Genomic DNA, 288358 nt, shown 5'->3' with positions numbered 1-288358 from the left:
TCGTGATGGTGAAGTGGGCGGTCTCTGGACTGCAGTAAAAATGAAAAACAGGCTCAACGCGTTTCGTCCCGCGCCTTTCGGGACTTCCTCAGGAGCTGTGGATGCTGCTACTTCTCAGCCGGCTTCTCTTTTAAATCTTCGGAAATCTTCTATCTTCGCGCCAAAAACGCCGTCGCGCATGCGCACAACGACACGGAGTTCCGTTCAGCTACGGGTACCCTCGAGGACCAGTAGCTTTCGGGAAGTCATCGATGCGCATGCGTGGCAGATCTTGATCGCACAAAACTTTATTGGCACTGAGTATTCGGACACAATGTAACATAGCTAAAGTTACAAGTGATCCTAGACTCATCACATGTGTGCCTAATTTGCAACATTATAGGGAACCTAGAGATTACCACAAATTTGACAAATAAAATAGATTTAGCAAATAAAATAGGAGACTAATATCTTAGTCATTAACTAAAAAGACTATTTGGATGTTGGGTGTATATTGCATTTGCAGTAATCTTTACAGCCTAGATGAAATGGTATACATAAATCAATCTAACAAATTGTTAGATGCAATAAGTAAGGTAAAACAATTTTGATTCCGTTAACCCCTTAGTGGTTACACAAACATAATATGGACCAAAGATAAATGTACTTATAAGAGAGGTTATTTCTCGTAGTGTGAATTAATGAAACACTAATCTTAATAACATAATTTAAATAACAAATACATATAACAAATGCATAAATAGAAAATTGAAAATAAACAACAGTGCATAAAAAAATATATATATATGAAAGAAAATAAAAATGTGATTAAATAAAATAAAGTAAAAATAAATATAAAAATAAAAATAAAAATAAAAATAAATATAAAATAATATAAAAAAATAAATAAAAAAATAAATATAAAATTAAATGTAAAAATGTGAAAAAATGTAAACGATCATATTGTTAGTACGGTGTATCACATAAAAGCCAGAATATCTAGGTCTGTGTTCAGACCCAGGGGGGTAGAAGACTTCATTTTATAGATCCACTCTGTTTCTTTTCTGGCCAAAGTTTTAGTAGTATCTCCGCCTCTCCAATGTGGAACGACTAGGTCAATACCTATACAGATGAAATTATTCAAAGAAAAAACAGAACAAACATTACAATGTCGGGGTACACTGTGTTTTTCGCTTCTTTTCTTTATACCATTTACGTGCTCTAAGAGTCTTTCATGCAATTTGCGGATAGTTCGACCTATATATTGCATTCCGCATACACATTCTAGTAAATAAACAACGTTCTTACTACTGCAAGTTATAAAATGTTTTATTACAAAGTTTTCACCTGTAACTGTACTTTTGAAATTTAATGTTGTTCTTTTTTGGAATTTGCAGGTACTGCAATTTCCACACCTATGAAAACCAATAGGTCTCTTACTTAAAAAAGTCTCCTTTTTATTCTCCAACTTAATTTTCGGCAACAGGCTAGGGGCTAGAATAGTTTTTAAACTATCAGTCTTTTTATATACAATTTTTGGCTTCTTCGGTAATGTTTTATGAAGGTACATATCCTGTAATAGAATCGGCCAATGTTTTTTGAGAACTTTATCAATTTTATTTGCTTTATTGTTATACTTGGTAATGAATGCCATATCAAAGACATTTTTCTCTTCTTGGGTACTAGTTTTTAATTTTACTTTTAGGATCTCATCTCTTTTTTTGGAATTCACTTCCTCTTGACTTTTTTCAAGTAGTCTTTTAGGATAATTTCTATCCAAAAATCTTTTATTTAAGACTAGAACTTGATTGTCAAAATCCTGCTGATTAGTACAATTTTTAAATAGTCTAGTTTGTTGACTCTTAGGGATGTTACGTAGCCATGTTGGGTTATGGCAACTAGAAAATTCAATCAGACTATTGCAGTCTGTAGGTTTGAAGTAGGTCTTACTGCAAATTTTATTCTTCTCTATAAAGAAGGTTAGATCCAAAAAATTGATCTGTTTCTCTCCCATTTCTTGGGTAAAATTTAGCCCATAGTCGTTTGCATTAACATAAGACATAAAATTGTGAAACGTACTGATATCGCCCTTCCAAATAATAAAAAAAAAAGGGGACACATTATTTACAGGTCTGTGGTACTGCCATGGGCACCAGGTTTGCCCCAAGCTACGCGAACATCTTCGTAGCAAACTGGGAAGAACGATGCATTTGGAACAACAACCCTTTTGGGGCAAACCTGGTGCTCTGGAGAAGGTACATAGACGATGTTTTTATTATTTGGAAGGGCGATATCAGTACGTTTCACAATTTTATGTCTTATGTTAATGCAAACGACTATGGGCTAAATTTTACCCAAGAAATGGGAGAGAAACAGATCAATTTTTTGGATCTAACCTTCTTTATAGAGAAGAATAAAATTTGCAGTAAGACCTACTTCAAACCTACAGACTGCAATAGTCTGATTGAATTTTCTAGTTGCCATAACCCAACATGGCTACGTAACATCCCTAAGAGTCAACAAACTAGACTATTTAAAAATTGTACTAATCAGCAGGATTTTGACAATCAAGTTCTAGTCTTAAATAAAAGATTTTTGGATAGAAATTATCCTAAAAGACTACTTGAAAAAAGTCAAGAGGAAGTGAATTCCAAAAAAAGAGATGAGATCCTAAAAGTAAAATTAAAAACTAGTACCCAAGAAGAGAAAAATGTCTTTGATATGGCATTCATTACCAAGTATAACAATAAAGCAAATAAAATTGATAAAGTTCTCAAAAAACATTGGCCGATTCTATTACAGGATATGTACCTTCATAAAACATTACCGAAGAAGCCAAAAATTGTATATAAAAAGACTGATAGTTTAAAAACTATTCTAGCCCCTAGCCTGTTGCCGAAAATTAAGTTGGAGAATAAAAAGGAGACTTTTTTAAGTAAGAGACCTATTGGTTTTCATAGGTGTGGAAATTGCAGTACCTGCAAATTCCAAAAAAGAACAACATTAAATTTCAAAAGTACAGTTACAGGTGAAAACTTTGTAATAAAACATTTTATAACTTGCAGTAGTAAGAACGTTGTTTATTTACTAGAATGTGTATGCGGAATGCAATATATAGGTCGAACTATCCGCAAATTGCATGAAAGACTCTTAGAGCACGTAAATGGTATAAAGAAAAGAAGCGAAAAACACAGTGTACCCCGACATTGTAATGTTTGTTCTGTTTTTTCTTTGAATAATTTCATCTGTATAGGTATTGACCTAGTCGTTCCACATTGGAGAGGCGGAGATACTACTAAAACTTTGGCCAGAAAAGAAACAGAGTGGATCTATAAAATGAAGTCTTCTACCCCCCTGGGTCTGAACACAGACCTAGATATTCTGGCTTTTATGTGATACACCGTACTAACAATATGATCGTTTACATTTTTTCACATTTTTACATTTAATTTTATATTTATTTTTTTATTTATTTTTTTATATTATTTTATATTTATTTTTATTTTTATTTTTATTTTTATATTTATTTTTACTTTATTTTATTTAATCACATTTTTATTTTCTTTCATATATATATATTTTTTTATGCACTGTTGTTTATTTTCAATTTTCTATTTATGCATTTGTTATATGTATTTGTTATTTAAATTATGTTATTAAGATTAGTGTTTCATTAATTCACACTACGAGAAATAACCTCTCTTATAAGTACATTTATCTTTGGTCCATATTATGTTTGTGTAACCACTAAGGGGTTAACGGAATCAAAATTGTTTTACCTTACTTATTGCATCTAACAATTTGTTAGATTGATTTATGTATACCATTTCATCTAGGCTGTAAAGATTACTGCAAATGCAATATACACCCAACATCCAAATAGTCTTTTTAGTTAATGACTAAGATATTAGTCTCCTATTTTATTTGCTAAATCTATTTTATTTGTCAAATTTGTGGTAATCTCTAGGTTCCCTATAATGTTGCAAATTAGGCACACATGTGATGAGTCTAGGATCACTTGTAACTTTAGCTATGTTACATTGTGTCCGAATACTCAGTGCCAATAAAGTTTTGTGCGATCAAGATCTGCCACGCATGCGCATCGATGACTTCCCGAAAGCTACTGGTCCTCGAGGGTACCCGTAGCTGAACGGAACTCCGTGTCGTTGTGCGCATGCGCGACGGCGTTTTTGGCGCGAAGATAGAAGATTTCCGAAGATTTAAAAGAGAAGCCGGCTGAGAAGTAGCAGCATCCACAGCTCCTGAGGAAGTCCCGAAAGGCGCGGAACGAAACGCGTTGAGCCTGTTTTTCATTTTTACTGCAGTCCAGAGACCGCCCACTTCACCATCACGATTACACTAATAAGCAGCAAGTATATTCAGCCCATAGAGTCGCGACCTAGGGTTTTTTGGTAACATCTTTATACTTGTGAGCTAGTGGTTGGTGATTGTGGCTTTTAGTATTGGTCTTGTAATTGTACTGTTTTACAATCATGAATTTTATATGAATTGTTATTAATAAATTTGTAATTTTTTTACACTATATTCTTTTTGTCACAGTGATTAGCGCCCTCAATAGGGGAGACTGATACTCTCCCCTCCTCTATTTTCTTGTAAAATTACCCTACCCCCCCTAAAAAAGATTAAAATTATAAAAACAATGGCCACTCAAATGATCACTCCATACTCCAAAAGAACTTTAGCTTGCTGAAAAACATTATATGTGAAGAGTGTGTCCTCTGCTTTCATTTTTTTTTTTTTTTTTTTTTAAGTGCAGATTTCAATACATATAGAAATGATTAGCAGTTAACCCAGTTACACCCCGTGGCTTTCAAGCAGTCAACTGCTTCCGGTTCTTCCTGGTTTGGTTAGGTCAGTGGAGATAAACTCAAGAGGCAGTAATTGCCTAGAGCACCTGCCTTGCAAAGACTTCTCATTGAGCTACATTGGGAAGTCTGTGATTGGACAGCCACAGAAAGTATGGGCTGGGTTAGAAGGGGAGGGCTTGCAAAGGCTGAAGACAAGAGATCTGCAGCTTTTGCAAGCTGTTTTTATATATACACCCAGTGATAAAATGTATAATTGACTGGGTGAAAGTTTTCATTTTGGGTATATCTACTAAACAGTTTTTTTTGTTTTTTTTTACTAAGTTTGAATTTGGGCAGTAGATTGTCCCTACAAAATGCCGGAGAACAGGGGAATGTTCTCAGCTAATTTCTGATTTCTGCAGATTTGGAAATGGGGTTACCATTTGAAGATTTGATCTTTGAGACTTAGTTGTGCATTTTAATGCATTGTTTAAGGCATGTATTGAAAGTAGTGCATAATATGAGTATCTCTTTACACTCCAGGTGTATTAACTCACACACTGAGTGTTATTTTGTTTGCTCATTGTCACTGATAGTTGATAAGGGCCAGATTTACAATTCACTGTTACAATTTATACACGTTTGGCACAGAATCGTGGGCAGGGCCAGATTAATAACTCATTGGACCTGGTTCTGACAATTATGATTGGCAAAAATATAGAAATTTATCGACAGAAAACCCTAAAACAGTGTCATGTATCTGGTGGAGGTGGTGCTGGAGGGAAATTCACAAGATCGAGCGATCAGAAAAATCTCTCGCTTTCACCTTCCAAGTAAATCCTTACCCCCTAACAGCAGTGTCCAGTGAAGCAGGACGTTGGTGGGTAGGATAAAAGGATAGACCTCTGATGCAAATCACATAACCGGCACGGCCCAAAGGGGCGAACATGCCCAAAAAAGGTGGCATGTCTGCCTGAAAAATTGGAAGGCCAGCCTGGCGTGAATGCATTTCAGGCTGCCTGCCATTCATGCAGGCTGGCCAACTATGGGCGTGTTATACAGACAGTGCCCTGAGCTTGGCATAAATGCGTCTAATGATGCGCTTGCTCCACGCTTTCTAAGGACTCTCCCCTAACACTAACTTGTCCACTCCTCTCCTAACCTTCTTACTAACAGGCAGAAGCTCCTGTTACACAGTCTGGGACAGAGAAAATGTGTATGTAGTGAGTGTGGAAGAAAGGGAACATGTCACAGTGTTAGAGAGACTGAAGCAGCAAGCGCATAGTGCACAAAGTCAGCTTTAAATGAACTCATTTCATTGTCAGCCAGTCAACACCAGGTGTGTTCCCCATCCCTCTTAAGTTTCCATACTTAAGCAAGAGCATGTGAAGAGTTTTTTTTAGCACTGGGCCTGTTCCATGGACGTGGGCCTGGAGCTGCAGCTCCATCAGCCCCTTTGTTAATCCGGCCCTGCAGCCATTGACTACTTACTAATGAAACATGACTTAGGCTGTGAAGCTATTGAAGGTATGTGCTGTTTTAACCTATTTGACCATGGCACTATGATCCATAAACATATAAAAGATTTACATGACTTAGTACAGGATATCAAACAGGATACTGGCTTCTTTGGGGATTGGGATTGGACATTTGGGCTAAGAACATGGTTGACTTTACTAATTAAAAACATTTTGTACTTTTTGCTATTAGCTGTATTTGTTATTATGGCCATTTTTCTAACTTTTAGATTTTTTTCATGTCTACTAACCTCTCTATGTAAAAGCGAATCTACTGCTGGTCGTACCTTAACTTACATTCCAGCTCCGACTTCAGAAGGTTTTTACAATGTTACCTCGCCTAACAAATGAAGGAACTCTCCTCAGCTGATTCTGGTGGTCTCTCAGTCCAAGGGAACCGTGGTGAAGAAATAAATGAAAGTCCCACAGGCTTTGGCTAGCAGGCCTGGGAAAAACCTTGGACATTTGGGTGACCCTGGGATCAAAAGAGAGGATTGTGAAATAATTTACTTTGATTCCAAGGTTCAAGCTTATAGGTGTCATATTGGATATCCTATAGTAAAATTGGCTAACTTGGACTCAGGAAATGCTTAAAGCTTAAAACGACACTTAAGACCATATTGTCACATCCTGTTCTGTTCTGCGGGGATATCTGGCCTTGGCTTCTGGTATCCAGTACTCTTTTTACTATTCTTGTTTAGTTTTCTTTGGTTTTTCTGGTTTTCTATTCTATGTCTGGTTTTCTTTAGGCTGGGTTCTCTGGGTTTATTCCTTTATTCCGTTCCTGGAATTCCCAGTCTCCTGGATTCCAATATTTGTTTTTTGTTGCCACACCCATTCCTTTGCCATTTATTCCTTTTTGTTTCAGTCTGTTCCTGCAGGCAGTGGTTTCATTCCTCTCCACCAGTGGCGTACATACCAGGGTCGCAGGGGTCGCGGCTGCGACCGGGCCCGGCCCACCAGGGGGCCCGGCCGCCCCTGCGACCCGGTATGTACGCTCTGGGCCAGCCTCTTCTCCTGGGGGGCCCAGGAGCTGCCCACCTCCGGGCCCCCCGAGGCTGGCCCTGCTTACACCCGGCGGGCAGTCAGGCTGGACGGTGCGCGAGGGAGCACTCTCCTCCTGGGAGGTCTGCATATTTTCACCTAGCTCTTGTGATCCGCAGAAGCTGCATCAGGGCCCTGGTATGTGGCCGCACAAACGCTGGTGCTCAATGCCAGGGGGCATGTGGTTACCCTGCACCAGGCCCTGATAGTCTATTTTTAACTGAGACTCCTATCAACATAATCAGGCACTCAGGGGTCCCGGTCTCCATACCGCCACCCATGGCACATATCTGTCTAGTTCCAGGAGCAGATAGCCTCCACCTTAGCTGTCTCTCCTAAATTAGTCTTAACTTTCTCTTTCTCCGAAATTATTTGTTATATGTACATGACGTTCATCACTATGTCTTATCTGTACTCCTTTCACCCTTTCACTCCCTTCCTACTACTGTCCTTTGAGTATTTGCACGTAAGCACTTACTTTTTAATGTATAAAAACACAACTGACAAAATAAAGGTCAGAGGCTTTATTTTGATTACAAACAGGTGTCTGGTGTCTAATTCACGCTTCTCCAAGTGCCCTTGAAATAATAATTTGGAGCGCATATAGATGAGTCTGTATATCAGTTATATCCTTCTCAGAAGCCTGCATTCTGTGATGTTTTGACATCATATTCTGGCTCCCGGCATCACTCTGAGGCGCGCAAGGGAGCTGAGCAGAGAGCTCACAAATCAGTGCTCCCTCGCCATTGCCACCTGCCCTCCTAGATTTTTAGTTCGCCGCCGCCAGGCTTACAAGGTATTTGCCTGTGCCTTTAGGGGCAGCATTTTTTGCCGCCCCCTGGAAAGTGCCGCTCAAGGCAAAGGCCTTGTTTGTCTTGCGGCAAATATGTCCCTGGTGTATGTGTCTAAATCACTTGCCTGTAGATTATTTTGACTACACCCTGTTCCAAATTATTATGCAAATTATATTTAAGTGTCACAAAGATTAAATATTTTGTTTTTCAGTTTAACTCATGGATGGCATCCAGGCGGGCGGGCGGCACTGGAGAGGGAGCACTGATTGGTGAGCTGTATCTGCTCAGCTCCCTCGCACGCCGCAGCGTGATGCCGGGAGCCGGAATATGACATCATATTCTAGCTCCCGGCATCACTCTGAGGCGCGCAAGGGAGCTGAGCAGACAGCTCACAAATCAGTGCTCCCTCGCCATTGCCACCTGCCCTCCTAGATTTTTAGTTCGCCGCCGCCAGGCTTACAAGGTACTTGCCTGGGCCTTTGGGGGCAGCATTTTTTGCCGCCCCCTGGAAAGTGCCGCTCAAGGCAAATGCCTTGATTGTCTCGCGGCAAATATGTCCCTGGTGTATGTGTCTAAATCACTTGCCTGTAGATTATTTTGACTACACCCTGTTCCAAATTATTATGCAAATTCTATTTAAGTGTCACAAAGATTAAATATTTTGTTTTTCAGTTTAACTCATGGATGGCATTGTGTCTTAGGGCTCTTTTGATCACTGAAAACAATCTCGGGCACCTGTGATAATTAGACTTCCAGGTGAGCCCAATTTAAGGAAAAACTACTAAAGAAGGGTGTTCCACATTATCAGGCAGAGCACCATTTTCATGCAATATGGGGAAGAAAAATGATCTCTCTGCTGCCGAAAAGAGTGAAATAGTTCAATGCCTTGGACAAGGTATGAAAACATTAGATATTTCATGAAAACGGGCACAGATGGGTTTGTGCAGATCAAGGCACATTGAGGAAGATTTCTGCCAGATCCATGCATCGGATCAAGAGAGCTGCTGCTAAAATACCATTACATAGCAAACATATATTTGAAGCTGCTGGTGCCTCTGGAGTCCCACGGACATCAAGGTGTAGAGTCCTCCAGAGTCTTGCAACTGTGCATAAACCTTCTATTCGGCCACAACTAACCAATGCTCACAGGCAGAAACGGCTGCATTGGGCAGAAAAATACATGAAGACTAATTTTCAAACAGTCCTGTTCACTGATGAGTGCCGTGCAACCCTGGATGGTCCAGATGGATGGAATAGTGGATGGTTGGTGGACGGCCACCCTGTTCCAACAAGGCTGTGACATCAGCAAGGCAGTGTTGGAGTCATGTTTTGGGCCGGAATCATGGGAAGAGAGCTGGTCGGCCCCTTAAGGGTCCCCGAAGGTGTAAAGATGACATCTGCAAAGTATGTGGAGTTTCTGACTGACCACTTTCTTGCCTGGTACAGAAGAAAACTATGCTTTCCGTAATAAAATCATCTTCATGCATGACAATGCACCATCTCATGCTGCAAAGAATACCTCTGCATCAATGGCTGCTACTATGTTAAAATGTAACGTGACCTGTTAAAATGTTTAAAAAGTTAAAATGTTGTTATAAGTTTGATTGAAATAGCTTTTGATTTCAGTAAATATGCTGCAAACACAACAAATGACAATTTTCAGTTCTTTACAACCTATAAAGTGTTTTGAAACTTACTGTGCGTAATAATTTGGAACAGCGCATTGTAAGTTTTTTATGTTTAAAAAAAAAACTGTTATCGTTAGGTTTTGCTCTTAATAGTTGATAACATGAGAATTATGCTGACTGTTATTTACATCAATTATTTAGGTAAATGAGAAAAATATAATTTGCATAATAATTTGGAACAGGGTAATAGTAAAAGTGGGGAAATAAAAAAAATAAAAAAATGAGGTGCCCTTGAAAGCCAAGACGTAAGGGTTAGTTATTATTTTTGACAGGTAGCGGCATTTATCAACCGTAAGATTCTGATCAAGCTGATATCACTAATTATTGTCACACAGATCGGGACTTTTCCTCATAATAACAGCACTAGCTATATTTGTTTGTTTACTTAAACCCATGAAACTCTGTAGTTTAGATATCTTTATCATTTGCACTTGTATTATCTTATTTCTTTTCTTTTGACAGTAATTCACTTAAAGTTTGGCTTCACCAAACTAGACATTTAGGTGACAATCCCCCCTTGTTTTGTTTTGTTTTGATTTTCATTTTATTTCTACTTACCTAATAGATAATTACCTTTTCTGACATTGTGCCAGCCATAAGCACTTTTTCAGTTTGTTACTATTTTCCAGCCACATGACTGTATCGAAAAGTAACTATTTCTTCTGACGAGAAGTCCACATAACTGATTTAAAGGACCACTATAGTGCCCGGAAAACAATCTCGTTTTCCTGGCACTATAGTGCCCTGAGGGTGCCTCCACCCTCGGGTCCCACTCCCCCCAGGCTGAATGTAGAGGAAGGGGGTTAAACACTTACCTTTCTCCAGCGCCGGGCTCCCTCGGCACTGGGGACTCTCCTCCTCCTTTTGCCGTCATTGGCTGAATGTGCATGCGTGGCAAGAGCCGCACGCGCATTCAGCCAGTCCATAGGAAAGCATTCTCAATGCTTTCCTATGGACGCTGGCGTCTTCTCACTGTGAAAATCCCAGTGAGAAGCGTGGAAGCGCCTCTAGCGGCTGTCAATGAGACAGCCACTAGAGGCTGGATTAACCCATAGGTAAACATAGCAGTTCCTATGAAACTGCTATGTTTACAGCAGGCAGGGTTAATCCTAGATGGACCTGGCACCCAGACCACTTCATTGAGCTGAAGCGGTCTGGGTGCCTATAGTGGTCCTTTAACTTGCGGCTACTTTTTGGAGAATTAAGGACTTTATATTCTTCTTTTTGCTCACCCCTTAAGGTACTTATCATTGACCCTTTGCAAATATACCTTATCCCCTGTCTATATCCCTTCACCTACCATTATCACCATGTTCTAAGGTTATTTAATCCTTATTTTAACTATACTAATTAAACGTTATATTTTATGTGTTAAGATTTATCAATGAATTTACTTAATCAGGACAGATAATGTTCTCTTGCGCTCTGTATTTAAACTTTCATAAGGGTAAAAGCCTTTATTCTGTCCTCAAGATAGTGATATTTATATACACTAAGTAGCTTCCAATAGCTCACTTTTCTGTAAAGGATCTGTTTTATGGTCCATGTCTACTTTTATATAAAGCAACCATACAATCTTTAAAAGCATTATTGAACTTTGAAAATTTGTTTTACAGCTCCAAAAATTACCTTTTTTAGAAAACAACTGAAACCGTGAAAAAAAACACAGTATGCACTTTTTAATTTACATGCGGTTTCCTCATATGTGTGACTTCAGTCAATTAGGTCAGACATCGCTGTTTGTAGTGAGGGATCCCACTTTTCACATCAGATGAGCATCACAATTCTATGCCAGGAGGGTTGTGCAGCAATGTGGCTCTATCAACAACCCCCTCCCCGACTCTGCCACCCCCCCCCCAAAACCCCCAAAGTATTTCATTAAGATAAATGTTCATGAAATACCCACATGACTGTCTTTGAATTTTGCTGAAATACCAACGCAGTCAAAAGATATCTTTTTCTTGTGCATTTTTTCTGCACTTAACAAAACTTGATGAAAGGCAGAGCTTCCACCATTAGGTTTTGTCAGTTTACTCCCCCCCCCCCCAAAAAAAAAGGCTCTGTCTATGGAGGCTCCATAGACATCATTGTAGTACTCTTGTGCTAGATTGCAACTCTGATGTGGCCTCCTGGCAGATGAAGCACCAGTAGCTAAAGAGGATGCATTGGATGGTCATGGCAGCAGCAATGGACAGCTTCAGGTAAGTACCCCCAGGGACCCCACACCAAGTGGCGATGTCTCTATGATAACAGAGCTGCTTGAAACTGAAAATTGTTAGGAATTTCAGTTGCTAAAATTCAATTTAACTTGCTACTGTCAATTCTTCATAATTTCTGGTTCAGTGAATAAACTCAATTGTGTCCTTGAATGACTTCCAAACTCACTACCTGTGTGGTTTATGCTGGGCAATTACAGACAGCACTATTAATTAAAATCCACATTGATTTTTTTTCTTATTATTCTTGATCAATCATAAATATAACTTTCAAACTTGTACTATATATAAACAGTAAGTTTAGTGTTTTAATAAAATGAAATTGAATATGTGGTTATAGAATACAATGAGATACATCAAGGCCATTGAATTCAGTTTAATTCCACACACATACATACGGTACATCTCTCAGCTTTCCTGCTGTGTGTCTGTAACATATATATTATATATTAAAGGCTCATAAAGTAACTAATGTCTAAATGTTTCCACCTTTACAACTAAAGTTTGTGTGTTTGTGCCAATAGAACAATGCCCTTATATAAGGTTCACTCGTATAACAGTTTAAGAACATTGCCGTTTATTTAAATAATAGTAAAAAAAAAAATACAATAAACATAGTATGTCTTCATTTATATCACAATAAAGGAGTGATTCAAATCAATTACACAATAAATATATAAATTCGATTTATTGAAAAATCTCATAATTACACATCGTGTGATCAGAACAATTCTGATTGGCCAAGGTTCTGCCGGCAAAACCAGTTTAGACCAGACAAAAAATATGTATGGTGTCTGTATATATATATATATTAGTCCATATCTCTATTTGTGCAACATACACTTTGTATATTTTATAGTGATCATAAGGCAATACCTTCACACTGATATATGTATAAGTGTACCTTATTTAGGTTTATTGAGAGTTCCTAGGGATGTCACAATCTTACTATAAACATCCTGTTTTACTAACAAATGCTATAATATAGATACTGACCACAGTGTGTCACAGAGCCTTCACTGTGGGACATATAGTGACATATAGCCAAGATACTTTATATATGCTGCATCCATAGATTTAATGTTATACTGCATTACTCTGATTACATGGGACTTTATTGCTGAACTATATATTCCGCATTATTTAAAGTGACGCAGTATATTTCCATCAATATCATTGATTGAAAAACCCAAAAGAAAAAATCTCTTATATTCCCACTGAATAAAACTGCTACAGGGATAAGCATTTCCTCGGGTGTTACTGTCCTGGAACCAAATCACACACAGTGACTAGCTGAAATGGACTGTGCTTCTTTCCCGAGTCCAACGACTCAAATGTACGACTCATATATATACAGTTGTTTCAAATCAGTGGATACCAGCAGACCTTCTCACACAGTAGACAATCTGAGAATAAAAGTGAATGGTGAGTAAGTAAAGGTTTTCTAAAAAATATTTAAAATGTCAATCTTACCTGTAGATAAAAAAAAAAAAAAATTGTATATAAAAGAATAAAGAACACATCAATGGCATGTCTGTCTGTCCATCCGTCTGTCTGTCTCACTGTCTTGTCTTGATAAGTGTACAGATTAAAAGGCATTCAGGAAAGGCTTAGGTAGCAGCACCCCCAAATAATACATGTGGCATCCTATAATCCCGAGGTCCAAATGTATGCTATGAGTTGAATATGCATAGTTGCTCATTGCTTATTGTCATTCAGTGTACTTTGCCTTTACTGCTATGCCACTTATTTACCCGTATTTGAAACACATCAGAAAGATGTTTATTGAAATACCCTTTTATTCTATACATTAACTAGACATTAGGAATATAGGTTTATTCTACTTTACTGATACCAAGTAATGTTTAATAAGACAGCACACTATAAAACAACACCATATATACTTCTTGAGGCTCATTTGCATTCATATTTTCCCAAAACATTCCCAAAATATTAGAATTTTAAAATAAAAATAGGACATGGCATGAGTTGAATATCATATCTCATAACTCTGGCACGCCAATGGTAGGGGCATAAAGAGAGTGGACAAATAATGTAATCACATCAGTGGCGCTTTACAAAGGGGGTGCACCCTCCCAAAAAGGGGAAGTCTTTTAATCATCTAATGCCAGTCCACCAAGGGCAGGACTTGCAGGGAGTACCACACAGTGTTCTCTGCAGGATCCTTGTGCCCTTAACATAGCACAAGTGCATCATAGGGGACAGATCCAAGAAAAGCGGGACACCAGGGAACTAAGTTATCAAGCTTCAGTAAAATGGAATGGCAATTTAAAGGCACTCCTGGCACCATAACACTAAAGTGGGTTGAAGTGTAATGGGCTATTGTGTGTTGCTTGAATGTGTTCTGAATGTGTTCACTCCTATCTATATTATAATTCCATATACCTCTGCCTATGGTGCTAATTTAAAATAGAAACATTTGTAAAATCAGGAATTTCACACAACAAATGGATATTTGGGAGGCATGGCATATGGACAAGGTTAGATACAAATAACTGTTATCAATGGCTAGTAAAATAAGTGTCCTGCTAGGCAACTGCTTAGTGTGTTTATAGTAGAAGCCAGTTATAAGTGTTAAAGAGTCAACACACCACATGTGGAAAATGGTTGATTGGGCCTGACTTATTTCTCCATTGTTAGAAAACACAAAAATTATTACTCTGGTTGACTTTTACCACTGTAAAATAATAATAAAAAAATAAAATAAAGCATGAGGTCACTATTGAGAAAAAAGTTTAAAAAGTTAAATCTTAAAAGAGAGAAAATGTATGTGATTTATTTTAAAAGGGTCAACTTGCAGTGATTTTAGAACATTTAGAAATTAAGTACACATAGTTCGTGAAAACCAGTTTGAAAGTATTAGTAGACACACTTACAAGGAAGGTTGTACTAATAAGTATGACCGTGTACCAATGCTGACCGCCAAAGCTATGAGAAATATGGCCCAGTTGGGAAGCACAGTGCTTGCCGAGCTCACTAAAATGAAAAAGAAAAAATATATAGTTAAGTAACTTATCTTTGTATTTGTTTTATTTCAATTCAATATGGCAGTCTTTGTAGATAAACTTACCAGTAGTTGAAGAGGTTACAGTTGTACTAGTGGTAGTTTTATTTGTAATACTTTCAGTTCCACTTGTTGGTGCTTGTTGGGTCACAGTGCTTGATGAGGTCAGTGCATTGCTTGTGGTTTGAACACTGGCTTTTGTGCTTGAAGTTGAAATGCTACCTGTACCAGTGGTAGAGGTCATTGTATTATTTGTTCCTGTTGGTTTGCTCAAAGATGTTGTAAATGAAGTTACTGTCTGTCCTGATGAAGCGGTAGTTGCACTAGTGGCAGTGGTTATTGTATTTGATGACACAACACTGACACTAGTCACTGTAGTGGTTAAACTTGTGGCATTTGGAAATCCGGATATGGTATTGGAGGTGGTACTGGAAGATGTTACAGAGTTGGTTGATGAAAGTTGACCGGTGATAGCAGTACTTGAAAGGTTCACAATGTTGCTTGTGGATGTTGATTGGGTATTGGTTGCCGCAGTTACGGTTGTCCCTGTGTTGCTTGATGGTGATTGACTATTACTGGATGTTAGTTGACTACTAGTTCCAGTATTAGAAGATGTCACAGTACTGACTGATGTGTGACTATCTGTAAAAGTAATAAATGGGTTAGGAGTGTTGCCAGTGGATATTGAAGCAGTTAGAGTGTTAATAGTGGATTCTGATTGGCTGTTGGTAGCAGTATTGGACGATGTTCCTGTGTTGACTGATGGTGATTGACTGCTGGTCTCTGTACCAGAAGAGCTTAGAGTGTTAGTAGTGGATTCTGATTGGCTCTTGGTAGCAGTATTGGATGATGTTCCTGTGCTGGCTGTTGATGGTTGACTGCTGATCTCTGTACCAGTACCAGAAGAGGTTAGAGTGTTAGTAGTGAATTCTGATTGGCTGTTGGTAGCAGTATTGGATGATGTTCCTGTGCTGGCTGATGATGGTTGACTGCGTGTCTCTGTACCAGAAGAGGTTAGAGTGTTAGTAATGGATTCTGATTGACTGTTGGTAGCAGTATTGGAAGATGTCCCTGTGTTGGCTGATGGTGATTGACTGCTGGTCTCTGCACCAGGAGAGGTTAGAGTGTTTATGGTGGATTCTGATTGGTGATTAGTAGCAGTATTGGACGATGTCCCTGTGTTGACTGATGGTGATTGACTGCTGGTCTCTATACCAGAAGAGGTTAGAGTGTTCATAGTGGATTCTGATTGGCTCCTGGTAGCAGTATTGGACAATGTCCCTGTGTTGGCTGATGGTGATTGACTGCTGGTCTCTGTACCAGAAGAGCTTAGAATGTTAGTAGTGGATCCTGATTGGCTGTTGGTAGCAGTATTGGATGATGTTCCTGTGCTGGTTGATGATGGTTGACTGCTGGTCTCTGTACCAGAAGAGGTTAGAGTGTTGATGGTGGATTCTGATTGCCGATTAGTAGCAGTATTGGACGATGTCCCTGTGTTGACTGATTGTGATTGACTGCTGGTCTCTGTACCAGAAGAGGTTAGAGTGTTAGTAATTGATTCTGATTGACTGTTGGTAGCAGTATTGGAAGATGTCCCTGTGTTGGTTGATAGTGATTGACTGCTGGTCTCTGTACCAGGAGAGGTTAGAGTGTTAATGGTGGATTCTGATTGGTGATTAGTAGCAGTATTGGACGATGTCCCTGTGTTGGCTGATGGTGATTGACTGCTGGTCTCTGTACCAGAAGAGCTTAGAATGTTAGTAGTGGATCCTGATTGGCTGTTGGTAGCAGTATTGGATGATGTTCCTGTGCTGGTTGATGATGGTTGACTGCTGGTCTCTGTACCAGAAGAGGTTAGAGTGTTGATGGTGGATTCTGAATGGCGATTAGTAGCAGTATTGGACGATGTCCCTGTGTTGACTGATTGTGATTGACTGCTGATCTCTGTACCAGAAGAGGTTAGAGTGTTAGTAATTGATTCTGATTGACTGTTGGTAGCAGTATTGGAAGATGTCCCTGTGTTGGCTGATGTTGATTGAATGCTGGTCTCTGTACCAGGAGAGCTTAGAGTGTTAGTAGTGGATTCTGATTGGCTCTTGGTAGCAGTATTGGATGATGTTCCTGTGCTGGCTGTTGATGGTTGACTGTTGGTCTCTGTACCAGTACCAGAGGAGGTTAGAGTGTTAGTAGTGAATTCTGATTGGCTGTTGGTAGCAGTATTGGATGATGTTCCTGTGCTGGCTGATGATGGTTGACTGCTGGTCTCTGTACCAGTAGAGGTTAGAGTATTAGTAATGGATTCTGATTGACTGTTGGTAGCAGTATTGGAAGATGTCCCTGTGTTGGTTGATGGTGATTGACTGCTGGTCTCTGTACCAGGAGAGGTTAGAGTGTTTATGGTGGATTCTGATTGGTGATTAGTAGCAGTATTGGACGATGTCCCTGTGTTGGCTGATGGTGATGGACTGCTGGTCTCTGTACCAGAAGAGCTTAGAATGTTAGTAGTGGATCTGGATCCTGATTGGCTGTTCGTAGCAGTATTGGATGATGTTCCTGTGCTGGTTGATGATGGTTGACTGCTGGTCTCTGTACCAGAAGAAGTTAGAGTGTTGATGGTGGATTCTGATTGGCGATTAGTAGCAGTATTGGACGATGTCCCTGTGTTGACTGATTGTGATTGACTGCTGGTCTCTGTACCAGAAGAGGTTAGAGTGTTAGTAATTGATTCTGATTGACTGTTGGTAGCAGTATTGGAAGATGTCCCTGTGTTGGCTGATGTTGATTGAATGCTGGTCTCTGTACCAGGAGAGCTTAGAGTGTTAGTAGTCGATTCTGATTGGCTCTTGGTAGCAGTATTGGATGATGTTCCTGTGCTGGCTGTTGATGGTTGACTGTTGGTCTCTGTACCAGTACCAGAAGAGGTTAGAGTGTTAGTAGTGAATTCTGATTTGCTGTTGGTAGCAGTATTGGATGATGTTCCTGTGCTGGCTGTTGATGGTTGACTGCTGGTCTCTGTACCAGTACCAGAAGAGGTTAGAGTGTTAGTAGTGAATTCTGATTGGCTGTTGGTAGCAGTATTGGATGATGTTCCTGTGCTGGCTGATGATGGTTGACTGCTGGTCTCTGTACCAGTAGAGGTTAGAGTGTTAGTAATGGATTCTGATTGACTGTTGGTAGCAGTATTGGAAGATGTCCCTGTGTTGACTGATGGTGATTGACTGCTGGTCTCTGTACCAGAAGAGGTTAGAGTGTTCATAGTGGATTCTGATTGGCTCCTGGTAGCAGTATTGGACGATGTCCCTGTGTTGGCTGATGGTGATTGACTGCTGGTCTCTGTACCAGAAGAGCTTAGAATGTTAGTAGTGGATTCTGATTGGCTGTTGGTAGCAGTATTGGATGATGTTCCTGTGCTGGCTGATGATGGTTGACTGCTGGTCTCTGTACCAGGAGAGGTTAGAGTGTTAATGGTGGATTCTGATTGGTTGTTGGTAGCAGTATTGGATGATGTCCCTGTGTTGGCTGATGGTGATTGACTGCTGGTCTCTGTACCAGAAGAGCTTAGAATGTTAGTAGTGGATTCTGATTGGCTGTTGGTAGCAGTATTGGATGATGTTCCTGTGCTGGCTGATGATGGTTGACTGCTGGTCTCTGTACCAGGAGAGGTTAGAGTGTTAATGGTGGATTCTGATTGGTTGTTAGTAGCAGTATTGGACGATGTCCCTGTGTTGACTGATGGTGATTGACTGCTGGTCTCTGTATCAGAAGAGATTAGAGTGTTTATAGTGGATTCTGATTGGCTCCTGGTAGCAGTACTGGATGATGTCCCTGTGTTAACTGATGGTAATTGACTGCTGGTCTCTCTACCAGTACCAGAAGAGCTTAGAATGTTAGTAGTGGATTCTGATTGGCTGTTAGTAGCAGTATTGAATGATGTCTCTGTGTTCACTGATGATGATTGGCTGTTGGTAGCAGTATTGGAAGATGTCCCTGTGTTGGCTGATGGTGATTGACTGCTGGTCTCTGTACCAGAAGAGCTTAGAGTGTTAATGGTGGATTCTGATTGGTTGTTGGTAGCAGTATTGGATGATGTCCCTGTGTTGGCTGATGGTGATTGACTGCTGGTATCTGACATGGGAGAGCTCAAAGTGTAACTTGCTGAAGGTGATTGACTGCTGCCCCTAGTGTTTGAAGATGTCTCTGTGCTGGACAAAAGAGATTGGCTATTAGTGTCAGTCCCAATAGTTGAAGAGACTGCAATGCTGCTGGTAGCTGTTGATTGGTGACTGACTGTTGTCCCCACATTAGCTGATAATATTGGGCTATCAGTGCTTCCAGTGGATTTGCTGCTACTGGTGGCAGTTGTAAGGCCGCTGCTGGAAGGTGTAGCAGTTGTCATAGTTATGGTAGTCTGACTACTAGTCCCAGTGCTAGGCTGCGTAGCTGTACTTATAGTCGAGCGACTAGGTAAAGTGGTTACAGGGGCAGCTGTTGTTGTAGGACTTAACTCATTTATTAGGTTCTGAATCAATTGAACTAGTTGCTGGATCAAACTATTGAGTATCTCAAGAGCTGATGAATTCTGCGCTTCGACCTTGGAAACTGTGGAAAACAAAAACAACATATTAGATTTTTTAATAACAACATAATAACAAGCCAAATCATAGGACATCTTAATCAAAGGATATAATTAAACCCAAACACACTCTCCCACACGGTCATAGTATTACCAAAAAAATTACTGTAATAAAGATAAGCAACAACATTCTTGAAGAAACCCTTCTATAATGAAGTTCTAAACAAAACTATTAAAGGGAAACTCCAGTGCCAGGAAAACAATCCGTTTTCCTGGCACTGGAGGGTCCCTCTCCCTCCCACCCCCCAATCCCCGGTTACTGAAGGGGTGAAAACCCCTTCAGTGACTTACCTGAGGCAGCGGCAATGTCCCTCGTCACTGTCTCCGCCTCCGCGACGCTCCTCCTCTTCATTGCGTAGGCCGGTGGGCGAGACTGATCTCGCCCACCGGCCGAGGGGACCTAATGTGCATGCGCGGCAATGCCGCGCATGCGCATTACGTCTCCCCATAGGAAAGCATTGAAAAATCATTTCAATGCTTTCCTATGGGGTTTTGAGCGACGCTGGAGGTCCTCACACAGCGTGAGGACGTCCAGCGACGCTCTAGCACAGGTTTCCTGTGCTAGAACCCAGGAAGTTCCCTCTAGTGGCTGTCTAATAGACAGCCACTAGAGGTGGAGTTAACCCTGCAATGTAATTATTGCAGTTTATAAAAAACTGCAATAATTACACTTGACGGGTTAAGAGTAGTGGGAGTTGGCACCCAGACCACTCCAATGGGCAGAAGTGGTCTGGGTGCCTAGAGTGTCCCTTTAAGATCATAAGTAGGGGTTTATATTGAATCCACAGCCAAGTTGTTAGATTTAGGTAAAACCTTTCAGAGAGATTTGTTTTCTACCTTCACTGCTTCACCCTAATAGCAGCACTGTTGAATAAATCCCTTAGTGTGTCAACATTTAAATTATGATTAACATCTCAGGCCAAATACAACAGAGAAAGATTTTTCAAAGCCTATTGACAGGCGCTCAGTGTAGAGATCAGAATACATTTCCTACTTTCTTAGTGAATTTGTTTTCTTACAGCATTGATCTTTTTTTAAATCTTTTCAGTTGATTTATTTTAACACTGATTGCTACCACAATGCTGATAAGGCGAATATCAGTCAATTATCTAGCGATCAACAAGTTAGTCCATGGTAGCTTGATGAAATGCCTCTTGATGCATTGCTAAACGTTGCTATACATGACATGTGCAACCGGCTCTCTATTCTTATTTATTGCTGCTACGCTACAGAGAATCTTTAATGAATGTATCAATGTAAGGGAAACATTTGATATTATTCACAAATAAAGGTTATAGGACAGATTAACTCTATGCCCATTCTGCTTTGGATTTATTCTTAAAGGAACACTATAGTGCCAGGAAAACAAACTTGTTTTCCTGGCACTATAGGGTTATTAGGTCCCCCCCTCCCTCGGAAACCCCCTCCCACTAGGCTGAAGGGGTTAAAACCCCTTCAGCCACTTACCTTAATCCAGCGCTGGGCTCCCTCTGCGCTGGTGACCTCTCCTCTCCCTTCCGACGTCAGCTACGAATACGAATCTGCGGTCAGAGCTGCGCGTGCATTCAAGCGGCCCATAGGAAAGCATTACTCAATGCTTTCCTATGGACGTCCAGTGTGAGTTCAATACGATTTTCGCATTGAGGATCGCGGAAGCGGCCTCTAGTGGCTGTCAGGGAGACAGCCACTAGAGCAGTTTCTCTAGCTGGGTGCCAGCTATGGAGACCTGGCACCCAGATCACTTCAGCTCAATGAAGTGGTCTGGGTGCCTATAGTGGTCCTTTAACAATATATCTCATCTCATGGTACATTTCCACAAATCTGTTGCTGTTTGACAGTAGACCAATAAGTTTACATAAGCATACAGGTCTCTATTAATGGGGGACTTTCAATTCTCTGCAATTTACATAATCGAATAAAACACAGAAAATCCCCTATAACTACTGCTTTATTTATTTATTTGAATTTATATTGAAGATTAATAAAGAAAACATTATTAACCAGCTCAGACAATGCAAAGTCAGGGCACACGTCAAAAATGAAGAGGTGAAATTGAATTTTTTTTTAAATTTCTTGTCTTCTCTGAATGCTCTCTCTATGTGGACTGCCGTGTTAAAAGTACAGAGTTTATAACAATGATTGACAGGGAGCTAAGATGAAGGCACCCAGTCATAGCATAATGATGTCTTTATTTATATATATATTTTTTGTCATTCTATTTTTCACACCTCACAAATACATATTGTTAAACACATAGATAAATAAACACAAAATGAAAACATATGGGAAGGGACAGCTCCCCTTTAAGGTTGCATGCCCAGAAACAAAATGCTTGAACATGTAATTTGTCTAAAGAAGAGATTCTGTCAAAATCTTTGGGAAATTTTAACCCGTTAAGGGCTAATAACATGCCATGGATGTCACTGTAAAATACAATTTGCCAAATACGACACATTAAAAAGAGCTCATAAATGTATTTATTTTCAACGCTGGATATATATGGCTTTACTAGTTTATATAATAGTCATTATCAATAACAGCTGTTTATCCAGATAGAAATTATATCATCATTTTAGAGACAAGAAGGATTTTGTTTTTTTGTTTATAAAGAGATATTGCTTTAATCGGTTACATTTATTGTCTTGTGGGCCAACACCAAAAATGGAATCTGTGAAAAGGGTGAATTATCAGAATTTTTCTCTTTTCAAGCTGTTAGTATCTTCCCGGGCCATCATTTTCGCAATGAATTCCTCTTATAGCTGTAATATCGAGAGACCTGCTGCCCTATTGTGTAACACAGCCCCAGTTATTCATCTTGACGCTCACTAACACATTGACACATGTCGTTAAATCATGTTTTCTTTCAACTGTTGTCAAGGCAACATGAACAAACAGCATGACTGGCAGATTATTAGAACAATGTTCAGTACATACTAACCATATATACCACTATATATATATATATAAGTCATTACAAGACCCCACCCACTAATGTTTCAAAAGAGATTTTTTTAACTATGTGTACTCAAAGGATATGTGATATTTTTCGCATTCTAACTGCAAAGTAAAAGGATTTGCCCTTTCTTTTAAAATTGCCGAAAGGTTTGTTTAATATGAAATGTCCCTTTAGCAACCTATTGCTTAATCTCTCTTTCAGTAAGTATCACAAGTAAGCTATAATTTCAGTAAAGTACCCTCAATATTCACTCTTGAATCAACAACTACAACTAGACTTAACATTCTCATCAGGTACTCCAGGGCTCCTTCAGAAGGAATACATAACCACAAGATGATAAACTGTGTTTTTGTTTAGTTTTTTTTTTATCTTGTTAATAGTCTTATAGATTGTGGTAGGGTTTAAATAGGAGAGAAAGAAGAATTGGGTGGATAACAGTTACATCAATGAAAAAATAACAGATATAATAACATTGCCTGCATAGCAATATGATTTATAAAGACCATTACTCTCTGGCCTCTGTTACAGTATATGTAGTGTATCAATGTTACTATAGAAAGGAACAAGTAAATGAACTAAAACACAACAATATATGTATAGTATATTATCCCCTAGAATGTTACAAATGCTTGTCAGCTAGTCAACCTGTTGTACCTGTTTTACAGAATTTATTGCCACTTTATACATAATAATAATAATAATAATAATAATAATAATAATAATAATATTTACTGAATAATAAAGTATACTACAAGAGCTATTTATACGGTATATGTATTATTTGTTATATAAGTATTCTATGTATTAATATGTGCGTTAATTATAATTTAGTATTCTTGAATTTTAAAAAAAAAGGTTACGAAGAATTTGCCTAGAATTTATTATACGGTCACATTATTCTTTCTACGTACCTGAAAAAAGCATTATTAACCCACAGAGCAACACCTTGCTAGCTGCAAACATTTGATTTGGTTTTGTTTGAATAAATAGTAGAATAGTTCCTAAGTTAATGTTCCTTGGAGCAGAATGACGGTGAATCCTTTTTTGTTAGTTTATATATCAATACTGAGAAGTGAGAGATGGTGTGAGATAGACCTCTGACATCACAGTGATGAAGGCATGTCTGAAGACAAGGGAGGGGCCAGAATGTGAATGGTAAATATAGAAAGAATGTATTGCTAAAGAACAGCAAATCAAAGATAAAACAAACTTGTCTTCCTTCTCTTTTGATTTAATATACATTAATAGTTTTTCTGTTTGAAACATATACACTTAACTCCTACCTTTCTCAGTATAGACGAGTATGACAGTATATCCTGTCTCTATATACAGTGAGGAGGAAAAAGTATTTGATCCCCTGCTGATTTCGAACGTTTGCCTACTGACAAAGACATTTTCAGCATATAATTATAATGGTAGGTGTATTTTAACAGACAGAATAGAGAGACCGAATAGGCCACTCCAAGACCTGAATGTGCTTTTTTCATGAGCCACTCCTTTGTTCCCTTGGCCGTGTGTTTGGGTCATTGTCATGCTGGAATACAGATCCACAACCCATTTTCAATGCCCTGGCTGAGGGAAGGAGGTTCTCGCCCAAAATTTGACGGTACATGGCCCCGTCCATCATCTCTTTGATGTGGTGCAGTTGTCCTGTCCTTTTAGCAGAAAAACACCCCCAAAGCATAAAGGTTGAGTTGATGCCAGGAGCTCGATTTCGGTCTCATCTGACCACAACACTTTCACCCAGTTTTCCAATAAATCATTCAGATAGTCATTGGCAAACTTCTGATAGGCATGTACATGTACTTACTTGAGCAGGGGGACCTTGCAGGCGCTGCAGGATTTCAGTCCTTCATGGCGTAGTGTGTTACCAATTTTTGTTTGGGTGACACTGGTCCCAGCTGCCTTGAGATCATTAACAAGATCCTTGAGTGCAGGGCCGGACTGGGAGAAATTTTTTTTATCACAGCGGCCCACTAAGAGGAGGTGTGTTTTGTCATTACCAATGACAAGCACGCCCCCTCTCAAAGTGAGCATGTTGGTTCAATGCTCTTCCAGGGCAGATCATGCGCAGAGCTCTGCTGAAGAGCTCTAGCATGAGAAAAAAAAACCTGTATTTGTTCTGCACAGTGCAAGCAAATGTAATAACATGCTTGCACTGTGTTTCCTTGCAACTTGTCTCTGGTGTCTCTATAAATGGATACCAGGAGACAAAAATGCCAGGAAAGAGTATTGTGCATGTGTTTGGAGTCTGCTTGTGGTATTGCGTGTGTGTAGAGTGAGCTGATTGTGGTGTGGTATTGTGTAATAAGGTTGGTTTTAGTCATGTTGTGTTTGTGGTGTAATGTGATGCATATGTGGCATGGGGCTGTAGAGAATGTATGTATAGGGGATGTAGCAAGTGTGTGCATACAGGCTATAGAGTGTGTGTATGGGTGATGTAGTGTTTGTAGAAAGTGTGTGTTTAGGGGTGTAGTATGTGTTTTCTTACAAGGAATCTAGTGTGTGTGTGTATAGGGGATCCAGAGTGTGTATGTTAAGAGTGTAGTGTGTGTGCGTATAGGAGTCTAGTGTGTGTTTGAAGGTGTAGGAGATCTAGTGAGTGTGTGTTTATAACGGATTCAGAGTGTATATAGGGATCTAGTGTGTGTATGTGTGTAGATGATCCAGAGTTGGGTAAGGGATCTAGTGTGTGTCTGGAATGTAATGTGTTTAGGGGTGCAGTATGTGTGTATGTATGTATATATATATATATATATATATATATATATATATATATATATGTGTGTGTGTGTGTGTGTGTGTGTGTTTGGAACTATTGTGTATGTGTGTGGTGCAGTGTGTTTGGGGGATTCTGTGTGTATGTGAGGGGTGCAGTATGTGTGTGTGAGGGGTGCTGTGTGTGATGGGTGCGGTGTGTGAGGGTGCGGTGTGTGATGTGTGTGAGAGTGCTATGTGTGAAAGTGCTGTGTGTGGTGTGTGTGATGTGTGTGTGACAGTGCTGTGTGTGATGTGTGTGAGAGTGCTGTGTGTGCTGTGTGTGAGAGTGCTGTGTATGATGTGTGTGAGAGTGCTGTGTGTGAGAGAGCTGAATGTGCTGTGTGTGAGAGTGCAGAGTGTGAGTGCTGAGTGTGATGTGTGTAAGTGTGTATGATGTGTGTGTGAGAGTGCTGTGTGTGTGTGTGTGAGAGAGAGTGCTGTGTGTGTGAGAGTGCTGTGTGTGTGTGTGTGTGTGTGTGTGTGAGAGTGCTGTGTGTGATGGGTTAGAGAGTGCTGTGTGTTAGAGAGTGCTGTGTGTGAGAGTACTGTGTATGATGTGTGTGAGAGTGCTGTGTGTGAGAGTGCTGAGTGTGAGAGTGCTGAGTGTGAGAGTGCTGGTAACATTGGTAACATTAGTACATATAGAAGATTTTATATTGTTAAAATTGTCTGCTTACTTGTTATCTTTCATATTCTTTAAGGGATCTAGTGTGTGTCTGGAATGTAATGTGTTTAGGGGTGCAGTATGTGTGTATGTATGTATATATATATATATATATATATATATATATATGTGTGTGTGTGTGTGTGTGTGTGTGTTTGGAACTATTGTGTATGTGTGTGGTGCAGTGTGTTTGGGGGATTCTGTGTGTATGTGAGGGGTGCAGTATGTGTGTGTGAGGGGTGCTGTGTGTGATGGGTGCGGTGTGTGAGGGTGCGGTGTGTGATGTGTGTGAGAGTGCTATGTGTGAAAGTGCTGTGTGTGGTGTGTGTGATGTGTGTGTGACAGTGCTGTGTGTGATGTGTGTGAGAGTGCTGTGTGTGCTGTGTGTGAGAGTGCTGTGTATGATGTGTGTGAGAGTGCTGTGTGTGAGAGAGCTGAATGTGCTGTGTGTGAGAGTGCAGAGTGTGAGTGCTGAGTGTGATGTGTGTAAGAGTACTGTGTATGATGTGTGTGTGAGAGTGCTGTGTGTGTGTGTGTGTGTGTGTGAGAGAGAGTGCTGTGTGTGTGAGAGTGCTGTGTGTGTGTGTGTGTGTGTGTGTGTGAGAGTGCTGTGTGTGATGGGTTAGAGAGTGCTGTGTGTTAGAGAGTGCTGTGTGTGAGAGTACTGTGTATGATGTGTGTGAGAGTGCTGTGTGTGAGAGTGCTGAGTGTGAGAGTGCTGAGTGTGAGAGTGCTGGTAACATTGGTAACATTAGTACATATAGAAGATTTTATATTGTTAAAATTGTCTGCTTACTTGTTATCTTTCATATTCTTTAGTTGTTTTTTTTCGTATTTACATACATGATTTTTTTGGGGAGAATGTTTGACTGTTCGTTTAATTTTGTTTCATTATTTCAAAGATATAATACTCACTATTGTGTTTGTTTTCTTATCTTAAGAATCATGTGCCCCCTCCTTCAAGCCTTATTTTAAAAAGTATGTCAAACCCGGATAACCAGTGCACTCCACTCTAGCACGTTGGAGAATATTTCCTAGATATAAAAATGTTATATAAAAATTACCATAAAACTAATTTTGAAATGACCTGGCAGTGGTTAAAAAAATACGTAATGGACTTTAAATGATACCACAAAAAAAAAACTAGCTTAGAGTCTTCAATATTATAAAGATTAGGGAAAAGGATTTTGAGGGTCCCTGATATCAACAGTTTTTATAAAGCTTCCTTGTAGGCATGTGCATGGGGAAAATTTTCAGTTCGGTTCGGCATTCTGAAATTCGGGATTTTCGCAATTCGGGACTTCGGCAATTCAGCACTTCAAGACTTCGGAACTTCGGCAACTTCGGAACTTCGGAACTTCGGCACTTCGACACTTCGACACTTCGACACTTCGGAAATTCGGCAACTTCGGAACTTCGGCACTTCAGCACTTCAGCACTTCGGCACTTCGACACTTCGACACTTCGACACTTTGGAATTTCGGAACTTCGGCATTTCGGAATTTCGGGACTTCGGCACCTCGGGACTTCTCTTGCACCCGCTTGGTAGATAACTCCCTAATTCCCACGGTATTAGGGAGTTATCTACCAAAAGGCTGAAAGACCTAAATTGGTCTTTCAGCCAAATTTACTAATACTAAGTAAAAATTACTTAGTATTAGTAAATTTTGCCCCAACTCGCTATACCGCAAGTAGGGGCATGTATAGTAAACAGTGAGCAGCCTGTGACTGCTCACTGTTTAAAAAAAAATAGCACCCCCCGGGGGCCCTAACGTAAAATTATAGGGGCCCCCTGGCCCCCACCCCTGAGCGGCGGGTGGGGGCCCTAAATCAGAATAAGTGGGGGACCTAATGTCCTCCCCCTGGCCCCCACCCCTGAGCGGAGGGTGGGGGCCCTAAGTTATAATAAGGGGGGGACCTAATGTCCTCCCCCTGGCCCCCACCCCTGAGAGGTGGGTGGGAGCCCTAAAGTAAAATAAGGGGGGACCTAATATCCTGCCCCTGGCCCCCACCACTGAGCGGTGGGTAGGGGCCCTAAATACTAATAAGGGGGGGACCTAATGTCCTACCCCCCGGCCCCCACCCCTGAGCGGTGGGTGGGGGCCCTACAGTAAAATAAGGGGGGGACCTAAGGTCCTCCCCCCTGGCCCCCACCCCTGAGCGCAGGTGGGGGCCCTAAATATTTATAAGGGGGGGACCTAATGTCCTCCCCCCTGGCCCCCACCCCTGAGCGGCAGGTGGGGGCCCTAAATTGTAATAAGGGGGGGGGCCTAGTGTCCTCCCCCCTGGCCCCCACCCCTCAGCAGCAGATGGGGCCCCTAAATACTTATAAGGGGGGGACCTAATGTCCTCCCCCTGGCCCCCACCCCTGAGCGGTGGGTGGGGGCCCTAAATACTAATAAGGGGGGACCCAAGGTCCTCCCCCCTGGCACCCACCCCTGAGTGGCGGGTAGGGGACCTAAAATAAATGTCCCCCCCAGGTGACTAGGGGTCCCCAAACCCCTAGTCACCCCCTCCCCCCCAATAAAAATTATCCCCCTACCTACCCCCCTCACCTTAAAAACTAATGAGGGGGGGCCTTTAACTAAGTACCTGTAAAAAAAAAACTTACCATTCGATGTTTTCTTTCTTCTAAAATCTTCTTTTTTCAGCCCCCAAAAAGGCCAAATAAAAAACCATCATAACCGACGCAATGATATAAAAAAAAAAAAAAACGAGCGCAAAAAAAAAAATCCATCTTCACCCATGGAGGGCGCCGCGCATACTGAGCTCTGCAGGGCGGGGAAGGCTTATAAAGCCTTTGCTCGCCCTGCAATTAGGCTCAGAGCACTCTGATTGGTGGGTTTAAGCCATCCAATCAGAGTGCTCTGACAGGTAAATGAAGAGACTGACAGGTAAGTTTCTACATTTACCTGTCACAGCACTCCGATTGGTTGGTTTGAAATGCACCAATCAGAGTGCTCTGTGCCATTTTACACAGCGTGGGAAAGTTCTTTGGAATTTTCCCACGCTGTGTAATTTGACTCTAAACTCATTCTACTCTAAACTCTAAACTCAATCAGAGAGTTATGAGTCAAATTACACAGCGTGGGAAAATTCCAAAGAACTTTCCCACGCTGTGTAAAATGACACAGAGCACTCTGATTGGTGGATTTCAAACCAACCAATCAGAGTGCTGTGACAGGTCAGTCTCTTCATTTACCTGTCAGAGCACTCTGATTGGATGGCTTAAACCCAACAATCAGAGTGCTCTGAGCCTAATTGCAGGGCAGGGCAAGGCTTCCATGGGTGAAGAAGGATTATTATTATTATTTTTTTTTTTATAATTGCGTCGGATATTATGTTTTTTTATTTGGCCTTTTTTGGGGCTGAAAAAAGAAGATTTTAGAAGAAAGAAAACATCGAATGGTAAGTTTTTTTTTTTTTTACAGGTACTTAGTTAAAGGTCCCCCCCCTCATTAGTTTTTAGGGTGAGGGGGGTAGGTAGGGGAATAATTATTTTTTGGGAGGGAGGGGGTGACTAGGGGTTTGGGGACCCCTAGTCACCTGGGGTGGATTTTTTTAGGGCCCCCACCCACCGCTCAGGGGTGGGGGCAGGGGGGGAGGACATTAGGTCCCCCCTTATTAGTATTTAGGGCCCCCACCCACCGCTCAGGGGTGGGGGCCAGGGGGAGGACATTAGGTCCCCCCCTTATTATAATTTAGGGCCCCCACCCACTTCTCAGGGGTGGGGGCCAGGGGGAGGACATTAGGTCCCCCCCTTATTCTGATTTAGGGCCCCCACCCACTGCTCAGGGGTGGGGGCCTGGGGGGAGGACAATAGGTCCCCCTCCCCCATTATTTTACAGTAGGGCCCCCACCCACTGCTCAGGGGTTAATAGGCTGCTCACTGTTTAATAGACATGCCCCTACTCGCGCTATAGCGAGTAGGGGCATAATTTACTAATACTAAGTAATCTTTACTTAGTATTAGTAAATTTGGCTGAAAGACCAATTTAGGTCTTTCAGCCTTTTAGTAGATAGCTCCCTAATACCATGGGAATTAGGGAGTTATCTACTTATTCATTCCTGTCATTACATTGACTGGCCAAGTAACTTATATTTTATATGAATGTGTGTTACTTGATTGTTGTAAGTGTTGCAAATGCTTACAGCTGAATCCTGGCTATGTTTGTATACTTTTTATTTAAAATTATTTACAATGTAACATTCTTCTTCTTTCACAGGTTAAGTATATTAGTACTTCTGCTGACTTCTCTGGTTATTTAATTTTAACAACAGGCTATCATAGAATAATCGTCTATCCACACATAAACTGCTAAATATTTTATGGGTTCCCCTTTCCAGAGAGCATAAACTCATAGAACGTATGCCTACAACGAGGTTGTTGCTCGCTTCCTGGGCCATTCTTAGTCAAACTCTGTATATTATTCCAATCTTCATCATAAATTCATCATATAGCCCAGCTCTGTTATTCCAATATCTTACTTACATTTTCCAAGCTGCATACTCGATTTACGTTTGCTGCTTTCAAATCCTTGTTCCTACCTAGAAGTTAACTATTTAAAAAAAAAAAAAAAAAAAAGTGGGATTGGTACCACTGTTACTTTTTGGTGTAATATATCCATAACATGAAAGGGAACCAAAAATGATCTTTTCTTGGGGGCTATAAGTTTGCCGATGTAAAATGAAAGATTATTCTATTTTATTTACCTCATATCCAGCGCTGAAGTATTTCCACTGCAGCCGTCTTCAGCAATCTCGTCCAATCCAATTCTTCTTATTGAGAATGTAAATCAGTAACATCTTTCATATTTTGCATATAAAATTCTGATATCAGTTGGTTAGAGCAGTGGTAATGAAACTCAAATCTCAGTCAGACCACCTCACCAGTAAGTGGGCAAGACAACTAACCATATATAACTACATACCTCAAATCCTCATAGATCGTAAGCTTGTTTGAGCAGGACGTTCTTAACCTCTAGATGTCTCCGTTTTATAATTGTAAAACACTGCAGAATATGTTGGCGCAATATAAATAATATTCATAATAATACCTGTGTGTTTCCGTCAATGATTATTGTAACAATTTATGTTCTCAGTTTACCTTTATTCAGTGTTATAAATTGTATATGTCTTTAAAAAGAAGAACGATTTTAAAAGGATGGTCAAACACAAAGTTATTGTATTAAACGCCAGTGTTGTTCATTTCTTTTTTTTAATTAATTTCAACCTTTTTGTTGTACAACTAACATGCATTCACATCACTGAGCCAAGCCTTGAAATTTCACATACAAACGTACGTGGCCAATCCCTCAAACAGTTGTATAAATAGAATATATTACTGACTGATTACTTGTGTATTGTCAATCAGGAATGTTGTCTATGCAAGGAGTTTGCATAACACCAGTCTCATCTAGAGGCCTGAAATGAAAGTCTTATATTTTAAGAGCTCTACTTCCTTAATTATAATGGTATCGGTTAACTTGTGATACATTTATATTTTTGAACACTGAATTATTCATTGCAATCTATAAATATCCATGCTTAATCAAAATCTACCCGAATGTTTAAAATGTTATTGTTATAACAAAGATAAAATGTTTTATGGGTACAATACAAAAAAAAAAATAATTACCTGCTATATATTACTGGATTTGTAAACCAAAAAAGGCTGCATTCTCTTTTTAAAGGACCACTCTAGGCACCCAGACCACTTCAGCTTAATTAAGTGGTCTGGGTGCCAGGTCCAGCTAGGGTTAACCCATTTTTTTTATAAACATAGCAGTTTCAAAGAAACTGCTATGTTTATTAATGGGTTAAGCCTTCCCCCAAATCCTCTAGTGGCTGTCTCATTGAAAATCACAGTGAGAGCACGCAAGCGTCCATAGGAAAGCATTGTAAATGCTTTCCTATGCAACCGGCTGAATGCGCGCGCAGCTCTTGCCGTGCGTGCACATTCAGCCGACGGGGCGGAACGGAGGAGGATCGGAGGCAGAGATCTCCCCGGCCAGCGCTGGAAAAAGGTAAGTTTTACCCCTTTTCCCCTTTCCAGAGCCGGGCAGGAGGGGGACCCTGATGGTGGGGGCACCCTCAGGGCACTATAGTGCCAGGAAAACGAGTATGTTTTCCTGGCACTATAGTGGTCCATTAAGAGGTGATGGGTAGGAGGGGGAGGGTGAGATGGGCATCTGGAAGACCTCGATATTCAGGGACTTTCTGCCGCAGACGAGCAAATGTTACAAATATGAGGGGGAACTAAAGGATTTGACACAGGAATGGGAATCATCCACAAGATAACACACTTGCTGAATGCTGGTACCGACATGAGATGTTCCTACTGAATGGACTGGACAATCTGACACCTTTTACTAACAAGCCAGTAATCGTTTTGACACCACTAACTTTGTATCTCATTGCAACAAGGTTGAAAGTTGACAATTGTTAAATATTGTAAGTGTCTTTAATAATGTTAGATATACAATGCCACTACTGTAAACACTTCTTGTAGCCCAAACCACGAAAAGTATGACGGATACTTACAGTCGTATTTTAGGGAGATCAAATAATCGCAGTATTTAGATGTAAGTTTCCACTACTTTGACTAGTTCACAGCTCCCACTTTGATATTCTGGAGACCTGCGTGTCTTGACGATTATGCAATAGTAAAAATGGGACCTGCGTGTCCACTTTGTTTTCTGTTATTTGTTTTATGTAAAACCACTTAAAAAATCTTTAATAAAATGGGTTGGATAGAGGCCCCCTGCGGGGGTCTGTGCATAAAAGAAGCCTGCTCTCAATAAAGATTGTCGAAGGTTGTACCCTGGAACTGTGTGTCGTCCAGTTACTGGGGGAAATGGGTCTGGGCAATTATTAATAGCAGGGGATAACCAGCCGGGTTACCCAGGTCCCGCTACAGACCATTTGAAGTCTGCACCTAGAGTCTTGTCAGATGTTTTAGACTGCCACTTCTATTAATCTGGTGCTGAGCTTAACAATGGTGTATTTCTCACTATTGATGCAATTTTAACAGATGCAATTTTAACTATGAAGTAATAAAGATGCTGTTTTAAACAAATACATTTGTGCACTGTTTGGCCTTTTTCTCTCCCAATGGTTTTTGCTTTTCTATTCACAGGGTCAGAACCCATTACAGCCCTTGTGCAATTAGCTCCAGAAAGCTCCAACAACTTGCATACTTTTGTTAGCTTACTAAGGGCAAATGGTTCTTCAAATTATCATTCACTTGTAAAAGCAAGTGAATGATTATTTGTGACCATGCATCCTACCGGATGCTTTTGGTTTATCATTGGCTGCCATGCAATCATTGATAAATCTCTGATTCCAGTACTGTAAATTGGTTTGGATGCAGATGTTAGTGATTTTCCGAACTCATTCAAACCAATATCATAGAATTGGTTGGACCAAAAAAAAAATTTTCTCTAATAAATCAAAGAATTGCCAATGTGGTCGCAATTCGGTCGTCTTCACTGAATTTTGTCCATTCTGACAAAATCCAGTGTTTTGTAATTAACCCAGTTAGTTTCCGTGGAGAGCATTGTATGTCTTTTAGCTTGACCTTGTAGTCAAGCATTTGAAGGACCACTAATGATATTGTCTCTTTTCTAGACATTTACAAACAAATTGCACATGTCTAAGTATTAGAGAAGTAGATTGGCAAAATAGTATTCACTGAAGAATTACCGCAGCTTGAGGCTGTGCTCCAAGACCAGTTTACGGAGGTAGAAAAGTGGATCGCAAAAAAGAAACTCTTCCTAAACACTGACAAAACTGTCACAATGATCTTTGGAACAGTACCTAAATTACACAAATTACACAATTGTCACCTATCCATCAAAACAAATTCAAATGGCACACTGACCGCAGTCCACTCTTTCAAATACTTGGGTATGTTGTTAGACCCCAATCTATCTTTTGGCCTCCACATAGAAAAACTTGCATCTAAACTTTTTCCACAATTAGGTGCCCTGTACAGAAACAAATCCTGCCTAAGCCCTACAGTAAAGGAAAAGATTATACAGCAAATGCTGATGCTAATCATTGATTATGGGGATGTAGTTTATGCATCTGCATCACAATCCCACATTAATAAACTCAATACATTGTATAACTCGTTCTGCCGATTTGTGCTACAATGTAATTACAGGACCCACCATTGTGACATGCTAAAAGAACTAAACTGGCTGTCGCTGGAATCCAGACGCACCCTTCATCTTTCCAGCCTTGTGTTTGAGAGCTTTTCTGGGAAACTCCCACCCTACCTGAACAAAATGCTCTCCTAGGCTGTTCCCACGTCCTATATCCTCCGATCCAGTACCAACACTTTATTTAGTCTACCTCAATACAAAAAGAAAGCAGCCCGATCCTCCTTCTCCTACAGAGCGCCGCAATTGTGGAACGACCTCCCGCACAATTTAAAATCTTCCCTAAGCCTAAAGTCCTTTAACCCCTTAAGGACCAAACTTCTGAAATAAAAGGGAATCATGACATGTCACACATGTCAGGAGAAACGACACAACATCCAGTGGAAGAAAATAAATAAATAGATAAATAAAATCCAACACTGGAGTTGGTAAGGGTTGCAGGGTATACGGGCATAACCCATGGAATGAAATATGGAAAAGAGAAAGGCTGACAAAAGGGATTACAAACGGGTCCTCCCAATCATCAGTCTCAATACCCCTGAATAGAATTGTTCATAGTAATGGCTAGGAATTGCCAGTGTGGAACATACATACAAAATATGAAAAATAATAAATTTTTATTAGTCCCTTCTAGGGAAGAAAAACACGACAAAATATAAAATTAAACTGTGTATATACAATAAACAAAAAGTGAAAAAGTAGGAATCCTCTATCGAGAGCTGACCTCACAATATACCTTGTTATCAAAAGATAATTTGCAACAATGTTTCAGACGCTAAAAATAGCTATTAATATGTATCTTGGGAGAGACAGTGGTGTCTCCCTAATTGGGTTGCAAAATAGCAGAGTCGCTAGAGGGGGGAGGGAACAAAAGCCTCCACTCACAAGGTATACTGAAGCGATAGAGTATGCTTATTAAAAAGTATATGATTTTAACGGCACCCTTAGGCTAGCCCCAGATCATAAAACTGATTTGCATAAATTCCCCCTTAGTAGATAACAGACCGTAGACCCCTAATATAGATAGCCCACTGGCTGTAAACGGAGAGTAAGAGCTTAAATTCCCATGTAATGGGACTAGAGTGACGAGAGCCTGCAAAAAATCGTTAGCTCCTAATATTCCGTCACTTGAAATATCTAGCTCAAAATGCAACAAACGGACCTAAATCCTGATATAGAGTCTTAGAGTCTTAAGAATAGAACACAGCTAGATGGATAACTACCCATCAGATAACCAAACAAATTACTCAAAAAACTGGTCTATTCTCGAGCTGATAACCGTTCTACTGGAAAAAACTCCCTGCTCAATATAGATATGATCTCCGGTAGGCAGTCTGGGTGCTACGTCAGCAAAGTGAGGCAAGTGCTGGCTAAACACGAAATTCTATAGTTTAGAGGAAATAAACTTCCCTACTGCTAACATCGTAGAGAGGTCCCTAAACAACCCTCGGACCCAGTGGTCCCGGTGCTGGCTCGTGCTGGCTGAACACGTTGGTGTTCAGCCAGCACGAGCCAGCACCGGGACCACTGGGTCCGAGTTTTGTTTAGGGACCTCTCTACGATGTTAGCAGTAGGGAAGTTTATTTCCTCTAAACTATAGAATTTCGTGTTTAGCCAGCACTTGTCTCACTTTGCTGACGTAGCACCCAGACTGCATACCGGAGATCATATCTATATTGAGCAGGGAGTTTTTTCCAGTAGAACGGTTATCAGCTCGAGAATAGACCAGTTTTTTAAATAATTTGTTTGGTTATCTGATGGGTAGTTATCCATCTAGCTGTGTTCTATTCTTAAGACTCTAAGACTCTATATCAGGATTTAGGTCCGTTTGTTGCATTTTGAGCTAGATATTTCAAGTGACGGAATATTAGGAGCTAACGATTTTTTGCAGGCTCTCGTCACTCTAGTCCCATTACATGGGAATTTAAGCTCTTACTCTCCGTTTACAGCCAGTGGGCTATCTATATTAGGGGTCTACGGTCTGTTATCTACTAAGGGGGAATTTATGCAAATCAGTTTTATGATCTGGGGCTAGCCTAAGGGTGCCGTTAAAATCATATACTTTTTAATAAGCATACTCTATCGCTTCAGTATACCTTGTGAGTGGAGGCTTTTGTTCCCTCCCCCTCTAGCGACTCTGCTATTTTGCAACCCAATTAGGGAGACACCACTGTCTCTCCCAAGATACATATTAATAGCTATTTTTAGCGTCTGAAACATTGTTGCAAATTATCTTTTGATAACAAGGTATATTGTGAGGTCAGCTCTCGATAGAGGATTCCTACTTTTTCACTTTTTGTTTATTGTATATACACAGTTTAATTTTATATTTTGTCGTGTTTTTCTTCCCTAGAAGGGACTAATAAAAATTTATTATTTTTCATATTTTGTATGTATGTTCCACACTGGCAATTCCTAGCCATTACTATGAACAATTCTATTCAGGGGTATTGAGACTGATGATTGGGAGGACCCGTTTGTAATCCCTTTTGTCAGCCTTTCTCTTTTCCATGTCACACATGTCATGTGTCCTTAAGGGGTTAAGAGATCCCTCTCTACATACCTCAAAACAGAATGCACCTGTCATGGTTGATTATATATTTCCTACCTGTTCTATGTTAAATTTTGTATTTATTGTGTATTAATATTGTTTTTGTATTTTATTGTACCCTAATGTAACAATGCAATGTTTTGTGGACCCAGGATATACTTGAAAACAAGAGAAATCTCAATGTATCTTTCCTGGTAAAATCTGAAATATTTTATAAATAAATACATAAATAAAAGCAGCGGAAAGGTCAAGGAGAATTAGGATAGAATAGTAACCATGAGATCTTGCAGCGAGTAGATCATTGGATACTTTGGTCAGAGATGTTTCCACAGAGTGCTGACCCTGAAAACCAGGCTGAAGCAGGTTGAGCAGAGAGTTGGACTCAAGGCAGTCTGTCAATCTCACATACACAACTCTTTCAAGGATCTTGGATGAAAAAAGCAGCAGCGAGATAGGGCGGTAATTGCATGGGGAGTTAGGGTCCAGGTTGGGCTTTTTAAGAATTGGGATTACAGTTGCATGCTTAAAGGATTACGGAAATAATGCCAGAGGAGAGGAAGATTGAGAATTTTAGTGAGAGGCAGAGCAAGAGAAGGAGAATGAGTACAGGTGAGATATGAGGGAATAGGATCAAGGGAGCAAATGATGAATGAGGCGGGAGGACTGAAGCATAGCAGAAACCTCTTCCGCTGTAGCGCGTGCGCAACAGGGCAAAGAGAGTTAAAAGTGTGAAATAGGCGTTTGGGTTTGAGTGTGTTTATGTTATTAAAGTAATTTACTTTTGCAGAGGAAAGAGCCAAGCTTTAGGAGGGCAGAAAAAAATTATAATGGAGAAGGTCACATGCAGAGCAGCAACGTTCAGCAGTTCTGGAGCATTTTTGAAGGTATTGGGTCAGCTTGGTGTGCCAAGGTCGTTGTTGGGGGCGCTTGCTGTATTAAGTGTCGCAATGTCGAGTTGAAAAGGGAAGGGTGGAATTGTAGAAGGAGATTGCAGAGCTAAGGCAGGTGAGATTTGAGATAGATTAAAGGAGAGTTTGGAGGTTATTGGATAATTGCTCTAGTTCAAGACATTGGAGGTTTCTGTGAGAGTGATGTGCCGAGGGTGGTGTCAGTTGGGTCCTGGGTATGCTGATGTCAAAAGTCAGCAGATGGTGGTCAGATAGAGGAAAAGGAATATTGGAGAGATTAGAGGCGGTACAGAAGTTGGTGAAGTTGAGTTTAAGAGTGTTTTCTTCTTTATGGGTTGCTGATTGAGACCATTGCATGAGGCCAAAGGAGGAGGTTACAGAGAGAAGACCAGAGGCATCAGTGCAGTTTGGGTTGTTAATTGGGATATTGATCCCCAAGTATAAGGGAAGGAGTGCTAGAGGAGAGGAAGTGGGGTAGCTAGGAAGAAAAGTGCCCTAATGAAAAGCCTAAGATGACCTGGGGGTAGTAGATGATAGCAGTTCTTAAAAGAGTGGGTTTAAATAGGCAGATAGTCTTAACATTAAAGGAAGAAAAAGATAGAACAGGGGCAATTATGTTTGGTTGAAAGGTACTTTGAGGGGAGAGAAAGATGCCTACACCACCTCCTTTACAGTTGATTCTGGGAGTGTAAGAGATTTGTAGCCTAAAGAAACATAAAGAGGCAGTAGTAGCACTATCAGAGGGGACAGACAGACATTCTTTAAATCATTTATCAAAGAATGTGCATATTAACGGACACGTTATTATTAGGTTTAGCATTTCTCTAGTGCCTTCTACGCATTACATTTACAGAAAAGGAATATTTAGAGGTGAAGAATGCCCTGTTGATACATACTTATAATCTATGAGGACTTGAGGTAGAAAGATATATATCATGTTATTTTATAAAAAGAAAAAAGTTTTACTTGGCTTCAAAGGACTGAGGTAAAAAAAAATGTATTTCTTTTACGTGTTTTTCTTTTGGGATGGATATAAATGTCTCATTAGTAGATGTCGGTCACATAATATACCTATGATGGCATATTTTTGCAACACAATGGCGCTTATTGGGTTATCAGACACAGATGATTGGTAACTACATTTTCATTATGCCGAGGTTTAGGATGTAAGTGGTTCGCAAAGTGAGCCAACTTCACAACAGTAAATCTACTTTATCCCAACTACTCACTTTTTTATTTGATCAACCTCTAGCACTGCTAAACGTACAAGTTTTTTTAACTCGGCACTGTTTTTTGTTTTTTTTTTGGTCAAACTATGAACAGGAAAAAACTCTTGAATGCTCAGCTATTTTGATTTTATAATTCTCTGGCGATTTCCAGAAAACGTTTAATGTTGCACAATGTAGGTGTCACGGCTAGTAATGTGGTCCAGCACGCAGAAACTATGTAAACATATACATAAGTAAGAAAAGGAAAATAACAGGATAGAGCGTAAACCGGACCTTAGAATGGCCGGACTAATACGCTAGAGACAGAGAATGGTCAAAGGGAAAGCCGAGGTCAAGGAAGCCAGAAAATACTCAATACCGATTAAACAAGCCAAGTCAGGGAAACCAGAGATCAGAATAACCAGGGAAACGCCAAGGATCAGGATACCAGGAAATCAGAAACACGAAAATAGCACTCTCAGGAAACCAGGAAACTGAAACCACGACAGGGCAAAGTTCTGGGAAAAGCTAGGGGTTTAAATACGCCTCTCTAGGCTATGATTGGTCAAAATCATAGCCCAAAACGTGTGTGTGCGTTGACATCGTGACGTCACGCACACGTTGGTATAACTCTCGGGGGCGGGGCTATCCATAGACGCGACCACGTGGTCTGCGCCATATTGGATTCGGGCGAGATGCCCGGAAGAACTGAGTGCTCAGTCCCCGGCTCGCCGACGAGCAGGTAAGTTCGTGTAGTCGGTACGGTCGTGCCGGTCGGGCACGGCCGTGAGGCTCGGCGGGCCGGTGACCGCAACAGTAGGTTAAAGAATATGTTTCCTCCTGTACAATAGGAGCATGTAGATTAAAAAAAAAATCTGTAAAGTGCAGTATTGTGGGAATTTTTCTTTTCCACAAAGGCCCCAAATATGTGCTCAAAAACTTAAGCAATTAAATTAAATTTTTAATAAATATAACTTTATTTTTACAAAACAGGGGAGACATCGTATCTGTTTCACAATGTGTGGGAGTGCATTCTTTTACAATATTGTGCCTAACAGGTTTTATTTGGCAACCTTTCATGAAGTGCGTAAGTTATAGTGTCAGGTGATACACCAAGTGTCATGAACATAATTTATCTTAGAAAGAGCTGACAATAACCTACAAAAGGTTAGAGAAACAAACACATATGGAAATACACACACCCTGTTTAAACGTTAAAGTGAGTCTATAGCTAGTATGTAAGCTAGAGTTGGCAAGTCTAAACCACATTAAAAAACTTACTTCCTGGCAGTGAAAATACCTCTTCTATTTAAGCCAATGCCCCAGTATTGTTTGGATCTTTTTTATATTTGTAAAAAAAAACATGTTTTTTTCAAGTCATAGTGAAGTGGGCAGTTTAACCCCTTAAGGACCAAACTTCTGGAATAAAAGGGAATCATGACGTGTCACACACGTCATGTGTCCTTAAGGGGTTAAACTAGATTCATTCGTCTTGAGCTGGAACAGGTAAAAAAAAGAATATTTGCGATTCCTTTTGTCAATTATCAGTTTAATGAATAAAATCAAATAAAGTACTTTATTACCAAAACTTTATGCAACTATTAAATGATACTTTTCTTGTTAGTTTTCTTTATAATAATTGTATTATTTTGTGATCATTATAAAATGTTAACAATGTATCTTTACATCATTGAATCATGCTAGTTAAAGATCATATGATTATACTAACCACTGCAATAATGATTAATGTTTTAACTTTAGAATAGAAGTAGTAAGTTTAGAACTTTAGAAGTGTCAAATATTTTTATTTGAGGGCGTGTCTTGGCCACCATCTTAGATGGCCACCTTTTAGAGAGGCTCCTGGGCCAAGAGGGTGGAGAACTCTAAGTGACAGGAGGGAGGGAAAGCAATATAGGAACAGGAAGGGGGCAGGGGAGAGCACTATGGGTCAGGGGAAAGCATTAAGGGAGTGTGAGGGGAGAGCACTAAAGGACAGGGGGCAGGGGAGATCACTAAGGGATAGGAGAGCACTAAGGGCCAGGAGGGGATGGGAGAGCACTAAGGGCAGGAGGGGAGAGCACTAAGGGCCAGGAGGGGATGGGAGAGCACTAAGGGCAGGAGGGGAGGGGAGAGAACTAAGGGACAGGAGGGAAGGGGACAACACTAAGACACTACACACATACACAACGCATCCTTACACATACACAGAAACACACAATGCATGCCTACACACACACACATGTTTATTTTTGTGATCACTGCCTCAAGGGAGCCTGTTTTAACATCAGACCAATGGAGCCAGACTGCATGCCTGAGCCCACCATCATCCTATTGTTCTCATCTGGTAATAAGTAGGCAATCCAGTATATTATTAGTGGCACTAATATCTAATTTACCTCACATTAAAGAGACACTATAGTCACCAGAACCACTACAGCTTAATGTAGTGGTTCTGGTGTCTATAACCTGTCCCTGAGGCTTTTTGATATAAACACACTGCCTATTTCAGAGAAAAGACACTGCGTGCAGCACTGGCATAAGCACAGATGGCAGATCATATGGGTGAGGCATTGTGATGTCACATGGTGGGCAGAGCATATGGGGGAGGCGGGCACATTTTTGTCTGCCTAGGGCGGCACAAATCCTTGCACCGGCCATGTATATGTCAGGATCGGGACAGGGATCCAACACGCAAAGTACAAACAGGACAGGATACGTATACCGGACCTTAGAATGGCCGGACTAACGTACAGAGAGTAAAGAGAATGGTCAGAGACAAGCCGAGGTCGAGGGAACGAGAGGACAGGTAAGCGAGGAACAAGCCGGGTCAAGGATACCAGAGGAAAACGGAGTAAGTCAAACAAGCCGGGTCGGAACCAAAGGGATAACTGAAAACACCAGAGCACTGTGTGACTAGACAGGCTAGAACCACGACAGGGCAATGAGCAAATGGGAGAAGTAAGTTTAAATACCCTGGCTCGGAGGGATAGACACGCCTCCGACGAGTCCTGATTGGTCTCTAAAGGATTGAGTGACAGGTCGTTCCGGGTTGGCGTCATGACGTCGATTTCCGGACTTCCTGCTATAAAAGGAAGTGACTCCCTCGCGGCCGGCGTTTATGTGATCGGGAGGGCCGCGAGGAACAGAGAAAACAGGCCGTCCGGAAGGATAGACGTCTAAGTCTCTACCTCTCTCGGAGGTAGAGACTTCAGGTACCCTGACAGTACCCCCTTCTCAGATACGCCCACCGGGCGGAAGGAACCGGGACGAGATGGGAAGCGGGAGTGAAACGCCCTGCGGAGACGAGGAGCATGAACATCCTCTTGAGGTACCCAACTCCTCTCCTCAGGACCATATCCCTTCCAATCGACCAGATATTGTACTCTCCCCCGGGAGATTCGAGAATCAATAATAGAGTTAACCTCATACTCCTCCTGACCCTCCACCTGAACAGAGCGAGGAGAGGCTGTTGTGGAGGAGAATCTGTTACATACTAGTGGTTTCAGCAATGAAACATGAAATGAGTTAGGGATGCGTAAGGCGGTTGGAAGAGCTAGACGATACGCAACTGGATTGATTCGAGTCAACACCCTGTAAGGTCCAATATAACGAGGAGCGAACTTCATGGAAGGTACTTTTAAACGGATGTTTCTTGTGCTCAACCATACTCTATCACCTGGAACAAACACCGGAGCCGCCCTTCTACGTTTATCAGCGTGTTTCTTAACCAGCATAGAATTGTGCAGAAGAATTTGTCGAGTTTGATCCCACAACTTCCTCAAATTGGCAACATGAACATCAACCGACGGAACCCCCTGGGAAGGAGAAGCCGAAGGAAGAATAGATGGATGAAAGCCATAATTCATGAAGAAGGGGCTTGAATGAGTAGAATCGCAAACGAGATTGTTGTGTGCAAACTCCGCCCAAGGAATCAAACCGACCCAATAGTCCTGGTGTTCGGAAACAAAACAGCGTAAATATTGTTCAATCTTTTGGTTGGTACGTTCAGCAGCTCCGTTAGACTGAGGATGATAGGCAGAAGAAAAGTTCAATTTGATACCAAGTTGAGAACAGAAGGACCTCCAAAAACGGGAAATAAATTGAGAGCCTCTGTCAGATACAATTTGGGAGGGAATCCCATGTAGACGAAAAATCTCCCTTGCGAATATCTCTGCCAATTCGGGAGAAGATGGAAGTTTAGGCAGAGGCACGAAGTGAGCCATCTTGGTGAATCTGTCAACCACGGTGAGGATAACAGTCTGTTTTTTAGAGATGGGTAGATCGACAATAAAGTCCATGGCCAAACAGGTCCATGGTTTCTCCGGGACCTCTAAGGGGTGCAGGAATCCACATGGGAGCGTATGAGGTTGTTTGGTCTTAGTACAAACCTCACACGCAGCGATGAAATCTTTAGTATCCTTACGTAAAGCAGGCCACCAGAAGTCTTTAGAAATCAAAGCATACGTTTTGCGAATACCAGGATGTCCCGCCATCTTGCTGTTGTGGAAACACTGCAACAGCTCCAGTTGAAGAGCAGGAGGGACGAAATGTCGACCCCCAGGAGTTTGTTTAGGTGCTAGATGTTGCAACTTAATGATCTCGGCCAGTAACGGGGAATGAATCCTAAGATTCGTATTAGCAACAATATTGCCTTTCGGAACAATAGAAGAAAGAACCGGTTCAGATATAGTAGAAGGTTCATATTGGCGAGACAAAGCATCGGCTTTTGAGTTCTTAGAACCAGGTCTGTAAGTAAGCACATAATTGAAGTGGGTCAGGAATAAGGACCAACGAGCTTGCCTAGAGGACAAACGCTTGGCCTCCCCAATATAGGACAAGTTTTTGTGGTCCGTCAAAATAGTAACAGGATGTAAGGTCCCCTCCAACAAATGTCTCCACTCTTTTAAGGCTTTAATGACCGCTAGCAGTTCCCTGTCTCCGATGTCATATCTGCTCTCAGGCCCAGAAAGTTTCTTGGAAAAAAAAACACATGGATGTAACGGTTTATCCACCCCTAACCTTTGCGACAGAACGGCACCTACACCTGTCTCAGAGGCATCGACCTCGAGTAGGAACGGCAAAGTCGTATCAGGATGGACTAATATTGGAGCAGAAGCAAAAAGTTCTTTGAGATTCTTGAAAGCAACGAGAGCTTCAGTAGACCAAGTCTTAGTATCAGCCCCCTGTTTGGTCATATTGGTAATGGGCGCAATAATAGAAGAGTAACCCTTAATGAAGCGTCTATAATAATTGGAGAAACCAATAAACCTCTGAATAGCCTTGAGTCCCTTAGGCAATGGCCAATCTAGAATAGACTGGAGTTTGTCAGGATCCATCTTAAATCCTTCCCCAGAAATCACGTATCCAAGAAAGTCTATCTGGGTCTGGTCAAAACTGCATTTCTCCAATTTACAGTATAAACCGTGTTGCAGAAGTTTGTGTAATACCTTTCTGACTTGTTTATGGTGGGTCTCAATCTCTCTAGAGTGTATGAGTATGTCATCCAGGTACACAATAACACAATCATGTTGAAATTCCCTAAGAACTTCGTTAATCAAATCCTGAAATACTGCCGGTGCGTTACAAAGACCAAAAGGCATGACCGTGTACTCATAATGCCCATAGCGGGTATTAAACGCTGTCTTCCACTCGTGACCTTGCTGAATTCTCACCAAGTCATATGCCCCTCTGAGGTCCAACTTGGTGAAAATCTTAGAACCCTTTAGCCGATCAAAGAGCCCGGTAATCAAGGGGATCGGATAGGCATTTCTGATGGTTATTTTATTCAAACCTCGGTAATCAATGCAAGGTCTGAGTGAACCATCCTTCTTTTTAACAAAAAAAAATCCAGCCCCGGCAGGAGAAGAGGATCTCCTAATGAATCCCTTGTCTAAATTCTCCCGAATATACTCCTCTAAAACAGAATTCTCTTTAGTGGATAGAGGATATACATTGCCCCTGGGAGGCATGGTGCCAGGCAATAGATTAATTTTACAATCAAAGGTCCTGTGTGGGGGTAGTGTATCAGCGTTCTTCTTATCGAACACTGCTTTTAAGTCTAGGTACAGAGGAGGTATCTGTATCCCTGTAGACTGGGTAGAACTACCTGGTGTGTTAATTACACCCAATGGAGACACCCTGCGTAAACACCTCTCTTGACAACCCTGACCCCATGAGAGTATCTCCCCTAACTCCCAATCGATAATAGGGTTATGTCTCTTTAACCATGGGTACCCCAGGGCTATGGGAACAGAAGGAGACGAAATGAGCATAAGTGACAAATTCTCCTTGTGTAAGATACCAACAGTTAAGTTAATGGGTATAGTCTCACGAGAGATAACAGGCTCAAGTAAAGGTCTACCATCTATGGCCTCAACGGCCAAGGGTGTATCCCTTAACTGGGATGGGATAGTGTGTTTAGTAGCAAAGGCTTGGTCGATAAAATTCTCAGCAGCTCCGGAATCTATCAAGGCCATGGTCTTTAGTACTCCCTTCTCCCACGTTAAAGAAACTGGTAGCAGAAGCCTGTGATCTTTATAATTATGAGTAGAGGACAAAATAGAAACACCCAAGGCCTGTCCTCTAGAGAAACTTAGGTGCGGGCGTTTCCCGAGCGAATAGGACAATTCAGGCGCAAGTGACCTCTGACTCCACAATACATACATAAACCCTCCCTTCTCCTGTACTGTCTCTCCTCTTCTGAGAGGCGAGTATTGCCTATCTGCATAGGTTCAGGAAACAGTGAGGTATTGGAATCAGGACTTTGAAATGCAGGGGCTAATTTAAAGACAGGTCTAAGGTTCCTCTCTCGAGTGTTCTGTCTCTCTCTTAAACGCTCATCAATACGAGAAATGAATGAAATTAAGTCCTCTAAATTCTCAGGGAGCTCCCTAGTAGCAACCTCGTCAAGGATAACATCTGATAACCCGTTCAAAAATACATCTATATAAGCCTGCTCATTCCACTTGACTTCTGCCGCCAGAGACCTGAACTCTAGTGCATAATCCACAAGTGTTCGGTTCTCCTGTCTCAGGCGCAACAGTAATCTGGCTGCATTGACCTTCCTACCAGGAGGGTCAAAAGTTCTTCTAAAGGCAGCTACAAATGCATTATAATTATATACCAACGGGTTATCGTTCTCCCATAATGGGTTGGCCCATCTCAGAGCTTTCTCAATGAATAAGGTGATAATAAATCCAACTTTCGCCCTATCTGTAGGATAGGAGCGGGGTTGTAGTTCGAAGTGGATACTAATCTGGTTTAAAAAAACACGACACTTCTCAGGTGAACCACCATAGCGTACAGGTGGGGTAATACGGGAAGAAGCACCTACAGTGGCTACCTCTAGGCCTGAACTTACAGAGGAAATAGAAGTAGTACGCGTCTCCTCTGGTGGGTTATTGGCACGAGATAATAGCGCCTGTAGTGCTAGGGCCATCTGATCCATTCTGTGTTCCATGGCGTCAAACCTGGAATCAGAGGGACCAACCTGACTGTTTGTACCTGCAGGATCCATTGTCCCTGTCGTAATGTCAGGATCGGGACAGGGATCCAACACGCAAAGTACAAACAGGACAGGATACGTATACCGGACCTTAGAATGGCCGGACTAACGTATGGAGAGTAAAGAGAATGGTCAGAGACAAGCCGAGGTCGAGGGAACGAGAGGACAGGTAAGCGAGGAACAAGCCGGGTCAAGGATACCAGAGGAAAACGGAGTAAGTCAAACAAGCCGGGTCGGAACCAAAGGGATAACTGAAAACACCAGAGCACTGTGTGACTAGACAGGCTAGAACCACGACAGGGCAATGAGCAAATGGGAGAAGTAAGTTTAAATACCCTGGCTCGGAGGGATAGACACGCCTCCGACGAGTCCTGATTGGTCTCTAAAGGATTGAGTGACAGGTCGTTCAGGGTTGGCGTCATGACGTCGATTTCCGGACTGCCTGCTATAAAAGGTAGTGACTCCCTCGCGGCCGGCGTTTATGTGATCGGGAGGGCCGCGAGGAACAGAGAAAACAGGCCGTCCGGAAGGATAGACGTCTTAGTCTCTACCTCTCTCGGAGGTAGAGACTTCAGGTACCCTGACAGTATATAGCTGTCATAATTGCAAACAAACTTTACAATTACAGCTGCTGAGGTCTTGGAGGTCTAAGGATACTGCGTTGAGTGCAAGATTAGGTCTTCAACTGTTACCCCTAATACAGCCCTCTACAGTGGTTATGATGCCAAGACTTCCCCAGGCTGTCCCATGGTAAGTAGTTGTGACGAACAGAACCTCACCATGGGCTTTTGGAGGGGCCTGCTTGCCAGCCTCCTGCCAAAAGACTATGGGCCAGGTCAGCGACTGTAAAGACCCATATTTTATTCCTCCTGGTTCCCCTGGTTCAGGCACTTTCCATTCGTGCGCATAGAAACGAACGCTAGCCCTGGCGGCCGTTCGCATGGACCAAAAACGCAAATAGATTTCAGGGGGAAGTTAGCTGCGAATGCCCTGGAACGATTTTCGACTTTAAGACTTCGCAAATCCCGGTCGGTCTCCCAGCGCACTTAGCCGCGATTCTATGGAACTGTTTTGGGCATGGGACCATGCGTGTGGTTGGTCAAACTTTGACTTCCAGGAAATTCCTGGACCGATCTGGGTGATTTTTGGATATATTGGTCACCCAAATTGGGGCTATCAGGGTATGTAACTTTTGTAGGGGTTTCGTGTGTTTTGGGTGTATTTTTGAGGTTTTGAAAAAATGTGTGATTTTTGTGTCTGGAGATAATTGAGTTAATACAGTACTTGACTCAATTATCTCACAGGTACCGAGGAGGGATTGTCCTGGATCTGAGATCCAATGTGATTGTGTATTTGTTTCTACTGTGGTTTACTCTCAGGTCCTGGGGGTAGTGCACCTTGCATGGGGACGGTCATAAAAGGCCAGTTGTGGTCCCATTAAAATGAGTTCACTTCACACTCAACACAGAGCCTTGTCTTGTGATTGTAGGGAACAGCTATACCAGATTCGGATTGCTATACCTGCTAGACTCTCTGGAGTAGGAGAGGTCCACCCACTGGAAGCTGGATCCTGGGCTTGGGTCCAGGGTGGGTGGAGGATAGCGAGACCCCAGCCAAGCTGCAGCAGGTAAGGGGCTACGGTGCTTATGGTGTCCAGTGCGGTGCTTATAGTATTCCAGGCTACTAGGAAACAGCGATTGGTGGAGGCACCCAGTCAGGGTACAGGCAGTCCGTCACAGTACTCAAACCAATATTACATCCTTTAATGATACTTCAAGTGTAAAAAGTTAATACGTAGCATCACGGATGTTAATTTTGCAATTCATGCATTTGTTTGGAATACACTGTCTTGGAACATCGACTGATTCATTCATTCAATTCACTCCCTCCAAATATACAGCAATGGAACTAATTTAGATATATTAGAGAGAGAGGCCAAACCACAGTACCTAGTGGTTCCAGAGAAGTTTCAAACCATTCAATACTGTACCTTTAGATGGTGCCAGGGGACTCTTGGGATTATCACTCTTTTCTAGTAGTAGCCTATTTGCCAATTACATATCCCCTTAGAATGAAACCCCTGAATAAGCTCTGTTGCTACCAATTAGTGCAGATTATGCTAGCCAGCAGAGGGCCAGAGAAAGCCCCTAGCCTAGTACAATTATGTTTTAGTGTTATTCCCATTCTACTAGATCTTTAGCTGCAACATTGTCTTCAGTTGTGTATTAGGGGAGCAATGCCATCTTCTAGTAATCTAGTTCAATACGGATTCACTCTTCATAAAAAAAAATACAGCACACCATCCAAAGCAATGAGTTGCAGTAGGTCCAGTCACCAAGGAGATCCGATCCCAAGAACTCTCAATCCCCCACTGTAGAATTCTATAATATATAATGAACAGGCTTCATGACAGATTTTAATGTAGACCAATGTGTATGTACTGTGCAATGGTACCTGACATAAACACCATGACATTTTAGCCACAATGAGCTTTAACCCCTTAAGGACACATGACGTGTGTGACATGTCATGATTCCATTTTATTCCAGAAGCTTGGTCATTAAGGGGTTAATCATCTATAACACAGAGTACATAGGTAATGCAATATGAAGCCTATCATTACTTTTACAAAAAAAAGAAAAAAAATAGGACACACTTGAAATTGAAGTGTTGTAAATATTTATAGTTCTCTACATTATGAACATTTCCTTTTAAGTATGCATATGCCTTACAGCAGGGGTTCACAATGTGCACAAAATCTAGGAGCTAGGGATAGACGTCAGATGCACACGCTAAAGGGATACTATAGTCACCAAAACAACTTTCCATAATGAAACAGTTTGATGTATAGATCATGCCCCATGCAGTCTCAATGCTCAATTATCTGCCATTTAAGAGTTAAATCCCTTTGTTTATTAACCCTAGTCACACCTCCCTGCATGTGACTTGCACAGCCTTCCTAAGCATTTCCTGTAAAGAGTCAGCTAATTTGTATCCTTCCTTTATTGCAAGTTCTATTTAATTTAGATTTTCTTATGCCCTGCTAGAATAATAGCTTGCTAGACACCGCAAGAGTCTCCTGTATGTGCCAAAAAATATCGCCATTTCAACGAGGATGCCTCCAAAAACTTACAGACAGACAGGGTACGTCCTGTCAAGGAGGATGCGGTTTTACCACAACTAAGAGCCCCCCCACCAGGCAAAATCAGTGAGGAACTGAAAGAGGGCAAAAGCCCTAATCGAATCTCCCGAATCTAAGTTGGAACAAGAGGAGGCACAGAGCGAGTCTGATGAGGAGGACTCTTACGACTGTTTATTTTTCTGAGCACGGCTCCTTGACGGTACCTGAAGATGGCCCCACAGATGGAGTAGATGGCTCCACCCTCGTTGACCCTCAGGGTGAACCGCTTTTTGACCCACATACCTTGCAGCATCTGAGAACCTCAGAGTGGTACCCCCTAGATCATGTGGCAAAATACATCGCCGCTCATATTAGGAAACCACTTGACAAGGTGGCACGGAACATGCTCTGGGTAGAATGCCTGCACCCCACAATTCCTCATATGGCCTGCGTTACCCCTGCCATGGACCCATAAATCACCCAGTTTGTGGGCAAATCAGGTTGGAAGGCCACAAAAGGCCTGGATTAAAATCCTAGATGTCCTTGGACTGAGTGCAAAAATATTCAACATGGTCGAAACAGCACTGGCAGGGGCTACACCTGCTGATTTGTTAGCCATCATAGGGTGGATCCAGGGATTAGTATGTTTGCTGGGCAGCGCCAACACTGCATTAGCCACTGAAAGGCGCAAGGCAATTCTGATAACAATAGATCCTAAGCTGGTAAACCTAGCTATCTCAGAGCCTGGGCCATAGGCAAGACCTCCTGTTTTTTTACTTATCAGGGGTGGAAGCCAGGGGGGAGGACATTAGGTGCCCCTCTTATTATCAACCAATCAGAGTGCTCTGTGTCATTTTACACAGCGTGGGAAAGTTCTTTGGAATTTTCCCACCCTGTGTAATTTGACTCATAACTCTCTGATTGGTTACTTTCAATCCACCAATCAGAGTGTTGTGTAGTTAATGGCCCCCCCCTCATTATTTTTAGGGTGAGGGGGTTAGGTAGGGGCTAATTTTATTTGCAGAGGGGTGTGACTAGGGATTTGGGGACACCTAGTCACCTGTGGGGGGGGGGGGGGGGGGTTACATTTTTATTTAGGGCCCCCAACTGCCACTCAGGGGTGGGGGCCAGGGTAGAGGACAATAGGTCCCCCCCTTATTGGTATTTAGGGCCACTACCCACTGCTCAGGGGTGGGGGCCAGAGGGGAGGACATTAGGTCCCCCCTCTTACTCTAATTTAGGGCCCCCATCCACCGCTCAGGGGTGGGGGCCAGGGAGGAGGACATTAGGTCCCCCCCTTATTATAATTTAGGGCTCTCACCCACCGCTCAAGGGTGGGGGGGGAGGACATTAGGACCCCCTTATTCTAATTTAGGGCCCCCACCCACCGCTCATGGGTGGGGGCCATGGGGAGGACAATAGGTACCCTCCCCCTTATTGGTATTTAGGGCCCCCACCCGCCGCTCAGGTGTGGGGGCTGGGGGGAGGACAATAGGTTCCCCCCCATTATTTATTTTAGGGCCCCCCCGCTGCTCTGGGGTTGGGGGTGGGGGGGAGGGGCAGTAAGTCCACGCAGCACGGGTGGGGACCTTTTTTTTCTTTTTTTTATATAAACAGTGAGCAGCCACTGGCTAATTTTTTACTTAGTATTAGTAAATTTGTCTGAAAGACCAATTTAGGTCTTTCAGCCTTTTAGTAGATAGCTCCCTAATTCCCACGGTATTAGGGAGCTATCTACTAAGCGGCTGCAAGAGAAGTCCCGAAGTGCCGAAGTCCCGAAATGCCGAATTTCGGAATGACTAAATCAAACATTTTCCCCAGGCATGTGCCTATCTGGTATATTCTGAAATCAAAAAAGTAAATTAGTATAAAATTCATCAATTAAAAGTACATAATAGATAACTCATCTATAGAAACACGTTGATAGAGGCATGAATACTTAAAAATAGTCCTATAAGGTGTAGAAACAAAACAACCAAAAATAAGAAACAAAAATATTTAAAAAAAAAAAAAAGTCACATGCACTGCCAAGTGGAAAATAGTCCTATGCCAGTCTATATGAAAGCAATGGGTTTACTTCAGGGAGATCATGCCAAACTAATCTTATTGATTTTTTTTGATTGGGTAACTAAAATAATAGATCAGGGTTGTGCAGTAGACATTGCTTACCTAGATTTCAGTAAGGCTTTTGACACTGTTGCACATAGAAGGCTTATCAATAAACTGCAATCTTTAAGTTTGGATTCCAATATTGTTGAATGGGTAAGGCAGTTGCTGAGTGACAGGCAACAGAGGGTTGTAGTCAATGGAGTATATTCAAAGCTTGGGCTTGTCACCAGTGGGGTACCTCAGGGATCTGTACTTGGACCCATTCTCTTTCATATTTTTATTAGTGATATTGCAGAAGGTCTTGATGGTAAGGGATGTCTTTTTGCTAATGATACTAAGATATGTAACAGGGTTGATGTTCCAGGAGGGATAAGCCAACTGGCTAATGATTTAGGTAAACTAGAAAAATGGTCAGAGTTGTGGCAACTGACATTTAATGTGGATAAGTGCAAGATAATGCATCTTGGACGTAAAAACCCAAGGGCAGAGTACAGAATACTGATTAGAGTCCTAACCTCAACATCTGAGGAAAGGGATTTAGAGGTGATTATCTCTGATGACTTAAAGGTAGGCAGACAATGCAATAGAGCAGCAGGAAATGCTAGCAGAATGCTTGGTTGTATAGGGAGAGGTATTAGCAGTAGAAAGAGGGAAGTGCTCATGCCATTGTACAGAACACTGGTGAGACCTCACTTGGAGTATTGTACGCAGTACTGGAGACCGTATTTCCAGAAGGATATTGATACCTTAGAGAGAGTTCAGAGAAGGGCTACTAAACTGGTTCATGGATTGCAGGATAAAACTTACCAGGAAAGGTTAAAGGATCTTAACATGTATAGCTTGGAGGAAAGATGAGACGGGGGGGGGGGGGGGGGAATATGATAGAAACATTTAAATACATAAAGGGAATCAATACAGTAAAGGAGGAGACTATATTTAAAAGAAGAAGAAAAACTACCACAACAAGAGGACATAGTCTTAAATTAGAGGGGCAAAGGTTTAAAAATAATATCAGGAAGTATTACTTTACTGAGAGGGTAGTGGATGCATGGAATAGGCTTCCAGCTGAAGTGGTAGAGGTTAACACAGTAAAGGAATTTAAGCATGCGTGGCATAGGCATAACGCTATCCTTTGCTGGATATCAGATTCGCACTGTTCGCCATGTGCTTTCCACTGCGGCGCACCATGCGTTCCACTGGGCAGTCTCGTGTGGTGCTGTATGGATGCTCTGCCTTTCGCGTTTCATGATCTATCCGATCACTGCATCAATCTGGATGTGTTCGGTGAGCATCAATCTGGATGTGTTCGGTTCATATACCTCCCGTGGGAAACTGGGATTTAACCCTTCATAGACCACATCTTAAGATATAATAAAAAACCCTGTCTTGTAAAGTGCCCATATATAACTTGAAAACTGTATGTATACAAAGACAAGTAGATACACATGTGCACAAATCAACATAAAAAAAGAAAAAACTATAGCATAATTGAAAAGTCACATAATTAAAACCTCTTATGGATGCTTATATCAGAATTAATCATCAAATTGATCAAAAAGAACCATGAGGTGCAGGCTGAATATATAGAAATACATATACACAAAATCTTATAAGAATAACTGCTAGAATGTCTATAATAAAGCAAAACGTGGGAATGAATCAAATGCCACAATGCCTAAAACTTTCTTGGTTTGGAAATATAATGAAACCTTGTTGCATGTAGACTGAAATAAAACCATGTAGGACATATAAAACAGAACTGAATAAAAAAAAAGGGAAAGAAGGATAGCTATCAAGCTTATATACCATATAACTGCTAACATCTGGCAGTTAAACAAAAAACAACTAAAAATGGAAAGCCAAAAAATAAATTAACAAAAAATCTCTCTAGTGACATAAAACTAGAGAACATAAGTGTGAAACCGCAAGGGAAGTAATTAGGGAGTGCTCCCCTGGGTGGCCGCCCATTCGAAGAGATGAACTGCACCCAGGGGGAACGTTCGTATTCTGAAAGCTGACGTTTCCCTTGCCTGGTTTCCACACAGGGATCGGTCCGTGACAGGGGCGGTTGTGAGAGTCCCTGAGGTTGGTGTGGGAACTTTTGGGGCACTGGCCAGTTTGGCAGGCTTTTCTGTGCATGGGAGACAAAGGGAAGATCCCTTTGGCTCCCAAGCACAGAGGCTCCTGGGAAGAAGACCCCCCCCCCCTGTCGTCTGGTGTGGGAAACCCTGTGTTTGGTTGGCAGTTTTTAAAGACAAAGAGCACTAAGTCTCTTTCCCACACTGGGACCCCAGGGAGGGGGAGGAGCCTGGGATGTGACCCTGTACGTGTGTGTCGGAAAACCCCTTGCATGGGGTTATGCATAAAAGCCGAGTGTGGCACAATAAAATCGTGTTGTACCTCCAGAACTAGGTCTTGTCCAGTTACGGGGGGGGGGGGGGGGGGGGAGTGGGTCTCTTTGCATTCTTGCATTCTAAGTGTGGCATAAGGAAAGCCATAGCGGAGGCAACAGGTCAGGTTACCTGGAGTCCGTTACAGTATACAAAAGAAAATATTTTTTAAGTCATTAACAACTGTAATGTTTTGTTTGTGAGAGGCAAGATCTTTATTTATCTGATCTTCTGGCTCCAAACTTATTAGGGCCAAAGGATGCCAGTTTGCAGAGCCTTTAAATCCTATTAGGGGCAGAGGCTATTCAGTCATCTGTCACTATTAACATCCAAAACTATGATCAGATGACTAAAGACTTGTAATTGGACTCATGGGTCCCAGGAACAAGATCATTTTACCTCTCTGCTTACAATACCTGAAGAGGTTGGTGTTTGAAAAAAAGGATCTCGATCCCTTTACAGCTTCTCTACAATACATACTGAATTTTCTCTCACCTCTTTTTTTTGGCAGGATATTCCTATCACTCCATTAATGTGATGTGCTCAGAGATCGTAGGGGCTCAGATGTCTATTTGGTGATACTATTCAGGTATGTAGACTTTTTTGGGGCATTTGTACATCATATCCCCCTAATGCTAAATACCCTCACCTCCGGGACATCACTTGGTTTTGTATTTTTGAAATTACTCCTTAATTTTGAAATTACTCCTTATCCTTGCATCAATTGTTGCCAAAATGTACACTCTTATTTTGTTTACCATTTTTTCCAAGTATGGCAATGCTTGATGGCAATAGAAACATAGAATGTGACGGCAGATAAGAACTATTCGGCCCATCTAGTCTGCCCAATTTTCTAAATACTTGCATTAGTCCCTGGCCGTATCTTATATTACTGTGTTATAACAAAGTATTTAACCAGAAGAGATTACTCTGGTTTTCAAGTACGTCCTGGGGATGTTACCTTAGCCCAACATCCAGGGGTTGTTAATATTACCCAATTTAATTGTATCTACCTTGGAAGGATGAAGGGCTGAGTCAACCCTGCTGGTAGCCCAACATCCAGGGGTTGTTAATATTACCCAATTTAATTGTATCTACCTTGGAAGGATGAAGGGCTGAGTCAACCCTGCTGGGATTTGAACCTGTGACCCAAGAGCTGAACAGATTCTACTGATGAGGCATTAGCCCACTGACCAATCTCACTAGCTGTACTTTTTCCTTTTCCCAGAAGGGGTCACTTTTCAGATTTCGCACTGCACAAAGTCAGATTCCTCAATGGTTTTTGATTCATTCTTTTGTGGGGATCCCAAACCTTGAGTCATCAAGACTCTCGTTTCTTACATTTAGATTACAGCTCCTCTTCATCCTTTTCCTTCAGGACAATTACTAATTTCTTATGCTAGACTGTATAAACTAGTTTTGGTGGTGACATTAGTCTCTGGAGTTCAGTGACTTTTATCCTGGTCAGGTGTGGACTCACTTTTGGAGCCCACTCTGTTTGCAGGAATGCGGTCTCTTCTGCTTTTACTTCTGGAGCTCCTCTATCTGACATCCACCGGTCGGTGAATTGGTCTCAGGAAGACATATTTTGTATTTTTTTACTTCTGGCCTTACTCTCACAATTCTTTTACACTTTTATCGGAGTGTTAAAAGAGCAAAATATGCCATGTAGTACAGTTGGAGATTATAGGTATACTATAGCTAGCGTAATCACAATTATTATAAAAAATATTTTTGTTTGCAAATAAGATGAATTCCCACAATTTCCATTTTCTATAATCCTTTGTCTCATGACAAGGTTACCACTTGTTCGGTTTTCTGTTACAATGTAGTTCATGCATCTGTATATAGTTTGCACCTTATTATTATGTCTATGGTTTCATATAGGCTCCATGTTCCATGATGTGCAATAAAGACCACTTGCTGACCTTTCGGTGGCTTATAACATGGCTGAGTTTCTGGACTTTTTGTGGGTTTTGGCAAATTAAAATGGGACTTGTATTTTTTATTTCCCCCAGCAGTGACTTCCTTATTGTTAATAAAAAAATTTTTAAAAAAAGCGCAGGACTGGGACTTCTAACTTATAGTCATCTTCGAGATGGTTTATCTAATCCTTTTGTTTAATGATACAATTTATTCCAGACTCGTTTTGCTCCATGGGTCTTCTTGATAGGTTTGAATATATATATATATATATGCGGACTAAAACTCCAAGCCTTCCAGAATCCTGTGTATTTATTTTAAGATCACTGCACAGAGGTGGACTGTTTTTAACTGATTGTGTGAATTTTATGGTAAGACAGGAGGCTTCATATTTGCTTATCTTTCTTTACTGTAACTCCCAGCAGCAAAGAAGTAGTTAACAAGGTTGTAAAAAATTCAACCAATCAGAACACATCATAGAACAATATAGTGCCATCAGACTCCTCCCACTGCCTCTTTCTTTGCTGCTTGCCTCCCAGGTGAGTCTATTCTAATTACATTGCCTAGTTTTACTACTTGATTTTAATTGTCAGAGATTATTTGATAATTTTCTATATGTTAATCCTGTACTAGGGTAGCCCTAATGGCAGGTTCATGTTACCCTTTTTTAGGAAGTTTTTTATTTCATCTGCAATTGTTTTTTAAAATTTCAGACCTATACACCTTTAATTGTGTACTAACTTTCAATTTTCCGCCGGGCCGTTTCTTGATTCATACAGAAACGGCCCGCCGGGTTACTTTCCTCCCCTCCCATTGGGGAATCACTTTCAACACGGACTCCATTTCCCAGGAGACCGTCTCCCCTTCTATCAGCCTTCGCACCTTTTTTAAAGGGACACTCCAGGCACCCAGACCACTTCTGCTCATTGGAGTGGTCTGGGTGCCAACTCCCACTACCCTTAACCCTACAAGTGTAATTATTGCATTTTTTTTTAAACTGCAATAATTACCTTGCAGGGTTAAGTCCTCCCCTAGTGGCTGTCTATTAGGTCTCCCCTAGTGGCACGCGCATTAGGTCTCCTCGGCCGGCGGGCGAGATCAGTCTCACCCACTGGCCAACGTAAGCAGAAGGAGGAGCGGCGGGGGAGGAGGAAGCAGCGACGTGGGACCTGTTGCTGCCTCAGGTAAGTCACTGAAGGGGATTTCACCCCTTCAGCAACTGGGGATTGGGGGGTGGGAGGGAGAGGGACCCTCCAGTGCCAGGAAAACGGATCGTTTTCCTGGCACTGGAGTTTCCCTTTAACTGCCTTCCCGCCGTCTGTGGACTCTGACGCGATCGCGCCGCCCCCTTTTACTCGCGGCGGCCATTTTTCCACTCGCGGTACACTTCCCCGCGGCTCCTGTGTTCCCTACCGGATAGTGGATCATTCTGTGGGCACCAGTGCTGCCCTTTCGGATGGTACATTTATTAATTAACCCTTACTTAAAGGTCTTTTCATTAAAACGATCAGTATACTGATCACAATTTTCTTGTATGTCTTTGCAGGTTTGCTCCAGACAAGATCAACCTGCTAAGCAAACTGGGTGAACCCCTTTCCCTACACTCAATTGTATTTCTTGTATACATTACGAATTAATTAATAAATAATTGTGTGGCGGACACCACCTTTGTTTCTGCTGTGGGTGATCCCCACCTAATTACTGATAACAATACTTTGTGTGGCTGACACCACCTTGTTTATTTTGTGGGTGACCCCCACCTTATTACTACATATATTTTATTAATTATACTGGTGATTATTACCATTTGTTCTTCTCCAGTGGGTGACCCCCACCTCATTGGCTATTGTATATATTTTTATAGTAATGTGTTGATCACCACCTCTTATTATTGGGTGACCCCCCCCCCCCCAGTTTGACCTTTAGAGTTTATTGTGCCTAACAAATTGTGGGTGACCCCCACTGTTTCTACTTTCCTGTTGGTGACCCCCACCTCTCCGCTATTCTAACTGAGTTGCCTCATCTTTAATTGCCAACCCTGACTTATATTTTTTTATTACCAACTACCTGTAGTTGTTTAGCTGCCTTCATTATCATTTTCCCTATAATTTTCTTAAATATTAATAAGACATCATGTTGGATCGCCAAGACCCTGCAATTTCTGCAGAACTTAGGGAATGGCTTTTCTCCACTATTGCGGATTCCATTCCCAAGGCTTTGGCAGCCTATCATGAGCAAACTGCTACAGAGGTTCATCCCTCTACACACCAACCCTCTGACTCAGAGGATTCCCACCTTTCAGACCAAGAAAGCGCCCCACGCAAATGCTCAGGATGCTACACACACACACACACGCTCAGGATGCTAAGGGTGGCCCTCCATCTAAAGAGCCTACCTCAGACATCCTCCTGGATGCTTCAGGCCTTCCCTTTTTTGACCCAAGGTTGATTCGTCACCCACGATCTGCAGAATGGGCCCCTCCTGATCATATTGCCAGTTTCTGCAAAATTTGGCCTCGCAAGCCCCTCGAGAAAGAAATTAGAAATAAACTGAGGGCTGAATGCCCAAGACCAACTATTCCGGGCAAAGTTGCCTCTACCCCTGAGTTTAACCCCATGCTTGTCACCTACTTAATAAAATCCGGCAAAGACCCTCATAAGGGTATTGAACAAGGGTTGAAAGCAACACAAGACAAACGTCTGGACATTTCAGGTCCTCTAATCCAGATTTATATCCTGGCAGATGAGGCACTCACTAGCGGTGAATTTGACCCACACACTATAAGAGAATGGGCTCAGAGAGCTCTATGCCTATTGGGCAACGCCAATGTGGCAATTTCTATCGAAAGACGAAAAGCGGCACTTTATAAAATTGATGCCAAATTGGTAGACTTAAGTTCAAAGGAATTAGGACCAGAAGCCGATGGTCTATTATTCGGTGACAGTTTTATGCGAGACCTCTCCAAGCATGTCTCGGTATTTACCACACTAAATAAAGCCCAGTTCTCATTACGCAGGGTTTTCCGCTCCCAAACACAACGTTTTTCAGGGAGAGCTGGTCGCTACAGAGGCCGAGCTACCAGTAGAGCAGCCTTTGCAGGCTACAGGCCTCGACCCACAGACTATTGGTCCTCAGGACCCACGCGACCCTATCACAGACAACTATTCAACACCAGAGGCTCTATTCGAGGACGTGGTTCTGCATCCCTGCGCGGACGCACTGCTTCAGGTAATGGACCTTACTTATTTAAAAAATGTACCAATTGCAGGTCGACTAACCCTTTTTTTCCCCAACAGTGGAAACTACTTTCTCAGGATCACTGGATCCTTCATACAGTCAGGGGTTTTAAAATAGATTTCCTCACACACCCCATTCAAAGCTTTCCTCCGACACCTTTAGGGATGTTGGAAACAGACAAATTAACCTTAAACTCAGAGTTACACAAACTACTAGACAAAGGGAAGATCGAACACTCTACTTTCCCTTACACCTTTCTCAGCAACATTTTTATTGTACGAAAAAAAGACGGGAGACCACCGTCCTATTATCAATCGCAAAGAACTGAATCAATTTATCACAAACCGTCATTTCAAGATGGAAGGTATCCATCTTCTCAGGGACCTACTTTGCGTGGGAGACTGGTTCTCCAGATTCGACCTCAGGGATGCCTACCTCACGGTCCCAATCGCACCAAGTCATCGTGCCTTCCTTCAATTTCTCTGGCAAGATGAAATTTGGCAGTTCACCTGCCTTCCTTTCGGACTTTGCTCCGCCCCTTGGTGTTTTACCAAGTTAATGAAACCGGTCATGGCACTACTCCGTTCTCAGGGAGTATGTTCCATCATATATCTAGAAGACATCCTGATTATGGCCCAAGACCAACATTTGCTTCGCAAACACACGCACATGACCTCTGCTCTCCTTCAAAACCTTGGTTTTGTCATGAATTTCCACTAGTCAGATCTGAAACCCTCTCAGATTGTCCAGTTTCTGGGCTTTCAAATAGATTCGGTTCAGGCAACTTTGCCACTGCCTTACCCCAAAATCAAAAACATAAAAAAAGAAATTAAAAAATGACTCTTCACAGCAACCTCGGCTCCGCGACCTTGCACACATTCTTGGACTCTTGTCCGCATCAATCCAAGCTATATTCCCCGGGCCTTTACACTACAGAGCAATGCAACGGTTGAAAACTTCCTACTTGCATTGCTCAACCTCTTACGACCAATTCATATCTCTGACAGACGAAGTTCTCATCGAACTCCACTGGTGGCTTCGCAATATGGAAGCCTGGAATGGGAAAGCGATCTTCGGATCTCAACCAGATTTTATCCTGGAATCCGATGCAAGCCTCTTGGGTTGGGGTGCTACATGTGCCCAAACCTCCACAGGGGGTCTCTGGTCCCCACCAGAACAGGCACTCCACATAAATTGTCTCGAGCTCATTGCGGGATCCTTCGCGATCCGCAGCTTTGCCAAGGACGCCTCCAACTGCTCCCTGGTACTACGGATGGACAACATCTCCGCGGTGCGGTATGTAAACCGACTTGGAGGATCCAAATCCAAACTTCTGTCCGATCTCACCAAGGACCTGTACCAATTCTGCCTGGACAGGAATCTGTCCATTCGAGCAGAATATCTCCCAGGACCGGACAACTTAGTCGCGGACTGGTTTTCGCGTCATTGGAGAGATGCCAGCGATTGGCAATTAGACACTTTCCTGTTTCACCACATTCATCTATTACGGGGACCCCTCACACTAGACCTCTTTGCGTCTCGCCTAAATCGTCAGACAGACGATTTCTTCAGATGGCTACCAGACCCTCTATTTCTGGCAGTCAACGCTTTTCTGCAACCTTGGCCGTGGAGAGGAGCTTATGCTTTCCCTTCTTTCTCGATGATTCAACGGACCCTTCACCGGGTCAAAGCTCAAAGGGTCAGGATAGTAATAATCACTCCACTATGGAGGGCCCAGACTTGGTTACCCACCCTCCTGGAACTCAGTAGATTACCCCATCCTACTACCTCGCTCCTTTCAGGTCCTCCGGAACCCAGCGGGCGATTACCATCCACTCGCCCTACAGGGTCATCTTCAACTGGTAGCTTGGACAGTTTCAGGGGAGCTTGGCATGTCACGGGACTTTCACGCACAGCTCAAACACTCCTATGGGACTTGTGGGCTCCAGGAACCAGACAAACCTATCTCTCTGCATGGCGGATTTGGGTCAGCTGGTGTCTGGAAAGGGACCTCAATCCCGTTTTAACACCTCTTTCACCAATTTTAAATTTCTTATCCTCTCTCTTCGATCAGGGTAAATCATACCGATTGATTCATATTTTTCGCTCCGCCATTTCGGCAGCCCATGACACTATTGATAATTCATTGGTTGGGAAACACCCTTCTGTGTGCAGACTTCTACGGGGCATACGTTTGACGAGGCCGCCTACTGCCAAATACTCTAATTTCTGGGATATTTCGAAGGTTTTCACACTGTTGGATTCCTGGCCTTCTAACGAGACCTTAACCCTACGCCAACTTTCTGTGAAATTGGCCCTGCTCCTGTGCCTGGTGTCCTTCCGCAGAGTTTCAGACGTTCAGGCCTTTGACTCTCATGCTGTGACCTTCGCACCAGACGGTGTCAGATTTACTATTACTAGACGCACTAAGACTAATTCCTCCTCAGTTTTTTACCTATACTTTCCCGACAGACCGTCTCTCTGTGTAGCCCTGTGTACCCGTTGTTACATTGAGAACACTACCTCTCTACGTTCCCCTACTGTACCTCTTTTTGTCTCTTACGTTAGACCTCACAAACCGGTCTCTTCCCCCACGATCGCACGCTGGATAAGATGGTTGCTTACCCAAGCAGGAATTGATCAATCATTCGGTGCTCACTCCGTTAGAGGTGCGGCCGCATCCTCTGCCTTTCGTGCAGACAGCTCGCTGGTGGATATTCTATCCTCCGCAGATTGGTCAAGGGAATCTACCTTTCAAACTTTTTTATTTTAAAACCTACATTACATGTGACTTGTTTTTTTATTCAAGAGCGTTAAAACAGCAAATATGAAGCCTCCTGTCTTGCCATAAAATTAGGGATTATTCTATTTTACAGTGAACTAATAATCTAAATTTTACTAAAGACAGGAGGCGAATGTTTTCCCTCCCTTCGTTCACTCTGGAACCCACCCTTAGGGTAAGTCTCCTATTCTACTGTTATTGCATTGTACATTCTCTTGCAATTTGATTGTTGTAGGTATACGGTTTTTGTTAGCCTAGTAAGATCTAGTCCTACATCGCACTTTACCATTATGATCTTTAAATCTTACAAGATAATCTGAGCTATCACTTAAGTGTGTACTTGTGTTTTTTCTCTTGTGTAAGAGACCATACTTTCACAAAGTTTCTCTTCTTCTCTCCTAGTGTGAAAATCTCACTTTGATGCTCGACAACACGTTTACATGGTTGACTTCATTGCGTTACACCTGAGTTATGGTTCCAGAATGTTTCCAGTATACATGGTTGATTCTACTACTACTGCTGATTGGCATCACCAAGAAAGAGGAAGTGGGAGGAGTCTGATGGCACTATATTGTTCTATGATGCGTTATGATTAGTTGAATTTTTTACAACCTTGTTAACTACTTCTTTGCTGCTGGGAGTTACAGTAAAGAAAGATAAGCAAATATTCGCCTCCTGTCTTTAATAAAATTTAGATTATTCGTTCACTGTAAACTAGAATAATCCCTAATTCTGAACTTTCTTATTTAGCAGCGTTTTATAGCGATGCTGGTGAATGCTTATGCAACCATCATAAATGTTTTGTCTTTTAACTAACTTTTGTGTTACAATAAAATACATTTTGCATTATTGTGTACATTGTATAAAACAAACTAACATTCTCAATAAATGCCATGTGAATTTGGAGTGTCCTTTTAAGCAAGGCCTTGTTGTCTGGTATTACAAAGTAAATTGTCATAAATAAAGACTCAAATGCAATTTATTATATGAGAATATTTATTTCTTAAAGATCTATAGCCTATAATTACATGATTTAATCCAAAGAGATTTGCTCCCCTGCATGTGCTTGTGTATATATATATATATATATATATATATATATATATATATATATATAAACAAATACTCTTTTAGGCATATACATATATATAATTTTATATAGAGGCATTTAACTCTTGAGTAACATAATCAAATAATTTAACCAGGCATCTCCTTCTAGAATACATGGATAAGAAATGCTGGTGAAAATACGGTACTTTTTTCACAGGATAACGAAAATGTTTAAAAATAACTTTTTTCTTACATACAAATTTTATAACTTTCTATTGAAAAGTATTCGCTTGTAGCTGAATTAGTATTGAAAGAAAACTGAAAAACCAAAAGTGTATATAAATATAGGTATTATTGGTCTATTGATTGGACAAATTGTTAATCGGGAAGGTTATGGACTAGTGAATGGATAGATATCAAACTCTCTGTATTCTTTACACTTTTGCAGACTGTACACTTAAAGGAAGAATCATTCAGAATGAGGTGCATTCACTAAACATTGTATTGTAGTAGACAGACATCAAATTACCAAATTCAATATAGCCCGAAATGGGGGATTTTTCTAAATTGGCTACTTTGACCTTAATTTCGAAATGTGGTTATAAATTCACTTCAAGTCACTGTTTAGTAATTATGCTATTAAATAAAACATTTATCTTCAGAAGAATAATGGGCAATTTAAGTAATGGCACATGATAAAGACTTTGTATTCAAATATAAATGAGAAAATAAACTGAAGGATTCTTAGCTAGAGGTGTTTTTGTACATAGGGCATTCTAAGCAATTATCTAACATCCCAATGGGCTTCTTTCGCCTTTGCATCTATATTATTTGGTAATAAACAAAATATGCAGGTCACACGTCAAAATATATCAGTCCCAAGGGAAATTGTGCTTGGCGTGCAATTTAGTACAGGACCAGCCCTGTCTAGAGCTCTGTACTTGTGCTACCCTGCACACTGTAGACACGTTTATTACAGAGGCCAAAGTTATCATAATACTTTTCTCAAGGGGAGATATTTTCCAACATAACCCCTTAATAATAAATAAATTTTTACTGATCTTAATAAAATCCTACTTTATTATAAAGATGGATTTTTCACATAAAAATAAGAAGAAATAAAACTGCAGATGAAGCTTAAAATTATGAGCAGATTTGTGGGGCTTTTATTGTGTTTTTTCCAGTCTGATTTCTTTTCTTTTTTTAAATTGCATTTTAATTATTACTTTTTTTTATTTTTTATTTTTATTTTTTTACACATTTTGCTAAACAACATTGCTGCTAAGAAATATTTTGTGTCATTGTCAGTAAATAGTTTACTAAGAACATAAATCATGTTTTCCAATTCCTGCTGTAAATTTTGAGCTGAAATTATTTGAAAAATTAACATAAGCACAGAAATAACAGTACTTTATGATACTTAAAATAATTACAAAAAATATATATATATATTAAATGAGCTGCTCCTGTTCATCGGCGAACGATTGGTGCTGAGCGATCGTTTGTCACAGTTGGCCGAAGTGTTACAGTAGCAAATGGATTTTCTCCGCTGTAAAAAAAAAAAAACACAAAAATAATTTATATAAATAAAAAAATAAATAAAAAGCTAAGAAGTGAACAAGAATATGATGAAAGATTATTGTATTAATGTTGTGACAGATGGAGTCATGTGCGCAGTAACTGTCCCCTCGATCCCCCCAGGCCAACCCCAGCGGTGATCCAGCCTACACCAACCCGTACTCAGGCCGCTCACTGCTTGGAAGCGGAGGACAGATCCGAGGAATACTTAGGGGTACTGTATGAGGCTGACCCTGTGCAAGCTGCCACCCAGGATAACCGCCAACAACACCGACAGGAGGTGTTGGTTAACGGGCAATCGGCCTAGGGTTTACGGGACACGGGAGCTACTTTGACCCTACTGCAGACCTGAGAGGGGACAGCAACATAAGCACACACATAATTACATTACCTCTCAGGTCCAGGACATGCATAATAAAAAATACCCCAAAATACACATTTAACAATGAGGTACCCCTTCAAGTTCTATACCCCAAGATAGCCTGGATCTTAGCGCCCAACATATGTTGAAATCACTCAGATCTTACAAATTTAGCTGAAATGCCACCAGCTTATAGTTTACACCGACCGCACACGAGGCGCCTGCCCGAAATATTTCCATGAAATTAAGATGTATGGTCAGTCTCTTTCGGGAGTACCAAAATACAGCCTAAACAATTAAAAAGTAGTTAGTGCATACGTCCCCTTCGTCCCTGTGGTTTGGGAGATGTTTCTACCGAACGCTGTTCTCTTCATGTGAATAGTGTCGAACATACGGGAACATGGAAGTCTAAGCGGTGTTCGCACCATCGAGTGTCCGATTTTAGTTCCATGCACTCGACGACCAAACACCGCTGGCTGTGTTCGTATCTCAAAATGGCCGCCACCATGTGTTTGTACATACGAACGATGACCACCCAGCCAACTGCTTAGAACGTTGAGGTGTTTGCAGTTATGGAGGTGTTAGGAGAGGTTAATAAGGAGCACATTCCTCATCTGGGTGGTCGGTCATTCGGTAGTTTCTTCATTAGTTGAACGGGCATTTTAATATAGGGACTCAACGTATTTTGCTGAACAGATAGGTGAAGAGAATAAAATAAACTTTAAAATCCAGGGGCAGAGGATCTGTCACAAATGTAAAATATGAATTTGTTTTTAATCAAATCTATTATCTATCATTTTTGGATAGCAGCATCACAAGAGTTATAGAACTGCCAGTAAGCAGCTGTGAGCCGATGGATGCTATTGGATGAACTCAATTATTATTTTATTTTTTTTCTAACTCCACATTCCATGCAATTATAATAATTGAATGAAAATTCTCCGCAAGGATGCAGATCAGTGACCTAGTTGTGGCAAGAAAATTGAGATTTTGTTTCTTTTTTTTTTTATTTAAATATTTTTTATTTCGTAGTATATATCCATACAAAGTAACATTAGTGACAAAATACATTTAAGGTAAAGTCAACACAATTGTAGTACATAAGTTGTTGTTGTGGTTTTGAATAACAAATTGTCATAGATACATTGGTGGTTTCAAAAGTACATTTAGGATGCAGATTTTGAATAACACTTGAATGATGGACAGCTCTAGAGAATGATTCATATAGAGTAATATAGAGTAACTCAGGAACAATTATTCTCTCGACATGTCTAAGATAGAGTCTCAAATATTTGTTAGATTTTTGTGATTGAACCCTTATTTGAGATTTAGAGGCATTATATATTAGGTATTCGACAATAGATGATAGATAATAGATAGATAGATATTAGCCCATGTGTTGGATCAGATGGGCTACTTAGCCTGTATAGGAAGTGGTCCTAGGAAAATATCGTTATTTTGGGTTGGCCTTTTGTCTATGTTTGGTGTTTTATTAGAACGTACTGTGGTGCTTGAGTGTTTAGGATTAAGGAATGAAATCCATGGTTCCCAGATTCTAGAGTATGTTTGGAAGTTTTGGGATTTTCTCCATCTGTCTGGGTTCTTCTACTCTCTCTATCCATTCTTTAATAGAGGGTATTTGTGTTTGTTTCCAATATTTTGGAATCAGTTGTGAGGCTCCCATAGTGAGGAAATTGAAGAGTGCCCTCTGTTCTCTACTGAGACTTTGTGGTGGAAGTAAAACGATGAAATGTTGGGGAGTGAAAGGAAATTTACTTCCTAAGATTGTTTGGATGAGAGTATGTATTCTTTTCCAGAATTTTGTTATAGAGGGGGCATTGCCACCATATGTGGGATTGATTGGCTGCCATGTGTTGACATCGCCAGCAGGTTTCCGGGGATGTATTATAAATTTTGTGTATTTTCATTGGTGTGTAGTGCCAACGAGTGATGCGCTTGTAGTTACTTTCCTGAGCTAAGTTGGATGAGGTTGATCTGTGGGCTACTCTGAAGATGGTATTCCATTCTCGTTGTGTAATGTCTACCTGAATGTTCTTCTGCCCATTGTAGAGTGCATTTGGGTGGATTTGTGTCCAGTTCATCTTTGATTAGTTTATACATGGTAGATAGTAGTCTTTTTAATGTGAGTGTGTTTCACATATTTGTTCAAATTTAGACAGGTCTTGTGATCCTCTTGTCAAGAGATCCTGGCTTTTGATAAAGTGTGTTAATTGATTGTATTGAAATCTTTGGTTGCATGTTGGTGTGGTGCCAGGTGTGATTTGTGTTAAGGTTTTTAGTTTGTTGTTTTCGAACATATCTCTCAGTCATAGCGTTTTACCCCCATGATATGCATTGTAAGTGTTTCCCGAGATTCCTCTTTGAAAGTGAGGGTCGTGTGTGAGGAGGTATAGAGAGGAGGGGTAAGGGGAAATCTCTGTGGTTTTTTGGAGCCTGTGCCAGACATGGAGTGTGGGTGTGATGCGGGTCGTGTTGGGTGTGATTTAGTGTTTGGGATGGTGGAAGCCACAAGCATGCTTCTAGTGGGATTTCTGAGAAAGTGTTTTCTAACCGAACCCATTGTTTGGTCGAGGCGGCGTTCGTCCAGTCATAGATTCTTGTAAGGTGGATCGCCTTGTGGTACATTTCTATGTCTGGTAAGTTTAAACCGCCCCTGTCTCTAGAGCTTTTGTTTCTTAACTTTACTATTTAGGTCTTAAATGGTACAAGTAAGTGGTCAGCTAATTACATGTCATTGTTAAAGCAACAACTCATAAAGCAGTGACTATATCATTTACTGCCTACATTGTATCTCTGTTGCTGCAAAGATGAAACAGAGTGGGGTCCAAGAACTGGTGAAGCTGTAGGAGCAGTGTTTTGCTCCATGGTTAATGCACTGGGATCTGCTGCAAGCAGTGCAGATGTGGGAACCATTCTAGGTTTTATTTGTGCTGCTGTAAGCAGGAGCAGAGTCACGATCAGCAATTTCAAGTGACCTCTGGCCTGGACTCATTGAGCAGTGCCCTCAACCCCTCTGTTCTGGTGCATCCAACTGGACTGTTACAATTACGTGTTTGTTCATCCACCAGTTGTACAGCACTGAAGAATTGCTGGCGCTTTATAAATAATAATAATAATCAGATGATGCATGAGCACTTTGCAGCCATCAGTAGTATTGTGTAGCAGGGTAAGGTTGGGAACAGCCATGTAGTATAGAGAATTGTCTTCCTTAAAGAGCAATTTTTAACACTATGTAAATATTATACAGGGGACAAAATCCAACCACATGTCATTAACACGATTGGCCTTTAAAACCAACTTTGCTAACCATGCAAGGGAGTGTGATTGGCACTCGAGGGATTAAAGGTCAATTTCAAGCAACAAATGTACATGAATATCTGAAAGAGCAATAAGCTAAATTCCTAGGTCCTCCTCCCCCAATAACACAGCTAGTCTTCATTACTGATTGTATTAAATTACTTCAAAAACAAAGGAATTTTTCTCTTAGTGGAATTTTAACTGAACGAATGTTGATAACGATGCAAAGGGGACAGACTGAATAAAAGGACCAAGTGATACTAAAGCAGGTCATACGAAATTACTAAAATTCATTATTAACCAAGAGCTGTTGGCTAGCAAAGACACTACACAACGGTGTTATGCTTCAAAAGCTTCACCAGAACTGTATCAGTCAGAACTTACCTTAAGAATGGATGTTTCATTAAGCCATTTGCAGCAGGTTTCTATAATAGAATGAAAGATAACATCAGTTTATAGGTTTTCTACCTAAAAATTCTACTGTTTTGCTTTGTTGATGAAAAATGTAGACATTTTAGATTCTTACATATTAACTACGCCAAGATTGCCATGCTTTACTTGTATTAATGCTAATTGGCCAGGTGGTGGCAGCAATGCACCATGTTGAGCAAACAGGACTGAAATATTATAATAAGGTAGAGAACAAACAAATAGGAGGAGAAGAAATCGACATTTTAAATCCTGTGCAAGATTCTGAAGGGCGTTCCGGAAAACAAAGAGTAGAGAAGTTTATTCCAAACATACTGGTTAGATCTCTTTCCTACACTGTAACAAGTAATATGGTAGGGCTATACACATGGGGTGTATCACAAAAGCTCAGGTGTTAAAGCAAAAAATACAATGAAAGTCACCAATATACCCCAATTAAAACTTGTGTGCATTTAAATATGTATTTTTTTTCATTGGGGTTTATCTTTAAACAAAAAGCTGTAGGTCTTTTGTCTGAAGCCTTTACAAGCCCTCTCCTTCTAACTCCGCCCAGACTTTCTGCTGCTGTCCAATCACAGACTTCCCAATACAGCTCAATGAGAAGTCTTTCCAGGGCAGGTGCTCTGTGCAATTGCTGCCTCTTGAGTTTAGCTCCACTGAGCTAACCAAACCAGGAAGTAACAGGACTGGGTGTCTTATTGGAAGCCAGGTGAGTGTAACTATATTAATTTATAAAACTGTTAATTTCAAATTAAATCTGTACTTTTTGTAAAAGGAAAAAAAAATAATAATAATACACTCTTTAGACATAAAGCACTTCAGAAAACTTTTTTTTTCCCCACACAGTTTAAATACTGTAAGCCACAAAAAAATTAAAACCTTGCTTAATTTATCCTCTAATGTGTTTATTTTCTCTATGCAGAGTACCAGGTGCCAGGTGGAAAGGACAGGGAGCCTCGATGGAGACATCCCCTTACAATAAAAAAAAAAAAGATATAGGTTGCTACATATAATTTTGTTTTTCAAACTTCATAAATTCATATTTATTAAAAAATCCTGGGAAGTGATTATATTTAAATAATACACAATTATATATTTAAATAGCAAAACTTAAAAAATGAAATTGAGAAAAGAAAAAACAGACTTTAGTGATTAACAGAAACATGATCACAAGAATATCTTACTGTGCCTCGTGTTTTGTTTTTCCTTTGGTGTTTTGTATATTTTGGTCAGGTCAGGCACAAGGCGAGCTGACCGTACAATTGAATTTACCAATAAAATGGAAGTACAATGTACGATCACAATTCTTTGCTTGCGGTTGATCTTTCATTGATAACAGGTGCAAATCCCACATCTTTGAAAATTTGGCATGTGTAAGACTGATTTTACAGGAATTATTTTTTGCGAGATAATTAATTTCAGTATTAAAGGGCAAATGTCATGCTCCAAGTAATTTAGCTCATTAGATAGAGCATAGGATTTTATCTATACATTTTGCTGGCAGTGTTGCTACAGATTAGGAGTAAACCCCATTTAAAATTAGTTTTTTCTCCTAGCCAATAGATCCCTCTGCTCTTCTTCAATAGCAACCATAGCGCATGTGCTGCAGTTGCTATGGAAATTAGGGAGTAGAGGAAGAAGGGACATGACGTCACTCTGTTACGACACCGACGTGCTGGCAACAAAGTTAGCATGCCGACGTCACTGACAAGATTTGCTATGCTTGGGAATGTGCCTCAAGCAGGGGAAAAGAAAGGAAGAGAAGAGGTAGAGTGGAGGACAGTCTAGAGGGCGGTGCTACACAAAGAGTAACCCCAACATTGCAAAGCGTGTTGCCCAGCAACTCTCTTCACTCATATTGGCTTATAAAGCCTGTGTCTCGCTGAAAGCTTGTTCCTTGAACAGGGCACGGGCTGCCTTCATGTTATATAAAGATCAACACAGAGGTGGTCCCAACACAAGTTAATACCGGTTTGGTTGTGTCTGTTTTTTTTTTTTTTTTTAACCCTTTTCTTTTATTTTGTCACAACTGGCGATCTCGGAGTTTTACAGATCTCTCACACACAGATACTCCAGTAGTTGTCTATCAGTCTCCTCCATAGTCTGTATTACCATTTAAAAATTCAGGTGTGTGTGTCTCAGTTGAAACTTAGTCATAATTAGCATCGTCTGGCAATATTTCTCTTGAGCAAAGAAGTTTTTCTTAATATTGCTTAACTTCATATGTAGAGCTTACTATGTAATCTATTTACCTCAATCAAAAATGATTTACACATTTAACCCCAGACTGTCCTCTCCTAGACTGCATTGGTAACGTGGAAACTATCAAGTATTACAGATTTAAATACGGTCTAACTGGGATGGCAGTGACAGGTTAGATCAATAAGTCTGCTTGAATTGGTCAATGATAACTTGTCAACTTCGATTCAACTTTTTTTTTTTTTTTATTAAAAAAACAAAAACAAACTTGAGTCTTAGTAAAAATGCAAGGCATCTCCATTAGGCTAGTATATAGTTTTTCTACACAAGGCCATATTAAGAGCCCGTTGGGCCTGATGCTGACATTTATGATGGGCCTAATTATAGAATCGTATCGACAGAAAACGCTAAAACAGTCATAGCTCCCGATCGTCATGTATCTGTGGAGGTGGTGCTGGAGGGAAACTCACAGAATATAGCTATCAGAAAACACATACCCTATGCTTATCTCTCGCTTTCATCTTTCAAGTAAATCCATACCCCTTAAAAGCAGTGTCCGGTGAAGCAGGATTTCGGTTGGTGGGGTAAAAGGGTGGGCCACTGACGCGAATCACGTAACCAGAACTGCCCAAAAAAATCTGCCCGAGGAATAAGATGGTCAGCCTGGCGTGAATACATGTCAGGCTGCCTGCCAATCATGCATGCTGGCCAACTAAGGAAATACTATGCAGACAGCACCCTGAGCTTGGCATAAATGCGTCCAATGATGCGCTCCCTCCACGCTCTCTAAGAACTGTCCCCTTACACTCATTTGTCCACTCCTCTTCTTATCTGCTTAGTAGCAGGCAGAAGCTCCTGTTATACAGTCTGGGACAGAGAAAAGGTTTATGAAGTGAGTGTAGAAGAAAGGGAACATGCCAAAGAGTTAGAGAAACTGAAGCAGTAAGAGCATTTGCAGAGTGCGCAAAGTCAGCTTTACATTAACTAATTTCATTGTCAGCCAGTCCACACAAGGTTTGTTTCCCTACATCCACAAGTGAAGACCAGTAAAAAAAAAAAAAAAAAAGTTTAAAAATAATATATATATATATATATATATATATATATATATATATATATATATATATATATATATATATATATATATATTTACTTTCAGCCTATTCCATGGGCATGGGTCTGGAGCTGCAGCTCCATCAGCCCCTATCCTAATCAGGCCCTGTTTCTACAGGACGGATTTCCAGTCTCCCCACTCGTAACATTTAAATACATTTGTCCCAGAAATCAATATGCCCAAGATCACGGTTGTGTCAAAAGTGAAATTCTTCTTTAATTTCAACTATGTGGTTGGGGCAGCAGATTTTGTGATAAAGACCCCACAAAAAAAACCCAGGACAAATCAATTTGTTTGGATGCAAATTAAAAGATATTTGACTAGTAAGTACCAGCTGCAACTGATTTGTGCACAATATTGGTTTTTTGGGAAATATCTTTTTTTTTTCTCCTTAGAAGGCATAACGTACACCAGTGCCATGAGTACACTGCAGTGATGCACATTACTCTGAAAAACTTATCTGTGGGGTTTAATTTCAAGTATTTATTATCCTACACAAAGTTCATTTTTCCAGTAACAACTTTCCTTAGTTTCACAATAACAACTCGGTTGTAAACCTTAGTTGCCCTATCAGGAGCAGCATTTTCTATTTAAAGGACAAATGGATTAGATAATAGTTGGATAACAGTCCGATCTCTGATCTGGTAAATGCCAGAGGTTACTGTGTCTCAAGACTTGTTCTGGCTCTTGCAATATAACCTGTGGAAAAGAGAGCAGACAATCGGCTAGTATGCAGCATTCATATATTCTTTTTTTCCCCCTTTTCATGGTTTATTGATATACATGACATATCTCATGAATAACAGCAGTACAATATACAATGTAAATCGTATAGTCATACATAACAGCCGTACTTTATATTCTTATTCTATATTTCTATGGCAGATAATTTAGCAGTGAGACTGCAGGGGCATTATTATCCTCATAAAGAAGGAAGTCCCGCCGGTGTTTGGCCGCAAAGGTACTGCGGCTGTGCGCAGCGTAATGATGGGGGGTGACACATGACACTGGAAGTCATGGCACCCCCCTAGTCAGTGGCACCCGGGGCGGGCCGCCCCCCCCCGCCCCCCCCCCCCCCCCCCCTTAGTACGCCACTGAATGCAAACACTGCCTTTTCCCTGAAAAAACAGTGTTTACTGCAAAAAGCCTGAAGGAATGATTATATTCACCAAAAACAATAAGCTGTAGTTGTTCTGGTGACTATAATTTTTAAATACATGTTGAGATATTTTCTCGTTTATGAATACAAATTTAAATCATACCAGTCCACAATCACAATGATTACTTACAGGGGATCCATTAGTTGCCACAGGGGCAGGTTCTTTGGCAAGTGGTACGGTGTAGGAAGTTGTCCCTTGGTTTGAGGAATTGCCGACTGTCTCCAAATAATCTGGTTCTGGCAATACGACGGCACCCTTTTCAACTAAGTTGGCTGCGCTAAGACTCCTAACAGGGGCAGGGCTTGGAGTTGCACTGCAGATATGAAATAAAAAACAAATTGATTAATCAGAGAACTCACCGAGAGCAAGTGTCAGCTAACATGCCTGATTGGCTAGAATAAGGCATTGTTCTTGTACAGAGGAAACATTGAAGCAATTATGTAATTCCTTCTTGTTTACAGAGCTATCTGGCACATTTGCTCTTACATTAGTAATGTTTGTATTTCAAACGTTGCATGAAAGATCGGGCACTACCAGAGCTGATCATTCATTATCATGCTCCAGCCCATTGTGCCACTTTGTGTTCCCAAGCTACCTTCCTTGGTAAACTGCCATGGCCAACAGCGCTATGAGTGGCATAGGTGTGGCCATGTAAATACAGGACTGCTCCGACTGACAAAGTTACAACTTGCTTTTTTCTAGCTGGGACAGAATAGTTTTTGTGCAAATGGAAGCCCGTATTGAAACATAGAAGAGATGAGAAAAGGAATGGTTCATATGAATGTATAACGGAACCAAAATTTTACCTTTGCACATTTGGCGACTCTATTCCATTTTCTTCTATTGGCCTTGTGTAAGATGATGGGAACCAACCTTTTCTGCAAGGAGAGTAAAAAAAATTAAGAATTAGCCAATCATAATAAGCTTACTGGCCATATGATGTAGTTGCAACCTTTACAGCTCATACACCAGTAAGTTTTGCCCTATATAGGGATCAGCAGAAGAAAACAAAATTATCTCCATTATGCCCTTTTGCCAAGACAATGCCATTCAATTGGCAAGACTGGTTTTGGTGCAATGCCTTCTGCAGACTAGAGCCCGAGGAGGCAGACTAGTTTGACTAGTTTATAGGGTCGTCCTGTTGTGCAAGTAACACCACTTTGTATCTTATCGCTTGAGCACACAGTCATGGATCATTAGCCAGGCGTAGCAGGGGTTAAAGATTGCGAAATTGCTCTAGTAAAGAACATAACAGTTTTAACAGCCTCACTCTATTTTAAGTAAGCAATTGTCTTTTACGGTCTGTAATGGGAAAAAAAATAAAAAATACATTGATTTTATTCTTCATTCTCGGGTCCTCTACCAGAGGCCGGAGAGTTCTGTATAATATCTTCTTTTTTCTGCATGATAATGCGCAGAAATAAATATATAAAGCCTTGATTTACAAGTAAGGCTTGACCTAGAGAGAGAGAGCAAGTTGACATTTAAAACGATTTTAACTTGAACTCTTCATTTTATTCTATTTTAAGCACAAAGTAAATTGGAGTGTAAAGATAATATATCCACAAATTCAGATGGCAGAGATTATAATAATCTAACTTTACTAATGTTGCTGTCTTTATAGTGCTTCTGTTTATATCTCTTTCATTCTACTAAAGAGCTAAACTGTATTTTATGGTGTTCTTTCCGATGTCAACAAGGCTGGGCATGGCCGACCTTTAAACAACATTATCAAACAAGTGGCTTGATTAAACAAGGTTTCCAGCAAGGTAGTCAGATGACATATGGAACATTTCTTAGCTGTGAAATATAGAGTAAAACCATATTCAAATGTTATAATTCTGTGAAATCTGATAAACCGTTTTCAGCTATTATAGAATAATTCAGACTGGTCAAAATCTGAATAAACCACAATTAACGCTCTCCCTTCCACTTTTTAAAGCATAGATCATGTATAAAAGTAAAAAAAAAAAAAAAAAAAATAATAAAGAGTATGCTCACTCCAGCATTGATTAGCTGCCGTGTACTGATTTTTATGCCCACTAGATGGAGTCATTTTGACATTTGTTTACAATCTCTTCCAGGCACTTTCATAACTTTTATATGCAGGTGTGCGCCTGTTTGTTACATATACAGTATACTGTATAGCACAAATATGCATTTGGTATGCAACCATTTTTAAAATGAGAATAATGATAATGTGACACACTAAGCTCTATACTTAGATATGTCAAGAATGCATTGCTCCATGTTTGCATTACTTGCATTCCAAGCATATGTGCATGCTGTTCAAACTGAGCTATGACTCGACATCTTGTCTCTGTTCCGGTATTATATATAAAAAAAAACTCACTCACACTAATCTACAGATTAAAGATTCTATGCAGTGCTAGCTTCAACTGTACTGGGAGCTGCGCAAAATCTTCCAAAAGTGCGCGGTTTAACTGCCCAACTCTTCCAAACTCTAGGTTTCAGAAGTCATTTGAAGATGCCAGTCAATACTAAATGGGCAATTTATTAACCCCCTTCACTGTTGACTGCGCATATTACTTGACTGCTATATGGAAGATGTTCTTGTTGGTTAAATATTAGATATAGTAAAGGATACCGGACTCCAAAAATCGATGCTCAAAATAAGGGATTTTTTTTATTTATATTGTACACTAAGTTAATTCAATATCAAAAAAGTATTGGATACAATCTATAGTACACCACTTCATATCAACAATATCCTAAATCCTGACCCAGTCTGAAATTAATACTTTTGTTTTTCCAAAATATTAGACAAGGACACTATGCAACAATTGTGGAAGGAATTCTTCAGTGGATTAACTTTATGAAGGACTTTACAGGTCATGTGGTTGAAAAACAAATGACAGTATTAATTTGAGACTGGGTCACGGCTTAAGATATTGTTGATATGAAGTGATGTACTATAGATTGTATCCAGTACTGTTTTGATATTGAATTGGTGTACAATATAAATTAAAAATCCCTTATTTTGAGCATCGATTTTTGGACTGCGGTATCATTTTTATGTTTATACTTTGAGGTTAATTATAGGTGGGGAACCTCGATACCTGCACCGAATCACAGTTTTGAGTGCCAACATATAAATATATATTTTCGGCTAAATATTCGGTGTTGCAAGTTTCTGAATCTTAATTTTCTCATCACATCAGACTCGTGTAGACTACAAATTCCAACTAGCTCAGCCAGGCTTTGGGAAATACAGTGCACTATACATGTAGTGCTCAGAAGAGCTGCAATGAGGTAAGGTGGCCCACGTCTATATTGATTGTTATGCAGTACACTGTCCAATACAATCCACAATCCAATTCATTCAATATCGCTATGCATGGAACACTCGATCCAATGTTCTACTCACAGTTTAGATTTGTCATGCTCCCCATAAAGCCATCCTTCTTTTTCTTCTGGAATAAGAAGGGTAATGACATCTCCCTCGGAAAAGCTGAGTAACGTCTTGGAGTTTCCAGTGTGTGGAAAGATTGTTCTTACTTTTCGCTTTTTTATTTGGTTCAATCCTGTTGCAACAGACATGGATCGTGGCATACTGGGTTCCTCTGTTCTCTCTACTGGAAAGGAGTCAAAGGGAATTACATGAACATTTTAATAGTGTTAGAAGAGAAAACAAACACACACTTAAAAAAAAAGAAAAAAGAAACCACAAAAGGTCTAAATAGCAGTTTTAACAAGGAATCTCCAGGGATACCATTTAGTGAGATTATTAACCTTTCCAGCATGAGGCAGTGTTTGTGACAATAAAAATCAGTACATTAGAGTGCACTTTAAGCCCACTGTAGTGGTTATGTTTCCATGAGTCACCTGGCACCAACCCATAGTAAGTAGTCAATACATTTTTGAGCAGTTCAACACCTAGCGCCCTTTGCTATCCAGAACCTTAGTCAGGCATAGCTCAAATAGATGTTCTTTTTCCTCATTAGATATATAAATTCCACCTGTTTTTTGGGCAGAATTCACTGGTTAAGAGCATTAACCGACATCAGCATATAAAGATCCATTTCACCTGTCTTTATACAGTGTCAAATAGGGGCCAACCCATATATCTAATGTGGAAGAGGAACTCCCTTTTTAGCTGTACATAAGAGAGAGTATAAAATTGATGCATGTGAATACTTTTTATTCTTATTTTATCCTTTAAATTTGAATACATTTTAGTGGTTTTATATTTTCCACTTGGCTGGTTTTATTGTATTTGTTCCTGGTATACTGATGGACTACCATGTGATTTGTGGATATGAGGTTTATACCACCTATGTGGATTACACTGTGCAAACCCATTGCTATATAACATGTAAGTAAGTTTCTATCTTTTATTGTAATTAACATATACAGAGAGCACTAAGCATTTTTTATTATATATATTTTATGTGAACAACATTTTAGAAGGAGTCATCACCACCATATCCTTAGGCGATGATCATACAGCCTAAGGTACCATGACTGTGATATGGTATATCCTGAGTGTGTATATATATATCTGTGTTTATCCATAGGTGGAAATTATGCCATTGTATGTGAGTTTGCAGGAAGCTCTATCACATGTGAGTGACCATTTTTTTTTTAGTTCATTTTATAATATACAATACCAATACTTGCTACACAAATGGGTCTTTTTTGTCTCTTTCCTCTTTAGATATGACTATCGAGGATTCCAATAACATGTGAGGAACAAGACGGTCTATGTAAAATTTTTAGACTCTCATATCTGATACTTAATATTGGGGTTTACATATAAACTACTAAACTTTTATTTTTGGGGGACACAACCTGGTTATCTGTGATTTATATCTAAAGAGAGGGCAGGCCCAGGGAAGTCTCAAACAGTTTAATAGTTTGGCTAATTCCCATTCAATGGTGCCAGTGGACTCCTGGCACTATAACCACTATGGGTAACTGTAGTGTTTATAAATCTTGCAACATCCCTTTATTTGACAGACTATGTCAATATAACTCTAAACAATGGAGAAACAAGTCATATACTTATGACAACCGTTTTATATAATTTGCTTCAAATAATCTCAGTTATCGTCCCAAGATGACTGCTCCCAGAAACAGTATTTTGTAGATTCAATTCACATGAAATTTATACACAGAAAAATGAAATATATTAAAAATGAATCTACAAAATCCATATAAAAAACAAAACAAAAAACAAAACACCGTCGGGTGGAATGTGCACGGTGTATATTAGCAGGTTAAAAAAATAGTCTGCAATTCGAGAACCTGGATATATCTTTCTATGCAGATATTTCTGGCAACACACTGAAATGGCGGAGATCCCTGCAGCCTCTTACCACTCTTCTATGGGACCATAATATCCGGTACCGGTGGCCCCTTCGCAGACCCTGCTGATCCTCCACGGGGACACCCCGCACTATGTACACACTCTACAGGATGCCGCTGCACTACTGGGGACCCTGGGCCTCCAACAGACCACCCTGCAGTTACAAACACATCACCCGGCTAAACCTGCCACACACACGTGGAACCCTGCAACAGCCACCACTTTCGTCCCTCGGAAGACCGTACCAAACACGCAAGCAGCTGGGGCACCTGAGGCCTCTGACTCACACCTCAGGATTCCATGTAACAACATGGACCGAGACTGTATATAGTTCAACTGTTTTATTCCATTTAATTATTTTTTCTCTCTTATTAGTTCCTGCTAGTATACAGAGATACAGAGCGCTTCATACAGCATGCATAGATAGGCAAGTTCTTTAGACACCTCCAACAACAGAGTTAAAATGTCAACGTTATATATGCTAGTTACATCCACTGTATATCCTTGTATACCGTTTAAAAAAAAATGGGCACAATATATGTATTGCCTTTGCGCATTTTGAATTGTACGACTGTATACTGTTACCTAAGCAACTGTTTGACCTTATGCCCGCAAAAATAAAGAATATAAAAAAAATAGTCTGCTAACTTCTGAAATGGAATTCTCTTCCTAAAGGTAACATTAAACTATGACTGCTAGCTTTTAACCTAGCAGGTTAGGGTGGTTGACTATAAGAAGGGGGTTGCATAGTGAATTAGCACTTTGTGTGAAGCACAGAAGAGAAACCTATATGCTCAGATTTCATGCAGTCAAACACATGAACATGCAGACTGCAAGATATCAGAGGTCCTGGGGCCCTAACAGAATGTAGCCTGTTCAATACCACATCTCGCTTTTATGGACATCACTGTCTTCCATGTTGTATTTACCTACTTTTATTACTTGGGCTCAAAGGAGTTGTAATCTATGACCTGTAATCTGATGCACAGAGCTATGGAACAAATTGCTATAAACACCCTGTTCTGTACATCTATCGTGCCACCAGATGGCTTTAATCTTAATAACACATTAAGAAGATCAAAACCATGCGGAGGCTATAATTATTATTTAACATTACAGCCACCACAAGCACTGTAATGCAAGTAAATTTGACATTTATCATTTTTTGGGGGTAATTATATATATATATATATATATATATATATATATATATATATATATATATAGATGTTTGTTTGTACTGTTCTGTAAACCAACATTTTGCTTTTAAAATAATATTTATTGAAAGAAAGGATTCCAAATGTTTTAATATGTTCACCTTGAGCCTAAAGGAACACTATAGTCACCTAAATTACTTTAGCTAAATTGTGGTGGAATCTCTGTAAAAATAAATTTAGTAGGCCGAGATTACCACGTGGCATGTGTATGTGCATATGCTGACGTATCGATCAGTTGGTTGCACGAGGCAAGATACGATCAGTAGTGTACGGAGCATGTGCAAGAATACAGGATATAGTATTCCCCCTCCTCCATTGTGCTGGACAAGCCATGCGGTCAAACAGGAAGTTAATTCTTATTGTGTTGATTGGTTAAGAGAATGTGCGGGTGGAGCTTAATATGGGAGGAGTTATATGCCTATATAAGGAGCCTGCACTATTGTCCGGGGCTCAGAACTTGTGGTATTTTGGTGACGCTAGTCCCTCTGAGTCCCGATCGGTGATCCAATAAAGAATCTCTTCCTTCCTGAAGAAACCTGTGTCCATCTCTCTGTACTTGGCTTCCGTCAGTTTCTCCGGTATCATTTGGTGCATTGGCCGGGAAGCTCATCGTTCAACGGTAGCTGAGAGGCAGAGGCGTGAGACGGTCTATCTTTGCCCACGTTCTCTACGGCTGCACCCCTGAACTTCTGCGTGGACCTCCCTTCGTCTCGGCGCCACTGGGCCGTTGTCCAGGAGATCATCGGCCTCTGCGTGAGAAGTGCTGGGGTGTCCCCGTCGATGAGTGTGAACTCAGGTTCAGGAACGAGGAGGTAAGACAACTGCTGTTTTAGACGGCAGGACCCACTAGGGGTATACCGATTGTGCGGTAGGCCCAAAGGGGTTTTGAATCTGTGTATCTGCCCCCTCTGTCGGAGGGAAGGAGCGAAGGCGCACCGCTCGATCGAACGCTCTTTAGTCAGACCGTTTGATTTGGTTAGTCAGGCGGGGCGCTCTGGTGTAAAATAGCCCTAGCCGGACACCGGTGTCTTGTCTAGACTAGCGTTCTAGGGTGTATATTTTGTTCGCTAGGTCGGAGGGACCGGGAGACTAAGCGGCGTCTGTGTAAATCCGGTTCGCTAGTTCTCATCCTATCTGGGCTAAGTGGGAAGGCGTGTAAATTTGGAACCCACTAGACTTTTGATAGTACGACTAAGAGGCGTCTGTGTAAATTCGGTCCTCTAGTTCGTTGTATAGTGCGACTAAGAGGCGTCTGTGTAAATTCGGTTCTCTAGCTCGCTATATATGTGGTGATTGGGCAGTGTGGCTAACCAAAACGTATGTAGATTGTTTTTAGGTAGTCCATTCAAGGTACTGGCCAATAGTTTAGTTGGGAATTGTAAATGTGTTAGCGATTGTTTAGTAAAGTGTATATCTTGTTAGATAGCGCGAGCTCAGCCGTCTAGCGAGAGTGTTAATAGTGTGTTGCTGTATTATAATGCACGGTACCATAACCCTGTATATTTACTGACATTGTATAATAAGTACTAATCATTGTCGTCCATTGCATGTTTAACACCATAACCACTAATAATTGTATTGTGACCTTAACTTGTACTTTGACCTATGCTAACCGTACTGTAACCGCTATTTGTAAAAGACGATGTTACTGGGGTGTGTTATAGACGGGTAATTCGTATATAGAGAATTATAGCGTGGGTGACTGTATAGTTACGCCAAAGGGCATAATATTGATTATATAGTGACTGGTGTAACAGCTGTGTGTGTACGGGAATTCCCTGAGTGTTTATTGTTATTGTGTACGTTTCACTTGGTAACCGTACCACGTGGTGCTGTTGCCAGAGGAAACGGGTGTGACTGTTGAATAGTACGCGTGTATAGTATTTGTTGTCGACGACGTTCCATTGTTAAGTATGGGTGCGTCGCAGTCAACGATTCCGGATCCCTTAGGTTGCATGGTAAAGAATTTTAAAAAGGGATTTAAAACTTGTGATTTTGGGGTTAAGATGTCTCCTGTACGTTTGGTTACTTTGTGCACTAGGGAGTGGCCTACTTTGGTTGCGGCATGGCCGCCACGTGGCAGTTTGGATCTAACTCTGGTACAGCGCTTACACGTGGCTGTATCAGGTAGGCCTGAACTTTACGGCCAGTTTCCTTATATTGACTGTTGGAGACAGGCCGTAAATGACTCGCCAAAATGGCTCCAGACATGCCACGAGGAGCAGTGTCGCCTCATGGTAGCTAGGACTTGTTCGTCCACTAGGACTGGTGTTAGGCCCATTTTGGACACGCCCCCTGAGTCCGAGATCCCTTTGCCGCCCCCTTATTTTCCGTTAAGAAGAAGTGACGCAAACGCAGGAAGCCCTGCACCCCTCCCCTCATTACCCCCATCCACTTCCGCTTCCTCCTCCAGTACAGGATCCACCCCCCCTCGTACTAAATCTCCCCTTCCGGAACCAGAACCCACCCCCATTAGAAACGAATATCCTGATTTGGCGCCACTTCAGACTTCCGGTCAAGCTTCATCTAGCTCGGCTCGAAGTGTTTTATTTACGACCTTTTCCCAAAACCAACCTCCCACATCCCCATACCCTACCTCTCCCCGACCGGAACCCATGACTGACGCCTCTCTACGTAGCCCCATCCAAACCCGACAGTTAACTGGTGCCCAACAATTAAAGCACTATCAGATGCCTCTTCGCCTAAATCCCGGGTCAGCTTATATCGATGCCGCAGGTCAAATGGCACACGCTGACCCAGTCTTCGTATATGTCCCATTTACCACAACCGACCTTTTAAACTGGAAGACCCATAATTCCTCGTATACTGAGAAACCACAAGCCATGACTGATCTGTTCACCTCAATAGTACAGACGCATAATCCGACATGGGCTGATTGCCAGCAGTTATTAATGACTTTATTTAATAATGAGGAAAGAACGAGAATAAATCAAGCAGCCATTAAAGCATTAGAGGATAGAGCCCGTGCTTTGAACCAAGCTAATCCAGCAGCATGGGCCGCAACACACTATCCCAATACCGATCGGAACGTAAATGGTGCTGACATGGTTCAACTCAGAGCCTATAGAGACGCTATAATTGCTGGCATGAAAGCAGGAGGAAAGAAAGCCATTAACATGTCGAAGACAGTTGAGGTGATCCAGAAAAGCGATGAAGCGCCCAGTGTCTTTTATGACCGATTATTGGAGGCATACCGCTTGTATACCCCCTTTAATCCGGAAGACGCAGACAATTCCCGAATGGTTAACTCCGCCTTTGTCAGCCAAGCATACGGAGATATTAAGCGCAAGCTACAAAAGTTAGAAGGGTTTGCAGGTATGTCAATCACCCAACTAATGGAGGTAGCAAATAAGGTCTATATGAACAGGGATACAGAAAATAAGAAAGAGGAAGAGCGCAAGATGCGTAAAAAGGCTGATATGCTAGCGGTAGCGATCGCAGGCGTAGATAGACGGGGCCCAGATAGAGGCGATAGTAAGTGGAATGAGGAACCTCTAAGTAGGAATCAGTGCGCTTACTGTAGGGAAGAAGGGCATTGGAGAAATGAGTGTCCGCGAAGAGAACAGTCTGAGAGAGACAGACCTAGGTCAGGTTACGGAAACTTTAGAGGCAGAGCGAGAGGTAGAGGAGGCCCCGGAGGGAGTAATGGTTATAGAGGGAGTAATGGGAACAGAGGAAGTGTTAGGGAAGATAGATATATTCCAGCAGCGCAGAGGTCCCGCGATAGAGAAGGTAGGGACTTTGTAGGATTGGCTGACACGGTCATGGAGGACTATTGATACCGACCGGGCTCCATCCCCCTTGGTCGAGCGGAGCCTATGGTCGATGTATCAATAGGGGGGAAAAGGAGTGCGTTCATGATCGACACTGGTGCTGAACATTCAGTGGTGACTAATCTAGTTGCTCCTCCATCTGGAAGGACTATTACTGTGATAGGAGCAACTGGAAGAAGTGCTGAAAAACCGGTTCTTAAAAGTCGACTCTGTACATTGGGAGGCCACGTAGTGAAACACCAATTCCTTTATATGCCTGAATGTCCAGTCCAATTGCTGGGACGTGATATGCTATCAAAATTACAAGCGCAGATTACGTTCCTACCAAATGGAACAACATCCTTAAAGTTTAATGGACCTTCAGGTATTATGACTTTATCCGTACCAAAGGAAGAAGAGTGGCGACTTTATACAGTGTTGACTAGCCAAAACCCTAGGAGTGATGAGACATTATTCAACATACCAGGAGTTTGGGCAGAGAACAACCCACCAGGACTGGCCCGCAATATTCCACCCATAAAAATTGAACTAAAACTTGGGGTTTATCCAGTAAGCCTACGACAATACCACATCCCACAGAAGGCTAAGAAGAACATTCAATCCTATCTGGATAAATTCATACGGTATGGTATCCTAAAATTCTGTACTTCCCCCTGGAACACCCCATTGCTGCCTGTTCAGAAGCCCGGTACAGATGAGTATCGACCTGTGCAGGACTTAAGAGCAGTCAATGATGCGGTTGTTAGCATACATCCAGTTGTACCCAATCCATATAACCTGCTTGCTTTAATTCCGGGCGGGGCTACTTACTTCACAGTCTTAGATCTCAAAGATGCCTTCTTTTGCCTCCGAATTGCCGCAGAAAGTCAATGTATTTTCGCTTTCCAATGGGAGAATGCTGTAACGGGCTCAAAACGCCAAATGACTTGGACAAGACTGCCCCAAGGGTTTAAAAATTCACCTACCCTATTTGGTTCAGCCCTAAGTCAAGATCTATTGGATTTCGAGTCCATCCCAGGAGAGTGTGTATTGTTACAGTATGTAGATGACTTGTTGATAGCAGCAGTTACCAAAGAAAAATGTCAGCAAGCAACGCACGATCTACTACACATTCTCTGGAAGGCAGGATACAAGGTGTCTAGAAAGAAGGCTCAGTTGTGTTTGCCAACTGTCAAGTATCTGGGATTCTATATCTCTGAAGGTCAAAGGATTATGGGGCCAGAGAGAAAAGAAGCTGTCTGCCAAATACCAATACCCAAGAATAGAAGACAAGTGCGAGAATTCTTGGGGGCAGCAGGCTTCTGTAGGATATGGATTCCCAGCTATGCGATACTAGCAAAACCTCTGTACGCAGCCATCAAAGGTACAGAGCACGACCCCTTCTTATGGACCCAAGAACAGCAAACGGCATTTGAAGATGTGAAGAAGGCTTTGATGAGTGCCCCAGCATTAGGTCTACCTGATCACACACGACCATTCTACTTATACGTACATGAGCAAAGAAGAATGGCTGTGGGAGTATTGACACAGTACTTGGGATCATGGCAAAGACCTGTTGCCTACATGTCTAAGCAATTGGATGCAGTGGCCAGCGGACTTCCACCTTGTCTAAGAGCCGTAGCTGCAGCCGCCCTGCTAGTAGCTGAAGCCGATAAACTCACTCTGGGTCAAGAACTTTATGTACGAGTTCCACATGCAGTACAGACGTTGTTGGATTACAAAGGAAATCATTGGTTTAGTAATAGCCGTATGACCAAGTATCAAGCAATGTTGTGCGAAAACCCAAGAGTGCATTTAGAGACTGTAAACACTTTAAATCCGGCTACCCTTTTGCCACAACCTACTGAAAGTCAACATGATTGTTTGGAAGTAATGGATGAAGTATTCTCAAGTAGACCAGATCTTCGTGATTTTCCCATCCAGAACCCCGATGTTCAATATTACACCGACGGCAGTAGTTATGTGAAAGAAGGGATCCGCTATGCAGGATATGCAGTAACAACAATAGACAAGGTGATAGAAGCTCGGCCACTGGCAAAAGGAACATCAGCACAAAAGGCAGAATTAATAGCACTAACACGAGCGTTACAATTGGCTGAAGGTTTAAGAGTAAATATCTATACGGACTCTAAGTATGCGTTTTTAACCACTCATGCCCACGGAGCTTTGTATAAAGAAAGAGGACTACTGAATTCAGAAGGCAAAGAAATCAAGTACGCAGCTGAAATCCTACAACTATTGGAAGCAGTGTGGGAGCCGAAAGAAGTCGGTATTATTCACTGTCGAGCGCATCTGAGAGGAGATGGTGATGTAACCAAGGGAAATCGGATGGCAGATAGTGCAGCTAAGCGTGCTGCCCAATCAGGAAGACAGGAGTATGTGGGGCATATAGCTGCTCTAATACCAACCCCACTGTCTCAATGGACTCCAGTTTATACAGCTCAAGAAGAGGAGTGGTTAAAGACTGAACCGGGAAAGCATTTGGAGAACAAGTGGTATCAGCTAGAAGATGGAAGAATAGTTATACCAGCATCACTAGCAGTAGAAATTGTCCAGAACTATCATAACGGGACACATTCTGGGAGAGACAGTACAGAAGAATCTCTCAGGAAACATTTCTACATACCAAGACTGTCCAACTTGACTCAGGCCATTGTACGTAGATGTGTAACGTGTGCTAAAAATAATGCAAGACAAGGACCAGTAAAGCCACCAGGAGTCCAGTTTATGGGGGGACTCCCCATGTCCGATCTACAAATAGACTTTACAGTGATGCCTAAATCGGGTGGACATCGTTACCTGCTGGTAATTGTGTGCACCTATTCAGGCTGGGTAGAAGCATGTCCTACTCGTACAGAGAAAGCAGGAGAAGTTGTGAGATTCCTGCTACGAGAAATAATACCCCGATATGGACTACCCTGTTCTATAGGATCGGACAATGGTCCAGCTTTTGTTCACCAGTGCCTACAACAACTGACTCATATGCTTGGTATAAAGTGGAGGCTTCATACTGCATATCGACCCCAGAGTTCTGGTAAGGTAGAGAGAATGAATAGAACTATTAAGAACCAGTTGGCTAAAATGTGTCAGGAAACCCAACTTAAGTGGAACGTTCTCTTACCCATAGCTCTATTGCGAATCCGCAGTACCCCTACCAGAAGGATGGGCCTCTCTCCTTTTGAAATTATGTATGGGCGACCACCTCCCGTACTTGGTAACTTAAGGGGGGATTTGAGTCAGTTGGGAGAAGGAATTACCCGGCAGCAGGTTGTAGAGTTGGGTAAGACTATGGAGGAGGTACAGAAATGGGTACAAGATAGATTACCTGTGAATATTTATCCCCCTGTTCATAGTTATCATCCAGGAGACCAAGTGTGGATTAAAGAGTGGAATAATGTACCGTTAGGGCCCAAGTGGAGAGGTCCTTATGTTGTTCTTTTGTCTACCCCTACAGCGATAAAAGTAGCAGAAGTGACTCCGTGGATACATCACTCCAGGGTTAAACCAGCAGCAGTCGATTCTTGGCAAGTTACAGCAGATCCAGAGAATCCCTGCAAGATCCGGTTGAAACGCACTACTCAGTCGGAGTAACGAGGAATTATTGTGGATTACAAATTTTATTGTTACAGGTGTGAGTGAGAAGGCCATAATAAAGCCTGTCCGCTTACCATCACATAGTGTATAAGCCAGGAAAGTCTCGAAGAGACACCTGTGAAGACGAGCAGAACTCCATTCCCTGCAGCCCTCACATCCTGGAAGCTGAGGTTCCATCGCACGGACGAAGACTGAGGATGACGGCGAAAGATGTGCTTTTGATTGTGTTTATTTACATGTGTTTTTATATTCAGGAAGGTAGAGGTACCGACACTCCTAGCTGTGAGGTATGCATTAAGACTACGAGAACAGGTAACCATATTTCCCAAACCCTAATTTGGCATTCACAATACGAGTGTAAAGGAGAGGTATCAAGATGTAGATACCTAAATATAGACTATAGTGTGTGCCATTTAGGAGTAGGAGAACCTAAGTGCTTCAGTCCGGAGTATCAACCTCGTACAATTTGGTTGACTCTCAGGAATGGAGATCCTCAGGGGACCCTAATTAATAAGACGGTGTTAGAATCCGTATATTCTTCGGGTGTTCTGCTATTTGATGCATGTAAGGCGATATCAAGTGGTAGAAAGCCGTGGAATGTATGTGGGGATCTTAGATGGGAGAGGACGTATGGATCTAACGATAAATATATTTGTCCCAGTAGTAAAAATAAATATGTGAGTCCTAGATGCCCAAATAAAGACTATAACTTTTGCCCATATTGGTCTTGTGTGGGGTGGGCGACTTGGGGACAGACAGTAGATAAAGACATGATAGTGACTAAGTTGCCGACTAGCCCATATTGTAAGTCTATGGAATGCAACCCAGTCCATATACTTATAAATAACCCCGACAAGTTCCTAGATAAGTATGGAAATTTATTTGGGTTTCAGATATACGGGACGGGTTTAGATCCTGGGACATTATTGTTTATAGGAATAGAGACTGATACGGTATCCTCCCAGACTCATCAAGTATACCATTCCTTTTATGAAGAGATGAGTATAGATAATAAGATCCCCCATAGCGCTAAGAACCTGTTCATAGATTTAGCCGAAAGTATTTCCGGTAGTCTTAATGTTACCAACTGCTATGTGTGTGGAGGTACTAACATGGGAGACCAATGGCCTTGGGAAGCAAAGGAGGTAATGTCCGGTTCTGAGGCAGTTGACCAACTAATATCTGCACAAGCCGATTATCATTTGAGTGTTAGAGGTAAATCTGAGTGGAGATTAAAGACCTCCATCATAGGTTATGTTTGCATAGCAAGGAAAGGAATAATGTATAATACTTCTGTAGGAGAATTAACTTGTCTAGGGCAAAAAGCTTATGATGATGATACTAAAAATACAACTTGGTGGTCGGCTTCAAATGTCTCAGAACCATCTAACCCGTTTGCTAGATATGCCAATTTAAAGGATGTGTGGTTTGATTTATCCATCACATCTACCTGGAGAGCCCCAGCAAATTTGTACTGGATCTGTGGTAAGAAAGCCTATTCGGAGTTGCCACAGGACTGGGAAGGGGCATGTGTGTTGGGTATGCTCAAACCATCCTTCTTCTTGTTACCGATTGAAACAGGTGAGACTTTAGGTGTTAAAGTGTATGATGTGAATCATAGGAAGAAAAGGGGACCCCTAGAGATAGGTACCTGGGAAGATAATGAATGGCCTCCCCAGCGTATCATAGATTATTATGGGCCAGCCACGTGGGCAGAAGATGGTACCTTTGGTTATAGAACCCCTATTTATATGCTCAACCGCATTATAAGGTTACAGGCGGTGGTTGAGATTATCACCAATGAAACATCACAAGCACTCAATCTCCTAGTGAAACATAATACCAGGATGAGGACAGCAGTATACCAGAATAGATTAGCCTTGGATTACCTTTTGGCAGTAGAGGGAGGTGTATGTGGGAAGTTTAACCTAAGCAATTGCTGTCTTCAAATAGACGACGAAGGGCAAGCAATAGCGGAGCTTACTAGCCATATGGTTAAACTAGCGCATGTGCCTACTCAGGTATGGAAAGGGTATAATCCAAGTAGTTGGTTTGGTAGCTGGTATGAGTGGTTTGGAGGGCTTAAGGCAGTGGTAGGTGGAGTCCTATTGATCTTATTGTTGTGTCTACTCCTACCGTGTCTTATCCCCTTAGTAGTTAGGTCTGTGCAAAGCCTGATAGGAAGTATAGCAGAGAGGAAGGCTGCTGCACAGATAATGGCGATATATAAATATAGGGCTCTAGATCAGGGAGAACCAATGCAGGAAGATGAATGTTGAAGATTCACATCATAAGATAAGTCTGGTCTGGTTCAAGGTAACTTGCGGTGTAAGCAAAACTAAGGTTATGTGATGCCTCAAGTAATTGTAAAATATCAAGAGGCATCAAAGGGGGGAATGTGGTGGAATCTCGGTAAAAATAAATTTAGTAGGCCGAGATTACCACGTGGCATGTGTATGTGCATATGCTGACGTATCGATCAGTTGGTTGCACGAGGCAAGATACGATCAGTAGTGTACGGAGCATGTGCAAGAATACAGGATATAGTATTCCCCCTCCTCCATTGTGCTGGACAAGCCATGCGGTCAAACAGGAAGTTAATTCTTATTGTGTTGATTGGTTAAGAGAATGTGCGGGTGGAGCTTAATATGGGAGGAGTTATATGCCTATATAAGGAGCCTGCACTATTGTCCGGGGCTCAGAACTTGTGGTATTTTGGTGACGCTAGTCCCTCTGAGTCCCGATCGGTGATCCAATAAAGAATCTCTTCCTTCCTGAAGAAACCTGTGTCCATCTCTCTGTACTTGGCTTCCGTCAGTTTCTCCGGTATCAAAATAAAGCAGTTTTCGTGTATAGATCATTCCCCTGCAATTTCACTGCTCAATTCACGATTCCATAGGGAAAGTATTGGATTGGCTGAAATCAGGTGGGATGGGGGTGGGACCAAACGCCGGCTTGTCCAATCAACACCCTTTTATAGAGATGCATTGAATCAATGCATCTCTTTGAGGAAAATTCAGAGTCTCCACGAATGGGTGCAGCACTTCCCCAGGAAGCACCTCCAGTGGCCATCTGAGGAGTCGCCACTGGAGGTGTCCCTAGGGGTCAATGTAAATACTGCCTTTTCTCTGAAAAGACGGTGTTTACAGCAAAAAGCCTGAAGAGAATGATTATACTCACCAGAAGAACTACATTAAAGGAACACTATAGGCACCTAAATTACTTTAGCTAAATAAAGCAGTTTTAGTGTATAGATCATTCCCCTGCAATTTCACTGCTCAATTCACTGTCATTTAGGAGTTAAATCACTTTGTTTCTGTTTATGCAGCCCTAGCCACACCTCCCCTGGCTATCATTGACATAGCCTGCATGAAAAAAAACTAAACTGGTTTCACTTTCAAACAGATGTAATTTACCTTAAATAATTGGATCTCAATCTCTAAATTGAACTTTAATCACATACAGGAGCCTATTGCAGGGTCTAGCAAGCTATTAACATAGCAGGGGATAAGAAAATATTAATTAAACAGAACTTGCAATAAAGAAAGCCTAAATAGGGCTCTCTTTACAGGAAGTGTTTATGGAAGGCTGTGCAAGTCACATGCAGGGAGGTGTGACTAGGGTTCATAAACAAAGGGATTTAACTCCTAAATGGCAGAGGATTGAGCAGTGAGGCTGCAGGGGCATGTTCTATGCACCAAAACTGCTTCATTAAGCTAAAGTTGTTCAGGTGACTATAGTGTCCCTTTAATAAAGCAGTGTATTATATTGCGATGGAGGGAGACCATTGAAAGGAGCAACTTACACTATTACAGGTTAATGTATTTAGAGACGTGCATTTTCTATTTAAAAAAACGTGACACTATATGTTAAAGGGACACTATATTCACCAAAACAACTTTAGCTTAATGAAGCAGGTTTTGTGCATATATCATGTTTCTAACATATCTGTATTTGGTACTTGCCCCTCTAACCTTTATATAAAAAAACTGTGTGATTCAAGATAGTGTGTCTCCTGACCGACAAAAAAAAAAAAAAAATATTGAATTAATGACTTCAGCTGAAAAATGGCTACTGATGCCTGGAACTTTATCGATTGGTTGCCTGCTGTCTCTGTCTCCACAAACCCTGTTCCAGTATAACGACAGTCCAAGAAGGACTGAGGCTGTCCTGCAGACAATAAGAGGCCAAACTCTGTATTACAACTTTGATATTTAACTCTTGTAAGTAGCTCTGTGCCTTTTTGCTGAAACACTAAGTACCGCTGATAATAAATGCCAAATGGTGATAATAAAATAAGGATGTGTGTATTAACACATTGTGTATACTATACCATGAAGTGGCTTTGGTTCCTCGTATGACATTCTTTGCAATGCTGATGGATTGTTGAACATGTCTACCAATCGACTTGGCTGTGCTCTGTTTTGGGGTGCTGGGGGCATTCTCATTGTATTCCTAGAGATTGTATCATAGTCTGCATCCATCTAAAGAAAAGAAAAAAATGTCAACATAGTTAAGAGATACTGCACTCAGTACAGAAAACAAAACAAAAACAAAACAGCCAAGTAACTGTAAAGATTTTTACACAACTGGTATTGCTAATCATCAAAAAAGAAAATACTTGTTTTATTAAAGGTTTTTTTGTTTTGAAGTGGTGTATGTATAATGTCTACTAGATGTATGTATAATGTCTATAATGTCTACTTTCAAACAATAACTAAAATTAAACATAAGCAAAATGCCCAACAAGCAGAATATGGCATTTGGTATGTCAACAATTTGGTACTCATATTTCCGTTCTGGTTTTCTAAGGGTATAAACAAATACAAAAATCAATATAAGATAGTCCAATAAAGTAATGTACTGTTTTTAGCCAAACAGGTCATGCTTATGGTCCGGAACTTGTTATGAACAACTCCATCTCAAACATCTGTACCAACCATATTGTCTGAATGGCAAAATGGAGATTTAAAAATAAATAAATAAAAGTTTATTTATCAAGAACCAACCACCTCTGACATTCAAAAAGTTATCATAATTATTCAACAAAAAAGGCAGTATTATTGTATAATAACTGCCATTATTAGGTTAAGGTAGGAACATTTATTACAAAGGGGGACATACCAATGTTTTTTTATCCATGAGCGGAGAAGGTTCAGGGGTACCAAATAGAGGTGTTCCTCCAGGGGTTTTCATATCTTGAATCATATTATTAACCGTGTCTGGGACATGTGACATGTCATTGCAGGTTTCCTGCCACTTAGGCAATTTAGAGGCGAGAAGTTCAGCTGCCTGAAAAGAGCAGAATGCAAAAATAAAGAGACTAATTATTTACAAGGTTAGCTATGCAAACACTTGATTTATTAATAAAATACATTTCTGGATTACTTTTCCATGATCTATGCAAATTCATTACTAAGAGGTGGTTATCTGGAGGCTCTGTTTAAAAACGTGTTAAAAAGAGTAATAGATGTTTATCAAGTGACATAGTTCTAAATGCTGGCAATTTTTAGAAGGACACTACAGGCACCCAGACCACCTATTTAAAATGAAATGGTCTGAGTGCCGTGTCCTCTCCGTTTTAACTGTGCAATGCTGCACATGCGCATCAGCCTCCCAATGCTTTCCTATGGGGAAGCATTGGATTGGCTAAGATCCCCATTATCGATTATCTCAGCCAAGGAAGCGAGATGGCAGAGCATACACAGGTGCTGCGAGGGGGAAAAGGTAAGTAAAATACCTTTTTTTTTTCTCCCTAGAGGTGAGGCCGGTTACCTAAACTGCCACCAGGGCACTAGAGAGTTAGGAAAACACATTTGTATTCCTAAAGCTTTAGTGTTCCTTTAAATTTCTAAATCCAAAACACAATAGAATTGTTAATGCTTAATGAATTTTCAAACTCCCGAGTCAAAGCAAAACTGACCATCTAAGTTCACACAGTCTTCTGTATGCAGTTAAAAGATATTTTCGAAATAAATGCTAACTTTTTGCTATGTTGACACATTTTTTTATGTTGAGGATTAAGTTAAAAGTTATCCAAAATTAACAGCCAACGCCACCTCAAAAAACAAACAAAAAAAAAACCCCACTGAAAAAACAAAACAAAAAAAAAGAAAAAACTTTTATTGAAGGAGCATTCACAGAAAAATGTGCCAACACGTCCATGAAATTTGAGTTGCTGTATTAGTCTAGTAACATAGATGCAAAATAATGAAGTATTGCAGTCTTTGTAAGACCTTGGTTTGCTTGTTTCACTGTGGTCAAAAATACTTTAGACTTGATGAAGGGAGGAACTGCCGAAATTTCTTAGTACAATAAAAAAAGATATTACAAGAAACTATAATGCTTCATTATTTTGCAACGAACATGTACAGGCAAGCAACATTACCGCAGTCTTGGTATAAATATTGTATTGTATAGAGAAATAATACATTTCAATAAATTTCAGTCTGTGTATACTGAGGCTTGTGCAGTAAGTGTGTTCTATTGAGATTAATGGGGGAATTGGACACTGTAACATCAAATGCAAAAGGATTTCTATGTGATATAGCAGGGGATGGAAACCTTCGGCACTGCAGATAGTGAGGACTCCATCTCCCCTGATCCTTTGCCAGCATTATGGCTGTCAGAGCATTACGTAGTACATTTCATCTGGTGTGCCAAAGGTTGTGTAACCCTGTGCTATACATTTCTATGCGAGTAACAGACTTGGCTTTGAGTTCCAGGGATTAACCTATGCATTTCTAAAGAGCTTCGAAGGAATCATTCACTACAAATGCTAAAGAAAAGTGATGATTGCAGGTAGGAAGAAAAAAAAAATAAAAAAATTATATATATATATTTTGCTCTTCTCCGGAGCCTCCCATTAATTCTTATTTTAAAATAAGGAGATGACAACTGCAATGTATTTTTAATAGTTTAAATTTAGTTTTATTAACCCCTTAAGGACACAACATGATTCCCTTTTATTCCAGAAGTTTGGTCCTTAAGGGGTTAAATTGAACTTCAGGTAGCACTTTGGCTTAAAACAAACGCTCTGCAAAGAAACTTCTAATGGCAGATGGCGGATTCTAATGCATTTGTGTTTGTGTTGATATTTCATGTATATTTCTATATCTGGTATTTACCTAACTAACAATACCCACTCCCAGACATACAGGAATGGCTGGGGAAAAAAAATGTACTAGGACAAAAGGGACCATTGAAACAGGAAGCCTGTGTCTCACATGACTTATGGACCTAGGGTTAACAAAGAGGAGATTAAGGTTGTCCGAAGATTCCGCTTAAAATCTCTATATAGTGAGAGGGCACCTGGTCTGCATCAATATTAAGAGTAATAAACTTCAGAAGAGGAAAGACAATAGGTAGATATTTTATCATGTCCTGAAACATTCTATAGACTCTTCTGAATATTTCAAAATAATGAAAGCACCACTGCCAGGTTGCACAGTAGGATCACTAGAGATCTTGTACTTGTGGACTATGAGTGAAGTTTGATTCTCTACGTGTTTTACCTGTACATGGTAAAAATTAAGATGACTGCTGAAACTACAATGCTTGTCCACCAGGAAACAGAAACGGCGCTTTTCTTCGAGGAGAGCTTCCTTGCAGCCCTCGGCTATAAATTTCTGCATATCATTCTGTCTGGATGTAATGGTTTCCAAATACTAATGGGGTAGAGGAAAAACCAAAAAAGTTAAATATATAAACATTTTAATAAGGACACACACAAAAAAAAAAAAAGCAGAAATGTCCGATACAAGATTAGAAGGAACACTTTTTTTTCTCAAATTATAATGTTTCCCCACTTTTGTCATTTTAATAATATTATGGGCAATGCTTAACATTTGCTGCAAATAAAGAACTGTGTCTTTACTTTCTGACATTGAGAATCCTTATTTTCTGCTTTCAGGTTACATACATATTAAAATTTAGCTCTCTGTCCTAGCCCATATAAATGACATAAGCAACCCTTTAAATAGGTTAGGCGACTGCAGGTAGGTGTTGCGGGTTATACGCTTATCTGGCTGTAACTGATGGGAGCTGAAGTCCAATACCAGACGAAGCATTGACCTGCCTTGTCATAACAGAATGCCAGCCACAGTTACTGCTTTAAAAGACATTTAAAGACATTTGTTACAGACTGTGTTAAAGGGTTACTTCAAGCACCATAACCACTACAGCAGTGATTATAATGTCAGGAGCTCCCTGGTCTTAGTCTCCAGAAATGGGGCAAACTAGCAACAATTTGCCCTATAAATTGGACAGGTTCTTACTACAAGTTTACATTTCGAACGCTATAGTGTTCTTTTAATCTCTGTATGTGCAATGTTTCATATTGAAATAATGCATGCATATACAAACTCCAGACACTTAAAGGAAAACTCCAGTGCCAGGAAAACGTTTTCCTGGCACTGGAGGTTCCCTCTCCCTCCCCCCAATCCCCAGTTGCTGAAGGGGTGAAAACCCCTTCAGTCACTTACCTGAGGCAGCTACGATTTCCCTCGTCGCTGTCTACTTCTCCGCGCCGCTCCTCCTACTGTCTCCGTCGGCCAGTGGGCGAGACTGATCCCGCCCACCGGCCGAGGAGACCTAATGAGCATGCGCGGCAATGCCGCGCATGCGCATTAGCGCTCCCCATAGGAAAGCATTTAAAAAGATTTTCAATGCTTTCCTATGAGGAAATGAGCGACGCGGGAGGTCCTCACACAGCGTGAGGACGTCCAGCGACTCTCTAGCACAGATAATCTACGCTATGAGTCAGGAAGTGACCTCTAGTGGCTGTCTAGTAGAGGTCGAGTTAACCCTGCAAGGTAATTTATAAAAACTGCAATAATTACACTTGCAGGGTTAAGAGTAGTGGGAGATCACTCTAATGGGCAGAAGTGGTCTGGGTGGCTGGAGTGTCCCTTTAAGTGATCACGACGCCTGGAGTAACACTATTTTTTCGGGAAAATGACCTATATTATGTTCACAGGATTAGCTTGGTGACTTTTCATATGATCGCTCCAGTCACCCATTTACCAATTGTAATAAACAATTTAGACACATTTTGCATTAGAATCATTTTAATGTGTTGAAGGGATTCTCCACATTAATATTGAAGGTTATTTTGTGGATAGATAACTGAAGCCTGATGAGTATGATGCATCTGTTTCAAATATGTGAGCCACAGGTTTTTTTTTTTTTGTGTAAGTTTATTGAATTTTAAAAGTCATAGTAATTAGTAATAGGACAAGACAATAACCGTCTCCTGGGTACAAAAATGAAGAGGAACAAGGGTTTATATACAGTCAGGGTTTGCCAAAAATGTGGTTTAAATGTTAGTTTACAGAGAAAAAAAGCAGGTAACTGAAAATGGCTTTGGGGCTTGAAAAACCATGCTGCACTGTGCACGCCAAATGAGAAAACTACCAATAGAGGAAGGGAGAACATAAAAAAGGGGGTGAGGGTTACATAAGCATGGTGCCTGAAAAGGCAAGGAAAAGAGAAAAAGATGAGCAGTTTCCAGCAATCAATACCATATTCATCCCTTCATATTCTAGAAACAGGTTAAAACCATTACCTGATTTTTGTTACAGGGTTATATGAAAGAAAACATACCTCATTTTCCTTCAGTTCATATTTCGTAACATTTCGTGCACCCTGGCTTTTTCTCCTAAGCTTTTTAAGTTCTGTCTGAGACTTCTCGAGAGAATCCATTTTATTTCTGTGTTCTGTCTGATACCTCTTCAGGGTTGCCTAGAGTAGGAAAAGGTGCAATTACTTATACACTGTGAGAGAGTGAGATGTGTAGATTGCATTGGAAGCCTGGCATCCTTCAAGTATATTGGTATCTTTGGGAAAACCTCAAATGATACATGCCACACTACAATGTGTAGGAGAGAATTTTAGATGAAAGAGTATTACAGTCTGGAAAGGGCATAATGAAGTTAATTGTAATTGGTATGTTTATGCCACACTGATATGGCTCCTTCTCTAGGGTGGGATATTATAGAACAGGGGTAGGCAACGTTTGGCACACTAGACATTTATATTGTGAGTAAACTAGGGTGTTACTGGAACTTTACAGCCGGATCCACTTCCTTCCACTTGGCTAATGTGGAAGTGGACTAACTTGCCCTCTGTATTCTGTCTATACAACTTTGTGTGGCAATGACAGACAGAACAAAGAGGGTAGACTAAAATGCCCCTTGAATGCTGTAAATCCTTAATGATGTATTTAAGTAATTATCACAGAGCAGACAACCACAATATGTACTCAGAAGTGGTTTATTGGAGGCTCCAAAATGTTTCTCCAATGAATTTTATAGATCTGATTATTTCTTACAGGGAAGTAGTCAGTTGCAACTGGTGAGTGAACTCCTCCACCAGAATTTTTCTCCTCCCTATACAGTACAGAGATACACAATACAGAGAGCTGAACAGAATACACAGATGCTCATACAATAAAACAAGCTCGGCACAACATAAATATATCTATAAAATACATAGAGCTTAGTACAATACAGGGATAATACTACCATGTACAGATCTGTTTTGTGCCCAGTTCTGTGTATTATATCTCTCTTTTTTTCTCAAATATACCTATACAATACACAGCGCTGTTATAAAACAGGTCAGCTACACCATTAGCTCTCGGCACACAGGGTTTAAACAGCATGATACTGATAGACTCCTTATTACATTTGCCGGCAATATAATTTATCTGCAGTAGTAATATGAAGCCAAGAAGTAGCTGACGTAGTTAACAGAAGCAACAATGCTACAGAGTAAAACAGACTGAAATCAGAACCAGATCAGTCCTCAGAGTCACAGCCCCAGTCCTGAAGTTTGAAGCTTCACAACCTTTAAACTAGCCACAGCATGAGTGTCTCATGTCTCAGCTGTAGAGTGACTGAACAATTTGAAGAAGATGGTGGGTATGTGCAGGAGGAGTTATAAAAACTATTAGTGTCAGGCAGCACAATGCTGAGTGTCAGAAATGTCCCGTCCCCTTTGTCAGCCCTGGGTTTCCTTGGCTTTATATATATTAATTATATATTTTAATAATTCCCTTGCTTAATCAGCCCTCAGGCAGTCATTGGGGCTATTGGGGGAGAGAAAAAGATAGTATACACTTTTACACACACATTTGGCAGGTGGCTTCTTGCTTCTCTCTCTGTGGGCACTGTAACCCCACCCCCTGGTGTTATCAGCCAATGATGGCCATTAGTGATGTCCCGAACAGTTCGCCAAGAATCGTTTGCCGGTGAACATAGCGTGTTCGCGGCCGCGAACACGCGCGATGTTCGGTCCGCCCCCTATTCATCATGAAAGTGAGAGGGTCTGGGAGGGAGGGTCTGCTGCTGATTGGCTGGAATGTGTCTGCTGACTGTGAGGTACAGGGTCAAAGTTTACTCAATGATGACGAATAGGGGGCGGACCGAACATTGCGCGTGTTCGCGACTGCGAACACGCTATGTTCGCCGGCAAACTGTTCGGGACATCACTAATGGCCATAAATAGAGAGGCCAAGGGCATGTTCCCACTCATAGGCAGCTGACTTTGCTGCCCAGATGGCAATTCAATGGAATTCCTTCTTGAAACGAGACTAGGCATGTGCAAAACCTTCTGAAACAGGGCAGATTTCAAACCAGTCCCATTTTTTGACCTGTTTAGATGCTTTCAAGTAAGATTCTCCAAACAACTACCAATGAGGGGAAGGGGGCTGCAGGATTGAAACTTATTCTAGAATTAAAAAGAGACACTCATATTTTTGGCCTAACCACCCGCCCTTCCAGAAAAGGAATCTTAGTGTTTCTAAACTACAGCAAATAAATTTTGCCCCATATAAAACCCGGTGTAAAGCTGCCCCAATTTCCACTATGGACAAGCTTCCACTGTAAGTAATTGTCCAACTCATGTTACAATATGGATTCAACCAAAGTGGATCTTTCACTTTCTGAGGTCTTCTCATATTTTGCAAAGACCTTCGAAAGTGACAGATGGGGTGTGGGTCTGGTGGCTGCAGGGGAAGGTAAGATCAAGCTGTCCCTCATGGCTGCAATCTGCTGGTCCTCTTCAGCGTCTTCATAGCAGAGCAGGCCAATTCTCTGTATATTGTAAGCAGGATACCGCTTTTTATCTTTTACTTTTTGTACATACGTACTACACCATAAGACCTCTTTATTGTGTTTTCACATATATGCTGGACGGAAAGAACAACCAAGCAGAGCTACAAATATCCATAGACGGGGATTGTACCGTCCAGGCGCATTACAGCAGAGCTCTTAGCAGCTCTACCTATTGTGAGTTAGCACTCTATATTTCTACCTCAAATAGTCCAAGTTACTGTTACATATTGCACTATTCTTTGTCCATCTCTGCTTCCTTTAAGGTTACAGAAATCATCTTATCTCTGCATATGTAGACTGAGCATAAACGTATGTAAATATATCTTCTATTACATATCACCAATTTCTGTAAAAAATTTTTTTTTTGGGGGGCGCAGTTCATCACCCTGTTTGTTACTAGCTCTTCAACTTCTGGCACTTCAGTTGCGAGGAGCTGCTTCAGTGCTGTACTCTCACACATGCGCATGAGTCCAATACTGAGGTATATGGAGGATCCTCTTAGACCTTCCAACTAAATTGTTACTACAGCACTATAGTGTTAGAACCGCACTATAGTGTTTCTTTAAGTATTTCTGCTTTAAATATTTGGATTTTTTAAGGAATTTAGACTGACTGAAAGTCTAATGGGCATCAATATATCTTTTTAGCCTGCTATCTTGTATTATGGTTTCTGGTTTTATATATTATTGTCTTCCACCGAAAGCATGTTTAATAAAGCGATTAGTCTAAAGAAAGAAAAAAACAATATGTACATTAAAGGACCACTATAGTGCCAAGGAAAACATACTCTTTTTCCTGGCACTATAGGGTCTCTAGGTCCTCCCCACCCTTAGGGTCCCCCTCCCGCCGGGCTCTAGGGTGAGGAAGGGGATAAACAAACACTCACCTTTTCTCCACCGCTGGGCTCCCTCGGCGATGGGGACTCTCCGCCTCCTTCCTTTCCCAGTCATCGGCTGAATGCGCATGCGCGGCATGCTTTCCTATGGACGCTGCGCACCTCTAGCGGCTGTCAATGAGACAGCCGCTAGAGGCTGGATTAACCCATAGGTAAACATAGCAGTTTCTCTGAAACTGCTATGTTTACAGCAGAAAGGGTTAATCCTAGATGGACCTGGCACCCAGACCACTTCATTAAGCTGAAGTGGTCTGGGTGCCTATAGTGGTCCTTTAATAATATGATCAAAAGATGAATAGCCCTGCACTCTGTAATACATTTCCCCGCTGAATCACATGTTTACGGGTTAAAAATTTTTTTTGAAGGAACAAAAAAAAAATTTAAAAAAATACACTTACGTTCATATATTTAATGTCTTGGTCTGTTTTCCTTTCCAATTCTGCTATTATTTCTCTGTGGAACTTTCTAAACTGCAGGGGGGAAAAAAGGACGGAGATATTACTACACACATAACTTGCATGTTAATGCCATCATTAGTGCAGTACAGGGCCAGCATATGAAAAAAATAAAAAAAAACAACAACTATTCACACACAAGTAATACGTACATTCTCCTCTAGGCTGTCATTCAACTTTTTGTGAACACTGGATATATCTTGTAGGACAAAACCTTAAAATTAAGAAGAAGAAAAAAACAGACGTAAGAAAAAAACGTGTATAGTTATATTATTGTACAGGATCTGCATAAATGATTTAACAAACCAAATGTAATTGACTATATATTATGAACATATTGCAGCAGTATGCTGTGTACCGATATACAGCAATATTAATAATGTGTTAGTAATATCTACACTGATCAGCCAACATTAAAATCAACAACATTAAAATCACTGACAGGTGAAGTGAATAACATTGATTATATTGTTACAATGGCACCTGTCAATGGGAGGAATACATTATGCTGCAAGTGAACAGTCAGTTCTTGAATTCATGTGATGGGAAGCAGGAAACAGGGGCATGCAAAAAGATCTGAGTGACGTTAACATGGGGCGTGATGACCACGGTATAAAGGTGTCAGAACATACAATGCATCACACTGGTAACAGTGCCTATGATGACCCCTATCCAACAGCAAACGCACCTTTCAATGAGGACACAAGCATCAGAAGTGGACCATGGAGCAATGGAAAAAGATTGTCTGGTCTGATGATTCACATTTTCTATTAGATCAGTTGGCTGGCGGCTGTGCATCATTTACCTGTGGTAGAGATGGCAGCAGGATGCAGGCAGGCCGGCAAAGGCAGTGTTATGCCCTGATCAATGTTCTGCTGGGAAATCTTGGGTCCCAGCATTCATGTGGGTGTTACTTTGACAAGTACCACCAACCAAGAGATTGTTGTAGAACACATACACCCCTTCATGGCAATGGTGTTCCCTGATGGCAGTGGCCTTTTTCAACAGGATAATGCATCCTGCCACACTGCCAACATTGTTCAGGAATGGTTTAAGGAACATGATGAAGAGTTCACGGTGCTGCCCCTTGAATCCAAATTCCCCAGATCTCAATCTGATTGAGTATCATTGGGATGTGCTGGAACAACAAATATGATCCATGGAGGCCTCACCTCGCAACTTGCAGGACTTCAGGGTTCTACGGCTAATGTGTTGGTGTCAGGTACAACAGGACACATTCAGAGATTGTGTGGAGTCCATTCCTCAACACATCAGATCAGCACAAGGTGGACCTACACAATATTAGGCAGGAGGTCTAAATGTTGTGGCTGATCAGTGTATATTGCTTATACTGAAGTTGTTGGCAGAGCAGAGGGGTCTGGATGGGATTAGCTATGAGAATAGGTCCAAAGTTATGAAATGAGTTGCAATTAAGTACCAGGATCTTAAATGTTATAGCAGTAAAGAATGCCAGAGGGTGTAGGTGCAAGAGGTCAGAAATATGAATCTGAATTGTGTTAAAGGATTACAATATTATACCTTTTGGGGCTGTTCTGAGACAATTTAGGTGACTAACTAAAAATGTATGCAACTTAAATGTAATTTAGAGTAAGAACAATGCATCTTATTTACAAAGACTGATATCTAAACACATTCTTACTTGGGTCAGAAGAATTTAGGATTTAAAATAGGCACTTTCCCTCCTAAATATGGACACTTGGGGCATGTGCAAAATATTGTACGTATCTTGTCATCTTGTGCTTTCCCTCAATAGTACTATGAAAATTAAAGATGTACAACAAGATTGCATTCTATCAGAGTTATTGCAGGAATTCAAAGTGAATTCAAATTTTAGATCAAATCTGACAATTGAACACATGATGACTTGAGAAATGTTTCCAGTTAGCTTTTGTAGCATTAAAAATTCACATTGAAGTTCCAACAATTTAAACTTTAATGAATAACCCTGTGAATTATCACTATTGGTATTTACATAGCACCAGCTTATTCTGCAGCACTTTACAATAAAATGAATCACGTATCAATTATAAAATTAAATGAATGGCTGTTCTTTTACTCATCAGCATAAGCAGACAAGCAGGCTACTCTCCCATATAGTAAAGTATCATCTGTAGATGACTTGACAGTTTCACAAAAGACAGGGGGAAAAAACAATATCTAATGGAAAAAAAAAAAAACAATCCTGCTCTAAGCAACTGATAACATTTCTGCAAATTATAGAATGTTTTTCGTGCTCTTAACACCTGCCTGGCACTTGTTTGGGCAACAGAAAACACAAAACACATGTCGACAGTAAAAATACTGTATTGTTGAACAATAAAATCACCTGTGTCTTGTGTAATGGTGACACAAAGCTCCAGTGGCACTTAAGGGGTCACTCCAGACCCCTAAAGCACTTGAGCTTGCTGAAAAGCTTTGTGTGAAACGAGTGTTCTCTTTTTTAATTTCCAGAAAGTGCAAGTTTCAGTAGAAATTGACACTTTTATAAATCAACCTGGTTACCAGAGGTGTAACTAGAAACCATGAGGGCCCCGGTGCAAAAATTGCCCTGTGGCCCCCTTATACATTGCCCCTCCACACAAACACACAAACACACATACACACACACACACACACACACACACACACACACACACATACAAACAGACCTATACATACACACAAACAGACACACACACATACACAAACAAACAGACATATACACACACACACACACAAACAGACATATACACACACACACACACAAACAGACATATACACACACACACACACACACACACATACAAACAGACATATACACACACACACACATACAAACAGACATATACACACACACATACAAACAGACATATACACACACACATACAAACAGACATATACACACACACATACAAACAGACATATACAAACAGACACATATACACACACATATACACACACATACAAACAGACATATACACACACACAAACACAGAGACATATACACACATATACAAACACACAGACATATACACACATATACAAACACACAGACATATACACACATATACAAACACACAGACATATACACACATATACAAACACACAGACATATACACACATATACAAACACACAGACATATACACACATATACAAACAGACATATACACACACACAAACAGACATATACACACACACAAACAGACATATACACACACACAGACATATACACACACACAAACAGACATATACACACACAGAGAGAGAAACATTCATACAGACATACATGCAAACAAACACAAACAAAATATTTTAGTCACTACATTTTAGGTGCAGGAGGGTTATATTCCCGGGGGTCCCGTGGTGGCTCAGCCTGATGGGAGTCAGAGTCCCTCCTCCTGCGGGGCTCTGTGATTGCTGAGAGGAAGTGACCAGGGCAGTCACTTCCTCCCAGTGGCTGAAGTCATCACAGGGGGCCCAGTCGCGCTGTTAAAGCGCCGCAGCGTTGACCAGGTCCCCTGGTAATTCATTGCCAACGGGTGGTGCTAACAGCATGGGTCACCGATGGGCCCCTTCACTGCGGCCCCGGCGGTTAAACCGCGCGGGCCAGGGCCGCAACACATAGTCGCAGGTCGTAGGGGTCCGCAGGAGTGACGGGCCAAGTTGCAGCGGCAACCCCTGCGACTGTGGTAGTTCCGCCACTGCTGGTTACATCCCCTTGGCTTTCAACCAGACAACCGGTCCTGTTACTTCCTGGCAATTTAGCTCAGTGGAGCTAAAATCAAGAAGCCGCAATTACCTTGCAAAGACTTCTCATTGAGCTGCATTGGGAAGTCTATGATTGGACAGCTACAAAAAAAATATGGGCGGAGTTAGAAGGGGAGAACTTGTAAAGGCAGCAGACCTGAGATCTGCAGTTTTTGCAAACTGTTTTTAGATATAACTCCAATGAAAAACAGCATATTAATTGCAAACATGTTTTCATTTTGGGATATCTGCTGAACATTTATTTTTATTTTTGTATTTGGGCAGTGAGTGTTCCTTTAAAATACCATTTACTGCATCTTAAGTTGTAGTGTATCCTTTTTGCTTGTAAAAAAAAAAAAAAGTGTGTGGTTTTAGGTTCGCTCAAAAAAGTGGACATCAGGTTCTTTTTGTAAAAGGTTGGCCCCCTACATGACATTTTTAGGGTCAAACCAAACAACTCCGGTTATAATTTTCAAAACATCTGTTTGTTTTGTGGCTAGATTCCAGGCCATAACATGCTTCCTGCAAAATTGCCAGACTCAATGCATACGGTCAAATATAAAAAAAAGGATTCTTTAGAAAAATAAAACGTGTTCATGCTTGTAAAAGGAACAAGGAAGCTAAAAATTGAATCCATTCTACATTGTGGACAATAAAAACATGGATAGGGGCCTTTACCGGGTAGTCACCTCCTGAATGTCATGCGATTTCGGTTCTACCCGCAGCATTGCTGTAATTTTTTATTTGCTCATTTATTGTGCTAGCTGAAAAGGGAAAGGCGTGACCTTGCTGTAAAAACGCAGGACTCGCCTAGAAAGAAAGAAAGTTGATGTGTGCAGTTTCTCTATTTATGTTGACTGATCAGATCCTACATTACCTGTTATGTATTTTTCCATTTCATTTACCAGGAGATAAATATTTGATGCATTGTAGGTGAGGAGTTAAGTAATCCGTACTTGCCAATGTTGCTGGTACATTCAGTGGGCTGATCTACAATGTGTGTCATTGCATCTGTTCAGCAAATGGTGGTAAACACAATGTTGAAAAATAAAGGTAGAAGACCCAAATGTTGGAATACTATGAGCCTTAAATGGTCAGTGTTCCCAAAAATGTCCACCTTCTGAGGCAAAAAGTATAGAAAGTGGGTAGAGATTTAGAAATCTATGAGCATGATGGGTAAAAACAAGGTTCCCAGTTGGAGAAGGCCCAATGAGGACCTGAAGACCAGCAAACATTTCCTAAGATTCTATGACAATCCCAGACAGTTTTCTGGTATATTAAGCATTCATTATTGAGGATCATATATAACTAAGTAGAAATGAACAAGTAAAAATAAAATGTAATGAAAGAAGCTGTATAATAATTCTAAAGATTCCATAAAAAGCAATATGGTGTTTCATTCACACATTTTTCTCTAAGCTTGAGGCCAATTTCTCCATTTTATATCTCCTAAATCAGGGCATAATAAAAAAAACACCCTGTGCTATCTCCATGTATGGTTGCTTAAAACAGGTGAAATTCAACATGACAGACATACAAGCATTACGCATGTCGCATTGTTTATACCAGATAAAAGTGAATGATTTTCCTGTTTCTCCAATCTCTTCCTCTTATAAATGTGATGATTTTATCTTTGCGTAAAAAAAAAAAAAAAAGAAGAAGAAGAGTAAAATAAAAAAAGGAGGAACCATTCTGGTTTGTGAATTACCCATACAGCGCAAAATGAATACAGATTCCCTTTTGTCAACCGTTACTTCCCCTCACTGGAATAAGCTGTAAGTTCGGCACCTACAAGACAACATAAAGCTCACTGTTAATTGCCATTATCGCTTTTCTTCATTAAGTGAAAGGGGAAGCACTTCTTTCACCATAAAATAATGTGTGCATTCAGTAATGTCTGTGTGTCCATTATGCCTGTATTTGTACCATTCAGCGCAATATAGGCTGCTATTGCAGCTTGCAAAGATCACTGCAGTGTACGCAGAAGACTCCAACCTCCCTAGTTGACTGAATGACCTTCTTGACCTAAAAATAAATTTTTTATTTTTTTTTAAGTTGCTGAAGAAAGTAAGGAGTAAGGATCTATTTACAGTCCCTCTGCAAAAGATACCAAGGGACAAAATGAAACCCTGGCAGAAAAGAATGTTTCTCTGCAGGAAGAAAATCCACGATGACTCATAGGGGACAGTAAGTGTAGCATTATGACCTAAATTTTGTCTTGTATACATAATGCCCAAGAGTAACTTTTAAAACAGAAGTATTATGTATATGAGTGCTCTTTTTAAATAAATAATTCTTATATAAGCTGGTCACACTAGCGCCACCTGCAGGCTGTTGGAGTTGATAGCAAGTGTAGCTCCTTTTCCAATGCACAGAGTATAGGTACAGAAGGTGTTGGTGAGGCAGGTAATTCCCAACTGCCAGGGTGTTATAGAACTAAAGATTTTTCATGCTGTGGAATGCTATATTGTGTTTGGCACTTCATAACATTGATATACAATTCTTCTGAACAGTTCTTTTTCTTGCTCAGCAACTTTATGATGATTCTCTGGAAAATCTTCCACAGTGCCCAGTGTAGTGAATACATTCCAACAGATTCCTTCACGTAACTTTTGCCCATTTTAAGATCTCATAGTACTGGGTAATTTGTTATTTTTTAGTCTTTTTAGTTTAAACATTGCACAGATTTGGAACTAGTCTCTATATGCCACATTGTAATGAACTGAACACCCAAAATATAGTCAAAAACTGACAGTTGCTATGTTTTTAAATTCTGGTTCTCTGATTCAAATCTCTACATAATGCTGCTCCCACCTATCTATCCTCCCTAATACACAAGTATGTCCCGTCTAGGCCCTTACGATCTGCTGAAGACTTACGTCTATCTTCTGTCCGTACTCCCACCTCTGATGCTCGCCTTCAAGACTTCTCAGTGGCTGCACCGTTCCTGTGGAACTCGCTTCCCTCCTCCGTTAGATGCTCACCTAGTCTCCACTCCTTCATTCAAAAGATCGTTAAAAACCCACTTCTTCATAAAAGCGTATCAATTAAACTGTTAATAGCTCCCGACTGATTCCTCTTCTGCAACTGTTATTAGTCTAATACTATCCTTACCTTTTGTGTCACTTTACCCCACTCCCTCTAGCATGTAAGCTCATTGAGCAGGGCCCTCAACCCCTCTGTTCCTGTGTGTCCAACTTGTCTGGTTACAACTACATGTCTGCCGGTCCACCCATTGTAAAGCGCTGCGGAATTTGTTGGCGCTATATAAATAAGAACATAATAATTCCACACTTTATAATTAAATAAAAAAATAAAGAAAGAAAAGCAGTGGCGCTGGAATCAAGTGACAGAAGGGTTTTTAACTCTTCCAGCATTATGGGAGGGGGTAGGGGAGGCGAGGGATGGGGGCATTGTTGGTCACTATGGTGCTAGGAAAACAACTTTTTTTCCTAACACTATAGTTTCCCTTTAAATTTCAGTTCACTACAACATGTTATAGGAATGTTCACTACAGTGAGAGCTCAAAGTGAATTTCACATTTAAAGTCACAATGGTCAAACAGGAAACATTCTCTAAGTCATCAATGCTTTCAGGACGGCTACGCTGGTCTTAAGTTTGAAACTCACTTTAAATTCTTACTTTAATAAATAGCCTGGTCAGTGTTCGTGCATTAACCAGGTAGACAGAAATTAGAATCTCCTTTACTTTTAACCTAAGCAGAGATGTATTGAAAGAAAGAAATCGGAACGAACAGTCACAGATTGCCCCCTTCTTTTCGTAAGAGATTGCTCACATTCCAACATGGTGAAGCTGTACGGCTTCGATAAGGTGACTGCTGCTTAAGGCAGGCACATCACTAACCAGGTAGAGGCTCCACCAATCAGGAGATACTCGTTCTCGTCTATGCGATCTGATCTCACCCCTGTCCAGCAGAGAGCTATAAAACAAATTCTACCCACATAAGATGAGTGAAACTGCCATTTAAACTGATATACGCCAGGCGGTGCTTGCAGTTATACACAGCCGGTTTCTCAGTTAGTGAGCAAGGATGAGTACGGCAATATGCAGAAACACCAACTGTGTTCGCTGCTTCATCTTGGCTCTATCCATTCAGGAGAGATACTATCCACTACTTGTGCGTGTGGATTCAGACACTGCATACAAATGTTGGACAAATTTGATACAAAAAAATAACCAGGGTAGGTTAGCTTTAACTCAAAAAACAAAACTACACACTAAATAAAATACACACTTAAAGGGTTACTCCAAACACCATAGACACTTCAGTGATTTGAAGTGATTGTGGTGCCTGGAGTCTGTATGTACAAAATGTCACTATGGAATACTGCACTTACGGAGTTTAACCCCATCTGCTGGCAAAGGTGTAACTCCACCAACAAGAGTTCTGGGCTAGCTAATGTTAATATTGGGCATATTAATGTTCGGTCAGCCTGATGCTCTAAGCCAATCAATGAGTGGCAGGACCAACATCCAGCGTCTGGACGAACATCACCAGAAATGAAGGAGTCTGTAGTGGTTATGATGGTTGGAGTAACCCTTTAATTACTTTGAAAAGGGAGAGAAGACAAAGCCATACATTGTAAAGAATCTTGTATGTCTGGGTTCACCCTATGTCTGGAGAAGACACATGCTAACAAAATGTATCAATTTCAATTATTTGCTGATTCTCTAGAACACAATATGCATTGTATCTTTAATTTGTTCTGTAAATCTAATCGAGTGAAAACGAGAAGCCTGCTTTGTCTCAGAAAAATGGGATTTACCTAGAGCAGAACAAAGCAAATGTTCCACGGACAATCGTCCATTCAGTGACTAATATGGCAGCAGAATTCTCACAAAGACCTCCCTAAAGTCATGGTGGAGAGTAGGGAAGGTGTCTCAAGATTTTAAAATATGCACATACATCAATGTGGAAACTGCAACCAGCAGCAGATAATCAGATTAAACAGTCAGGATGGGAATTAGAATGTTTGATCAGATTAACATTTCAAGTCGACTGTAAAAATGTTCCACTAAGAGCAATGAATCTACTTACATCCTTAACATGGAAACACTCAAACAGGTTTATTAACCCTTTAGTTGCCAACCATCACATCACTTACATCACATAGCCAAAACCACACCGCTGCGCAGGTTGCAACATTAGAAACTAATGTTGAAAAGTACCCGATGCATGGATTAAAGAGTATAATAATGATCATTACATCTCATTGAATTTAGGTAAACTGCATCTGCTCAATATAGAGAATATCAATGTGCTGAGTGTTAAACCGTAAATATAAATGTAGGAGGAATTTTTTTTTTTTTTTTAAATCCCATGAACCTAACAGAATTTATAAGCAATAATTTTTTATACTTTAAAAAACAAAAAAAACAACAAAAAAAAAAACGTGCATGCCATATTTTGTGCAGGCCTGCTCTAGGATATACCTCTACAGAGCTTTTAGGTAACCTTACACTGTCACAGTTAAGAACACCCCCGATACTCGTTTCAGGCTGATAGTGTAACAGAAATAGTCCATTTCTGTTATAGTGCTAACATATGCCACAGCGCTGTAAAAAGATAGAGCATAACATTTTACAATTCAATAAGCAATATCCCTGCGTGACACAAGTGTTGTTAATATGACAACTATTACTTTGACAACACACATTGATTGTCTCTGCCCTAGATGCAAACACACTGCAATGCTTTATGATAAATGGACGACTGATTACAAAGCTGCACTCTCCTCTCCTGTAACTGCTCTGTGTCAGCCATTACCTTGTAGGCCACATTTTACAGGCCTGCTTGGTGCCAAAACTTTACTCAACCTTTTGTGAGAACAAAATACTGTTTACTGGGCAACACTTTCTTTAAATATTGACACAGGGTCTACATTTGACTTATTCCCGCTATTTACTGCACCAGGTGTTCAGCACCATCTGTCTTTGTAACTGCAACACAGCTTGTGTCATAACTCCCTTTCTGACTGGGTTCTTCTGACATTACTGAAATTCCATTTATTTCCCAGCTTACGTTGGGTTCTCCACAAGATGCCTCATAGTTTAAATATATTGTCATTTAAAGGCCCAAAGTAGCAAAAAAAAAAGAAGGACTGGTTTGAGAAAAAACAAAAATAATGATGAGACACTCGCAGCAAACATACAGCTATACATGAGAACTCTCATATGCACACAAAAAAAAGTCAATGAGCGTTTTCTCATCAGATAGAGAAAAAAGTGAACGAAATCCAGATGCAAAAGTTCACTTGTTGATTATTTAAATTTCATTTTTTTCTTTTATTGAAGAGCATAAAATGCGAAATCTGCCTGCAATATCCTTGTGTGATTTTCTTTCTTTGATTGGGCAGCAGAGGAGGCAAATACAATTAGAGATATTTTCTTCTTTATTTGTGATAAATATTCTGTGAAATATTCTGTTAAATTAAAATGGTTTCAAAGCTGCGTGTGGGTTGAAACCCAAGGCGTGAACAAAAACTGGCACTACCTGGCCACATGCATGACAAATGTATTCGAGAAAAGAGCAAAGTTATATTAAGCCGCTCGCTTAAAATTGCAGGCCTCAAAGAAAGTTTGATGGCACAGTTTATTCCCAGTTTAAGTTTTGCACAGTTATTCACTAAAGTATGAATTGTTAGCAAAATCAATGAAAATGGAATCACATTTTATCTTTCAAAGTATCCACTCTAAGGAGAATTTTCTATATATTTTTTTTTATATATACCATCTCTCAGAGATTTTTTTACAATCCGAAGCACAAGGTGAGGGTAACATTCACAAAAACGAGAAATCTAGTATTCTCCTCTCATTCACAACACACCTCAGTGTTGGCAAGACATAAAATGATTGGAATTGAACAGATATGGTTCCCAATTTCCAAAAACTCTGCCTGGACAGCTGATGCCTGTGATGGAGATATTACAGTTACAGTGTCAAATATAGTACTTTTTTCATTTTTTTTTTCACATTGGAATTCGCCAGATTGGTTACGTTGCCTTTGAGACCGTATAGTAGCCCAGAAATGAGAATTACCCCCATGATGGCATACCATTTGCAATAGTAGACAACGCAAGGTATTGCGAATGAGGTATGTCCAGTCTTTTTAGTAGCCACTTGGTCACAAACAATGGCCAAATTTTGTGTTAATATTTGTTGGTGTGTGAAAAATGCAAAAAACTAATTTGAACACCAATTTTGGCCAGAAATGGAGCAATTGTTTGTACTAAGTGGTGTCATGGATGGTATATATCTGAATATACATGTTTGCAGGTACACTACAAACAGCTGTATATTTGCTACTTAATACAACTGAAAAAAAAATTAAAAAAAAATAAATATATATATATATATATATATATAATACAATGTCAAACAAAAATCTGCACATCAGTCAAGCCATAAGACCTGCTTTTCCCACAGAAATCACTCATTTGCAGTGATGTTACTACAGCAAAGGGTTCTGGGTGGGCATATGCAAATTCGTTTAACACCAAATCCAATTTTTGCCTCATTCCATTTTAAACACATATATATAAAAGAGTAAATCCAACAGGAAAGGAGGAAGCATAACTCCCAAGTGCCCAAAATGTGTCAGTGCAATCACAATTCTGTCACTTCTACTTCCTGGGTTTGTACTCTGGTGTCACACTTATGGGGACAAATGAAACATCTCCAAAAATGCAGGGCAAAAACATTATTAAAAGTGTTTTTGTGGCGAAACCAACTTCGCCACTGTGGGCTGGAGAAGCCTGGCTGCTAGCCTCCTGCCCGCTGACTATGGCCCCTGGACATATTGCACTCTAAAGACTATAGTTGGGCATGTACTAATTTATATTGCTGCTACTGGCCCTTTAAAATCAGCAATGGACATTTTGGGACTACTGTCCCTTTAAGACTGTGAAGCCTATCCCATTGTACTGCCTGTATATTGTATATGTATTTATGTATGCAGTTAACCTGGGTTATATATATATGCAGCCTTCATCTGATTATTCGGTAGAATCCCTCCATTCCTTGTATTGAGGAAACTACCGAACAACCAGACCACCCAGGACTAAGTGTGCCTCCAATTACCGTTTGCAACAATGTTGCAAACGGGTAATTGGCAATCAGTGCAGTGTGGTCTTTGTCCTCTGGGTGGCCGCCATTCAGGAAACCAACACGTGGCGGCGGCCATCTTTAACTACCGAACAGCGGTGTTTTGCCGTCGAGTGTCTGGAACTGAAATCGGACACTTGACTAGGCAAACACCGCTGAGACCTCCATACTTCGAGAAATTCGTATGGAAACTACCGAATGACCCCCCGTTCGGTAGAAAGAACCCCACAAACAAGGGAATTCATTCAAACCCTCTCCAGGCTCTATAACACAGGCAATTCGTCTGTTTTCATTCCCTTGTTTGTGACCGACCGCAGGGCCAAAATGCATGGAACTGATTTCGGATACTTTACCCATGCGGTTGGTCAATACTTTAAAGTTCCATAACTCCTGAACCATTTATCCGAATGGGCTGATTCTTGGATATGTTGTCCCCCTGAATAAGGGCTATCAGGGGATACCTGTTTTGGAGGTGTAGCATATGTATTTGGGGTACATCCAGGAATTGGGGAAAAAGGTGTACGGTATAATTATGTTAAGTGCTAATCTAAGGGGAGGAAATGTGTGGGAGGTACATCCATGTGATTGGTTAAATTCATCCTCCCCCTGGGAGTGTCCTGTATGTACTTGGTTGTAATAAAAGCCAGACTGGGTGTCCCAGTCCACAGTTCCTGCTTAACCCTCAAAATGAAGTGTCGTCTCGTTATTGGGGGGGATTGGATTGTAAGCTGACTGCCAAGAGTGTAAGCCGATTGTATGCTTTTCTTGTTCAGCTGTTCCAGTTCGGAGTGTTATTTCGTATCCAGCTCGTGAGTTCTGATGTTCTGCAGTAGCTGTGCCTGTCTATGGAAAAGGGGATTATCGCCTAAACGCATTTTTCCCCTTTTATGCTGAAACGGTCCGTTACAATTGGTGGCAAGCGGCGGGATCGTTCCTACAACCAGAGGGACAGCTACAGACAACACCATTCCTGGATTAAAAAGTGAGGGCAACGCCAGTACCCGTACAGCGCCCCTATCTACAAGGAACCAACTGCAGCAGAGCAAGCATGGCACCCAGCTACACTCAAGAGGCGTATGACAGAGAGGTCACCAAGATACTGGCTTTATGCGGACCCAACCTCTCAGAGGATATAGTACAGCGTGTGAAGAAAGCAGTGCGAGAGTACTTGCCGTGGGAATCAGAGCGGGCCAGGGGGTTTGCAGTCCTCCCTCCCCAGCGGCAATGTGTGGCCCAGGGAGCTGATGGTGTCGTCCATCCTCCCCAGCAGCCGTGTGTGTCCAAGGGAGCCGAAGGTGCAGTCCTTCCTCCCCAGCGGCAGGCTGAGTTACAGGGGGCAGAGGTTGTTGTTCCTGCCCCCCAGCAGCAAAGTGAGATGCCAAGAAGGCAGTGTGAAGTGAAGGGAGAGGAGAGCAGCGTCCTCCCTCCCCAGCGGCAATGTGTGCCCCAGGGAGCTGATGGTGTCGTCCATCCTCCCCAGCAGCCGTGTGTGTCCAAAGGAGCCGAAGGTGCAGTCCTTCCTCCCCAGCGGCAGGCTGAGTTACAGGGGGCAGAGGTTGTTGTTCCTGCCCCCCAGCAGCAAAGTGATATGCCAAGAAGGCAGTGTGAAGAGAAGGGAGAGGAGAGCAGCGTCCTCCCTCCCCAGCGGCAATGTGTGCCCCAGGGAGCTGATGGTGTCGTCCATCCTCCCCAGCAGCCGTGTGTGTCCAAGGGAGCCGAAGGTGCAGTCCTTCCTCCCCAGCGTCAGGCTGAGTTACAGGGGGCAGAGGTTGTTGTTCCTGCCCCCCAGCAGCAAAGTGAGATGCCAAGACGGCAGTGTGAAGCGAAGGGAGAGGAGAGCAGCGTCCTCCCTCCCCAGCGGCAGTGTGTATCCCAGGGAGCTGATGGTGTCGTCCATCCTCCCCAGCGGCAGTGTGTCCTGCAGGGAGCAGAGACAGTCAGTCTCGCACCCCAGCAGCCGGACAAGAGAATGAAAGGGGAGACAGCTGGTCCCCCTTTCCACCAGCAGAGAGAGTGGCAGGGAGAGGAGCCTGCTAACCCCCCTCCCCAGCGGCAGTTTACCGTCCAGAGAGAGGAGCTTGTTACACCCTCTCTCCAGCGGCAGCCTAACCCACCAAGGGGAGATGTTAAGCCCCACATCTGTGCAGATGGGACCGTAGTCTCTGCACTTACAGCACAAGGGATAGGGACGGTCGGTCCTGTCCCCCAGCCACAGAGCGATATATCTAAAGGGGAGACAGTCGGTCTCCAGCAGCCAGGCTCCCACCAGACTACTCCCGTGGTAGTGCTGGCAACAGGACAGAGTACCGCTGGTCTCTGCCCCCTCAGCAACCCACCAAGGCAGCCTATCAGTCTCTCACCCAGCCGTGGGGAGGCACCTGAACTTGGACAAAATTCTCCCTCACCCAGGTGTGGTAACTGTTTATTGTGGGTGGGCTGCTCTACTACTTCTGTTCTGTGGGTGGGTTGCTGGACTAACCAGGGCACTGACCGGCAGGAGGTCAGATACCCTGTTAGTCTAATTGGTAAAGGGGAGAATTGTGGCGAAACCAACTTCGCCACTGTGGGCTGGAGAAGCCTGGCTGCTAGCCTCCTGCCCGCTGACTATGGCCCCTGGACATATTGCACTCTAAAGACTATAGTTGGGCATGTACTAATTTATATTGCTGCTACTGGCCCTTTAAAATCAGCAATGGACATTTTGGGACTACTGTCCCTTTAAGACTGTGAAGCCTATCCCATTGTACTGCCTGTATATTGTATATGTATTTATGTATGCAGTTAACCTGGGTTATATATATATGCAGCCTTCATCTGATTATTCGGTAGAATCCCTCCATTCCTTGTATTGAGGAAACTACCAAACAACCAGACCACCCAGGACTAAGTGTGCCTCCAATTACCGTTTGCAACAATGTTGCAAACGGGTAATTGGCAATCAGTGCAGTGTGGTCTTTGTCCTCTGGGTGGCCGCCATTCAGGAAACCAACACGTGGCGGCGGCCATCTTTAACTACCGAACAGCGGTGTTTTGCCATCGAGTGTCTGGAACTGAAATCGGACACTTGACTAGGCAAACACCGCTGAGACCTCCATACTTCCAGAAATTCGTATGGAAACTACCGAATGACCCCCGTTCGGTAGAAAGAACCCCACAAACAAGGGAATTCATTCAAACCCTCTCCAGGCTCTATAACACAGGCAATTCGTCTGTTTTCATTCCCTTGTTTGTGACCGACAGCAGGGCCAAAATGCATGGAACTGATTTCGGATACTTTACCCATGCGGTTGGTCAATACTTTAAAGTTCCATAACTCCTGAACCATTTATCCGAATGGGCTGATTCTTGGATATGTTGTCCCCCTGAATAAGGGCTATCAGGGGATACCTGTTTTGGAGGTGTAGCATATGTATTTGGGGTACATCCAGGAATTGGGGAAAAAGGTGTACGGTATAATTATGTTAAGTGCTAATCTAAGGGGAGGAAATGTGTGGGAGGTACATCCATGTGATTGGTTAAATTCATCCTCCCCCTGGGAGTGTCCTGTATGTACTTGGTTGTAATAAAAGCCAGACTGGGTGTCCCAGTCCACAGTTCCTGCTTAACCCTCAAAATGAAGTGTCGTCTCGTTATTGGGGGGGATTGGATTGTAAGCTGACTGCCAAGAGTGTAAGCCGATTGTATGCTTTTCTTGTTCAGCTGTTCCAGTTCGGAGTGTTATTTCATATCCAGCTCGTGAGTTCTGATGTTCTGCAGTAGCTGTGCCTGTCTATGGAAAAGGGGATTATCGAATAAACGCATTTTTCCCCTTTTATGCTGAAACGGTCCGTTACAGTTTTGGATAGGAGGAAGCTTCTGCATTATCTTTCCAAAGCCATGCAACCTTGGACACCAAAAAAAGTATAAAATGTCCCCTATTATCTGATCCACAGCAGAGGGGCTAAACTTTAAGGTCATGGTAGAGCCCCAATGTTTTATCATTAAAATGGGGGATAGTTTTTAAAAGGCTCTTTGCACATAGATATGTGAAATGTCCGTAGATTTGAAACCATGGGAAGAAAAAAAATAACAAAACTTTTTTTCCCGTTTTTTTTAAATGTTATTGATTTTCCAAAATAGTTATATGTATACATATGCAAGAAAACAAAATGGATTTTTTTTGGTGCAAGTAGAACAAGGTTCAGACATGTTAAGAACAAGTGAAATATAGTGATCCTCTTTTGTCAGTATATGCAAATAGGCAACCCCCTACCCCCCAAAAAACAGATGAAATCAACAACACAACAAAACTAAGATTATGTGGTCTCTTCTAATCCTCTCACTGATTCAGAGTAAGCTGAGAACGAGAGCTCGTTTCCACTAGATGGTTTATGTATCATCGGCATCCATTAGCGCAGTGATTGTAAGTTAACGTCAACTTTTAGGCAAAAAAAGCCACACTAGAAAAATTTTCAAACCCTGTCATGCATCCTGTTTTGGCTATTCTGGACTAAAATTTAAAATTTACTTTATATAAATAACAATAATGTTTTTTGTTTTTTTTTTTTAAATTACACTGTTTAAAGGGACACACCAGGCACCCAGACCACTTCTGCCCATTGGAGTGGTCTGGGTGCCAACTCCCACTACTCGTAATCCTGCAACTGTAATTATTGCAGTTTTTTATAAACTGCAAAAATTACATTGCAGAGTTAACTCCACCTCTATTAGACAGCCACTAGAGGGCACTTCTGTGTCATCCAGCGTCGCTCATTTACCCATAGGAAAGCATTGAAAAGCATTTTCAATGCTTTCCTATGGGGAGGGCTAATGCGCATGCCCACCGGCCGACACAATCACTGGGAGGAGTGGCGGCGGAGGAAGAAGCAGTGACGTGGGACATCGTCGCTGCCTCTGGTACGTTACTTAAGGGGTTTTTACCCCTTCAGCAACCAGGGATTGGGGGGTGGGAGGGAGAGGGGACCTGCAGTGCCAGGAAAACTGATTTTTTTCCTGGCACTGGAGTTTCCCTTTAATCACAATATTACTGCACAACATCTACACGCCTTATGCATTTTATTTTATTTTTTTTCCTGCTGGAACTGTGCACAGTTGAATGACAAACACGTAACATAAGACAAGAAAACCAACTACTATATATACTTGTGTACTTGAATAATAAGATAAAGATTTATTAAGGTGCAGATCAAATATTACATGTAAATTAGGGCCATATCCTAAAGACATGGCTGGATGACTGTTGGGTGTGTATTGATTAGGCAAACCCGGTACACCCATCGTATATCCAAATGCACGTGGCATATGCACAGTCATCATTATGGATATGGATATCATAAAGAGATACAATAGGTATCAAAACAACTTTAGCTTAATAAAGTAGTATTTGTGTATAGATCAAGCCACTGCAGTTCCATTGCTCAATTATCTCCAATTTTAGAGTTAAATCAATTTTGTTTCTGTCCATGCAGCCCTAGCCATACCTCCCCTGGCTGTTACTTACAAACCTGCACCAAAAATAGCTTCAGTTCCAATCAAATGTTAACTTACTTTAGAAGTTTAAAACCTACAACTGTGAGGCTGTGCAAGATTTGCAGTTTGTACATGAACAAACTGTTATCTCATTGGGTTTGCTAAAGCAGACAATATTACTGCTGTACAAATTCAGTAAAACACGAGTTTATTGCAAGGCCAATAAACTCCTTCTTTGGCAAGGTTTTAGGAAAGGCATTTTATACTTTGACAGCACTTGCCTGTCATTGGTCATGAAAGAGTTAAAGGACCACTAAGGTTATCAAGACCACGTTACTTTATGGGTCCTGTCTTTTAACCCTACAATGTAAGACAGTGCAGATAAGTAGAGTAGAAAGTGCAATGTTGACATTTCAGTGCCAAGTCCAGCTCTAGTGGCTGTCTTCCTGACATTCACTAGAGGCACACTCTCCTCCAGAACTGACTGAAACGAGTCCCTGGAAGATTGAGGGTAATGCCACCTTGGATGCTGACATCACAAAAGGAGGAGATGGAGGCTGCCTCGGAGGCGTCCCGGCCCTGTGAGAGAGGTGAGTAATCATTAATAGATTTACATTTTACCGAGGACAGGGTGTGGACACTGCTGACAAAGCTACAAGGGAACCTACAGTCCCAAAATAATGTTTGTTATGTTTGGAACTGTAGGTTCTCTCTAAAGGAACAAGTATTTGGAATACAAAAACTGTAATTTCTGGACTTCTATATAACTAGGGGGAAAAAATATACAAAACGGAACATAACCTGCAATTTAAATAAGTGTTTCCTTTATCCCATACTATTTAGCAGGATAGAATTTGACAGTGAACATGGAGCAGGCATGTGAATTCTCTGAGTTTTATTCATTTCTGATATCATACTTCTTGCTTGTTTGCATAAAGTGCAACTGGCTTGGTTCCAACGATGGCATCCTTCTCCGAGACAAAGAAGAACACCAACAATGTGCTGAATAAGCCCAAGGGCATTTAGAACACCCTGTGCATGCGCATTGCTCATATGTAATTGCCAGATAAACCATTTTTACTGGACATAAACGTTCTATTGGGCAGCACATGAAAAATGCTTCCATGAAATATGTAACCGTCCAATGCTGAAGGTAGGATTTCAGTTTATGGAAGTACAAATTTTGGAGCACTCTGATACGTGTCCATGAAATCATAGAGCTTCTGGCAACCTTACTCATACGACTTATCAAAACAATGGCACCACTTGTGAGAATCCACTCCTCCACACCACCCCCCCAGCACAAGAGGAAGTGTATGTTTGGCTAAGCTTATATGTTTTCCTTCTGCCCCATCTCATACTTAAAATGCTCTTATGGTCTCTTAGTTCAATGCATTTGACATTTAACAGAAATTTTGGAACACATTGTGACTCCCCTCCTGACCTAGAATTTGCAACCTGCCTCCTTTTTGTAAGAAGCATTAGCTATTAATCGTTAAATATCAAATTTATTTAAAAAAATAAATACATAAAAGTAAATAAAACAAAGTCCTTTTATGCACATATTTCCCCACCCTTATTCCTATTATTTTTCTCTATTTGTTAAAAAAAATTACATTCTTCTGGTTTTATGTTTTATTGTGCTACTCACACTGAGAAATTAATAGTCTGACCTCTGACAATTTAATAAAAATCAGATTATGCCCCAGCAAAATGTTTTTACATATAAAAAGAATGTGCTATGTATGCTACAATTATTGCTCCTTTCTGTAAAAAGCGGGTTTACCATTCCGCTGCTGAATGGATTAGTAGGCATTTTAATAACTGCAAAAAAATAAATACAAAATCTAGCAACAGACACAAAACAAATGGCCACTTCAGCAGTGTTGAGCTAGCAGCCTATTTATCTAAAGAACTGCCGTGAGCAGTATACCTTCTGATTCAGCCTATGTTTTAATTACTTAGCTATACAAAGTTATTCTGTAACTATGGACACACAAAACAGACTCTATGAGACGGAAACAAGTTTTATAGCATTACACAGTAATCACTTTTATTTGGCAATCGTTCAAACTTCACTTACCTGAAGAAAACAAAAAAAAGAAGAAGATAAAACTATAGCAATATAATAAAATTAAAAAAATAAAAAACACTTGCAAAACCAAAAGCCAAACACAGGGCGATGTTGTTCTGAGAAATGTTCGGTTACTAATAATTTATGCATCTAAAATTTAATTTATAACAACCACAATGGATCTTATTTACACAGACTGATTTCTAAGCACATTATCGTGGTTTGTAGACACATTACTGTAAGTATTATTGCTGTGGAGCTCTGTTATACACTCAGACATAACAATATGGAGCTCCTAGCAGAGGTGTAACTAGAAACCAAAGGGCTCGATGTGAAAAATGGCCTAAGGGTTCCCCCCATGTGTTTCATACCCTACCCCCTAGCACCCCACATCTATCTCATTATCCCCCAGTTCCTCCATGCATCTCATTCCCTCCCTTCCCCCAAGCCCTTCCATTTGTCTCACTCCCTCCCTATCCCCCATCCCCTCTACTTGTCTAAGTCCCTCTCCCCCCTAGCCCCTGCATTTGTCTAATTCCCTCACCCACCTCCCCTCCTATACCTTCAGAATCTGTGTGTAGAGTGGCCTAGTGCTACCTAGTCTGACATGAAATGCTCTCTACACACCTAGATCAGCAGGAGGGGAGCTACACAGCACAGTGCTCCACACCTGATGTTTACCTGGAAACCTTGGGCCGGCGCAGCTGTGCACTGGCCCTGAAGTTGTGGTGGCCCACGGTCGCAGCTCTGGCTGGGCCCCCTGGAGTGATGGGCCTTGTCGCAGATGCACCCCTTGTGACCGTGGTAGGTATGCTCCTAGACAAATTAAGAGAGAAAAACAGAGGGATTTTGGCTCAAAATAGGGACAGTCCCTCCTAAGTAGGGACACTTGGAAGTATGCTTATGCACCATAGAACTGAAGATGCAGCTAAAAAGGAACATGGCACCCTTGAGGACAGAGGTATATTTAGGTTTATATTCCTTTCGTCTGGACACCAACATATAAGCAAACATGTCACCAATCCAAAAACTCTCAAAGTTTCAGTGACGATTTAGGAGTAAGAATGAACCGGAAGAAAAATAAATTTGGAAATTAACCTGCCCACCCCAAACACTCATCAACTGTATTAGCATTATGACAAAAATGATCAATGAGAGAACAGGTTTTAAAAGTTACATGACTAAACATCACCTTAATCAGATAAAATAATGTATTGAGGATGAATTAATTTGCAGATGGAGTGATGTCACAAAAAAAAAAACGTAGCCAAGAAATGTAAAACTTTTGATGTATAATTCTGCTTGCTCTGTGCAGTTAGACAGCTATGCAATTATTTGTTCTATGGGATTAGTTATCATATAGGGCATGGTGGTAGATTTATAGATTTTGTAATAAGGATTATTTTTGGCGAGCTGTTAAGTTGCTGGCTGGCCTCCCAGAAATGGATTGGCCAACTAGACTGTCTATACTTGGAAGGACCTTTCAGATACTTTGGTTTGTCGATTACAGCAAGAACGGTGACAGGCTTCTAGAGTGATCAATGCTACAATCTTTAGAGGGATTTATTTGCTAAACGGTTATTTGTTTGGAATGGAATTTTTATAGCTGAACTTTGCAATCCACTTGTCAGTACGAGAGAAAAAGACATCTATAATGGTGATCGACGGGGAGCTCAAATGGAAGCAGGCAGTTCAAGGATACAAAATGTGGAATTCTACATTAAAGTTTATTTTTCAGACCTTACAGAAAACACATTTGATAAATTTAGGGGATAGATAAACAATATAAAAAAATCCTTTGAAATGTGTACTTTATATAAAACTGGTAGGTCAAACAGTGATTATGGCTTGGTTCATTCACACATACTGTAGAAATAATGGACAAAAGAGGGCGTACCAGTTTTCAACAAAGAGGTTTTTTTGTAAGTGTTTTATTTTTGGGGTGGATGATATATCACTAAAGTAATACACTTCACAATGACTGAGAACCACTAATCTCTTGCACAACACCACTCTAATTATAGGCTAGAGACCTTTTATCCTAACCAGTCTGCCTACTGGTTTATGTATAACACAAAGATCTGAATTGACCGAGAAGGATGGATAAGTATGATTTGCTAAAGAGCGCTGTTGCATGACCATAGTGTATTGTAAAAGCTACATAACAACAAGTAGGCAGTCAATGTTCAGCTAAACTAAATACAGTAACTATCAAAAGCCACGTTCACAACAAAGGAATCAAAGGAAAGATATATGCGTTAATGTTTAAACCATTGAAAAACAGGGTTATGAAAATCATTTTTCTTTTACTGGGTCCTGGCATGTCATTAGCACAAGTGGAGAGCAAAACCATGAGCACAAAAGTTAATAAAAATCAAACAATAAAAGATGATAAGAGTGTTTGTTTCAGAAAACACTACAAAATAATGACTCTTTGCTACAGTATGCTATGCATAAATATGGTGCATCAAAAATAATACTCTAAATTGGTCATTAGTACATTGATGTAAATAAGTTAGAGTAATTTAAGCCGTGAGTGCCATTTTCATTTGATGAAGTGGCCATATGGTAGTCGACCAAAGTTCAAACTTCCAGTGTCAATGTCCGATAAGAAGAAGGAAAACCAAAACACTTCAGAGACCATGTGATAGCAGTAGCCATTCAGAATATTTTATATTGCGTTGAGACAATTAGCTCCCAGCATTCCCCTCGCCGAGCAGAGAACTGGAAAAAAACCCACAAAAAAAAAAAACCCTCTGAAGACTCTGAATATTCTCTGTAACCAAAGGAAGCACTACATAACAGATTGAAACTTATGATCAGAAGTTCTAGGCAATTTCTTAAGTGCTATAGGGTGGAGAATGGTCAATTATGATGACAGCTGCTCTGTGTGCTAAGTGGATACACTAAAGAGATTTCTAGTGTAGGTGCCATTATGGACAGCAAAACGCCTCGCTGTTTTTCAAAAGGTAAACGTTATAAAACGCAGAGCATTTAAACTACTAGAAAGCCTGCAGATTAGAGTGAGACAAGTAGAAAATGTCTGATTCATCCACCACAATTCACACATTGTTAATATGTTACAAGGTTGGGCAAGCTATATATCCATTCAATCTCAGCCAGTTCACGCAGCCACCACCAGCCATTACTGACTGCAGCTTTAAGACAACAGTTGTGACATTTTCATTAAATTTTGATGAAGTGAAATACAGTATGCGAATGCCAAAAAAATAAAAGTTTGAAAAAAAAAAAAACGAAACCCAAAACAAATGAATATATTCCTAATGTACACTTTCTGATTCAAGTCAACTACTCTTTTACCACAAAACGCATCTCAACAATTTAAATAGGTCATAATAGACTTCTGTGAGTTGTCACCTTAAATTGTGTCCATACTATATGTATATAAAACTTTTAATAAAATATATTAATATTCAATAAAAAAAATTTCCAACTACCGGTAGCTTTTATTTCCCTTGAGCACGTTTATTATCATCAAAGAGTTGCATATCTGCTTTTCTGCAAAACAGTGCTGGGAGCTTGTGGGTAAATCACACATTCTGAATTCGTGATACTGGAATAATACGCTCTACATACCAATATTTCCCATTTTGTATCCAAAACAGTAGCGGAGGGTTTTAAATGTTGTGATAATTAAAAGATGGCCACCTTCACCACAACAACAACAACAAAAACAGTCAGAGCTTCAAGTGGTAAACAGAGCTAAACTTACTATAGATGGATAATGCAGAATAGTCAATGTGATGGCAAAAATCAAACATATTTGAATAATGAGAATATATATCCTTATTGTAGCATTATGTAAAGTGAACCTTTAACCAGACACAGAGCTGAAACCCAGCGCTGAGCAGTATTCTAATGTAAGGATGTAACATTACGGAACACTCTAAAACACTGGTTTCTTGACCTGTGAGGTGTGCCTGTCCCCTCTTAGCCCCCTTATAAAAGTTTAAAACTCACCCCATTTCCAACGCTGCGCGGGTCCGTTTTGGCCAATCAGGACCTCCTCATAGAGATGCATTGAATCAATTAATCTCTATAAGGAAAATTCAGCGTCTCCATGCAGAGCGTGGGGACGCTGAACGGCAGGGCTACTTACTGTGCAGCCCTGAGCCAGGAAGCAACTCTAGTGGCCATCTAAGGAGTAACCACTTGGAGGTGTCCCTAGGGTCAATGTAAACACTGCCTTTTACATTAAAATGCCTGAAGGCAATGATTATACTCAGGAGAACAACTACATTAAGCTGTAGTTGTTCTGGTGACTATATAGTGTCCCTTTAAATATGGGTTCACATGCTACCTTAGCCATAATGGAAGTGAAATACTGCAGTGTTTTTAATGCGCAAAAATTAATAATATACGATAATAACATTTTCATGTAAATTATGTAATTTATCCATTATTAATTGCTTTCCGGAAGGAGGGAAGGTGTGAGACTAAAAAGGTTAAGAACCCCTGCTTTAAAACATTTTTTTTGTTTTGTTTTTCTCGATTTGCAAAAATTTCCTGTAACCGAATGTGTGATTTTGTTTCACGTATCCTTTACCACCCTCTTTCCCAAGTCTTTTGTAGACAGGCTAATTTTAAAATCCACTCAACGCACTTAATTCTATACCATGTTAAAAAGGTATCAGCAATCTATTTGCATAACAAAAAAATATAGACTAGGTTTCCCTGGAACAACAGCTGTAAAGTGTAAGTAATTATTTACGAACAAGAGAAAATATTAACAGGGCAACTTCAAAATGTAATATTTAAATACAAATAAAAAGTAAAATAAAATCATAAGAGAGCACTAAAATTTTAGGATACATATAGGATACATGCTGCTTTAAAGGGACACTATTTTCACCAGAACAACTACAGCTTAAAGGGACACTATAGTCACCTGAACAACTTTAGCTTAATGAAGCAGTTTTTGTGTATATAACATGCCCCTGCAGCCTCACTGCTCAATCCTCTGCCATTTGGGAGTTAAATCCCTTTGTTTATGAACCCTAGTCACACCTCCCTGCATGTGACTTGCACAGCCTTCCATAAACACTTCCTGTAAAGAGAGCCCTATTTAGGCTTTCCTTATTGCAAGTTCTGTTTAATTAAGATTTTCTTATACCCTGCTATGTTAATAGCTTGCTAGACCCTGCAAGAGCCTCCTGTATGTGATTAAAGTTCAATGTAGAGATTGAGATATAATTATTTAAGGTAAATTACATCTGTTTGAAAGTGAAACCAGTTTTTTTTTCATGCAGGCTCTGTCAATCATAGCCAGGGGAGGTGTGGCTAGCGCTGCATAAACAGAAACAAAGTGATTTAGCTCCTAAATGACAGTGAATTGAGCAGTGAAATTGCAGGGGAATGATCTATACACTAAAACTGCTTTATTTAGCTAAAGTAATTTAGGTGACTATAGTGTTCCTTTAATGTAGTTCTTCTGGTGAGTATAATCATTCTCTTCAGGCTTTTTGCTGTAAACACCGTCTTTTCAGAGAAAAGGCAGTATTTACATTGACCCCTAGGGACACCTCCAGTGGCGACTCCTCAGATGGCCACCGCAGGTGCTTCCTGGGGAAGTGCTGCACCCATTCGTAGAGACTCTGAATTTTCCTCAAAGAGATGCATTGATTCAATGCACCTCTATAAAAGGGTGTTGATTGGACAAGCCGGCGTTTGGTCCCATCCCCATCCCACCTCCTTGCTGATTTCAGCTAATCCAATACTTTCCCTATGGAATCGTAAATTCTGATGAAGTCACCAAGGAGGTGGATCGGGATCGGGGCTAAAGCCAGTGGATCCGCGCAGCAGTGGAAATAAGGTAAGTTTTAGCCCCTTTTATGGAGGTAAAGAGGGGGGGGGGGGGGGTTGCCAACTAAATGGTCGTTTTAACACTATAGGGTGAAGAACACATTTGTGTTCCTTTAATGATGTTTGCGAGTGAAATATGCCATCATTGGTTTTTAAACAAACCCCAAAGTTACCTGAAAAAAAAAAAATCTACTGTATTCCATCACTGGCTGAATTAACCTGTGTAGCACAGTCTAACCGATATATTGTAGTCTGGTCTCCGGAACTGACACGTCTTGCACTATGAACATTTATAGATCAGATTGTGCAGTTTTTAGAAAAGAAATTGACAATGACAGGAAAATGACATCACAAAGAAAGCCTGCATGGGAGGGACATTCTATAAAAGCACATCTGAGTACGTACAAATTTTTGAGTGGGTTCACTGGATTCGTGAACCATGAAATCCAGGCTAGAAAGACTCACAAATCAGGCTCAACAAGTCTACAAAAATAGTACAAACCTGAACCAACAAGCTTAAAATCCAATGCCCCACAGCTATTAACACACCAGGACTAATCTGCAGTTTGCACCCAAAATAAGGACCTATGCGCGTGCTTTCATTACTCCGTATTTATTGTGTTTTAAGAGACTGTATACTTTTGTTTTTTCATTTAAAATTCTGTTTGTTCCATTTTTTTTCAGTTAGCAAAATCCCGGATTCTCAGTGATAATACACAGGACCGCAAAGTTGAGTTTAAAGTGACCTCATTAATTATAGGTCATAGAACCAGAAGAACAACAATGACTGATGTACCTGGGAACTTCTTGCCAGTTTAGTAATGTGATCTAGAGAGAATTTTATGGATAGTATCTGATCAGTAAATTCACCAAACTACTTCAGGGGAGGATTTATCAAAAAGTGTAAAGGATAAACTACTTTATCTAGCAGTGTCAGTAGCTTTTAAAAAAAATATGAAAGGGGTTTAAAAACATTAATGCAGGTACATTCTGGATTTAAAATAAAAAAGTGCAATAGTGGAAGTAATTATAATAAATGTGTTTTTATATGGCCGAATCACAATGTCTGTTAATCTAAAAAACCACTACATTCCCAATCTGAAAGATAAAAGGTTTGGTGACAGATTTGCCAAGCCATGAGATAAAATTAAACTAATCTGTTCTAACCCAGTAAGTAATGTTTAAACTAATAATTTCATAAACTGTCTAAAAGCCTGCAACATTACGTTAAAGGAACACTTCAAACACAAGTGCGCTGCCTTGGCACCCCTATAATGTAAGTACTCAAACTATTTCAAAATGGGGTCGGATGGGTGCCTCTCCCTGACTCCGCTATGGCAGAGAGTCGGAAGGTGTGTGTCTGAGCTAAGATTAGCGGTGCAGGACTTCGCACAGTGGAGCAAACGGAAGCTCCTAAGCTTCTGATTGTCCTGGCTGTAGAGAGGAGGTGGGGAGTAGTGGACCTCAGGTAAGAAGTCAAACCTTTCTATAACAGTTCACCATACACTGTCGATATTTTAATCCAGACAGCAAAGTAATCAAAGCAACACATATCTCAACAACAAAAAAATTAAAAGAACTAGTATATGTAATTTGTATGTCTCATCATTCCAAGACTGTTCACATTGCAGCCAATACAAACATAACATTCTGTTTTGTCTCTGGATTGTTAAGAAATACGATTTCAGTAAGGACTGTACACATCCTATGAGATAATAGCTCCAGGTTTAGGGGATGGCTAACCCCCTGAATACTTCCAAATGCAGAGAGAGTGCATGCACGCAGATTCTATCATAATGTCTGCCGATATTGAGAAAGGCCTACCATCTTGGCTGAAACGTTGTCATGTTGTGCTTATTCCAATAAATTGTCTGCAGCATGATACAATCTGTGCACCTGGCGTCTCTCGTCTCTGGAATATGTGATCACGCGATTAAAAATGATGTTTTGCAATTTGCGGTTTCAGGTGATAAACACAAATCTCCCTCTTCTATGTGAACAAAGGTCTAATATGTAAACACTAAACACAGACGGTTAGGGTACAGGGCACATCATTTGTTGTAACAATGAATACAGTTCCCAAAATAAAGCTTTGTATTATCTGAAAATAGTGGAAATATCCAATGCGGATATTGTTAAGGTCAAAAGTACAAGTGGTCATGTTTTGCAATCGCAGATGTCTATTTTAAAAGTTGTCCTTCATTCTTATTAAGCACTTTTTCAGAGTGCACGAAAAACGAAATTGTGCCTTCACGCACAACTGGGTACGAGAGCAGATTAACTGAAACTTATCACTGTTCCTGCTAGCTTATCAGGAAAAAGAACATAATAGAATAACCTCTAGCTCAGAAAGCATTTAAAGATGTCAATATATTGCTGATTAATAAATTATGTCAAGAGCCCCCCCCCCTTTTGTTTTAAATTTAAAGGGACACTATAGTCACCACATTTGCTTAATCAAACAGTTTAAGTCCATAGATCAGTGGTTCCCAACTTTTTTTTTTTTTTTTACACTTGAGTACCACTTCGCATACCATTTCCATAAATTGTACCTCTCATATTAGCAAAATGTTTGTCATTAATATAGTTGCAGTAATTTCAAATGTATACATTTTTTTCTCTGTCCCATTTTCTGCTTTCTCTGCCCCAGGTTCTCCCTGCTCTTCCTCTACCCAAGGCTGCCCATGCTTCTCACAGTGCAGATAGCCACACTGACACACATGAATATACATAGACACACACTTACACACATACAGTTGTACAGACACTCCGATACAAACACTGTCACATATACAGATACACAGACACAAACACCTACACACATACAGTTGCACAAACACACACAATGACACACATACAGATGTACACACTGACACACATACAAACACTGCCACGCATGCAGATACACAGACACAAACACTGACACACACTTGCACAGATACACTGATAAAAATACTGCCACACATGCAGATACATATACTGAGACACATACAGATACAGACACACACACTGACACACTCACAGACATACAGATACACACGCAGATATGAACACTACATACGTATAGACACTCAAATCACACAACATACATGTCAAAATGTTAGCCACCCTCCAGTTTCCTAACTTTTAGGAGCAGAAGGGGGACTTCTGCTAGCTGAGGCTGTTGGGAGTTGGGAGTTCTTGCTCCTCTTCTAGTCTCTCAGGGCTTGCGGATCCACTATACTGCGCGGCTTGGTCTGAGACTTCCTCCCAGCATTCTGGGCAGATTAAAAGGGGCCTGGCCGCGCTATTAAAGTGCCACAGAACACTACCGGGCCCTTCATGGCACAATTCCAATGGGTGAACCTAAGTGCATGGGCCATAAATGGACTTTCACCCTGTGGTTCCCAGCCCATGCAGGTATACCACAGCCATTACAGATATTTTTTTCAAATATCCCCAGGGGCACCGAATTGTACCTCTGGGGTTATGCGCACCACCAGTTGGAAACCCCTCGAACAGATCATGCCCCTGCAGTCTCACTGCTCATTTCTCTGCCAATTAGGAGTTAAGCCACTTTGTTTATGCAGCCATAGTCACACTTCCCTGCATGTGACTTGTACAGCCTTTCTAAACACTTCCTGTAAAGAGTCATCTAATGTTTAGACTTTCTTTATTGCAGATTCTGTTTCATTTTAACATTTCTTATCTCCTGTTCTGAGAGAACCTGTAGGAGCATCCTGTATGTAATTAATGTTCAGTTTACAGAGCAGGAGAAACACATTTAAATTAAGTTAAGATCTGATTGAAAAGAAAAAAATTAATTAATGCAGGCTGTGTTTATATCTCTATGATGGAGGGAATCTAACTGAACATTATCACTACAGTATCAGATTTATATCTACACAATGGAGGGGATCAAACTGCACATTATAAGTACAGACTCTGGCAGTAAAATGATGAACATTATTATTATTTAAAATAAAATATTACATTGAAAATTTATTCTATTTACACACTCCAAATACCATGACCTATCTAGCTGAGAGACACTTGATAGGTAAGAAGTCAAACTGTTCTTAAGTGGTTTGAATCCTTACAAGGGGACATTAGAACAATCCTTTAACCATAATCACTACATGGAGCATAGATAAAAAAAAAAAGTTGGTTATGTGACAATATAGCTTCATCTTCTGTATATTCGTATCCAATAACACTGAAAACCCACACTTCCTAAACTTTTACATAACATATCATCCTAAGTATATTATTAATTGTATATTATTCATCAATTCTTTTGGTCCCCATAGAAGTTTTATTAGCCAAAGAATTATTGAGGTTTTTAAGAGTCAACTTTCCAGAATACATTAAGATAATATGTGGTCCTCCAGCTGTTGGACCCTAGCTACTGGTGATGGCAATTGAATCTGTAAACTTTTTTGTCCTGTAATACTCTGCAGAAATTCTTTTACAACCAATTCACTGACTTCTGCCAATCGCCCAAATGAATTCCCAACTTGTTCTGGGTCATCTCTGGAAATAATGAAGGCTCTGTTACTGGGGAGATGGAGAAAGTATGAATGCAGCTATTCTGCGAGAGTTCCAGGAAAGGAATCACACAGGATATTTACCTTCTCAGTAAGCAAACTCTCCTGCTATGGACAGAATGTAATTACTACCATAACTGGCCAGGAATTATTTAACTGGGGACTCGTTAAAGGTGTCTTATATGGACCAACATGTTCTGCCACAATCTAGAATAGGGTTCTCCAAACTCTAGCCCTGCAGATTTTGCTGAACTACAACTCCTGAGATTTTCTGGCTATTTCATTCAAATAATCATTGGAGTTTTAGTTCAGAAACCCCTGGAGGACCCAGGAGTTTGGAGGATCCTGATCTAGAACAAGTGTTCAGGCTCTGTCTCAGCTGTTGCTGGACTACATTCCCAATTAGCTGTTCAGAACTGGTTAAGAAATAATTATGAAAGGTGTAATTCAACATGTGGAAGGCCAAAGAAGGACACTTCTGTTTTAGAATGCTCTTTCCTCAAGAAACACAGTCCTATAAAGTTCCATAAGAAATGTTCAAAGAACAGGCGGCGTGAGACAATAATGAATACATGGGTGATTCAGCTAAGAGGGACATAATGAGAATTCAAAGTGAATGTAAAATTAAAGACCAATGCTAATCGTTGCCACGCGTCTATTTATGCCAAGTTGTTGTTGTCTTCATTGTCTTGCTATGATTGCTTTACAAACTTACTTCTGTATGTTTATTTTTGTATTGTAAAATTACTAAAAATTGACACATTAAAAAATAAGACCAAAACAGCAGAACTAGATTTAAAAAAAAAAAAATGTATTATTTAAAAGATACAATTTGAATACAAATGTAATTTCCTTTGAAATCCTGACAATTGTCATTTTGATTTATAGCTACACAGGGTTATTCACCAATTTCACGTGTTGGCACGGCCTCAAAAAAATGTAGCTCAAATTTCATGTTGGGCTAATTTGCATTAGATTACATGTTAATGTTGTGTTCTAAGGCTTGGACAAGTACATGTGATGTTGTTTACATACTAATCACTGCAGCTCGTTAATAGCAAGCTGATTAAATATTTCCCAAAATACTTAAGTTACATACGGTACAGTACAGATCTCATTATAGAATCCCTTCAGCAAATAAATTCTAAAATTCTTTGATATGTATGTGTTTCTTAATCAATTATTTTTCTTTTTTTTTTTTGTAAAAAAAAAAAAAAACCCTGCAATTGTCCAAACAAGAGTGACTAATACGTTAACCTTTTTTCTGTGAAAATAGGGACAGACTTAAACAATATATGGTTTTGTGAACTGCTTTCGTGTCTTGTATGAACTGATTTCAGTAGCCCCTATGTTAAAGGAGTTCCTCTTGTTCTGCCACATATTATAATGAAAGCTTAACTTACTTAAAGCATTGCACTAACAATCATAACCACTGCAGCCAACTGTAGTGGTGATGGTACTAGTAGGGTGTGTTGCTTTGGTGGTTTAACTGAACCAGGAGTCCTAGAGACAATGGTGACCAAACCCCACTCACATTATATGGAGTGTGCTATATATTATATATTATAAATACTGTATACCACAGAGCCAATTGCCTCTCATAGGGTCAATATGTACTACCTATGCAGTTGATACATTACTCCAGTGACTGGCAGTTCTGAAGGGGAGTGGAGCAAAGACACACAGAAGTGATCCACAAATTGTCATTTCTCAAAATCATTCCACAAAGCTGCTAGAAATCAGCCCTCTCTACAGTAGTATGTAAGGGTTATATTTCTTACTTTTTATTAGCTATACCCTACCCCCAATGAAAGCATACAAGCATTTACTGTAGATCTAAAAATTGTTTGCAAAAGCTGCAGATCTCTCTCTGCTGTCTTTGCAAGCCCACCCCTTCTAACCCGCCCAGGCTCTCTGTGGCTGTCCAATCACAGACTTCTCAATGCAGCTCAATGAGAAGTATTTGTACGGCAGGTGGCTCTGGGCAATTGCTGCCTCTTGAGCTAAGCAACCACAAAGTACCACAACCTGCTTTCTAATAGAGAGCCAGAGGGGTAAGAATAATAAAAACAAAACTCTGCACACATTTAGCAAGCTGAAGTGCTTTAGGTGTTTGGAGTGTTCCTTTAACACCTTGTCTATATATACACACACCTTATCGTGTGTTTTATACATGTATGATGAAAATAACTAAAAATTCCAGTATCAAATACAGGTTAAAAAACAAAACAAAAAAAACCTGCCAAAGATAAGTAAACCTGCTCAAAAATTCAAACATTGCAGCAATTATCAAGTTTATTTTACATAAAGGGTGCCTCAAGACGTATTGACGTAAGTTTTCTTATCGGAGCCGATTTACAATTTTATTGTACTTATTAACAGAGACATGTGGTTGTCTCCTAGAGAACAAGCCGTTCAATGAAATAAGACTTATATAAAAATATAAAATAATCACTGCAATATTATTTCTGCTTAAATTACATCAATATATTCTAAACTCATAACGTGACCCAAAAAGTATTTTAAAGCAACAGATTATATGCAGATCCTTCTATACTAGTTTACTTTTATAATGGTTAGCCTTTGTCCCCGGAGCGAAGTATGTTTATGGAAAATGAGATAAGACTAGGGCTGGCTCTAACAATAAGTTTTACCCTGCTTACCCTTGTGAGTTCAGAAACATCTAAAGTACGTATAATTACAATAAATGTTCTAGGCAATAAAGAGGTTTTTATATTATGTTTCTTGGGTAGTTGGTTTTAGATAGGGTAAAAATGATCCTTGCTTTAAAAAAAAAAAAAAGTTTTATATATTTAAAAAAAAAACATTTATCGTATCCTGAAGTTCCAATCATTGTTGCCTCACTTTACATTATAGACAACGACATACCAATTGTCGAACTCATTTCTAATAACTATCAAAACATCTCACTAAGGCATTAACTGTTCATATATCACACTACGTTTTCCACAATGACGACCTGTGCATACATTAACAAACCTTTGCACAATGCTCAGAAAGAAGTGGTTAGAGAAAATTTCCAAGCACCATAACCATTTCAACATGCTCTGGTGGTTGTGGTGCCTAGGTGCTCTCCAGTTTACCTCTCTCAGCCAACAAGCTAAGCACTGTATGGCCAGGCTTAATTCCGACAGAACTTCCAGTAGTGGAAGAACGGCACTTGCAGGTAAGTAGTTAAACGTTCCAAGATGGTTTGACTGCTTACAATGGGTGGGTGGCAAGACACTCACGGCACCATAACCACTACAGTGTTCAGTAGTGGTTATAGAGCTTGGAGTATTCTTTTAATATGTAAATGAAAAAAAAATTATGACAAACCAGGCAGAACTTCCCAAAATGATGTGTAGAAAGCTTGAAGAAACACTTTACCTACGACTCATATAATATACAGTCATAAATAAATAGGTATATTAAGTCACCAAACTAACATTCCTATAGAAACCACATTTTGATCTATACAGTAAAACAGTGAATGGAGTTAAACATTTATTTGCACATAATGTAGCTCTATTTGCAGATTTGCATCTTCTTTACTATGGGAGAGAATGGCAAAGTTAGATAAATTACATTGATTTTAATCTAAATAATGCAGGTTTTTGTCCGTGGGGTCTGAGATAATGGGAAAATCATGGTTAACAAGTTTAACTGGTCCACCTCTCCCAGCCTCTTCCACACATGTATCCTGCTCATCCAGAAGAACAAGATACTTACTGCAAACTACTTCATGATTCAAGGATGAAATAATGAAGAGAGTCATGGTGAATACACCGACAGATCTGGATTAAAGGGATACTAAGCGCAATTATTATTATTATTTTATCATTTATATAGCGCCATCACATTCCGTAGCGCTGTACATTGGGTGGACTAACAGACATGTAATTTTAACCAGACAATTGGACGTACAGGAACAGAGAGGTGGAGGGCCCTGCTCAATGAGCTTACATGCTAGAGGCTGCAGTTTATTGTAGTATTTATGGTGCCAGGAGGCTATGAATGCGGTCAGTCTGGTTCTAGCCAAATAATCTCCACATGCTTTGATAAAAAAAAACTGGCATGTATTGCCAGCTTGCAATGTTGGCACTGTGCTATAAAAGCGTTTTGTGCATAGCCACAAAACTGTTCACCTAAAGTATTAACAGTGATTTCATGGTTAAAATGGGTGAAGTGGTTATGATGTGAGGATTACCCTGTTGCAATTCCCCTGTAATGGGGAAAACCATTTTGCAATAGTTTGCCTTCTTATCTGGGTCCTTCCTAGCACAGGTGACCCTGTAACTATCTCTATAACCACTACAATAACCTGTAATGGGTGTTATGCTTTATAAAGGAGCCAGACCCTCCGCTCCCTCCACTCTCCCAAGCAGGATAAAGCTCCTCTAAACACAGTGACGTCAGTTACTGTGTTCCTATGCTCCCTAGCCTGCACTCACAGTACCGGCTATGGAGTTACCATAGCAACCACAGCACATCCACTGTGGTTGCTATGGTTAGACAGCAGTAGAATATCCTGTGGGTGATCTATTTTGCTCTCCTTTATCAATCAATACTTCTGAATTTATGCCAAAAAATGAATTGACAGGTGAGCGAAACACCCATTTTTTTCTCCCAATCTATACAGTAAAACTGCTATTACAATGTATAGATGAAATTTGATGTAATTTTGGGCATGACCGGTTCCCTTTAAAATAATTTTCTAAAATTGCTCAGAAAAAAAACATTTTAAGTTTTCCCATGTATAAAACTCTTGTTCCCTCCTCCCACCCCCCCCTTAAATGGGAACTCTAAGTACCATAATCATTACAGTTAGTGCTCCTAGTGTAAAGTTGCTATGGGAACTGATGCATAATATCTGTCCAAATATTTTGGAGCAATTCAACAAAAACTGGGGCTCTTATTAGCACCCAACCCACTGTCCCCTGCCGCCATATTTATAATGTGGAAATTACACTTCTACAATAATTAGTACAAATCTAACTTTGTAGGTAAAGGTAGCCGAGCATGCGGAATGCGCAAGGAGTAGACTATATGTGCCAGGGAGAGATATGTTTGTTTTTGGCCAGAATGACACTATCAAATGGTAAAAGTGTTTTGTTTTTAACAGGATGAAGTTAATTGCCTCCTGCAGCATTCCCAAACAACCATTAAAAACATAATGGAACATTTATGGAATGTTTGGAACACAGAGAGGGAAAACGATTCATACTTCTACATGGTGCAACATCTTAGGACTCAGAGCCCAGGCCATTCATGACAGCATATCAAGAAACATCAGAGCTGTTCTGAAGGTGGGGGGTGGTCATTCTCTTTTATAGTATTAAAGGAATACTATAGGCACCAAAACAACTTTAGCTTAATGAAGCAGTTTTGGTGTTAAGATCATGCACTGCTCAGTTCTCTGCCATTTAGGAGTTAAATCACTTTGTTTATGCCGACTAGTTACACCTCTCTGTATGTGACTTACACACCCTTCCTAAACACTACCTGTAAAGTGAGATCTAATGTTTACATTTCCTTTAATGCACAGTCTAATTTAGATTTTTTTTTTTTTTTTTATCTCCTGCTCAGTTAATAGCCTGCTAGACTCTGAAGAAGATTGGTGTATATTTGGAAACTTGTGGGTTTTCACCCATAATCCTGGGATTGAATGGTATTTAGTTGGAATTCAGGTGAGAATCTTTTCCGCTAAGCAACCCTCCTTTTCTAAATGCTTAACTGCAACCAAGCAAATGTTTTTTTAATTACAAGTCACCTCGACCAAATGCCATTGTCTGAGCTATCCACCATCTACTGCCACTTTCCCCTGTGGGGGATTATAGGAAGATCACTGGGCACGTGCATTCCATTGGACGTTTATTTAGCAATATTACTCTTTGCCTAGATTGAAACATTATGTGGTAAACAATAATCATGTAGTCAATCCATGTGTTGCAACTGTCTCTCTCCCAACCTTTGATGTTCAAGTCTTTACATCTGTTTTTGCATTGTTGTAGTCCATCTCTTGCATGAGTTCAATCAGCAATGAAACTTACTATGTGTTTTATCTGAAGTATATGTGCTTTTCATTTATTATTATTACGGGCATTTATAAAGTTTCAACATATTCCACATAGCTGTACAATTGGAAAAAGGCAACACATTAGAAACAGAATGATACAACAGGTAGAGGACCCTGCCCGTGAGCTTACACTCTAAAGGTTCAAATGGGGAGATGAGACAATAAGGTAGCAGAGGAATTTGTATGTGATAACAAAGAGAATTAATAGTATAATTGCAGTAACTAATAGCATGTGAAGGGAGTAGGTCGGTTACTGACTGTGGTTCCAAACAGCTGGAAGAGCATGCAAATAAAATGTATTCTTTTCCATACGACTGTCCAAAGTGTATAAATAATAATCAACACATCATGATGTAACCAAAACATCTGTACATTGCTCTTTCCAGATACACAACTCCACTCACGGTAGACCTTCCGTCCACAAATAAACACTCTGTGCTCTATTTACTGCCTACTTTTCCATACAACAGACACTCGAGGCAGATATAATATTTTAGATAAGCATTCCAAATGATTCAATATTTTTGGATAAACCGTTTAAAATGATTCAGTATTATGAAAAATATTTTAAAAAGGTGATATTTTTTGATATATTATGATTTTTTCATATGATCTTTTTGATATTTTAATATGTTGACAATTTTTTTTTTTAACCCCTTAAGGACCGGACTTTTTTTGCGATGTTGTACATTTGCGACCAGGCATCTTTTTGACACTTTTGTGGTGGTTGTGTTTAGCTGTAATTTTCCGCTCTCTCATTTACTGTTCCCATACAAATTATATATTGTTTTTTTCAGGACAAAAGGGGATTCTTTACATACCATTATTTATATAATCTCATGTAATTTAATTTTAAAAAAAATGAAAAAATATGATGAAAAATTGAAAAAAATACATGTTTTTTGACTTTTATGTAAAAAATCTTTTACTCATCTACAAAAGCGAATGAAAAAAACTGCTAAATAGATTAAAAATTTTGTCCTGAGTTTAAAAATACCCAGTGTTTACATGCTTTTTGCTATTTTTTTGCATGTTATAGGGCTATAGGTACAAGTAAGATATTGCGGTTTCAAAACCTATATTTTTAAAATGTATCAATAGTGACATTGTAACACTATTATCTGTCATAAATCGCTAAATAACACCCCACATGTACATATTTTTTTTAAAGTAGACAACCCAGGGTATTCAATATGGGGTATGTCCAGACTTTTTTAGTAGCCACTTAGTCGCAAACACTGGCCAAAGTTAGCGTTCATATTTGTTTGTGTGTGAAAAAAGTAAAAAACTAAATTGAACGCTAATTTTGGCCAGTGTTTGTGACTAAGTGGTTACTAAAAAAGACTGGACATACCCCATTTGCAATACCTTGGGTTGTCTTCTTTTGCAAATGGTATATGCCATCATGGGGGTAATTCTCATTCCTGGGCTACCATACGCTGTCAAAGGCAACGTAACCAACCTGGCCATTTTCAATGTAAAAATATGACCCATATATTTGACCCTGTAACTTTCAAAAACGCTATAAAACCTGTACATGGGGGGTACTGTTATACCCAGGAGACTTTGCTGAACACAAATATTAGTGTTTCAAAACTAGAAAATGTATCACAACAATTATATCATCAGTAAAAGTGCTGTTTGTGTGTGAAAAATGCAAAAAAAGTCACTTTCACTGACAATATCATCGCTGTGATATGTTTTACTGTTTTGAATCACTAATATTTGTGTTCAGCGAAGTCTCCCGAGTAAAACAGTACCCCCCATGTACAGGTTTTAGGGTGTCGTAGAACGTTACAGGGTAAAATACAGTGATAGCAAATTAAATTCTCTGGACTTTCGGCCTGGGTTGGCAGGCAGGTCCCTTAAATTGCAATCAATAAAATAACTTAATTATGTAAAAATATTACATAAATACGCACGTAGAATTTAAATATATATGCATATTTATATATTTGAAGTCTACGTGTATATTTATATAATTATTTATGTAATTTTGTATATGGACATATGAATAGTTCGTATTCTTTTTATTTATTTATATATACATAGATATATATACAATTTCATTCTAAGTGTATTTTGATATAAATATATATATATTAATATCAAAATACAGTTAGAATAAAATTTCGTATAGATATATAATTTTTTTTACATTTTTATTATTATTTTTATTTTTTTTAGTTTAATTTAAATTACTTATTATTTGTAGTTTATAATAATATATATACAATATATATATAGTTATTATATATATTATATATATACACGTGTGTAATTTAATTATAAGTGTATTTTTATATTAATATATGTACATATTAATATAAAAATACACTTAGTATGACATTATATATATGATATTTAGACGTATATTATATATATATATATAATATACGTCTATATATCATATATATATATACACATATATAATTATTATTTTTATTTATTAACTTTAAACTTTATTTTTTTTATGATTTTACACTAAGCAGGGAGACTGCCTGTCAGCACAGACAGTCCCCCTGCAGGCAGAGACTAGGACACCTATTGTGACCATGTGGTCGCCCTGTTGGGCGATCACATGGCCACAGGGGTCCTAATCCGCCATGGGGAGACTGTCTGGGCTGCAGGCAGTCTCCCCACAACGGGAGCACCGCCGATTGCCGCCGGGGGAACAACGGCAATCGGGTAAGTACATTGGACCGTTAGGACGGTTCAGGACCGTCCTCGGTCGGCAATGCAAAAATGCCGATGACGGTCCTGAACCGTCCTCGGTCCTTAAGGGGTTAAAGTTCATCCCAAATAATTAAATGATTCGGAAAGCTTATCCAAAATTATTAAAGGAGCACTATAGTGCCAGGAAAACAAACCCATTTAAAGGAGCCCCCCTCCCGCTGTGTTGAAGGGGTTAAAACCCCTTCAGCCACTTACCTTAATCCAGCGCCGGGCTCCCTCGGCTCTGGTGACCTCTCCTCCCCCTGCTGACATCAGCTCTGAATGTGCATGCGTATGCGCGTCCAGAGCTGCTTTCCTATGGGCGGTTTGAATCGCATTGAGGATTGCAGAAGCAGATTAACCTGGATTAACCCTCAATGTAAACAGAGCAGTTTCTCTGAAACTGCTATGTTTACATATGAAGAGTTAAAACTATGGGGACCTGGAACCCAGACCACTTAATTGAGCTGAAGTGGTCTGGGTGCCTAGAGTGGTCCTTTAAATCAAGGCCTTGACTAGAAAACCCTGGTTTCTGTCATTGCAGAGACAGAGCAATTCTGGAGCAAGGTTCCTAAACAGGAGCAATTACCATGGAGACCAGGGCCGGACTGGCCACTTACTTACGTATAATTAAATGTTTTTTATGAAAGGACCAATATTTTATATTAGAAAAAGCAATATGTATATATCTCATCTAGGGTTGCAAGACATAGCCTTACATATTACATGCGACAATATATGGGGCATTGACTTATGGGGCTGGCATATATTTTTTTTCCAGGGCTGCTTTGTATCCCCAGTCCGGCACTGATGGAGACTATTAGATTGTTTTCATTGGCTGTTACTGGTTTAGAATAATTTCTTACGTTTCTAAATGACACAGAACATCACTGCTATCACAAAGGGTTTCCTGACTGTCAATATATATCGTGGCATGCTGCCTTGGAAGACGATGAGCTGATTTAAGAACAGGTCTCATTTTTCAAGGTATTAGATAACAGAGAATGAAAGGAGTGACCCAAACAGTTTAATGGTCTGGAAAAAATGCCTACCTTGCCTTTAATTGCTATGCTGTGTAGTTACTGAAGAATAGTTAACCCATAGACTGCCAGTGGAGGCTCCTAAATTGCTTCTTTAACATGGTACCAGCACAAAACTTTATTTTATTTCCTGGTAAACTACCTTAAAGGACATTATACGCACCAAAGCAATTTTAGTTTAATGGAGTAGTTTCAGGGATGTTTTAGCCGCGAGGCAAACAGCCTGGCGGCTAACTGACATGCTGGGCGGGCGGCGGTGGCGGGCGGGCGGCTGGCGAGGGAGAGCTGTCTGCTAAGCTCCTTCGCGCGCCGCCCGCAGAGTGAGGCTGGGAGCCGGAATATGACGTCATATTCCGGCTCCCAGCCTCACTCTGCAGCGGGCGAGGGAGCTGAGCAGAGTGCTCAGGGGAAGTGCTCCCTCGCCAGCCGCCCGCCCGCCACCGCCGCCCGCCCAGCAGCCAGGGAGAAAGAGAACCCCCGCCCCCCCAGCATTCCCAAAGGTAAGGAGGCTAGGGGGGTTAAATAAAAAAATTTAAAAAGTGTTAATGTGAGTGAGTGTGCGTGTATGTCTGCTAGTGAGTGAGTGTGCGTGTATGTCTGCTAGTGAGTGAGTGTGCGTGTATGTCTGCTAGTGAGTGTGTGTATGTCTGCTAGTGAGTGAGTGTGTGTCTGACTGTGTGTGTGTGTCTGTTAGAGTGTGTGTGTCTGTTAGAGTGTGTGTGTCTGTTAGAGTGTGTGTGTCTGCCTGTGAGTGTGTGTGTCTGCCTGTGAGTTAGTGTATGTGTGTGTCTGATAGTGAGTTAGTGTATGTGTGTGTCTGATAGTGAGTTAGTGTATGTGTGTGTCTGACTGTGTGTGTCTGTTAGTGTCTGACTGTGTGTGTCTGTTAGTGTGTGACTGTGTGTCTGCTAGTGTGTCTGCAAGTGAGTGAGTGTGTGTCTGCAAGTGAGTGAGTGTGTGTCTGCAAGTGAGTGAGTGTGTGTCTGCAAGTGAGTGAGTGTGTGTCTGCAAGTGAGTGAGTGTGTGTCTGCAAGTGAGTGAGTGTGTGTCTGCAAGTGAGTGAGTGTGTGTCTGCTAGTGAGTGAGTGTGTGTCTGCTAGTGAGTGTGTGTTTGTCTGCTAGTGAGTGTGTGTTTGTCTGTGTCTGTTAGTGAGTGTGTGTTTGTCTGTGTCTGTTAGTGAGTGTGTGTTTGTCTGTGTCTGTTAGTGAGTGTGTGTTTGTCTGTGTCTGTTAGTGAGTGTGTGTTTGTCTGTGTCTGTTAGTGAGTGTGTGTTTGTCTGTGTCTGTTAGTGAGTGTGCGTTTCTCTGTTAGCGAGTGTGCGTTTCTCTGTTAGCGAGTGTGCGTTTCTCTGTTAGCGAGTGTGCGTTTCTCTGTTAGCGAGTGTGCGTTTCTCTGTTAGCGAGTGTGCGTTTCTCTGTTAGCGAGTGTGCGTTTCTCTGTTAGCGAGTGTGCGTTTCTCTGTTAGCGAGTGTGCGTTTCTCTGTTAGCGAGTGTGCGTTTCTCGGTTAGCGAGTGTGCGTTTCTCTGTTAGCGAGTGTGCGTTTCTCTGTTAGCGAGTGTGCGTTTCTCTGTTAGCGAGTGTGCGTTTCTCTGTTAGCGAGTGTGCGTTTCTCTGTTAGCGAGTGTGCGTTTCTCTGTTAGCGAGTGTGCGTTTCTCTGTTAGCGAGTGTGCGTTTCTCTGTTAGCGAGTGTGCGTTTCTCTGTTAGCGAGTGTGCGTTTCTCTGTTAGCGAGTGTGCGTTTCTCTGTTAGCGAGTGTGCGTTTCTCTGTTAGCGAGTGTGCGTTTCTCTGTTAGCGAGTGTGCGTTTCTCTGTTAGCGAGTGTGCGTTTCTCTGTTAGCGAGTGTGCGTTTCTCTGTTAGCGAGTGTGCGTTTCTCTGTTAGCGAGTGTGCGTTTCTCTGTTAGCGAGTGTGCGTTTGTCTGTTAGCGAGTGTGCGTTTGTCTGTTAGCGAGTGTGCGTTTGTCTGTTAGCGAGTGTGCGTTTGTCTGTTAGCGAGTGTGCGTTTGTCTGTTAGCGAGTGTGCGTTTGTCTGTTAGCGAGTGCGTTTGTCTGTTAGCGAGTGCGTTTGTCTGTTAGCGAGTGCGTTTGTCTGTTAGCGAGTGTATGCGTATCTGTCAGTGAATGTGTGTGTGTGTGTGTATTTAGAAGGCAGGGCGGGGGGAAGGGTTGGGAGGGGGTGGCGTGGGGGGGGCGACTGAGTTTTGTCCTGCCTAGGGCAGCACAAAACCAGGATACACCACAGAGTAGTTTGGGTGTATAGATCATGCCCATGCAGTTTCACTGCCATTTAGGACTTAAATCACTTGGTTTGTGCGGCCTTATTTACACCTCCTGCATGTGATCTACACAGTCCCTGTAAAGAGAGATCTAATATTTACACTTCCTTTATTACACAGCCTGTTTAATTTAGTATTTCTTATCTAATACTCTGTTTATAGCCCACATTAGCCATTAAGCTGTAAGTGATTAAAGTTCAATTAACAGAGCAGGAGATAAGAAGTTTTAAAGTAAACACACCTCAGATCTGATTGGAAATTAAAGCATGTTTTTCCATGCAGGCTGTGTGAGTCACAACCAAAAGTAGGGGTGACCAGGGCTGTGTAAACTGAAACAAAACAATGTAACTCCTAAATGAAAGAGAATTGAGCAGTGAGACTTCAGATGCATGGTCTATACACAAAATGCCTTAATTAAAAGTTGTTTTAGTGATTAGAATATTCATTTACTAACCCAGGTAGAACATATATCGTTTATTATAAAACATGCCTAACATAACATTATGTATGGGTTAAAACGTGTGATAACAAATGTAGACAAATAAAGAAATGCAAATTATGGCGGCAATGTTAACTTTAAGTAGAAAGGAGGTAGTGATGCAGAACCCTCCCAACCAGTAGTCTGCATTTGGGGACAGGGATCTGTACATACTGGCATTGACAATGAGTGTTTATAGAGTAAACACAGAACTGTGGTGAATTGAAAATCAATTTGAAAAAAAAAAAAATTCAAACAAAAGTTTATAACAGCCAAACTAAGCTGTGACTAGCAGAGCTGGTAAAACGCCTGATCTGCCTGCTTGGCTGACATCATCAGAAATACTGATCAAAGCCAATCGCAATGCTTTTCCACAGGATTGGCGAAGACTGTCAAGGAAGCAGATCAGGGGCAGAGCTAGCACTAGCCAAACACAGTCCGGGCCAATCAGCATATCTTCATCGAGATCCATTTAATAAATACATCTCTATGAGGAAAGTGCAGTGTCGGAGGGCGGAGTACATGCAGAGGGCGGAGACACTGAATGGCAGTCACACTGTGCAGCACTGCCCCAGGAAGATCCTATAGTAGCCATATGAGGAGTGGCCACTGGAGGTATTCCTAGGCTCTAATGTAGACGCTGTTTACTGCAAAAAGACTGAAGTGAATGATTATACTCACCAGAACAAATACAATAAGCTGTTTGTGTAGTTGTTCTGGTGACTATAGTGTACTTTTAATTTCTCCAAATACCGGTAATTTATTTTGGGCTAATAACTACAGTTTGTTTTTAAACTCATTACTGTTGTTTCCTAAAGTTTTCTGCATGGAATTTGCAACAATTAATAAATGACTTTATAAAAATATACAAAAGATAACTCTTCATAGCTTTTTTTTTTTTGGTGACACAGACTAGTTTGACATTCTGGTTAAGCCTATGGGCCCTTTCTCAACAGACGGGTCGAATAACAAAGTAGTAATGAGGATAAACAATATTTGGGTATAGCTGGGATAGATGTGACATTATATGAAAATATCAGTGATTGGAAAGATTTCACTTAGAGATAAAAGAAAATAAAGCTATTTTGTTTCTAAACCAAGTTCATAGTTCCAATGAAACTGGTCGGTGGAACCCAAGCTAAAATCCCCTGCTTCAATGAGTCACACCAGTAATTATAACCACCTCATTGTTTGCTTAGAGAGAAAAAAAAATAAGTTTCTCTTAATTGCTGATGCTTGCACCGCAGCTAGTTAAAAGGTATGTAAATGCATTTTTTTTTTGCAATTAATTATAGGAGATAAATAAAAAGATATTTATTTTTGGACATCGAGTTTCCCAATAAATCAAATCTATCATGACAGGTTCACTTTAACTGAAACCCCGAATGGACTATGAATATATACTTTATTTTAGTTATAAATTATAGCCTATTAAAACATTGGGTAAAAAAAAACCAGAACCATACTTGCCTTAATTGCAACATCTCCACTGTAACATCCACATCAAGACTCACCTGGGCCCCGCCCATCTTGCGAAATGGACACTTGGGGCACTTCCTCAAACAGGGCATTGCTCCCCTATGACACCGACATGCTGGAGTGACATCAGTCAATTCATTTTTATACTGTACAAACAAATAGGTGGAGCAAATAATATACTTTCCTCTCTTCTTGATATATCTTTGTATGGCTGCAAAGATAGAGAGGGTGATCCAAATCCCCCTGTGGATACTCTGGATACTTGGTCCAATATTCTCCCAGGAGTCAATTGCACATAATCCCAAAAGGTTGAAAGTAAAAAATAATTTAATCAATAAAACAAAAGGTAAAATCAATGGTGGTTTCTTAAGCAATGTCCAAAATAGTCCAGTACAATACAATACAATGCCAAAACGCGTTTCACCGGTTGTGGCTTCTTCAGCACAATACCAAAACGCATTTTGCCCCTTGCGGCTTCTTCATCTGAGTATCCACAGGGGGATTTGGATCACCCATAAAGATCCTAAGGCTATCCACACCAGAGCAAGGTTGAGTATATGGCTCCACTCTTGTGAGTGTATTCTTTTATCAAGCAGTATATGCATATATGTTTTAAGGATATCTGCACTATTATATTCCTCTCTATCTTTGTAGCCATACAAAAATATATCAAGAAGAGAGGAAAGTATATTATTTGCTCCACCTATTTGTTATTTGTACATTATGTGATTTTAGGTGTTGGTATAGGGGATACCACACAGGTGTTAGAGCTTCTCATCACTATTTGATGTACCATTTGTGCTTGTTTTACAATTTCCATACTGCTCTACCAGAATACGCGCTATGCTGCAGCTGATGTGTCACAAATCAGTAGAACCACCTATAGCAGGGTTCTCCTGTTCTCTCCTCTTTTTTTTTTTTAACTATCTGACGTGACAGGGGAGGCACCTAATTTTGTAATAGTTTCGCTTTTTCTATCGATCCACTTGCTACCAAGTCTGCTAGCCCAATGTAAAGTTGAATCTGAATATTTTATTATTTTTTTTTAATGAGGCAAATCTATCTAAATCATGACAAGTACACTTTAAATGTTAGTCTTCCTCCTCCCCCAGAATGCACAGGACTACTTTGACACACAATATGCGTAGACATGAAACATGACATTCCTTTACACTGTTGTGAGTTGTTACAATGTTATGATGACAGAACACATTTCCATATGCAAAAAAAAAAAAAAAGCATGTATGACAATTGCGAGGCATGCTATACAACAACATTGGTCTATAATAGTAAGCTTATATTTATCTATAGGCCTTAGTGATTTATATAATTTGTGTAATCAAAGAAACACTCCAAGCACTGCAGTACACTGTAGTGGTTAAGGTTCAAAGTCCACTAGACACCGGTCACTTCCTCTATTGACAGTCAGAAGCTCCTGCATGAAGCTTCTGTTAGTCCTCCTGAGCTAAACCTTGCCATGCAGGGCCAGCCTATTGACTAAAAGCGATTAATTTAAGTAGGTGTGATGCTTGGAATGTATCGAGGCTGTGCCAAGGGATTCTTTAAGTTTACCTTGGCTGCACATCGAACCCTACTAAATAGTTCTATAAAGTTTAATAAGGTGAAGGAATGAGGAAACTTCTGCTTTCAGTTCCTCTAAAACACAATATGTAGAATAAAATTTTACATTGGATGCACACACTACAATATAGGTTTTATGTTCCAAGCATTTATTTCTTAACTCCTCTGTTACCACACTGCATCTGACTAGCTGGTATATGTTATATTGTTTTCTGCAACAGCACAAATTGTGAATCCTTTTATATTTTCATACAGCGTTTAAAAACCAAAAAAACAACTTTTCCCTTTTACTTGTATTCAGAAAGTTAATGACCGCACAGGCCCAGGTACAATAATTTCTGATTAACAGCTTGCTTTAGGTCATAAATACAGCTGCATAATTGGTATGTGGTGGGTACAAATTCATGCAAAGGACAATTTCTAATCCCTGGCAGTATTTAAACTCAAAACAATTCAGTAGAAGACAGAGGAGGATTGAGACCCTACAGGGCGCTAGGGCATGTTAACAGTTTGGGGCTCCCCTTCATTCTCCAAATAGGGGCCAAGCAAATTCATAGTTTCAGGGACCCTGTCTAAGCGCATTGCCATTGGCGGCTGCTTGGGTTCACCTAATCCTGCTCTGTTAGAAAAAACAAGTATCACACCTGGTAGTTATGATGCCTTACTGTATACTATCAGCCATGGCACTTAATTGACCAAACTACCACTTCTACTTGCAGAGAGCACAACGATAGCAATACATTCTATATCTATTCTATAACCAATAGCAAGCGGAGGGTAGGGCTGAGCAAAGAAAAATAAGTCAACAGAAGTATTTAATAAATGAGGTGACACGGAAATAAATGCATAGTATACATTTTCGACAGGCCTTAGATGGCACTCACTCTACCAAACATCTACTATTCTCAAACCTAAGATAAACCGTCCAACACATTGATGGTTGTGGCTTTAGATTTGATCTTTTAAAGACAAACACTATTGCAAAATGTTTTCAGACTTACTCACCTAGATCTTTCGATACAGGAGAGACCGTGGTCATTTCTCCTATCTTGGCCACCCCATCAAAGTAGGCCTTTCCCGCCAGGACCATGGCTGTAAAAGATAAGCAATTGGTCAAAAGAAAATAAAAAAATGTCAGAATAAAAAAAAAAAAAAAAAAAAAAAACATTTGTTTATTCAAACTTTTCCAATGCCCTTTGTTTAATCAGTGTGGTTAATTATAATCATAGCAAGAGCTACCAATACTGTTTACTAGCTGTTCAGCAAATTGTGAAGGCTACTTATGCAGAGGAACTAGGCATTAGTTTTACAAAACTGGCTTCACACATTTAGGTACATTTAGTAATTATCATATAATTTTGTAATTTTTAGTTAAGTCATTTGGCATGCATTTTTGCAAGTTTCAGACATATTCAGTACTCTGTGTAGCTGTATATTATATATACTCACATATACACTGTGCATCGCATGGTTCTATTACTTCAACAGAGAGCTATGTTCACTATCACTAACCTATAGAAAATTCAATTATTCTAAACTCGCAATCCTACATACAGCATGATTGCATAGTCTGCACAATAGATTGCTATATGCATATAATATGAGGACTGAAACAGTCAACATCCATCAGTTTATTAAAGAAAATAAATATTCCTTTAAATGTATCTCTTTTTAGGTCCTATGCTAGGTGCTAGAAAAGAGGGACACTGGAACACAAGAGACAACTAGAGGGACTGACCCAACTACAACAGGTTTCAATATTAAAGAAAAAAATGTCTGTCATACATATTTGTATTCCTACCGCTATAGTGTTCCTTTAATGCCAAAATCAATGCTAAATAAGATTTACTGCAATGCCGGTGACTCAGTGTCCCAAAGCAGTAAGTACAATTGTATGTCATTAAGTTAGAAGGTCCAGGCTCAGAGTACTGTACATTTAATTTATTTAAACCACTCCAGTATTTGATACGGCACATCAAATTTCACCCCAACACAATTGTCTGGGAGCACAGAGTGCAATAAATAATTAAAGGATAAAGTCTTTGTCGTGACGTGCTTTTTAGATATGAGAGATAGGACGTCTAACAAAGAATTGAAATCACAAAGCTTAGAAACAATATTACTCAAAAAGGTGCACTGCACAGTGGAAGTACAAAGCTTAGACCAACTTTGTAGTGTAAAATACTGAATGTTAGCAAACAGGAATTATGAGTTGTCTCACATGTTATAAGCACTCTGTATAGAGGCAGGGAATCGAAATATGAATTTTGATATTCTGTGTATCAAAGATAGATACAGCTCAATGGCAATACTATTAAATAGTTTCATAAAATAAAATGCATATTTTAACCAAATAAATATAATCGGTGTTAATTTGACAAGTCCACCACATTAGCAAGTGACTAATGCTTTACTTGTGATAGACACCATTTAATGTGCCAAACTCCCTGGTACCAATACTGTAGACACTCCCCTTTCCTAAAGTAGGAAGCCAGGTTCCCAGGCAAGACTTCTCAATTGCAAAATACCCCCCAATAAATAGAATGCAGGCAGGCGTTGCGGGCATTCACCTGTAAACAGAATGCAGGCGGGCGATCGCCTGTAAACAGAATGCAGGCAGGCGATCGCCTGTAAACAGAATGCAGGCAGGCGATCGCCTGTAAACAGAATGCAGGCAGGCGATCGCCTGTAAACAGAATGCAGGCGGGCGATCGCCTGTAAACAGAATGCAGGCGGGCGCTTGTTTGTAAACAGAATGCAGGCGGGCGCTTGTTTGTAAACAGAATGCAGGCGGGCGATCGCCTGTAAACAGAATGCAGGCGGGCGCTTGTTTGTAAACAGAATGCAGGCGGGCGATCGTTTGTAAACAGAATGCAGGCGGGCGATCGCCTGTAAACAGAATGCAGGCGGGCGCTTGTTTGTAAACAGAATGCAGGCGGGCGATCGCCTGTAAACAGAATGCAGGCGGGCGATCGCCTGTAAACAGAATGCAGGCGGGCGATCGCCTGTAAACAGAATGCAGGCGGGCGATCGCCTGTAAACAGAATGCAGGCGGGCGATCGCCTGTAAACAGAATGCAGGCGGGCGATCGCCTGTAAACAGAATGCAGGCGGGCGATCGCCTGTAAACAGAATGCAGGCGGGCGATCGCCTGTAAACAGAATGCAGGCGGGCGCTCGCCTGTAAACAGAATGCAGGCGGGTGCTTGTTTGTAAACAGAATGCAGGCAGGCGTTCGCCTGTAAACAGAACATAAGTCAGTACGAATCTGTTGACAGAAGGCAGGTAGTGCTCCTTTGTAAATATAATACAGGTGGGTGTTCATCTGTAAATATAGGTCGGTGCCTTTCTGCAAATATAATACAAGTGGGAGCTTGTTTGTATATAATGTACAGGTGGGTGCTCTTTTCTAAACAAAATACAGATGGATTCTCATTTGTAAATAAAATACAGGTGGGAGATCACTGCCTATCTATATTCATATGAAACAAGACATATCTCTTTTTTTTTTTTTTTTTTTAGTCTTGCCTGGAATAGTGAACACAAGAAACAAAAGGTTGGAAATAACATGCAAATATGAAAACATGGAAATAACAATGTTCTAGTGAAAACTGCAGCAGAGCCATCAATACGGCATCAATACGGCACTGCGTAAACAAAGGTGATCTACAAATAACCTGCAAAGGGTGTGTAACAAGGAGGGTCGGATTATGCTTTGAGAGGATGAAAGTCATAATTTGTGCCTGAGCTAATTAACATAACTGGAAATACTCTGGGTTTGGGCTCCAGGCTCCCTGCTTCAATCTATAGGGCTCTGGGTGAGGGGGCAGATTCCCAGCCACAGAGTCTATGACGCCAACTCCTTTATATTCCAACTCCAGGGGACGGAGAAAGATGTAGATCCCCGGCTGTACAGCTGTCATTTTGTACCTACCTTTATCCTCCCCATCGTTTCACCTACAAACATCAACAGAGTCTGAATCCTCCTGTATTCAATCAATCTGGTTTTATCCTAGTGCCAGTGCAACAGTGTAATACAGCTCAAACAATGAATGGAGTACACTTTTCAAGTTCACAACATTCCGGGAAATTAAAGTAAGAATGTTTATGTTCACTTTATTCACAATTTCAGGATAATATTCCAAAGGTTATAGGACAGAAATGTATATATTGCTGCATTGTAAACAGACTTGCAGACTTAACAGACTAAACATTTTTGTGAGATTTTGTGAACACACATTATCTGTCCAAAGGAAATATCCAAGACCGCTGACCCAGAACCCAACCATCTTGTTGCCCCAAATGACTCAAAGAGACATTATAATATTATTCTTAAAAACCTGCCGGCTGTTTCTCAATGCTTTCCTATGGACGTCAGCGTCTTCTCACTGAGTTTCACAGTGAGAAGCGTGGAAGCGCTTTTAGTGTCTGTCTCTGGATTAACCCTCAATGAAAACAAAGCAGTTTCTCTGAAACTATGTTTACAGCTGCAGGGGTAACCTTAGATGGACCTGGCACCCAGACCACTTCATTGAGCTGAAGTGGTCTGGGTGCCTATAGTGGTCCTTTACTAACCCCTTCCCAAGATGCCCAGGGGAATTCTGGAATAGAGCTGAATGGTGAACATACAGTGGAACTTGTTGACTTCATTTGGTAGAGAAGGAGGACATGGGAGGGAGGCGGAATCTAGCTGAGCGGATGTCACTCTTTGCTAAGGTACGGAACATCTGCAAGTTTGAGAAGCAATGAGCATGCCTATTAGAGGGACATTATTAACACTGAAATGGTCAGGTGTGGGTGCAGTGCCCCTGTCCTATGAGCCCTGTAATATAACACATTGCAGTGTTTTAGAAACTGAAATGTTTACATTGCAGAGTTAAAGGGACACTCCACTGCCCAAATACAAAATAAATAAAAATCCCTGTTTGGTAGATATACACCAAATAAAAACTTGCATACATTTAATTATGTATTTTTTTTTTTTTAATTGCGGATACATCTAAAACCAGCTTGCAAAAACTGCATATTTCTTGTCTGCTGCCTTTGCAAGCCCTCTCCTTCTAACCCTGCCCAGACTCTCTGTGGCTGTCCAATCACAGACTTCCCAATACAGCTCAATGAGAAGTCTTAGTAATGTCAGGAACTCTGGGCAAGTGCTGCCTCTTGAGGTCAGCTGCATTGAGCTAACAAAACCAGGAAGTAACAGGACCTGTTGTCTGCCTGAAGACCAAGGAAGTGTTAACTAGGTTAATTTTTAAAAGTGTCAATTTAGATTGAAATCTACACTTTTTGCAAAATGCAAAAAGTGGACACACTTTTCACACATAAAGCTTTTTAGCAAGCTAAAGTTGTTTAGGGGTCTGGAGTGATGCTTTCAGTACTCCTGTAGTGGCTGTTAAACTGACAAACAATAGATACGCTTATGTTATACTGAACGAGTAAAACTTGTTCACATGATGCGGAACCCCATAGGAAACCAGTACAAACAATGCTTTAATATGGGAAAGCTTAAATGTGTTTGCGTGGCTTGCTGTGATTGGGCATCGGGTCTCCAACATTCCTTAATGAGGAGCATGGATTGGACCCTCACGGAGAAGACCATGCCTCCTCTAGGACGTGGCAGGAGGTGGAGAGATGAGCAGCGATAAGGTAGGCTTGGTTCTGGGTAAAAGAAAAGTAAAACCTTTATTTTATTTATTTTTTATGGCACACAGGTGGGGTGGAAGAGTGAAAGGCATCTGTATTTAAAGGACCACTCTAGGCACCCAGACCACTTCAGCTTAATGAAGTGGTCTGGGTGCCTGGTCCCTCTAGGATTAACCCTTTTTTTTATAAACATAGCAGTTTCAGAGAAACTGCTATGTTTATAAATGGGTTATAATCCAGCCTCCAAATCCTCTAGTGGCTGTCTCACTGACAGCCGCTAGAGGCACTTGCGTGATTCTCACTGTGAAAATCACAGTGAGAGCACGCAAGCGTCCATAGGAAAGCATTGTAAATGCTTTCCTATGAGACCGGCTGAATGCGCGCGCAGCTCTTGCCACGCATGCGCATTCAGCCGAAAGGGAGGATCGGAGGCGGAGAGGAGGAGGAGAGCTCCCCGCCCGGCGATGGAATAAAGGTAAGTTTTAACCCCTTCCTCACCATCCAGCCTGGCGGGAGGGGGTCCCTGAGGGTGGGGGCACCCTCAGGGCACTATAGTGCCAGGAAAACGAGTATGTTTTCCTGGCACTATAGTGGTCCTTTAACTATGGTGACGGGCACCTGTCAAGTGTGTATTCCTTTAATTGTCTTGTCTGGTCTGATTCTTAAAGGAGTGAACCAATCAAGCTGATCAGTTTCATAGATTTTATTATTTGCTCCAATATGCTTTGTAGTTTTTTTTTTGTTCGTTTTTTATACTCAAAGTACACAGCTGCCATATAATTTGAAAAGTGACATTACAATCAGTAATTATTTGCATACTCTGCATGGCATTTTGTGATGGCTGTTAAAACTATTATTTCAGGATTGCTATGGATGGGGCAGGTTTTTTTGTTTTTTCTCAATTTGCCTTACAAAATGTAGACAAAGCCTTGGTGAACAGTTGAGAATTTGCTTAGAAGACAGCAGTGCCAAGAATACACATATCGCTCTTACCCTCCTTGAGCCATCATGTGATCATATACCCAACAGGCATGTTTTTTGGGGGGGAAAAAACCCAACAAAGTGAGAGTGTCACTTTAAAATCAGCAGTGAATGTGTCTATTTTAATATTACTAAAACATTAAGGGGACACTATAGCACCCAGACCACTTCAACTCCTTGAAGTGGTCAGGGTACAGTGTCCCTATTGCCCTTAGTTTTTAGAGAAACTGTCATGTTTACATTGCAGCACTACGACAGCCTCTAGTGACTGTCTACCAGAAAGCCACTACATGCACTTCCTGCTTGCTAGGTGACTCTGCATGAGGACATCCTGTGTCAGAGATATCCCCATAGGAAAGCAATGATTCAATGCTTTCCTATGTGGAAGGCCTAACGCATTAGCAGTGCTTGCCGCGCATGTGTTCTAGGTCGCCCCGTCGGATGAAGTCAGAGGAGGCGAAGCGTCCCCCAGCTCAATGGCACTGGGAATGGCACTGGGATTGGGTGAGAGATTAAAGGTTTTTTTTTTTTTTTTAACACTTTTTGACTGGGGAGGAGGGTTGTATTAAAGGGATACCTTATAATCACACAGTTACTGGTTTATCTTGTTATTTAGGTACCCAATGGCAAAAAGAATGGATAAATATTTAAAGTGATGACAAAGTTTACAAAAATTACTGTGTTTATTTGAATGGGCAGCCACTGAATCACCTTGACCTACAATAAGTAAATGATTTAAAATTAACAGGTGACATTAAGCACCTTGAATGAACATTACAAACCCCTAAAACACTTCAGCTTAAGGAATTTCCCCTTTTATCACTTTCCAAACGTGCAGGTTTGAAGAGGAGGGAGAATATATTGGAAATATTACAAAGTGCGGCACGCAACTGTCAGGCATCTGGGAGGGTGCTCTTTCCGATAGATTTGTTTTCTTGGCACAATCTGGAAGGCTATGATTTCCATAGAGAAGGACTGAATTCTATGGGTCTCTCAGAGAAATTCTATTGGCCGGGTATCTCATTGATTTCTACGATAAGCATTTTTTTTGGCTGGGAGATCATCAGTCATAATGAACTCCCAGAAGTGGGGCCATTCCTTTATTGTATTAGAGATAAGACAACTCTACATTTAGGGCAGTGGAGGTGACAATCTAAAATGACTTTTACAAGAAGCTCCCCAAATGAAGATATAGAGATAGATAGATAGATAGATAGATAGAGTTATATTTAATGCTGGAGTGTTTCTTTAACCTGTAGCAGTTGTGATGCAGTGGCTTTTTAGATGTTTTGTCCTTGATGGGTTTCAAATCTATATCAAACATTTTGACAAAACTCAGACAATGCAGAAATATGCTTCCTTGTAATCTGTCCCACACTCTATAGCAATGACAGCATTTTACAGCGCTACGGAATTTGCTGGCGCTATATAAATAATAAAATAATAATAGGCTGGGACTGCTTCTTGAAAAGTGGTTTCATTCATGTATTTTCAGAAATAAAGCTACTGCCATACAGGGATTTCTGGAATATACGTTAAAGCACCGCTATAGGCACCCAGACCACTTCAGCTTAATAAAGTGGTCTGGGTGCCAGGTCCCCCTAGTTTTAACCCTGCAGCTGAAAACATAGCCGTTGTTTGACAGCCACTATAGGCTGCTTCCGCGATTTACAATGAGTAAATCAAACGTATCTGACGCTGGATGTCCTCACGGAGTCCAGCGTCAGATAAGATCCCCATAGGAAAGCATGGAGTAATGTTTTCCTATAGGCGGGTTTGAATGCATGCGCCCCTCTGGCCGCGCATGCGCATTCGGCTCCACTCGGGAGCTGGCATCGGCGGGGAGGAAGCCCGGCGCTGGATTAAGGTAAGTGGCAGCGCCGAGTGAGGGGGGCTCCGAGGGAGGTGGGGTCTCCAAGAGCCTATAGTGCAAAGAAAACTGGTTTGTTTTCCTTGCACTATTGGAGTTAAGTTTGAGATGTTTCAGCTGCTTTCTAGTCTGGGGAGTGCTGGAAATTTGTAATTCACACACAAACTTCACAGTCCGTTAACTTTTTTTAAATTTTGCTCTTTTTAAATTCATAAAAAGTCAGGCGTCACGCCGACCACCTGCATATCAATTTAGAATGCTCAGGAAATAAAATCATAACTACGGTATATTCTGGATGCAAATGTGTTTTATGCATGTGACATAACCAAATAATGCAAATTGAAAGAAGAAAATGCACACTGCAATTCTACGATATATTTGACGGATATGCAAATCTTAAAGAAAAATTTATTTACATTGCCAAGTGAAGACATGATTAACGCATTCAATTTCACAGAAGCCTTTCTTTCACTTATTTCCAGATAAAGTCTGATTAAACATCAGAAGCTCAAAAATATTTAACTTTTATGTTCTGTATGTTCAAATGGCAGCACCTTACAAAGAAATATATTAAATAAATAACCCACACCTTGGGAAATTAGGGTAAGAGAGAAGGATTGTGTGTCCAGATAGGAGTGTAGCACTGTGATCCACAGAAATAAAAATAAACGAATGAGTAGTATGTATAAATGCATCAGACAGCTCACCTATAATAAAATGGATGTACTATATGCATTAGTTTATCACTGAGCTTCATAGCTATGGAATCCATAGGAATATGTGGATGGCTCAAAATGTCAAGGCTTAACCTATTAACCAGATTTAAATGTACTTGCCAACTTAACAGGATGTCAACATGTGTGAATGCAGAGCTGTATGTATGTGGAGTGTCAATGCATGTGTGAATGCAAGGGTGTATTTGTTTTTGGAGGGCCAGTGTGAGTACATGCATGGGTGTTTTTGCGGTGTGTTATTGTGTGTGTATTTGTCCATTCAGTGGTGAATGTGTGAGTGTGCACATGAATGCATGAGTATATGTGTTTGATGGAATAGTGTGTGAATTCAGGGATGTATAGACATAGTCTCCCTGCTCATATAATTTCCATGTTTGGTCACTGCACCCCCTCGCTGTACCTGCCACTGCACCCCATAACTAACCCGTCACTGCATCCCTTCATCTCTTGGTGAATGGGGTAATTTCTTTCTGGGCACGCATATTTAATGAGTAAATGAGTACAATATGCTGCACACATGAGCGATAACACCAGGAGAAATACGCTTTCTTCTCAGTGATATTCTTTCTGAATGCACTCATTGCCTCTATAGAGCTAACATCACAATGAGCTGGCATGAGCTGTGAATAAGATTAAAAATATATATTAAGTGTATACATGGGTAACCGTCATGGAGTATGCAAAGCGAACCTGCACATATTACATGGTTAGTAAATGACTACCTGGCACAGATATACATCATTGTGATGTGAACGTTTCATTTTGAATCATCTCTGAAAACCAAATGTTATTTCCCCTGTGCAATATTAAAGAAGGTAAAGATGAAAAGAATGTTGAATATATATATATATATTATAGGATCAACAGCTGATCAGGCAGGTCCTGCAGGGCAGGTGGTGTGGTAGGAGAAGGGATGACTTCCCCAAAATGATGTCACAAGAAATGCAAGTTTTTTTTTTGTTTGTTTTTGTTTTTTTAAATAACCCTCATTAACCACATTCGCGGCCTTGACCCTTGTCGACAGAAGCCAGGTACCTGTGTTCTTCGTTTTGTCACAAAGATTGATCTTGAATGAACTTTAGAAACATTTCACAGAAATACTAGAACTTTTATTCCCCCAGAAAGGGGATTCAATAAAATAATGAAAGAAAGAAAGAAAATAATCTACTCACCAGATATAGCTTTTTCATAGTTTCTCCCCAAATTAACAAGGTTCCGTAAACCAGGATTAAATTGATCTACAACATTCTAAAATGAAAAAAATATAGATAGATACCCGTTAGTGGGAGGCATTTGAAGTAAGTATTTAATCATAATTGAGACAGTGAGTTATACCATATACAAAGTTTGCAAACTGGAAATTAATGTATACAACATAAATCAAAACAAATGTAAAAAAATAAAAATAAAAAATAACTATCTGAAATGTAATTATCTCAACATTTGGAAGAAGGAATCAAAATCAATTACATCATTAAGTAAATGAAACATAATTGTACAAATGATGTAGTATTTATTCAAAATAGAAACATATCTTTTCTTTCTTTTTCTTTTTTTCTTTTTAAACACGTAGCATGCTACTCTGTAAAAATCACAAACAAGCACGTCAAAGAAACACTCCCAACAATGGCATCTGAAACTAAGCTTGTAATTCAACTTTATAAATGGACCTGATGTCTGATCTACATGTGGGTGTACTAACCTCTACACATACAACTGAAAGACAACAGAGGTTTATTTACTAAACGGGGACTTGCAAAAAACAAAATCTACTAATAGAATAAAAACCCAAATATGAGGTTTGTAATATTATATTGTTAAAAAGAGCATACGTGGCAAAGTTCTCTGGGCAACAGAATGTAGCCCAGGGACCAGCAAAGCTAAGGGAATCGGCGTTGACAGGAGGCATGCTTATGCAGTGTTGGGTGTTTATTGGCTAGGTGGTTGTGGGGGCCAGGCTTAATTTAAAATCAGTTATTAATAACGGACATTTTAGATTAGGGGCCATTTTAATTAGCTATACTTACCTGCCCCACCCTCCCCTCCCTTATTTCTTGGGTTATGGTATTTTCTGCTTTTATCCCGCTTGGTCACAGGGGCTGGATAAGACATTGGGAGGGGGGGGGGGAGGGGGGGTAGGTTTGGTAGCTGTGATGTTTGGAAGTTTGGTAACAATATTCACATGGTTGAATTTGTTAATTTGTAGGTTGGAGCCCGTATGTGGTTTATCAACCTGGGTGAGTAGGGGTATGTCGGTATACCCCTACAATGTTAAATCACTTGGCGTATGATGCATGTTGTGGCTGTGTCTTGTGTTATGTTATTCATATCTTGTTATATAGATTATTGTTAGCTTATGTTATGGGTCATTGTCAGTGGGTATAGTACTGTTAAAAGTTGGGTTGAATTATATGTCGATGTTAAAATTTGGTATGTTTGGTAATGACCCATTTTGTTATTTATATATTTAAATATATATATATATATATATATATATATATATATATATATATATATATATATATATTATTAAAGTCGTGATATTTTAATCCACTTTAAATCTGGTGTCGGTGTCTTTTTGGGGGGTTTAAGGTTATGGTTTTATGACATGCAAAAAGGACAACTATGCGCATGTCAAGATACACACAGATACACATTTCTTGAAGACGTTTTTTTCCCCTGATTGCTTTTACATATATCACAGTAGCTTGTTCATATACCCCTTAAGTTGTTACTACATGAATGCAGTTTCCGGCCCATAATCTATTTAAAATTTGTGCGGATGAAAGTAAGACAAGGTGTCTTGGTTTGCCCAGGGACATGTTGGTATATTGTGTGGTGCATTCTGAAAATCCTTACACCAGAACGGTGCCCTGTTTTGGAGTGCAGATACGCAGTAAGTGCACAGACACCTACACAGGGGGCTATGTGACCGTCTGCATCCCTTTACCTAGCCGTTCCAAGGCCATCTAACAAAACATGTGCTTGGTTAAATGGCTTGAAAATAGCGCAGGGACAAACAATTTGGATTCTTATTTTTGTTTTGTTTAACATATAATTCTGATTCTTCACCATGTCTCTTCCGCTGCACCAGCAGCAAGATGGCAGACATAGACTTAGCCTGGAGGCGACTGACATAAAGGCTTGGGCCTCTAATTTATATGTACCTTCAGTGCATGCCTTTCAAACTTAGAATTATCATTAGCAGATCCCGCCCCACCTCGATCCAGTCATTTCCCCATTTTTTTATTTTTATTTTTTTTTTCCTCTCATATTGCTTCATTTGGATTTTTTTCTTTATCACCCTTAAAAAGTTTATATTGTCAAATACAAGTAAAATAATAATCTAATCATATATATATATATTATTAATGTGTACTTCAAATATTTGTTTATGTAAACATATATACCCTTAATTTTATTATGTGTTCATTGTTGAAAAATATAAAATCTTTCAATAAAAAAATATTTGAAAAGAATTATCATCAGGGAGTTTCTTCCTTGTGATGCCATGAGCGGAGAGCACAGATTTTAGGTGACTTTTATTTTTTTTATTTTAGAATTTGCTTGAAAAAAAAAAGACTTTATCTATATAGTGTCACAGTACCATAACCGCTACAACCCGCTATGGAGGCTATGGTTTTTGCTGTCTCCTGTTAACACAGACGTGTCCTTTTATAGCAATAGGCTGTAACACTTGTTAGTGAACGGACCAACGGTCAAACAAGGTGTTGGGTTGCATAAGCTTTTGAGTTTACCCATGTTATTTGTGCATTTTCAACTCCACGTCAAAAAGCATATGTAACTGAATACCTAGAGAGATTATGTTGTTAATCCACTAAAAGGTATCACTGCCTGCAGTGTAAATCATACTGCCCAGGACTAAAACGGACGTAAATCTCCTCTTTATTGCAAAACAATCAAAGAAAACCGGAGGCCGCTCTCTAGGTTAAAAGCAAAATATAATGAAAAATGTTCTTGTATTTATGGATAGAATATTATGGCTGCATCCTGGTGTGTACCCTTTGATTTTAATTTACTTTTGGAAAGCATGATAATCTAATTATGAATCAGGTTTTACAGAAAAGCAATGACTTTAACCCCTTAAGGACCAAACTTCTGGAATAAAAGGGAATCATGACATGTCACACATGTCATGTGTCCTTAAGGGGTTAAAGGGTTTCTAAGAAGTCATAAATCCCAATATCCCAGCGGAGCACTGACACTGACAGACCCCAAGACTCACCGTCTGCTCACAGCGCTCAATATTAGATTTGAGAACGTGATCCGCCAATTTGTTCAGCAACACAGAGGTGGTATTGCACTGTGTGAGACTAACACCCTTTAAGGTCCCCAAATATCGGGGTACACCAAGACAAGATTGAAAGGGGGTAAGATTCCCAGCTGCAATTGCTATTTGCAATGCTACCACAGCCATTCATTCAGTTACTTTTCCTTAATAGACATAATGGAAGAGGGGCTGAGCATGCAAAGACAGTGCAATTCTCGCACCCCAGTTCCTCTCCTGGCATTTCACAAAAAAAAAAAAAGGTAGTGTTAAAGGAAAACTGCCAACTTCTGTGTTGTTACTTCACGTGCTGATACAAGCTAAAAATCACTGTACTTTACCCACAACTACTGTGATAACCAACTATAACCACTGTAAATAACATCTGCTGCTTAGGAGAGTAACTCAAGCAGGCAGGGTAATGCTAACATTTTTATGTTCACAAATAAATATCCTTCAAATTTAGATGCGCCCGCTATAAAATATATCTGTGCAAAATAACAGCTAGGCACTCTTTACTGTATAGGGAAAGGGTAGGCCTTGTCAGAATAGATTACAAAATGATACAGCTTTATGGAAACATCGACAACAATGCAAATTAGCAGCTGCAGCTGTGCCCTGAATCTGACTCAGGACGCCACGCTCTGCTGGGACATATTTTCACGGAGATAAGGTTTATCTTATAATCTCACCGGTCTGAAGATTTGTGTTTACCTTCCTACCAAGGACAAGTGCATTTTTTCTACTTCTTAAGCTCAGTGGAGTTCAAATTCCAAGGAAAACACCTCTCTGTTTTTCCTCTATAAATCCCATCAGCCCGTAAAAAATAAAATAAAAATAAGAGCAAAGCAGGTTACTTAAACATACAGGGCTATTCACTTAGACAAGGTGAATTCAAAGTGAATTTCAAATCTAAGGTCAAAATAGTCAAACTGGAAATATTCAGCTACGCTTTCAGTTCAGCTACTCTTGCCTTACATTTGAAATTCAATTTGAACTCTCACTTTAGTAAATAATGCTGATAGACCTAGGACGCAAGTAAATTAATGCACCATCGTCCCTTCCCCTGCATCGCGGAAATAAAAGATTGGAAGAAAACATTGAGTGATTTTAAAGGGACGCTATAGTCACCAGAACAACTACAGCTTAATGTTTTTGGTCTGGTGAGTAGAATCATTACCTTCTGGCTTTTCGCTGTAAACACGGTCTTTTCAGAGAAAATGCAGTGTTTACATTACAGCCCAGGCCACTCCTCAGATTGCTGCAGAAGGTGCTTCCTGGGGCAGTGCTGCAAAGTGAGCAGCACTGCCATTCAGTGTCTCCACCCTCTGCATGCAGACACTGAACGTTTCTCATAGAGATGCATTGATTCAATTCATCTCTATGAGGAGATGCTGATTGGCTAGGGCTGTGTTTGACTTGTACCCCCTGACTCTATGGGGAAGCATTGTGATTGGCTCAGACCACCACTTCTGATGATGTCAGCCAAGCAGGCAGATCAGAGGCAGACAGGGGCAGTGCCAGCAGCTACAGACTAAAATAAAAGTAATATTTTACTATATTTAAGAAGGCAAGGGGGGCCTAGATGGTGGTTTATATACTATAGGGTCAGGAATATGTGTTTGTGTTCCTGACCCTATAGTGTTCCTTTAATATTGTCAAGCAGAAGTAAATAAATGTCAAAATACAAGGTAATTAAGGAGAATGCCAGTTCAGGACACTATCCTGCTGTCAAAGAACAGACATCCCTAAATGTTCATTGATTGTTTGGCATTAGACAATGGATGTCGTAGGCATGCCGCCCAACATTTCAAACAGACAAAAAAGGACACTTTAATTTTAGGGGTGATAAAGTATGTGTGGCCAGGTGATGAGCTATTCACTGTAATTTTAAGTGATTTACTAATAACAATTAATGCAACTAAAATGTAATTCAGAACAAGAACAATGTATCCAATTTACACGTTGAATGAAAAATTAGGAATGTATTGCACTCTCTAGAATCTCCAAAGTAATGCACAGTGATAGTCCTTATAGTGGTTTATTTATTGTGGAAAGATTTAATAGAAATGCACCATGTAGTAAACAAAATATATCTAAATACCGGCAAAACAAATAACGGAGAGACAACACTAACCAAGAAAGTACTCGCCTTCTTAGTGTTTCCTGTTAGACATGAAATGTGTACTGTAATTTAAATACACAGTACCTATCACTTTTGAAGCTCTGTTATACATTGGAACACACAAACAAAATTGAGTGCCTAGAAAAGAGGGTGGGATAGAAAAGACAGTGGGATCTGGGACAAAAACAGGGACACTTGGATAATACGCGCAGCTTTTAGTTCAGGGGTAGACAAACTAGGGCATGTGTGCCACGCACGGCACCCAAGGCTTCAAGAGCCAAACAGGGTCTGTCCTATCAGGAGTCCCAGGGAAACTTCAGATATCTGCTAATACGAAAAGGTGGTGAAGGACAATCCTCAATTTATGCTTGCAGCACGTAGAGGTGATCACTTTCTCCCAGCACTTGTGAATGGGAATCAACACTGTAGTAGAGCAGCCCACAGATATTGCAGTTCCTGTCCTTGACCTGAACCTGGCCAACCTGGTCCCCACTGGAACCCAGGGAAGCCACCCACACTGCTAGATATACACAGAGCTGCAGAATAACCCTCCCCTCATACAAATAATACAAATAGCCCACACACAAACATACACACAATCGGCACAAACGTAATACCACTAACAATTCACATACATGCACACAAACCCACATGCAGCCTCTCACATGCAATACCCCAAACATACACACACTACCACACACACAATGTGACATATCCATCCACACACAATTCCACAAGCAGCCCCCATACACAGCCCACATTCATAGGGAAACGATACCACAAACTACTCATCAACATATACAATATAACAGATCATATACACAAATACAATGGTACAAAGCAACTGCAGTATAAATAAAGTAAAGGAGTACAAAAGAGTACAAGATTCCCTGAATTTGCGGAATCTAAAGTGTGTCCATAGAACTCCACTAGGGGATAACCCTTGTATGTATACAGAGACACTTAAAGAAAAGGTGATCCCTAGCCAAATAGGTTTGAGAAACACCAGAAAAGGAGTTCTATGATTGCAGTACTATGTATATGCATTAAAAAACATTTTATTGTAGGGCATAAACTGGCCCCAGAGAAAAAAGGAAACTTAAAACACCATCACAACTATAAGCACACAGGGGAGACTGTATCTATTACGGCAGCTATCTAAAGATACTGTGGTATAGATTCTACACTCAAACGAAAAAAAAATTCTGCTCAAATATAGATTCCTAGCTCCTCGGTATAGCATAGGCTAAATTCCCAGTAGGATCCATCTCCCCCACCCCGTGAACACATCAAGTAGTGCTGTGGTTTAAAAAAAGCATAGGATCTGTTAAAGGACCACTCTAGGCACCCAGACCACTTCAGCTTAATGAGGTGGTCTGGGTGCCAGGTCCTTCTAGGGTTAACCCATTTTTTCATAAACATAGCAGTTTCAGAGAAACTGCTATGTTTATGAATGGGTTAAGCCTTCCCCCTATGTCCTCTAGTGGCTGTCTCATTGACAGCCGCTAGAGGCGCTTGCGTGCTTCTCACTGTGATTTTCACAGTGAGAGCACGCCAGCGTCCATAGGAAAGCATTATGAATGCTTTCCTATGTGACTGGCTGAATGCGCGCGCAGCTCTTGCCGCGCGTGCGCATTCAGCCGACAGGAGGAGGAGAGGAGGATCGGAGGTGGAGAGCTGGAGGAGATCTCTCCGCCGAGCGCTGGAAAAAGGTAAGATTTAACCCCTTTCCCCTTTCCAGAGCCGGGCGGGGGTCCCTGAGGGTGGGGGCACCCTCAGGGCACTCTAGTGCCAGGAAAATGAGTATGCTTTCCTGGCACTAGAGTGGTCCTTTAAGTTTCCTTTTTTCTCTGGCGCCAGTTTATGCCCTACAATAAAATGTTTTTTTAATGCATATACATAGTACTGCAATCATAGAACTCCTTTTCTGGTGTTTCTCAAACCTATTTGGCTAGGGATCACCTTTTCTTTAAGTGCAGTATAAATAACACAAGCAGAATACTGCAACATAAAAGGACCGGCATACTATGGGACATCACAATCTTATTTCGGCACGGTACTGCTAAAAGCTTGCCTACCCCTGATCTGGTTGCACCTTGGTGCCCAATACGATTGTTTGGCTGGCTAATATCAAAATGTTAGCAACAACTGAGCACAAAACTCTGATATACTTTTAAATTAGGATTTCTTTTGAAATGGACAGTTGCTTTTCCCCCTCACCCTAGAAAAATCCTGTTAAAGCATTTACTGGGATAAGAAATGCAGTGAAGGCAAGTATAAAAACGCACCTCCACGGCACACCATAACAGTCCTTACATCTCCACCAAAAAAAATAAAAAAAAGGATTCAAATAGGGAGAATGAGCATCAAATGTACGAACATCAAGGGCATTGAATGTATGTAGTTAAAGGTATAGTAAAGAGTAAAAGATAAGACCCCATGTGAAAAGCAAACAAAGGGATCATTCTACTGCCAGAGCAACAGTGCTCTTTGGAGTTTACGTCTTACGTAATTCAGATTACAAAGTAAGCAAACCTTGGCCCAAAAATAATTACTATACCATGGATACAGAGGAAGTGTCACTGTATTGTCCTACTTGCAGCATATGAATCATTGCACAGATGTTGGAAGCCAACAGGTGTTTCACAAACACAAGAGTATCACACGGAGCAGAAGGGTTTCTAATTAGGCAGATATGTATGCACATTGCACACCTCCCAACATTTTAAATAGACAAAGAGGGACACTTTCATTTCAGGAGTGTGAGTGGGGTCGAAGTCAGCGGCCGAGCTGGTCTGAGAAATTTTAGGTGACTTTGTAATAACAATTTACACAACCAAAATTTAATTTAGAACAAGAACAATGTATCTTATTTACACAGACTGATTTCTAAACACTTTTATTTTAGTTTAAATACACATTGCGATTAGTTATTGCTGTGGAGCTCTGTTATACACTCAGACACACCAACAATATGGAGATCCTAGAAAAGAGGGACAGTAAGATAGAAAAGAGAGACAGATGGATTTTGGCCCAATATAGGGACTGCCCCTCCTAAACAGCATCACTTGGGAGGTTGGAAGGGGGGAGGGGTTCAAGCCGCAATGTTTTAGGGCACTTTCTGCCTGGGAAACAAACATCAATTTTTATGCCTAATTTTTCGGCCCTCTGGTGCTGCACTGTGGCTTCAAAAACCAAACCAAAAAAGAGGCACATAACAGGGATTAAACTGATAGGAATAGTACTACTTAACACACCACTCCTATCTGGTGGCACATTAGATTGCCCGCGCAGTGCCCCAAATTTGAAGTAGGAGGACCGACCAAACATCTTTTTCCATCTCCCGGTTCCTAAAATCGATGCCATATACACGTCCCCTGACAGGGCGCCAGCTCGTTATTCTCTTGGGCGCTAGCTCGTTATTCTCTTTTTCACTTCACTAGGGACACTTTACTGCACTATGGGCACTTAGACCCACTCTTTGTCTTGCACAGTGTTATTCCTAGCCAGCATCTGTGATGGGAAATAAGGCAGTCATCTAAACGTTTAGATTGAGCTTTAGCTTAGAACACCCTTGAAGGTGTTTAAGGAGATTAGGGCTAGTTTAGAGGATTCTTCTTAGACCTCTTAGAGTCTTTATAGCCCTTCTACCTATCCAGCATTTCTGGAAACTAGCTAAGAGAAAGGGTGTCTGTGTGTCTCTGATACATTTAACTTTATATCACCTTATTGACACTTTAGCACTCCGGTCTTCATACTTTCTGCCTATACCCATCTATTTAGAGGGAATTTCCTTGCCCCTGCAATATTATATAATAGGTAATAGTATTACCATTATAACACAATTAGCCACTATAGGGGAATGAGTATAGTATCCCTTTGTTATTTATAAATGATACAATAAAGACTTTTGTCCATTAATGAATTTACTTTAACAAAGGGTACTAACCACGGTATTCGGAAGCATTACTCTGCTTTCCCTTTCTCCCTCTATTATGCACCTATGCTCACTAGGATTTGTAGGTATCACTTTATTATAGTTGTCTAACCTTTTCCTATGCCAGTTTTTTCTTTTTTCAGTTTATTAGCATACTTTCAGGGACCCTTGGTGTTGTACGTGGCTGGGTGGAGGAAGAGACCTTCAATGACATCAGTGAGGACAAGGAACAGACATGGCTAGCTTGGTATCCAACCTTGTGCAAATGGGGAGTTTGCGGTTGTGCAAATGGACTGTTTGCGGTGTGTTAAACGGGGAGTTTGGTCTGTCACTGTGAAGCGGGCGTAACCCTTACACTACCTGATCGATACAACATCATACAGTAGGTCCCCCCCCTCATTATTTTTATGGCCCCCACCCATGGGTGGGGGCGGGCGGGAGGACAGTAGGTCCCCCCCCATTGTGATTTATGGCCCCCACCCACCGCTCACGGGTGGGGGCGGGCGGGAGGACAGTAGGTCCCCCCCATTGTGATTTATGGCCCCCACCCACCGCGCAGGGGTGGGAGCCGGGGGGGGGGGGAGGACTGTAGGTCCCCCCCTTATCCTTATTTACTGAATATTCCCCTGTATAACAATGTTTGGCATTTAGTGAATATTCCCTATTCTGCTCTGTGTCAGTGTGTATCAGGGTCTCTGAGGACAGGTTTCAATCCATATCTGCCAAGTGACCCTATGTAGGGGGAACAGTCCCTATTCTGCTCTGTGTCAGTGTGGATCAGGGATCCTTGGGATAGGTTTCAATCCATATCTGCCAAGTGACCCTATGTAGGGGGAACAGTCCCTATTCTGCTCTGTGTCAGTGTGTATCAGGGTCTCTGAGGACAGGTGTCAATCCATATGTCAAGGTGTCAATATGTCATATGTCAGGTGTCAATCCATATCCATTGTGATTTAGGAATGTTAGGTGATTTATGCCCTTTATGGATTAAAACCAGACTCTGCATCAACTATGTAATTTTCCATGGGAGTTTTGCCATGGATCCCCCTCCGGCATGCCACAGTCCAGGTGTTAGTCCCCTTCAAACAACTTTTCCATCACTATTGTGGCCAGAAAGACTCCCTGTGGGTTTTAAAATTCGCCTGCCCATTGTGTTCGCAACATCACTACTCAGAAGTCTTTGCAAAGCAGGTGGCTCTGGACAATTGCAGCCTCGAGTTTAGCTCCACTGTGCTAAGCAAGGAAGTAACAGGACCGGCCATTTGATTGACAGCCAGGGAGTAGTAAACAAGGTTTATTTATAAAAGTCGCGAGTTCTATTGAAATTGCAAAAAAAAAAAAAAAAAAAAAACACGACATACTCTTCACATATAAATCGTTTAAGCAGTCGGAAGTGTTTTTTGTGTGTGCCGTGTTCATTTAACCTCGTCTCCTTTCCCACCATCACCACCCCCACTTGTAAATACACCCTTCTTGCTTGCTCCGTTGCAGTGATACAATTTACTTGTCATCACAAATAATTTTTGGAAGTTATAGTTCAGCTAACAGAAGCATAAAGTTGATAATTGAACTACAATGAGGCCACTTGCGCTTAACAGAACTGAGGCTGGTTACAGAGAGCTGTGAAATGTGCTAAGTAACTCCTCCCTACATTCCAACTCTTGTAATGCTGGGATAAATATGTCCAACAGTTCAAACTCCACATCTTGTACAGAAGCTCTGGAATGGCCAAGCTACTTTCTGAGTGGGTCAAGGATGATGATGTATTTCAGAAAATTGAAGAACTTTAAAAGTGAAGATTTTTTTTTTTTTACCATTAAATTGAATTAATTGATTTTGCATATTTTTAAACTATACACTAAAGAATGACAGCCTGTAGTGTCCCTATAAATATTAGTGTCCCATGTTGAAGCTCTTTACAATATCATAGCATCAGGTATGTGTTAAAAACTGCTAAGCAACAAACCATGTTTGCGCTCCTGGGGTTACAAAATGATTTATAATAATAAACTTGATAAATAATATTCAGTAACAAGCTGTGCCCAGGCTTCATATGATGTCTTTATCATAGTAGTCTCATTTTAACATGTTTTATTCTAATCATAAGAAAATTATATTTATCAGCTGTAATCCAGGCTTCATTTTATAACTATGGACTGAATTTGGTTAAAAAAAAAATAAAATAAAAAAATTATATTTATATATTATATATATATATATTTTTTAAATAATATTAATTTATGTATATAAATAAAATTAGGCACAGTTTCATTTTGTAATGAAACAAGATGTCTTTATCCCTTTCCTATGATTTTTTTTCCCTCAAGCAGCAATGACCAAGTTAAATTACTCATGCGAACCACTTTGGGTTCAGCCGTGGTTATCAACATATATATTAGGTAATTTGCGGTTGTTAGTTTGGACATCGCACAGAGAGTACCTTTTTCTTTAAAGTAAAGACCAAAAAAATAACAGAGTTACTCACGAACCTGTTGTGAATTCCAAGTGAAATGAACATTTTGGGACATAAAAGATACACTGGAAAAGTCAGCAATGTTTTGTTCGGCTATTTTGGCTATAATTGTGAAATTCACAGGTTACGCTGTGTCCCTGTAAGAAGGGGAGGGCATAGTTAAACCATATTTGGGGGTCAATGCTGCAATGTGTGTTTATATTCTGATGGGTAATATCAGCTGTTGTACATAAAATCAGAGAAACTGCTATACCTTCCTGTGTGATTCTCTTTTAGAGTTTAGAATTTCTATTTGTTTTACTAAAATAGGAAATGGGTTTCTTATTAAATCCTCCAGTATTCTTGATAATGGCTCTTAAGCTGGAGAGCTGTTACCTTACCTGATAAGAGCAAGCTCTCAGCAGGTTACCTTGGTCTCATAACACCTAAACAAAGTGCTAAAAAAAAAAAAAAAAGAAAAAAGAAAGAAAGAAAGAAGAAATATAGCTCTAAACACCATATCCTGCTATAAAAACCCATTAGCACCCTCGTCAGGGACCCACGATCAAATTACATTAAAAAAAAGTTACTCGCTACACCGCTGTAGTGCAACATTGTTTTCACAAAGGAGATCATTATTACTACATAAAATGAAATAAAGATTGTTTTTAGTTTTCTGGTCATTCTGCATTTTGTAAAATTAACACTTCATTAAATAGTGATGTCATTGTTTTAGAAGACCTCATCTCCAAAGAAAACATGTATGTATTACTGCCTGCATGATTTCTTTGGGGTTATATGAAAAAAGTAGCTCTCAAAAGCTGCAGACCTCCAATCTGCAGCCTTTGCAAGCAATCCCACCTTTCCCAGCACAGGCTGAAAGTAAACAATTCACAGGCGTCTCATTGAGACACCTCTGTTGTTAAAGGGACACTATAGTCACCTGGACAACTTCAGCTTAATGAGGTTGTTCAGGTGAGAACTATAGCTCCCTGCAGCCTCTCTCATGTAAACACTGTATTTTCTGTGAAAATACAGTGTTTACATTGAAAGCTAGGAACACCTCCAGTTGCAGTCACTCAGAGTGAACCAGAGGGACTTCTGAGTTGATGGAGGCTCCATCCACTCAGATCTGCTGTGCACGAGCATCCTGTGATTCAGTATCTCCTCCCACTGCATGCAGACACTGAACTTTCCTCATAGAGATTCGTTGATTCAATTCATCTCTATGAGGAGATGCTGATTGGCCAGGGCTGTGTTTGGCAATCTTTATTTTTATTGAGGCATATGAGAGAACAATACAGAAAGTAGAGCAAGGAGTTAGTGCATTTTAAAACATATGGTATGCAAAGCAGTGATAGCAGTATCAATTCTAGTACTCCCTTCTATAACAGCCTCTTTTTTTTGTCACTTTCTTTTATTGAAGCATTTGTGATGGGGTACAGAAGAGAAGAGGGAAACGTATATTTTGATTACATTAGAGGGTGTAGACATTATCAGAGTTATACTAGTACATTTCTGAATAACAATGCTTCGTTTTTTTTTTTATTATTAAATTATGAACTTGCCGATTGGGAACAACGTAATGTATTCAAGAGCACTGCATGACTTGTTAGAGAGTCAAAGGAATAGCAAAAGACAAGATGTTTTCTAGACATGCAGTCAATAAACATAGCACGATTCAGGCTGGATTTACTCCAATTTAGGGGACATAAACACATGTGGGTTGTCGGTAGATTAAACTAAAAGTAGGTAGACATTAGACTAACGCAGCAAACGATAATATTAACGTGTTATGAGGGTTGCCATCGTAGTCTGTCATACAGTATATTTTAACTCAGGAGGCATAACCCTGTTCTGCTCTAGGAAACATACGTGGGTCACATAGTGTGTCCTGACATGCGCCAAGAGGCTAATGGAACAGTAAGTGGACGCGTAGCGTGCATGGTAACGTTACAGTACGTGCTGGTAAAATTAACTGTGTGACTGTGTGGGTCAGGGATATAAACTTATCCACCACTCAGGGTGGGTAGTATTATGTAGAGGTAAAACTAATGCACCCCCTGTCTGCGGCCATATCACAACTGTAGTTGAAAGTACCCGATATAGGTCTGAGATTTATATTGGTAACATGCTACCTAAAAAAGTGACGTCTGGCTCAGCTAACGCCTCCACAAAATATTAAAACAACAGGTAAAACTTAGGTGCAGTGAGTAATAAAACAAAATATAAGGTTATGCATATCTCGCAAGTATACTGCCCAGGTAATATTGCGCCAGGTCGCGAGTGTCCGTCAGCTTGTGGTCTGGCCTTTTATGATCAGGGTCTAGGATTCATTCAGCCGATCCCTGTCGGTCTCATGGCTTGTGGTGAGCAAGGGAGTAGTCGATAGTTCATCAGCGGAGGTATCAGGTGGGTAAGCACGGAGGTGGTTGGAGTACGGCGCGGAGCTTCACCCCAGCTCCAGGCTTGAAGTCGGGCCCACACCTTGTGTCCACAGACTCGGATACCTCTCGGGGCCGGGTCTTTCCCGTTGTGGGCGCTTTGGAGGGCCCTGGTGGTTCTCCGCCGCCGGCGGCGGGCGACCCTCCTGCGGTGTGGTCGGTGTTTGGGAGGAAATCTCCTGTTGGGCCCCTGCCTAGAAGGGCATTCCGCCTGTAGGCGTATGGCGGGTTTGCCCGGGGAACGCTCGCTCTGTCTCACGGCCTCCCGCCTTTCTCCTACCTCTTGTCGGTGAGGTGGTTGTTGTGCCGTCCGCTGCTCCAGTTTTTCCCAAAAGCTTTGCAGCAGGGCATCCAGACATTCGTGGAGGGGCTGATGGGGAGCAGGCTCAGCTTTGAAGTTTGTGGGCGCCATTTTGTGGAGCACTGTTTGCTGGTTCGAAGCATGCTGTGGAGTCTTGTCCCCGTTTGCAGCATTTGTGGGTCGATGATAGCCGCTGATACGGACCGGGATAACCCCCACCGGTCCTGGGGGGGGGGGGGGATGTCCGATACTGCGGGTGCGTCATGATTAGTCGTGCTGGGAGAGCGGCCGTCTCTCGCCAGCCCAGTGATGTGTAGGCCTCGGACCTCCGGTTCAGCGGTATGGCGGTCAAAGTGTCTCAGAAGGTGTCTCCCGGTACCTCTGCCCTAGTGTAACAAGGTAGGGTGAACCAGGGTGCAGGGTTTGCAGAGTGTACCGTTGAATTTCGCCATTAACCGTGAGCAGAATCCGGAGCTCAGAGTAAGCACGTCTGTGCAGCTCCCCGGTCAGGCCCAGCCCCCAGGGCTGTGTTTGAATCATGCTGGCTCTGCCCCTGATCTGTCTCCTTGTCAGTCTCAGCCAATCCTATGGGGAAGCACTGTGATTGGATCAGGCTATCACATGTCAGCAGACTGCTTGTTTTTGCTGAGTCTAACAGCATGCAGATTTACAGCTTCTGGCTTGAATATAGTAAGATTTTTTTTCTATATTTATGGAGGCATGAGGGGCCCAGGGGGGCTAGATGGTCGTGTTAACACTATAGGGTCAGGAATACATGTAGTTGACCTGGTGACTATAGTGTCCCTTTAAGCCATGAGCGGACATGTGCATGCAATCCCAACTTTTCAATGGTTCTGAATAAGTTGACATTTTTAGAAACGGTCACAAATAGGATTGATTCTAGATGCACTCAAGATGATGTTCTTTGTGTGTCTGGAGTGTTCTTTTAATCTAGAAGGGGATAACCTTTCTTCTTGTAGTTTGCTATGTATTTACCTCTATCCTAGAATGGAGTATATCTCCTAAGGGTCACTATTTAGGAGGGGCAGTCCCTATTTTGGACCAAAATCCATCTGTTCCTCTTTTCTATCCTAATGTCCAGTTTTTCTATGAGCTCCATATTGTTGGTGGGTCTGAGTGTATAACAGAGCTCCATAGCAATAATGCTCACTGTATTGTGTATATAAAGTACAATAACAGTGTTTGAAATCTGTCTGTGTAAATATGATACATTGTTCTTGTTCTAAATTACATTTTAGTTGCATAAATTATTAGTGAGTCACCTAATATTTCTCAGAAAAGCCTTTCCCCTGGCCACACCCGTAAAATTAAAATGTCCCTATTTTTCCAATGGAAATGTTGGGTGGTATGACATGAGTGCCTCCATTTTGCTCCCTGTCAGTCGCTATAGGTTCTGTCATTTGCTCCTGGAAGCCAGCATAGAGAGCATTAAGAGAGAAAAGGAAACAGAAGCAGTTTCTGTTTTTCCTTCTGTCCATCCTGTCAGGATTCAACTTGATTGTGATGTCAACTGTGAAGTCTTTAATATACATATAATAATAAGCAAGTTTACAAGAAAAAAAAAAAAAGAAAGAAAATACAGCTTGTGTTATAGATGTTGTAATGTTGTATTCAGTGGTTTTAGTTCCAGAGAAGTGACAATACCACTTTAAGGCTTAATACTCAATATTGTTCAGATATCCGAAATATTCCTTCTGATAGCCAGTGAGCTAAACTGGAAAAATGTAAATTAGTAGTTGTTTAAATATCTAGATACAATTCTCCAGAATACAAAGTGGCAATATTAGTTCACTAAAATGTAAAATAGCCAAATCTTCATAGCTCTTCTTGTAATCCACGCAATGATTTGTAAAGCACTCTTTAGCTTTCCATGTAAGCATTATTATAATAAAATATAAATAAAAAAAACCACAAGAAAAAAACAAAACGATTATTTGAAAACTAAAGGTGGAATATTAACCCAACATCAAATCACGTCTGTGCTTTTTTTCAGGAAATATGAAACATTGAATGGCAACGGCATTCTGTAAAATCACAGCAGTATATTCAAAGATCAGCTTTAACATCACATTATAATATGTCTCTTATCTCAAATCCATACATTATTTCCAAGAGAGAACATCACTGGCAGGACAGGATGTATCAGAAAACTAGTTACTCTGCCAGGGCAACACACAACAACCACACCGAATACAGGATAACAAGAACTGAGTCAACATTAATTGTATTAGTACCGGTAAGTGCCAATTCCAATCTAACTCTCATCGATCAGGCAACCTACATGCACAAGATGACACATTCATACTCTGACATCATGCTAGGTAGCACAGTCCCCCTTTTTAAAATCAGGAATGTTTACAATACCAAGTTCAACTTTATTGGCAACTGATCTATAAGTTTGCTTTCTTCATTTTCACTTTGATTGTCTTGACCTGCAAATGGTCTGATGTTATTACAATGACTACCATGACTTTTGAGCCTGTAGTAAATAATCTTCCTAAATTTGATCAAAGATAGAATTTTGGGACATAGAACAGTTCTTTGAACAGCTGAGCCACTGCCACCAGTCTACTGTGTGGGCATGAAACACGGCTGTTCCTCCCCTAAAGTGAGAGGATGGAAGCTTAGTAATAGAATAAACAAAGCCAAATGTACTCCAAAACAGATAGAAAATCTTTATGCTGAAATGGCACAGTAAATGGACACCATAGTCACCAAAACATTAGTTTAATGAAGCAGTTTTTGTGTATAGATCGTGACCCTGCAGTCTCACTGCTCAATTCTCTACCATTTAAGAGTTAAAACACATTATTTACGCTGCTCTAGTCCCTGAAGGTGACTCCCACAGCCTTCCTAAACAGATCCATTAATGAGAAATCTAATGTTTATACTTCCTTTATTGCACATTCTGTTTAATTTAGAATTTATTATCTCCTGATTTAGTAACAGCCTTCTAGACCATGTATGACCATCCAGAGTGTAATTAAAGTTCAATTTACAGAGCAGGAGATAAAAACTTCTAAAGCATGTTAACATCTGAATGAAACCATTTTTCCATGCAGGCTGTGTGAGTCACAGGCAGGGGAGGTGGGGTAGGGCTGTACAAACAGAAAAAAAGAAAAAAGGGATTTAACTCCTAAATGGCATACAATTGAGCAGTGAAACTGCAGGGGCATGTTCTATACACCCAAAGTGCTTCATTAAGCTAAAGTTGTTTTGACGTCTATAGTATCCCGTTACGTCGTCTTTGGTCAGAAGCACAGCTTCTCCGGACCAAAGACCATGAAGATATCAGAAATTACATATCATAGTGTGGCTCACAAATCCCAATGTCATGCACAAGTGCAGGGTGACACTCTGTGCCTGTTTCAGCAGTTTGTGTTGTGAACTTCCTTTGCATAACTGGAGCGTCTGACAAAAAAAAGAGTTACTAGGGTAGAGGATTTGCTTACATGTAAAGAATACAAAACAGACAGAAGACGTACTAATTATCATCTAATTTTCAAGAATAAAAATAATCATTTTTCTTTAACTACAGTAGCCTAACAGAGTTCAGGGTCATTTACTAAACAGAGTAAAGTGAATTTAAAATGTAAAGCCAAATTAGCTGAACTGGAAAATTTGTCTAAGTCAGCATTGCTATCAGCTCAACAACTTTGGCCTAAAATTTGAAAATCACTTGAATTCTCACTTCAGTGAATAGGCCCTGAGTTGCTTCGCTTTCTACTCAAAAGCTAAAAAAAAAAAAGGAACGACTTTGTAGGAGCTTAGTTAGCTGAACATAAATGCTAAGGGCGATTTACAGCTATGACAAGGTATTTCTTTACCTGCTCCTGACTTCATTTGGTCTTACTTTTTAAGACACCATAACTTTGAAGCAGAAAGTGAAATGATCCGTACAGTGACTGTGATGGGCAATTATTTAAGATAATAATTGTCTCAAAACAAATGGTGACAGCTGTGGTTTCGCCATGACATAGCAAAGAACTCAAGATCAAAAGGGTTAGTTTATTCGTCAGAAATGTACTTCATTCCTGCAGATAATTATATGTACAGGCAAAACAAAACTGGCATGCAAGAGAAAATGGTTTCTTCCTGTGAACTCAAACCTATTTGTTGTTCTTCATTTAGACACACCTATCCTTAACAATAGTTAAGGGTAATAAGACCTGCCCATATGTACTTTCCCAGTATTTCTCAATTATCTCCTACTGATTTAACTCTATGGTTATGTAATGTTATATTCTGATTTCATAAGGAAATAAAATTTCATTGGGTCATATACTGAAACCACGGAGCAACGCAGGGAGAAGTGGGCCTTGACAGAGCCAGGAGTAGGCAGGTGAAGTTTAGGTCAAGGGGTTGTCCTAAGGTTTGTGCTAGGGGGCGTGGTTTAGAAGGGATGTTAAATAGCGGCCATTTTAGGGTAAGTCCATTCTAATTTGAGCCTTTCTTACCTGTAAATTGTTGCAGGTCGGCTGGGCTCTTCTTTTCTTCTTTTTCAGGTGCAGCATGGCTTCTTTGGAAGAAATCTTGTCGGGTGTGCGGTCCGTGGTGAAGGAGAAGGGTATGGCGTGGCTGCAGGAGCAGTTGGGGGTTCCGAGCACGTCTGCTCCCCCCCATGCGGTTCCGGATCGGAGGCCGGAGAGGAGAGCCAGGCCGCCTCAACGGCTGAGTCCTGGAGCGGGTCCGGCTGCACGACGGAGGAGGAGCTCAGCGGGCAGCAGTTTGAGGCAGGCCGTGGCACCAGCCGGAAAACAAGGACGGGGAGTGAACCGCCGGCCGGGACCGCCAGCCGGGCGCAACGCCGGGGCGGTGAGGTTGCAGGCCAGGAAGAGGCCTCCCTCGTCGAGCGCCCCCTGCCGGAGGGAGGCGGGGGGACAGGCCAGTGCTGGAGTGGACATAGAGGACTCGGTGGAACAGTCCGATGGCAGCCCAAGACGTCCCGGTGAGTCGCCCCCTGGGGGCAGAGCTGAGGGGCAGGGGAGGGTGCATGGTACTGGCAGTGACAGGGCAGCGGTCTCCCAAGATTTGGAGGGGGACCAGGTCAGCATGAGGCAGCAGGCAGCGACTGGAGCTGAGGACAAGAGGGATGGTGCTGTAGATTTACAGGAGCGGAGGAGCGTGACCAGGAGCATAGGAAGAAGGGGTGACGGACGCAGCAGTGGTGTAGCTGGGGTCTCTAATGCAGCAAGGAGCAGTAGTGTGGAGCGCAGTGGAGACAGGCGTGCAGGTGTACAGAGGGGGACGACGACAAGCGCAGTGGCCACAGGACAGCGGGTGGCTGGCCGGAATGACGGTGGCACCCAGGACAGCAGTGGGCGGGAGGCCATTAGGGGTCGCTCCCAGGATCAGCGGGATAGGAGGAGCGCCAGCAGTGGGAGCAACGGTGGACGTCAGCGTGGAGGAGCGGAGTGTAGGGACAGCAGGCGGAGATCTGAAGACAGACGGAGGCTAGGGGACAGGTGCCCAGTGAGGAATCGGAACAGGGGGAGGAGGTCTGTTTCCAGGGACAGGTGGAGGAGGCGCAGGCACAGTGAGTCAGGATCGTCAGAGAGGAGTTATGCTACTCGGAGGAGGAGGAGAAGCGAGCAGGAGGGACGTTACAAGCGTGGGAGTGGGGATGTCACGTCTGCTCACAGGGATGAGGGGCGGGTGGGACTGCAGTCGGACAGTTCACCCAGGCTATATTCTCCTTGCAGGTCGCTGTGTAGGACGCCCATGGGAGCGAAGCACGAACAGGCGGGCAGGAGTCGGCGTCCACTGGTTCCTTCTGGGTCGGCTGATGCTGTGGACAAGATGGCGCCCCCGCGGCCAGGGGCTCGAGCGGTGAGTCTCCAACTGCACCACACTCGGGGAATTTACTGGGGTGTTTGCGATCATTGTTAGAATCATGGTCGGGGGACGGGGGGTCACCGACGCAGTTTGAGAAGGTGTGGGTCGCGGATGGCGGTCGGGAGGCGGGGTCGAAGGCCGCAGCGGCCGCAGCGCTGAAAGGGGGTGAGGCCAACACGAAACCGGGTCAGGGACTGACTGGTGGGGAAGGAGATCTTGTCGATCTCTGCGGGGAGGTGACGGATGCGGCGCGGCAGAATGTTCATGTGTCTTTTGCAGGGCCGCTGGGGTGCCACTTAAAGGTGGAGATTAAGGATAAGATTCCCTGCTTCCTCTGGAGGAGTTTTTGGATTTGAAAGAGGAGGATAAGAAGGATGCTAAAAAGGAGGAGGAGGAAAAGAGGCGGAGGTATCGGAAGATACCCAAGTCCTTTGGGAACTGGTTGAGAGCCTTTTGTATTTTGGCGAGCGTGATCGGGGAGAAATACCCTGATCGCTGTTCGCAGCCGTTTTGTTATTTAGACGGGATTGGGGACGCGTATCGAACCTACGGGGGTTTGGCGTGGTGGAAGTATGACGAACAATTTCGTCAACGCTTAGCGGCTAATCCGTCCATGCGGTGGGACCAGATGGACCTGCCTTTGTGGATGAGGCTGATGATGGCACAGAAGAGTGCCCCCTTTCTCGGAGCAGCCGGCGCGGGCTCGGGTACCGCGTCGGCGGGACAGAAGAAGGGGTTTTGCTGGCTCTACAATGAGAGCCAGTGCAAGTGGGGAGCGTCCTGCAGATTCAAACATGAGTGCTCCGGTTGCGGGGGCAATCATGGAGTTTCCAGGTGCTTTAGGAAGGGTAAGCCGAGCGTTGGAGGGGGAGTCGCCGGTGCATCCGCTGCTGCGTCTGCAGCGGGGGCGTCACCGGTGAAGGTAGGCGCGATGCTGCCTTGGTTAAGAATGTACGATAACCAGGAGGTGGCGAGGTTTTTGCTGCTCGGTTTTACAGAAGGTTTCAGGATTCCGTTTCAGGATAGGGCTTCGGGAACGTTGTGTAAAAACTTGCGGTCTGTGGGGGAACATCCAGGGGTAGCTCGAGATAAGTTATGTAAGGAAGTGCAATTGGGGAGAATGGCGGGGCCATTCCCTTCCCCGCCGTTGGTTGGTTTGCGAGTGTCTCCACTCGGGGTAGTCCCCAAGAAGGAGGTGGGTAAATTCCGTTTGATACATCATTTATCGTACCCACACGGGGCTTCGGTTAATGATGATATCGATGAGGCCCTGTGTTCTGTTTCCTACACGTCATTCGACAGGGCTGTTGAGTTGGTTAGGAAAGCAGGTCAGGGGGCACTGATGGCGAAGTTGGATGTGGAGGCAGCTTTTCGGCTGCTTCCCATACACCCGGATTGTCATCACTTATTGGGGTGCTATTTCGAGGGGGGGTATTTTGTGGATTTGTGTTTGCCTATGGGTTGCGCCATATCGTGCGCTTACTTCGAAAGGTTTAGCACCTTTTTGGAGTGGGTCGTGCGGCGGGAATCGGCTGGGGGTGCAATAGTGCACTACCTCGACGATTTTCTGTGCGTTGGCCCGCCTCACACGGAACGCTGTAGTCAGGTGTTACAGACCTTTCAGTGGGTGGCGCAAACATTTGGGGTGCCGTTGGCTGAGGACAAGACGGTGGGGCCCACCACGTGCCTAAGCTTTCTGGGGTTGGAGATCGACTCGGTGAGGAGAGAGTGTAGGTTGCCAAGGGACAAGCTACACGCCCTTCAGCGGCTGGTGGTCACGGTTGAGAAGGCAAGGAAGGTGACCTTGCGTGAGCTTCAATCGTTGCTAGGTAGTTTGAACTTTGCGTGTCGGGTCATTCCGATGGGGAGGGTGTTCTGCAGGCGGTTGGCACGGGCGACGAGTGGTGTTAAAAAGCCGTCGCATTATGTCAGAGTTTCGGTGGACATGAAGGAGGATTTAAGGGTTTGGGCTAGGTTTTTGAGTGAGTTTAATGGGAGAGTGTTTTTTCGGGATCCGGTGGGATCCTCCGCGGATGTGGGTTTATTTACGGACGCATCGGGTAGCGTCGGGTTCGGGGCGTACCTGGCTGGAAAATGGTGCGCGGAGGAGTGGCCGGAGGCATGGAAGGCGAGCCCTTTAATTAGGAACTTAGCCTTTTTGGAATTTTTCCCAGTTGTGGTGGCGGTGTCGTTATGGGGGGCGGAGTTAGCCAATAAAAGGGTAGTGTTCAATTCGGATAACATGGCGGTGGTTCAGGCTATTAATGGTTTATCTGCTTCCTCCTGGCCAGTGGTACAGCTGTTGCGGCAATTGGTCCTCTTGTGCATGTCGTGTAATATTGTGTTTCGTGCTCGGCATATTCCGGGACTCGACAATGTTGTTGCTGACGCGCTGTCTCGCTTGCAGTGGGAGCGCTTTCGGGAGGCGGCACCGGAGGCGGAGGAGGACGGCCTGGCCTGTCCTGCGGAGATGTGGGAGCTCGGGACGTCCTGCTTGGGGAATACGTAAAGAAGTCTCTGGCGCCTGGGACATGGTTTTCCTATGTTAAGGTTTGGCAGGTTTGGGAGGATACTATGCAGGAGGTTGGGGCAGGGAGCTCTGAGGATGCTCGGCTGGATGTACTGTTATGGATACTGTGCAGGTTGTTCGCTAAGCAGGCGTCGCCGTCAATGGTGGATAGGCACTTGTCGGCTTTGGCGTTTATGTTTAAATTTAATGGATGGGCGGATGTCACGAAACATTTTATAGTGAGGCAGGCAGTTCGGGGTTTTAGGAAAGGTAAAAAGACGAAAGATACGAGACGACCAGTCTCGTTTGCAGTGTTGCAAGGGTTGTTGGGCATACTGCCGGAGATCTGTTTTTCCGGGTTCGAGGTGACGTTGTTTACGGTGGCTTTTTCGTGGGCCTTTTTTGGGGCATTCCGGATTGGTGAGTTGCTTAGTGCCAACAAGAAAGGGGTTGGCGGACTTAGGCTGGAGGATGTGACGGTTGGTGGGGACAGGGTGATGATCCGGCTGGTTCGATCGAAGACGGATGTCTTCGGGAAAGGTTTCACGGTAACGTTATTTGAATTGCCGGGGTCAGGGTTGTGTCCGGTGGCAAGCGGGCGTGGGTTTTTAGTACTCCGCCCAGTAAGGAGAGGATGTTTCTTCATTCATGCCGACGGTACGGCGTTGTCTCGGTTCCAATTTGTGCGGGTTTTCCGTTTGGGATTACAGAGATTGGGTCTGGAGCCCATGCAGTTTGGTACACATTCATTCCGCATTGGTGCAGCGACCGAAGCGGCTCGCTTGGGCTTAGGGGATGAGCGGATAAAAAGGATTGGGAGATGGGAATCGCTTCGTTTTCGCTCTTATGTACGGCCAGATAGGCTGGTTTGAGTTGGGGGTTGAAAGTGGATGTGTTTTGGGGGGTATGTGCTGCTTCATCACTGTTATGTTTCCTTTTAGGTTGGACGGTGTGGATAATCGGCCATTCGTATATTCACTGGGCACGGAGGAGGGCCGCAGTTAGAAGAGACGGAACGCAGCTGGGGACTTTCCTGTGGACCGGGTGGCACTATTCTGGTTTGGTTATCGGGGGTTTGATTGGCAGCACATGTGTACGGCACTGTTTCGTAAGGTAGCAGAAGGGGCCTTACCGGATGTGGTGGTAGTTCACGGGGGTGGGAACGATTTAGGCTTGATTCCCCAGCGTGATCTGGTTCAATGGATGAAGCGGGATGTGGATAAATTGAGGGGGCTTATCCCTGGCGTGAAAGTGGTATGGTCGGAGATGGTACCTCGTTTATGCTGGAGATACGCCAGGGATGTGAAGGCTGTTTCTCGATGCCGTGGTAAGGTGAACAAGACCATGTCGACGTTCATTCGTAGGCTAGGAGGAGTGGTGGTACGGCATCGGGAATTGGAAGAACGGTTACCTGGTTATTTTCGGGCAGACGGAGTGCATTTGTCAGATGTAGGCTATGACCTTTTTAATCTAGGTTTGCAAGATGGGATAGCACAAGCCCTGTTTCTGTGTGGTGGGGGTCGCACATGTCCTTAAGGGGTCAAGGCAAGTGCTGTGGCGGAAAAGGTCTTGGTTAAACTGGAAGTTTGGTGGGTTAAGAAATTGGTAGGCCAAGGTCTAGGCGAAAGTAGGCCGGAAGTTAAAAGTTTGGAGGTAGGTTCGAGCCCATCGGTGGCTACGAACCAAGGGGTGTAGGGGTGTCTGGGTACACCCCTGCAGTTGGACAAATGGAGGTGGGGCCTCTTGGTAGGCCGTTGAGTTACATGTAAATATTATTGGTTATGTTAATGTTTATTTTGGTAGGGTCATTGTCGGGGGTATGATACAGGAAAGAGCGTAACGAAAGGAGTACTGTTGACAATGACCCTAAATTGTTAATTATATATATATTCATATTAATTAATAAAGCTGTGGACGTTATACTCCAACAGAAAACTTGGTGTCTGTGTGTTATTAAGGTATGGTTGGCACATGCCGAATAACGACTGTGCAATAATGTCAAGCAAAATGAGAGAAAATCACCACAAGACGACAGCGGTTAAAGTGTAACTGTTACTTGTAGGTACTGCCCATGTTTGCTAAGATCTCCCCCCAGGAGACGTGTCTGCTTGTACAGTGGTGGCTGGCAGGTGGGATAGGTATATATGTTTTTATACCTAATCCGTTGTTTACCAAGCACTAGAGATTTGAAATAGTGTATGTATGTGAACTTGAGGCCAGTGGTCCTATCACTTTGGTTCTTTCATTTAGCTATAATTTCCCTCGTTGGCATCACCATCATTCTACCTCTGTACTTCACCAGCATGTGGCAATTTCACATGATCGCAGGACCTTCCACAGATAATTTTATACTTCTGCAAGGTATTGATTGACTGTACTCACATGAGTATGGTTTTCCAATATCAACTCAGCGGCGCATTGTTAAAGGGACAGTATAGGCACCCAGGCCACTTCAGCTCATTGAAGTGGTCTTGGTGCAGTGTTTCTGTCACACTTAGTCCTGCGATTTAAAGCATTGCAGTTTTTAGAGAAAGGACGTCAGAGGATGTGGAGCGCCAACCCGGCGCCGAGGAACATCGGCGCTGGGATCAGTAAATAAACAATATTTAAACCTTTATTGGGCAAGAGCCACGAAGGGGGAGGCAGAGGTTTGTATTCCCAACACTATTGCATACCTTAAAGTGGGTCGATAAACTGAGTAACTACGGCAAATCTGCAGATGCTTAATCGTACCAAGAGAAACAAGGACTTATGAGGTCTTCCTAAACCAGGAAGTAAGAGGAACGTTTTTATGTTTTGTTTTGCTTACATATCTGCTGCACTAACTACCTCTTTAAATTCTTCAATAGTGATTTCTGGAGTAAGGGAATAAGTATTTAGATTCTAGAAACACGTTTACCTTTATCTTGTTATTATCATAAAGAAAACGGTCATGGGCCTAAAATGCAGGTACATTGACCACAAAAACTAGAAATCTGTTTAATGCATCAAGGGGCGCAGTCTCACATAAAAAGGGCACGTTCCGTATGCCACACAGCAAAAAACTGCATGTGGCAAAGAGAAATAGTATTTGCAAGTCAAAGCTCAGGAACAAGATTAGATTGACACATCAAACAGCAGTCGATTAAAAGCACAGCATCGGAAATTAACGTATCAACAAAAAACTATTTTCGTTTATGATCTATGCATTCACTGTAGGTAAAAAGTTAATTTATCCCTTCAATGGTAACAATTTTTAAAATTATTTTTAATAATTAAAGGGACATAGCAGGCACATGAGTTGCTTGTACCTAATACAGTATCATGCATTGTTTAATCCTATTTTTTTTAATTGATCTATTTACTAAGATGCTAAATGCATGATTTTTGTAAAATAAAATATGGGGCCAACTAAGCAGGGGAAGCCCACCCTTCCTCGACTTATCTCCCTAGCATGTGCCTCTGTTTTTCTTCCCATTTTTAAACATACTGATCTGTAATCCTTGCTGATAGGGGATAGACGTCTCTCCACAAAAGCCAGTCATCTTTCTCTTGTCCTATAGTCTTTTTTATGCATACTGCTCAATGTCCAGTTCAAAGATCAATAGAACGCTGCATTCTCAACCTTATTGGTTAACTGGCCATTACTAGATCTTTCAATTATCCTGAACCAATTTACCCGAAAGATTACAATGTGGTGGTTGGAGGAGATAAGACTTTTAAACTCAGTATTGCAGAGATATGTCTGGCAACACATCAAGTTTTATGTAGATAAGGATTTCCATGAAATGAATGCAACACCAACAGTGACAGCAATTCATGCGGATGCCTGACCATAAAAGAATAAAAATAAATCATTTTTTTTAAAAAGGGAGGGTTCTAGGTAAATTCCTAACGATATAGTGTGCTAGTCACAGTTTAGGTGACCGCCCCCTTTGCAAGGGTTAGAAAGGTAGATTATTTACCTTTGATACCACGCAGTGCTGCTCACTCTGCGAGTGATCTTGCATCCTTTGCTGAGGTCATCAATCTTGTGTTGGGAGGCTAGTGCGCATGTGTGGCAAAACACTGTGCTACGCCAGTCACATGGTCTTTTATAAGACCATCTGATTGAAATAGAGTTTTACTGGGCTATTTTTGTGGATTCCCCCAGATGCATTTAAACCCTGCAATGTGCATTGATGTTCTTGCAGAATGATAATGTTTTCACTTGCAGAATTAAAACGATATAGCACCCGGACCATTTATTGAGATGAAGTAATCCGGGTGCTTATAGTGTCCCTTTAAATATGTTATAACATTCATAAAACAAGCCAGCCAAGCAGAGCATAATGGGATAATGGTTAGTCAGACAGCACGTAATAAAATTCTTTGGAGAATTACCCTTTTTTCACACAGGCCTAGGCTGCTGGACATTATGTATTCTTGCAACCTCCACCAATATATCCCGTGCAGCTCAAATAAACCATCACATAGATCTGTCTAAAAGATGTGGACTATGTTAGCAGAGACGCCCTTGCCTTCATAATTCCTGTCTGCTGCCTCACTCATGAAGCAGTCTGCAAACAGACATCCCAGCTCAACTCCCACTGCTTTTACAGCAGAAGGATGGCGCTGTGAAGTTGCAGACCACAAGTCCTGTAAGGCAATGGCCATCAGTCATTTGCACCCGCAGGTCGAGGACTCTCCTTAACAAGCTGCTGATTGGAGAGCTGGGAAACTAGCAATGGACATCAGTAGAGGTAAAGTGGTTAAATTTGAAACATTGAGATTTATTCATTAGATTGTGCGTTGGCCATGTCCAGTACAGCAGCAGCTGGACAATTTACAAGCTGCGGTATAAATTCCACTTGTGAATGAAACATTTAAAAAATCAGTTGGCAGAAAGTGAGCGAAGAAGGCCGAGGCAGAAAACCTGGTCACCGCAATGGCGTGTTTTTTTTTTATTTTTCTCCCTCTGCAGGAAAGATCAATAACTTTATATCATTCGTTTCTCCCCATTAAAAGACAAGGAAAGACTTCTGTGCATTTATAAATCACACAGCAATTCCCAAGCAGAGGCCTGAACCTCAAACCCATAGCTGAAGAATGCAGTGTTTTAACATTTTGCTTCTATTTCATCCAATAAAGCAATGCAAGATGCTATTGTAAAAGTTGTTGCCGGGTCAGCAATATAGCTCTGGCTTTCACGGTCTCCACGCTCTGAATAGTGATGCCGTGCATACACAATAGTCTATGAAGGCTTTCCTATGGGAAAGCATTCAGTTGGTTGCGATCATCAAGTTTGATTATCTCAGCCACGGAGGTGGAGCCAGGCAGGTGATAGCGGTGCGGCGTGGGAGAAAAAGGTGCGTAAAAACGTCAGTCATCTAAATAGTTAAAGGTTTGTATTCCTGACACTTTAGTGTTCCTTTAACCACTTACCTTCTGAGGATGCCAGAGCACTACTGACAACCTAACCACTACAGCAGGCTACAGTGGGTATGGTAGTTAGCGTGTTACTTTAATGTTCTTATGGTTGTTACACTTACTGAATTTTTTACCATCCAATAATGTGTCAGGTATGGCTGTTAAATTCCTACGAGCTTGGAATTCTCACCATGTTGTTAAGATACTAATTCATCCCGATGAATGTCCTCACTATGACTCTGTATGAATAATTCAAGTAATGGCGTCTAGACGCACGGTAGAATTATAGCTAAAAAGTTTAAAAAGTGACCATTCCAGGTTTCCTTGCGGACAGATGATCAGATATTTTGAATACATAATCCCACTATATAGAGTATAATAATACAGTCAAATTAGGTTGGTGATATTTTACTTTGTTCAGGGCCACAGTGATATTTGTGGGATTGTCAGGAAGGTGCTGAAAATATAGATAAATCATTACGAAGCATGTAAATCCCTGATTATCACGGCATTTCCAGGTTGTGGGAATCATCTAATCTTACACAGGAAAGCCAAATGCAAATATTCACATTTTACAATCAGGTCCGGCCAAGCGATTATCGGAGACCAGCAATTTCAGATGCTTTCTTGTGGTTGTTGCTCTTAATCAGGAATCGACAAACCTGGAGGCCAGGTAGGTATAACTTCCAATCAGACATATTGATAACTCCCAATATTTTCAATAATTTTAAAGATAATTCTTGTGATGTAAATCTTATATAACTTCTAACCACAAAGCAAGGGAGGGGGCATTGGGCTATTTTTTATTCCTGATAAGAGTTTGGCTTAGTGTTCGCTTTACCTTAATTGTAACCCATAAATGCCTAAAGAGAAAGCTCATAAATCACCTGCCTAGCTCTTGGAAAAGAAATAGCACATATAAATAAAATTGCTAAATATTCCCAGATTGAATACAGGACAAGCCTATTAAAACAAGCCCAACTTGCACTTAAATGGATTAGTATTTTTAAAAAGGAATTTGCATATCATATACCGTAACTTGCTTTTTAAAAGTCCTTTAATATGCACAAATCAAAACACTCTGCCCATGACGACGGCGTTCTAATACGCTGAAACGCGCGCCGGGCTCGATTTATTTTAATATGCACTTGTTAGGTAGCACCTTTTTTATTTTTGTGATATATATATATGGTCTCTGGTTCAGGTAGGCACTAGCTTCATGCGGTGCGGAGGTATTAGGGACAGATGCAGATCTTTTGGTTATGGGGTATGGTGGTTATGGTGGGAATGGAATAGTGATCGCAACAATCGTTTGGAGAAGCCTTCCTTCTGCTTTGATTTTGATTAACCTTCAACTAGTAGATATCCGGGAGGTTATTTTTCTCCTCTTTTCTGTGTAGAGATTTAGACTACTTCCCCCTTTTCTTATCACCTCTCATTGATTCTGCCTAATAGCAGGGTATCCTTATATAGTGGAACGCTTGTCTGCACCCTATGGTGTTTCCCTTATACCTAGTATGTACATTTTGTTCCTATTTAGGACCCTTTAACTGTTAATAGCAGCTCTATGCCTTATGGATCAATAAAAGGTTTTTACTATATTTCTGTGGCTTGTAAGCTACTTATTGAATTTAAGTTGTACTTATTTCTAGACATTCACTTCCATTTGGAGTGAATGCCCTGGATATTGTCTTCATTCCTTTTCTATTTTTCACAAATCAAAACAAGCCTTTTACTGTGAGCTCACCGAGGACACGACCGGACTAGTTCTTTATAATGAAGCCAACTTTTATATAGAACGTCTGGATCTTAACATAAAGAACTGCTTCAAGATACTAGTCATAATCGCTGTAAATAAGGCCAACTTGCATGTAGAAGAACTGGATTCTTAAAATGCGCTCATTTGCACACAGCAGGCCATGCCCTTTAAATTGAGCGTTGTGTGGATCATTGGCACTTCATAAACTATAATTATAATCAGGATTTAGACTAATTATGAATAATGTATAAAGGCCAAGTCTTTAAACTGACCCCATTTGTATGGAGAAGGCCAACAACTCTTGAAAATTAAGGCAAATCACACGTGCAAGGGCTGCCTCTTAAAAGGACCACTATGGACACCCAGACCACTTCAGCTCAATGAAGTGCCAGGTGCCTCTAGTTTTAACCCTGCAGCTGAAAACATAGCAGTTTCAGAGAAACTATGTTTCACTGAGGGTTAATCCAGACTCTAGCTTCTGCAATCACAGTGAGAAGATGCTGGACGTCCATAGGAAAGCATTGAGTAATGCATTCCTATGGGCTGTTTGAATGCGCCCGCAGCTCTTGCCGCGCATGCGGATTGGACGTCGGCAGAGGGTGGAGAGTTCCCCAGCACAGAGGGAGCCCAGCGCTGGAGAAAGGTAAGTGGCTGAAGGGGTTTTAACCCATTCAGCCCAGCGGGAGGGGGGCCATGATGGTGAGGAGGGGGGGGGGGGGGAGGAGAGGGGGGATACCTAATAACCCTATAGTGCCAGGAAAACTAGTTTGTTTTCCTGGCACTATAGTGCTCCTTTAAACATAAGCCCTTTAAAATGTTTAAAGGTGGTTCCGCATATTTCTACTTCTACTTTGTTTTGTACAGATAAATAAAAGAATCCGGGCACGTCTGAGGTTTTACAGCAAGCAGTTTGATTACTGCTTGTGCTGACAGAAAGCACACTGTCAAGATACACAGCGTACCTTGACTACTGTGGACTTTGGCACAAACAGCCCGTGTGATGAAACAGCTCTCCCCTGCTATGCTTTCTACCTAAAGTAAAATTTATAACCAATAGCTTTAAGGTTGAGCCCTGCAACACTATCTACAAGCCAACTCAGTGCCACAGGATGCATTGCACACTACTTTGTACAATTATAGCAGATGTTCGACTTGCACCCAAGTCATGAAATGCTATAGAGCATTGTGTCACTTGGAGACCAGTGTTAATTTTGTCGACCACCAATTTTAGTCAAATTTTTGTTGACTAAAATCTTTGAGATTTAGTCAACTAAAACAATTCAGATTACTAATATATGATTAAAACTAAAATGTTTTTTTAAAGACTACGACTAAAACGAAACTGAAATTTCCTGCCAAAATTAACACTGCACAGAGGGGCTGGGGAATTGGCAAAAGAGACAGATAGAGGCTTTAACTAAAGCCATTCAATTTTGGTCGTGCCAACTAAAATCCACTGGAGATTAAGTCGACTAAAACAATTCAGATGACTAAAATACAACTGAAACGGCTTTTTAGTCAAAAGAGTGACAAACTAAATTGAAATTTGCTGCCAAAATTACCACTGGAGACAAAGTTCTTGGAAAGTTTTGAGAGGAAATCTTGGAAAATTTGGCAGCGCTTGTGACACTGCACAGATAGTATTATAGTGGGATCATTTCTGTTCCAGTCCAACCATGTATTGAAAAGCCCAGTAGATGCCAACAAATTGTATTATTGCAAAGTGCGACCATCTGGCAGCTTCCCAATACATGCTATATAAGATGCCGGCCTCCGTGCATCCCAGACTAGAGGAGACGTGGTTCAATTTCATACAGAAAACGAGTGGTATAAAAAAATAACCCACTGTCCATCGTATGGCTCTCAGAATGCAATAGTTGTTAACATGCACATTAATGCAAATTGGTGCCTGTATACCTAGCGTCAGGACCTCTGAGGACTCGTGGTGACAAACAGAGGTTGCATTATATGATTTATTCATCGTGATTTAAGACAGGTCATGCAGGGTGAAGTCTGCTACCACGAATATGTGTACGGTGGACAGTTATAGATTTTAATGACAAACCTAAAAAAAAAAAAAAAACTCACCACATTAAAAACCAGGTTATAAAATGAAAAGAAAATAACTTTAGAACGCGGAATAAATAAAATCTTAAAAGGTTTTGCACAAATATGTTTAAAAACCGCAAGGGTGTCAAAAAGGTTTTAAAAAAATGTGTTTCACCAGTTGACAATGTATAGACTCAGAGTTTGCCTGAGTTCTGCTGGAAAGAAAAGGTGGTAGCAGAAGATTTTATATTTTTTGGCCAAGATGGTCAAAGGATTTAATATTTTCAGTGAACGTTAAAAAAAAAAATAAAAAAAATAAAAAAACACACACACAATATTTTTTATTTATTTATTTATTTATTTTTTTTAATTCTTTATTTTTTGTGCTTGGTATTGCATATTTACAGGATACAGTTCAGAGCATAGTTGTAAAATAATTGCAAGATAGGAGCAAGCAGGTACATGTATTAACGATCATATTTCAATTTTTAAGCACATTTTCTTTTAGCAAAAGGTTTATTGACATGCCCAGGGTGGATAGGGTTGTGGTTGGTCTCGTAGTGTGCATTTGTACTCCCCTTGGGATACTCCAGGTATGTGAGTGATGTGACTGTATTTCAGGGTAGTGCAGGTATGTGGGTTTGGATGCCTGTGTGTACTCGCTAGTGGAACTCAGTGGATTTTTGTGATCTGTCTAGTGTGGCAGTGGTTCCGGAATGCTATGTACCTTGTGCGGCATCTTGTGTGTCCCCTGTAACCCTGGGGATGACGGGGGGTGGGCGGAGTGGCGAGGTTAAACAGTAAGCGCCTGCAATCTTTCTATTGTGTGGTTGTAGTATAAGTGTGCCTCAGTGACATGTGCGGAGAGGATAATATCGCTCCCAACCTTTACATATGAATTAACATTTTAGGTAACGAAAGAATAAAAGCATGGGAGTGCTGAGGCTCATATACAGTACAACAAAACATGAAAAACATGAAAAAAAAAAAGATGAGAACTAGAGAAAATAATGTGAGGAAACCCAGGGAGACGCAGAGGTGTCATTGATATGGGGACATAGTCACGGGTGTGAGGGGTTAGTGGGGGTTGCCCCTTCTCTCTCACGGGTATCAGGTCCTCACATGTGCAGTCCCCGCACTGCAATAAATAGTGCCCCTGGTTTCAGTCCCTGTTCGGGGTCAGGTGGTAGGCATCGGTGACTTGGTTGTTTGCTGGTCGTGGATGGAGCCGTCGTCCTGCTCCCAGCTGTCTGGTTGGCTCGCGGTCATGGAGGTGAGTTGTGGGGGTTGTAGTCCCAGTGCCCGCAGGAAGGTGGGCGCTCCGGTTGGGGTTGTGAGGTGGTGTGCTGTCCCGTTGTGGTGGACAAGTAGTGCGCCCGTGTTTCCCCACCTGTAAGCGATGCCGGCCTTCCGCAGGGTCGTTGTCACAGGGTCGAATGTCTTTCGCCTTAATAGTGTGGCTCTTGTGACATCCTGGAAAAAGGAGAGCTGAGAGCCCTCAAAGGCCAGAGGAGTTTTGCCTTTTATTGCGTTCATTGTTTGAATTTTGTCTGATGTTGTCGCCAGGCGCAGGATAACATCCCTAGGCATGTTGGGTGGTATGCGGGTAGAGCTGGTCACTCTGTAAATCCCGTCCGGGGTTATTTTTTTTGTGGCTAGCAGTGTTGTGAGTAGTCGCCTTACATACTGCGGCAGTTCCTCAGTCGTGACTGCGTTTGGGATGCCCCGGATTTTGATGTGATTCCGGCGTTGTTTGTCTTCCAATGACATAATTTGGCCGGCGAGTACATGCTGTTCTGCCTGTAGGCGTTGCATCGATTCCTGGAGGGTGGACACTGTGTCATGGATGGTGGTGAGATCAGCTTCCACTGTACCCACTCTCTCCGTGACTGATTGTATGTCCTTTTTGACCATAGCGACATCAGCCGCCAGCAGTTGTTGTATGTTGGTCCAGAGTGTTTTCAGGTCGCCTTTAGTCGTGGGGGCCAAGTTATCCTGGGCCTCGTGTGGCAGTATGCAGTCTGCCGGGGGAGTCATATTTGTAGTCGGCTCCTCGTGGTCAGGTTCGGATGTTTGCCTGATAGGCGAGCGGTGTGTGGTGCGCGCCGTTTCGGTTTGCGCCGGTCGGAGCCACATCTCGCCAATGTCCCTGGCTTGTGTGGTCGCGCTTGCCGTGGGTTTGTTTGATCGGCGGCCCATACTCGTGGTATCCGGGTTCAAGTTGGGTGCTTGGTACCCGAGTAGGCTTCCGTCAAGATAGGCCTCCAGGCCCTGGATTGGCGATGCGCGGTAGGCCGCGGATTTGCGCCGTTGCCTATGCTGCTTGGGTGGTTGGAAAAAAGGCATCAATCGATGCGGTAGGGAACGCTGATCAACACTGGCTATTTTTCTCTGCTGGATGGTGCTTGGTGTTGGGGATAATCAACGGATTGTTCCTGGTTATGGGAGAGCAAGTTTAGATGGCGTCTGCAGGGCCGCCATCAGGGGGTGACAACCATGACGGTTGTCACGGGCCCGGCGGCCCTGGGGGGCCCGGACTGCTCTGGCAGTCCTGGGCCCCACTTTCCCTCCCTGCACACATAGATAGTGAATATCGCTATCTATGTGTGCAGCCGCGGGCCCCCGGCTCCCTGTTACCGCAGAGGGGGCCCAGGCAGCACACAGCTTCTTCTCTCTTGTAATAACTCTCGCGAGACCCGGTTGCCATGGCAACGCTCCGCGGGTCTCGCGAGAGTTATTGGAACAGAGGAGAGAAGAGAGGCTGTGTGCTGCCTGGGCCCCCTCTGCGGTAAAGGGGAGCCGGGGGGCCCCCCACCGGACCACCAGGGATCATGGAATCTCCCCCCTCCCTGGACAAGGTAAGCAGGGAGGGGGGAGAAACCATTTAATTAAAATAAAAAATAAAAATTATGTAAACATTTTTCCCCCTTCCTCTTAGTCCCACCGGGTGGCCCATGCACTTAGGGCCACCCGGAGGGCTTGTATCAGCAGGGGCCCGGTCGGGCGCTCTTTCCCCCCTCGACCGGGCCCCTTGCTTTCCGGCAGCCGGCTGGGAGGGAGTGAGGATGGGGGATCCTCACTCCCATCATCCTCAGGCACCACACTGGACCCCAGGGAATCCACCCTCCAGCAAAAGGTAGGAAACTGGAGGGTGGGTTTAAAAATGTACATTTTACATGTGTGTCAGTATGTCTGTGTGTCAGTATGTCTGTGTGTCAGTATGTCTGTGTGTCAGTATGTCTGTGTGTCAGTATGTCTGTTTGTCTGTGTGTCAATATATCTGTCTGTATATGTCTGTTTGTCTGTGTGTCAGTATATCTGTCTGTGTGTCTGTATATGTCTGTTTGTCTGTGTGTCAGTATGTCTGTTTGTCTGTGTGTCAATATATCTGTGTGTGTCAGTAGGTCTATCTGTGTGTCAAAATATTTGTGTGTGTGTCAGTATGTCTATGTGTGTGTGTCAGTATGTCTGTCAGTGCATGTGCATGCGTCAGTCTCTGTATGTGTCTGTGTGTCAGTATATGTGCCTGGATGTGTGTCAGTATTTCTCAGTGTATATGGGTGTCAGTGTGTGTGTGTGTGTGTGTGTGTGTGTGTGTCAGTATCTCGGTCAGTGTATGTGCCTGTGTGTGGGTGTCAGTATTTCTGTCAGTGTATGTGTGTCAGTATGTTGATCAGTGTGTGTGTCAGTATGTCTGTATATGAGCCTGTGTGTGTCTGTCAGTACGTCTACCAGTGTATGTGTCTGTGTGTGTCAATATATATGTACCTGTGTGTCAGTATGTCTGTCAGTGTATGTGCCTGCTTATCTGTATGTAGTCAGTGTATGTATCTGTGTATCTGCTTGTGTGTCAGAGTATGTACCTGTGCATCTGAGCCGCAGCTTTATATACAAATACACCCCTCCATTCAAACTTCAACACTACATACAAGCACACTCCTACATTCATAAACAAACACTACACATAAATGCACACTTGCATTCAAACTCCAGTACCACATACAAACACATTAACACAAACATACTTCATACAAACACATGCTTACATTCAAACACACAAAACAGTGCTAAATACAACCCTGCAAGCATGGGAAATTGGTAGAGCCCCACCTGTCAAAGCATTGTTGGAGTTGCACGACAGATGGGGTTCTACCTTTAGTCCAATCTTGCAAATGGGTGTCCCAATAAAATTCATTCTATTTAATGCCGCCACTGCATTGGGATGGATGCCGTGATTGCATACCAGGGAGTGAGGGGCGACGGCGGCAGGGCCCAGGGGGCCCAAGCAAGCGCTTGCCCAGGGTCCAGTCGTTATTAAAGACGGCCCTGCACACACACACTGCATACACTGACACAACACACACTCTGCATACACTGACACAACACACACTCTGCATACACTGACACAACACACACTCTGCATACACTGACACAACACACACTCTGCATACACTGACACAACACACACTCTGCATACACTGAAACAACACACTCTGCATACACTGACACAACACACTCTGCATACACTGACACAACACACTCTGCATACACTGACACAACACACTCTGCATACACTGACACAACACACTCTGCATACACTGACACAACACACTCTGCATACACTGACACAACACACACTCTGCATACACTGACACAACACACACTCTGCATACACTGACACAACACACACTCTGCAAACACTGACACAACACACACTCTGCAAACACTGACACAACACACACTCTGCAAACACTGACACAACACACACTCTGCAAACACTGACACAACACACTCTGCAAACACTGACACAACACACTCTGCAAACACGAATACAACACACACACACTGCATACACTAACACACACACACTGCATACACTAACACACACACACTGCATACACTAACACACACACACTGCATACACTAATACAATACACACACTGCATTCACTAATACAATACACACACTGCATTCACTAATACAATACACACACTGCATTCACTAATACAACATGCACTCTGCATACACTACACACTAACACACTCACTGCATCCACTATACTGACACACACTCTGCATTCACTACACTAACACACACTCTGCATTCACTACAAATTTACACACACTACATTCATTACACCCTAACACACACTCTGCATTCATTACACCCTAACACACACTCTGCATTTATTACACCCTAACACACACTCTGCATTTATTACACCCTAACACACACTCTGCATTTATTACACCCTAACACACACTCTGCATTTATTACACCCTAACACACACTCTGCATTTATTACACCCTAACACACACTCTGCATTTATTACACCCTAACACACACTCTGCATTTATTACACCCTAACACACACTCTGCATTTATTACACCCTAACACACACTCTGCATTTATTACACCCTAACACACACTCTGCATTTATTACACCCTAACACACACTCTGCATTTATTACACCCTAACACACACTCTGCATTTATTACACCCTAACACACACTCTGCATTTATTACACCCTAACACACACTCTGCATTTATTACACCCTAACACACACTCTGCATTTATTACACCCTAACACACACTCTGCATTTATTACACCCTAACACACACTCTGCATTTATTACACCCTAACACACACTCTGCATTTATTACACCCTAACACACACTCTGCATTTATTACACCCTAACACACACTCTGCATTTATTACACCCTAACACACACTCTGCATTTATTACACACTAACACACACTCTGCATTTATTACACACTAACACACACTCTGCATTCACTAAACTATGCACACACTCTGAATTCACTATACTGACACACACTCTGCATTCACTATACTGACACACACTCTGCATTCACTATACTGACACACACTCTGCATTCACTATACTGACACACACTCTGCATTCACTATACTGACACACACTCTGCATTCACTACACTAACATACACTCTGCATTAACTGTACACACAGCATCCACTACACAAACATCCTGTATTCACATCCACCATAAATTGAAACACTCTGCATTCACTATACACAGACACTGCGTCTAATACACACACTACATCCACTACAGACAGTGCATCCACTAAACACATTTCATATAGTACATACAAACACTACATCAACTACACAAACACACACTACATCCACTACTCAAACACACTCTATGTTCACTATACACACTGCATCCGCTACACAAACACACACTCTGCATTCACTGCACAAACAGTATCTAATACACACAAACACTACATCCATTACACACATTCTAATTTACTTCCACCATACACACCACATTCAGTCCTGCATCATTGTCAACGGACTAGGTAGGGCGTGGGCGGGCCCGGGAGGGAGGGGGGGCCCAGACCTTGTGCTTTGTCAGGGGCCCCAAAATTTCTGATGGCAGCCCTGGGCGTCTGTACAGGATGGCTGCCAGGCTCCGCCCCCCCACACACAATATTACATTATTTTAAAAGCGCATACAAAAATATTAAATTGGGTCATACTTAGTCCTGCTGGCATAGACATCTAACATGAAGCATAAGAGAGTCCTTTACCTAAGCAATGTCTGAATGTGGGAGGGTTTAAATAGCTCTCCAAACTTAGAGACAGATCTCTCCACTTTGGAGAGTCACATCACTAGTGATCAGACAACAAATTATTACCCGGGGACAATGCTAGTAGTAAACATTAAGCTATCCAATAACAGAAAAACAACACAGTCTGTTATTCTGTCACAATGACAAACTGCAAAAAGCACAAAAAAAATAAAAATTATTCATGCAATCATAGGACACAGCACTCAAATATGCTACTGAGTGCAACATTGAGAGAGTTAAACAACTAATTATGACAGGCGCTGGCAGTCAATCCATTTGGGATGTATTACCCTAAAATTACTTTGAAGGCGAGTCTCATAAAAGTAAATGTAAACTTGCAAATCTGCATTCTACCGGGTCACAATATAATTTAAATATACCTTCCACATGCACATACAGAAACAAACAAAAATAAATAAAGAGTTAAGATCTATAGTAACAGAAGGTATAGCTGACTCACTGGAAGGGTTTATTGAAGTCCCAGAACTAGTATAAGTATGATGAATTTAAAATAAAAATAATAGCCTGTAAAAAGCAGGTGATGCCAGCAGCCACTGTTTGCTGGGTACTAGGCCGTGTTTTGGTTTACACACCGGTTTCTCAACATTAAATAATATGTTGGTTTTTATTTATTTATTTTTCATTTAAGTGCATGTGCACTTAACTTATATTAAAAAAATAATAATAATAATAAAAAAAAGTGTACAAACAGAAGGGAGATTTGCTTATCAGAGCTTGCAATCAAATGCACACAAACAGCAGCAAGCCTCTGTATTTGGGCTATTTGATGAATAAGTTTACAAAAGGCGTTAAGCTAGGAAAAACAAACAGAAGTCAGATATTTTTACATAGGGATCTTGCAGACTTCGTGTAAAATGTAGCTTTCTCTTTGAACTCCCACGTAGACATACACACACACACACACACACACACACACACACACACATATATATATATATATATATATTAAAATATACTCTGCTTAAAATTTTTCTCCGCCAGAGGTGTGTCAAAGACAATGTATCGTTGACCAATTTTAACACTCAAAAAGGTCTGCTATAAAAACAACTATGTATAATATGTGACAAATTTAATATTAACAAATAGGACGTTCAAGTAAAACATTGCAAGATGTAACTTACAAAGCAAAGAATATTTTCTGATTTCATTAAGAAAAAAAAGTGGTAATCTATATCTCGTTATATCTCGAATTTTACATATGATTAAAAAACAAAATGCAAGAACAGTGTCAAATTAGAAATATGGATGTCTATTTTTCTTTACTCATTGAGATTAAACATGCACAGTGAACAGGCTATCAGTATAGCAGGGGTTGGCAACTTTCAGCACTGCAGATGTTGTGAACTACATCTACCATCATGCTCTAACAGCCATAATCCTGGCAAAGCATCATGGGAGATGTAGTCCACAACATCTGGAGTGCTGAAGGTTGCCTATACCACTCAAGTAATCTCATCTCTTTAGTCAAACGAGGTAGAGAAACTTTATGTTAAAAAAAAAAAAAAGGCTCATCCATTGCTCCCATATTCCTTACGCCATGTGTCACATTCAGTCACTACACAAATAAAACAGCTAGTAACCATTTGAAAAAAAGTTTTCAAAAATATTCCAGTAAAATTATGCATGAAACACACAAGACTACATGATGATATTGCTTTGGTGTGGCATTAATAGATCTACTAACACAGTGTCATTAAAAGCAAAGGCCTTAATATTACCAATCATTCAAAAGTCAGATTTCTGAATTTTAACACACAAATATAAACAGTCTACCACTTCTGGTTCTTAAAAGTAGACAAAAGTAATTAGGACTACTAATAATTCTGTCACCACTGTATGAGGGTTCTATTGGTTCCTCTGAAGTGGTTTGCTGAGCAGCTGAGTAGGAGAAAGCTAGTGCCACCTATATCCCTACTCTTTGATGCCACCTATTGTTACTTTGAAAACAGCTCCTATGAAATTGTGACAAAAACTATAATTTCCATGTCACCAGCACCCAACTATTGCTCTTGGGTACCCTGATTTCTAAACTATGAAACCCCCATAATTTAATACTTCGCCAGTAACCATCATTACCCCTATATAAACATCTAGCACACCTTGTGTAATCACAGCTTGTGATTGTGTCATTTAAAAAGCTGGTACAGTAATCTCATAAAGCAGTGTTGTTTAATGAGCTTGTAATCTCCCAGTGCTGTTTAATCAGGGGTTACATTGTATCTCAGCGTTCCATCGATGGAATTCTATGGACACACAGCAGCCAGACAGGAAGGAATGATCTGGTTTACCTTATACGTGTTCTCGGTGATCCTGGCCACTGACTCCGGGTCCCGGGACATGGCGATTACCGGCCACAGCCACAAAAGCAAGAACTCTCTCCCAGGCTTATCCCGGTCCTGGCACCGCTCTCTCCCCGGCTGGTTAAGGTCCTGGCACCGCTCTATCCCCGGCTGGAACTGCTACCAGTCTCTCCCAGCTTATCTCCCGGTCCCGGTGCTGCCGGTATCCTGTAAAGTCCAGCCCAGGCTCAGTGCGCTCAGTGCGGGCTCTCCCCGGAGCATACACCCAACTGTCAAAACTTGTGGGACCGGCAGGGAGAAGAAGGTGGGGCCGCTGAGATCAGCAGCAGGACCCGGGGAGGATCGCACCTGCGTGGACTGGAGGGGGAGGCGGTGGGAAGGGCAGCACTGACACTGGGAGAGAGGACGGACTGAACCTGCAGGAGGGTGGAGGAAGCTCAACCTGGGAGAGATAGGAGGGAGCTCCACCTGAGAGAGAGAGATAGGAGGGAGCTCCACCTGAGAGAGGGAGGAGGGACCTTGACCTGAGAGAGAGATAGGAGGGAGCTCCACCTGAGAGAGGGAGGAGGGACCTTGACCTGAGAGAGAGATAGGAGGGAGCTCCACCTGAGAGAGATAGGAGGGAACTCAACCTCAGAGAGACAGGAGCGAGCTCCACCTGAGAGAAAGAGAGAGGTGGCAGCTCAACCTGAGAAAGATAGGCGAGAGCTCCACCTGAGGTTGTGATAGGAGGAGCTCAACCTGAGGAAAATAGAGAGATAGGATGCAGCTCAAATTTTAGAGTGACTTGAGAGAGATAGGAGAGAGCTCCACCTGAGAAAGAGGTGAAAGCTCAATTCAGGGCTGCCATCAGAAATTTTAGGGCCCCTGGGTCCATCCACAGGTCCTACCCCCAGAGTCCTCCCACAGCGCCTAACCTTAATCTGCACACAAGGATCAAGTGTGTGTATACTGAGTGTGGTGTGTGTATAGTGGATGTAGAATGTGTGTAGTGGATGTGGTATGTGTGTCATGGATGCAGTGTGTATAGTGAATGCAGATCTAATAAATGTTTGTATGTATTAGATGAAGAGTTCTTTGTGTAGTGGAGTTAGGTGTGTACAGTGAATGCAGAGTGTATGTAGTGAGTGTATAGTGAATGCAGTATATGTGTAGTGAGTGCAGAGTGTGTATAGTGAATGGAGTGTGTTTGTAGTGAGTGCAGAGTGTACAGGTGATACTTGAAAAATTAGAATAATCGTGCAAAAGTTAATTTATTTCAGTAATGCAACGTAAAAGGGGAAACTAATATATGAGATAGACGCATTACTTGCAAAGCAAGATAGTTCAAGCCGTGATTTGTCATAAGTGTGATGATTATGGCTTACAGCTCGTGAAAACCCCAAATCCACAATCTCAGTAAATTAGAATATTGTGAAAAGGTGCAATATTCTAGGCTCACAGTGTCCCCACTCTAATCAGCTAAGTAAGCCATAACACCTGCAAAGGGTTTCTGAGCCTTTAAATGGTCTCTCAGTCTGGTACAGTAGGAATCACAATCATGGGGAAGACTGCTGACCTGACAGTTGTGCAGAAAACCATCATTGACACCCTCTATAAGGAGGGAAAGCCTCAAAAGGTAATTGCGAAGGAAGTTGGATGTTCCCAAAGTGCTGTATCAAAGCACATTAATAGAAAGTTATGTTGAAGAAAAAGGTGCACAAGCAGGAGGGATGACCGCAGCCTGGAGAGGATAGTCAGGAAAAGGCCCAAAGTGTTGGGGACTTTCACAAGGAGTGGACTGAGGCTGGAGTCATCAAGAGCCACCACACACAGACGGACCCTGAACATGGGCTTCAGATGTCGTATTTCTCTTGTCAAGCCGCTCCTGAACAACATACAACGTCAGAAGCGTCTTACGTGGGCTAAAGAAAAACAGACCTGGTCTGTTGCTCAGTGGTCCAAAGTCCTCTTTTCTGATGAGAGCAACTTTTGCATCTCATTTGGAAACCAAGGACCCAGAGTCTGGCGAAAGAATTGGGAGGCACACACTGCAAGATGCCTAAAGTCCAGTGTGAAGTTTCCACAGTCTGTGTTGATTTGGGGAGCCATGTCATCTGCTGGTGTTGGTCCACTGTGCTTCATTAAGTCCAGGGTAAACGCAGCCGTCTACCTGAACCCCATAGAGAATCTATGGGGCATTGCCAAGAGAAAAATGAGACATGAGACCCAACAATGCAGAAGAGCTGAAGGCCGCTATTGAAGCATCCTGGTCTTCCATAACACCTCACAGTGCCAAAGGCTGATAGCTTCCATGCCACGCCTCATTGAGGCAGTAATTGCTGCAAAAGGGGCCCAAGCCAAGTACTGAGTCCATATGCATGCTTATACTTTTCAGAGGTCTGATATTGTTCTATGTACACTCCTTGTTTTAATGATTGCATGTAATATTCTAATTTACTGAGATTGTGGATTTGGGGTTTTCATGAGCTGTAAGCCATAATCATCGCACTTAGGACAAATCACGGCTTGAACTATCTTGCTTTGCATGTAATGCGTCTCTCTCATATATTAGTTTCCCCTTTTACGTCGCATTACTGAAATAAATGAACTTTTGCAAAATATTCTAATTTTTCGAGTATCACCTGTATATACTGAATGTAGTGAGTACAGAGTGTGTATACTGAATGTAGTGTGTGTGTGTGTGGTGCATGCAGAGTGTGAGCTTGTTTAAGGAAGCATTGTTTTACATTGAGAAAGACTTCCCAGTCGAAACGCGTCTGTTTCTGTTCCTGGAAGATTCCTTTATACAGGGAGTGCAGAATTATTAGGCAAGTTGTATTTTTGAGGATTAATTTTATTATTGAACAACAACCATGTTCTCAATGAACCCAAAAAACTCATTAATATCAAAGCTGAATATTTTTGGAAGCAGTTTTTAGTTTGTTTTTAGTTATAGCTATTTTAGGGGGATATCTGTGTGTGCAGGTGACTATTACTGTGCATAATTATTAGGCAACTTAACAAAAAACAAATATATACCCATTTCAATTATTTATTTTTACCAGTGAAACCAATATAACATCTCAACATTCACAAATATACATTTCTGACATTCAAAAACATAACAAAAACAAATCAGTGACCAATATAGCCACCGTTCTTTGCAAGGACACTCAAAAGCCTGCCATCCATGGATTCTGTCAATGTTTTGATCTGTTCACGATCAACATTGCGTGCAGCAGCAACCACAGCCTCCCAGACACTGTTCAGAGAGGTGTACTGTTTTCCCTCCTTGTAAATCTCACATTTGATGATGGACCACAGGTTCTCAATGGGGTTCAGATCAGGTGAACAAGGAGGCCATGTCATTAGATTTTCTTCTTTTATACCCTTTCTTGCCAGCCACGCTGTGGAGTACTTGGACGCGTGTGATGGAGCATTGTCCTGCATGAAAATCATGTTTTTCTTGAAGGATGCAGACTTCTTCCTGTACCACTGCTTGAAGAAGGTGTCTTCCAGAAACTGGGAGTTGAGCTTGACTCCATCCTCAACCCGAAAAGGCCCCACAAGCTCATCTTTGATGATACCAGCCCAAACCAGTACTCCACCTCCACCTTGCTGGCGTCTGAGTCGGACTGGAGCTCTCTGCCCTTTACCAATCCATCCATCTGGCCCATCAAGACTCACTCTCATTTCATCAGTCCATAAAACCTTAGAAAAATCAGTCTTGAGATATTTCTTGGCCCAGTCTTGACGTTTCAGCTTGTGTGTCTTGTTCAGTGGTGGTCGTCTTTCAGCCTTTTTTACCTTGGCCATGTCTCTGGGTATTGCACACCTTGTGCTTTCGGGCACTCCAGTGATGTTGCAGCTCTGAAATATGGCCAAACTGGTGGCAAGTGGCATCTTGGCAGCTGCACGCTTGACTTTTCTCAGTTCATGGGCAGTTATTTTGCGCCTTGGTTTCTCCACACGCTTCTTGCGACCCTGTTGACTATTTTGAATGAAACGCTTGATTGTTCGATGATCACGCTTCAGAAGCTTTGCAATTTTAAGAGTGCTGCATCCCTCTGCAAGATATCTCACTATTTTTAACTTTTCTGAGCCTGTCAAGTCCTTATTTTGACCCATTTTGCCAAAGGAAAGGAGGTTGCCTAATAATTATGCACACCTGATATAGGGTGTTGATGTCATTAGACCACACCCCTTCTCATTACAGAGATGCACATCACCTAATATGCTTAATTGGTAGTAGGCTTTCGAGCCTATACAGCTTGGAGTAAGACAACATGCATAAAGAGGATGATGTGGTCAAAATACTCATTTGCCTAATAATTCTGCACGCAGTGTATTTTGTTTTAATAAATTTCATTTTTATATCTTCACCTGCTGCTGAGACTCTATCTGCCTCCGTGGTCCATCTGGTTCCAGTGGTCCATGGGAATTTAAGTCTAGCCTGTATAGGCACCTTTTGGGCTTCATATACAGAGCCTGGCACGGCTCTGAAATCTGTGAGTTGTACTATTTACCCACATCCACTTATTTTGATCTATACAGTGCACACTATGTTTTGTGTTATTGTTGTTTTTTTAGGTTGTGTAAAGATTACCCTGCCAACCATCCATCCATATACATAAGTATCTGTTTTTTCATATTTTGTGCTTGAAGGGTTCACTTCAGCAGGATCGTCAGGGAATAGCCGAGGTCAAAGGATGCCAGAGGTCAGGAACAAACAAAGTCAGAAGCCGGGGTCAATAACGAGTAGTAAATCAGACGACAGGAACACTGATACAAAACACACAACAGGATCAAAGACTTGACACTGAGCACAGGGCGAGGCTGGATTTAAATACCCTGCTGACAACTGATCAGGAACAGGTGAAACACAGCCAAGTCAAGGTGCAGCCCCCAGTGTAGTATCCATGCCAGGATGAACAGGACCAGAAACAGTAGTCACTGTAAAAAGCTGCTGTGGCTCAGAAGTAGCAAGCAGGACCAGGACTGAGAAGTTCCCCGGTTCAAGTCCCCTGTTGTCCCCTGTTGGGAACTCCAGGAGCAACCACGTCTGGCTGTCTGTCTAACTGGTGAGAACCGTGACAGGTAGCCAGTTGCTGCACACTGCAGGGCTTGTGAGAGTTAAACAGGAGCAGGAAAGGGCCGAGTGTGCAGGTAGCTGGGGCCCACAGTGCACATATATATAGCAAGAATCACTATATATATATATATATATGTGCACATAGGGAATGTGGGACCCAGGAGCAGTCTGGGACCCCAGGACCACCATGCACATGACAACCGTCATGGTTGTCATACCCTGATGGCGGACCTGGCTCAACCTGAGAGAGAGGGTGATAGGAGGGTGCTCAACCTTAGTGAGTCAGCGCAAGAGGTGGTGTAGCACAATTCGAGATTGAAGAGAACCTGAGATGGAGAGAGGAGGGAGCTCAACCTGGGTAAGAGAGAGGAGGGAGCTCAACCTGGGTAAGAGAGAGGAGGGAGCTCAACCTGGGATAGAGAGAGGAAGGAGCTCAACTTGGGATAGAGAGAGGAAGGGGCTCAACCAGGGATAGACAGAGGAGGGAGCTCAATCTGGGATAGAGACAGGAAGGAGCTCAACCTGGAATAAAGTAGGGAGCGATCTCAACCTGGATATAGAGTTCATCCTGACAGAGACAGAGGGAGAAGCTCAGACTGAAAGAGAGTGAAAGAGGAAGATGCATACGAAGTATCTCAGACTGACCAATAATGTCACCATTGACACCACCAGCAACTGAGGAAGCCCAGGACTTGGGCGAAACGCGTTTTGCAAGTTTTTTACCCCCACAGAGGACTTATTCATGTTACCACAGTCTTAGTGGATTTTATTAAGTTTGTTTTTTGTTTTGTTTTTATTATAAATTGCTATATACCTGCATTTTATTTATCACTATTAAAAGGATTTAGTCCCTAACATTTTGTTGGTGTGGACATCCCTCCTTGAGACCTGCGAAGCACTATTTGCACTTTGGAAGGGAGTGGGATCCCTTCTAATTATCCCACAGGCGTCTGGACTGAGCCATTTCCAATTGGCTCCCTACTTGTGAGCAGTGGTGTATCCTGGTTTTGTGCTGCCCTAGGCAGCACAAAACTCAGGCGCCCCCCGCGCGCCACCCCCACCCAACCTTTACCCCACCCTGCATTCTAAATACACACACACACATTCACTGACAGATACGCATACACTAACTAACAGAAACACACACTCGCTAACAGAAACACACACACTAACAGACAAACTCACACTCTGTAACAGACAAACACACACACTAACAGACACACACTAACAGACACACACTCACTCACTAGCAGACACAAACTAGCAGACACACACACTCACTAACATACACACACACTCACAGGCAAACACACACCCTAACAGACACACACAGTCAGACACACACACACACACACACACTCACAGGCAAACACACTAACAGACACCCACACACACACTAACAGACACACACACACACACACGCACTAACAGACACACACACACACACACACACTCACTAAGACACACACTCACTAACAGACACACACTCACTAACACACACACACACACTCACACTCACTAACAGACACACACACACTCACACTCACTAACAGACACACTCACACTCACTAACAGACACACACACACTCACACTCACTCACATTAACACTTTTCTTTTTTTTCCACTTTAACCCCCCCAGCCTCCTTACCTTTGGGAATGCTGGGGGGGGGGGGGGGGTCATCTTTCTCCCTGGTGGTCCAGTGGCTGCTGGGTGGTTGGGCGGCACTGCTGGGCGGGCGGCGAGGGAGCACTTCCTCTGAGCTGTCTGCTCAGCTCCCTCGCGCGCCGCACAGTGAGGCTGGGAGGCGGAGCCGGAATATGACGTCATATTCCGGCTCCCAGCCTCACTCTGCGGCTGGCGAGGGAGCTGAGCAGACAGTTCAGGGGAAGTGCTCCCTCGCCGGCCGGCCGCTCGCCCGCCAGGCAGTGCCGCCCGATCGCCCAGCAGCCCGCCGGCATGTCTGTTAGCCGCAAGGCTAACAAGACATTTGCCTTGGGCATTTGGGGGCGGCTTTTTTTGCCGCCCCCTGGAAAATGCCGCCCAAGGCAAATGCCTTGTTTGCCTCGCGGCTAATACGCCCCTGCTTGTGAGTACTGAATCACACATTTTACGTTGTTTTAATTTATACTGTATGATATTGCACTAGGTGCTTGTATACTATTTTATCTCCACAGCTATTCCACTTGTCTCCATACCATCATCTTTTACCCTGAACCGAACCATTCCACCCATTGTATGTATATTATTTGATGTGATTTTTAGTGTGGATAGAGAGGTTACCACACGGGTGTTTTGAGTGTTTTGGTATCTATTTGGGTAGCACGCTGTGACTCTATATTTTTATTTCATACAGTAAAGGATGAGACTATATTTAAAAGAAGGAGAACTACCACAACAAGAGGACAAATTAGAGGGGGAAAGGTTTAAAAACAATATCAGGAAGTATTACTTTACTGAGAGGGTAGTGGACGCATGGAATAGCTTTCTAGCGGAAGTGGTAGAGGTTAACACAGTAAAGGAATTTAAGCATGCGTGGCATAGGCATAAGGCAATCCTAACTATAAGATAAGGCCACGGACTAATGAAAGTATTCAGAAAATTGGGCAGACTAGTTGGTTCTTATCTGTCATCACATTCTGTGTTCCTATCCAACTGTATGGTAGAGAAATATGGGGTCTGTAACTTATCGAAATCTCAAAACATGGGACACAGGTTTCACTGAGATAAGTCTCTTAGAATTCTGCAAGTACATATTCCAAAGGTATTGCAAAGGTTGTAAAGATGGAGCAGGAAAGTCAACAAAATTAGCAATCTACCACTCCTTACAACTTACAAACAAAGACAGTCAGATACGGAAAAACATGGCAACTGAGAGCAATACAACTGTGCCAACAATGAGGCAGTCATAGAAGATGAGAAACACTTATTATTAAAGTAAGTACTCCAGTGAGAGAATTAACTGTTTTCAAAACCAACCTACCTGATGTCTATCTACGAGGAAGCAAAATTAAAACGGGCCTTGTAGAAAATGACATTTACATCAATACACCAAAACCACATATAAATAAAGTTCATATATTAAACCCGTAAATGTAACCTTAGGTATACTGACCAAAAGCGGAGGACCAAGGAAAACCCCAGACATTTAGGCTAGGGGCCTTCCTAAAAAGATCACTTTGGGAGTTTTCGTTGGTCCTCGGCCTCTGGTCAGTATACCTAAGATTACATTTACGGGTTTAATATACGCACTTATTTATCCGTGGTTTTGGTGTATTAATGTTAATGTCATGCACTTTACATATGATGTATTGTAGACTGACTATATGTCATGTGAATAAAATCTATATTTTGCATAACCTGGCGTGCTATGGGTTTCTTGTAATGGGTGTTATTTGTCCTGGTGTGGTAACCGGCTTTTTTCCTGTTTAGCACCTTTATGCGCATGCTCCACTAAATAACCCCAACAGTGGTGCGCTTGCTATATTTTACTCTCGGAGAAAATGAACACACAGGCCAATCTGCAGCCAACTCCATCACTCCACGTCATAACATGAGATATGCCACATGACCCCTAAAAAGACTGACATCTTCATTTTATAGAGCTCAGGCTAAGGGAGGAGGGACCGCATACTGAAGGTGAGAGAGGATGGTGGTCAATCTGAAAGAGAGAGAGGGAATAAAGCTCACCCTGAAAAAGAGAGGAGAGTGGAGCGAGCTCAGCCTCTGAAAAGGGTGGGGATGACACCATAGCAGGGGGTGGGGATGGTGACACCCAGTGCAGATCCTTAGCCTCTTAGCCCCACAGGCAGCCTGAAGCTCAGGATCTCAAGTTCTGTACTGTTCTTCGTTCCCAGTCTGCAATGAGAGTTTTGGTTGGAAGCTGCTGAGACTCGTGGAGCAGACTAGGTAGAAAGGGCAGTACAGAGCTCTAGGAGGGAGAGGAGTCCAGATAGGTGCAGATAGGTCGAATGGCAGATAGGTGGAATGGCTCCTGCGAGTTCTGGACCACTCAAGGCGTTGATGCGGTTTTCTACGGCAAAGCTCTGTGACTATGAGTCTGGAGCTAGTGAGAGCCATTACACCAGGTTTGAACCAGGCAGAGGGTACCCAGCAGAAGCTCTCCACAATGGACCACCAGAGATAGGCGTAAGCCCCTCCCTGGCTTAAAGTAATAAGAGTGGAGGAGGGGGGACTTTAATTTTGTTTTAGTAATAATAATACAAATAATAATATATATATTTTGTATAGTAATGCTAATTAAATGATCCCACACTGGATTCCTTGCAAACACACTCTACTAGTGCCTGCACATTCAGTGACTTATATGTGAATTACGATTTGTAACTTTAGTTCAAAAAACATTACTAAGGATTCTGTCTGGTATTGGAGGAGGTCCATGGAGGTGTAACATAATGCGGAACCGCACCAGGTGCCACCACTGGGTGGGAGTTCAACTTGAGAGAGAAATGGATGAGGAAACTCAACCTAAAGGAAAGAGAGACAGGGACTTTAACTTGAAAAAGAGAAAGATACCCCTAAATTCATCTTATAGGCTGGTCTGGGTGCAGTGGCCTTGTGGTTTTAACTCTTCAATGTAACACAATGTTTATTTTGTAGGGTTAAACACACCTTAAGTGTCTGTCACACTAGCAGACACTAGAGTCACGTCCACTGCAACAACTGAGTGAAACTCAGTCATGTGATGTTTGATGTTGATGACGTCACACGTCATCAAATGCAGTTCATAAAAAATAAATGAATTAAATGCTTTCCAATGAGAAGCATTTGATTGAACATGCACATGGCATTTGCCATGCACACACATCCCATTCCCAATGCTCCTCTAGGAGAAGCGTTGGATTGTCTGTCTCATCAAGGAAGCAAAGCCTCCATGATGACAAAAAGTAAAGTAAAGTAAAACTGTTTTTTTGTTTACAACTTTTATTGCTCATGGAGTGGACCCAAACTCTAATTAGGGATTAGAGCACTATAGCGTTAGGAATGCAGGTTTGCATTCCTAGAATTATAGTGTTCCTTTAAAGGTGAGATTGCTCAGGGGACTCCAGGCTCCGTAATAACTTCATTGAGATAAAGTTGTTATGGTAGCTAGAGTGGTCTTGTAAGTTACAGATTTTAAAATAACAAAAAAAAATAATAAAGTGTAGGTCCGAGAAGAACAATACAGAAAATTGTGTAATTTAATCACTGGAGTGTCCAGTGATGTGCTTGCATTGTGGGGGCACGAGCAAACTGATCCAGGACAGCAGGATAGGACCCCAAAATTGGAATGATCCCACCACATTCACAAGTGTTGAGATGTACTGTGAAGTCACCAGAAGGTCCACAATAGTGGTTGTCAAAAGTAGCAAACTCTGTGCAGTAATCTCAGACAGACTGAAACCAGAAATTAATATTAATGCTTGTATACTATTACCTTATTGGATACCACGCTGCATAAATACTCTCTAAAAATAATCCAAATTAATTATTGTTCTTGCTGAGCTATTTTTGCCTAACATTTAGGATTTCCCTGGTTAATTTTTCAGAATTCCAGGCTTAGAAAACAAACTTCATTGTCTTAATGGAAATATGATTAAAAAAAAATGTGCTCATTTTATGTAACTTATAGCTAGTACTTTTTCTGTTCTGTTTAACATTTCCATAAATCGTTGGCAAACCTTTGGAAAAATGTTGCCGACAGTACTGGTTAGGCTCATATAAAGACTTATTCAGTAGCAAGAGACACATTTTCCACTTCGGATAAATGTATTGAACTCTATGAGTGCACGTTTGGCTTATTTGGCTCTGTTTATTAGAGTTTCACTTAGCTTCAGGAAAAATGAGTCATTGTGTCTGGTACAAGCTGTGCCCTCCTATTGCTAAATTAACCTAGTTAGTGTTAAAGGGACACTATAGTCACCAGAACAACTACAGCTTAATGTAGTTGTTACGGCAAGTATAGTCAGTCCCTGCAGGCATTTTCACGTAAACACTGCCTTTTCAGAGAAAAGGCAGTGTTTAAATTACTGCCTAGGGACACCTTCAGTGGCAGTCACTCAGACAGTCACTCAGTCACTCAGTGATGCACAACGCACAGCATGGAGACTCTGAACGCTCCCCATAGAGATGCATTGATTCAATGCATCTCTATGACGAGATGCTGATTGGCCAGCATGGCGTTTTGATGCACATTTGCAATTATTTCAGCCAAGTAGGTAGAAAGGGGGCAAAGCCAGCACAGGCGAACCCTGTGGCACTGGAATAAAGGTGAGGAATATCATCTTTTACATAGTTTACAGGGAGGCCAGGGGACTACATTGTATTTTTAGGGCTATAGTGATACTAATACATGTTTGTTTATAGTGTTTCTTTAAATAAATGAAAATGGCATCCAGTCAGATGCTTTAAAGGCCTCTGTGTGAGTGGCCATTGTAGCGGTTAGAATGCCATCAGTCTGGTCCCTATTTAGACAGTGGCAATAGGCTAAGCATGTCAGTGGAAAAGGTTTAACCCAAAACCAAGGGTTGACACCCACAGCCAAACACTATGACCACTACAATGGTATGTTGTGGTCAGGTCTGGACAGAGGGTATATGCATCCAGAGAGCATGGTAGTCTGTGGCAGTAAATAAATTCAGCAGTCGTACATGTGATGTGAAGATGATGTCACAGTTTTCGTTTTAATTAACAGTTTAAAGTTACATGAAGTTGACATTTCATCAAAACCTGAATTCACCTTTTGATGCCTCCCAAGTGCCTATCTTTAGTGGGAATCTTTAATAATTATTATGTGCCCACCTACCTTTATCCCTCTTTTCCCTCCTACTGTCTATCTTTTCCTAGAACGTTTTAGATATTTAGTGTGCTTGATTGTATTAACAGAGTTTAACAGCAATAAACCTCACACACTCTATTTAACATACCATAAATGTGTGTAAATAACATACTTTGACCTTGTATATTGGTACCTTAGTCACACTTAAAGTCACACTCCTGAAAATAAACTTATCCATGTTTTGTGATTTGGAATGTTGGAAGGAATGCTTTTTCAAGATCTAGAGATAATCTATGAGCTTGATTACGACCTTTGTTGTAAATAGCTGTCGTAAGCTGCCACTTAAATAGCTTATAGTTTATTGCTCTAGCTATCAATTCAGATACCAACCATTCACATATTAGCAACTTGCTGGCAAAGCACAGGAACACCCATCTGAGCATGCGTTGTGCACCCTGTGTGGCAAGCAGCAACAAGCAAGTAGTGATTGGCCTGTAAGAGAGAACTGGAACCATTTTTTTTGTTTAATAGTATATACAGGGATTTATCTGTCATACCTTTACACTAGGCCAGACGCTGCTGTTACCTTATTTTGGTTAGTGGGAGCTGGTGATGTATAGAGACAAGGCTGGGAACCAGTTGGAAAGCAGACGCTAAGAAAATAATTGGAACCTTTAGTCACTACTTGGGCAATATTTTTCAGTAGTGGCCTCTGGTAACTCGCTGTCAATACTCTTCTAATTTTGGAGTTGATTACCAGCTGCTACTCCCTAACACTAGCGGGGGGGGGGGGGGGGGGGCAGGTACCTTTTGGCATATGGGTTAGTGCAAATTAATAGCATTTTTCTTTGTGCACAACACTCATAGACCTCAGTGTAAACGATCCTACCTACCTATATATATATATAGGTACAGATCTGACAGATAAGGAATGCTGGTTGTCCGAGGCGTGCAATCATATACAGCGCTATGGAATTTGCTGGTGCTATATAAATAATAAAATAATAATAATATCCCTGTGATCTTCATCAGTAAGACCTGCATAGTATGGAGGAACATTCACAGAAATCCATGGTTTCACTGTTTCATCCCCTCTACAGCCACTCACCTCTTTTACAATCAGGTTTTAAATTCCCTACAGTTCACCCCTTTGGGTATACCTATATACAAACATAGACATGGCCTCATGTGTACACATCCACAATTTTGTTTTCCATTCTAGGAATACAAGCCGCCACTATAATATTCTGTATTGCCTTACTCTTGGCTATCTATGTGATGCACATGGCCACGGATAGATTTTGAAAACTTACACACTTCATATTATTTAAATCAATGAAATTTAGGGTGTTCAGAAATGTTTGATATTGGCAAATGTTTGACCACAGGTGAACCCATAATAAGTTTCTTTGCTGAATCTCATGCTAATCTCATGCTGATGTGATGTGCTCTTTTGAAGCCCGGCTATAGTTGTGCTCGCTCTGGCACACTCAATAGCTCCCAACATTCTGAGAAATGCAGTTTGTGATAGGTGGATAGACGTAAAAGACTACACCACTGAAGGGCCCTGTTTGGCTCCGAGCTTGCAGGACCTTGTAGAGAAGCACTTTCTGCAGGGTCCTAGTGTCCATTCACAGCACGAGAACATCTTATGTGCTGCCCAGGGCAGTTGCCTGGTGTTCCCAGATGACACTAGGAATCTAAATTATGTCAGGAAATCGGGACTGTAAGGGAGCCTGCCCTGTTAATCTCCAGAAACACACCATCCATGTATGTAGGCAGATGAAGGCTTTTGAGGGTGCTTTTAAGCTTCCAAGTCTTTGCTAATGATTATGCTCTATTTCTCTTTGTTATGCTGGAGATACATAATATGCATCATGACCTTGCCATGATCAAACACGTTTACCATCTGTGAAGATTTGAGGTAAGTGGATATATATATATATATATATATATATATATATATATTGTTAGGCGTCTTTCCCAAGGTAAGGTGGTTTGATTGGGATTCAAATCCAGCATTCCCAGGTTTTACTGCTCTAATCAACTGATATCTATCAATCTATCTTTGAGCCACTAAAGGCACTCTCATGGGTTTGGTCCTGCAAAGAGTGCAGCATTGACATTCTGTGCTTCCACTGAATTGCGAGGAATTGTCCAACACTCTCCATAGAGATGCACTGCTTCAAAGCATCTATGTGAGGATGCTGATTGGCATGATTGCAGTGCATATGTCAGGATCCCGCGGGCGGCTGCAAGGGGAGGCTGCAGTCCGCTCGCGGCACTCACCCTCCAGCCGTCCGCGGCCCCCTTCCCGGTGTACGCTCGGCGGGTGGCATCCTCCCAGCCTCGGATGCCGCCCGCGTCTTCCTCTCCGTCCCCCAGCGGCAGCATGCATGACGCTGCACGCTGGGAGACCGCCCAGTTTTGTAAACGCCGGGGTCAGCCACCTGACCCGGCGTTAAAGGCACAGTGCCTCAATCACAGTGGGAGGTATAGATATCTCCCACGTGTGATTGTTAATTCTGATTGGAAATTATCCAATCAGAATTAAGCAATGGGTTTAAATACTTAGCTTTTCTGTCTCTCTCTGCCCTGTTGTGGTCTTTGCTTGCTAGTATTGCTGTTCTATTTGTGGTTCTCTCTGGTTACGTACTCTCTGGCTTGTGTATCCGACTTTGCGACTTTCTCCTACCCTTTGACCTCGGCTTGTCTCTCGTTATTCTGTCTTCTGGTTCCCCTTACTCGGCTTGTCTCCTGACTATTCTTTGTGTGCTTAGGTCTAAGTCCGGTACTGCACTTTTTCTCTGTGTGTGTGTTAGCGCGTTTGGTTCCCGGAATCGTGACAGCATGTGGGAAAGCAAGGGAAGGAGTTGCGGCTGGGGCAATAATCCAAATAATCCAAATAGCTAGTATAAGACTTTAACAGCAGGAACAGGAACACATGTTTGAGAGCGTTCCTTTAATATGATTACAGAATGTAGTTGCTGATAATCTCACACAATCGGTATCAGTTTCTCTTTTAGTGCTGGGAAGGTTATTGGGACTAAGAACAAAACTAGCTAGGGCAGTTTCCTTGAAAACACGTGTTTTCTCGGAATAGTATGTAAAATAAATAATACATAAACGATGTGGGTAATGTAGAAAGATAGAATCCAGAAAAGAAACTATGTCAACCAATCCAAACTCATTGGGTTGGGGACATAGAGGTCAGTGTGGTGGTACCAGATCCACCAAAGGGCTTGGACCCTAAAATGCGATATGTACAAACAAAGGGAGAGTACACCCCAAAAGAGGGGGGAAACTCTATACTGGTAAATAAAGGGGGAGGGGGTTTATATTAACAGCTAGTTTAAGCAAGTTATTTAGCTGTTAATATATATAATCCCCCCCCTCTAACTCTTTATATACCAGAATAGAGTCGCCCCCCAACCACCCCTTTAAGGGTGTACTCTCCCTTTGTTTGAACATTATGTAGAAAGATACCTGGTGAGATAGCTTAATAGGTTAATTCACAAACCTTATAATGTACAAACTTCATGATTACGGCGTAGACTCTAGTACTGGTGCGGCCAATGACGCTTTTTATTTTCTGCGAGCGATTACATTTTAGTAATTGTGTGTGATTTGCTCTCAGCATTAGCTATATGACAGAATATCTAGGTGCGAATTGTCAGGAATTCAAAGTGTATTTGACATTTTTTACCTAAACAGCGAAACTGAAAATAGAACTGCGGTGAACTGAATATGGAATGATATGATTTAAGATGAAATAATCAAGCTATGATTACAGATAATTTGGAGGATCTTTATAAATCAGCACTTTTTTGGCTGAAATGTACAATTATGTATTTTTAATTGATTATAATTTATTATTTTAATGAATAGATGCTTTCCAATTCATCTGTTGTGTCCTAATAATTGAAATTCATTTTGAATTCCCCAAAATTCGCACTTTAGTAAACAACATCCTGATCATAGTGTTTCTGTATAGGGCCTTACAGTGTGTTTAATGTTTACATGTTTATTTACTAAATTGAGAATTCAAGATTAATTCAAATTGAATTTCATATTTAGGGCAAACTTGGCCGAACGGAAATCATTGCTGACTTTTACTGACTTTTTAATTTCTCCTATTTTGACCTTAAATTTGAATTCTCTTTTAGTAAATAACCTTGTTAGAGTACTAACTGTTTGGGAAAAAAAACTTACCTTCAATGCAACTACAATTATTGTCAGCCGTCAATATCTATGGGCTGCCACTGTCTCTGAGCTCTATTAGTTATTAATATCAACTCCAGTTTGTGTTGTAATTATTAGCACACAGAGCAGTAGTTTATTTTAACCTTTTTACAGGCTTTTCGGTAATTTTAAAGACAGACCGTACATTTTATCTATGCTCTGTCAGACAGAGTAAACTGCGTTTCGTCATGCAGCCTCTGTTACATCTGGTAGTATTCTAAAAATACTTACTAAAGCCTTAAAATGAATGAGTCACTGTGTTAACCAAACCCACACATAGGTTCCAACACGGACTAGACAGTGAAGCAATAGAAATGTCAAAGTCTATGCACAGGGTGTGTTTGTATCTTAAACTGTGACGTTTGCAAGACAAAGGGAGTGCAGTTTGAAGATACTTTAGCTACGCACACTGCAAGAGTCTTAATAATGATATTCAATAAGGAAATTGATAGAGAGAGCCTATGACTCAGTGCCACATCTTTACGTACAGGAGAAATAAACTTCAGAAAACACACACATTAATTATGGTTAATATTAAGTGATTTAGTTTACCTTTGACCCAGGACTCAATAGCCTGTAGAGTTACACTGTGTGAAATAAGACTTTGGTTTGTATGAAACTTTAACTGCTGATCAATGAAGGCTGTGTTCTCAGATATTGCATATATTTTCCTTGTTTGAATAAGTATTTCCTTTTTTTAAGGAATAGGACCAGCCTTACCACACTGAAGGGTTTGTATAGAGAGAGTGTGTTTTAAATAGATTTAAATAAAGATATTTTTGTTACATAGAGACTTATGGCACTTGACGAGTCTGAAACTATTTTTGGCCACACAATTTTTCCATTTAAGTCATCGATCAGACTGAAGATGTCTCCCTAAGGGCTTCCACTTTATAAGTTCAAGTAGAAGTAGGGAAAATAATTATGGTGCGACGTTTAAATGTGCTGTTTAAAAAATAAATTAAAAAAAATGTCATGCTTTTTACAAATCTCTCCAGTTTGTTTAATAAAACGGAAAGGACGAGTGACAGTCATAGTGTAATTAGCCACATTACCACCTGGCTACTTGCATTAAAAAGACACTCTAATTATCCTAACTACTTCATGTAACTGAAGTGGTTATAGTGTCTGGAACCCCCAACTGTTCAGTGTTAAAATGTTTTCGATCAGCCTCCCACTGGAGGTTAGAGATAATGCATAGATTATTCCACATTAGCTATTTGAAATCATACCAGAGATGACATTCTCAGCCTATCACTACCTCCCATCTCTGGCTTGGCTAATGCAGCATTATTAGCCTGGACTGCAAAGAGGGTCAGGGAACCATCATTAATTGTTAAACCAATGAAGCCAATGGTTTGACGCTGAATTGTGGGACAGCGTCAAGGGATTCCAAGTACCATAACCACTGCAGTGAGCTAAAGTGGTCATAGTGACATTATTATCTTTTAAATTATTAGCTTCTTTAAAATAAAGCATGTATCAGTAGAATAGTGTTACTAGTGTAACTAATCCAAATAGCTATTTATGTCACTTAAACATTTAACCCCATCAAACCGTTCAAAACAAACATTGAAGAATGTTTTGAATGAAAAAAGTGCAAAGAATGACGTAGTAGTAGCCCCCTGTTCATGATTTTCATTTTTCTCTCTCCGCTCTCTTCTCAATACCCATTCCCATCCCCCTGTGTATTAGTACATGCATTCATTCAGGGGCGGACTGAGAACCCTCAGGGCCCCCGGGCAAAATAAATCAAGGGCCCCTTACAGGCCCCACCCATACTCCGCAGCAAGCGCCACCCATGTCCCGCCTCCATGCACCGCCTCCAGCCACACCCTACACAATCTTTAGACACAAGGAACAAAAGTGCAATAATCCCTTCAAGGCCCCAGTAGAGACTACAATGGGCCATGGAGGGGGGTCTTTCTAGCAGAGGCTATCTCAGTGTCCTTTAGAGAGTGTGTTAGAAAGAATCCCCTCCAGGCCCTATTAGAGACTACAATGGAGTCTAATAGGCTTGGAAGGGGGTCTTTCTAACAGAGGCCATCTCAGTGTCCCTGCTGGAAACAGTCGCCTCCAGGCCCCAGTAGAGACTACAATTGAGGGCTAATGGGCCATGGAGGGGGGGAGCATTCTAGCAGAGGCTATCTCAGTGTCCTTTAGAGAGTGTTAGAAAGAATTTCCTCCAGGTCCCATTAGAGACTACAATGGAGTCTAATGGGGCCTGGAGGGGGGTCTCTCCAACACTCTGGTTCCTATTCACAATATAGCAACACAACATAGCTGATACCTAGGCCAAGTTGGCTCCTCTTACCTTAATTACTGTTGCTGACTGGCAGTCTGTGGGCTTGCTGGAAGGCTGTGGGCTTACTGGCTGCGGCTGGCAGGCTGTGGGCTTGCTGGCAGGCTGTGGGCTTGCTGGCTACTGCCGGCAGGCTGTGGGCTTGCTGGCTGCGGCTGGCAGGCTGTGGGCTTGCTGGAAGGCTGTGGGCTTACTGGCTGTGGCTGGCAGGCTGTGGGCTTGCTGGCAGGCTGTGGGCTTGCTGGCTACTGCCGGCAGGCTGTGGGCTTGCTGGCTGCGGCTGGCAGGCTGTGGGCTTGCTGGCTGCGGCTGGCAGGCTGTGGCTTGCTGGCTGGCAGGCTGTGGCTTGCTGGCTGCGGTTGGCAGGCTGTGGGTTTGCTGGCTTTAAGCCTAACTGGTGGCCTGTAGGCTGGCTGGCTGTCTACTGGCCAGCCTGTGGGCTGGCTGGCCTGTGGGTTGGCTGGCTTGCTGGCTACTGGGGCACTCGTAGATTATTTAAAGAAATAATCCATGCACAATAACCACTACTACTCTGTGTAGTCGTTATGGTGCCAGGAGGGCCGGGCCCCCCTCCCAGAGTAAGTAGTCAAACCGTTTAAGAACAGTTTGACAACTTACCTGGGGTCTGCTGGGATATGAGGCTGTAGTAGGGTATAGGAGCAGTGGTGCAATGTGTAAGGGGTGCAGTGTGTGTGAAAGGTTCAGTGTGTGTGAGGGGGTGTAGTGTGTGAATGTGTAGGGTGTGTGGGGCAATGTGTGTACGAGGGGGCTGTGTATGTGTGTGGCAATGTTAGTATGGGGGGCTGTGTGTGTATGGGTGGGCAGTGTATGTGTGTGTGTGAGGCAATGTGTGTAAATGTGTATGGTGTGTGTGGGGGCAGTGTGTGTGTATGGGGGGCAGTGTGTGAATGTGTATGGTGTGTGGGGGCAGTGTGTTTATGGGGCTAAAGTTCACTCTCACCACTGCGACCACCAGGAATACCTGGTGGTCACAGTGTTGAGAGTGAACTCTAGCCCGTAGCTCCAGGGCTAGAGTTTACTCTCGCAAGAGCCGTAACGTTGCCGTGGTAACCGCGGCAACGATCTGTGCTCGCGCAAGAAGGACCCAGAGGAGCTGCAGGCTGAGCTCCTGGGTCCTCTCTTCCTCCCTCCCCTGCCGGCTGCCCGCACGGTGCCTGCGGACAGGGGAGGGGGCAATTGCCCTCCTCTTACTCCCCCCTCCCCCTCTTCTTACCCCCCCTCCCCCTCTTCTTACCCCCTTCTTACTCCCACTCTCTTCTTACCCCCCTTCTTACTCCCCCTCTCCTTACTCTCCCCCTCTTCTTACTCCCCCTCCCCCTCTTCTTACTCTCCCCCTCTTCTTACTCCCCCTCCCCCTCTTCTTACCCCCTCCCCCCTCTTCTTACCACCTCCCCACTCTTCTTACCCCCCTCCCCCCTCTTCTTACTCCCCTCCCCCCTCTTCTTACTCCCACTTCCTCTTTTTACTCCCCCTCCCCTCTTCTTACCCCCTTTACTCCCCCCTCTCTTCTTACTCTCCCCTCTTCTTACCCCACTCCCCCCCCTTCTTACTCCCACTCTCTTCTTACCCCCCTTCTTACTCCCCCTCTCCTTACTCTCCCCCTCTTCTTACTCCCCCTCCCCCTCTTCTTACTCCCCCCTCTTCTTACCCCCTCCCCCCTCTTCTTACCCCCTCCCCCCTCTTCTTACTCCCCCCTTCCTCTTTTACTCCCCCCTCCCCCTCTTCTTACCCCCTTCTTACTCCCCCCTTCCTTCTTACCCCCTCTCTCTCTTCTTACCCCCCTCCCTCTTCTTACCCCCTCTCTTCTTACCCCCTCCCTTATTACCCCCCTCCCTCCTCTTACCCCCCTCCCTCTCTCTTCTTACCTCCCTCTCTCTTCTTACCCCCTCTCTTTTAACCTCCCCTCCCTCTCTCTTTTAACAACCCCCCTCCCTCTTTTAACCCCCCTCCCTCTCTCTTTTAACCCCCCTCCCTCTTTTAAACCCCCCTCCTCTCTCTTTTAACCCCCCTCCCTCTCTCTTTTAACCCATCTCTTTTAACAACCCCCCCCCCCTTTTAACCCCCCCTCCCTCTCTCTTTTAACCCCCCCTCCCTCTCTCTTTTAACCCCCCCCTCCCTCTCTCTTTTAACCCCCCCTCCTTCTCTCTTTTACCCCCCCCCTCTCTTTTAACTCCCCCCCTCCCTCCCTCTCTCTTTTTACCCCCTCCCCGTAGCGTGGCCGAGCTGCTCTGCGTCCGCGGTGCCGGCCGGATTGATAGGAAGGTGCACACACACTGAGTGTGCACCTTCCTGTCAGTCCGGCCGGGTACAGGAAACAGAAACTCCTGTTCCGCGCGGAACAGGAGTTTCTGTTTCCTGTACCCGGCCGGACTGACAGGAAGGTGCACACTCAGTGTGTGTGCACCTTCCTATCAATCCGGCCGGCACCGCGGACGCAGAGCAGCTCGGCCACGCTACGGGGAGGGGAGGTGAGAAGCTGCAGCCGCCTGAGCGCTCTTAAGAGAGCGCTCAGGCGGCTGCAGCATTTAAAGGGGCGGCCGGGCCCCCTGATGGTGGGCCCCCCTCCCGGCCGGGCCCTCGGACCATGTCCGAAGTGCCCGACCGGTCAGTCCGCCCCTGCATTCATTAACTTGTGATATGGTTTAAATGAATGCAGTTCCCTTAAGTTTATGGACACTGTTAGGCAAATACAGTCAAATATTTTTTCAAAAACAGTACGTGGAACGTGGTTAAAAGAGCATTCCGTGGTGCAAAGAAACTACAGGGTACCCTAAAGATTACAAGGTTGGAGCACTGGGGACAGTGTGGCTGGGCACAGTGACATGGGTGGGGGAAGTGGATGCTACAGGTAAATGGGGGGAATGAAGGAATGGGTAAGGAAAATGATAACGGCTAGAGAGGGCCAGTGACATCGGTGACATATGGAAAAGGACCTTTATGCCAGATTGCCAGGGGTGCCCAAACGTTAGATTTCCAGATGTTGGGACTACAACTCCCACGATGCTTTGCATGCCGTTAGAATGCATTCAGAATGACAAATCATCATGGAAGGTGTAGTTTGAAAACATCTGGGGATCTACCCTTAGGGCACCCCTGCTCTACACTAACTGGTAATACTAACCCCATACACCCTAACCCAGTGATGGCAATCATTTTTGAGCCCGAGTGCCCAAATCGCAATACAAACCAACTTTTATATTCAAAGTGCCAACACAGCAATTAAACCTGAATACTGAGGTTTAAGTTTAGAAAAAACAACTCATACAGTTGTCCAAACTAGGGGTGTAGTGTGTGCATGGGAGTGCAGTGTATACATGGGGTGTTTGGGGCCAGTGTGTGTATGAGGGTGTAGTTGGGGCAGTGTGTGTGGTGGGGAAATGTGTGTGGTGGGCAGGGCCGGATTAAGAACACAGTGGGCCTGGTGCTGACAATTATGATGGGCCTAATTACGGAATCTTATCGACCAAAAACACTAAAACAGTCATACCTCCCAAGCGTCATGTATCTGATGGAGATGGTGCTGGAGGGAAACAAACACATACTCTATGCTAATTTCTCTCTAATTTATGCTTTCATCTTTCAAGTAAATCCATAACCCCTAACAGCAGTGTCCAGTGAAGCAGGAAGTCAATGGGCGGGGTAAAAGGGTGGGCCACTGGTGCGAATCACGTGACCAGACCTGCCAAAAGGGGAGAACATGCCCAAAAAGGGGGCATGTCTGTCCAAAGAATTGGAAGGTCAGTCTGGCATGAATGCATGTCAGGCTGCCTGCCAATCCTGCAGGCTGTCCAACTAAGGGCATACTATGCAGGCAGCACCCTGAGCTTGACATAAATGCGTCTAATGATGCACTCACTCCATGCTTTCTAAAGACGGTCCCCTAGCACTCGCTGGTCCACTTGTCTCCTTACCTTCTTACTAGCAGGCAGAAGCTCCTGGTATATAGTCTGAGACAGAGAAAAGGTGGATGTAGTGAGTGTAGAAGAAAGGGGACATGCCACAGTGTTAGAGAGACCAACGTCTGCATTACCTAAACTAATTTTAATGTCAGCCAGTCCACACAAGTTTTGTTCCCATACATCCCTCTTAAGCTTCCAAACTTAACGGACACTATAGTCACCAGAACAACTACAGCTTATCGTATTTGTTCGGGTAAGTAGAATCATTCCATTCTGGATTTTTGCAGTAAACACTGTCTTTTCAGAGAAAATAACTCCACTGGCCGCTCCTTAGATGGCTGCTAGAGGTGCTTCCTGGGGCAGTACTGCCTAGTGTGCAGCACTGCCATTCAGTGTATCCACCCTCTGCATGCAGACACTGAACTTTCCTCATAGAGATGCATTGATTCAATTTATCTTTATGAGGAGATGCTGATTGGCCAGGGCTATGTTTGACTTGTGCTGGCTCTGCCCCTGATCTGCCTAGTTGACAGTCTCAGCCAATCCTATGGGGAAGTATTGTAATTTGCTCAGACCACCACTTCTGAGCCAGCAGCTGCAGACTTAAATACAAGTAATATTTTACTATATTTAGGGAGGCAAGAAGGGGCCAGGGTGGTGGTTTTAACATAATAGGGTCAGAAATACATGATTGTGTTCCTGACCCTATAGTGCTCCTTTAACCCCTTAAGGACACATGACATGTGTGACATGTCATGATTCCCTTTTATTCCAGAATTTAGGGAAACTGGGAGAAACGGGGACACTCAGACACTAGGGACACAGACACTGGGAGACATGGGGACACTGAAACATTTGGGGACACTAAGACATGGGAACACAGACACTGGGAGACTAGGGGACACTGGCTGGGAGACAGACACTTGGGGACACTGGGAGACATGGGGACAGTTGTGGACATAGACATGGGGACACTGGGACATATAGGGACACTGGGAGACATGGGGACACCAGGCACACTGAGACACTAGGAACACAGACACTGGGAGACATGGGGAGCCTGAAACATTTGGGGACACTAAGACACTAGGGGACACTGGGAGACTAGGGGACACTGGCTTGGAGACAGACACTTGGGGAGACATGGGGACATAGACATGGGGACACTGGGACATATAGGGACACTAGGCACACTGAGAGACATGGGACACAGACACTGGGGGACTTGGGGACACTGAGACAATAGGGACACTGGCTGGGGGACATGGGAACATAGTGTCTCAGTGTCCCAATGTCTCCCAATGTCACTATGTCTCACAGCATCCTCATGTGTCCCAGTGTCCCCATGTTTTCCAGTGTCCTCAAGTGTCTCAGTGTCCCCAGGTCTCCCAGTGTCTGTGTCCCCATGTGTCTCAGTGTCCCCAGGTCTCCCAGTGTCTGTGTCCCCATGTGTCTCAGTGTCCCCTAGTGTCTCAGTGTCCCCATGTGTCCCCTAGGGTCTCAGTGTCCCCATGTTTTCCAGTGTCCCCAAGTGCCTCAGTGTTCCCAGGTCTCCCAGTGTCTGTGTCCTAGTGTCTCAGTGTCCCCTAGTGTCTGTGTCCCCATGTGTCCCCTAGTGTCTGTGTCCCCTAGTGTCTCAGTGTCCCCATATGTCCCCTAATGTCTCAGTGTCCCCATGTGTCCCCTAGTGTCTCAGTGTCCCCATGTGTCTCAGTGTCCCCATATGTACCTGCTGCCTTTCCCCCCATTCCTCACTTACCTGAGCTGTAGAGCTGCTGTCTGGACTGTCTGGACCACGGATCAGTGAGTAGTAGAGAGAGGCAGGGAGATGCTGTAATTTCCTATCCCTGCCTCTCTCCACACACAGTGACCCCTACTGGCCGGTGCTGGTATTGCAGAGTAATCTCCATTTATTCTGAGAAAATTACCTGTATTTGTATAGCCGGTATTACTGCAATACCAGCACGGCCAGGCAGCCTCAAATACCGGCTGTGCCAGTAAAAAAAACAGTCAGGTGGTAAACCTAAGAGTAGTGTGTAAAAAAAAAAAAAAAAAAAAAAAATGTTTTTTTTTTTTTTTTTTAATGGGCCTATTCCCTGGGCCTGGGCCTGGAGCTGCAGCTCCATCAGCCCCTATGTTAATCCGGCCCTGGTGGTGGGGGTAGAGTGGGGGCAGTGTGTGGTGGGGTAGAGTGGGGGCAGTGTGTGTATAGGGGAGAAGTGTGTGTATTGGGGTGCAGGGGGCAGTGTGTGTATGGGGTACAGAGGGGGCAGTGTGTGTATAAGGGGGCAGTGGGGGCAGTGTGTGTGTATGAGGGTATAGTGTGGGCAGTGTGTGTATGGGGAAGAAGTGTGTGTATGAGGGTGCAGTGGGGGCAGTGTGTGTATGGCGGTGCAGTGGGGGCATTGTGTGTGTAGTTGGGGGCTGATAAGAAATAATGTTTTTTTTCAATTAAAAAAACCAAAACTTTATATTCCCCCTCCCTTCTTACCTTTTCCCAGGGAGGGGGGGTATCGATTGCTAAGCCCTGGTGGTCCGGTGGAGAATCCCTGGTGGTTTCTCAATGCTCAATGTTAATTAGTCAACATTTTGACTACTTAAATTTATTCAATGTAAGGTAGAATAGCTAAAGTGGAAAAAAAATTGTCCTAAAATTTTAAATCCACTGTGAATTCACTTTGAATTTTCACTTTGCAAATCGTGCAAATGTTAAATGTTGTGTAGCGATTTCATGCTTGTTATTTTGACACTCGAGAACGGGGATATAGGAAGAAGCAGAGTAGACTAGTGAGAGAGAAGCTGCCTGTTTTCAGGATAACGGTTCGTGTCCTCGGGGTGAAAGGGCAGATTACTGTTTTAAGGATTCCAGAATAAATACAATTAAACATTCTCCCAGGATAAAGGAGCCGTATTCCTAACCTTTATAAGTGAGAATATTTGCAGTATGTTTCTCAGGTTAAAAATAAACGTTTTCATTTTTTGAGTATTAGGCTATTTAGGAAATTATAGCCTAGCTTGATGAAATCTTCAATTCAGCCAAAATGAATAGTTTTCCCACTAGTACAATCCGTTTTCCTGGCACTGCAGGTCCCCTCTTCCTCCCTCCCACCCTCCCCCGGTTGCTGAAGGGGTGAAAATCCCTTCAGTCACTTACCTGAGACCCCCGCCGATGTCCGGTGGGCGAGACTGATTCTGCCCGCCGGTTGAGGAGACCTAATGCCGCGCACGCGCATTAAAGCTCTCCAATGCTTTCCTATGGGGAATTGAGCAATGCTGGAGGTCCTCACACAGCGTGAGGACGTCCAGCGACGCTCTAGCACAGAAAACCTGTGCTATCGACACGGAAGTGCCCTCTAGTGGCTGTCTAATAGACAGCCACTAGAGGAGGAGTTAACCCTGCAAGGTAATTATTGCGGTTTATAAAAAAAACTGCAATAATTACACTTGCAGGGTTAAGGGTAGTGGGAGTTGGCACCCAGACCACTCCAATGGGTAGAAGTGGTCTGGGTGCCTGGAGTGTCCCTTTAATTTGCAAGTCACTTCTAATATCTCTACAACTCGCTATTTCCTGAATAGAAACTGCATTGTAATAGTGATTAGCCTTATTTACAAGCTATTCTTTTTACATAGAGAAACTTAACATTTATACCACACCCTGGACATAATATTTATCAGAGAAGCATACTGTGCATTAAGGCTAATTTGGGATCCATGCTGCAAACCAATTAAAAATTAATAATAATTGAATAATTCAGAGTGAAGCTATACTCCTACCCTACACCACAGTCACTGCTTATTCCAGGTGTGTATTAATATTACTGTGAGAAATATCTGATGGGAGAAAGCTTTGTAGGTAACACCCCAGGCATGTCAAGTATACAAATACCAGATCATTGACTAACGCTCTCGATGAGACTTTTTTTTTCTTCAGTTTTTGCAGGTAGTAACTCCACCTTTAGAATGAACTTTGAATAAAACCATGGGAAATATGTAACAATATGACTAAAAAGGATTCACAGGTGAGTAGAATAACAGTGAACGAGAAAGTCAGAGTTTAGTATCTGTCACAATGGATTCTGGGACACTGGAGCAAAGCACATTGAAGAGATGGCTTGTTATTGATTTTTTTTATTTTGTGTTGTTTTTCTTATAGTGTTGGTTATTAAGAAAATATTTTTTATTTCTATGTAAATGGAGGTATGTAGTTACAATTATATATTTACTTTACAGGTTATATTACAGCAGTGGGAGGTAAATGAGGGGGTATGTAGTTAAATGGTATGTAGTTATGAAATACTTTATAGGCTTTATTACAGTAGTGGGAGGTAAATGGGGGTATGTAGTTAAATGGTATGTAGTTATGAAATACTTTATAGGCTATATTACAGTAGTGGGAGGTGAATGAGGGTATGTAGTTAAAATGGTACGTAATTAGGAAATACTTACTTTACAGGTTATATTACCGTGGTGAGAAGTAAATGGGGGTATGTAGTTAAATGGTATGTAGTCATGAAATATGTTATAGGCTATATTACAGTAGTGGGAGGTAAATGGGAGTATGTAGTTAAAATGGTACCTAGTAATGAAATACTTACTTTACAGGTTATATTACCGTACTGAGAGGTAAATGGGGGTATGTAGCTAAAATGGCACAGTTGTATTCAACATTATTCAACCCCCATTGAAAATCAGGTTTATTGTCAAAATTGACAGACTTTCAGTTGCATTTTCAGTTGAAATCACTTGAATCGTTGATTGTGTTGAGCTATTTCAATTGCTTTTGTTTGATTTGTTTATTGCAAACAGCTGAAAGTCTATAAAATGTGACAATAAACCTGAATTTCAATGGGGGTTGAATAATTTTGATTAGCTGTATATAGTTATAAAATACTTACTTGGGAGTTAAATGAGGGTATGTAGATAAATGGTATGTAGATATGAAATACTTTATAGGTTATATTACAGAAGTGGGAGTAACAGTAAATATAGACAATACAGTGTATGCATATTTTATTTTATAAAATAAAGGCTAGTGGTGTTGTGGAGAGAGGCACTGAGGCTAGTGGTGTTGTGGAGAGAAGCACTAAGGCTAGTGGTGTTGTGGAGAGAGGCTTTGATGCTAGTGGTGTTGTGCAGAGAGGCTTGAAGGCTATGGTGAGGCCTAATAGAAAGCAGTTGTTGTTGGGGGATTCCATCATAAGAGGTGTGGAGATGGACAATGGTGGTCTTGTGAGGTGTCTTCCCGGAGCTACTGCTCACAGAGACAGGAGACGTATCTGTAATATTGTTAAGCAAGCAAAGCAGGAAGAGGAATTGGATGTACTTGTCCATTTAGGGACAAATGACTTGGCTTGCAATGAGGTTTCAGAGGTTAAGGACGTTTTTAGTGTTTTTGCCAATGATATACGGCAGGTTGCTTCCACACTGTCATTCTCTGAAGTTCTGCCTGTGCATAACACTCAGAACGACAGGCGGATGCGTATTAGGGACTTTAACTTGTGGCTTGGTGAATGGTGTCGGGAGCAAGGATTTGGCTTTATTGCTCATGGTAGCTCTGTTTGGAATGGAAATAAACTGTACAAAAAAGATGGTTTGCATCTTTCTCAAAAGGGAACAAATGTTCTCAGTGAGCAGTTCAGAGGTTTTGCTAGGATGTATTTAAACTAGGATGGGGGGGCAAAAGGGTGATAAAACACCAATCCAATTGTCCCCCAAAACAAGGACAGAAGGTGCCTGTAGCAAGTGTGTTAAAAAATGATAAGCTTAGAGTCATGTCTACAAATGCTCGCAGTTTAGGGAATAAGATCCATGAACTTGTGGCAATAATGGCAACTGATAGTGTAGATTTAGTCGCTGTTACTGAGACATGGTATAATGAGAAAAATGACTGGGACATAGCAATACCAGGGTACTCTTTATATAGAAAAGACAGGGAAGGCAAGAAAGGGGGAGGGGTGGCCCTGTATGTAAAGGATAGCATAAAATCTAGCCTAATAAAGGTTAGTGAGGCGAACATAGAGTCTGTTTGGGTTACGTTAGAATTTGGTAATCACACAGTAACTCGTGTAGGTGTGATTTATAGGCCCCCAGGACAAATTGAAGAGTTAGATAATCTACTAGTTGAAGAAATAGCTAAAATGACAATGAAGGGGGAAGTTATCATCATGGGTGACTTTAATCTTCCTGATGTGAATTGGAAAACAAAAATAGCTACTTGTGCCAGGAGCACACATATTCTAAACTCCCTACTGGGATTGTCTCTAAAACAAGTCGTTGAGGAGCCAACTCGTAAAGAGGCCATACTAGATTTAGTGTTAACAAATGGAGATTTGGTGTCAGATATTACTGTAGGTGAAAGTTTAGGATCCAGTGATCATCAGTCAGTGTGGTTTAATATAAGAACAGTGACTGAGTCACACCACACAAAAACAAAAGTTTTAGACTTTCGAAAAACAGACTTTTCTAAAATTAGAATATGTGTAAAAGAGTCATTATTAGACTGGAGCAATTTAAATGGAGTCCAAAAGAAATGGGATTATTTAAAAGTTGCACTACTGAAGGCAACAGAAAATTGCATTAGGCTTGTCAGTAAAAGCAAAAAATTCAAGAAACCACTTTGGTACTCCGCAGATGTGGCCAAAATAGCAAAAAACAAGAAGTTAGCATTTAGTAATTATAAAAAAACCCAGAGTGAGGAAGACAGAATGACCTATAAGATTAGGCAGAAAGAGGCTAAGCAAGTTATAAGAGCTTCCAAAGCACACACAGAAGAGAAAATAGCACAGTCAGTAAAAAAGGGGGACAAAACTTTTTTTAGATACATAAATGAGAAAAAAAAAGTAAAACAAGGATTAGTTAGATTAAAAACAAAAGAAGGAAGGTATGTAGATGAGGATAAAGGTCTAGCTGACTGCCTCAATGAATATTTTTTTTCGGTATTTACAGATGAAAATGAAGGAAAGGGACCTCAGTTAAGAAAAAGGATAAATGAGTCATTTATTACACGTGAGTTTACAGAGGAAGAGGTTCTATTTCAACTCTCAAAAGTAAAGACAAATAAGTCAATGGGACCTGATGGAATACACCCAAAGCTATTAAAAGAGCTTAGTGGTGTACTAGCAAAACCATTAACAGATTTATTTAACCAATCATTGATAAGAGGAGTAGTCCCAGAAGATTGGAAGTTAGCGAATGTTGTGCCCATTCACAAGAAAGGTAATAGGGAGGAGTCGGGCAACTATAGGCCAGTAAGCCTTACTTCAGTAGTGGGGAAAGTGATGGAAACCATGTTAAAGGATAGGATTGTTGAACATCTAAAAACACATGTATTTCAAGATCAGAGGCAACATGGGTTTACTTCAGGGAGATCATGCCAAACTAATCTTATTGATTTTTTTGATTGGGTAACTAAAATTATAGATCAGGGTGGTGCAGTAGACATTGCTTACCTAGATTTCAGTAAGGCTTTTGACACTGTTGCACATAGAAGGCTTATCAATAAACTACAATCTTTGAGTTTGGATTCCAATATTGTTGAATGGGTAAGGCAGTGGCTGAGCAACAGGCAACAGAGGGTTGTAGTCAATGGAGTATATTCGAAGCTTGGGCTTGTCACCAGTGGGGTACCTCAGGGATCTGTACTTGGACCCATTCTCTTTAATATTTTTATTAGTGATATTGCAGAAGGTCTTGATGGTAAGGTGTGTCTTTTTGCGGATGATACTAAGATATGTAACAGGGTTGATGTTCCAGGAGGGATAAGCCAAATGGAAAATGATTTAGGTAAACTAGAAAAATGGTCAGAGTTGTGGCAACTGACATTTAATGTGGATAAGTGCAAGATAATGCATCTTGGACGTAAAAACCCAAGGGCAGAGTACAGAATATTTGATAGAGTCCTAACCTCAACATCTGAGGAAAGGGATTTAGGGGTGATTATTTCTGATGACTTAAAGGTAGGCAGACAATGTAATAGAGCAGCAGGAAATGCTAGCAGAATGCTTGGTTGTATAGGGAGAGGTATTAGCAGTAGAAAGAGGGAAGTGCTCATGCCATTGTACAGAACACTGGTGAGACCTCACTTGGAGTACTGTACACAGTACTGGAGACCCTATCTTCAGAAGGATATTGATACCTTAGAGAGAGTTCAAAGAAGGGCTACTAAACTGGTTCATGGATTGCAGGATAAAACTTACCAGGAAAGGTTAAAGGATCTTAACATGTATAGCTTGGAGGAAAGACGAGATAGGGGGGATATGATAGAAACATTTAAATACATAAAGGGAATCAACACAGTAAAGGAGGAGACTATATTTAAAAGAAGAAAAACTACCACAACAAGAGGACATAGTCTTAAATTAGAGGGACAAAGGTTTAAATTAGAGGGACAAAGGTAGTGGATGCATGGAATAGCCTTCCAGCTGAAGTGGTAGAGGTTAACACAGTAAAGGAGTTTAAGCATGCGTGGGATAGGCATAAGGCTATCCTAACTATAAGATAAGGCTAATGAAAGTATTTAGAAAACTGGGCAGACTAGATGGGCCGAATGGTTCTTATCTGCCGTCACATTCTATGTTTCTATGTTTCTATGTTTCTATCACTAACTTTTATTCTGGGTACTTTTTTTAAGGTAACATAGTATAGAGAATGTACAGTAAGTGCAGTAGTTATATAGTTATAGAGTATATTCACATTTTATTTACATATTGCTAATAGATGTATTTACATAGGATGGTAGGTAATAAGTGCAGTAGTTATACGGTTTATGTATATTTATATATAAAATTACGATATCGATATGTAAAATACAGAAGCATGTGTTGAAATCGTTATTAAGTTAGTTACTATATTGGTAATGTAAACAGACAATAAACATTCCCACAGTAACTATTTAATAGCAAGGAGTGTCAGTATTGAGATAGCTGTTCTAAGGCAGGGAGAGACTTTACACAGGTATTTATTAGTGCTGAGTGTAAAGCTATGAATATAAAAGAGAAATGGATACGAGAAAGAAATATGTTATAGTAAACCAATTCATATATAACAGGAAATGTATCATTTTCTAAAGGTGTTAATGATAAGTAATCACTGGGTGATATATATAATAAGCATTTATTGGGTATAATCAGCAGAAACATTTCATTGTGTTTCCATGGTAATTGCTCTGTTTTTAGAACTGGCTGCAGAGATAGTGGTTATATGGAACTGTTATTGAGGGGTACTGGACAAATGCCTGGAGGACTGATGGGCTTAAGGTCGGCATGGCCTAATACAGCGTATGAATATGGCCATTTGGAAAACTGCTGTACTGCAGGCTACAGCTACAGTTTTCCAGCCATCAATGAGATTCTCATCAAGAAATTAAGACACTGGAGAATAACTACTTAAGGCACCCAGACCACTTCAGCTCATTGAAGTGGTCTGTTGCACTGTCCCAGTCCCCCTTAGTCCTGCAATGTAAATCATTGCAGTTTTAGAGAAACTGCAATAATTACCTTGCAGGACTAAGACTGCCTCTAGCAGCTGTCAATCAAACAGCCACCAGAGGCACTTCCTGCTTGCTAGGCAACGTTTGGTCACTTAACCAATGCTGGACATCCTCATGCTCTGTTGGAAACAGGTGACTACAGTAAAGGTTTATTAAACCTTACAATGCCAGGGGGAGTGGGGCGTGATTGAGGGGGTAGACAGAGGGAAGTATAGCGCTAGGAATACAGATTTGTGCTTGTAGCTCTAAATGTAGATAAATAGTAGTTACATAATAGTCTCGGTAAAAAAAAGATTCCTTCCAGAGTTCACCGAGTTCAACCATTAAACATATCCCTTTAATGAGGCCAGGTTTCCACTCAGAACACTAGCAAACGGGTCAATGTATCTTCCTTCTTATCGTGTAGTAAATATAAAGCCGCAAATGTCCCAAATGCATTGTGTCTGTATCTATGACTGTGAGTGTGCACCTGTATGTGTGAATTGTTGTCTGTGTGTATATCTTTGAGTGTGTATCTCTGTATGTATATTTCATTGTGAGTGTTTCTTCATGTATGACTGTGAATGTGTATTTGTATATGTTTGTGATTGCAATTGTGTATGACAGGTTTGACTCTGAGAGGGTATCTTGTGTTCTTCTGTGCGTGTGGATCTGTGTGTTTATATATGTGCCTGTGTTTCTTAATGTGTATCTATACAATTGTGAGTGGGTATGTGTGTCTGTATGAGTGATTGTGATTATGTTTGTCTGTATGTGTGCAATAATAATAATAATTTGTGAGTGGTGTATGCCAGTATATGTGTGCCTGCATGTATCTCTGAGAATTTTTAGTTTGAATAAATACCTTCATGCTACTTTGAATGTCGTGTCTATTGCTTGTGTAATAGTGAGTGTGGACTTTTTTTTGTTAATTTTCTGATTGTATTAATGTCGCTAATTTTCTTGATACTCCGGTTATTTAGTATTTAAGGATTGTGTGAGATGTATTTTACAAAAGGATATTTTAATTATGGTTGGCAGAACTGAAAGTTAATTATTTTCATATTTTAGTGTTTAATATAAAATTCCCAGTCTCATGGTTCTTTGAAATCCTTACTAGTTTAATCGACTGCAAGTGACTTCTCCCCCCCAGGCCACCCGGACAACCACTGATACAGTTAGTGAATATTTATTAGGAGCCAGAATAACACTACAAGGCCGCAAAGCACAGTAGACGAGCATCAAATTCAGGAACTCCTGCTGACGTTCCAATGCATGTCACACCATCTCTTGGTGACCAGAATGTTTGTCCTTTGAAGCTCATAGGGTGAGCTTTTTAAATCTACCAAATCAAGGGACCTCCTTTCAATGATGAGTTGAATGAAAATACAAAAAATATATAGCTTGATTTTCTTCACCCAATTCAACCTAGCTGTACTTTTCACATAGCTCAACTTCATACAGCAGCAAAGAAACAGGCTACAGTGCAACCTAGTGTCCATTGTGTCAAACCCACTTATAAATATAATGGGTTGTGTTGAAACTGCAACATCCCTTGTCAACAGCAATTGAGTTATCAGATGCAGTCCACAAGGCTTTAAAAAAAAAAGAAGGAAACCATGAAAACAAGGCATGTTTTTTTCTGCAAAGATGCAGGCTCCATCTTGAATACTGGGAAATGGAGGCAACACCCAGAGTCATCAAACCAGACAGGAGAGGCATTAAAGCTTTTTGATTTTTTTTCCCCAATTAACTTCTTACCCCTTCCCCGAAGAGCCAAAGCTTTATGGATTTCATTCTACAATTAAAACCTTTAAATGTAGATAAATGTCACGTCTAAACATTTGTTATGAAGGAACACAACTGCAGTTTTCGTATAGTTTGAATATTTATTATAAAAAATAAAAGGTAATGACTTTAATTCCAATTTACAGGTACTGTTGTTTTAAGTAATAAACGATAACTGAAGTCCACAATTATAAGCACTGTAGCTTTAAGTAGTAAATGATAACTGAAGTCCACAATTACAGGCACTGTAGCTTTAAGGAGTAAACGATAGTAAATTGCAGACACTGAATCAATAAAGAGTCTCTTAGTAGAATCAACGGTTTAGGTGATAAGCAGTCACAATAGCTGTTCCATAGACTTTAACCGAAGCAAGACAGATGCAGCTAACTGAGATAAAGTATGAGTTGAAGTTAGCTGTAACGGTTTTGTATTATCGAAGGATTTTGGAGACAGGAAATAACAGCTTGAGATGCAATGCTTATCACAGAGGTTTTACTTAGCTTCCGGCACATAGAACACTGGTTCCCGAGATCTCCTCAGAGGCGTTTATCCTGGATGGAGAGTGTTAAGCTTTTAGTTGTGGGTGAGGAGAGGTGAAGGGAACTTGCAGAGTCTTTCAGTCCGGTCTGGTAACAGAGGTTTTCACAACGAAGTTGTAGCCGGTTCGTGAGTACGGAACGTAGTTCAATAATCCAGCCTAGATCAGCTGGTGCAGTCAGATTAAATAGGCAGACCGTGTCATAAAGGGGTGTGGCTAGGCTCCGTGGAACCAGGAAGTAAGAGGATACCATAGTTAAGGCATGACAGTACCCCCTCTTTAATGAGCAACCTCTGGGTGCTATTGACTTGGTTTAGAAGGGTAACGCTTGTGAAATTTGGAAATCAATTTGTCAGCATGAACGACAGAGGAGTTTTCCCATGTATCTTCATCAATTCCATATCCTTTCCATCTGATGAGGTATTGTAAGGAGCCACGATGGATCCTTGAATCCAGTATACTTTGAATTTCGTATTCTTCTTCACCCTGGACCAATATGGGATCAGGAGAAGTAGTGACATTTCTTTGTAAAGGGTCAGGATGATGAGGCTTCAACAAGGACAATTGATTGGATCTTTGGCATACAGAACAAGATTTGACATAAGATTCGATAGTTTGGTCTTGACGAGGCCACCAACAGTATCTTTTAGACAATTCAAGGGTCCTTTTCATACCTGGATGACCTGCCAGAGGAGAATCATGAATAAATTCAAGTACTTTAATTCTGAAAGAGGGAGGTACATAAATCCGGTCTTTAAAATAGTAGAGACCGTTTTTCTTGGATAATTTCATTGATTTAGGAAGTTCAAGAGCATCTTCACTGAGACCTTTAATGTCGTCAATAAGAGAAGATAAGATTCCAATGACTTTAGGCAAAGGAGGTTCTTGAGGAGTTTTGTGTTGAGAAAGGACAGCTCCAATTGCAAATTCCGAAGCATCCGTTTCAAGGACATAAGGATATGAAGGATTTGGAAGTTGAAGGATAGGAGCTGTTGTAAACTTTCTCTTTAATTCACCAATGACTGTAGGAGGAGGAGACTCCAGTTCGGTGTCAGAACAACATGAGGTTTTAGCTGGTTTTTTCGTAGACTGAAGAATTGGAATTTGCTGTAAACATGTTTCTTTACAATAATGTGAGTTAAAGGTGAGAGAGAAAGGAAACCATGAGATTTGAGGGTTGTGGTTCCTTAACCAGTTGATCCCTAATATAATAGGAAAAAATGGTGATGAGATAACATCAAATATAAGACTTTCCGTATGAGTATGATTGATGGTTACTTTTAGAGGGACGGATTCATGAAGTATTGGTCCCGATGAGATGAGGGACCCGTCAATCACTTTAACAGGTACAGAAGTTCTTTTACGAACACAAGGAATTTTATTCTTTGTTACAAAGGCTGAGTCGATGAATACTCCATTTGCACCGGAATCGATAACAGCCTTGGTTATAATTCTTTTATTGTCCCACTGTAATACAAGAACGATAGGGGACATTTGAGTATTTGCTGTAGAGGGAAGTACACTTAGGATGGAAGAGGCATGAGACTGCCTTCTGCCTTTTATCCGTTTCAATGAAGGACAATCAGAGACTAAATGAACTTGAGAGGCACAATACATGCATAGGTTTAATTGACGTCTTCGATTTTTCTCTTCAGGAGTGAGGGGACTTCTTATTATCCCTATTTCCATAGGTTCGATTGGTTCAGATGGGTTGTCAGGAGGCTTTGGAGCCCCTATTTCCATAGGTTCACTTGGTATGGAAGTCTTATCTGGAGCTTTTGAGGGAGTGAAAGGTTTGCGGTCTTTTGAATGTGAAAGGGCTTTTTCGGCCTTTCTTTCTCTTAATCTTCTGTCAATGCTGATTGATAGGCGAATTAGAGCGTTCAAATTAGTAGGGAGTTCTGTTCTAGATAATTCATCTTTTACAGCTTCCGATAAACCAATTCGAAACTGGTTGCGCAATGTGATGTCATTCCATTGCGTTTCTATAGCCCATCTTTTGAATTCAGCAATGTAATCTTCAACGGGTCTATTTCTTTGCTGTAGTGTTCTGATTGTTAAATCAGCTGTAGCTTGTTTGTTAGGATCTTCATAGAGAAGAGACATGGCTTCAAAAAATTCATCCAGTGAGTCTAAAATGGGGTCATCGTTTTCCAGAAAGGAATGAGCCCATGACATAGGTTCACCTCTTAGAAAAGAAATAACCGAACAAACTTTAGTTCATTCTGTAGGATAGGATCTAGGTTTCAAAGCAATTAAAAGTTTGCAAGAGTTGAGGAACTCCCTGTATCTGGAACGATCTCCATAGAACTTTTCAGGGTTACACACAGCAGGATCACTAGCCGAGTGCAGAGTAGTATGAGGAGTATGAGTTTGTAAATCTCTGATATAAGTGAGAAGTCTTTCATTAGTAACTTGCAGGTCTTGCACACTTTGGGCTAGTGCATTAACTCTTTGATTCAGCGTAGCTATAGTAGAATCGAAATCTGCTGGATCCATTACAATGGCTGGATTATTCTGTCACGTCTAAACATTTGTTATGAAGGAACACAACTGCAGATTTCGTATAGTTTGAATATTTATTATAAAAAATAAAAGGTAATGACTTTAATTCCAATTTACAGGTACTGTTGTTTTAAGTAATAAACGATAACTGAAGTCCACAATTATAAGCACTGTAGCTTTAAGTAGTAAATGATAACTGAAGTCCACAATTACAGGCACTGTAGCTTTAAGGAGTAAACGATAGTAAATTGCAGACACTGAATCAATAAAGAGTCTCTTAGTAGAATCAACGGTTTAGGTGATAAGCAGTCACAATAGCTGTTCCATAGACTTTAACCGAAGCAAGACAGATGCAGCTAACTGAGATAAAGTATGAGTTGAAGTTAGCTGTAACGGTTTTGTATTATCGAAGGATTTTGGAGACAGGAAATAACAGCTTGAGATGCAATGCTTATCACAGAGGTTTTACTTAGCTTCCGGCACATAGAACACTGGTTCCCGAGATCTCCTCAGAGGCGTTTATCCTGGATGGAGAGTGTTAAGCTTTTAGTTGTGGGTGAGGAGAGGTGAAGGGAACTTGCAGAGTCTTTCAGTCCGGTCTGGTAACAGAGGTTTTCACAACGAAGTTGTAGCCGGTTCGTGAGTACGGAACGTAGTTCAATAATCCAGCCTAGATCAGCTGGTGCAGTCAGATTAAATAGGCAGACCGTGTCATAAAGGGGTGTGGCTAGGCTCCGTGGAACCAGGAAGTAAGAGGATACCATAGTTAAGGCATGACAATAAATAGTAGTTACATAATAGTCTAGGTCAAAAAAAGATTCCTTCCAGAGTTGACAGAGTTCAACCATTAAACATATCTCTTTATACTGTTCAACCAAAAGAAGCCACAAAAAGGGGAAGAATACTTATTGACTTCATAATGACCATCAGATTTCTCCTTAGATCAACTACCTGTTCACAATCAACAGCATGTACACAAATGTGACCTGGCGAGGGTAATTTAAGGGAGGCCCACCTACTGTGATGTCTCAGTACCCAGATGAGTGGTGGATGTGGGCAAGAAGAAATGGTATAGGGGCAGTCATAGCAATTGGAGCGCAATAGCACCCAGAACTGCAGATAGTTGTCCACTGACACCGGTGTGATAAAATAACCTCGTGCTTCCTTCTGACTATGTGAATGAGTGAATGCATGTCTCTGCGACCATGCCTGTATATGTGTGTCTGTAACTTCGTGTTTGATGGAGGACCTGTAAGAGTGTCCGTATGACTGTGAGGATATATGACTGTGAGTGTATCTGGGAACATTTGCCTCTGTGTGACTGAGTGTAGAGTCTGTGTGAGTGTGTGCCCCTATCTGTGATGTTTGTTTGTGACTGTGTGTCTCTCTATGTCTGTAGGGCAAGAGAAGGGGTCAAAACGTTTGCAGGGATGTAAGCTTTGGTCTTGTAAGAGGTTATCCGCTTGGGGAATGTGCGGTTTGAATTAGAAGAGAGGCTCTGTTCTCCAACTTTGTCATTTGCTAGAGATTTTATTCATATCCCTATACCGTAACCTGTATTGCAGGTATGTAGCTACCATTACTGGATTTGTAGAAGTTTACACTGCAGGATCCTACACCCCTTATTGCGAACACTACAGCTGCTCATTATTCCTTCTGTTAATGATTTCACTTGAAATAAATACACTTAGCATTAACACACCCTGATGTGCCAAATTCCTTAGAGCTGCCTAGTCTTTGTTGCGTCAGTATAGCTTCTCTCCAGTGCTTGTCAGGTAGTTTGGTCTTGGACAGGACTCAGATGGTCATCACTTTCAGGCTATCTACTGCCATCTATTGGTGATCAAGTGGACTTACTCTTTAGGTGCTGGTTGCCAGTAGCTTGGCTTCATATACCTGTTTTTTCCCATGACACGCGGTATTACAAAAAAACTACTTGTATGTGTGAATTTTAGATTTGTACAGAGGTGATTTGCTCTATTTCATGGGTAGGAACAACAATTAAGACTATTAGTATTGTTTATATATTTAAAGGTACTGTACGTCTCTTTTCTAAGCGTGCTGTACAATTCCAATTAGTTAGTTCATTAAAGGGACACTATAGTCACCAGAACAACTACAGCTTAATGCGGTTGTTCTGGTAAGTAGAATCATTACTTGGAGGTAATTCACTTAAGTGAGCATTGTCAGGAATTCAAAGTGAATTTCAAGTTTAAAGTCAAAGTAATCAAACTGGAAGCATGGTTAACTTTGAACATTTTCCCACTTCAGCAAATTTGGCCTTAAACTCTGTTTATTTGATACGAATGTCTATTCACTTGTCATGTGGTTTTGTTGCACTAGACTCAATATCCACATGGATGACTTTTTTGAGTGACCTTAGAGCCATTATGCATTGAAGTGTTTATGATTTGCTTCAAAGTTGCCTGAGTCTTTTATTTATTGTCTTTACACATGTCTCATAGTTTCTCATTCCCATAGACCACAAAATGTGTGCAGGAGAAAGGCAAGTTAATAACTCAGAGTGCCATATTACCGCACCTGATTAATGTAGCTCGCTGCTTGATCACTGTGTACTGACTGTTTGCATACCTCCCAACTCAGGTGTTCAGAGAATTGGGAGGTTGGTGGAAATGAGGTAAAGGGGCTGTGTGTTCAGTAATGCAATTGCGTCACTGGCCCCACCCCAAATATGGCTGGTCCAACTTGGTAAGGGGCTCTCTGCAAAGTTCTAGTGCTCTGAAAATAGTGTGAGCGTGTCTAACGTCTAATGATGCTTGTTGAGAACTAAGTAGTGATGGCAGTAAAAATTAAGATTAGCCCTCCGAAATAAGGACAGTTGGGAGGACTGAGTTCAGTCCCCTTTATCATACAGTGGATTACAAAGGTTGAAGGTGCTGGTTCTGATGGCATCTGACAACCACCAAAGGTATACATCCACCTGGCTCCACTAGTCTCTCCTCAGAATTCACCATGGACACTGAGGGTTCCTCCAGCTGATCTGCGGAGGAGTCCTTCACATTCCTCCTTACATTATTTAAAGTCCTCATATGCAGTGATTTTATGATGACTCCTTTCCATTTACCGTCATATACCTCCTTCTCCTTTTTCCCTTTTCTCCCTCCAATCATCTCTTCCTTTCTTATCACTAGTTTTTTTTTCTCATTTTCTTTGGTTCTTTCTCACGTTTTTCTTACTTCTCTTTCTATCTTGTTGTTTTCTACTATTGACAAACATTAAACATCTACTAGCTCAGGGGTAGGCAACCTTCGGCTCTACAGATGTTTTGGACTACATCTCCCATAATGCTTTTACAGCCATATTGCTGGCAAAGCATCAAGGGAGATGTAGTCCACAACATCTGTAGAGCCGAAGGTTGCCTACCCCTGTACTAGCTACTACTTTATTGGATATTTTTTCTCTATATGTTATACTGTTTCTTTTCTTTCCCCGTCTTTGGGCAGTTGTAATAATGCTACTTTATCGTCTCTTTTTTTATTTCAAGTGCATTGTTTTTGTACTGTTTTATTATTGGTTATTACACCTCAATGCATACAATATTTCTGTGACATGTATTTTTGTCTTATTTTGTCATATTGAACAACATTTAACAAACACCGAATTACAAAACGAACACAATACAAAGCAGGCATTTCTCAGACTGTTCCTTCTTTTCCGATCTCATGTCGCTGGATAAGGGATTATTTATGGCCACTGGTACCACTGAAACCTCCTTCCTGTTTCAGTGGTACCAGTGGCCATAAATAATCCCTTATCCAATGACATGATGTCGGAAAAGTACATATCCAGAACCAGAAGGGGTCTTTAGACTTCCCTATTTCCTTATCCAGTATACACAGAGTGAGCGTTTTAATGGGCGCTTAGCACCATTCAATATGTAGTGTACAATTATTTATGTTAGTTTTATTTTTTTTGTAAAGCTTTATTATTTCTTAATAAAATTTCGCTTTGTACTTTATGTCCACCAGAGTCAGACGGTGAAAAATGAAAATAGTTCCAGTCATTTTTTAATCACAGTGACCCAGTTCGATGGGGGCACAGCCAGAGGGTGAGGGTGTTGTGTCATCACAAATGTTTAGCACACCCCTGTCAAAGTAAACACCTTTGTACACCATTTATGAACAGTCTCTTAGTACACCATTTATGAACAGTCCCTCCTAAACCATATTTCCCTGGCAAGGTCCTTTGTTATAGTCGAACACTGGAAACCCACCATACCATCTTCCATGTCAGAGCTTAAGTCTTCTATCGAAAAAACACCTCATGGACACGTGGTTCATGTCAAATTTCACACACTACTAACAAACAAGCAGGGTTGTAATGCTGATGAAGATTAGAAGCCTCAGAGCTTGTATTAAAGTTGGGACCTTTATGTTTAAGGCCTACACACATCAATCACATCGCCACTTAAGATGGACTCCTCTTGAAACTATTATATGTACATGTGGCGCCACCTGTTGATGTGTTAGGATATCTGTAGAATGATAAGGAATGCCGGCATATTTTTTCACTATATACTTCTACCACACAGGCTTTATTAATTGTTTTTACTACTTATGTATTTCATTAAGCAGGTTTACTGTGTTATCGTTTTCATTCACAATGCTAATGCCCATTGCAGCCTTGAGTTTAAACCTCATAATGTGTTTTAAAGTGAATCCTTTTTCTATGAATGCATAAAGTCATCTAATTTTCCATCCTTTTTAACTTCTAAAAAAGTATTTTTATACAAACATTACGTTTCACTTTCTTCCCATCTGTCCTCTAATTTTCACTGAATAAAAAAACAAACCCAATATGTGCTCAGTCATAGACTGTTAGTCAAAATATTCAATAGTTCTCACTGGTGAAAAATCCCCAAATAAGAGATCTCAAACTGCCTGTTCCTGCATGTTTTATGTTAAACCTGGATGGCAGAAAATGTTACTGCAGATATCATGAAATACATTTATATATGATGCTAAGCCATTACTAAGCCATTTATACATTTGCTGTTTAAATGCATGTTTTAAATAGTCCTGTTGCATAAGGAAATATTCTAATGATGCTGCATTAATACGAATGCAGAGTTTTTATATATCTGCAAAAAATAAAGCTGTTGTGTTGAAAAGGATACTACTAAAGTAATGTTAGATTGGTTTAGGGTTTGTGCATTGCTCAATGCCTGAATGTGCTGTGAGCTTCTGGGGATCACAGGGAAACTTGTCTTGTTTCATTTAAAAATGTGTTTATCTCTTGCTCTATTAATAGCGTTGTAGACTTTGCAGGAGCCCACTGTGAGTGATTAAAATTAAATATACAGAGCTGAAGAGATAAACTTCTAAAGTAAGTTAACATCTGATTGAAAAAAAAAACACCTTTATGCATATTGTGTTTGAGTCAAATGCAGGTGACAGAAACAAAGTGATTTAACTCCTAAAAGGCAGAGAACTGAGCAGTGAAACAGCAGGAGCATGATCTATACACCAAAACAGCTTCATTAACTTAAAGTTGTTTTGATGCCTATAGTGTCCATTTAACTATTGCATTTACTCCCCTCTACTGACATGTATCCATATTTGTACTAAGTACCAAGTACACCTGTGAGTACTAAATAACTAAAATATACATGTTCAATATAAGTAGTGCAGTTACGGTAGCTGTCTTTTACTATAACGTAGCCTCTAAACTGTTGGGTACTCCTGTCTATGTAATAAGATACACAAACAGGGTTATTCAATTGTGAATTAAAAGTGAATGTCAAATTTAAGGCCACGGTAGCCATACTAAAAGCATTATATAATTTTAACAGTTCAGATATTTTCGTCTTAATTTTAAATTCTTATTTTAAAAGAATAACCCTGCAAGAATTTATTGGACATAAATGTATATAGCTGCAGTTTTTAAAAAATTCCACTAGATGGCAATATATACCCGTTAATGGTGTATAGTACACTATTACTCAAACCCTTCTAGTGTACATTATCTTACAGCACAATGTTGAAGATATACATATTATAACCATTTATAAACTGGAATGATGCCAGTATGAGATACAAGTAAGCAGATGAACAAGTTCATGTTTCTCTTTATATATACTAGATTCCATTGCATTACTTTATAAGTCCTGTACTTTGTAAGGACTATGTCCCATGTATAATGGCTCAGTCACAGGCCTCCCTCATCATTGTTAAATTTCTTGACAAACCTGCAAGTTCTTGCATGGCATGCTCTCAGTATATAACCTGAATTGTTACATTACCCTGCTCGCAACCCTTATCTGCCATTGAAAGCATAACTGTGAAAGACTCAGAGTGACATTGAGGAAGTACATTTTTTGTTTATACGAAATGCGTTGATTGCAGCGTACAGAGCCCTTCATAATTCTGTGTGAGTCTATGTGCCAATATATTGTTTGCAACAAAAGAATGGAATATTTTAAAGTAAAAACAATTAAAAAAAACAATGTTTTTGGAATTAGCAACAATATGAGCATCTGATTTGGGACATTGTATCTATTTTTTTGCATATCAGAATGATATTGGTGTCACAAACTTACCTGCACCAGGAGCCCGCACTGCTCCCCTCCTCAGCTCGTGTGGACCGAACGATCCATGCGGCCGCGAGACCTGAACAGGGAATATTAAATACTTACCATTCGGCCCGGCGAACAGCTCCCTCTCCTGGTTCGCGTGGGTCGAAATACACACAGCGTTTCTTCCTTGTATCCTAGACACTGCCAGCTTTAATGGCACCTCTTTTATGTATTCAAATTTTGTGATGTCAGGCCCACCCTTAAGGTGTCTACATCATCCAGGCAACCCCATTATTAATCATTTTGGAGTGATGATTTGGACCAATCGGAACGATTCATAGCTTATATAAAGCTAATTTGGGCCCTTATTCAGTGCCCTATCGTGGGTTTCTGCTTTGATAAATGTTAGTGCTTATAGTAAGTCTCTCTTGATATTGACCTTTACTTATATTTGACTTTGTGTATTTCTGGTATCCTGACCCGGCTTGTTATTTTGTTTATCCATATGTCTATATTCCTTACCTTGGCTATTTCTGATCTTCTCTCTATCTTTATTAAAGTTAAGTCTTTAAGGCCTGTCTATCGAGTATCTTTTTCTGTGTGATTTGCCATTTCCTGTAAGTTGGGGTACGACCCTGTGACAATTGGCCATTGATTGGCTGATCCCAGGTGGTCGCTCTGCAATAGTACATTTACATAAACTGGTATTTCACTTATTTTTACATCATCCTTGTCTGCATTTAATGGTTTTACTAGAATGTATGACTGGCCCTTACTGAACTATTCTACTAATAGTTCCCAGCGGTCGGGGTTCAACTTTCAGAGTGACTGAAGTGCTTTAGTGTTCCATTGAGGTAATCAACTACTATTGGTACTCCAACAACAAGAGTCCAGCTCAAACACTGAAAGCTTCAGCCTCAGAAGAATGCTCACATTGGTTGAATGTTACATGTGGGCCTCGGTTTCAGTACTGTTACATCAGAACGTTAGCTGTGCCACTTTATGACACTCACTTTGAATTAATTTGCTCTTAAGCCATTATGTGCTTGGGATCGTTGTCCTGCTGACAGATTAATGGAACATTGTAGAAAAACTAACCACTACAGCTGGCTTCTCTTGACACTCTCCCTCGGTATGAACGATGGGCTAAACTGCCCCCAGCACTCTCATCCAATCAATGTCCAAGTTGGACAACATTCACAATGATAACACAGAAGCGTTTATTCCACATTTTCAATACAGCCAAGATTGGATGGTTACTGGGCACCAGGAAGACAATTGGTTTATATCAAACTATTTTAACATATTCTCATTTTCTCCTCAAGCGTTGGACTTTTAATATGCTGAGAATAGGTTTTTACTCCTGAATTTCCTTCAATTTTGTCTCATCCATTTTTTTTGTTCACTTGTAACAAAATGCATTTTAATAATGCCTTACACAGAACATATTTTTAATATACTATATGTAATTTAGTGATGTGGCTGATCAGGTGTCTGAGTACCTTGAAAGGCACTTCATCTGTATCAAGGTGTAGATTCAATGTATGCATACACTAGTCTACTAAGAAAGCACTGCATTACCATTGCATTAAAATAGTTCATTGAGAAATATAATGTACTTACTAACATTTGCAAAAAAATAATTTTAGATTCCTGGTCAAAACAATTATTAATTTTAAACATGAGCGTTGTTTCAATAAATCAGTCAGTTTCCTGGTGTTTGATCAGAGTAATTAACAGTTCATGCACAGTTGTAAAAATCATTGCAACTCTGACCTGCCCATTAGAACTGTCAATCAGGTGGGCCGCGGCTCTGCCAAAATCCACACATAGCCGGTTCTCTAAACAGTAAACCTGGCTGTGTGTAAACTAATAGAAGCCACAGAATGGCTGCTATTAGCTTACAGAGCCATCCTTCTCGTCATATGTGATAAGTGGAAATGCTTTTTGGGGATAAAACCTGCTGATCAATTCCATAGTGGAATAGGCAACTTTCGTCATTCTAGATGTTGTGGACTACATCTCCCATAATGCTCTTTCAGCCCTAATGCTGGCAAAGCATCAGGGAAGATGTAGTCCACAACATCTGGAGTGCCAAAGATTGCCAAACCCTGCCATAGATCATAATGAGATGCCCTTAATTGGAATTCTCTTCCTGTGTACGAGGGGTATACACACATCTAAATGCTGCATCTGTGGGCAACTTTAAAGTTAAGTATAAATAAATATAAAATATAGAAATAAAAAGTGTTATTTTTTTCCCCATAAAGTTTCCCTTTATATTAGATTTTCACACAGTATAGCAATATATACATGGCCACTATGTACTTTAGTTCAACAGCAGACAAGGTGGTTTGGTAAGGTTTGAGGAGCTAGTGTGAGAAACTGCATTTAAAGGATTAAAATCAGTGCATTTACACCCCTGCAAAAAAGTAGTAGAAACAAATAGAATAGCATTGTAAAACCACAAGAGAACAAAAAAAAAAAAAAAAAAGATAAGGAAAAATAATAACCAAATCACATCTGATCCTGTGTAACCAATGGATCCATGGGCAGTACATGTTAAATAACCATCAGTAATAGATTGGTCAAAAATGTTAATAAAGTAAATTCATCATTTTTTGTAGATTGTGATTTATCAAGTTTTTATTATATAGACTGCCAGAAACGTAATCGAGTTGTCACTCGAGCTAAGTGACCAATCACAGATACATGTAAATGTGATAGTGTTAGTGTATCAATACAGTACGTGTGAATGTGGGGTTTCAGATTCAGACACATGCAAATCCACCTCAACACCATGTGCTCAGCACTTCGTGAGCTTACGATTTACACATCTATAAAAAGAGAACTTCTAGCAGCAAAGAATCTAATTTTACCTTGGTGTTCCTGAAACTGGATACAAGTGTTAGAATTACCCAATGCTTGTATACTATGTAGGTGGAGAAAATGTTCAATGTATGATATTGCAGAGTATGAAAAACTAACCGGGGACATATAGGTACAAACGTTGGTAAATGTTTCATGCAGTTTGAGAAAGGCTCTGACTGGGGCCGAAACGTTGCCTCTGTTTCAATCAAACTCTGCCTTTGGGTTTACCCTTTGACAGCTTTCAATTCTGTACTATGTTTTATAATACGTTTTTAAAATTCGGACTGATTTCACTTTTGGTTTTAAAGGCATTTTTAGGATTTATTTAAACAGAGTTATTTACCAAAGTGTGAATTGTTGGGAGCTTACTGTGCAGTTAAAGTTCATATTTTAGGTCCAAGTAGCAAAACTGGAAAAATTGAATATTGGAAATAATGTGAATTTCACGTTTCATTTACTGATATTATCAGCTATTACTACTTTCACTGAAATTATATTCCAGATATAAAATACTCTTTATTGCATCAGGGGAGGAATTATTGGAGGTGCACCATGTGAATAAAAGAGGCCACTGCCCCCGAGGGAACACCATTGCCATGAACAATCTCTAAATAGGTGATACGTGTAAAAGTGAGACACGAATGCCAGGACCCAAGGTTTCTCAGCAGAACACTGCCCAGAGCATAACACTGCCTCTGCCGTCTACCCATAGTGCATCCTGCTGCCATCTCTTCCCCAGGTAAGTACACACCTGGCCATCAACCTGATCTATATGAAAATGTGATTCATCAGACCAGGCAAAGCTTCTCCCATTGCTTCATGGTCCAGTTCTGACAATGACGTCCCCATTAAAGGTGCTTTCAGTGGTTCACAGGAGTCATCATGGACTCTGACTGGTCTGCGGATATGCAGCCCCATATGTAACAAATTGTGATGCACTGTGTTTTCTGACAACATTCCGACTATCATGGCCAGTATTATGTTTTTCAGCTATTCTGTGGGATAGGCACAGTAGCTCTTCTGTGTGATCAAACCAGGTGGCTAACTTTCACTACCATGTACATTAATGAGCTTTGGGAGCCCATGACCCTGACACTCGTTCACCAATTGTCTTTCCTTGCACCACTTTTGGTAGGTACTAACCACTGCGTACTGGGAACACCCCACAAAACTTGTCGGTTTTGGAAATGCTCTGACGTGGTTGTCTAGCCATCATTATTTGACCTTTGTCAAAGTCACTCAGATCTTTTCACCAGCCCATATTCCTGCTTCCAACGCATGAAATTCAAAAAATGAACTGTTCACTTACTACCTAATATATCCCACCCTTCGACAGGTGTAACAATATAATCAGTGTTATTCACTTCACCTGTCAGTGGTTTTAATGTTGTGGTTGATAAGTGTATAAATATATATACCGTATATACTCGAGTATAAGCCGACCCGAATATAAGCCGAGGCCCTTAATTTTACCCCAAAAAACTGGGAAAACGTATTGACTCGAGTATAAGACTAGGGTGGGAAATGCAGCAGCTACTGGTAAATTTCTAAATAAAATTAGATCCTAAAAAAATTATATTAATTGAATATTTATTTACAGTGTGTGTATATAATGAATGCAGTGTGTGCGTATGAATGCAGTGTGCGGATGAGTGCAGTGCGCGTATGAGTGCAGTGCGCGTATGAGTGCAGTGCGCGTATGAGTGTGTATGAGTGCAGTGCGTGAGTGCAGTGTGTGTGTGTATGAGTGCAGTGCGTGTGTATGAGTGCAGTGCGTGTGTGTGTATGAGTGCAGTGTGTGTGTATGAGTGCAGTGTGTGTGTATGAGTGCAGTGTGTGTGTGTGTATGAGTGCAGTGTGAGTGCAGTGTGTGTGTATGAGTGCAGTGTGTGTGCGTATATATTAATTGAATATTTATTTCCTGTGTGTATATAATTAATGCAGTGTGTGTGTATGAGTGCAGTGTGTGTGTATGAGTGCAGTGTGTATGAGTGCAGTGTGTATGAGTGCAGTGTGTGTATGAGTGCAGTGTGTGTATGAGTGCAGTGTGTGTATGAGTGCAGTGTGTGTATGAGTGCAGTGTGTGTATGAGTGCAGTGTGTGTATATCAATGAAGTGTGAGTGTGTGATGCAGTATGTGTTTGTGTATGTGTTGGTGGGGGTGGGCATTTGATATATTATTAATTATTATTTTTTTATTTTTTTTATATTATTATTTTTTATTATTATTATTATTCAATTATTATTAATTTTTTTTTTTTAATTATCTTTTTTTTTCCGTCGCCCCTCCCTGCTTGCTAGCTGGCCAGGGAGGGGGGCTCCTTCCCTGGTGGTCCAGTGTCATTGGTAGTTCAGTGGGGGGAGAGGGGTGCTGGCAGAGCTGTACTTACCTTTCCTGCAGCTCCTGTCAGCTCTCTCCTCCTCCGCGCGGTCTGTGCAGCTCCCTCTGTCAGCTCCCAGTGTAAGTCTCGCGAGAGCCGCGGCTCTCGCGATACTTACACTGGGAGCTGACCGAGAGAGCACTCCCTGTCAGTCCGGCCAGGTACAGAAAATTGAAGCTCCTGTAGGGGATATCCTCCACTCTGCAATGCTACAATAGAGGTAGAAGGCACACCAGGAAGGGGAGTGCGACCACTAAGGGGGTGGGGGTGCACCAAGGGACAGAGAGGGGAGAGAAACACCAAGGGACAGGGAAAAGAGGGGAGAGGTTAGAAGAACACTAAGGGACAGGGAAGGGAGGGGACCAATAATGGACGGGGAGAGGGGCTGGTTAAGAGGCACATAGGTGAAGATGTTATTTGGGGGGGGGGGGGGGAGGCGGAAAAATACATATTTGCCTATGTATCCAAAAATCCTTGCATTTTAAACTCAACAGTGACCAGCATGATTTCTATCTGTAAAAAGTATTGTTTAATGCAAAATGACTGCTTCACATTTTATAACTAAATCAGAAATCAAAGCAACAAACACACAGAGAACACCTTTTCAAGTATCTGTTGAAAGATGAAATGTCTTTGTAGATCTTTGATCAAAGGATTCAGCCGTTAGTATGCTTTTAGCAATACAAGAGCAAATAAACAAATTAATTAATTGATTGATTAATTAAACTAACACATGGCTTGGACCATTGTTGACATAAATCCATGTAGATCCACAAACACATACCAAAACTGCACATAGATTTTTTTTCATATATATTAATGAATAGACCCATAAAACATGCATTGCAACTGGTTATAGTGCCTGGAGTACCCTGGCACAGTCCCTCCATTCAGTGTTAAACGTTTTCAGAGCAATGTAACACTGAATGAGGGTCTTTGGCTTCCCATAGCCCCACCCCCACTGAATGTTGGGCAAAGGCAGAGATTACAGACTTCCTTATAGTCGTACCAATTGATATCTACATTTAGCACTATGATAGTCTAAATGCAGTCAGCTGACACTCTCAGCCAATCACTGCCTCCCTTTGCTGCTCAGGCTAACATTTCCTTATTTAACTAAGCAACACAGAGGGGATGGATTGACGAGGATGCTTGTTTAGCAATAAAAATGGTTCAACACTGAATGGAAGGACAGCGCCATGGGACTCCAGACACTATAACCACTTCAATGAGATGACCCAGTTATGATGTCTACAGAGTCACTCTAATCAATTTGTGCTTGTGCTTTGAATACTGACTTTTATTTCTACATTTTCACCATCACACATTAATATTATTATGAACCCAGGCAGCATAGGAATTGCATTCTGAGTGCATTCCCTGCTGCTCCCATGGTACATGCATGCATACTGATCAGCTGGCATGTGCAGTGAGGCTGTGTTCCTTTAAAGTTCTCTAAATGCAGACACAGAGGAGGCCCCAGGATAATTCTTCTGGCAGTGTTTACATGAGAAATGAGTCTCAGAACTCATTAAAAAAAAAAAAAAAAAAAAAATCAACCCGTTACAGCCCTTTTCACTGATAGGATTGGATATATTAACGCCAAGTGTGGGTTAAAATAGTTGCATCAGGGCTCTCCAATGTGCCATGCAGTAGTCCAAACTAGAGGCAAACAATCAGCACAAGGAGAGGGTATTCACAAGGTGAAATGAATGCAGTTAATTCTTAACAACATCAGCCTGTACTGCTCTACACGCATGCTGTTATACATTATAAAAGGTCTCGTGTGGCTGTTACCAAGTGATCCCTTTGCTTGTACTTAATCCATTCCTGTTTACAGCTATTCCCAGGACACACATCTCAATAGATAATAATAAATAGCAACACCTCAGGACGTACTTGAAAACTAATGAGAGCTTAAAGGGTCACCCCATGCTAGTGATTTTTTATTCATCATATAAGTAAAGCATTACAAATACATGCAAACACAATAAATTAAACATTGTAAAATACTAGTTTTTAAAAACAAACTACATGCATTAACTGCATATCCCCAGAGTGTGCAGGTTCTGCAGTGAGCTCCCACCAAACCAGGAAGTGATTAAGCCCATCCTAACACTTGTTTAAAAGAGTACTCCAACCCCCACAGCTTATTGTAGTGCTGTTTGGACAATACTCCATGTGTGGAGTTCTTCCAGTTTTTGTCAAACTATTTTCACTCTATTCAGTGACAGTGAGTTGTGTGTTCAGTGACAGTGAGCTGTGTGTTCAGTGACAGTGAGCTGTGTGGAGTTGTGTATTCGGTGATAGTGAACTTTGTGGAGTTGTGTATTCTGTGACAGTGAGTTGTGTATTCAGTGACAGTAAGCTGTGGGAAGTTGTGTATTAGGTGACAGTGAGTTGTGTATTCAGTGACAGTGAGTTGTGATGGGTTGTGTATTCAGTGACAGTGAGTTGTGATGGGTTGTGTATTCAGTGACAGTGAGCTGTGTGGAGTTGTGTATTCGGTGATAGTGAACTTTGTGGAGTTGTGTATTCTGTGACAGTGAGTTGTGTATTCAGTGACAGTAAGCTGTGGGAAGTTGTGTATTAGGTGACAGTGAGTTGTGTATTAGGTGACAGTGAGTTGTGATGGGTTGTGTATTCAGTGACAGTGAGTTGTGATGGGTTGTGTATTCAGTGACAGTGAGCTGTGTGGAGTTGTGTATTCGGTGATAGTGAACTTTGTGGAGTTGTGTATTCTGTGACAGTGAGTTGTGTATTCAGTGACAGTAAGCTGTGGGAAGTTGTGTATTAGGTGACAGTGAGTTGTGTATTAGGTGACAGTGAGTTGTGTATTAGGTGACAGTGAGTTGTGATGGGTTGTGTATTCAGTGACAGTGAGTTGTGATGGGTTGTGTATTCAGTGACAGTGAGCTGTGTGGAGTTGTGTATTCGGTGATAGTGAACTTTGTGGAGTTGTGTATTCTGTGACAGTGAGTTGTGTATTCAGTGACAGTAAGCTGTGGGAAGTTGTGTATTAGGTGACAGTGAGTTGTGTATTAGGTGACAGTGAGTTGTGTATTCAGTGACAGTGAGTTGTGATGGGTTGTGTATTCAGTGACAGTGAGTTGTGATGAGTTGTATATATTTAGTGACAGTGAGTTGTGATGAGTTGTATATATTTAGTGACAGTGAGCTGTGGTGAGTTGTGTATTCGGTGACAGTGAGTTGTGTATTAGGTGACAGTGAGTTGTGTATTTGGTGACAGTGAGTTGTGTATTTAGTGACAGTGAGCTGCGTGGAGTTGTGTATTCGGTGATAGTAAGCTTTGTATTCGGTGACAGTGAGTTGTGTATTTAGTGACAGTGAGTTGTGTATTCAGTGACAGGAAGCTGTGGGGAGTTGTGTATTAGGTGACAGTGAGTTGTGTATTCAGTGACAGTGAGCTGTGGGGAGTTGTGTATTAGGTGACAGTGAGTTGTGTATTCAGTGACAGTGAGCTGTGGGGAGTTGTGTATTAGGTGACAGTGAGTTGTGTATTAGGTGACAGTGAGTTGTGTATTAGGTGACAGTGAGTTGTGATGGGTTGTGTATTCAGTGACAGTGAGTTGTGATGGGTTGTGTATTCAGTGACAGTGAGCTGTGTGGAGTTGTGTATTCGGTGATAGTGAACTTTGTGGAGTTGTGTATTCTGTGACAGTGAGTTGTGTATTCAGTGACAGTAAGCTGTGGGAAGTTGTGTATTAGGTGACAGTGAGTTGTGTATTAGGTGACAGTGAGTTGTGTATTCAGTGACAGTGAGTTGTGATGGGTTGTGTATTCAGTGACAGTGAGTTGTGATGAGTTGTATATATTTAGTGACAGTGAGTTGTGATGAGTTGTATATATTTAGTGACAGTGAGCTGTGGTGAGTTGTGTATTCGGTGACAGTGAGTTGTGTATTAGGTGACAGTGAGTTGTGTATTTGGTGACAGTGAGTTGTGTATTTAGTGACAGTGAGCTGCGTGGAGTTGTGTATTCGGTGATAGTAAGCTTTGTATTCGGTGACAGTGAGTTGTGTATTTAGTGACAGTGAGTTGTGTATTCAGTGACAGGAAGCTGTGGGGAGTTGTGTATTAGGTGACAGTGAGTTGTGTATTCAGTGACAGTGAGCTGTGGGGAGTTGTGTATTAGGTGACAGTGAGTTGTGTATTCAGTGACAGTGAGCTGTGGGGAGTTGTGTATTAGGTGACAGTGAGTTGTGTATTCAGTGACAGTGAGTTGTGTATTCAGTGACAGTGAGTTGTGTATTCAGTGACAGTGAGCTGTGGGGAGTTGTGTATTAGGTGACAGTGAGTTGTGTATTCGGTGACAGTGAGTTGTGTATTCAGTGACAGTGAGCTGTGGGGAATTGTGTATTCGGTGACAGTGAGCTGTGGGGAATTGTGTATTTAGTGACAGGGAGCTGTGGGGAGTTGTGTATTCAGTAACAGTGAGCTGTGGTGGAGTTGTGTATTCAGTAACAGTGAGTTGTGATGTGTTGTGTATTCAGTGAGTTGTGATGTGTTGTGTATTCAGTGAGTTGTGATGTGTTGTGTTTTCAGTGAGTTGTGATGTGTTGTGTATTCAGTGACAGTGAGTTGTAATGAGTTGTATATTCAGTGACAGTGAGTGGTGATGGGTTGTGTATTCAGTAACAGTGAGTTGTGGTGAGTTTTGTATTCAGTAACAGTGAGTTGTGGTGAGTTTTGTATTCAGTAACAGTGAATTGTGGTGAGTTGTGTATTCAGTGACAGTGAATTGTGGTGAGTTGTGTATTCAGTGACAGTGAGTTGTGGTGAGTTATGTATTCAGTAACAGTGAGTTGTGGTGAGTTATGTATTCAGTAACAGTGAATTGTGGTGAGTTGTGTATTCAGTGACAGTGAGTTGTGGTGAGTTATGTATTCAGTAACAGTGAGTTGTGGTGACTTTTGTATTCAGTGACAGTGAGTTGTGGTGAGTTGTGTATTCAGTAACAGTGAGTTGTGGTGAGTTATGTATTCAGTAACAGTGAGTTGTGGTGAGTTGCGTATTCAGTGACAGTGAGTTGTGTATCCAGTGAGCTGTTGTGACTTTACCACATACCACAAAACCTTCCAGAAAGATGCATTCTATGTCTCTGTGGGTTTTTCTTTTAGAAAAGAGCTCTTGTCTCCCACTGTCAACCTCATTTTGAAAATCTAGTGACAGTGAGCTGTGGGGAGTTTGTACACATGAAGTAGGAACAAAATTGGAAATTCCTCGAGCTAGAAGTGATAGATCACAAGCGATTTGTTAAAGTCTATGACTGTTATTTAATTCTACATGGTTTGGAATGTTACATGATTTCTGTTGTGAATGTACATATTTAATCTATAGCCTATGTCCCTTTTATGAATTCATAGACTTAGAACACTGTAAAGCCATTTAGTTTATGAATCTATTACCCTTGGTTTAGAAAACAATGTTTCCTAACATATTTTGCTGTAATGCAGTCTCTGGATTGATTACAGCAAGGTCTATTTATTAAAGGGTTACTCCAAGCACCATGACTATTTTGTGTTTTAAAGTGGTCATGGTTCCTGGAGTATGTATGTGCAGCATTTCGCTGCACATATTGTGTTTAACCCCTGTGAAGGAATTGACGCATCACTTGTTTCGGTTGATTTTGTGGATTTATATAAATTTTTATTTGATTAGTTTCTACTTGGTTCCCGAACGAGGACCACCCCAGACCATCTTTAGAACTTGGAACGTTAAGTATCCCGTACGCAAACCGCAAAGGAAACAATTAATAGAATGCACCAATGGAAGGCCGCCATTTCATGAAAATGAACGCACGTGTTGAGACAATCGATGGAGGCCATCTTGTCAGCCGAATGCAGGCAGTGGGACCTGGTCGTTGAGCGCCTGAAACTGTTTTCGGCCAGGCATTCCCACGATCGCCAGTAATGATAGACCTGCTGCCCATTGGTTCCTGCCTATCTACACGAACGTAGTTCGAGAGTTATCAACTATCGAACAAGGGGAGCATTCTAACAGTGAAATCTTGTGTGTACCTTATATGGTTTTCGTACAAAAACCCCACGAATGGAGACCAGCTATTGCCACAATGTCCCTGAAACTATTTTAGGCTTTGAACTTGTGGCAGACCGGTCAAACCTTCCCTACAATGCCGAATAAAAACTACCAAACCGATCTGAGTGATTTTTTAAATATGTTTGTCACTCAAATCAGAGCTATCCAGGGATGTGACTTTGGTGGGGTTTTCATGTATTCAGGGGTTTTTTTTTGGGGTTGTCTGTAAATTGTGTGTTTTTCTGTACCTGGAGATAATTGAGTTTGTACAGTTCCTGACTCAATTATCTCTTAGGTTCAGGGGAGGGATTACCCTGTTTTTTTGTGTAAGAAACCCCTTGCATGGGCTTTTGCATAAAAGGCCATGTGTGGCCCTAAATAAAACAGTAGATACAGGCGATCTTTTTCTTCAGGATTATTGGTGTTGTTTTATTTGAGGGAAAGAGAATCCGTAGTGGTGATCTCTTGGTGGACCACCACAAACCCTCTGTGGGAGGAGTTCTATCTCCACCTCCAGCAGTGTCATTGGGGTGATATCAGTCAGCTAGGAACTAGAGTTCCAGGCTTGATAATGCCAATTTTGTGAAAATTTAACTGCACAGAATGTCAATCATTGGGTGAGAGAGGTCGGCTGACACTCCCAGCCAATACATGTGATATCAGCTTTGCTGAAGGCATAATCACATCACCAAACTACAAGGGAGCCCAGCGGAGACTGAGGTAAGTGGGCAAATCGTTGCTAAAATTTTCCCCCTTTACCAATGAATAGGGTCAGGATACTCCTGGCATCATAACCACTACAGTGGGCTTTTTTGAATTTGACCATTTTTATTTTTATTGTTAACGGGGGGGGGGGGGGGATACAGAAAGGAAAAGGGTTAGGCATAATTGAGACATTATTGACCATTGACATTTGTTAAGTTTAATGATTATTGTATATGCAACTGTACAGAGTAGGGTGGATTCGTTATCAGTCGGCAGCATAGTTTCACAAGATGTGTAGGCCTGTCTGACTTGGTTAGAGTTGGTGTATGGTAGCGGGTCTCGGTTAGTGGAGGGCAAGAAGGTATCCCATGCCTTACTCATTATCGTATGCCATTGTAAGTTCGCTTATGTGTGGGGTGGGAGGAGGGAGAGGAGTGGAGGTAAAAGTAAAGAGGGTTGTGGGTAGGGGTGGGGGGTAACAATAGGGTGTGAGAGTGCATAGCTAGCTACGTGGCGTGTCGTGCCTGTGATTGACTATGTGTCGGGTATATGTTTCGTATTGCCCTGGGGTGTGGTGATATAGTTCCAGTCAAGGAATTTATGTGCTTGGTTCTGATGTGAGCTGTTCTTGGACGTTAGGAGGTTCAAGTTGGGTATTGTCCCATAGTTCCCATGCTTTTTGCCAGTAGATGTTTCCCTGTTTTCTCTTCCGTGCCAGAATTTCGTAGGTTTTGGTATTGTTTATCACTGTGATGCATTGGTTTATCGTCGGAATGCTTGTTTTCTTCCACTGGCGACTAATGAGTGTAAGAGCAGCAATTATGATGTGGTACATTAAGTATCGAAGGTGCAGGTGTGGCGTTTGCGGTAGCAGGAGGAGTAAAAATGTCTCTGGCGAGGCGTTGAGGCGCACTCCGGTGCAGTGTTGTATTAGGCTTGCGACTTGGGGCCAGAAATTTCCAAGGGACGGGCATTGCCACCATATGTGTATCATGGTGCCCCTGTGGGCAGTGCACCTCCAGCATGTATCTGACGCATCCGGGTAGCTGTGTTTAAGTCTGGTGGGCACTAGGTACCATCTGTACAATATTTTACGTGCGAGTTCTGTGTGAGTTGTAGAGAGGGTCATTTTCTTGTGAGCTCGGTAGATGTATTGCCATTGTTCATCATTGAGTTGGTAACCGAAGTCTTGTTCCCATGCTATTTTGAAGGATGGCGGTTTTGTCTGAGGTTGTACAAGCTCTGAGGCGTATATCGTGGAGATAAGTTTAGTTGCTGGTTTAGCTTTTGTACATATTTGTAGTAGGGTTATCCAGTGTGCGTTCACCCTGTCCGAGTATGGGGAGTCGGGCTGAGCTTGAGTCCAGGATTTCAATTGTCTGTAGGAGAAGGTCGCAGTACTTGGTAGTTTGAATTCCGCTTGGAGGGATGGTAGCGGTTTAAGGTTATTCCTCTGCATTATTTGCGACATAGTTATCACTCCGTGCCTATGCCAGAGTTTGTGGTTGAAGTCTGGGATTAGGAGCCGTAGCGCTTCCAATGGGAATGCCGGGGAGAGTGTCGCTGTTGCCCCCATCCTCTTTCGATATGTATCCCATATGGATAGGGTTATTGCCGTTGTGGGCAGTAATTCAGAAGTTTTTGGCCTATTCTGTTTTGGTAGCCATGCCAGGAGGGGTATGGAAAGTCCCTGCGCGCGTGATTTCTCTATTTCAGCCCATGCCGGTAGGTCATGTCGGTGTGCGAGTGTGATAAGGGGTGCAACGTGGGCGGCTTTATAGTAACCTTCAATATCGGGGAGGCCCATACCTCCCTGCGTGGTGGGTCTATATAAGGTCGTTCTGGCCACTCTCGGTTTTTTGTGGTCCCATATGTAGTTGGTCAGGGTAGTTTGTAGGTCTATGAGGTATTGCTTTGGCAGTTTGATTGGGAGGGTGCGGAATAAGTACTGAATTTTTGGCATTACTATCATTTTTATCGCTGCTATTCGACCTGTCCAAGATATGTATTTGCTTTTCCAGCTTTGCAAGAGGTTTTTGATTTCCGTGTGCAGCTTTACATAGTTTGCTTTATGTAGTGTATTAGCGGTGGGTGTGAGGTTGACCCCTAGGAATTTTATGCAGTCTTGTCTCCAGTCATAGTTGAAATTTGATTGTAAGTTTCTTAAGGCGGGGGTTGGGATATTTATTCCTAGTGCTAGGGTCTTTGCAATATTTAATTTGTAATAAGAGCAGAGACTGTATTGGGAGAGGAGTTTGTGGAAGTTGGGCAGTGAGATATGTGGCTGTTCAAGGGTTAGGAGTATATCATCCGCGAAAAGGGACATTTTGTATTCTGCGTCACGTATCTTAATCCCATGGATGTCAGGGTGCTCCCTGATTAATTGGGCTAGGGGTTCTAATGCAAGAATGTAAAGCAGCGGGGAGAGTGGGCAGCCTTGCCTTGAGCCATTGGAGATATCAAACGGTTTAGATATAAATCCCCCATTCACCACTCTGGCCGTTGGGGAAGAGTATAGGGCAGTAACTAGCAATATAAACTGAGTCGGAAAGTCAAATTTTCGTAGGACTGAGAGTAAAAAGGGCCAGTGTAGCCTATCAAAGGCCTTTTCTGCGTCTAGTGATAGCAGAATGCAGGGGGTTGATTGGTGTTGTATCTCATATAGTATGTTTAGGGTTTTCCTCGTGCCATCTGAGCCCTGTCTACCCCCTACGAACCCCACTTGGTCGTCCCCTATGATCGTTGGGATTATATGTGTGAGCCTATTCGAGAAAATTTTGGCTAGAATCTTAACATCAGTATTTAGCAAAGATATAGGCCTCAGGTTTTGGCATTTGTTGGGTGGTTTTCCTGGTTTGGGGAGGGTGGCTACATGCGCCATGAGCATCTCTTTTGGCAATGTTCCTGTTTGTAGCGCATGGTGAAAAACATTTTGTAGATACGGAGCTAGAGTGGGGGCAAAACGTTTGTAATAGGCGTTAGATAGGCCATCTGGGCCTGGTGATTTCCCAGGTGGGAGAGAGTGGATAGTGTCTAGTATTTCCTTCGTTGTTATAGGTTGGTTGAGGACATCTTTCTGTTCATTTGTGAGCGTGGGCAGAGTTACTGAGGTTAGGAAGTTTTCTATATCTGGTTTTCCTGGTTGGTGCAGCGTTGGGTCTGTGTTGAGGTTGTAGAGGGAATGATAATAGTCAGCCATGTGATCATTGATGTCTTGAGGATTGTGAAGCTTATCACCTTTGCCAGTGAGGAGGAAAGGGATTTTGGAGTTCGCTTGTTTTTGTCTGAGCATATGAGATAAGTGTTTCCCTGCCTTGTTGCCTTGGGTGTACATGGTCATTTTCAGTTTGGTAAGGACGTGGGCTGTTTTTTCTAGCGATTTGACATTGATTTGTTTAGTAATATCTTTAATGCTTGCTGCCGAGATGTCTGACGGATTCAGGAGGTGGTTTGCTGTGACATCTCGCAGTTGCCTGAGGAGGTCTATATGTGTTTTGTTGCGTTGACGGTGGAGATAGGAGGCTCGGCTTATCAGGTGACCTCTCATAACAGCTTTGTGAGCTTGCCATACTGAGACGGGTGATACTTCTGGGTTGTCATTTAACTGGAAATAGCTTTCTAGGTGTTCGGTTAGGCTTGCCGCATATGTATTGTCACATAATAGGGTGTCATTGAGACGCCATGGTGGTTTCCCTCTATGTTGGTAATGGTTGTGCACAGAGAGGGTCACTGGGGCATTGTCAGGGTGGTAGTCCGGTGCCCGGAACCCAGACACAGTGTCCAGGTGGCGGGGCATGGACCGGGACCCATAATGCCTGATGAAGTGGGAGTCTTCAGCGTGGAGGTGGATTAGCAGGGTCTGGTGCAGGGTAACCGCACGCCCCCTGGTGTTGAGCACCAGCGTTTGTGCAGCCACAACCAGAACCCTGATTCAGCTTTTGCGGATCCAAGGAACTAGGAGCTAGGAAATAAGCAGACCTCCCAGGAGCTGTATAGGGAGGCTCTGCAGCAAGGGTGTATCCAGTACTAGAAACAAGACAAAGCTAGAACAGGCACCAAACATGAAAACAAGACATAACTAGTAGAACCCAGAACCAGAGAAGGATAGGAAGCTAAACCCAGAACATGACACAATACATAAGGGAACATTAACTAAACATGGGCATGACGGGACAGGGCTGAACATGGACAGGTATATACTAACTAAGACACGACAAGAAAACATAGGCAAAACAAGAGGAGAAATAACTAAGTACTACATATGGAAATCATGGGGGTTTAGTCACACTATATGATCATACATTGCATAAGCCTGCCAACAACGCCAATGTACCCCATATCTGGCAGGTCCTACACTGCCTAATGTATGCTAAAACAACCACAGATTAAGAACACATATATAGCACTTACCTGCAAGAAAAGACAGAAGCTTTGAGCTGCTGCCTGCAGGAACTCCAACACATAATGAAAGCTGGAAACATAAGGGTGTGGCACATAAAACAAACATTTAAAGGAAACCTGGAGACTGGGAAATCCAGGGACGAACTATAGGAATGAACCCAGAAATCCCAGCATAAAGAAAACCAGACACAGAATAGAAAACCAAAAACCAAGAAATATTAAACAAGAATAGCAAAAGGAGTACTGGATACCAGAAGCCATTACCAGAATGATCCGCAACCAGGAACAGAACGTGACAGGCATGGTCTGACCATACAATGCTTCCGATGTTGCATTCTACCATTTGTGGGAGTAATGTGCCTGATATGAGTATATGATCTATTCTAGAATGAGTTTTGTGCACGTGTGAGTAGAATGTGTATTCTCTTGCTAGTGGGTACTTCGTTCTCCATGCGTCATACAGACCATATTCTTGTATAAGTTTTGTGAGTGCTTTATTTGTGTTGTTTAGTCTAAGGTGTCTGTCTGAGGCGGTGGGTATCGTAGAGTCAATGCGTGAGTCCATGGTGTGGTTAAGGTCTCCGCATATGATCAAATGGTTTGTCATGTCATTTGGTATTTTATTTAGGACCTTATGTAAAAAGTTACGCTGTTGGTCGTTTGGGCTATAGAGACTCACTATGGTCATCGGGATATTGTTTATGATGCATTGGAGGATCACATATCTACCCTGGCTATCTTTTTTGACTTGGAGTGTTTCTACCGTCAGAGAATTATGTAGTAATATGGAAGCACCTCTAGATTTTGACGTGTGCGTTGCATGGTATTGTATTGGGTATTCCCTATTTGCAAAGTTTGGGGTTCGGTTGGTGACAAAATGGGTTTCTTGGATACAGACTATGTCTGCCTTGGCTTTCTTCAGGTCTTCTAGTAGGATTCGCCTCTTATGTGGGGTGTTGAGGCCTTTGGTGTTATGTGAGTATACCAGCATGTTGGTTTTGTTGGCGTGTTTTGCTGAGATCGTGTCGTCACGTAGCCAGGAGGTAACTATTACTCAGCAGTGTTGTTGAGCAACGTGGGGTGTGTGCGGTGGGGGGGGGGTAGGGCGGAAATGGGTAGTAGGGTGTACAGGAAACCTGTAGTGCTGGTACTCTGGTCGTACCGTGGGGTATTGGAAGTAGTTTTCCAATTGGGTGGCTGGTTGGGCTCCATAATAAGGAGGTGTTTTGAACAGAAACCTTCAGTGTGAGGGTGAGAACTTTGTTTTTTTATTAGTTTTTTTTTTTTTTGAACGGTTATTAAACAATTATTAAACGATTATCACAAGAGACGTACTGTTAACTTGAGCATTGTAGGAGGCATGCAAGAATACACAAAGCATACATACATTGTTGATTGGATCGGAGCAAACTGCTGTTGATTTGTAGCATTACATAGTGCAGACATACATCACAAACCCAATAAATTTGCAGTCCAGTGTGGACGGGTGTAGGGCCCCATGATATAGTGGGCTAACATGAGTGGCTAGGCGATTCTGGCTCGCTAGTTTCCCGCCATATGAGCTACCCCTCCCGAGGTCCCTAGAGGGGATATTTTGGGCGCTTATGTGGTTTGCCAAACGTCTAATCCTATGCCACACAGTATTTTACCCAGGGTTAGACGGCCTAGTTGGGCCGCGGCAGGTAGATAAATAACCCCTGTTCAAAGGGTATTAGCCGTGGTCGGAGGCATTGTGTGTGCAGCGGGATCAGGTGCTATTACTGCAGTCAGGTGTAAAATTTGGCGGAGGTGTAATATTTGGTGGGTAAGGGCGCCATAGATTTGTTGGACTGAGCGTCGGGCACTTATCACGGCAAACATATGGGGGATATGCGCGCCCGGTTTGCAGCTACCGGTGCCGGTAAGGGAGGGGGACCAACTTGGAAGCAACTTGGGGCGAAGTGCCGTCTGCACAGGGGTTAGTGAAACAGTGTTTATACTCACAAACCTAGCATAGAAATCAGCGTGTTCAATACTTGCATTACGGTGCCTCTATCAGTTCGTTATTTAGTACGAGCATTGTGTTAGGTGCTTAGTCCATATTTCCATTGCGCTTTCCTCGGGGTGAATAGGAGTGTGGTAGGCGTGGAATCTAGGCCCCATTTCACGAGTGCTGACTTCCCTTCCTCCGGTGACGAGATGGTAGTGGTTTCCCCAGCTCTGGTGAGTATGATCTTCGTGGGGAAGCCCCACCTGTATCTGATTCCGTTGGAGCGGAGAGCTGTTGTGAACTGGAGGAATTCTCGCCTGCGTCGGAGGGTGGTTGCAGAGATGTCCGCCATGATGCGTACTGATGGGTAATCAGCGTGCGGGTCAGTTTTGCTGCGGTGTGTTCGGAGGATCAGGTCTTTAATATGGTAATAGTGCGCTCGCACTAGGACGTCCCGCGGGATGGCTTCAGGTAGGTGTCGCGGCCTCGCGACTCGGTGTACTCTGTCAGTTAGGAGCATGTCAGACGGGATGTCTGGAGCGTAGGCATGGAAGAGGCCTTGCACGTAGGTGTGTAGGTCGGCCGGAGTGACAGACTCTGGGATGCCTCTGAGCCTTAAATTGTTTCGCCGCGCTCTATCTTCTTGGTCTGCCACCCGGGTATCTATCGGCTCCATTTGGCGTTGTAGAGCCTGTAGCTGACCCGACATGTCTGCCTGTGTGGAGGACAACTCCTCACAATGTCGTTCCACCGTGGCGGTTCTAGTGGTGAGGTCTCTCACCTCACTTTTGATCTGTTCCGCTGTTGTCTGCCAGGTATTTATAAGTTTTGCTGCCATTACCTCCATAGCTCTTTCGAAGTGGTCCCGCGTGAGGTATTCTGCAGGCAGTGTGGATTCCGGCGTCGGGTGCAGCATTGTGGTGTCTGAATCGTCCGCGCCATCTTGAGTAGCCACCCGTGCGGTCTCGCTTGCAGGGGCGGATTTCTGCCCAAAAAAGCTGTTTTTGTCAGCCTTGGTGCCAGGTTTCTTTGTTTTGGAGGAAGCCATCGCACTTGGAGTCTGTTTTGCGGTTTCAGTCTCGTGTAAATTTGCTTTTGTCGGAGCCCATGTGCCGGAGCAATTCACTGAGCGGCCATCTTGCTCGGCGGTCAGCCACGCCCCCCTACAGTGGGCTTTAATGGTAATGATGATTAATACCACTCTTTAACCATGTGTTCTTACACAAAAACTGACAGTTATTTTTAACATCTAATGTTAAGCATTTACCATGTCTTAATAATTTAGATTGATTTTTTTTTCTAAACCCTTGCCTTGTTTTCCTGTTCTCTCTTTCTGACCAGCCATCCTTGGTTCTATTGTCAGTTATCCAACCTAGTCAGTTAACCAAATGGATATCAGTTCGTCAACATTCACTACTTTGTAAATAAAACCCCCTGCATTTGTATTTGAGTAAGTAGAGTAGAAAGACCAGGATCTCTGAAATATATATCAGAGAGTATCCTTGTGAGAGCTCTTGTTCCCTCGTAGGAATAACAGTTGCATAATTGGTTTAAATAGCTTTAACCCTATGAGATTTGTCTCTCACGCATAAAAAAAATGACTCCATCACTATGTGTTCAGCTAAATTTAGAGCAGTAAACAAAACACGTCTTCTAAAACCGCTGCCTTTGCTCAATGAAAACATTTCTTACATACAAGGTTATTCACTAAAGATAATATACATTTTTGCTTTAGGCAGACTTTAGGAATATACCAATAAGCTAAAAACTGGGGGTAGATAGCACAGACCCTTAGAAAAACCAAAAGACTGATGTGAGATACTTCTGTACTATCAGAGGCCAAAATAATTTCCTGGAGTTGCAATTTAACTCACTTTGAAGGGTTCTAAACTTGCATTTTGGTTCTAGACTGTCTATGTGTGTGGCAGCAGTCCGATATGCTAATGGTATAGATTCCTACAGTAATGATAACCTAATTGGAGACACCTTGAATTGCAACTAGATCTAAGGCACTTTTTAAAGCTCTTGTCTGTTTTGTCTCAATGTGAGTCTTTTACACCATGTTTTTGGCTTTATAACAAGCATACTAGGTCCAGACTATCCATCGAGCACACCGGTAAAATGTCTGATGAGCTGGTATAAGGTCAGAGGATCTATTTACCTTATCATTTAATTTTGTCTCTAGAGCCAACCAAGCAGTGGGCACCCAGATGTTTGCTTTCCCAGGGTTCAATTTCCCCCTGGGGTTGGTCAGATTAATGCTTCTGAATTATGTTGTATGCAGGGTTATGCTTTAATGGCTGCAGTTATCTCCCTTTCATCTGCCATTCAGTGGGGTGGTACTAGAAGACTGTAATATTTTGGAACTATAGAGAGATACATACTACTTCCTGCATGGCTTTAATGATTAATTAAAAATGGGAGAACTGGGGCGTGTGCATGTGTTATCACACAAGGTAGAACTGGTCTGTGGCGAAATTCACATCACCACTTGTGCCTGGAGAGGACTAGTTGCCAGCCTCTTGACATGTGATTATGGTCCCTGGGAAGTTTGGCCCTTTAAATACAAGATTTGGGCATAATGGATTTTTGTTGTGCTGCTGCTGGCCCTTCAGCTCCCTGAGAAAGGATTTGTACTTTTAAACTGGCATTTGAATTTAGTCGAACGCGGTCAGCGGTGCGTGCCACTGAATCTATGGAACTAAAATCGGCTACACATTTGCATGAACACCGCTGACCTTTACCTTCTCATGAACTTCGACACGTCGGCTGGAATCAAAGTGCGTTCGACAATTCGAACGCACTGTTAGACTGGGCTATTTGCACGAACGGCCCTGTTCGTGCATTCGAATGAGACTTAGACATTTTTCTGTGTGAAATTGACGGACCACACAGCCCAACTCTATGGAACTCTTTTGGGCATGTCAAAGGTGACTTATATCTATCTTCCGAACGGCTGAACGGATTCAAATGATTTTGGGGTATGTTTGTATTTGAAATGTGCTGATTAATAATATGTGATATTGGATGTATAGTTTTAGAGTTATGAAAGTTGGGTAAAAGGTATGTTTTAAACTGTACGGCTAATTGTGTTACCTCTCAGGCTAAGGGGAGGAGATGCGTGGGATGTAACCAGTGTGTGATTGGGTAATTCATAATTGTTTGTGGGCATCTCCCTTGCACGGGAGAATTGCATAAAAGCAGAGTGTGTGTCATTAAAAATGACAGTTCTACTTCACCCTCAATTTGGAGTGCCATCTCTTATTGGGGAAATCTGCTACAAGGGATTGCTATGCTGATCATACTCTCTTTCTATAATCACTGAGCTCTTGTAAGAGCTGTTCTGTTCCTGCGATGCTCTCTGGGTAAAGAGAGGTTCACACACTGGAAGCTGGATCCTGGCCTTGGGTCCAGGGTGGTTGGAGATGGCGAGACCCTGGCGCAGCTGCATCACTGGAAGTGGGGTCTGCAGTGTTGATGGTGTCGGTTGGAGTGCTTGGAGTTCTCAGCGAGCACTAGGAGCATCGATTGGCGGAGGTACTCAGTCGGAGTGCCAGCAGTCCATCACATGGTCTGTGTGGGAGTATGGTAACACTGGGTGTAGCAGACCACGGGTATCCCGACTGGTTACCTCTGCTAATTCCTTCTCTCAGCCAATCTGGAACCATTAAAACAAGCAGGCATCCATTCCCCCAGTAACCAGACAAAACAAAGTTCTGTGAGTCAACTAATTTATTTCAGACCACACACGGCTTTTATGCACAGACCCCAACATGGGGTCTCCAACACAATAATACACGATTTTCATTCCCATTATCCTTTGTGCCTGAGAGATAATTGCGTGAGAAAAAATATAATTAAATCTCTCAGGTACAGAAAATCTACACAAAATATACAGGACCCCAAAAGTGCCCCCACCATAACTAGGAATCCCACAAATCACAGATCTGAGTGTATAACATAGCCAGATATCACTGATATGGGAAATAGGAATGCCATTGTGGTAAAGTTTTGACCGGCCGGACACTGGCCACTAGCACAAAACAGTTCCAGGGAAATAGGTTCCCTGGCTGGTCTCTGTTCAGGGGTTCCTGTGCGAACACCATGCAAGGAATTGTCTTCATTTCAGGATACGAATGCTTCCCCTGTTCGGTAGTTCATATCTCCCAAAAATCGTTTGCATAGTTGGTCGGGAAGTAGAACGGGCAGCGGTATAATGTTTTCAATGCTTTCAAATGAAGAGCTCTAATGCGTATGCGCGGCATTAGGTCTCTGCGGCCAGCGGGCAGGATCAGTCTCGCCCACCGGCCGACATAATGAAGAGGAGGAGCGCAACCGGGGATTGGGAGGTGGGAGGGAGAGGGGACCTGCAGTGCCAGGAAAACGGATTGTTTTCCTGGCACTGGAGAGTCCCTTTAAGTTGCTGGTGTGAACATTCTGATGGGGTACAGGGGTGATCCTCATTCAGGAGATGAATGGAGGAAGTTCGGATACAATAACTCCCAAACAGTGAAAGGGCAAAACATTCGAAATGGGGCAAGACAGATGAAAGTGGTGGTAGGTTTCACCACACTGGGCCAAAATTTGAGATGGTGGTAGGAATTCACAGCACTGGAATTCACAGCACTGGAAATTAGGTGAAACTTGGATGGGGATGAGAGGAGGATGAATAGAGAGAAAAAGAGGATACAAGAGAGTGGGGTAAGGCTTAGCATAACATTTCTACATTTAAACTTCACCATTAAAACACTAAATGTTCTTGGTAAATAGTTATAATTAACAATGATGCTGTTTTTGATGATCACACCATCATTAAACTGTCACAAAATAAAATACCTAATTTAAAGGACACTAAGAATAGACGTGGGTGGGTTGGTTAAGGTCCTGGTTGCCTCATAGGGTTAGGGTTGCATTAGAGGGAATTAGAGTTGAGGCAGTTAGGATAAGTTGTTCTTCAAGAGGTCTAGGGTAAGGGAAACCTTGGGCTATGGGTACCCACCCTCAAAGTGTGGGGACTGCAACTCCAATGATTCTCAGTCAAATAAACATTAAACTAAATTAATTATTTATTCTCCTGAGCCTTACCATCCTAAACATATACTCTAATGTTCAAGGGTTACTCCAAGCACCATGACCACAGCTTGCAGTCTATATGTCTTAAACGCTGCACATACCTGATTAAATTTGCTGCCTCTGTCAGTGTTATTATCCTCTTCAATAAGGGAGAGCGACATCACCAGAGAAGCAGTGGGCTGTCAAGGAGAACTTATTTATCTTTTAATTCTTGATCCCTGAAAATGTAGGGCCAATTGTTTGTCATGTCCTGGCTTACTACTGTGCTGAGTATTATTGAGTTTGATAATGAGAGTTATACACCAGAGAGCTTGTATAGTGGGGGGTGGAGACCGCTCTAATGAAATTCTGTCTGATTGAATACTTTATTGTCTTGAATACCTTGAACATAATATATGTACTGATATAAGCACTCAGCACGACAGTATCGATTTCCCAATCTATATTTTATCATGGATACCACTGGTCTTCATTAAGCATGTTGTCACATTTAGTTTTTTCGTTTGTCTACCCTTTTTTAAAACCCACCGTAGCAATTTCATTCATTTTCTGCTGTTGACAGGAAAACATAATTGATACATTTTTCATTCTTTCGTATGACTAAACATTAAAATAATTTTTCTTTTTTTTTCTATGTCTATTGATTCTATTTGTTAGGATGGGCAGCTAAAAAACACTAAAAGATTTAGACACAAAATCATTGCATTAAATGTACTAATCCGTATAGGCATTGTAAGATCTAAAGGAGTACTTGTGAGGATTGGGATGGAAGCAAATACAAAACATGTATATTTCATGTGGGTATGTATTAAAATGCATATGTAGAATCTCACAATGCATAGATGCTTACATCATCCATGCAGTCATTTCCTGTAAGTAATAGGCAATTTGCACAGATCACCTCTATGCAGTCTGAAGGTCCGAATCTCCAGCTGAGATGAGTGGGAGCTATGCTCCTGAGTGTCCCCATTTTAGTGACAACAGCTGAAATCACTGTCCCCAAAACTGTAACCTCTGCTATTCTCAGGCTTGTATGTCTCGATGCTGCTCTGACATCGATGGCCTCCCTCTTAACACTACACTTCCTTGACACTCTACACTAGCTAACCCCTACATTATCCTAACACACTACACATTAACCATACACAACCCAAACCTGTCAGTGACTGTGTGTGTGCGTGTGTCACTGAGTGTCTGTCTTTCAATGAGTGTTAGTCAGGGAGTGTGTGTGTGTGTGTGTGTGTGTCTGTCAATGATTGTCTGTCAGTGAGGGCATGTGTGTGTGTCTGTCAATGAGTGTCTCTCAGTAAGTGTGTGTGTATCTGTCAGTGTGTGTGTCTGTCAATGAGTGTCTATGTCTGTCAGTGAGTGTCTGTCAATGAGTGTGTCTGCTAGTGATTTGGTATCTTTAGGTGACCGGCGCCTCCCCTCTCCTTGATCGCATTGGAATGGTGAATTTACTCACCTTTTTTCCACGCTGTGTCAGTCTTGCTATGGCTGGCCCCACCCCCATGGCTGAGATAATCAGTCAATAAGCATCTCCTCTTAGCGATGCATGGAACCAATGTATCTCTAATTGGAGCGTTCAGCACCTTCATGTATGGAGACACCGAATGTAGGTGCTGCACACTGTAAGGAGGAGACTATGTCTCCCCTGCGGTGTCGCCGGGGGAGGAGAGCTGAGCAGCGCTAAAACAATGTTAGTAAAAAAGTGGTTTTATAACATTCCTTTAAGGGGGTTAAACATATGTGTAATAGTTCTTTCCTCTCAATTATATTTTTCACACTTACTGAAAGGAACACTAGAGGGTCATGAACACAAACATGTGTTAAAAACACCATCTAGCCCTCCTGGCCCCTCCATACCTAGCTAAATATAGTAAAATCTTACTTTTATTCAAGTCTGCTGCTGCTGGCTCTACCCCAGTCCTGCCTGCTTTGCTGACATCATCTGAAGTGGTGATCAATGGCAATCATAATGCTTTCCCATAGGAAAGCATTGGATTGGCTGAGACGTCAAGGAGGCAGATCAGGGGCAGAGCCGGCACAAGCTAAACACAACCCTGGCCAATCAGCATCTCCTCATAGAGATACATTGAATCAATGCATCTCTATGAGGAAAGTTTAGTGTCTCCATGCAGAGGGTAGGGACACTAAATGTCAGTCACACTGTGCAGCACTGTCCCAGGAAGCTTCTCTAGCAGCCATCTGAGGAGTGGCCAGTGGAGGTATCCCTAGACTCTAATGTAAACACTGCCTTTTCTTTGAAAAGCCAGTGTTTATTGCAAAAAGCATGAAGGAAATTATTCTACTCATCAGAACAAATACAATAAGCTGTAGTTGTTCTGGTGACTATAGTGTCTCTTTAACTTCTTTTTTTCTTTTCCATAGTTTTTCATTATCATGAGTATATACTTTTTAAAATAACTTTCTTGCGCTAACATTTTATTCATTTTTGTATAGCTTTGCTAATTATGTTTTTATTCCTAACTAGGTCTAATGGTATACGTTTGTATCTAATGCACACAATGCAAATAACAGTAGCGTTCTGTTAGGTAATTAGATTTACCAAGTGTATAGTTATATTTAATTGCATAGCTGCATGAAATGTACACATTCCTTCAATCTCAAAAGCTTCTGGAAAGGTTCGTCACTAGTGGATGACAGATGCTAGATATTAGGAACCTGCAGTCAGTCCACTGGGCCTCCCGATTACGTGAGAATTTTCTAAACAATATTTTGCTTAATTTAAGCATGAATTGTTTTTGCCTGTTGATACTGCGATCTCATAGTGGAACATTTATTCTTCTCCAAAGATTTTTGTCCCAAAGCAAGCTCATTTTATATATCGTTGTGCATTTATCAATCTTAGCCTTTTTGAGTGCCGAGCGTCTCTTGTTTGTGCTTTCTTTAACCCCTTAAGGACCAAACTTCTGGAATAAAAGGGAATCATGACATGTCCCACATGTCATGTGTCCTTAAGGGGTTAAATTTATGTCAACGTGCTCTGTGCAAAAAGCTTCAATAACTATAAACACCTTTACTTATCTTTCAACACAAGACATCTGATGAAAGATATACAGCTCTTTTGGGATATTCTGAAAGTTGATTCCAGTGAGAATGGTATAAGGTTTTTTTTCCAGTTATTTTCGACTTAAAAGAGGTTTTGTAGCTAAATTAAAAATAAAAATCTGCCTGAAAGCCTTAGTTACAGTGTGTTGCGGTTACCGGCCCGCCGAGCCTCACGGCCGTGCCCGACCGGCACGGCCACGCCGACAACACGAGCTTACCTGCTCGTCGGTGAGCCGGGAACCGCTCCTTCCGTTCTTCTGGGCATCACGCCCGAATCAAACATGGCGCCGACCACGTGGTCGCGCCTAAGAGTAGCTCCGCCCCCGAAAATTATACCAACGTGTGCGTGACATCACGACGTCAACGCACACGCACGTTTTGGGGTCAGAGGTCGCCCTCTGACCAATCATAGCCTAGAGAGGGGTATTTAAACCCCTAGCTTTCCCCATTACTTTGCCATGTCGTGGTTTCAGTTTCCTGGTTTCCTGAAAGTGCTAATTCTGTGTTTCTGATTTCCTGGTATCCTGATCCTTGGCGTTTCCCTGGTTATTCTGATCTCTGGTTTCCCTGACTTGGCTTGTTTTATCGGTATTGAGTGTTTTCTGGCTTCCTTGACCTCGGCTTTCCCTTTGACCATTCTCTGTCTCTAGCATATTAGTCCGGCCATTCTAAGGTCCGGTTTACGCTCTATCCTGTTATTTTCTTTTTCTTACTTATGTATATGTTTACATAGTTTCTGCGTGATGGACCACATTACTAGTCGTGACAAAGTGTGATTAAACAGGGCAATTTATAGGTCCTAGAAGTTTGCTTCCTTAGCAAATGTTAATCCCAAATGATTTATCAGAATGAATGAAATTAAAACCTTTACTACAGACGCCAAGAGAGATACACAACTTGAACATTCATATATATCATACTTATACGAGGTTGTAATTGGAATAACCATAAATATAAAATTTGTTTAAATGCAACTCCGCTTCCTTCCGAGGTCATATAAAATGACCACCACTAAATTGGGTAATAATAAGATCTAGGCCTTAGAATGCACGTTAAAACTGGCAATATGCCAAATGTACCTGTCTTGATTCAATACTTTGATCATATTATTTTTTATTATTAATGAGATTCATTCAACTTCCATTGAGTTATATATAAGAGAGAGACAGTCAAATATTTTGCTTTAAGTTAAAATAATATAATTTGTTCACTAATCAATCAGTTGGGGTAAATTGCATATTACATATTAAAGATAGGTTGAATATAATAAAGTTCAACATTTGGAAAAAATGTCACATTGACTCCAAAACTGTTATCACAATTAGGTCAACAAGATATTAGTAACATCTATATTAAGAATTAAAGCCCCAAATATCCTGATTTGCCAAAAAGCATAATTATAAAAAAAATACATTGGTGTTATTTGAGAATATAATTTCTATGGAAACTCAGAGTGGCCATGTATTTTTAATGTTTTTCTAACTGGTTATGTAGAGAAAACAACTTGTTCCTTATAGCAAACAAGTTGTTTTCTTGATGTAACAAGTTGTTTTCTCGAGATAACACATCATAAAAATTTCTCTAGACAGAGAATACAAATTTTTCTTCCTTTTCCTTAAATGGGCCCTATCTTCTTCTGTTGGTGAAATCTCCTTTTCCAAGTCTCAGTGAATATCTTCTTGTCCTTTGTACAGTTCTTTTAACGAACAGATCACCAAATAATTGTTTGTAAAGTGTGTATATATATATATATATATATATATAGATATATATAAAACTATAGTCCCAAATGTAGACCCATGTAGGCTAGCTGAGTATCATGTCAACCGTAGTCCACAATTTTTGGTGTACACAAATGTAGTCACTTCTGTTCCATAACATTGACTGTAGTAAGAACTATTTCAAAACCAGCTCTAATCATTTTAATTTATGAATAATAACAATTTCCATTATTAATATCTAATTCTGTCAAAGCTGGAATTGAATTGTCATAACAATAAATGTATCACAAAATGTTGAAATGCATGTCATTCTAGCCACCAATGTTAATTGATCTAAAAGTCTTTTTTTTTTCTGATTCAACAGTAAAGGTGGGAATAAAATTGAATGTAGTTACGCAGAAGGTACCCTAGACATGGACAAAGCTTATTAGTTTCTGACACCTCTTGCAGATCTGATAAATTGATTCTAGCTGTGAAAATGAAGAAGTGTAGAAGCTGATCAAAATCTCCATTACCTGAAGACATTGTGCAACAAAATGTGTGAATCAACAAACTGATATTGCTTTTGCTTGCCATTCGTTTTATTTTTCAACGCAGACACAAGCAAAAAAAAAACAAAAAACTAATTTCTTTCATTATTAATCATATTTTAACACTTTCAGCTTTAAACTCTACGAAATTACTTTCATGGCTTTCTCATTATATTTTATCATTAAGAAAACTTGTGAAGAAGCTCATTTAATTGCAGATGCCAATCATTATGCTGAGAAAGTGCCAAGACAGGCCCGAAACACGTCCAGGACCTCTTAGTGCAGTGTTAATTTTGTCGACTAACAATTTCAGTCAAATTTTAGTCGACTAACATTTTTTAGATTTATTCGACTAAAACAATTCAGATGACTAAAATACGACTAAAACTAAAATGGCTTTTTAGTCAAAAGACTATGATTAAAACTAAATTGAAATTTGTCGCCAAAATTAACAGTGTCTCTTTTTTACCCCCTTCTAGTAGATTTTGCTATCTCCAGCTGCCTTTTGCCTTTCCCTACTTCCCCCTTTTTTTCATTTCCACCTATCTGAACGTGCATATCAGTTGCACGCTCGCTATTGGTGCACATATTGGAGGTAACATCTTATTAGGTGGCCACTAGTTGCTGTCATTTTTTGTTCTATATATGTTTTTTTCCTCTATATATTTTTTTTAAAATTAATTGTGCATTTTTTCATTACCTACCTGTGGCATTATTTTGGAGCTACTACCGTGTGCAGACTTCTGTGGAAATATTGATGTACTACACCTATTATCATGCTCTATGGACTATTTTAAAGCCAACAAAAATCCAGAATGTGCTCAGCCAAACAATGGTGCAGGTATCTAATTTGTAATTTTTTTTTAACATTTTTGATATATATATTTTTTGGAAGTTACAGGATACCAACATAATGTTTTGCAACCAGGACACTCTTGTCTTTTCTGACTGAATAGCAAACTTCTAATATTGAAGGACTCCAGTTGCAACCTCTTGTTCCCTGAGATACACAGTACTCTTCATATTAGGGATGATAACAGACTGTTTTATATTCTGGATTAAGTTATAATGCACTTTATGTATTTCAAACACACATGCAGTGGTACTTTAGACATTTGGCACTTTACAATTGTTTGTGTAGTTTCACTTGATGGATAGAATACTGAGCTATTTTTCATAAATTCATCTGTTAATGTGCTACATATATTTCTATTAGTCATGCATATCTTATGAATTGACTAATGATGGCAATGTTATATGAATACATTTGAATCTTTTTTGCATTCATATTTTGTTGAGTGTGGTATTATTTGGTAATCTGTCGTTACAAAGGACTATTGTACTACCAGACCGTTGTTCTGTGGGTTTTTGGCTGGTGCAATAACACCATTTAGCTAACATTGGTTTACATTATGTTATGAAATTAATATCAAACTTGTCACATCCTGCTCTGTTCTGCGGAGATACCTTGGCTTCTGGTATCCAGTACTCTTTTTACAATTCTTGTTTAGTTTTTCTTGGTTTTTCTGATTTTCTATTCCATGTCTGGATTTCTTTATGCTGGGTTTTCTGGGTTCATTCATGTATTCTGTTCCTGGAATTCCCAGTCTCTTGGATTCCTTTAAATGTTTGTTTTATGTTGCCACACCCATTCCTTTTCCATTAATCCTTTTGTTTCAGTTATGTTGCGGTCACCGGCCCGCCGAGCCTCACGGTCGTGCCCGACCGGCACGACCGCACCGACTACACGAGCTTACCTGCTCGTCGGCGAGCCGGGAACCGCGCACGTAGTTCTTCCGGGCATCACGCCCGAATCCAATATGGCGCCGACCACGTGGTCGCGTCTATGGATAGCCCCGCCCCCGAGAATTATACCAACGTGTGCGTGACGTCACGACGTCAACGCACACGCACGTTCTGGGGTCAGAGGTCGCCCTCTGACCAATCATAGCTTAGAGAGGGGTATTTAAACCCCTAATTCACCCCAGTACTTTGCCATGTCGTGGTTTCAGTTTCCTGGTTTCCTGAAAGTGCTAATTCCGTGTTTCTGATTTCCTGGTATCCTGATCCTTGGCGTTTCCCTGGTTATTCTGATCTCTGGTTTCCCTGACTTGGCTTGTTTAATCGGTATTGAGTATTTTCTGGCTTCCTTGACCTCGGCTTTCCCTTTGACCATTCTCTGTCTCTAGCGTATTAGTCCGGCCATTCTAAGGTCCGGTTTACACTCTATCCTGTTATTTTCCTTTTCTTACTTATGTATAGGTTTACATAGTTTCTGCGTGCTGGACCACATTACTAGTCGTGACAAGTTAGTTCCTGCAGGCAGTTGTTCCAAGTCCTCTGCCCCTTTCTTGCAGGTAAGTGCTGTGTGCGTTTTATTATTGTTTATTTAGTCATGCATATCTAGGCAGTCTAGGACCCACCGTAAATTGGAGTACTTTGGCGCAGTGGTGGGCTGCATACATCTAGGCCATTTATGTATGTCTAAATCTCCAAAGTTTTACATATATAGTACTTAGTCATGTCTCCTCTTGTTTTGCCTTGTATCTCTTGTCTTGTTTTATTTTGTCTTGTATTCCCAGTTCATGTACAGTCCTGCCATGTTCATGTTTCCTTAAAGGGACACTATAGTCACCTGAACAACTTTAGCTTAATGAAGCAGTTTTGGTGTATAGAACATGCCCCTGCAGCCTCACTGCTCAATCCTCTGCCATTTAGGAGTTAAATCCCTTTGTTTATGAACCCTAGTCACACCTCCCTGCATGTGACCTGCACAGCCTTCCATAAACACTTCCTGTAAAGAGAGCCCTATTTAGGCTTTCTTCATTGCAAGTTCTGTTTAATGAAGATTTTCTTATCCCTGCTATGTTAATAGCTTGCTAGACCCTGCAAGAGCCTCCTGTATGTGATTGAAGTTCAATTTAGAGATTGAGATACAATTATTTAAGGTAAATTACATCTGTCTGAAAGTGAAGCCAGTTTTTTCTTTCATGCAGGCTCTGTCAATCATAGCCAGGGGAGGTGTGGCTAGGGCTGCATAAACAGAAACAAAGTGATTTAACTCCTAAATGAGTGAATTGAGCAGTGAAATTGCGGGGGAATGATCTATACACTAAAACTGCTTTATTTAGCTAAAGTAATTTAGGTGACTATAGTGTTCCTTTAATGTCTTGTGTACATGTTCTTGGTTCTGCTTTCTGTCCTGCTCTGGTTCTGGGTTCTCCTAGTTTTGTCTTGTTTTCATGTTTGGTGTCTATTCTAGTCTTTCCTTGTTTCTGTACTGGATACATATCTGCTGCAGAGCCTCCCTATTCAGATCCTGGGAGGTCTGTTTCTTGTCATCTGGCACCTGGGATCCACAGAAGCTGCATCAGGGCCCTGGTATGTGTCTGCACAAACGCTGGTGCTCAACACCAGCGGGTATGTGGTTACCCTGCACCAGGCCCTGATAATCCATTTCCACTCAGTGACTCCTACTATCAAGATCAGGCATACTGGGTCCTGGTCACCGGACCGCCAACCCTGACACATGTATTCCTAACGCTATAGTTTTAAATGACCTATGAGGGTTTGAAAGGTGAGATTTACTTAACTTTCATCTCTTGCCATGCTGGTCTCCATCCTGCAGCTCTGCCTCTTTGCTGAGCTCATCTCTGTAGATAATTTCAGCCAATCCAATGTTTCCCCATAGGGAAATATAAGGAGGCTAATGCTCATGCGCATCTATTTGAATTGGCTATAGGGGCGGAAGTGACTCTAGAGTCTATCGGAGGACAGCCACTAGAGACATGTTAACCCTGCAATCTACACATTGTCAATCCTACAGAATGACAACATTTTCAGTTGTTGATTTAAAAGTACAGGGACATGGCAGCCAGACCACTTCATTGAGATAAAGTGGCCTCTGTGAGTCTCTTTAACACAATTATTTGTGTTATTACTTACTATATGTGTGCATTTAATGTGAAAGAAGTAAATTATGGTTGAACTTCTACTTTTATTTTAGTTGAGAACTTGGACAATTGTCTCCGACCTTTAGGGGTTAATAACTGACAAATTTTACAAATGCAATACATAGGTTTTTTTTTTTTTTATTAAACAATGAATTGTAGTGTATTGAAAAAAAACCCCACAATTTAGACTAAAAGATCCAAGCTGTGACTATAGCTGAGTAAGCAAATTTTTCCAAAAAATGTTTCCACGTATTTGACTGTAAATTTTTAATTTTTCAATTAATTATCCTATCTCATAGGTCAACGTTAAAATAAATAAATAAAATAAAATTGAAAACAAATATTTTTTGAAGTTAACTTTTAATAGACATGGCTTTTGAAAAAAAAAAGAAAAGAAAATGAAATGAAAGGAAAATGTATGTACTGAAAAAAAAAAAAATTATGAAAAATTTATTTTTAAATGCAAACCAGAAAATAATTAGTTTCACTGGGATACTATATAGTATGGTCAGTGAATAAAATAAATGACATTTCCAGTAAGTTTCAACAGTTTCATTTTCATGCTTGAAATTTTCAAACTTGGATTCAAAGAGTAGAACATGGTTTTAGAGTCACTACGAAGACCTTTCTTGGTTTTCTTTGCATACTCGTTTTCGTGGGAAGTAATACTCATATCAATGAATCTGACACTAATTGTTATGTTAGTCACAGCAGACAGGCCTTGCAATAGAGCTAGTGTTAACTCAAATATTTTTTTTTCCCCAGGGTGGTTTACTCAGTGGCAGATGTAAAAAGGTTTGCAATGGACCAGCTCCTTCCGACTGTTAATTTCACACGTTTAAAGACATAGTAACATTTATACAAGCTCAAAGCTAATTAGTTGTAAAATAGTAATGCAATAATTGGTTTAAACATTGAGTATGGAAAACTATATTGTATGTCACGTGGAGATATCTGAGTTTATATCTAATTTGGTACCAAGTTCTTTCTGTATAACCCCTGTATTATCCCACAGGCTTTATCACTAGTTGTGTGTATTGTGTGTGGTTTCCATGTGTTAAACATACCTAAATAAAATTAATGATTTTAAAGGTAGGCAATTTTAATCAGGAGTAATGGAAATTGGGTGAAGAAAGAGGACGGGGATAGAGATAGGTGGATCAATAGGGAAATACCCACGTATTTGTTGGAAGTGCAAGTTCCAGGAAAAAAGCCCCAGCAACCAAAGGCATAACATGAAGGCAGCGTTCACAAAGTAAGTGACAAAAGGGTAGCAAAAGCAGAATATTCCAAAAAGCTATCCCAGTGAAACTAGCTCAGGGCAAGAGGAGAATGCAGCACACTTTTAGAGGCCACCAGGGTGTTCCTAACCCTATCTATGTTTTAGAAGCTTAGGAGTGGTCTCCATTTTCCTGTTGATCAGTGCCTTGTAGGGATTAAAAGGATATTGCAGACCTCCTTAATGGTTGATAGAACACCTGCCAGCAAGGCTGTATGAGTAGACAGTCCAGCCAAATGTGTAAAAAAGTACTTACTTACTTCCATATTGCATCTGCAGCATTCATCAAATACTTGTGGGAATTTTTTAAGCTTTCAGGAATATGGAACTTTTTAGTATTGAGGTGTACTCCTGAAAATTTGACTTCACTCCTTATCAGAGATGGTAATCGTGACGAAAGTAACTTCGTTTGCTAGCCTCCTACCCTGTGACTATGGCCCCTGCAATATACCTGGCTAAAATACTTTAAACAGGCTCTGTTCGTGCAATTGGGACTATATGGTTCATTTACTGAACAGCCGCACAAACCGAAGACCACCCTGGAGCTTAATTGATACAAGTGTTTGTCTGAGTGGCCACAATTCCTATGGACGACCACGAGGTGGCGGCCAACATGTTCGCATGGACCAAAACTGCAAATAGACTTCAGGGGGACTTAGCCATGAATGCCCTGGAACTATTTTCTGCATGAAAACTTTGCGGTTCCCGGTCGGTCCTCAAGCGGCACTTAGCCGCGATTTTATGGAACTATTTTTGGCTATGGGACCATACCTGCGGTCGGCCAAATAAATGACTTCTAGGAAATTCCTGAACCCTTGAACTGATCTGGGTGATTTTGGGATATGTTGGTCACCCAGATCAGTGCTATCAGCGTTGAGTCTAATTCAAACTGTAAAAGTAGCTGTAACCATCTGGTGGGTGAATAGAGATGTGTGGGTCAACGAGGTCCATGGGAGGAAAGATACTTTTTTCCCACTGTGTCCTATTTTAATTTTGACCTGCTGTTTATCCATCCTTCCAGAGGACTAGCCCACCACGATTATCATGGTCTTACACTATTGAGTCATGTCTGGAAGAGTCATGCCATTGCTGTCCTTTGGCCTTGCCAGGGTAGAATATCGTAATTTTGAGTAGGTTGTGTTTCAAATAAACTTTAGGAAAAGGGACTTAAATGTAAGGAAGAAGGTCCTTAGGGAAATCACTGTGATGAAACAGCCTGAGCAAGTACAGGATTGTAGGTAGATGTTCATTTTTAGAATGTTGACCTGGCCAACCCATGTTACATGACGTATATTCAGAAGGGAATTATTCAAAGAAAAGTGCTGTGATATATCTGGTGCAAGGTAGATCCCTAAATATGTTTTTGTAGGGTAAGCATAATAAGGTTATTACCCTCTGCATAGTAGTTTGGGGCAGGGAGGCATTGAGCATTTTTATTTGGATTTACTAAACTTTAACTTGGACATAGAGCTATTGTCAGGGTTTCTTTGCTGTTTTAAACAGCAACCCTTTCTGTTTCAGTGATTGAGTTTTCAGCTGCAATTACTATGAGCTGCTTCTGCTTGTTGCCACGGTTACTCACCTGTGAGTAGTAATCAACCCTGCTGCTAATCAGTTCTGCCTATTTAAGCAGCTAAGCCCAGAACCTCCTTGCCCTTGCGTGGTTTCCTGTTTCCCAGAAGTCTCCTTGTTCCTGTGTTTCCTGTTTGCTCCTGGTTCCTGACTCCGGCCTTGTTCCTGACTCCGCTGCTCTCCGTGCTCCTGATCCTGGCTTGTCTGACTACCCGCTCTGGTGACTGACCCCTGCTTGATTTCTGGACTTTGCTTTTGTTATTTATTTGTTATTTATTAATAAAGGTGTGTTTGCATCTACTTCTGTCTCTGTCTGGTTCCTGGTCCCTGACATTACGCAAGGGCCATGAATACAGATGGTACAGGCAAGACACCTATACCTAACCTGCTTACCCAGTGGGACCAGCAGAACCACCATTTGGACCAGTATGCCCATCTGGATCCAGTACCCGGCCAGCCTGCGATTGCGGCCGCCTCTGCCTCACTTCCTGTTCTAGCACCGGTTGTAGCCTCCAAACCTGTAGCGGCTAGAGAAATGACTGGGTCTGTCCCGCTCCCTCAATATTTTGGGGGCAACCCAGCTCAGTGCAGAGAATTTATAAATCAGGTTAAAGGATACCTTGAAACCCTGCCCCAGGCATTTCCTACAGACAGTGACAAAGTTCACTTCATGATTTCTTTGCTGTCTGAAAAGGCCCTAGCTTGGGCAAAACCTCTCTGGGAGGCAGAGAAGCCTATTATTTACAATTACCCTGAATTTGTTGCATCCTTCAAAAGGGTTTTTGATATTCCTGCTCGCTCCACCCCTACTGCCGAACTACTCATGTCTAATGCTCAGGGCACAAAAACTATTGTCGAGTATGCCAGTGAATTCCGTACCATGGCAGCAGAGGGTGGCTGGAACAATGAGACTCTCGTGGCTGCCTTTGCACAGGGTCTCTCCGATGTGTTTAAAAATGAGATTGCAGCCAGAGAATTACCTAAAGATCTCGAGGAACTGATATCATTTGTCACCCTCATTGACATCAGACTCCGAGAGAGATCCTCATCCAAGGAGCGCCTGCGGAGGCCTCTTGTAAATTTGGCACCGAGCTTTTCTTGCCCACCCGAACCTCCCTCACCTCCCATGCCTCCTGGTCCTGAGTCCTCTGTCTGTGTGGAGACAAGGCGGTTAGGCTTCTCACGCCTCTCGGTCGAGGAGAGAGCCTTTAGGAGGAGGGAGGGTCTGTGCCTATACTGCGGACACCACGGTCACGTGTTAAAGTTTTGCCCGATTCGTCCGGCAAAGGGCCCGCACCCAAGATACTGTCAGGGGCAGATCTTGGGTGGTCTTTCTGCAGACCCAGAGATATGTGTGCGCAAACCCTTGGTGCCTGTTATCCTCTCCTGGCCTGATTCATCCATTGAAACCCGGGCATTTCTTGATTCTGGGGCCGCAGGCTTGTTTATAGATTGTGCATTTGCAGCAAAGCACTCTATACCCTTACAGTCTCGCAACTTCCCACTAGCCTTCGAAGCCATCGATGGCAGACCAATACAGCCAACCCACGTGACCCAAGAAACCGTGCCCATATCTCTGGCTGTAGGGGCTCTACATCATGAGACGATCCAATTCCAGGTCATTTCCTCTCCATATTACCAGGTTGTTTTGGGATACCCTTGGTTACAGAAGCATAACCCAACAATTGATTGGCGCAAAGCTGAGATATTATCATGGTCCCAGCAATGCACATTGTCCAGTCTCCAGAAACCAGTCAAAGTTTTGGGCGCATGTTCTGCCTCTTCCTTACCCGCTGAGTACCAAGAATTCCAAGATGTATTTGACAAGGGTCAAGCCAGCGTTCTGCCACCACACCGTCCGTATGACTGTGGTATCGAACTCCAACCGGGTACCAATCCTCCCCGGGGCCGGATTTACCCACTGTCTGTAGCAGAGAATCGAGCCATGGAGGAGTATGTTACCGATGCACTGTCTAAGGGTTTTATTCGGAAGTCATCTTCTCCTGCCGGGGCCGGCTTTTTCTTTGTAAAGAAAAAAGATGGCGAGTTGAGACTCTGTATCGACTATAGGGGTCTCAATCGCATTACTATTAAGAATGCCTACCCCATTCCATTAATCACGGAATTATTTGACCGCCTCAAGGGAGCAACGGTCTTCACCAAACTTGATCTGAGAGGGGCATATAATCTCGTCCGGATAAAAGAGGACCACGAATGGAAAACCGCATTTAATACCAGGAGCGGCCATTACGAATACCTAGTAATGCCCTTTGGTCTTTGCAATGCTCCGGCGGTTTTCCAAGAATTTATAAATGACGTCCTGCGAGATATGCTGCAGCAATGTGTGGTGGTTTATCTTGATGATATTCTGATCCATTCCACATCTCTCGAGAACCATCACGCAGACGTTTCTCGTGTATTACAGAGACTTAGAGAAAATAATCTGTTCTGCAAATTGGAGAAATGTGAGTTTCACTGCAAACAGGTTACATTCTTGGGATATGTTATCTCAGATGCTGGATTCTCTATGGATCCGGAGAAACTTTCGGCTGTACTAAAATGGCCTCGACCTACGGGTCTTCGCTCTATACAACGGTTTCTGGGCTTCGCCAATTATTATCGGAAGTTCATACGCAACTTTTCTTCCTTGGTTAAACCTCTCACGGACATGACCAGGAGAGATGCTGATCCACAGCATTGGTCACAGGAAGCCATTACTGCCTTTGAGTCTCTCAGTCGCCTTTGCTGCTGCTCCTATACTGGCACACCCTAACCCTGCCTTACCATTCATTCTTGAGGTCGATGCGTCTGAGACAGGAGTGGGCGCCCTCCTGTCTCAACGTCCTAACCCAGAGAGCTCCAGGCATCCGTGCGGGTATTTCTCGAGGAAATTGAACCCGGCGGAATGCAATTACCAGATTGGTGATAGAGAACTTCTAGCCATAATTTTAGCTCTCAAAGAATGGAGGCACCTTCTTGAGGGTACTTCAGTGCCAATCCTCATACTCACAGACCACAAGAATCTAACATATCTTTCTGAAGCTAAGCGACTTTCCCCCCGGCAAGCTAGATGGGCTCTCTTCCTATCAAGATTCAATTATGTGGTTTCTTACTTGCCCGGTACAAAAAACATTCGGGCTGATGCCTTGTCTCGACAGTTCTCCCCTCCATCTAGAGAGGAGATAACCCCCTACTCCTGTGATTCCTCCGGACCATATACTGGCAACCATCCGTACTAACCTCACCTCACCCCTAGGCGAGGAGATTCTGGCTGCGCAAAGTAATGCTCCTCCAGAGAAACCTAATGGCCGTTGTTTTGTACCTATTAACCTCTGTACGAAACTATTGAGTACATACCACGACCCCAAAGCAGCTGGACATCCAGGAAAAAACCAGTTAATCTGGTCCGTATCCCGGCAATTTTGGTGGCCTAGTCTCCGCTCGGATGTCACCGCTTTTGTAGCTGCCTGTCCTGTGTGCGCTCAAAATAAAACCCCACGACGCCCTCCAGTGGGTCTCCTGCAAACCATACCTAATGGTGAACGACCCTGGACCCACTTGTCCATGGATTTTATCGTAGATCTTCCGGTCTCCCATGGCAATACAGTCGTTCTCATGGTTGTTGACCGATTCTCGAAGATGTCGCATTGCATTCCCTTGAAAAAACTACCAACTTCCCAGGAACTTGCAACAATTGTTGGTCGGGAGATCTTTCGTTTGCATGGGTTACCCAAAGTGATAGTCTCAGATAGGGGTAGCCAGTCGTGTCCAGATTTTGGAGAGCTTTTTGTACGCAAATGGGAATTCAGCTTTCCTTCTCCTCGGCCTACCACCCGCAATCCAATGGTGCAGCGGAACGAGCTAACCAAACACTGGAACAGTTTCTGCGTTGCTACATTTCTGACCACCAGAACAACTGGTCTGATCTGCTACCCTGGGCGGAGTTTGCCCACAATAGTGCGATTAATGCCTCCTCCCGGCTATCCCCATTCCTGGCAAACTATGGGTTTCAACCGTCCATGTTGCCTGATACGTTCTTGCCACAGGAGATACCGGCATTGGAGGAACATCTCAGGGAACTCCGTTCCACTTGGGTGCAGGTTCAGAGTTCTTTGCAACGTGCAATGCAGAACTACAAACTCCAGGCCGACCGCAGACGCCTTCCTGCACCTACCTATCAGGTCAGAGAGAGGGTCTGGCTGTCTTCCCGCAACCTACGCCTCCGTGTTCCCTCACAAAAAATGGCACCCCGATACGTTGGCCCATTTCGTATACTTCGAAGGGTTAACCCTGTAGCTTACGCACTTGACCTTCCTGCTAACATGCGCATCTCAAATGTTTTCCATGTTTCCCTCTTGAAACCGTTGGTTTGTAATCGCTACACCACCTCAGTGCCACGTCCACATCCTGTTCTGATTGACAATCATGAGGAATATGAAATACGCAGCATCATTGACTCACGGGTCTTCAGAGGACAGATCCAATACTTGGTGCACTGGAAAGGAACGCTCCTGGGTTCCAGCCTCTGATGTCCATGCACCATCCCTCCTTCGTTCCTATCACGCCCGCTTCCCCATGAAGCCCGGACCCACCAACAGAGATGGGGGGAGTCGTTGAGGGGGAGGTACTGTCAGGGTTTCTTTGCTGTTTTAAACAGCAACCCTTTCTGTTTCAGTGATTGAGTTTTCAGCTGCAATTACTATGAGCTGCTTCTGCTTGTTGCCACGGTTACTCACCTGTGAGTAGTAATCAACCCTGCTGCTAATCAGTTCTGCCTATTTAAGCAGCTAAGCCCAGAACCTCCTTGCCCTTGCGTGGTTTCCTGTTTCCCAGAAGTCTCCTTGTTCCTGTGTTTCCTGTTTGCTCCTGGTTCCTGACTCCGGCCTTGTTCCTGACTCCGCTGCTCTCCGTGCTCCTGATCCTGGCTTGTCTGACTACCCGCTCTGGTGACTGACCCCTGCTTGATTTCTGGACTTTGCTTTTGTTATTTATTTGTTATTTATTAATAAAGGTGTGTTTGCATCTACTTCTGTCTCTGTCTGGTTCCTGGTCCCTGACAGCTATAGGCCAACAACTACTCCAAGGAGGATTGCATTAGCTGAGCACTGATGATAGGAGATTGTCTGCATAAGCTAACACCTTATAACCAAATCTCCAAAGGAAAGTCCATTAACATGGTAACTTGACCTATGTAAGGTTGAAATGTATAGTAAACCGTTTAGACAGAAGTGGAAACTTTGCTAATTCTTGTATTTTTAAATAGTTTCTTCGTTGCCTGTTGTGATACATGTTCATTCCATGGTCTGTGCATGTAACTGAGCATCTTTCATAAAGCCACAGTTGAAGATTTATGGTTGATTAATTGACTCTGAAAACAGGAGATACTGCCAAGTATGGGATGATTTAAGTACTCTTTGCATTACATTATAGAAAGCATGGAAATTGATTCAGTAGGTTTTAATTGACTCCAGGTTTAAAAGAAGTACTTTTTTTGACAAAGAAAAGTTGCACAAAATTAACTGCTTGAATAATGAATGTAAATTTCCAGGATGTCAAGCTCCCATAGTCACAGGGAACATAACATAAACATATGAGATACAATTTGTAACGGATCAACGGGAATCCGACTGAGTACCTCCGTTGATGGATGCTCCTAGTGCTACCCGAGGGCTACAAGCACTCCACCAGACACCATAAGCACCGCAGACCCCACAAACCGCCGCAGCTTGGTTGGGGTCTCGCCGTCTCCTGCCCACCCTGGACCTACGACAAGGCTCCAGGGGGTAAACCTCTCCTCCAAGATAGTGAAGCAGTAACAAGCTCTTACAAGAGCTTTGTAGTGATCACAGCAAGGGAATATGCAGAGCATAGCAATCCCTTGTAGCAGATTCCCGGATTCCGGATTCCCAGATTCTCGGCTGCTATAGGTGGAGACCGATTGTCTTCCCTTTGGACAAACCACCATGCTGCTGTGGGGGGAGGCCGACTGTCTCCCCTTTGGCTAAACATCCCTGTTGCTGGGGGACAGGATCTACCGTCCCTACCCCCTGTGCTGTAAGTGCAGAGACCAGGGTCCCATCTGCACGGTTGTGGGGCTTACTGTCTCCCCTGGGTATGTCAAACTGCCGTTGGGGAGAGGGGGAAACAAGCTCCCCTCTCATACATACTTCGAGCTGTAGTAGGGGGTCTGGGATGACTGCCCAGCATCCCTGTAGGGTTGGAACAGAGACCTTGGTCCCATCGGCACCAACCATGCTAAATTGGCAGAGGCCAGCCGCGCTCTGCCCAGTTGCCCGCTCTTCTGCTGGGGTAGCCTGCAGAAAGTCAGGCTCTGCACAAGGGGAAAAGGAAGGGCAGAGGCCAGTGGCGCTCTGCCCAGTTGCCAGCTCTTCAGCTGGGGAGGGGTCAGTGGGGTTTAAAACTTCACCCACTATCCCCAGTACTGGGTTGGGACAGGGCTGTGGAGGAGGGCTATCACTTACCCTCTCCTCTTGGTACTCCGGCTGCTGTGGGAGAGGGAGACCGACTGTCTCCCCTCCTATTAACACACTCTGCCGATGGGGAGGGAGGACGACACTCTCCTCTCCCTGCAATATATTCTGCCGCTGGGGGGATAGACCGACCGTCTCCTCTCCCTGTAGGGCTGGTAGAGAGACCTCGGTCCCTCCTCCACCTGCCTGCTGGGGGCATTTCCAGTACCACTCTATGCAGTCCTCTACTTTGGGTTTCTCTGGTTTGTGTTGGAGGAGGATACCGACTACCTCATCTCCTTGACCATGTCTCACCATTAACAGTATAAAGTCGTGCTCGAGATCCCGTGACCTCTGGTTCTCTTTAAGCAGTTGCTGCGCAGCTGCATCAATAATCTCCTCCGGGGGGATTCGGGCCATATTTGGCTATTCTCCTCAGTACCTCAGTAGCAAAATCTACGCCTTCATATCGATAGAACATGACTGCTGGTGGGGACGCTGTTCGGAGACAAGCGTTGCTCTCAATATTCTCTCATACGATACCAATACGGGTGTCTCCAAGGTGCTGCTCCTCGCACTAGGATGCCATCCCACCGCTGCCACCAATGTAACGGATCGAAGGGCACCCCGACTGAGTACCTCCGTTGATGGATGCTCCTAGTGCTACCCGAGGGCTACAAGCACTCCACCAGACACCATAAGCACCGCAGACCCCACACAATCCGCCGCAGCTTGGTTGGGGTCTCGCCGTCTCCTGCCCACCCTGGACCTACGACAAGGCTCCAGGGGGTAAACCTCTCCTCCAAGATAGTGAAGCAGTAACAAGCTCTTACAAGAGCTTAGTAGTGACCACAGCAAGGGAATATGCAGAGCATAGCAATCCCTTGTAGCAGATTCCCCCAATAAGAGACAACACTTCAAATTGAGGGTGAAGAAGAACTGACTGTGCTGGCACACCCAGCCTGGTTTTTATTACATATTCACAATCAATCCATTCAGGGGAACAACATATTAAAAAATGGCACGAATCAGACCAGGGGTTCAAAAGTTAGCAAAAGTATTAATAAAACCCACTGCCAGCATGGCTTTCCGGCCCAAACCAGACAATGGAGAGGTAATCAAATTATATCCAGGGATAAAGGCAGACTCCATTGAGCACATGTTAGCAAAAGACACAAAAAGACACAAAAATACATAACTCCTATCATACTGAACAGAAGCCCCACATTCAACCCATCCCCAGATGGCTTGGATCTGAGCGCTCAATATATCCGAACAGCGCTCAGATGCCACAAACACAGTCAAATCGCCATGGAGTTTAAGTTTAGCATGGGCTGATGAGAGGGCCATAGTCTGAAAGGGACATACACAGTCCAATAGAATTCCATATGTTGCTTAAAGGGCCAGAGGCAGTATAATAAAATACAAATATTGCACTTGAAGGGCCAAATCTCGCAGGGACCATAATCACAGGGCAGGAGGCGGGCAAGCAGCCCCCTCCAAAAGCTCATGGCAAACTCTGTTAAAGGGGTGAGTTTGCTACACAATTTATCTGAACAGGTTTGAACAGTCACTAGATAATGGTGAAAGAGATTAGATAGGGTGATAAAATGTCTACATAAAGGTGACATGATTTATGTCTCATTAGATAAAAAGAACTGCAAACAAAGAAATGTTCATTATCATAGAGGTGTGAAAAGCTTGTGGCCTGATAATTGTTGAATACAGCTACTCAATTAGTTAACACATTACTGTCCTACTGAATCACAGGAATAGCATATTTTATGCATTTAAGAGCAATTTTAACATAGGAATAGTGATTTTACATTTTAATTTCAATTTTATGAAATGCTCTTGTCCATGTGGTTCCATAAAGTATGAATCATGCAACTTTCTCTAAGCCAAAATTTGGCAATGTCCTTGGAGATGCTCAGTACAGCCAGAAAGGTGTTTCCCTGCAAAATGTCCTGACAGTGTCCACTGAATCAATGATAATGTGCCAGAGCAAATGTAGGACCTGTGTTTGGTCTCCCATTTATTCTGTTAGCGACTGTTCAGCAAGTGTCGCTAGTCTTCTAAGACACTACGATACACTAATTGTACATGCCCTTATATTATATGTGGGTCACATTGACCCCTGTAGGTTTTATTTCATTCTTATCAGGAGATATCTATCTTCAACAAAGCTTGTAGAGTTACTTTAGGGAAGGAACGGACAAGGAGATTTGTATTGTCAGTGGTCACTTTGTTGCTCGGTCATTACGTCCACATTCCGTCCATATTTTCCTTCATTCGTGTTTCATACGAATGAATTGCATTTAATTCAGGTGAATTTGCATTCATCCGAAAACAAATGCCCAAGTCTACTGCCTGTATCCAGAAATCCTGAGCCCCACAGGCCTACCCATTTTATTTGTTTTCTTGTTTTGCATTTGTCTAATTCATTTGTGTTTTTGTAACTCATATACTCATTATACTTTTTACATTGTTGTGTATCTTATACATAAGCTCCTCTATATCTACATTGTAACCACTGTGGTTCCCCCTATTTACCACTATAACGTCTTAAAGCAAAGAATTTAGCTGGGCTAACAATACAGATATCTTATTATATTTATATTATATTTCTAGCAAGAGTGCCTCTATTTAAAATATATAAATAATCGAGAATACAATAAAAACAAGGGTTGTCTTGGAAGCAATAACGTTTTGTCTTTTTCAATATTTTATTAAATAAAAAGATAAATATAGACATATAAAACTTTAATAATTAATTATAATAATTTACAGCAGAGTTTATAAGAATAAAGTATATGCTTGCAATATCAGTAAAATAGAATAACATACCCTCTTGCTTCTGATATTAATAAGTACACATATTTATATCTTAGATTTTCAATAAGGTCATGTTAGGAATATGTATGACCATCAAATTACATAGCCTTGACTTGGTCATTTCACATGGGAACATCTTATACAATCTAATGTCATGTCTTAGACATCTTATCTATGTTTAGACTAAAACTTAAGGTTGGACATGACATGGGACATTCCCTGACTTGATGTCACACTAACCGAGGACAAGATGACGCCTTAAAGTCTAAACATCATATTCACTGACCGCGGGCCAGAGATAATTTATTAAACATTGTCTCTCTTAAAGACAAAGTACACAGTTTAGAAAAAGACAACTTTTCATTCTTAAAACCTGTAATATTTGCATGTGCCCATAACAACAGTGCAAATTAGGAGAAAGTAGGTCCACGCACTCAAGGTTTCTTCAAAGAGGCAGATTTATTGAAAACTGAATTCGCAACGTTTCGGCCTTCACAGAGACTTTTATCAAGCTTGGCATATGCCTCTGTGAAGGCCGGAACATTGCTAATTCAGTTTTCAATAAATCTGCCTCTGTGAAGAAACCTTGAGTGCCTGGACTTACTTTCTACTAATATCTACTAATTTGGGTTTTGCCAACCCGGTCTTTGATGCTCCTGATTTTTACTGTGAGAATGCCGTATCCTTTTTATTTGAATAATAACAACAACAGTGCAGACCTGATTAAAGTGAAGGGCTGTGTTTAGGGTGCATAGTGTATGAACTTTGGTGGTAGAAACACGTCTTTTTCTGATTTCACAAAAGAGTAAATTAGTGTTAAAGAACAAAAGCTCTCTTCCCTTGTCAATGATTTATGCTGAACTCAAAACCAAATTGCATAAGTTACCAAGATGGGTAAACTGCTGAACTTGATATCTTTTCCAATGCAGTAATTTTGACCTAAAATGTAGGACTTTTCAATTCTCTGTAACTCACTGTTTAGTGGATACACCCTACAATATGTGTGTGAGAACTAATTCCTTCCCATCAAATGTTGTTATCTAGGGACCAATTTGGCTATTCATGCTGAGCCCGAGGGATTCATGTCATGAAGCAGAGGAAACGCACCATCGCTGGCCAACCTATCTACCTACTCACATGCGCGGGATTCTGACCAATTACGCATAAAAATAATGGGTCCCAAGGGGAAAGGTGTTACAGTCATTTGTGTAATCGCTTTACTTTTACATTTTTTCTGTAATATGTTCCGACACTGAACTTTTTAAATCAGTAACCTGCGTATTGTATTTTTCATTTCTTTATTCACAATGTGTTTTTATAAATTTTTTAAACCTCTAAATTAAAGTGTCACTCCAGCCAAAATTCTGTATTTCAATAGTTTGTGAGGTGGTTCACCCAACTTAAAAAAATAAAGCTTAAAACTTTTGTTCAATTGCCTAGTCCACGTTCTCCCTGCAGTCCGATCCTCTTTGCCTGATGTCACTCTCCCTTGCTGGCAAAGGAAAGGGAAGGCAGGAAAATGGACTGAAAGGAGGACAGGGGTGTCATGGAAGGAGGCTGTACTGCCATTGGCTGTCTAGTGCCAGCATGTGCATGCCAAGCAGGGCTGGTGCAAGGATTTTTGCCGCCCTAGGCAAAAGTAAAGTTTGCCGCCCTCCTCCCCCATATGACATCACAATGCCCCACCCATATGATCTGCCGTTAACTCGTTAAACGCAAGTGCTGCAGTGCCGCCGTGTTTACATTAAAAGGCCTGCAGGGACAGGCTATAAACACCATAACCACTACATTAAGCTGAAGTGGTTCTGGGGACTATAGTGTTTATTTAATGTGAGGTAAATTAGAGATAAGTGCCACGAATAATATACTAGATTGCCTACTTACAACCAGATGAGGATGATGATGGGCTCTAGCTGTAGTCTGGCTCCACTGGTCTGGTGTAGAACAGGCTCTCTGGAGGCTGTTTGTAACTGTGGTCACAAAAATCAATGTTCTGGGAGAATGGGAAGCAGCTCCATTTTTTTAACGCCCTTTACACAGCTCAAGGTCTGGGTCCCAGGGTCCACCTTTATGTTCCACCAATGAGTTTGTTCACAGGAGGTGGAGTAGGGGATGTCCTGATATGTGTGTAAGGAATGCATTGTGTGAATCTGTGTTTGTATGTGTAAGGGCTGCAAGGTGTGTTTCTGTGTATGTACGGATGCAGTGTGTGCGTCTGTAAGGGGTGCATTGTGTGTAAGGGTTGCATTGCTTGTGTGTGTGTGTCTGTGTGTGTAATGCATTGTGTGTTTTTCTGTGTGCAAGGGGTGCATTGTCTTTGTGTGTAAGGGGTGCATTGTGTCTGTGTGATGGATGTCAATCTCTCCCCCCTCCCATGTCACTCTCTTCTCCCCCTCTCCCTCCCTTGTCACTCTCTCCCCCCCCCCCTTGTCCCTCTCTTCTCCCCCCCTCCCTTGTCACTCTCTTCTCCCCTGCTTGTCCCTCTCTTCTCCCCCCTCCCTTGTCACTCTCGTCTCCCCCGTTGTCACTCTCTTCTCCCCTCCCCACTCTCATTCCCCCTCCCAACCCCGTCAATTCCCCTCCCTGTCAATTTCTTCCCACCCACCCTGTCAATTTCTTTCCCCTCCCTTTCAATTCATCCCCCCTTTCAATTTATTCCCCCCACCCTCCCTGTCAATTTATTCCCCCCACCCTGCCTGTCAATTTATCCCCCCCCCTCGTCCATTTATCCCCCCCGTCCATTTATTCCCCCCACCCTCCCTGTCAATTTAGGGACAGCATTGACAGCCACTAGAGGCACCTCTGCTGTTAGAAGTGCATAGAGCTTGCCACTTATGCGCATCAGGTCCTCAATGCTTCTGCAATAAGGAACAATAAGGACCAGTGTTGTCCCATCAGTGACATTAAGCGAGGTAAGAAGGCAAGCAGTGCAGAGGTAATCTTGGTGCTTGAAAAATATATAATATATTGTCTTTCCATGTGTCCTAGGCTTCCTCAGTTCACCTTGCTGCCTCACTCTATGCTC

General features: G+C 41.7%; 2 protein-coding genes across 3 annotated transcripts; both read right to left on the bottom strand.

Moving 5' to 3' along the window:
- Positions 1-11914: 11914 nt before the first annotated feature.
- Positions 11915-23691, bottom strand: LOC134571312 (serine-rich adhesin for platelets-like). Its single transcript, XM_063429487.1, has 6 exons — positions 23572-23691; positions 18090-19670; positions 16610-17867; positions 15138-16504; positions 14944-15043; positions 11915-12095 (listed from the first exon to the last, which is right to left on the bottom strand). Exons 1-6 carry the CDS (start codon positions 23621-23623, stop codon positions 11915-11917), a joined length of 4539 nt encoding a protein of 1512 aa, XP_063285557.1. The 5' UTR covers positions 23624-23691.
- A 40098-nt stretch (positions 23692-63789) lies between these two features.
- BAIAP2L1 (BAR/IMD domain containing adaptor protein 2 like 1) lies at positions 63790-197748 on the bottom strand. 2 transcript variants are annotated; one of them, XM_063430370.1, is made up of 14 exons: positions 197284-197748; positions 156407-156482; positions 147011-147097; positions 100744-100805; positions 100535-100606; positions 96729-96866; positions 94640-94792; positions 92250-92417; positions 91459-91609; positions 76580-76784; positions 73998-74069; positions 73321-73504; positions 68674-68714; positions 63790-64581 (listed from the first exon to the last, which is right to left on the bottom strand). In XM_063430370.1, exons 1-14 carry the CDS (start codon positions 197332-197334, stop codon positions 64503-64505), a joined length of 1539 nt encoding a protein of 512 aa, XP_063286440.1. In that variant the 5' UTR covers positions 197335-197748; the 3' UTR covers positions 63790-64502. The 2 variants fall into 2 exon arrangements, with proteins under 2 accessions (XP_063286440.1, XP_063286439.1); XM_063430369.1 differs by having other exon boundaries at positions 76580-76787; positions 197284-197747.
- Positions 197749-288358: the final 90610 nt, after the last annotated feature.

The sequence above is a fragment of the Pelobates fuscus genome, chromosome 8 (assembly GCF_036172605.1).
Source record: "Pelobates fuscus isolate aPelFus1 chromosome 8, aPelFus1.pri, whole genome shotgun sequence".
NCBI lineage: Eukaryota > Metazoa > Chordata > Amphibia > Anura > Pelobatidae > Pelobates > Pelobates fuscus.
Note: the sequence above shows the minus strand (reverse complement) of the source record. Positions and strands in the feature narration are given on the sequence as shown.

Excerpts from the sequence above, each read along its gene's own strand:
- LOC134571312 (XM_063429487.1), bottom strand. The coding sequence starts at position 23,623 with ATGTTTGCAGCTAGCAAGGTGTTGCTCTGTGGGTTAATAATGCTTTTT. Across the intron at positions 16,505-16,609 it reads TCAATTACTAACACTCTAAC|CTCTTCTGGTACAGAGACCA; the intron begins CTCTTCTGGTAC and ends CAACACTCTAAC. Across the intron at positions 12,096-14,943 it reads TTATTAGTACAACCTTCCTT|TTTCAAGCAGCTCTGTTATC; the intron begins GTAAGTGTGTCT and ends AACAATTTTCAG.
- BAIAP2L1 (XM_063430369.1), bottom strand. The coding sequence starts at position 197,334 with ATGTCCCGGGACCCGGAGTCAGTGGCCAGGATCACCGAGAACACGTAT. Across the intron at positions 94,793-96,728 it reads ATGAACTGAAGGAAAATGAG|TATTTGGAAACCATTACATC; the intron begins GTATGTTTTCTT and ends CTACCCCATTAG. Across the intron at positions 73,505-73,997 it reads GAGTCGCCAAATGTGCAAAG|TGCAACTCCAAGCCCTGCCC; the intron begins GTAAAATTTTGG and ends TCATATCTGCAG.